Here is a 243,793-nt window from a genome sequence, read left to right as displayed (position 1 = left end):
AGGAATAATTATAGAATTATGACAACTTTAAGGAATCATTTGTATCCAACTGTACAAAATATAGGAGAAATAAAATAATCGTAGAATAAGTTTATATAACATACGCTACCTCTGCTCCATATGAAGTCTTGGTTGCTCGTAAAACCAAGAAAGAATCATTCGTGCGGATATATGAAATGACATACGTCTCTCGTAAACGATATAACACAAAGTCGATAGACGTTGAACTAGAATCGATTGTAAAACGCGGCTCGCCGTGTCCCGATTCCCGTCGAGCGTACGCCTCTAACCCTTTCCTTTCAGAACACCTCGTTGCGTGAGGGACAAAGATTACACCTCGTGGCATGGCACACACCGCGAAATACCCGGCCGTCTATATTCATACGACTCATAAATGCGAACGACTCACGGACGTCTTCTAAACGTTTTCGATGCGCACGATCTCGGGTTACGTTCGCAGGACCTGCCTCGGGACTTTTGTGTGTACTATAGTTTGCGAGAATAAGCACCTACCGATGATTCGGCTGTATAATGATCGGCCATATGCGAACAAAGAACAGGAGTCGCTGCACGGAACCACAAACCGGTGATTCTATTTACATGCACACAAGAGCAAGTATAAGAAGAGCTTCGGAATACCGAAGCTTAACTATCGCGAATTATGGGCACAAGAACAATTTTGATGTATAGTAAGGTAAAAAATATTTTGATTTATTTAATCCTTTATTAAAATCATCGAGAAGAATATTAACGTCGTGATAACTAAAGAGCGTGTGCAATGTAACGGATTTTTAAATTTCCCATAGATGTATAAACATTTGCATTCTAATTATCAATTTATTTTTGCATACACGATTATCTTACATTCACCTCTGCAACATTTCTAAGCATACGATGTAGTTTTGATAAAAAGACACTTCTTTTCTCCTTAATGTTGCAGCAGACGTAGAAATGCAAGTTTATCTGTTCCAGCTACATACATATATTCGTCACGCATACCAACAGTACACTACTAGAATCGCTAATTCAATTCACTCAAAGCGTTTTATATAGCGAATATATTTTTTCCTAACAGTATCCAACAGCTATGGTATTGCATCAAAATATTTTATACAAATCGATCTGCGCTGCACCATTACCTCGGCCGCGTTATTCTGGGTTCTTATGCGCGTCATTAAGGATTTTTACAACAAATGAAAAGTTATCAATCGACATCGTTTGTAATTCTTGTCGAGCATATCGCGTTACGATCACGAAGTTACATTTGCTATCCTATCTGTTACGCGGAGCGACCTCCCTTTCTGCAATTTATCACGCATAAGTTGCCATGTTGGTTTCTGTTTATAGAGCAGGAACTAGTTTGAAAATCCAGCGATGTCGTTAGCCGTCTCTTGACACGCAGTGACGCGCCAAGCAAAATCCAAAGACGGTGCTTTACCACGCGAGGGTTGATTCACTTAGGGATGATGTAGTGCAATCGTGGTCATAATTGCTCGTACGCCCGACAATCTCTTTTACGCGTATTGAATCGCACGGTAGATCTGCACTCAACACTAGTGTACTCGTCGCGTTCGTATTGTCGACATTGGTGTACGTACGATTTGTCAGAGGCTAAGGGCTGTCCGACACTAAATAGATTGAAATTACCTTACGGCAGCAGGATATGTAACGAGGGCAAACGAAAGTGCAAATATTCTGTATAATTTACTATATTACTCTATATATTATAGAAGGAATTATTTTAAGTTATTCCAAATTATTTTGATTATTCCTTTGCTGTAAATATATATGTATATTGTAAGAAAATTATTAATGTTATTCGATATTTGTTTGTTAACGTTTATGCATAACGTTTATGTTATAAACGTAATTAAAGAAATAGAAGCTAAGCACAGATTTGTTTCACATACTAAATGTTGCAATGAATATTCTGCTTTGGACATTCGATACATTTTTGTATGTATTTTGGTATACATACGTTTACGTATTTAGATTGTAACAACAGTACTGTAATATAGCAACGATAAATTTTTTAAGCCGTTAAAGTAATCATTTCGACATATGTTCGAAAGTGGTCTAAAACCGGATCAGGTTTATAATTAGTGATCCGTACCTTAGATATCTTATTTTGGAAAACAGAAACCAATTAGGAAGTAGGACGTTCGGACAAGAAAAGACGAGTTTGCAAAATAGTTTCATTATGTGCTAGAAATGTAGCCCAGTCACACGATAAACGCTACTTCTAATGGCGGGAAATAATTAGTATCGCAGTCGGTGTTGTCAATAAAAAAGAGCAACATAGTTGTCCATACCAATGAGGAAGGTTGTGTCGCAATCTGTAAGACTGAAGCCTAATAGAATCCACTGGGACGTAAATTCACCTGTTACCAAACGTAAAGTACGTGCTACACTGATATTCCGAGAATTTATTGCATGTTTTGTTTTTGCGCCCCACATTAGCGTAGCCGCATTACTAAAAGTAAAATGTAACCTTTCGTACTGTTCAATACTGCAATATTACATTTTATTATGAAAAAGTTCATTTATATTACTTTAATTATTATTATTATGGTATCGATGGAATATGGTTCAGAATGTTGATGAAATAAATTAAGAAATCTGTCTGTATTCTATTATCGTTGTTCTGAACTTAAAATGCTTATTATTTTACTGTTTTTCCTAAGAAGATCTGGAAGGCATTTTGTTTAAGAAGGTATCTTACTCTTTGAATAAATTAATGAATAAATCTGTTTGTAGGGGTGTAAAGGCGACTTTAGGAATTTTGCAATTTTCAAACAACTCCACTTTGAATGAAGTTTCTTTATTTTTTATTTAAGATTTTATACATATTTGTTTATATTTTGCATGCATTTATAAAATAAAAAAATATGAATAGTTTTCATTCAAATTCGAGCTGTTACAAAATTACATTTAACGTCTCAATTTTCATATCCAAAGCGACAAAATAATAAAAAAATTAACTTCTCTCAGCACAAAAAAATGTATTCCCGTCAAAAACCGAAGTTTAATCCTCTACGAAGATTCAGAAATATTTCACATATTCAAATATAACATTTGCATCGTATTAAAAAATGTACGCAATCCAATTCATCCACTCCATACTATTTCACTTCCAACAACAAAGTGGCGAACCTTTACACCAATATAACCGCATTACTCCACAAGAACAACACCTAGTAGACCTTTAGTAAACCTTAGTATGAGTTGAAAAAAAAGCAAGAAATAAATCAATCGTCGCTAACTGGTTGGCAGAGAAAACCGATAGCTGCGAGTATTCTGCTTGTGAGTAGGACTTTAAGGAGTCCTGCGGTAGCGTGGGCGTGCAGACGGACGCGAGATGCACCAGTGGGGCGAAGATGAGAACGGGTATCGTGAACCGACGGTTCACCGACAACGGGTTCGCCAAACCGTCGCGCAGATGAGTCCGGACCCGAGAAACGGAACACCTGAGCTTTCGTCCTACCTCTGCCCGGCCCTTCACTTCTTTGCCCCTTTACTGCCACCTCTTCTTCTTCTTCTTCTCAGTCTTCTTCGTCTTTCCCCTCTGTTTTTTTCTTTCTCTTCTTCTTCTTCTTCCTCCTCCTCCTCTTCTTCTTCTTCTTCGTCTTCTGCTGTTGCAGCTTCTTCTGAGCCACTACCCGACTCTCCTTCCCCTCGACTCTCTTGCTTCGTCTCTTGCTCGCTTTGGAGACCAAACCCGCGTGAGGACTGCACTCGCCGAGGAAGGATGGCTTTGCACTAACTCACCCACGTAGGACGCGCATTTCCGAACTCTCTCGTCATCGACCCTTTTAGCTCGAGCCGCCTTCCACTTTGCGGAGCTCCTACGAACAAGGTCGTACCCACCGCCGAGGATCGATCGAATCCTGGAGGGTGTCACCTGGTCCGCGGGCCAAGGTCCGATCAAGGTTCCGATCGTTCAAGAAAAATGCATGCGTCATAAGGTACCTTTAGAATGGAAAGCTTCCCGGTACTTGCACTCGGAATGGTTCTCTCAATGACGCAGCGATGGCTTACGGAGGACTTCTTTAAGGGCGATTTTTCTTCGTTCATAACATAATATACATGTGAATACATTGTATTGTGTTTTATGTACATTGTCTTAAATATTAATGTAATATTCGAAACGTATGGTGCTTTAAGTGACTCTGCAACAACCCTAAAATACTTCTATTTCAATTGTACTCGTTCTCATTTTGATAAACAAAAAAGGTTTTCGACGCTTTGAGAAAACTTTAATACGAACTTGAAACGAGAAGTAGTGAAGTATATTTGAACCTTAGAAAACTACAATTGGATCAAAATTGACCGAAGAAGAAGTGGCAAGATTAGACTACTAGGAGACGTATCAAATAAGTGAATCATAGAAACTTTTGGTACTAGATATTTTCTTCACTATTATAAATACGCTTCTTCGAAATATGTTAATTTACACGAATCAAGATAGTTTTGTTACAAACGGGTAACACACTTATTTTCTGACAATTAAGATGTTTATTCAAATCAATACGATTGCTTATCGTTTCGAAATAATTCGGACGACTTACTTTGCTCCGCTTCGAAATCCTCGCATGCTAGAACCGAGTTTTATAGCGACACGTGTTTCGAGATCATTTCCCCGGCCCCACTAAACGTATTAACGCGTTTTATGACGAGGACCCCTTTTTTCGGGTAAAGGCGAGAAGCGAAGGAAAGAGTTACGAAGGTCGGCAGATTTATTCCCACTTAAGACGTAGAGGCGGTGTTCGAGAAGCTCGTAACAGCTTGAGATAGGACTGGCTTCGTCTACCTGCCAACACGAAATTGCTTGTTGACCAAACTGGGCAATAAAAGGAGTCTATTAAAGCGATGTCGGGAATACGTAAGATTATCACGGCAGGACTAAACGATCGTAATCATTTGTCGCTTTGATCCTATCTTCTTTTTGCACAGTTCCATGAAGTATCCATTCAAAGTGTCGAACTTCATAAATCAGAAGAATAGTACGAGTTTAAGTATTGAAGAAGATTAATCACCTGTAGGTAGACCATTCTAATTTACCATATAGAAGCATAGATTGTTTTTAATCTAAACGATTAATTTATTCCGATAATATATTAATGATCTTCACGAATTCAAGTTACGAAATCTTGCACTAATACGTTTTAATATACATACAATATCTCGTAGAGAATATATTACAAACTCATTTTCAGCATAGTAGTTGTTTTATATTCTAACAAAAATTCCATCATTTCGATTTATACGTTTATTTCATTTTAAGCTGAAAGAAATTTGTTCGTTAAGGAATTAAAAGAAGTACGGAAGCACGTCATAATACCTTTAATACTCTGTGCAGTCGCTGTTGTCTGACCGACATCCGGTTCAGCAGAGACTAACAGGTGCGGACTTCAATTTATATGTAAACAGTCTTTTGTATTTCACGCGTTTATAATATGCGCTTGATTTTTGATTGAATGACGTTTATATTTCTTTATAGAAGATAAAGGATTTACTACATACGTTGCGAAAAGTCGATGTAAAGAGATAATACGAATAAATATTATGCGAATCAATATGTCGATTTATAATCTATCTGATCGCAATGCCTGACAGTAATCGCTATATTCAACAGCACTTAAGATAAGACGAGATTGCATCACATAATTTCAGAATAAATTGATCCACACTATGTTTTGTTTAACTTTCTCTATTCTCAATCATGATTAACGTACAATTTATTCAACATCATTAATTATTGAACGAGCAGCTGATCGATTGGTCAGAACCTGATATGTGATCCTATCGGTGAATATTAAAATCCTTTATAAAAGAATATTAAATAAACCCCTTAATTACGATACTGTCAATAATTTATAAAAAGAAATCATTTTTGAATACTCTTCTTATACGGATTTCGTAACGCGATACAATATATATAATATTACACTGTATTTACACTTATTTATGCTATCATTTTCTAATAAATAAATTTATCAGAACAAGATTTCTTTATTGAAATGCCGAATACCAATTACATACCTAGAGAATGTAGAACTTTATACGAAATGGCGTTGGATCTATTTCTCTTCCAATTACCAAAATGATATTTGAATATTAAAAGCACACGGAAAACAATTCAAGAACACGCTTCAACTTTCCTTACTTTTAAGTATAACAGCGAGACTACGCATTTATAAATAGCCGAAGATCGATAGCCCCATTCTAGATTAAAAATCGCATTCCAGTAGGACCTCTTGTTCTCAACGAGATAACCTCGTTGACCTGTTTCTGCATCGCGAGTCTCGTGCGTCGTTTATCGCGATACTTTAAAGCTCGATTCATCTGCGAACGTCAAAATTCGCCTACGCCACAGCACCGCCGCATGGCTATAGGTATTCTCAATTGCACTGTAGTTGGTTTCGCGAACGGTATCCCGGGCACCGGTTTCGCGTATAATTTAGAAGCGTGTCCTCCGTGTATCATCGATTTAATTCCTGCTACGCGATACCGTCGCGTGCTGTCTCTGAACTCTCTCGACTCCCATGAGCCGGCGACTATCTCGAGGCTTCGAGTCCCCTCGTCGAGACCGGAGCGCACGAGGAAAAGGAAGAACCTGGCAAGACGGATAGAGCTTGTCCTATCGCGTACAGCGCAAAACAAATGGTACCGGGGGCCGCCTACGTTCCCTTCGGCGTTCAACGAATTATTCCCTCTGTCTTTTCGTTCTACGCCACTGCGCGCACTAATGATATTTCGCGACCCGCACGCTCGTTACGGCATCGATAATCCTTTACGACGCGCCTGACGGATGAGTTATCCGTCCACGATCGTGTTTTTTGAATTTTCGAAAAGATAAATCTCTTTTTTTAGTACTTAACGGTCGAAAATCTCAGCTATGGAGGCATCATGCTTGCAGTAGCAACGAAAAGTACCTATTGGCATATCATTGTATTCAATATAGCGTTTAAATATTAATTAATCGGGTCCAATTTGATGAAGCATGAAGATAAGACGTAGAACATGGTAAAAAGCGAGCTTCTTAGGAAGATAAGGATGTGCGACAATTGTTCTTGTAGCAATTGAAAGAATGGGAAAATATCGTGTGCTTCAGGTGCAGCAAGAAATATTTTCTAAATGTAAGAGAGAGGGGCAAGAACACTTTACTTGCGAGATAAAATGAAAAGATAGTTTCGATGTGAAATGATTTTGGCAACAGATTGAATTGTTCTGCTATAAGAGAAACGTGAATTATCATGGTTTTCATCTGTGACAATTTAATATTAATTAACATCGTAATTAACATTTCACGTGAATGTAATTCTTTGAATATTATTTTTCATTAAATATCCATTTCAATTCAAGCAACTTGACTAATCTCAATGAAACTCAGCAGCTGTAACAACGGAGAGGGTAGAATGTATTAAGATGCACGATGAAGTATCAAGTTATGTGACAATCATGGCTATGTTAAGGTAAGTACGTATGGAAGCGTGGGACGCGAACAATTTCATGTTCAATCATAAATAATGCGACTCTCGCAAATGATTCTCGTACGTATGTATGTAGCATAATGGTGAAGGGCAAGAAATTAGAGAGATGATTCGTGTCAAGAAGAAATCCTCTAGGTGCAGTGGAGTATTAATAGACGTTGGACTAATGCAAACATTTTATATTTCTTTCGTATCGTAATAACGGTAAAGGACAGAATTTAAAAAACAGAACTCAACAAAATTTCTGTTCCTTATAATATAAATTGACTGCGGATTTTTTATCGAAATTCATATTTTGCGAATATACCTATAGATATGAAAATTGTTCATAAAGATGTGGATACAGATTTGGCTAAACATTCGCAGTCTAATTAAATTAGATGAGAAGGCGCGTTATGAAGAATCCAATAGATCGACGATATATTTTTGTGTCTCTAAAAATTAATAAATTTATTAGAGTAATAACGATCCCAAGACAATTGTAAAGGTGAAGAGGAGAGATAAATTAGAACTTTAGAGGGCCAGGCGCTCGTGTATTTATAAATCTTTGTAACTAATTGAGCTATCTCCAGGATGATGTCATGCGTTTTCACATTCAGCATAAATCGTAGGCAAGAGTTAAGTGTCTGTTGTAACGCGACAGTCGTACGTTTCTTGATATTATTATGCGTTGCACAGCAGTTGATACTAACTCGTAGAGAAGCTGCATACTCTCCTTCAGATCGAAAGACCAAGAAATAAAGCTCAATGAATTAAAGACAGTAGTAAACGTCTCAAATGATGTAATCGACGAATGATGATAGAAATGCTAAAAAATCGAAATATACCTACACTATTAAGACATTTGATAAGTAGATAAATATAATTCACATACGAATTACTCATTCTGTAAAAATATTGCTACGCAGATTAGAGTTTGTACTTTCTTTTATCAGTAATGCCAGATTATCTGAATTGATATTTATGAGATGAAATTTATTCTTATTTCATCATATTTATTCAAAATCTTACAATAATAAACAACGGCATTGTCAAGTGATAAAGTTCATGAACATAATGTATATTAACAGCTTTCATAGTATTTTTGAATACATTAAAATAGTGTACCTATATCTTCGATACTGCATTCGTGGAACTTTCCGGCCATAAATATTAGAACATTTATGTCTGCATAAACTGTGATATCCGGTACAAGTTAAATCTTTTTATTATCTTTATTATACATATACACTGTATGTACCTTAGCATGTAAAATATTAAATAAAGTAACATTCGTTAAAATTTTCTAATGTATCCTAATTAGACAGGATTGTATTTGCTGGTATTTGTTAAGTAGTTCACATGGTTTCTAAAACTAGAATACGATATAAAATTTGAATCTTCGGAAATACAACATCTTCTACCGAAATACTAATAAACAAGCTCTAAAATTTCTGCCAACAGCAAAAGTAAAAATTGCAGTAGCACTCGTACACTCTCCAAAGTTTTCCCTCGCAAAGTACTTGTTGCGAAGTACTCGAAGCGTCAGTCGGACTTAAAAAAGATATTGAACAATCGCTTTCGCAGACCCTTAGGCATTTGTCAGGCTGACTAGGGTGCTTTGTCAGTCGAATTCACTTGACCAGTGTATAAACGTGCACATAGAGTGTACGCGCGAAAAAAACGTAAACTCTTACAGGCAAGTACGTGTCCGAGAAGGTACGTGTCTATTCGAGCGTGTCACGACGCGTGTATTCATGTGCATGCTAGACACTTGGTAACGCCCGTGAGATCGCTTATTGGTTGCCAATCTCGTCGGTTTTTGCCCATAAGAGAAATTCGCTCGCGCGGAGGTGTGGTACCAGTTTGTCGGCTAGATTTACGAGGAGACCGCCTTGAAATTATTGTCGCACACTCAGCGCCGCGCGCGGGCCACGGCTCAGGAACCGCGAATAATGCGCACCGACTCGTTGCAAAAAGAAACACCAATAAGAACGGTCGATTTGGACTCTTTGCAAAGAGTCTTCGGTCAACCTGTTCTCATCGAGTGCAACCCTCCCTGCACCCACCCAACTCCTCTCTCAAACACCGGAATGAATTCCGGATTTTTTTTCTAGATGGGACAATACTATCGTGATCGAAGGTGGATGCTCGAGGTTCGTGCTATAAATTGCGATATGCAAATTTAATAAGCGCGCGCGTTGAGCTTCATCGTTCCTTGCTACGTTGGTCTTCATTGCACCGCCGCGGTACAGACCTTATCGGAACAGTGTCACGAGCAACTCCCGATGGATTATTTCTTGTAAGGAAATAACGTCACTTAACCTGATTAGAAACCTTTTGTAGAAACGTTTTCCTAGAGATTGCGTGCGGTTTTTTGAAGCTAGTGGTAGAGATATTCGAACTTCGATATATCGTGACTTATGGTTCTTTTTAGTCTCACAAGATGTATAATGTTGTTCTAATCTCATTGAATAATGCAGCCTAGATCAAACATAAAACTGATAAAATTGTTTTCGTAAAATATCTTATATTGATTATGTATGGAGACATTGAAATTACTTTATTTTTATTATTATTGTGGTAAGAGGGCATTTCTAACAAAGGAGTTTATAACAAAGCTAGCTTTGGCTTATTCTCTTTCAATCGTTGTCATTCCACTTAGAAATGGCTGGCAGTGTCAGCAGCAGATGGATACAGACAGCATCATAACGATTCTTAATCGTGCAAAACTTTGTAACTCTTATTGACATCGTTATTTGCTACTTCCAATAAAAATTATAATTTTATAATGATACTACTTCGACTATATTCTAAATCGTATTAATTAGAAATAAATATTTTTATGAAATATTCGTAAGAACATTATCAAGTTAGATGATTGTTTTCTGAGAAGATTTATCCACTGTCAAATTATATAAATTTGTCACGAAAAAAGAATTAATGCTTACATATTCAAAATTCGATAAATAATATTTCGTCATGCAAAAGTAATTGTCCTTCGCGACGGGCGAGTCAAGATCAATCATCAATTTAATTACAAATCTTCAGCGACTGATGAATTGTCTGGTCGGAAAGGCATTTTTCTCTTTAGACTTTCCGGAGAGGAAAGATTCGAAGGTTACATGGAATTTATCTCGGTTGTAAATGAAATAAGATACTCGGTGCGTTCCACAGGCACAAAGGTAGCAAGGCGATCTTACTTTCTTAATTGCGCTGCTCTACTCAAGAGTACCAGTATATAATTCTCCTGATTACCGTCCAGGACGATTAAAAAAATATGTTTTTATTTCGCCAAAGCGGATCGTAAATTACACATACATAAGCAATTATATATTGCAATGAAGTAGCAACGTATCTTTACGCGGTCCGGATTACGAAGACGCGATTTTTAATTATATAAGCAGCGCATGCAAGAACGAGCAAGGAACCTCCGCGGTTGTTGCCAAGCAAATTGACGCTAGCCAAGAGAAAATAGACACGGATATGCAATGGCTCACGAAAGTATAACACTTATCATAGAAAACTTTCATGTGCGTATTGTGCGTGTTGTATAAAACATTTTAAAATTTCGTTATCGCTGTAATAAGACACGGCCGTTATGAGTACGTTGGTAAAACTTGAAACCAATCTGCAAATGTATATAAAAATTACAAGATATTTACCAAAAACATATGTTTAATAAAAAAATTAATATACAAATTGCACGAATAATTGCCGTAAACGTATTATACATGTTAACTATGGTTTTGGTAAATATTGAGGTTTATTAATATAATTGACGACTTAAACTATTCTGTAATTTCTATACACATCTTCAGATTTTTAAGCTTCACTAATATGATCATGATAGTCAAACAGCCCTAACAGTGGTATGCAATGAAATTTCAAAATGTTTCGAATAACACACATAATATATTCATAAAAGGCGTCTACAAGTGTTGGGATACTTTCGTGACTCACTGTATGTATATCCACTTTCGTATAGAGGGGCGTGTGTAAGTACGTTGTCCCGTAACGAATCTGCAACTTCTCCTTCGATCGAGTTCACCGCCACCGCGATCTGCTCACAGAGCTCGTTGATAGACGTAATTATATCGTATCGACAGCAGGCGTGACTGACCCGCGCAACGCGCGACGCTTTGTGATTTACAGTTGCGCCGCTTGAATTAAATGCAATTAAGTCGCGGTAAATTACGCGCACGTCCCCGTGAACCGGCCAGATAAATCACCGTTGTGTTTGTCTTTGCGTGTAATCGCGAGGGAGAGTAGCCGCGGGAGGAAAAAAGCTCGCGTTGAAAGCGAGAAAGAGAAAGAAACATTCAAAAGGAAAGAAACGAAACGGACGCGCAGAAGGAACCAACGATACAGCAGGAATCGCTGGTCGGCCGTCTGCCCTTCGGCGGCGCGCACAATGCGCGTGCATCCGCGCCGTTCGCTTCGCTATATACCTAGAATCTCTAGAATGTGGACAGGGCCGTTCCACTCTTACGAGAGAGGGTGTGTACGCGCGTGCTCCAACCCCTCTCTCCGTTCCCACTCCACCAGATAACAGGTACTTCACGGCACTGGCTCGTTAATTATAAGGAGAGCGAACCTATATTTAGATATCGTTTACGGAATCTTAAGGGATTCATTTTTCTCCTTGGCCGCTGTCTGTTCGTACTTCTGCTCGAAAAGTAATCTGTAACAGATACTAATTACGTTTGTACGCTTCGTAAATTTTACTTTTTGTAGGGTTCAAAGTATTTGATCCTGATTAGCGGCGTGGGTTTACTTGCACGTCCGATATTGCAATTAGGTTGCAATTTTGAAGCCCCTTTCGTGGAAAAGAAAGATACATGTTAGAGTTTGATAAAGAAGTTTATTTCTAATTACCATTAAAAATAATTCGTGTGAAATGTTTGTGGTAATTTCAATAGGTATATATGTATATGTAGGGGATAGGTGTACATGTACCTAGAGGATACGGTATAGATACGTATCTTTTATCCTATATTGTTATATGAATAATAACATAATTGTCTTCTTCTTATTAAATAATAATCAAATGGAATAAGTAATTTGATATAGTATTTGCATGCTATGAAATGCAACAATGAATACGTACGTCCATGCGAAGTTTAATTTCTTTGGCAATAAATCAGTAACCCTTATTTATAGTTACTGAGCAGTAGACTACTACGGAATGTTCAATGAATAAAATTATCATTAGTGCTCATAAAATTATAATTAAATGTACAAATATCAACTTTCTATTAATTTGTGGCTTTTTTGTTTAATCCATATGAAAAAAATATTTTCCTTCTACATTTTTATTTATAATACGCATCATAGAAATACCATTTAATAGCATAATATTTCGTATAGCATTTAATGATTATATCGTGATTATAACGTTATTTTTATATCACTTAACTAATTATATATCATAATCAAAGATTTATCTTATATTAATATATTACATATTTAGTATAACCAATTTATAATCAAAATGAATGATATGTAAAATCATTTGGGAGAAGAAGAAACCTTTTTCAAGATCTAGGTAATATTTCATATATTTCATATATACCTAATCTACCTCGCGTGTAAATACGTAATAAATACTACATTTCGCAAGATTTGTTATTCCATTTACATATATCGAAGCTGGGACTCGGGAAAGACGAGGAAAGGTGAAGGCAAAGAACAGGAACGAAATCGTAGTAATATTGGAAACTTGTTAATGACGGTGACGTCATCGTTAGTAAGTTAATAAGGTCGCGTGGGCACGTCCTGGTAATAAAGTGCACGCTTATCCGGGCTCATCCTTCAGACCTTGCTCGCGTTAGCAGAGCACCTAGTCGCCATACCTTCTCGTGCCGCTGTCCTCTCTTACCATTCTGTTATATACTTCAGAACCTCGGCCTTAATTTACATATCTTTGTATCAATGCTACTACCTTGCTTCACTGGCGCATACTTTCAGCGACGTGCAGCGGTTCACATTTCAGGACTCGAAAGGCTGTACTGGTCAATTGAGTTAAGGAGAATCTAAAAAAAAAAAAGGAAAAAATTGCCCTACAAAATGTTCCTCTACAAAAAAGGAAAATCTTATTCATATTCCTTATGGAATATTATCAAAAATTGTTCAGCAGGAATGTTTTCTTAATAAATTCTTCGTTCGCGTCAATTAATAAACGCTATTAAGTTGTAGTAACATCTTGTGATATAGGAATATAGTTTTGATGAAGAATATTAATATTCGCATTTGGAGGAATCTAAAACTTACTGTTACATTTATTATATAAAAGAATTATCTATTATACTATATACTGTTACCTTTCTTCCTCTTAGTATACAAAAATTAATGCACCAAAATAGAGACACAAGAGGAACTGCACTAAATTTTCTCTACGTTAAGAAAATTTGCTTTCACGGCAGCAAGAATCCTCCCACTTTATCGCCCACCCGTTCCCCATTTCATCCGAATAGCAACGTTTATTAATTCTACGATCTACCTATATCTATCTATTTATTTTTCGAAAACTTTATCTTATTTAAGATTATTAAATTGCAAGTGCAACACCGAAGCTTGACCTTTATTGAATCTTTCTGATCATTGGTATCTCTGTACATACTTTGCCGTTATTGAATCTTTCCGATCACTTCTATCTCCGTACATACTTTGCCATTATTGAATCTTTCCGATCACTTGTATCACTGTACATACTTTGCGTGTAGGTGTTTAGAGTAAGCCGGCGAGCAAAAGCAGCAGTAACATCGTAAAGTATATTTCAATATCCGTTTAGCCGAGACGATATCTTTGTACTCTATTATATGCTTGATAATTGACCCGCTATCAGCTTTGCTATTGTCCATATTCAATTTTATATAGTGGTTTCTAACTTGTAAACTTCAATAAGCAATATTATCTCTTTATTTATAATAGTTTCATAGAAGTAAATTCAACTATCGTATCGAAATAATATTTAGTATATTATGTTACTATATTATACTGAATATATAATATTAATGTAATTTATTGACTAGAAGGGAATTTTATTTATATGACATAGTTGACAAATATGTCAAGTTCTCTAAAGTACCAAAAACATAACCAATATTGTAGTAATTAATATTTTTGAAACGTTTAAGCACATGGCAACACCACATGTTTAATTACAAAATTCAATAGAATTTTAAAATTACTTCCTTACAGAATAGTAACTTGCCCTACCTTAGCTTTGTGGTTTTCATATGAATGATATTCATCAACACAAATTTCAAGAATAAAATTATATAATCCTTTATTATAAGATTTTCCAGTGAACTTTAAACTTAAGAGAAATATTACAAAATTATTTTATGTAATACACACCTAATGGAAAATATAAAATATCTGTTTTATACGCATGTTTTACAAAAACTATGACTTTTTGCTCCGGCGCACAGTAACATTGTAGTTTTGTTATTATCTCTGCTCGAGTATAATCTATAAATATATTAATTGCATTACACCTACATCCCGTTAATTGTTAAAAACAAAAGAGTGTAAAAATTATAAATATGATAATAACTAATTTATTAAGGGTACTAACATTTTATTTATATTGATACAAATATATCAAACATTTTAAAAGTAGAATATTTCTGTCGCCAGAAATTGCACGGCTAAGATGGTAACTGCGTTCTTTAAAAGAAACAAGCTCTTATAAAATCTTTCGGTACTTACGTTATATAGCGGGACAATAAATTACAACTATCCGTATGTGGAGCACATTATACGGTTAATGCACTTGGTTAACAAATGTGTTGACATCGATAATCTGACAAACGAGGATCGTGGGAAGATAGACTATAAACATGTAGAAACTAAGAATTATTAGTCAAAGAACGATGTATAAAACTGTATCGTAAATGGCAACTACTTACCATTGCAAAAATTATAAGATCGCTGAAACAGCTCCAATTTTTGTCTAAGTTATTTAATATTTAATCCTAAAATATAGATATTTAAATAAACGTATATATTTTTTAAATAGATCTACAATATCTAATATTTAATTCAATAACTACACTTTTTTATAATACAGCTGTTTTCTTTTACTTTTTATTTGAATAAATGACTTTTTTGGAAAATTGATAATCACAAAATAATAACTTTTTAGAATAATCAATAATCATAAGATGTCGCACGTTGGAATAAACGTAAAGTACGCCCACAAAATGTTCGTATTTGCAAAAAATTAGTCCCACGTGTATGAAACGACAAATTATGAATTCAATGGCTTTTCCTTGCAGCTTTCACCACTCATGCTTTGCACTTCCGGTATTTTAATGGAATCTCTTGTTGCACTAGGATCGAAGTTCAAGAGAAATCGTACCTGATTTATCAAATGTTGCCCAATTCACCTGCGATCTAATCTTATATGGATCGATATATTTTATATTGATATATCTATATTAGTTACGGAATATTAAGTGACCTTAACGTACAGTTGAATTATACTGGAGTCAGTGGATTCAATTAATCGACTGTCATCAATAAAGTATTTTATGGCGAGGTTGTTTCTGCCATTTGCACGTGTGCTACCCACTTTCTCACGAGTTACCTACTCATAGGATGCTTATTTCCTCTGTAGTTCTTATAAATGATGACTGATTGCTTTTTTCAATTCTCTACATGTATATTTCGCCTCTAATGGTTTCAAATCAGACGCAAATAAGAAAATCAGATTTGCACGAAATATTTGGAATAAACGTACTTCAAACTTCAAACAATGTCAAAGGAACGAGATTATGGCAGCTGCTAAATAATTTTTTAACTTTAACGCGAGTTGAAATGTCAAAATAATGAAGTAGTCATCTTTTCCCAAAGTGCCGTTGGGAATATGAAAATAAAAAGTCTCTGCTTTAAGAAAATAATATTGACGAAACTAAAATACAAATTCTAATTCGTTAATTGTTACGTCTCTATAATTTAACATTTTTCCGCAGTTATCATCGTAAAAATAAACGAAAAATTGATGAAATTCTTAATATTTTTTATAATTTCACGAGACATATAAAATCTTCAAGTTTGTAACATGAAATTCTCACTTCTAGTATAGATACTAAAACTATATAAATAGGTAGAATAAAGTATACATAATTGCATGATAATGCGTTTAATAAATGGAAATTCCATCCATGGAATACCCTTAATTCATCTTCTTCATTATCTTAATTTCAATGTTAACAGATGCATATATCTCGGGGAAATACATTGATAAAATCTAACAATTATTGCATTATAATTGCTTCTTTCCTATTGTCTTCGTTTCTTGAAATTTAGCTGTTTTAACGATATAGTTCCACTTAAGAATGACCAATCGATTTAAAATAAATTGTAGGAAAATTTACGGTAACAATATAACACGAATGAACATCTGTTAAATACAGTATGTATATGCCTATCGTTAACGGCGTAAGACAATGTCAGAAAATTGCGTTAATTAACTAACGCAACAAGTGTGGATATTTTGTTAATTAGCACATCGATATTAACCTCTTGCTTTGTTTCGGAATAGCTGAAGGCAACGAAATTATCGAACTACAGCCTTTGTTCCACTGAAGGTTTATTTAAATATACATTAATATTTAGCATTCGGTATGTTTAAGTGGGTGTTGATTTTCGTCGTCCAGCGACCAGCTCTATGTAATTACCAAGCATCCACACCTACGAAAGAGCAAAGCAATACGAAAATCATAATCTCAACACCGTTCGTACAGGATCATTTTAACAGTAATAGTCCTTATAATACCAGATTTGAATATACGCGTTTATATTTACTATACAAATGTTTTACACGTTTAACAAAATACATTCTTTTGTTTCCGAGTGAAAGGTATGTCATTTTTAAGTGGCAGCGATATTTCACATAAATAAAATTTTAAAGCTACTAAATTTACCGATTTGCTATTTACTACAAAGATAATAGATAATTATAATTGATAATCATAATTTAAATGCTGCGATAACAATAGATTACTAAATATCATGATGCTCTTATCTTAATAAAAATGAACATTAATCTTTGCAAAAACTATATGTTTAATAATTGCAAAGATACAAAATCTGAAATTGGCCATTTCGACAGCTCAAGTAGTTTTGGTTATGAAAGCTAGAAAACAGAGCTTATCTCATGAATGATTACGAACTAATACAAACGATAGAGGAACGACGTGAAAGCGAGGTAATCGCTGAAAGCGAGGTAAAAAGATAGATGGGTGCCCGTTTCCATTAATTCAAATTCTTCGTACCCAGAGAACGCGATGAAGCGACTATTACTGATGCAATTCTAGTTCCTTTCTACGATAGTTATCGACGCGTACATTGAATAAACAATCGTGCATTTATTAAAACACGTCAGTAGACGTAACAGCAAGAAGTCACGACTAAAGTTAATCGTTTCACGGGTAAGTCACGATCATGCAATTAAGAGGAACAAGAAAAAGTGGTGATTTTAAAGATAATGCGGAGGAGCGGCTCGGATCAGTCGACGGAATCCTTATCTTCGTATCATCAACATTCTTGGCCGAAGTCATTACGGTGACTTTTATATCCGGTGCCCGTAATATTTGTACCAATAAACGATGAGTAACAGGACGAGCAGAAATCCCCGCGAAATGACGTATCATTACGCGCGTATTTGCGTTCGCACGGAGGCTTCGGGAACCGGGAGGATAAAAAGAAAAGGGAGCGGAGAGGCAGAAAGAAGTCCGGACGAATGGAAGAAGGGCAAATATCGCGTTTTTCGCGATTTTCTCACGCAGATAATTTCGACGATTAGCGCAAAAAACGGGGTCCACCGCGGGGAGCGTGAGCACGAGAAAACGAGAGACAGAAATTGTTTTGCCGTGCCATATAATTTGCAGGGCCGCAGCCATCATGTATCATTTGCGGGAATTATAAATTCATTATTTCACAATTATCATAATGTATTTACGAAAACGTCGATGATTTCGCCGGTTTGATGCCAAAGCAAAATATAATGCCGAAGGTTTTAGGAACGTACGTTACTTCTGCAACCTCTTTCACGATTGTATTAATATCGGGTTCTTTCGATTTATAGTATTTCTGATGGTTGATATATTTCGTTGCGTGTTTTGGTGAAATTGAAGAGAATTGCTTATTACGAAATTCTGCTAAATAAATGCTAACAAACAAAATGCTTACAATGTATTATAACACAATATCGTATACAGTGATATCATTAAACATCTATTTTCAAATATTGTATCGTAGATGGATTTATTAAATTCTTAGCTGATATATTTTGCATACTCCTGGTTCATAATTTTCCATAAGAAATAAGTATCATAAATAACCGTCATATGTTTATTGCGTATTTAACCCTCCAGCATCGAGTGACACCGAAATTATATCTGCTTATTCTATTAATTTTAATTGTCCGCGTTATGAGCATGTCGCGTCTTTTGTATTGTACTAAGATATTTTCTTTTTCCTTATTCTTTAAATTTATGCACGATACAAATTTCGCGATTTTTTTCAAAAGATATGAAAATCGCCCACGGCTGAAAGATTAATGAGTAAATATTACGTAAATGATTATTAACAATAATATAGCAAATAGTTAGACGAGTAGATATTCGCAGTTTAAATTACCAATCGGCGTATTACCATGTGGTATCAAAGCATAGTACTGAAGGGAAGATCTCGCGGAAAGGTCGATCAATGGAAAAGATCGTGAAGGATCGCAGGCAGCGTGCACGCGCGACGAGAGCGAGCACTACGCGTCCTAACCAGTTTGCCGTCGCGACGGGAATTAATTCGTTTCGCGGCGTGAATACGCGCACGCGTTCGCTGACGCATTATTAGACTCGTAAAAGCTGTTAAGCGTGCGTTTTACGAATACGTCGCGGTGGGACGCGTTACGTGGTCGGTTTTACGAGTGAGGCCAGCACGTCGAAACGCGGCCGTTAACAGCTTTTCATCGAAAAAGTTTTCGCTCCGAGCCGCGCATTCGTGTGTACGCCACTGAACATAATGCGCTCCTTCGCGTCTATCTTATCGCCGCGAAATCCGGTCGGGTGAAAATAACGCTCTTTGTGTAGCCACGTTTTATTGATCTCGCTTTTCGTCAGTCGTGTGTGAATTTTGTCCGCGATTCACATAGTAAATGTACTTGCCCATGGACATGGAATCGTACGGAATACACTTGGTCACTAGCTGCCACGAAATCGTACGGAATTTCTGCCCCGATCGATAACGGTTACCGATGACACGCTTTTGAAGAATAATCCTACCTGTACGCTGAGGGTTGATAAAATTTTGCATACATTTTGTTACGATCTTCTTGGGACGTATTTTGATTTCTAAAGTGAAGTTTAGATATTGGTAAGGAATTTTAGATAGTTTCCGATTAAATAAGTTCTGTACATGAACGTATTGTGTAGAACGATCTTGATGTTGTTACAGAACCGATATTTTATTGCTAACGACGACTATTGATTATTTTTATCTGTTTGTGTCAAATATTTTTGAATCACATATTGTTTGAATCACAATCATTATGGTTTGTTATTATATAGTAAAAAGTTCTTATTATGTTAAATAATTAATTTTAAAGATGTTTTTAAATTATATATATTTCTAACTCGTTTAACTCTTACAAATTTCGCAGTTGTTGATTGATCATAGTTAGAATTATCAATAGTACCACTTAAAAGATTTCAAAGACAAAATTATAACATTGTGTCTTCTTGCTAATCCTAAGTAATTGTTCTTAGATGATAAATAGAGAATGCGAGATATCTCATCAACCAGCTCAACTACAAAGACGAGATATCCAATCTCGATATTTATTCGCAATGTGCTACCATGTATCCGAATATGAACTCCTATTATTTGAATGAGAAATTATAGGAAAAATAGGAAAAATCGCTGAATTCCTCTACATGGATTGTTTATCCTCAAGCTGGTTTAAATAAACGCAGTTCAATTGTACATAGGAAATACAAACATTTTCCCTCTATAATAATCAAATAAAACTGTTCTCGATGCGAGAAATCCCAAGATCCTAAATAAGATCCTAAGATTCCTCTGCTTATTTAATCTACCCGACTCATCCGTGCTCGTGTCACTGCTATAATTCACAGAAGACAGGTTGACGCGGGCCAAACCTTACAAATTTGAATATGAAACTTACGACTGTCTACGAATGGAATCTGCATTCATATTGCCTGCAGCAAAGTCGCATCCTTTCTTCGTGAGAGCGAAAGTATCATTGTGACGATAAAATTGTCGTTTGAAGAATTATACGATGGTACCTATTATTCCTTAAATTATAAGCAACGTAGGGGACGTATATTTAAAACGTATTGTGCGACCGTGAAAATAGATTGACTAAGTCATAAAAGGTGCGATTCCACGCGACAAATCTGCGCTGATTTTGGAAGATAAATATGTGTGGGAATGAAAAGATTAACCTTTACAACGTGTGAGATTTCTCCAACATTGGTATAGTTTTAGTCATTGGAAAATTCGAATTACGTGTGTTTAACGGTAATAGGTCGGATACGAACTATCTTAGCTGGGTTAAAAAATGTCGGAAGAAAAAGCGTGCCATCATGTTTCCGGTTGATATACTTCCAATTACGACAGCGCACACTGTACGGGCTTTGAATCATTTCCTGGAAGATTCACTTCAGTGAAAAAAAAACAAATATTTAGAGACGGTATTGCAAAGTCGCGTCGCTACGACGTCACCGTAACGTTGTGGCGTCGTGTCAATCGTCGATGACGCAGGTTCCGTCGATCGAGACCATTCAATCATACAGACGATAGATGCCATGCTTATCTGCAAAATAAGTTCATGCGCTATTACATTAATTTTCTCGTAATCCTTGTTTTTTCTTTTATTTCTATCTTTCTTTTGTTTTCAATAATTTGTTGCTTGTATTGCAATTAGTAAGCGAAAGATAATAATAACAGGAGTTCTGGATATTGAAGAGCAAAGGATATAGATGGAATCTTTAGTTGGAAAGGCAGTCGATGATATTGATCTGTCATTATTACACTTTTCTTTAGGTACGTAAGTGTAAATGTGCACGTACAATCTTATCGATCAATCCACAAGCGATAAATTAGAAATTTAAAATTGAGAGAACAGATAAAATGACATTAAGTTAAGTCGTTAGAATACCTTTATAATATAAAAGTGTTGAAGTCTGTAACATTTCCTCTCAGATTATATATCTCAGATATAATCGTTCAAAATGAAATATCGAAGAACGAAATTTAGAAATAATAGTATGAAGCAATGGTTTGAAAATAAATTATACATATGTATAAGTTATGAATCATGTGTCAAGTTATGTAGGACATATTTTTATTGAGAAACTAGGAAGAAAGAAATTGTCATTATAATAGAAGGTTATTTTTTGCTCGCAAAAGTGCAGTCAATGTATGTTTCACAGCTACATTTCATAAACCAAAATGTTTTGAATTTTCTTCACTACTGATAAGAAATTTAAATAAAAAAGATATGAATATTAAACGTAAAGTTTGCATGACAAAAAATGAATTTTTCTTTTAAACATTCACACTTGTGATACAATACATTATACAAAACTGTAGAAATATACCAATAGAAAAACATAGAATTTATTTTGATTACTTCTCAATTCTATTTTTACGATTCTCTTAGTTATATTCATAAGTAACATGATTATTGGTGTGTAATGGAAACACATATTTTCGGATGGTTTTGTAAAAAGAATATAATGTAATTTAAGTGTAATTTTACCAAAGGCAAATACATTTGTCGTTTAGTTAGTTATTCATAAAAATACGCAAGTTTGAGCGTAAAACTAATTAATTCAGTTCGTAATAATACAAAGCAGAATATTCTCAGTTTCAGTTTCTGATAATATTTTGAACAGGCTATAAAAAAGAAACAATACAGTAGAAAATTTATTATCAATTAGATATTCTTTTATAGAATTGAAAATTAAATTACGATATTAATGCTTTAGTAACAAATATCAGTATTACTGTATGTTATACACCAAGTGCGTATGACACGAAAAAATATATTTACATATATACGTATATAGAAAATTCCTTATGTCATTATCGTAATTTGTAATAAAGACATATTACCATTTTGACGTAAATATGACTTCACGTCTGATACATCATACTTAATAAAATGTTACCACTAGTAATCGCTTTTTACATATATAATGATTAACGTCATATCTATACATACATTTAGAGCAACAAAGAGCACAAGATAATCGTGTTGTGTAAGTATTGTAGAACGCGCGATAAACACTTGCCTTGATCATGTTCGCGAAGTGTTCAATCTGTGTGTATAATCTTCAGTTATTATCCTTCATTGTATCATCAAGATTAGAGTTGAATTATGGAACCTATCAATTTGAGGAGACATTTTGTTGGTCGAGCGTATTTTTTACAGGCGATCTTCATCGTTAGACGAATCAATATTCAAAGATGTTATCGGGATACACGTACTACGCCAGAAGATCGATGCCGAAGGAGAGGCCAAGAAACCATACGAGGAGGACTCGTGCGGTTGCTGGCTAATGGATGTGTCGCCTCGTTATTAATTGCACCCGTTGCCGACCTAATTCAGCCACGTAATCGGTGTCCCGGTCAAGTTTTGACTGGTGACGTAGATAATTGCGGTGCAGCCCGCTTAATATGGACCATTAGGCATCGTGAACGTTGAATAACGTACGATACCAGTGGCATCCGATGTAATCGGAAAGAACGAAACTCCACTCGAGTCATTTAAAGAGACCACCGAGGTTATCCCGATAGCGGAACTTTTTACAATAAGAATCTAACTGATCGTTCTTCTCAATGAGTCGTACAATAGGAATTTATTTAACGGATTAATCTGGCTTCCGAAAAAGCTAATTCTCTCTATGATTCGTCAAGAACACTCGGTACTTATATGTACGTATAGTTACATATTTCGTGTTATGTGTTTCTATTATTTGTATTTTCTATTCCTTCAAGCTGCTTCGATGTACACGCATACGTCAGCCTAACCAGATTGGTTACGGCGGTTTGACAGATATGCGAACGTTAGCGTAACCGTATTGGTTGCGGCGGTCCAACATACAGGTGTACGTTTCTTAAATTACACTACCGCTCTTTTGTTTGCTTTTGTAGTATATTACATGAGTAGTATATGTTAATCTAGTAAGCGCAGTAAGTCGTATTTATCAAAGAAAGCAAACGTTACTCATAATTACGTTATAGAAAATCGTAGATAAATGATAATTTATTATTTTTATCGAAATGTTACAAAAACCATCAATATCTTTATCATGCATCGAATTCCTCCTCGATTGAGAAGATAATGATAACGATGTGTTATTTCAAACTTATATGGAGGAAAATGAAGGAGATATTAGTTACTCACGGAACGAAATTTCCGCATTTGTAGTAGATGAATTTGATCGTTTTCTCATAATCCAGGTGTAAAAAAGAATTTTGTACGATTACAAATACATTTTTATTCTTCTTTGATTTTAAAGTAATAACATATATAGTTGGGCAGACTAACAGATACGCACAACAGTATATAAAAAGTCATATATTGCAATCACGATTTCGTATTCGAAATATGGGGTCAGTAATCGTTGGGGAAATGTATTTATATCTGACATTACTTATGCTTATGGGAATCGTACAGCAATCTATGATAAAGAATTATTTTAGTAAAGATTTAATAAAGAACACTTATATTTTTCAAAATCATGTCGCAGGATCGATTCCAACTGATTTCATGTTTGTTTCATTTAGCCGACGATGGTGGCCTTCAAACTTATAATAGCTCTCGTAAACTACTTAAAATAAACAATTTTTGGAAAGAAATGAACAAGAGATTTCAGGTCGTATATATGCCAGATCGAAATATAGACATTAACGAGTCTTCGACACTGTGCAAAGGGCAGTTAGGATTTCTGTACTTATATTATACCTACAACAAACCTACCTTCAAATATCTAACAACCAAAACTGCAAATTTGGGGATAAAAACATATGAACTTGGGGATCCTCAACTGGTTATCTACGGAAATTTATTATTTATCGCGGGTCTGTGACCGATGGTCATTGGAATGTCGATTGTCTCGATAATCTCAAAAATTGAAAAATTGTTATCTAAACTATTGAACCGTTGTTTGGACGAAGTTACACTTTTTGGATAGGTAACTGTCACAATTCTCCTGCTCTAGAACGATATCTTGTAGAAAAACAAATAAATGTTGTTGGGCTCTAAGGAAGGGGAGCAAAAATAATCCAATAAATTCAGTAAATAAAAAATTGGAAAAGGGGAAAATACTCATAAAAAAAGAGGTAACTTCCACAATACAATTCAATATTTCTACATTTCATGATCATCGTATGGTAGAAAAAATGTTAGCTAGAAAGAGTATACAGAAACCAATATGCTTAGAATGACATATATATATAGGAGTAGAATTAAAATATCAAAAAGTTCAAACATTTTTTATTGAAAAAGAAACAGGTTGTAAATGTCACATAACACATTTTAACAGCACAGTGAATACGCTATTACATAATGCATATATTATAAATAAAATAGAAGTCCCACTACATATCATTTAAAATTTCGTTTAGATTTACTCAAAGTTTCACACGCTGTCCACAAATTCAAAGTCCAACAGTAGGCTGTCAATAAATTTCTCTTCAAAACGATTATTAGAACGGTGTCTCATAGAAAGAATCCTACCAACAGGTAACAAATCAAAACCTCAAGGTAGATGCGTCGTACGCGCTAGAAATACTAAGAGAAAAGAACCAGCATATTGGTATGCAGGCTGCACAGTGGAACTCCGTTTTTAATAAAAATTGTTTTAAACATTTCCATAATGTTGCAAGCTTCTGACGCCTATATCTTATCTTAAACAAATATATTATTGTTAAATTTATATATATATCATGTGTTTCATTAGTATACCTTCACAATCTGAAAATTACCGAAGATGTTTCGTTTTATATTATTTTAAACAATTCAAATCCAAAACAAAAGTAACTAAATTCGCGCAAATTAATTAGCACCTGAGCGATATGGCCAGCAATTTATCCGGATATATGGTTAGAAATTATGTTCACTAATTCCTAGAACTGTTCACTCGAGACAGACCTACCTATGAACCGCGCCGATGTAATTCAACTCGGTATCGAATTACCGGAATATGAAAAATATAATTTTTTAATTTTTTATTATATCGTTACGACCTGGCCTGAATCGAATTCTTTAGATTCGTACGATCAAAATGATACCAAACATGACTATATTTAACCAAAAATTTTTAATTGAACTAAAGAAATACATATGTAATATACGCAGTAAGAAATGACCTAACTCTACAGTATCTCACTACACTTTACCTATTCTGACTCACTCGTACTGCCTACTTCTCCCTCTTACCTTCCATGCATGCACGGTAGATTCAGTACGAACACTACTATGCATACGAAATTACCGACTTGGGGGGGTTGAGACATTTGCTAGCAAAAGTATCTATACATCATTTATTATATAACATTTAGGAATAGATCAAGCAGAATTCTTTTATGGTGGAAGCATGAACGTGGTTCTATGTCAAACTAAACTGTCAAACTAGAATGTATCTTATTCGACTTTTTTTCGAAAAGAGCTGACAAGTGGATAACTACATCGTTATGCAGTCGATAACAAGAAATCACTTTGATTCAATCTTGAAAATAATGAAAACACAATCCACGAAATGCTTAAACCGCAATGCATAAGCATTTAATAAAAACGTTTAACAAACTACCTCACAAGCCATGTATTTACGTTTACGTAGTAGCCACCGTTTACGTAGAATGACGACATAATCGAATATGCGTAGAAAGAAACTAAAAGTAAAACTGTTATAGAAATAGATTGTGCATGTACGCGATGCATATGTCGTATACTCTGAGAATTATTCATGTTGTTCTTGTAATATTCTTTCTAATTGGATTCAGGAAAAATTTATGACTTACACAGTCCCCTTTGTACACAATGGATTAGATCTAGTGAGAAACCTTTTATGTGAAACTATTTCAACTTCCAGTGACTTATTATTCGCGAACATAAGCTATTTATGAGCTGAGAGCGTTATTACACAAATCAATTTAATCGTCTAAGTGGCTCGACTGGTTTGTAAATACATTGTAACCAAGTTTCTGACTCACTAGCGAAGCGTCGATACGTTGATACACTGTTTGTTTCTACATTCTATAGCATTGTTCGTTTCGTTTGATTCATTAACATGGAAGAATGTTATGTATAATGAAATAATTAGACTGTTTGTGATATGTAAATAAAATTCTCTTCGTGCAGTTTTAAACACAATATCGCACGCCATAAATTGGTTTTATCACTTGAGACAAACATGTAGAAGAATAGTATTACATTGACGTAACTATTATTATCATCGTGCAATACTTTGATCCTATTTTACAAAGGCAAAGGAGCATTAAGCGAGGTGTTTATTTTTCTTATTTTAGTCTTACGTTATTTAACTTATGAAATTGATTACAACTTAAGAAATGTTGCTGCAAATTCCTATTTGTAGTCCTATTTGAAGTCTAATGACATTGCTTCATATTCGTTGCAATTATTATCAAACTCTAACAAATTTTACCTTATTTAGTACTTTACATTATAAAATACATATGATGCGGATGAATTAATAAGGTCTATAATAAAGCAATTGAGAAATAAAGGCAGTGTGGGAAACATTCGATTTAGCATTACAAAGTGTTCGACTACTTATGGCCAACGGTGTACATATAAATTAGTATTTTAAACCAGTGGCTCGAGCGAAAAATTGAAAGCAACCCTTCGTTTCTTTTGACACCCTATTAATAAATGCACGCTTTCACGATCATAATATTATTCGACGAAATGCAATTGGCCTGGTACGCAAGTATGGCACGCATACTTACTCGGAAAGCGGGTTTCCTTTATGCAGGCCGTACTGTACTCTCGCAATGCTTTTACCTCCCACTCAGGGCATCGAACAATTCCCACCTCAGAAGAAAGACTGAATTCATGAATGGAAACTCTGAGACCCGACGGTACACCTCCGTGTTTATGGTGCGAGACGCCGCCCGCGTACGAAAGTTCGCGGAAGAGAAAGTCTTCGATGACGATGACATCATCGCTACCATGGTCATGGTCTCTGCAATCTGGATCAGAAGTTCGTGGTAAAAATTGGATCGGAATTTTCCATGAATCAACTAACGATCTTGAAGATACGTAAGTACCGGACGAGTACGTACGTTGGAATACTAAGAACGCTTTTAAAAAACACTGACAGACATTTTTAACCAACGATTTTCAGGATTACTGCTAAATCGCGAACGAATGGCTGTCGTATTACGTCTTTGTGACGTTAGAGTATCGTCAGAGGTACGTGCATTTGGCGGCAACTGTTGATCTTACCGAGGAAAGAATTTAATAGAGCTCCAAATAACAAAACGAATACGTATGTTTGTATTATTGCAGCCAGCTATGATGATTGTAAGTACGAATGAAATGAAGATAAAAAATCTTTTATATTCAAAAATATCGACCTTTTAAAAAAAGCTAATGAGTTAACGAAATTTTATAGCGATCAGGTACATATTTAATCATTGAAATAAGAAACATTTTAATATTTAATGAGCGTTTGATGAATATATATTTAATAATATATTTCTAAAATTTTAAAAAGGCTGAAAAGACACGTATTTAGCTTTAAACCCAAATAAAAATGCGATTTTATTAACATTAACAGTGGACTGGATTTTCTTTGCAAAAAGATAACCAAAATAACTTATTATATTCTTCCCTTCCAGTCTTTCTGTGTAATTCTGACATACACGTACTGTATAGAATAAATGAATGAGTTATAGCACCGATTTGCCTACATCATCTGAAGCCCATTCGCCTGAAGCTTTAGTCACGTTTGTTCAATCCGTACTTCCTCTCATCGATTTTGTAAGTGGAACTATTGACTAAGCGCTTCCTAATTGTGGCTAATATCGCAATGAATGATCACCACAGCAATATACGTATGTAAGTAACATATGTTACACGTATGCGCTTCAACCTACCCTACTCCTCCGCATGAATCTACCGGTCTGCCATTCGAACTTCAATGATTACTTCTTGCTTCCCTTTTCGTCTAGCGATGCATGTCTGTCTCTTTGAACAATGAAACGCCAGAAAGGCGACTGACGTCACTGAATACGGAATCGTACCTTCTATGGATCTCAAGTTGGGAGTACGAATCTTACCCACGTCCACTGTATTGGTGGCAGTCACAAATCAGAAACTATGCGCAAAGAAAGCGGCGTATCGCGATCTAAATAGATTTACGAGATCGTAAATGTAACCGTTTCAATCGTTACATTTGATGTTTATGTAATAGTGGTACTTAGACTCGTCATGAAACATATGATCCGTAAAATTACTAGATCTTTCTTCGTAAAGTTCAACAGCTTCAACCACAAATCCTTGTTATGTGAAAGTCGATAACTTTGAATAATGGCATTAACGAATTGTAACGCGCGTTGATCGGATAAGATGCAGTTTCAATACAGGGAATACGTTCTCGCAATAGGCGAGGTTGTAATAGAGATTATTCAAGAATTAAATTACTTATAAGTGTTACATGACAAATTTAGATTTTGTATGTGGATATCTATAAATAATCTCAATTTTGAAAATCTCTTTCCGGACATATCGCAGTAATAGACATGCATTTATGATTTAATATGAAATATTCATTTATGACGATGCTACATACGTTACTATTAATAGATAGTAAATGTTAGTTCAAAAAGTTCTATACTTTTAGTTTTAATATTTATTAAAAGTTGAAATATTTTTTCTCCATTGAACGTGTCTATAGCGTCGAAATCTAATTTTTAAAATGTTGTATTGTTTAATAGTATATTTTATTTAATGACAATAATTAGAAAATGAAGTCGTAAATACGATAAAGTGCAGATTTAATTCCATATTTTATTTGTTCAGTAAAAACGCTATTTATGTTATTGAATTGATTTGTCCTATTCTTCCTGGCAATGCCATGACATACGATATAATATTAGACCTACAGGATGTACTGTGTTTCTTCCGTAAAGTAGTATCAGCACGCTCTTTGAATAAAAATAACAAAAAATGTCATATGAACATAAACTTATGCGCTTTGTTAAAAGGTTATAACAAAAATACGAAGCAACAGCAGACACTAACAATAGACGAAGCGTTTAAACGATAGACTTTTAAGTATAAGACTTTCAGAAATTATATGACTTTTTATAATCGAAAATACACGATACGAAAACCACGCCTTTTTGTCTACGTATAAATCTCATGCATAACTATAATTCTGAAATGTCTACTTATTTTATTACGTACACATGTTGCCGACATATATAACATGAAAGTACATACAGTTCGATTTCATTTAAAGGCGAATATAATACGTAATAACAATCTTGTGTAACAGGCTCGCCACGATTGGTTGAGAAGAAATATAGACTCTGTGAATGTAAACAGCTGATTGGCGAACGCTGTCCATGTTGATCTATGAAAAAATCGCAACGGATCTAGGAGTCACAGTTATGGCGACTCGGTAATCCATGGCTCTGTTCCCCTCATTAGGAAACTGGACGTAGAAGGTAATTGATACTTTCATAAGCTGGCAGCATTCCCACCTGCGAATAGCTGAGTTTTTGTTGCGGCCTCGTTAGAGGTGACAATAAGTAGTTACTCGTTTCCAGGTAGGTACCTGTCTACCGGCCGGCTTGCCTGCTGCGAAACATCCAGACGCCAAAGAGCTAGCTTCCACCCTGAAATTATTACAAGTAACTCTCCCTCAGAAAGCTTTTTCTTCTTTTCCTTTATAAAAGAAGAACGAAGAACGTAAAAAATCATTCATCAAAATAAGAATAACTATTTTGTCAAATAAAATTATGGTTTCCTATATTTCTGCATCGTTCTTGTCTATCATAATGGAAACCACAGAAATTTCTTGGTTACCTATTGTAATAATAGTGTCTACATAGAATGAAATGTAATGATTAAATAAATTTTAAAAATTAAACAAAATGGTGCCGCCCGAGTTGTCAATCTACATTACTTGAATTCTATAGAAATTCACTTTGATAACATCAATAACCGCAAGATCGAGTGAATATTAATAACAGCTGTGTATATGAGCGGTGAAGTGTTGGCTCGTTTAAAGGTAGAAAATTCTCGTTGGCGAGCAGCCGATCGCGGACAATTAATAACAAGCAAAGACGCGACATTTCAATATGGGCATCAATAGCTGCAGTTAACATACAAGTGACTCGATGATTGAATCTTCTTATCCAAGGTTTAAATCTATGAGTAAGAACGACGACCGACGTGCATATCAGGGATACAGTTACGCTTCGTACTGACTGCGCTCGACAGTCAAAACAGCTCGATCCTATCTAATTATGTAAGTTACTAGCTCCTACATATACGTGTATACATGTATACATAAATATATATATGTATATATTATATATTATACAATATGTATATGTATAGGTGCGTGCATATATTGTATAATATATGGCCAGAGTTTACAAATTAGCTGTGGTTACGAGATGCCTGTACACGAGCGTCGGCGAAACACTAATCACGGTGATTGCAGGGGAGTGCAAATCGTCGGTGGGATAATATTCCGCGTAATTGGTTCAGCCCCTGTCAACCTGTCTAGCTACCGGACGATGTCTTAACCTGACAGTCTATACGGCACGTAAACGTGCGGGATGTACGCATTTTCGCAAGGTATCACCTAGCATGTCTGTTCGTGGAATCTATTACGTACTCCGATCCAGTCTTGTGCTGTAAAACATACGATTCTATAAGCGGATATATTTCTGGATTTCCTATCGTTTGACGTGAAGGGAAAAATGAAAGATTATAATTACAAGCGAACCGGTACTTCTCTCTCGTGCGGGCAAGTTTGTTTTAAATAGAATCGTGTTTGCCCTACGATTTTATCGGAATAATGATTCGAAGGATGAGAAAATGAAGTTGCTGCCTTATTTTCGTGGAACATCAAAGAGTAACGGTTAAAAATAGCTGAATGGGTAAACTAATAGGGAAAACCACTTACTCGACCACCGCTTGTTACTAATTGATTATTGCTTTAAGTAGATCCTACTAGTCATTGTTTAAATTAAAAAGAGGAACCCTTGATCTCCAAGTTATAAATTAATAGTTTGTTACTGTTTAACTCAAGCTTCTCGCGAATGTCTTTCACATGGTTTTACTATTGTTCATAATATCCTATGTATCATCTACTAAATTAGGCACTCCTAAGTTTAGGTGCAAAGAGAACATTTCATTGTATTATGTCCTGTACACTTTCACCAAGTATCTTGTAATTTCTACATATGTACTCTTTTTTTTATGCGTTAAATTACAACAATTTACGCGCTGGTTTTTATGCATGATCTGAATTTACGCGGCCAGTCAGATCAGTGCTGTACGAGATAAAGATAAAAGTACATTACGTTGTGCTAGTCATCATATTGTACATATCTTTTCTTTTGTATTGACAGATTTTATTTACGCGATTTTCATTCCTGTAAAACGAATTCGCGTAAATTGAGGGACGGGTGTATATTTCCCAATTCATTTCAAACTTTATGAACATAATCATGATAGTCGGTTCTCCTAATAGTGCTAATGAAATTCCAAAATGTTTCCTATAACGCACATAATATATTCATAAAAGATATCTACAAGCGTCCAAACATTGTTACGAGTCAGCGATATAACGAGTCTGTTACGATATAACGACTAAATATTTCAAATCGATTCGTCGAAAGAGAAAAATATGGCAAAGAAAATGTTGAAACTTCGGTTTCCTTCATTATCGAAATGATAGCCAGAAGTTTGCAACTAATGAAGAGCAGCGTGTACATCATCGGTCGTTAGGCATTCTTTATAAAGACGTCGAGGTTTCTCGCGGAATTCTTTCTTGACAGAGCGGTGCAGGATGTTTCCTGGAAGGTGGACCTGCACCTGTCGAGAATACTGCGTCCACAATGCCACTGGCACGTTCGCATCTCGTAGTTGCGTTCCATCGACTTCTCTCGACTGCTGATCGCCTTCCGTGGCCATTTCTGTTCCCACGGGAGTCCGCAGAAACGAAAGACTCTAACGCCCCTCGCAGTCGGATTTGCCTATGACGCCGAAGGGTAGAACTTTCACCCACATATTAATAAGTTATAGCTGGTTGATCGGTGTTTCTTTTTAGAAGGTAGACCCGAACGGGGCAACAATGGTCGAATTCGCCACGGGAGACCCGGTCCCGGAGATACGTTCGGGATAGACTTAGACAACGCGATCGCTAGTATTCTGTAGTATATGTCTATGCCTTTGGATCGCAGATCAGATAAGGGATGCGTTTGAGAAACCGACCGACGTCCGACTGACCGATTTCGCCGTGGTTCTAGGTTCGCACATATTTTCTCGTTCTCTTTATCGGCGTCCAAGTTGCCGCCATGGACCACTGTGACACTATACTCGTCAAAATCGTCCTTGTAAAATGACCAAGAAAGGAAGAGAAAAGTTAGACAAATGGAGAGAAAGAATGGGAGAAGGATTTCGAAGTTCTAACATTCTAACAGAAATCCCAAACGAAAAGAAAAGGATCAGGGGTAAAGTGATTGTTACAGAATTCACGTGAGCGTATCGGACTCGAAATCGTACCATTGTTTTGTCACATTCGCTTTCTCATGGTTACGCTTCCGAGAAATGTGCTGTTCGCACTGTTTAACACCTTTCTCTGAAAGATGCACTCGAGAATTTATGTGCACCGCGTTGCCGTGGTAAATCAGCGACACTGAGAAAGTTATCGAAATGAGATGAATCCAAGCAAGATCGAAGGCTCTTGTGTATCTGAACGTTTGAATGATTGTTTAAGGAGACGCGTTTGAATCGTTGATATTTTAATAACATATAAACCGTAGCGGATAAGTACCAGTTTTTGCGTTCATCGAATCCTCGCACGCGTGAAACTCGTTTAGATAATTTGACGTATTTAATTGACCACGAGAAACGCGTGTACGAGAGAACCGATCGCGGGCCTCTTGGTAAATGATTTAATTAACTTTCCAACCGGTCTCGATTCGGCTGGATTACCAGCGGGAGACTTTGTGCCCGAAAGTCCTTGGGCAACGGGTGTCCAGAGAAGGTTGGCCCGCGACGACAGAAACCTCGATGTTACCAATAATTTGCGAGATGTCGGTCGTGCTGCATGCGACTCGCGAGCACAACGTTGCAACGAGAGTAACGACGATTTCACATTCTCAAGATTTATTCTTCTCGCGGGAAACACGCAAAGTTCAGTGACGCTTGCGTCATCGGCTCCGCTTCGAAGTGCCGCTGTTAATGTCTCCTTGCTCCGATTTTTGAGCGTAAATAACTACTTGCTCAGCTAGAACCATTTCAAATGGCAGTAGTAAAATATTCCGGCGTAGGAATGTGATTTATCGCGGTAGGAGTAATAATTATTGTGTGCGTACGTGGATGTAATAACGATCGGCGATAGCGACGTTATTCATCGGGCATTAATTTACTGTTAACCCGCTTTGGTCGCATATCTAATGCATAATGGACCGGTAGTTTCATCATTTTTATGTAATACTTGTCACAATAGAATTGCAATTGGAACCATTTGCTTCGAAAGAGTTTCAACAAGTTATCGTAAAAAGATTGCAACGTACGGTGTAACGCAAGTGTCGCGAATGAAATTGGTGATTCGCTTAAATAATGATGTAATTGATAATAGTTATCGTGCCACGGGATTCACCAAAACCTCCAATTGTATGATTCATTGAGGATTAGACGAAAGATTCTATCATCTCTGAGTACACCTTCGTTGACGTTACTCAATTTTAACCAACCGATCGCGTAGAATCGATGCAGATTTGATGACAAAATACATTAAGAATTTATAGATCTTAATTCTACATCTAAACACATATAGACATATATTCCTACATAGTACATATTTCCATTTTTTCTTTTTGTTCCTAAACTGGCAATAAATAAAGACTTGTCGAAATGAAATACTACTTTCAAACGAGTATGCAAAGCAGAAAAAATCAATTGCCATTTATAACAACTCGTTACTTTTATTATACCATTTATCACATCACATATTCGGAAATTATACAATTTTCCGCCTAATGTATTTTCAACAATTATCGTCTGATACACTATTGCAAAGTTGTCATTAATTTCTCCCATAAAATTAACATTCTCAGACTAAGTGTTTCACACGAGCTTAAAATAATTCGAACAGAAATATTAATGGAAATATTTCGGAGAAGTAGTTTCTTTTTAACCTTATTATTTCACGGATAGGCTATTCGAATAATTTATTCGATAAAATAATAATACTTTTTAAAATTTACTTTACAACATTATTACCTTAAACTGTTTTGACCTTTTCAGATCTAAACAGCATTCGCCATTTAATCCCAATCAACTCATTATCATTAAGCTTTTTTTAAAAGCTATGTAGAATTCGGCGATTCTTTTTACATTTTTATAAGCTGTTTTTAGATAATGTTTAATAATTGAATGTATTTTTATATTTTCATATCTACCTATTACCTATACTCCATTAAATTGCCACATGATACAATAAAATATGTTTGATATCTTAAAACCGAAGAGGCAAGAGTAAAATAGAATCTTAACTCCAATTTAACGTGAGTTCGTACACGGTTAATGGTAGCAGTAAAGGAAGAACATTAACGGAATTTTATTTGGTTTGTACGTTCTAAGTAATCATTTCCTATATACTTATGTTGCTTTCTACCCGATGACCCGATCACGTCATTATATATACTAGTTATAACTAGTTGGAAAATATTTTTAATTGGATGAATCACATCGGAAGTTAGTGCATCGGATAGAAGTTTTCAGCGCGTGAACTACCTATCGATAAACGCTAAAATGTCAGCGATATCTATTCGATGGCTCCAATCTACGTATTCCGTTTGCGATCAGCATCGTGCGGTAAATTTCCAAGAAAAAGCCGGCGTAATCGTATTAGACCGCGTGCAAGTCGCCGCAAGAGGATCTTATTGGCCGAGAGCAGAAGACGCCCACAACGTGCACGCTTATATAGTACTCTAGTGCTATGCGGTGTTCATTCATAGTTCCACTCCTGTCTAGTCATTCATTAATCCGATACGGCGAGAGTGTCCTTACAGAGCGTGCGCTGATCACGACTCTCAATCGTTCGAGTGACCCCCTTCGTGTTCGCGCTCGCGCTCATTCGCGCGCCCGTGTGTGTGTGTGGGTGTACAACGTCCTACGATACTCGTGAAATCGAGAAGTACCAGCTCGTCGACAAGGTGGATTAACATCGAACACGGAGAATGCGAATAGGTGAGAATGACTCACGATCAGACTCGGTTTCATACGAACCTTCTAGGAAGCGAACAGTTTACCGGCGAGCACGACGCGTGGCTCCGTTTAAAATAGCCGATGCCGCGAAAAAATCGATCCGCAAGTGCATCCCTTGACGATACACGCACCGAGAAACATCATCTTTCCTTTCCAAGTGCTTTCAACTGAATACCGCGTTTACAATAATTTCTAATGTGTCAATTATTGGTGTTTAACAGAGTCTTATTAATACAGCGCGATTACGAAGCGGTCGGTTAAAGAAGATATTCCAGTTCAAGGTATGCAAGTTTCATCGATTTTAACATAACGGCATAGTCGGCTATTTTTACTTTCTCGTAGACATCAATTTTCCGATCTCGTCATACACGCGTAACACGTATGCGTTAATAATTATCGAGATGAGTACGCGAATATGTCTTGTGAAGCGAGATCGACGAAGCTGCACGATCTTTTTTTCCTCATCGATCGATCATTGCTGTGGGTGGGTTGATTCTCTCGATCGTCTCTCTGAACGTTAACGGAACTAATGGATTTCAAGCTTCTGCTCGGCATCGAGAAGGCGCAAAGTTGCCTGCAGCAAATCGCTCGTGCCACGGCTGTTCGAAGGGAGTTCAAAACGCCATTCACATTGCCCGGCAAAAGCCGCTATATTTTATTGTTCTTTTATCTACCACTCGATTCTTGAAAGCGAATGAAAGAAGTGGCGCTTCCTCTACGGTTTTTCTACAACAAACGAGGAATGCGACGGTCAGGTAATCGCTCTGCCTTCAACTATTCGAGTGATTTTATAAGAGGAGACTCGCAGCTGGGTTTAATTCCCCTTGTGCGACCCAACTATCAGTTTTTGTACCTCTTCTCTCTCTCATCTGCACTACTTCCTCTTAGCTGTTTTTATCGGAATCTTAAGTTTTCCCTAATTACAATATACTACCTAACCCTTTCTCGTGTTACATATAAATTGCTAAATGATAAAAAGTATCTAAACATTAAATTCATGTTGCTAAGGATAAATGCTTTAGCGAACAAGCAAACTTACGTGCTAGATAGTTATCAAACGTGAATCATCCTCAGCGGCGCGGTGGCGTCTATACATCACTGATTGCTACCTGTCGTGTGGTAACTTTATCTCTAATGCGAACAATGACATGATACCAAAACTATTTGTGATTACAGAGAGATATATTTGGTTGAAAATTTTTGAAAGATAACTATACGAGATTACTTTGTTTTTTCATAAACACGTGTTTTCTAACAAATTAATACGTACGAATAATTTCAATATATAACATTTATTAGAAAGTTTGGAAACATTAGTATGATAATTCTGTTTAAAATTTAATTTTATTGTAACTTACACAGATTATGCTCTAGTCTTAATATTCAATTCTTAGTTTATTCAATGATCGGATCTTTTAATCTTTCGTGCCGAAAATTAATCAAAAAAACGAGAATGTTTTCTTTTAAATATTTTGCACGTAACAATGTTTTAACGAAACAAAAATGAGACAGTTCTACCAACCATAATAACACTTCCTCTGGTTGTTTTGCTTCCTCGCTGTGCTCGAAGTTGACGAAAGAATGGCCGAAGAAACGTGTCTGAGGCAAAACGAGAAATAAGTCGTGCAACGGTGCCACGTATTTCCGTTCTAATGACTAGCAAAAACTTGACACCTGCATCGACACTAGTGTCGGAAACAACGACCGTGCGCCGAGAAATCGACCGATTTCAGGAGTTAGCCTTGCGTAACGAGAATTTTCCATTTTTCCTGCCGAAGTACGCTAGCCAATTGTTCGAAAAGAGTATGCGCCTTCGCCGCGTTATATAACGAAGATGTGAAAAACAGAAACGATAAAACTTGGGGAAACCCCTAGTATACTCTCCTTGACGGTGCCGATTCTTATCGGTAAACTAATCTTGGACAATGTCAATGCAATTCGATGGAACGGAATATATATTCAAATAAAGCAATGTTTCATGAATATTCTTACGTATCACGGTTAATACGCAGAGACGCATATATTACACAAATTGGCACAATATTATTAATGGCGTGAGTAAGCATGACTTGCTGGAATAATGCAGAAAAATTGTACAAAGTACAAGCTATTAAAAAATTTCTTAACTTCTGACAGTTATTATCAATTAACACATCACAATTACCACTTCTTTCTTGTAAAAGGAAACTCTGCGTTCATTATGCGACAATTGCTATGTATGTTATCGTTCATAAGTATATGCATCATAAGCATACTTTTGATATTATAGGTTTACGATATCAGCAATTCAGAATCTAGCAACTATAAATCAAGTAATTAAAAATTTTATTGAAATTTTAATTTATTGGCGAATTAATTGCTGCGAGATATACTTGTTATCTTCTTGACGAAGCCAGCAGATTATAAATGCAGATTTTGTTAAAAAAGTAACGATAATACACTTTTTTTTTTATTAATTAAATCATAATTCAGAGTTTCATTTTGTCGATCGTGTGCATCACTGTTCGAGGTAATGTCGATACTCTCGATATCGATTGAAGAAGTATCTCGTTTATTCGTTTTTTAGTTCAGAAAATTAATCCGCAATTGACATGATTTCTCACATACATAGACAGAAATGTTCAGAGATTTACAAAATGTAGTATTATTGGTTAATAACCAATGATTATATACACATTGGTAGTCGTTAAGTTAACCATTGGTTATCGATACATCTCACGACGCGATGGGTACTTTCCAAATTATCAGAAAAATAACAATTCCTAGTGTTTCCCCTAGGAATAAGTGAGTTAGAGACCTTACCAATTATAGGGTAAATACCGTGGTGAAAAAAGAAACTCCTTTAAACAACAAACTAATTCTACGAGTTCCGACAATTGGGAATGTCAATTTTGTTGTCGTGTATTAAATTTTAAAAATCAATTTCATCACGCCATAATATTCTACTGCACATATAAATGTAACAGGGACTATAATTATTTTGAAATATGTTGAATTATGTTGAAATATGTTTTGAATTATTTTGAAATATTTTGTTGTGAAATATGAAAAAATGTCCTAAGTATTTAAATTACTGGTTATAATATTCAGTAGGTAAAACAATTATTTGCCTGAGTAATACTTTTCAAAATATGAATTTCCATAAATATCTACGATCTAGCATTAAAGAACAAAATAATTGTACACTGCTTTTTTCGCAAATTTCTGATAACATATTTCGTTTAAGAAAAGATATACTTTTGAACTGTAGCGTATCTCTAGAAGATAGGAACGATTTTGTCCTGTATTAACAAGACGATTCACATGGGCAAATGACTCGCTTTACGGAAGGATCTTCCTCGACACGCCGTTAGGCTCGACTACCGGTTAATTAACGATGTGACACCATAATTGGCGCGGTAATTCGATCCCCTTGTGGATGAATCCTCGCGAGTGGTTCGCATGTCCCGGGGCCTAAGGTTAAGACAGCGCGCGCACATCGTTAAATTAAAATCCCGAGGCGACCGGCACCATCGTCTGGAGTTGCAACGGGCCACCTTAGCGGTGCCTTCTAATTTGCAGCGCATAATATTCGAATAATTTGCACGCGCTAATAGGACCGAACGTCCTGTGGAACCTCGAGGAACGCGGTCCGATGCATATAGAAAACACCTTACGCGCCGTCTCCGAGCGATGCAAATGCCTCACCCTGAATTGTAGCAGATAATATTGCCCTCTTATCGAGTATATGTGATAAGTCATTTTCAACCACTTGATCAAAGCATGCGACGCGACACATCTAATCGCAGGCATAATGTTTTATCAGTGACGTATCCGACGGCGCGGCATTTCGTCCCGGTGGATATACTAAAAGTGTCGAATGCGTTCATCGTGTGGCGCTCGTTATCTCGCCAGTCATTATTGTTTGCAAACTTTTGCAGTACTACTTTGATAAATTTATTTTTCGATAGTAACTTGATGGAAGGTGTCAAAATTACTTGTCGCACGTTTATCGATATTTTTATTTTTAATGTTTAGACACGAATGTTACGATATCTGTTCTGTAAATGGCGTTTAAATGATTTGGAAATTTATTACAGGATTATCCGGGAAGATCGTAGTGAAATTTAGAAAAATTTTGAAGGCATTTTATCTTTATATAATTAGTTATTAATTATTATTAGATAATAATGTTGAAATAGAATTGTAAATAGAATAGATCGTTATATTGAAATAGAAAGAATTTAATCAGTGTTTGATATTAAACCAAAACGCGCAGAAAATTTTTGATACTTGAACTAGGATTTTATCGGAACGTCGCGTCGCGTCACAATCTTCGAGGGAGTCGACGTCATTCTACATCAAATCATATCACGATGTCTCTTACATATCAGAGCATGATGCCATCGAACATACAGATCATCAGAAAACATTTAATTCCTTTCACGTGACACAAATTCGCAATATTTTACACTGATTCATTCACTAATCTCAAGAGTGACCTTGTAGGAATTTTGAATTTCTCAAAACTCATTGGTTATTTAATCTAGCCAATAAACATCTTCAATATAATCAAACTCGATATATGCTGGAATTACTTTTATACGTTCTGGATCTCAAGTAGTATACTCAGTACCTTTATCGAGATCGATGAATCGAGTGACAAGTGCGCCAAAGGGGTTAAGAGTACGCGTAATGAAACGATCGAGGTTCGGGGAAACCTGGTATCTATCCCCCACGCAAAGAGAGGGTGGCGTGCAGCCGCAGGTGGGAGGGCAGGGAGGACTGAAAGGTAGCCGGAGGAGCAGAAGGAGTACGGGAGGGAGGAGGTGGGGTGTCGTAGGAGGTGGTGGCAGGAGGGAAGGAGGTGGGACCGAGTGGCGGTGAGCGAACGTGCAAGAGCGAGAGGACGAGGTGAGTAGCGAGCCCGTGAGCCCGAGTGAGTAACTGGGAGTCGCAACCGAGGACCCACTCAGTCACCACGAGATCGGCAAGCCGAATGGTCTACCGCGCCGGTTCTCCCGCTCGGAACTCTGTACAGAGCAAAAGGGATCGGAACAAGGACACGTTGTTCTTTCGAATGTCAACTAGCGTGCTCCTTTGTGGACGCATCACTCGAATCGTGCCACTGTCGGTGGAGCACGCCGGGCTCGATTTTTCGAGATCGAACGAGGAACAACACGAGAACACGTTCGCACAATGTGGAGATTTCTGGTGCGCTGTTATGTCACACTGACATCGATCTGACGCGATTGTTTTTATTTTTTCTTCCTTTCGTCGACAATCTCATCTCGTTGCGTTTCACGAAAATAACATACACATACTAGGCCTTTGCCATCATCGGCCATCGCGTCTCGCGTCTCGCGTTTTCGCTTCTATCGATCTCGATTTCGAAGGATACTGACTTTCCCGGGGGAAACATCGAGTCGCGGTGGGACCCGAAGTGCGTGAGTGGATGCAAGCAAGAGGTATCGACGGGAGAAGCCGAAGACTCTCCTACAGAAGGACGAGGAAGAGATGATCTACGAGCTGCTGGTGGCTGGAGCGTTCGCCCTCGCCACACTAAGGCGGTGTGTGTACATTGCTAAATTCTATCCACTTTCTCTCTAGCTTTTATCTTTTCTCCATCTCTTTGAGAAAAAAAATGCTCTCTGTTTTTCTGTACGTTGCGAAACGCGGAACGAGCGATGACACGAGCAAAAATCGGTCATGCTGAAAAATTCTCGATTAAATACGATCGACGAACGATTGGTTTTATCGGTTCTTTAGATTTTCAAGCACGACCGACTGCCCGTGTCCGCTTGTTTAGCCGTACTTGCTGGAAAACTGCAATTTATTTCTACCATGAGCATTTCGTGGAATCACTTGCAGGAAAGAACTAACGACAAGGTGCATCTAGCTTCAAGTTTTGCCGTAATGTACATAATGATGCAGTGACACGTGAGGATTCCTCGCGATGCTTCAGCCACTTTTTTCTTTATTTGCGCGTAGCACGATTAAAAAATCTTTTAAGAGAAAACATTTAAACGACTGTACAGCGTTGGAAGTATAATTGTTTCTGATGTTGAGATACAAAAAAATTCCATGTGTCATTTGCCTTTTAACGACGAAGATTATATTTCGCCACGCTTTTCTGATAATTTATGATAATTTCGATAATGTTTGCCAGTGAATGACTTTTCGATAGATAAAATATAATCTAAGACGTTAACACATATTTGACGTATTCCATTGCCACGAGAAAGTACAACGATCAAACATTTTAAAGCTATTCCATGAATCAAAGAAAATAATAGAATCTTTAATAATTGAAACAAATATTGATGCAACAAACTCTTACTATCTCGCCTTATTCTCTTTAACAAATTAAACAATACTATTCGATTCTTTATAAAATGATACGACTTGTTTTATTTGTCTGATATTACGAGCAAAACAGTCCTTGATTACAGTAAATCGAAAAGCAACTGGAGTTCCTTTACATAATTATACAATAATCAATATTGATCAAACGCGACTCTTGAATAAGCTAATTGAATTTATTATCGTGCGATAGTATCTTATATGCCGTAATCATAGTGTGTTCACTTTTTCAATAGAAGGGGAAGTAATTATCTTCCGATGAAATTGTCTGCCAACTTAAAATTAAATATCTGTATTTGTTGCTCACCTGTCTAACAGGTATACATCGGTAGGACGTTCATAAGATAGAGAAATTATTAAAACAATTTTCATTTCCCTGTTAAATTCCTACAAAGAAGTTTTTCCATTTTAAATATATCTACCGTAATAATCTAGATAGAATAATTGAACTATATTGTTTGTAGTATGATCCGACATTGAATTCATTATTATACGTTATCTATACAGACCGAGCATGATCGAATCATTTTCAGAAATATTGCCCTTAGAATCTATTCGTATTTGTGCTGAAATTAGTAATTCATCCGATAAAAGCAAGATTTTTTCGTAACTAGAGCAAAAAAGATGAAACTCGTCTCAACCGAAGAAAATTATAATCGATAGCAGCGTTATCGATGCGAAGGGAATGCGACAAAGAACTTAGAACATTACGTCACATATAAACATTAAATGAAAATTTATCTCGACAGGACAGACGGTATATATTATTTCTTTCTTCAATCGTAATCTCAAGTTTAGGACACAAATGAACATAAGTGTTATTTTTCACGATGATAACGATGCGCGTGCTTCTCATGCATTATACAATGCAGATAAGGGAAAGACGTATATATTGCTCCAACGTCGCTTCGTGTGACATAGCTTCTATTCGAGCGAATACGATTAGAACGTCATCAATCATTGATAGTATATAGTATTCTCTGTGGGAAAAATTAGTAAACGGATGGCGAAGCATTGAACCAAAGCAACATATATTCTAGACGGTGTTTATTTGACTTCAGAAGTGACTTCCAGAAAGAAAGATAACGTTCGGTCTACTTAGATCTTTTTTTATTTCGTTCGATCCTTCTCTTGCATGCGCTCGGCTTTCTCTAGAGAAGTTTACGTTATGATTATGAATCAAGGAAAACGATACGAAAGGCTGGACAAATATTTCGATTCCGGATGAAAAAATTATCTAATTACATGGTTGTAAATTAACCATCGTGGCTGGATAGAGAACCAATCGTATAATTATTACAGAGTCGGAATTCAATCCGACATATAAATCGCCTTGAAAAACATAAATTAACTAGCGAGAGAAACGAGCCTCGAGAAACTGGTCCTTCGCATTTAAAATAAATCCAAATCAAAATTTTCGTAAAACGATACGGGATCTTGAATTTCGTGTGCAACTTATCTTTCTACCCTCCTTATATTTGCCAGCATCTCTACAACAGTTAAAAAATGATTCGCAACTATAAATGACGACGATCTTTGAGAAATATCGGGGCTAATTTTATTTTAGAACAATACGAAAATTTCTTGAAATTCTTGACCCCATAATACAATATCGATTATCTTAACCGTTATATGTATACATCGTGTACCTTATTATACATAATTGGCTTATTATATAAATTCATACGATCTACTTTATGAACGCGTACAAAGAACACAATATATATTTATAAAATATTCCTAGATTTTTGTTTCATTAGATAATTTTCTCGTTAAAAAATATATAGCTCGTAATTTGAGAATCGATTTTTCTCGATATGGACATTATTAACGGCCCTTTAGACATAGGTATTTTCACGAATACTGTTTTTCGTTACTGTATCTCGCTCGAAAGTAAAGTACAAAATCCAAAAAATCTTATCTTTGCGATTATTTTGTAAATTACATGCAACGATATAATCTAATTAGTTACAATAACAAATGACAATGGTATAAATAGGTATTCTTTAATATAACATAGTTAAGAACATAGTATATATATGTGTAAATATAGATATATTAGCAATAGACGATAAATCCATGAAGTTTTATGAAAAACCTAACGATATACCTAGTATTCACAATGTAATAATCCATACTTTTGAAATTTTCCGAGAGAATTGAGAAATCAATATTTATGACGTAAATATCTTTCAAGAGAACCTCGCAATCAAATTTCACAAAAAGACAGTTTTTTGAGACTATATACTTCGCAAGGTATCGAATCTAAAAATTACTCTTATAGTCCACAAATTGTAAATACCTGGTAATACAGAAACTATCTCTCCGTTTAATTCTATCTACAAAAAACCATCTATGGAAATACTTTTGTCTGTCACACGTAGTTATTCCTTCAACGAACTGTTAATAATAACAAATACAATCCTAATCATTCGAAATTCCCATTAAGTACACATGAAAATGTCCGTAAAGTAGGCTCTCTTATCTTCCGCGTTTCGTAATAATTTGATACCTCACTTTGTCCTCTGCTATCCAAACAGCAAATCTCGGACTTTAGGCGTACCAGCTATTGAAGAGGGTAGGCCAGGCGGAGGGAGAGGGAGAGAGGCGCAAGTGAGACGCCTCGCTTTCCTCGATTACGGGCGAAGGTATCGTGAAAAGTATCGTCCGGTGTTGTCCGCCTCGTCCTCCGCATCCCAGTCGGTGAGCAGGCTACGGTCGCCGATAGAGGCGTGCGCCGTGTTGATCCGGGACACACACGGACTGTTTGCTCGGGGTACCATCGCGGACCCTTTTTTCATGTTAGCTCCAAGTCGAGTCACAACACTAGTAAAGTTACAAAAGCCAAAGGCAAACAGATCCGGGGACGGGCCTTAACCGGTTTATCAAACACTCGTGCGCCCCGGAGGTGGTCTCTCGTACGTTGCTGAAAGTGACGAAGACGAGGGAGATCTCGAGGACGAGGAACGACGTCGACGTCGACGGAGCTTCGTCATCTTCCTGGACGCACGCGTAATATATATATATACGTCTTGGCTGATTCGCGACGAGACGAGGAGAGAAGTTCACTGCTCTTAATGGCACACGAGACGAAACCGATCGTTCCACCGGAGGTGGAGTGAAACGAACGAAGGAGGAGTCAAACAAGTGCCAAGGCAAACCTTCTTTTCTTTTGTCAAGCACATTTCAGCCGCCGTGAAACCACCACTCTCGGCTCCACGATTTATGTTCATTTAGATTTCTTGCTACGTTGCTACTTTATCTTTTGTAATTGCGACGACACGCTTTATTCAGGCAAGCGATCGTACGATATCGAACGTGTTGATTCAATAAGCATATTCAACGAGTATATTCCAGATAAAACATTCGAATCTGTATTTGCGCAGTGATTTGTGACATTAAAGTTACAGCACAAATACAAATTCAAATGCCCTATCTCGAATATAGACGCTTCTTGAATTATTTGAGAACTTTCAGTCGCTGCATAAATTCTGTCCATCTCTTCGTTCCTATTACGTAAACTATCGGTCTTATAATAGATGTAACATTGGTACGTCGGCTGATATAAACTGCGATTCTAGAGTTTATAGAAAATAGGAGTAACATTTTTTCATTCGTTTCTTGATGATCATTCAGATGGTGGTATCACGAACACGAATCTGGTATCAACAATATTACACAACAGTTTAGATCGAAGAGATTAAATCATTAACTCTTGATAACAAATTTAGAGATGCGTAAAAAGAGGCAATATCCACGATAAATGGGCTTTGTGAATCGAATTTGTAAAAAATGCACTCACAATTATGTAGCAATGTAATATTTATTGTTTGAGGATAATAGTAACGATAATCTGTTGCAGTTTATTCCTCCGGTAAATAAGGCGTCTGTCTTTCACGAGTTTCGAGTGTTTTTAATAACGCGCCTTTGAAATGAATGACTTCCGGGCACGTATTCGCGTTTCGATCGCGTTACCCGTACTTTTTGCCGCTCGTGAAAAAGCTGTAGCGAAAATTCACAAGTCAGGGGTGAAAGTAATAAAGCAATTTCACCAACTGAAATTATACGCTGCATTCCAATCACCGAAATAGGGTCGCAAGAGAAAACCATTCGAAATTGCACCAATCGCAATTTGTCCTTGCATCGACCCCTTCACTTCCACAGAAAATTACATGAAATAACCAAAAACTGCATCGTACCATTTGCTACGTACGATCGATCGCGGAATTAAAAGTACGGTTCTCGTGTAACACGCAGACACATATGAATATCGTTTAGACATGGAAAATCACTTCGACAATAAGAATCTTTGACGAACCGCGAAATTTTTCTGTCTTCGCGTCTGATTTACCGCGAGAGAGATAAAAAGGAGAAAAAAGAAAAATGGCGGAGACCTAAGGATGACTCGAACAAGCACTGGGTTGCGGTTTCGAGTTCATCAGGGTTCACCGGACATATTATATAGGACAGGTGGGCATTCCAGCGTGAAATCAAAATATTATGCCAGTCCCTAGACTGTAGACTATAGAACGACACTGGGTGTATCGAAAGACTACGACCGGCAGATTTTTATTGTGAAACTACTTGTTACATATCAGTTTAAAATATTTTTATTCCACGTTGTAAAATGATGATTTTTAATTGAATTCTAATGTCAGAAGATTTTTTCTAAAAAGAAAATAATTTTTTAATTTATTTACTATCGATGTTGCATATACGTAAACTAATATTCTGATAAAGTATTAAATAGGGAAATGATAAATATATTTGTCTTTGGTAAAATTGTTTTTCTTTTTGTACTACGTCTTCTTTCTAAAGTACATGAAAAAATGTATTTCTATTATGTATAACTAGAATAACGAGAATAATAATAAAATAACAATGATATAGAGTAACAAATTTTAGTTAGTATTTTAGCTAAAATTACATTTTTTCAAGAAAGATATTGCAAGTAAGAAAAAAGATTCGCAAGTTATCTATATCATCATAGTATCTGTATGTTTTTCGTAAGCAGTAATCGTTTGTTGAAGATAAATTGATTTTTCTGAGTCTTCACTTTAGTAAAATGTTTCGTAAATCGTAGATATATACTAAACGTCGTATAACATTAGGACTAGGTATAACGTGTAACTGTATCAGAGATACGTATTCGCATAAACCTGTCGTATCGAATCCAGATTGTTCACAGCACAGCATACATTTACAAATATTTGAATGAAATTGGTTACGCTTGCTTAAGTTTCAGCAATTTAATTATTTAACATACCAGTTAGTTATTAAACACTAAATGCAACTGCACCTTGAAATATAACGAGATAAATATTTATATTACAATTTCTCTTACTTTTCATATTCATATTCGAAATTTTATGAAACGTATATTACTTCCAGTGATACTAATCATGCGTTATCATAATGTATAGAACTACGAAATATATCATTATACTAATCTGCTTATTTATATAATTTTTAAAGATTTATAATACAATAAACAGCTCTCCGAATCGAAATACCAAGTGATAACCTTAAATATTCGATCGCGATCAGAGTTCTTGTCGTGCAATACACGTAATTTCGTATGCAAGGAAAAACTCTGCTAGACGTACGTCATTCGGAAAGCCAGACGGACGTCGGGTTTACTCTGTCGCCTCTTTCTCTTTGTTCCTTTCTATCTCCGTCTGACTGCCTCTTCGTTGCTCGATAGCAACTTTTTCGTTGCTTCACATATAAAATTACTCAAGACGTGACAAACCGAACGTGGTAGGCGGTAGTAGACGTGCATTCAATTGACAAGATACGCAGGCGTAACGTACATATGTCGCCAGTATGTCATCGTGCGTCGATTTTGTCGAGTCTTCGGAGTTACTTTTTCTACCAATTTGTTAATCGTGCGCTCACTTACTAACAGCGCGACGACGTGAGCCTTGGTCGGTGAGAGAGAAAGAGAAAAAGATAAAAAGAATAAAAGAGCCTGCGAGCAAACCGGGTTCAAGATAAATTCAGTTTCATGCATTCTTGTCTGGTTTTCTGACGGGTTCGCCTGTCTGACTACCGACTATCGGCCACCGGTTCGATCTCCTTCTGCCTCGAGAGATACACGAACGATGTTGAAACAAGGGCGATCTCGAGTCATTGTTCCAAGATTTATGGGCAAATCGATAATATCAATCTGCCCGTCGGCTTATCACCAGCGGCTGCGTTACCACCATCTTGTATTTCGCAAAACACCGGAACTACGTTTTTCTGTACGATATCTGCCACATTCTGACTCCTTTTCGGTGTAAATCGTGCCAGGTTATGGCAAAACTACATAAAAGTCGGAAGACTTCTTGCTTTAACTAATGGCAGCTGGCCGATGAAACTGTGCGCGAATTTCACTTTATTTGTATTCTCAGTGATTCATATTTTACGAATCTTAAAAAGATTGTTTTTGTACACGTAAGTATTAAAAATATTTCATACGAGAGAGAAAATTCTGAATTTTTAATCTGATACATCCACAAAGATAGAAATGTTTGCTGACTAAGATTTAAGAAATTTCACGCAAATTAATGTATTTAAAATTTATTGAATTTATTTGAAATTACTCGTTTTATGTCATACGTAAAAATGATTATTTGTTATTGACATTTGTTTTCGAAAAAATCAAATGATTATATGATTCGAAATGTGGATAAAATAATCATTTTATTTCAAATAAATACCTTCAAGTATAGTATAATAATAAATCATATATACCGTTTATACGATTGTGCACTATGTACACTGATACACTTTCTAACAAATTTCATATTTTCATCGGTATAATTACAGTATCGCAAAAAGCTGGCATTTCTGTTCGCATGACAAGCAAATAAGAGATAAGCAGACAGTTAGCGATATAACTTATCAGACATAAAAGCCATCCCGAAATGTGAAATCCTCTTTAAAAGCATGTCCGTATCTCACTTGAAAGTACAAAAGTTAATAAGAACAGCTGAATCGTCGCTATCAAACGAAGATTTAACAAACATTTAAAGTTGTCGCATTTGTCCGATAATTTTGTCATTCATATCTCCATTTAACTCTTTTACGGTATTTACTTGCGATTATCGGTGAATTTGGTCACTGTGCTTCGGCTATTGCAATTGAAAATTTACCGCGGTTTCGTTATCCCTAATGAACCGCTAATTGCAAGGATTTACGAATACGTTAAGCATCGGTAATTATTTCATATTGGTTTAAGGCGCGTACCGGGCCCCACTTTACATGAGAAATAGCATTGTTATTTATATGAAAACATGATAAGCAACGTTTAATTTTTTATGGCTCATGCATTTTGTTTTATTGCCATGATTAACGTTTTTTGTCAGCCCTAATTAAATTTATAATTAAAGTACTTGTTCATCGAACGTTTTAAAATTGCTTGTATGGTATAAAGAAAGAGGTAGATTTAACATGAGATAAACAATATAACATGTATTAAATATTGTAATGTTTAAAGAACTTGAATTTTATGTCATTAGAATTTCTTTTTAGTATTGTGACTGTGGATTTTTATGGATATATGGGCAATTTTAAAGTGCAAGTATATATAAAATACCTGAAATATAGTAGTCGTTATAATGGTTGCAATTAGCGAATGAAACAAATTTTTTCTTAAGCTCAATTTGTTTTAATCGTATTCTTAAAAAATGTATATTCATGAAAAATATAAATTTGCATAAATATCCATGGTCTAATGATTTATGATTTTTAAAATGTATTCTGGTACGTGAAGCTAACCGATGTTTGTTTACATATTCGATACAGTATCAATAAGATATTTAACACCGAAATAATCAAGATATCAGAAAGATTTCTATTTTTATGAAATATATAATTCCAATTGAACAAAATTTCTCGATTCGTACGTAAAGATTTGAAAGTTCAGAGTACGGGTGGCATTGTACTGCGCAGAAGTGAGGCAATGTTTAAATTACACGCTACGTAGCAAATCGAGCTTTACGAGGCCTTGGTGAACACTCTTCCGTTCCACCACCTACGATGGCAATTACAGGGCTTCAAGCAAATCGTATGCCATGGAAATGCTTTTACTTCCGCAAACTGGCACGACGCTTGTAAAATAACGCATGTCCATATTTTAAATACCGACATTTTCCATACTCACAGCTGCAAAGAATCTGCATTTATCATGTCTCAGGAGGCGTGCATCACGTACCACGTCGAACCTTATAATTTTTCGCAGTAGTTACGAATCTATCATTCATCAAACGTAAACAAAAAGATATAGAATATTTGTTGGATATCTAATCACGAAGAAATCATATCTGTCACGTACGAAAGTTGCTCTGTTTAGTGAAACTTCTTGGACTCGAAAATTTAAATTACGCTTTCGAAAAATCGCTATAAATTGTTGGAAAAGATTTTCAGTATTTTTGTACGAAGTTTTAATATATCACGCAAGATATTGATATCTTGTTACGAATATTTTTATCAATGTTTTCAACGATTCTTTTATAGCAAAAATTAAAGATTCTTAAAATGTGTGTTATGAAATATACTCACTGGCTCGGTTTCAAATAACATTAAATGTATTTTTTATAAGAACACCGAGTATTTGTAAAAATATTTCAACAATATTTAATAAGAATATAAAAAATATATGCTTTTATGCGATAGGTGGTCCAGCGATAATATGAAAAACATACTTATACATACATACTAGTTTATTATGTTCAGAAAGGGACGAGTTAATCGTAGTTTTAGAATTAGGAAAATACGAGTTCTTTATGCTCGTAAAATTTGTTAACAAAATCCTAATAAATTAGTTTAATAATAAATTAGCTGATAAATAGATTAATAGATAAATAGATTTATATTAACAATAATTTATATAAAGATTAGCGTGCACATAACAAAGCATAACGTTCGAACGCAATGTTTGAACGAGAACTCCTAACGTTCCACGTTGGAGCTGGTGAAAAGGATCGACCGTGGCGAGCATATAATTGGTCGTAGCGGAGTTTGACGATACGAAGAGAGCACCGGCGATAGCCCGGGGTGTGTTGATTCTGAAGTCAGGCCAATTACGAAACGTGCAATAAGCAATGGTCGTACGACCGTCCGAAGACACGCGGCCATCTACGATCTTTCGCCACCTGACGCCATCCATCGTGCGGCTGATTGCTATTCTTTACCTTGGGGGCCCTGTGAGCGCAATGAGCGATGCGTTCATTCATGTCGAAGTACAGGGTTGCGATGTCTACGCCGCGAGTGCAGCATGCGCGGATCGCTTTCCGCTATAATATAGAGATGCTTGATACACAATGATACACGGCTATCGATCTGTACGAGAAAGATCTATCCAAGAGGTACACGCACGCGGCCTATGATCCGATCAGAACCGATAGCGATCCATGTGTGATTCGTATACGCGACCTGTTTACCATTTCTCACGAGAAGAAATATCCACGCTTCGGCGAGTCGGGCAATTAACCGAGCGTTACAAAAAAATCCGATATAATCGCGTTTTTTAAACGAGAATCGACATGAAAAGCAATTTCTTTTTTGCGATAATCGCACGTGTCGTTTGAATTATTACCAATCATAACGACACTTATAGGTGTGCCTATTTAGCATGTACTTATACAAGTACATGTCGTTATGTAATACTCAATGAAACATTCGAAATATCCAAGGATATGACGTGTGCGCTTTAATTATCTACTACACGTGCTGGAAATATTCAGATGAGGTCAGAAAAGTCTTCTCCCTCTGTTCCAGTTTGTCACCCGTTAAAACACGATTTTTCGCGGTCCGGTTGCAAAAGCGTCGCAGCGAACAGGATATTTGCAAATTAAAGTAAATCGATCGATTTTATCTCGAGCAATAAAGCCGGTTTATCTCGTCCCGGTGAAAATTCAATCTGGTAACTAGCCCCTCGGCTCTGACGGATTCCATTAATTAATTCCCTCGGATAAACATCTCTGTTGTGCAAAATGTTGCTTCGACGCTTGTCTAAAAGATCGCATGTGCGCGATGGCCAGATCGATCGATGGTCCTGATCGTTCTCGCGCGACCTTGACAAAAAAACACAGACATCGAACAATGGGTACGCATTGGAAGACTCTTTCAGACGCGCGGGTATCGTGGGTGGAGCGAGCGAGTTTGTGCCTGACCACCGACAACTCTTTGATTCAGTGCGATTGTTGCAAAGTCGGTTCAATGATCGCCGCGACACACCAACGGCCACCGCTGCTCGTTCCTTTTGCAACGAGCCGTGCACGCAAGAATCACACGAACGTTTTGCCGCGGACATGCCGCTCAGTCACGTTTACACACTCGCCACCACGTGCTCGTTACTCTATCGCGTTTCAATTTCTACGTACTTGCATATCGCTCATTTGTTACAGCAATAACAATGCGGGAATGACGATTTTAAAGGAAACAAGTTAAACGGTTTTGAATCGTTGTAATTTTGTAAGAACATTACAGGAAAATGCGAAATTCGTACGATGAGAAACGTCGAACTAATACGAAAACACTATGATATTCTCATTTAGTTCGATAAATTCACATTTATTCTTAACATTGATGACGATTCCTATTTTGAGTTCTACTATAATACTCCTAATGTGAAATTTATTCTGCAATCATGATTTATATAATATTATGTCGTTATTGTTAAAACAGATTTCAACATAAGTCATAATATACTATTTCATCAATAGTCGTAAGCTGATGTGACATATTATTAATGATAAGAAAAAGAAGAAGCTGTAATTACATTTACAGCGGTATCGTAATAGAACAAGATGACATTCTTTGAACTTTAATGAACTTCACATTGCTGTTGTAATGACATAACTAAAATATGTTATCGTTGATGCGAACATTCATAGGCCATAGTAATAGTTTTTTTCTGGTGTACATATGCGCTTATAGGTCAAGAGAATGGATTTTGCTTAATGCGTGTAGGTGTCGATAGGGTGTTGAAAGGGTTAATGTCAAACAAAGTTTCTTGCAAAGTAGCAAATGTTATGACGTGATTAGTTTAAGAGGTCAGCTTAAAATATTGACCTACATCTACTTCTATCCACAACTCTATCTACACGCAACGCTACGGGCGATATAATTTGTATAATGAGTGAATTGATTACATTTAATACGATATGATTGCGATATTTCAATATTCTAGCAAACCTAATTACATTTATGTAACAGAACTCCTGGCGATCATGGTGCAGTAAAAAAATTAAAAAATATGCAGCGGTTTAAAAGAAATAGATAATTATTAGTACCGTGTAATTGGTCTATATCGCATGTACCAAACAAATTTTCCAATTTGATTTTATCGAGAACCAAAGGGCGCATAGATTCTATTCTATTCTCTATTATCGATGTATTTCTTCCACATAGAATTATCCCTTTGCTGGTTGTATTATGATTTTTCAGACACCCTCTATTTTCATTAAATATACGTAGTCACCATCCGAGAACATAAACTCCAAAAAAAAATTAACCAAGCTTTCCATAGATGTCTCGTATTTTAATCATTGGACGAAAGACGTGCGATGAGCATTAAAAAGAATGACGCGATGACACATCGTGACAGAGTCGGCCGACTTTATGACCTCGAGGTCGAGGTCGTTATCGGCTCGGCGCGTTCGACAATGCGTGAAAATCGTAAAGATCCTAAAAGGACGTCGAGGCGTGGTACGCGTACCCAGTTCCATTTAAAAGTCCTGCTGACATCTCTGTATATGCTCTGCGCGCCAGATCCTCATAAAGGGTCGTATAAGCTGCGGCGCGAAAGTTTGATTTTATGTCCCTCCAAGACGAAGAAGACCGCCCGCCGTTAGTCACACAAAACTCTCTGCTTTCTTTAATGTGACGTGAGCTGCGCAATTTTACGGTTTCGCGTTCGAGAATTTTGCTTAATCGGATAACATTGTTGCCTTGCGGTAAGATATCGGTGCGTTTATTACCGGCCGTACGTCTTTATACTCGTAAAAAAGCTGCGAGAAACTCTGAAGGATAAGCACGATCATGTTTAAGAAAATTCTTAAAATGCATATAAATATCCTACTGTCCATAAGCAATTCGACACGTTCATATTATGGCAAACTCAGCGGCTCGCAAAAGTATTTGGACACATGTAGACATTTTCTTGGATATATATATATATATATATATATATATATATATATATATATATATATATATATATATATATATAGGGTGTGGTAGGAATTGTCGATACAATCGGGCAGGGAGTGGTTCCTTGTGGAAAAATAAGTGGAAAATATACAATAGGGTCTTTATGTATAAGATTTCGTTTTAAAAAAAAATGATTTTGAAAATCAAACCAGCACAAATGTATTAACTGTAAATTTCGACTCGACTTTTGTTTCTACTCGTGTTTTGTATTTTTACACATACGCAATGTATATTAAGTTGGATAACTAAAGTATATATTTAACTCCAAAATTAAAAACAGTTTTGACTTGAAATTGTTTGACGATATATCTCATTATCAGTGACTTGCTGTGTATCTCACCTGTGACTTTGGTATGCAATTTCTTATAGTTTAATTTTAAACTAAAGATTTTCTTTCAACTATTCTTATTTGTTCATATAAAGTACAAAAGTGAAGTCTAAACATATGTAGAGCGAAACATACGTAGCGTTCTTTGTATCGCGATTTATAAAGCTTTTTCCTTATACGGAACGGAAATTGTAATTTTACGAAAAGTCGTGTATCGAAATATCATAAAAATAATCTTGTCAACCTCGTGTACTTAGTTCGTTCGAGTTTCCTACCCAAAGGCTATAAATTACTTCCGGTGAAATATAACGCCGATGAAAACATGCTCGGTCTTACCAAATACCTTCGTTCTGATTAGATTAAGCGATGACCGTGCACGAATGTTCCATTCCGAAGATATAATCCTCCGAGTTTGGTGTGAATGAAACTTTACGACGTTGGTCGTAAAGACTCGTCGCGAAATCGAACATACGACAAACAGCGAATTACCCTTGGTCATGACCAAACAAAACGACCAATTCCTTTCCATTGTACACCATTTTATCGTAGATCTAACAGCCAAACGGAAATTAAAAAATAACAGCGAATTCGCTTTCAAACATAACGTGAAATTCCTTCCATTATATTCTACCATCGGCGCTACTTCTACTGGCTGTAGCTCATAAATGTGCAAGGACTAACGTGTCTAAGCGTGAATGAACACGGGCGTGGAAAATATTTTTCCCTGCATCTTTCTCTCGGAATGTTCCAAGAAAGATCAGTCGTCCGCTGAGAACTAGACTGACAAGAATTCGCGCAATGAATAATGCATATTATTGCCCATTAATCACAATGTTTCTTTTATTCCGTTTTATCGCGCCGAACCGCAGGCAATTTCACAATCGTTTGCATAATCTATTTTTTCACTGTGTAACGCCACGACAACACATCCGATCGTAAATATCCATAACAGATCCTTTGCGCGATAGCAGCGAATATCGGCAATAAAAGGCGTTGATTCCCAGTGTAATTTCCTCTGTGATATCTCCTTCGATCGTTTTCAATTTTCGATAACTTCATATATATTACTACATACGTTTGCCGAACCTATCGCGGGCAGCATTACATGCATTATCTATCGAGTTAGTTTCCCGTTTCTCTGCTGCATCGGCAGAAGCTATAGGTTCATGAATAGACGATTTGGACGTTGGTGTACGAACGAGGATCTGGCGAAACGCCGAGCCACGCGCAATCTTTCAATGGAAAAAAGGGGAGACGGTGGGTCGCGCAATTGCATCGTTCGAAAAAGAAAGGAGGCAGGAGGACGCGAGAGAGTCGCGATACCATCGACCGCAATTCACGCACATAGAATCGGCCTCCGCGAGCGCTTTCTTACGCACGTGTGCGCACGCGTGTGCGGCCTATCGCCGGCCGAGGATTCGAGATAATGTAATCGACGATGACATTGAACGCCGTAGTAGCCGATCGCGTGCATTCCAGCGCTCTGAGCTTCTCCCCCTCTCGCCGCGATGCGGTCGTGAAACGTCGTTCCCGATCAACTCTTGCACCGATGCCAACGGTAGGCTGTCACCTCTGGATATAAACGATGGGTGACGTCAGTATGACATCAGTGATCCATATCGTCGTAATACCGTAAAGCACCTTCGCCGTGTGTACGTGAACGGTTGCACAGTGTTGCTGTTTTCGCAGGGATACCTTGGACGATGCGCGTAAGACAGCGATGAACGCGCTATACATACAGACAGTCGGTCTGAGTCCGTCAAAAACGAACGAGAACATGACGACGACGACGACGACGACGAAGGAGAACACACGCGCAAAGAAAAGAAAAGAACGACAGCTAGCAAGTAGGGGAAGAGAAGAAAGGTGGAAGAAAAAGAGTGGACGGTGGCGGAATTGGTGAGAGGCGAAGGATGGAGTTTAACGCGCAACCCTGGCAACTTAAAATCCCTCAGCATCGCGCACAGTTTATGGGTGGGGTCGTCCTCCGACGGGGAATATCCAACGCGAGCTGGTTCCACCAGACAAAATGCAAATCTTCCTGCGGCCCGCTAATCTGTCTGGCGCATCCGTGACGTCAGGTTCCATTGGCGGAGACACCATTTGCGATACGGCTTGACCTGATTTTCCTTCCTCATTGTGAAAACACGCGTATCGCGTGCAATTTCAATAGCGAGGGAGGAACGTTAACTTTCATTTTCTTCGCAGAGGAATTGTTAAATAAGGCGCATCTTTCGTATTCACAATCCAGGAAGGATTATGAGCTGATGGTAGAACTTAATGGATATACATGATATCGTATGGTTTCGAGATTGAACGCGAGGAGAAAGCTCGACGCCTCTGCAGACTATTCTCGACGACCCTCCGCGTGCGTATCGTATTAAATGTTGCGTGCCGTGCATAACCTGCCTCTTCCTATGGTGCCCACCGTGTATTCGCGCATAGTACGCGATATTGTTGTCGTAGGTGCGGATGAGGATGGTACACCTTCGGTGTACAAACACGATATCTGCATACATGCGTGTACGCGCGTGCACGGAGTATGTATGAAGAGATTCAGAGAGGAGGAGATGTAGAAGGAGAGATGCAGAAACGCGTCCCACTTACCATTTTGAATGACACCGCACTAACGAAATGTATTGACATGCTTCGGCATATACGCGCTTGCCAATAATTCGATTGTCCATTCGATCTGACGTTACACGTATCGTATCTCTGAAACTGAAGATGAAGGAAATCAATACGTTAGATACATCGATCGGAATAATCTATCAAAGCGTAAAATATTTACGGATATGGTGTTAATAGTAGCAATATTTTATTAAATAATTTATCGACATGAAATAATATTCGACTTTGCGATGATTAGAAAGTTGGTTGAAACATTTACGCTTGTTTAGAAGAAAATTATCTGACAAAACATTATCCTTCTAAAAATGTTACAAACATGTTGCATCGAACCTGACCTTAACCTTGGATAATATCGAACACACTTATTATTTTCTAAACATATACTTTTCTACAATGATGTTGCTTCTTTTTACTCAGATACGATGAAAAAATAGTACAAATACGATACTTCCGCTGTTTTCCTTACAAATAATCTACAGATGTTTTACCAAGCGAAGTAGAAATCGTGTCCAACAACGAAACCACAGTTCACGCTACAATTCCGTCTCTTTCGTTTGCGAAGGTGCAACTCACATTTATTAATGTCTGCTGCGACGCGTTCGCCTCGCACACGCGATTCCCGGTGACGCGTACGTGTGACGGAGCACATACTTATCTTCCAGGTCCCGTCGCGTTACTTTACAGACTCGTACGCGAAATACTCTCGAACGCTTTGTATCGAGCAACTCGCTCCCACATTCGTGCCTGGCAATGATATTGCGTTCCTTCTTTCAACACGATCTGCCTGCCTCTCTTTCCGGCTGGACAGTACGTGGACTCTCTGTTTGCTTGTCTTTCTCTTTTACTCCTTTCTCCCTCGTTCGAGTCGGTCCAAAGAGAGGCGAAGGTGGAGGCTAATCACCACGCAATCACCGCTCCCGGTGCGGCCAACTCCGACCCGTTCTCAGAAAGCAGCAACCGCCTTTTGCCGCCGTGGGGCATTCACCACTGCGGTACCGGTATAGCAAAACCAACAATCTTCATCCTCAGCTCCGCGGGAAAAAAAGGCCTCTCCACCCTCCACCCTCTTCTCCGCCTCTTTTCTCCAAATCACCGGAGGGCCGACCGATCGGCCGACTACTGGCATCCAGGGAATCCATCGCGAGAATGGCGGCGATTCCACTTTGAGAACCGATCGACAGACCTCGAACGTACGTATTAAACAGCGGAGTAAGCAATCTTCCGAACACGACATTGCCCGGAATGCGGATCATTGGAACGGGATGATGTCCAGATAGCACCGTTATTATAACCTGTGAAGATTGCGATCTGAAATTCTGTTCCGATTTTCAAGTACACGATTGACCCGAGAAACAGGCGTATCGTCTCATCGACTCGATCATCCGCAGCCACTAAAACGATCGTTAGGCCTTCCATCTTTGCGACAATTATTATCTTTCCGATGTTGATTAATAATTGTTTTATTAACCGATTCGTTATTCCAAGATATATTTTCGTATGTTATAGAAGATGGCAGTTAAGTATCGGATCTTTGATATCCTCATTTGCATGTATGTAGGTACGTTGCGTGTAATATTGAATTCGCTTTGAATTGCTTGATTAGAGCTACAAGGTGATCTTGAAATTAGCTCTGTCACTATGCGCGTACGTTGTACAAGCACGATGCAGACTATAAATCGTTAAAACTTATAATTATATAAAACGACACAGATAACGATATGTTTCCTGTTTTAAAATCTACGATACGAGAAATAAATAAGTACGAAGTATCGAGAACAAAAGTGGACTAACCGTAATACTCCACAAATCGAATAATTTAGTATCTGAAATAAACGTGAGCACAAAATATTGACAACCGGTTTCGTTATCTACGCGTGATTTGGAAAACGTGAATTTCTCCACTTTCGTACAATTAATACAGCTTACTGGAATAAATCAAACCCGTAAACTCGCATTAGTTCATTTTTTGCTCTCGATATCTTATATTAACCAGGAACTAAATAGCTATACGCACACTGCGCATAAGACAGCCCGTTTTAAAGATCTGCAGCGGTTTCTCGTTTTAATCAACATCGAGAAGGTTAAAGGTATCGTAATACGCTTCCACCGTTCGCGTTATAACGTTCGATGATACTCGCGTAAAGTGAGTAGATTTTATGAAAAAAAAACTGGGGATGAAATTGAGACGGGGACACACGAGCGGGTAGCGATGCAAATTGATACAGTTGGGAGCAATGGTCGTTAGAAGTGTACACAATATGGGGTGCACCTTTAACGGCGGCTGCGTACACCCACGCAGTGTGTATATCCGACGATACGACTCGGCTGGAACCAGCGGCTGAGAGCAATTCCGGGAGAAGAAGAGGAGGCGTGAGTTTACGATAAGATACACACGTGCGACTGGCTCCCTCCGGTTTCGCCGCAACGGGCTAATCGAATCGTGACTTATTGTCAAGCTAAGTCTATATTCAAATACGCGCAGAGGTCACGTTCGTTAGAACTTTACGGTTAACGTTTGAATGTCGGTTCGATTTTACTCGGAAGATCGACCATAGAATAATGTTCAATGCTTTCGACGATTGATATATTATCAACAAAGATCTCGATGTGCATTGCAAGCGTAAGGTATATCGCTTGTTGTTACGATCAAATTGACGCTATTGAAAATTGAGTGGATCGTATAGTTGATTTCTGATTCGCGACGCGTGCGTCGACACTAGGCAGTTGTAAGTGAAATATCGGCTTTAACGCGATATCATCTGGCATTCGTTCCGGGATTGATTTTTCCCTCTAACAAGCAACGCCTTGCCACCCTTAACGACGTATATTTAACTGATAACGAGAAATACGTCGTGAATCTGTAGAACCAGTTACGCTAAAGCTCTTGATTTATGATGGAAAAGCAAAGCAAGAGGCGGTTTCAATTAATCACTTATTCTGATCGAGGAGTACGAAAGCGGGTCTCGGGGTGCGAGATGCGCATCATCGAACGGTACACGTGTGCTCTCGCTGACCAATGCGCTAAGACGTGTGTTCGTTCACGCGTGACTGACGTGCGAATTGCACGAACGATCGTATCGAATCGCCGTGACAGCTCGCGTCTGAACACACGCGTCGGAGCTGCGCTTCGATGTACACGCACGCACGGGCAATTAACGCGCGTTAATTATCCCCGTGGTGGTCCTCCGGCTCTTTGTCGGCGCGTTCAATAACGCGTCGATTCTAAATTCGTTTGTCGTATATAAGTTGTACGGCGAAAAATCCGAGACAGGGTCTCATTTCGAAAATGCGATCCATCACGTGGCTGAATTTGATACATCGGACTTGTTTAACCTTTCATCGAATAATACGGTGTGAAACAAATCGATTGAGATGGATACTATGGATAATCTTCGGGTTACACGTGTTCTGTGAACATTTTCATAGAACGTAAAAATCGCAAAATTGCGACAGCGTATAACGTGTTATCTATAAAAGGTAATTTAGACAAAATGCAATTTGACGATTGGAACTTTCGTGCAATATGAAATTTGAAGCGAAACTATCGGAAGAATCTCCGAGATATAATTTTGTTATATTTACGATCTATTGTGTAAGCATGATATTTATGTTTATTTAAAATCGATTATAACGTCACTTTGTACGAGCGCCGAACATATACCGAAGATAATAAGATATTTTATCGCGTTTCCGAATAAGTTACGATTGCTTTCTGTTCGTGCAACCACTTGATAAGTTTGATCACACGATAATCTTTTATAAAATGAATGAAATATTCAGGTTTATAAATTTTGCCTCTAAAACTTTGTTGGGTAAAATCTTGAAATCCGACCTTCGATATTTTTCTCAGCATTCACGTCCTTACATTTTTCAATTTTTACGCGCATGCAAAGTTCGTTAAAGCACATCTCATCGATTATCCAAATTTCGGGTCCAATGGTGTTTGCGTTCCGCGATATAACAGATAAATCAGTTTTAATCGACACTCCCCTTTACGTTTACACGAAATTCAACGATAATGAAGCTCGCGCGAAATTTATTAACCGGCGGGGGTCTGGCCTCGTAAAAAGTTCGAAAGATCCGCACGCCTTCGGGGTGAGTTCGCAAGGTATGGAATCGCGAAGGAAGTCGTAAGCTGGGACGTTTAATTGCGCAATAAATCCTGATTCTCCGATTTGCAACCCATTTCCTACTGCGGGGGCGACGATTGGTCGCTGTTAAATTGGCGCGTAGGTGCAATGGTAGGTACCTACGTATCCATGTAGGTACGCCGACTGTGAAAGTCGGAAGAGCCTCGATTCTCCCTTTTCCTCTCTTTCTCTCTTTGCAATCTCTCTATCACACCCTCGGGCGTGAAACGGCATACGACCTTTCTTCAATCGCGATCTCTACTCTCTTTGTTGATTCCACAGCCTCGCGGTGACAGACTTCTTCAAACATCGACGTCCTTTTTCATATTTACGATCGGCTGGAAGAAAATCCGCGTAATCATTTTCACCAGAGCTCCGGCTTCGATCTTTAAATCCGAGAAACTGGAATTCGGAATCTTACGAGGTCTTGAAATTCGGCACCGCCGAAATCTGGAATTACTTGCTTTCTTTATTTTTTTCCGAAGAGTATCCATCGTGTCAGGAACTAAGTTCTTGGGAAATTTCTTTCGGAAAATCGAGAAATTAAATTTTTATGTTTCGTTTCTTCACGGTATAAACGACCGTAAGGAATCGGTGAAAACTCGTATCATTTAAGCTGAACGTACAGTCTAAATGAAAACTCGGTTGGATTATTATCGATTGGGGAGAATAAATTCGTTTTATGGAAATTATTATTTCCCTAATAAGTTTCCGATTACAAAAGTAATCTGTCGTAGACTCGAGTTTCGAGTCATTTTTATTTAAAGACGAAATAAACGGCGAAACGTGTACGCACGACATTGATGCAATGCCACCTTCATTACACGTACCGACGTGACGTATTTCAAAATCGAAACAATACGCGATTTTATTAATGCATCGTGCTGTTGCTGGTGAATGACAGCGACGCGTTACTTGAATTCTGATTGAAATTAAGTCATCCAGTTTACATATCAATTATTTCATTGCATCCTCAACTCATTTTCTCATTCTTCGTTTGTTTCTTCATATCAGGTAAACAGAACGGCAAAATAATCAGCACAATTAGACCTAAGTACAATTTAACTTTAAACTGTAAATTGTTACGGTATATTCTGGTTATCTCGACATGAAGGAAACTATGCGTTCAATTAAGATACAGTTAACTCGTGTTATAACGATTAATATGTTCCATGTGTCCCATAGTGTTGAAACGTTTGATTAAACCTTTATAAATAAAGTTCTCTTTGCTTACGAAAGTAAACGCTTTCGATTGATTAGAATTTTTCTAACAACTGATAGCTGCTATAGAAAATGTTTGGGGCTGGTAAAATAGTAGACAGCAACGATAGTGACAGTATACAGTAAAAATGAAAAAAAACATAGGTACAAGAGTACATAGATATCTTTCTTCATATATAAATTTTTCTAACAAGTGTTAGCTGCTATAGAAAATGTTTGGGGCTGGTAAAATAGTAGACAGCAATGATAGATGTATACATTAAAAATGAAAAAAAAAGAAGGTACAAGAGTATATACATAACTTATTTCATACTTATTTCATACATTTTTCTAACAACTGATAGCTGCTATAGAAAATGTTTGGGGCTGGAAAAATAGTAAACAGCAACGCTAGTAACTGTATACAATAAAAATGAAAAAAAAACATAGGTACAAGAGTACATAGATATCTTTCTTCATATATAAATTTTTCTAACAAGTGTTAGCTGCTATAGAAAATGTTTGGGGCTGGTAAAATAGTAGACAGCAATGATAGATGTATACATTAAAAATGAAAAAAAAAAGAAGGTACAAGAGTATATACATAACTTATTTCATACTTATTTCATACATTTTTCTAACAACTGATAGCTGCTATAGAAAATGTTTGGGGCTGGAAAAATAGTAAACAGCAACGCTAGTAACTGTATACAATAAAAATGAAAAAAAAAACATAGGTACAAGAGTACATGCATAACTTTCAAAGCATCGCGGTTAATGTATAATGTAGAAAGGTAGAACAATAGGAATTATCAAGATATCGTTACAGAATTTGATATAGAACAATGTCAACGAAATCACTATGCAATATGATATAATTTCCTGACATTCGCAATTTTGCTTCTGTTACAGATCCGGTGTCACAGACGATTACCTTGACGACCCTTGCATTCTTCCTGAGTTCGGGCCTGAATACGGTTTCAGGTGCACCCATTTACGACCCCCGCACCGCCGTATCCAACGCGAATAATATGGACCGGTGGTTACAACCTTGCGGTAATCCAGTGGCGATGCAATTCAAAAAAATGCCACAAAGGCACAGCGTTCATAGAACGTTGAAGAGGGTGCGGACGCAGCTTCGAGTTGCCCATGATCATTACAAAACACGTCGGAAGGATGTGCATAAGGTGTACTCGAAGGTAAAGCATGACGTTCGACCTGACCGCGATTCGTAATTAATCGCTGAACCGCGTCGCGTCGGGGTAAAGGAGAGTGGGCGGCTCTTTCAGAGAGACTCGCACGTGCGCACGAGTTGTGCTAGTGCTAAAGTCCTACTTTCTGTTCTGCTTGTAATTTACATTTGTTACGATGTGCCACGCACGAGCGTAATTGCATTTTTCAAGGAACAATATCGCCCGAAGCGAGCCTTCTGTCGCGATTAATAGCGTTATAGTCTATTTGTCAAATCGTTCTATTTGGAATTAACACACAAATAGCGTTGAACTTATATCGACCGGAGAAAGTACTTGAACTATAGAAAATCTTTATATTCATATCTTGAGCACGTGATATTTAAAATACTTTAAAAACTTAGAGTCAGAGTCAGTAAAGACTAATTCCATGATTAAAGGTATACCAATTTCTCCAAATAAAGATGACTTCCGTTTAGACGAGAAGAGAGAGCATGAAATAACAAGCACAGAGTTTCTTTTCTACATCTTGATGGTACTTGTAATATATTTAATTATTACATTCATTTCTATTTCTATACGTTGTATTGGTTATCTACGGACGAAAAAATATGACGTACTTATAAAAAGTTCGAAACTAAACAAAAATTGTTTTCGCAACACGGTAAACTGGCAAAATTATTCGTACGGTACGATATAAAAGTTCAGCAAACTGCTTGGGAAGAATTCTGCACTCTCTTAGTTCCACGAAGAATGACGCGGTGTGCACTTGTGTAGTTTCAAAGAAATCGAGCGCACAAATTGTAGCGTCGAATATATGTACATGAAAAATATTTAGACAAAACAATATCTCAACTTTCATTCGCAGGTGTACAAAGAGCTGAAGGAGCAGTACAACATGCCATGGCTGCCGGAGAAGGAATACGAGTGGTATAGCAAGACGGTTTTGTGTCTCGAAAAGGGAAAGAAAGCTGAGCGTGCGCTTCCACACCTTTACGATTCGCTACAAAGGTTCGCCATCACGTTCGATCATCTCAGAGCTTTCCACCTGAAATCTAATATTAACGATGGATCCAAAATGATGGACACCAGAAACGAGATCATTAATCAAATGTACAATGAGATCCTCAGGGTACGGAAAATTTATATCATACTACGATGTAAATACTATAAAATACGATGAACGATTCATTTGTTTCTGTAGATAATATTTAAATTCTTAAAATTTAAAATTTAAATTCTGCAGATGTAATGTTTAAAAATAAGATATTTCGAAGATTGATGTTTAAAATAAAGCATTCATCTTGCTTCTTGCTATAAAATTCTTACTACAGACCGAATGGATCGTTCGATAAGTTCGTAACGTGTTCGGTTATTGCTTTATATTTGATGGAAGTGAACAAGATATAATTACAAAATGGAAATTTCAACTTACGGTTAGATATTAAATTAAAAAGAAACATCCGGTATCGATTAATTACAAAGGCCTCATTTTTTCAACAAGATAACGTCGGACCGGTATCGATAAAAAAAAAAAAAACAGATAAAATATATTGTATCTTAATAAAAATGTTCGATTCTATTTACCTGATGTAACGTATGGGTATTTTGTCTTTACGTTTCTAAAACTGTTTCGATTACTAGAAATTTCATATTCTAAGCACTCGAAGAAACTTATTAGGCAAAATAACGGAATGTTTCTCAAAAACGATGTCATGAAGCCATCGAACGAAATTAAAAAATTTTAATAACACAATGCACTCTCCTTAATTTTTGCTACGAACTTTCCAAACGATTCGATATTATTATGGCTAAATTTGTTGTATACTGCGGTCCTTCGTTTCATTATCTTTAATATATATCACATCAATAAACACGTCAATTTTTCATTCCAGGTATCATGCGAAGTGGAAACTGCGATCTTAAACTTAGGGTTGCAAGTTCCCGAAGCGCATACGGCGAAGATTGTGACGGAAAGTTCGTATTGGGCGGAGGAAGGCGACTCAACATCGATGTTAATACAAGATTGGGGCGTGATCAGATTATATCAGACGTTTCTAGACGCCTGGACGGCGGCCTTCCGTAACGCGACCGAACGTGGTCCAGGCACTTGTGATCCTAATAGGCAGAATCCAGGAGCTAAGAACATAAAAAAAGGATCTAGGCCAAAGGGTAAAGGGATATCGAAAATTAAGAAGCAAAAAAGGCCAGTTAGGAAGCATCCAAAGGGCGCTGGCCAAAATAGTTCCTTGCCTCAGGGACCAAAAAAGGGTATTCCGAGGAACAAACTGATGAGAAACAAACAAAAGAAGCTCGCGGGAATGTGATGAAATTCATCTCACAAGGTTTCTCTTCGTTTTTACGAGATCTACTCTATCGATTATTTTAAAGGGACGTTTAACAGGTAACTTCTTTCACCTTGTGGCAAAGAACTCTCTCTATTATTGTGACTGGAACACATATTCATCGCGTTACATTTTTTCTTTGTTTTTTTTTTATATTTTCACACAAGTATTAATTTAAATGGCATTTAAGATAATTGTGTATAGAAAACGCGTAAATATTCCTTAGTTCCTTTAGTTCTCTTTTTTAATATTTTTTTTATTTGACGCTAACCTCACCAGGTCCGATCAAATGACCGGTTTTAAAATTTAATTTAAAATTGTACGTTCATTGTTATTTCTTTTGTTCATCTAACTTTATGCAAATTCCTATATTATCCGATTAATCAAATTCTCAATTTTTGTTAATACAAGAATTTACGTAAGGTTAGATGAATAAAAGAAATAACGATGAGTGTATAATATTTAATTAAATTTTGAAATCGGTCATTTGATCGGACCTGGTAAGATTAGTGTTTTAAGCACTTAGTATTTATGATCGCGTAAAAATTGATTTCCCTGTCAATCTTCCACGAAGATGTATGGGGTGTATCGTAATTGGTGGTACGATTGACAACGAGACGATTCTACGTAAAGATATAAGTAGATATAAGATACGTGCATACGGGAACAATTTTCCATACGAGATTTTGATTTTCAGAATATTGATCTCTAATATTTGTCTGTGTTTGCATTTATTTTATCGGGTAGGATAAAAAACAATGGATAATTTTATTACTTTGGAAATTGTCGAACATAATCTTCAGTTTCTTGAGTATACAGTTTTACTTTCCCTACTAAATTTTCATTAAATAAAATATGAAGTAAATGCTACTTTATGAAAGAATAAAAAGAACTCGAAACCGTATGAACTCGTACGAAACAATTGTATTCTACGTTCTCGGCTTATCTTCCCATATAAAATTACTTTGATACTTGCGAATAGTACCCTCAGTTACGGGACGCCCAGTATTTTCACCTTCTTCGAATTTTCATTCATATATTCTATATCTTATTTATTTTATCGTTACGATCATTCAATAGATGCTTACTATTTTACGATCTTGCCAGTTTGTTCCGATGGTGTAGCGTTAAGAGTTTCGCGATAGAATTAGACGAGAATAACAATCATATTACAAAAAAAAAAGAAAATCGCCATTTTGTTTTCGATAACTGGTGCATTTGACAGTACTATGAAATTGTTATTGAAAATCAAGTTGTATACTAGAGACCAGTATTACGAAGTGTACTTCAGAACAGTATTATGATAAATAACATACTTAAATAACTAGAATAGCGAATAACATTGATAAAAGAAAAAGTTCGATTTCTAAGAGATGATCGAATTAAAAAAGGATCGTCGCTGCGAATGAACGCGCCTGAAATTACTGACCATATTGCGTGTACGGAAAGACAAAATAGTAGAAAATTAGCATGATCAAAATGTAATAGATGCGTGGAAAATGCGACGAGAGTTGATTATAAATTAGAAAAATCCAAATTATCGTTTCAATAGTTAGCTTGTTCGCTATGAAAATTATTTGCAGAATTTGTTGTAACTCTTCGCATTGCACGCAATGCGCGCATATTCTAACATAATAATTTGATATTTGACCAATCGTGGCTGATTACGAATATAGTAGAACTCCGTTTATTTGACTTTTACTTTTTATTCGAATTTACCAAGCTATATCTAAACCTTGTTATTTATTCGGACGAAATTTTAATTAGTACACTGTATTAACACGTTCATTGTGGATCTGATTGTCATTACGTATAATGATACGAAATTAACAAATAATTTTTACACAATATTCGTTTATATATCGTATTACTTTACGCATGAAAATTGCAAGAGAGAAAAACGTAATAAGTAATTTTCCATGTTCTGCGAACGAACAATACGAAAGTCAACGTGTGATCCGACAATTTTATATTACTTACCGATTTCTCTATTTTTAATTTGTTTCTAACGTTAAAGATGCGCGTGTATATCATTGCCATTGAATTATTTGTCCTTCAATGAGTCCAGATAAACGAAGTTCTACAGCACGTGTTTAACATCGAGACGTGACTCGATAGTATCGAGATTTCGAAACGCGTGTGTGAAATTAACAGGTCGTGACAGTAATCGATTTAATATCGAACAGAACAGTTCGTGTAAAACTTATTTATTGTAGCTTTAACGTAAGCAGACGAAAGCTTAATGTCGTTTAGCTGTGATATCTTGAGCGTACGCGGACGTACAGAGTTCCTACGTTTTATACATAGGCGCATTATACTATATTTTTAAGTAACGTGCGTTTACGCGTACAATACGTATTTAGATGTAATACCATTACTTCTTTTTATTTTTATTTTATTTTTTTCTTTCCAGTCCGTAGAATCTCGTCTTGTCGCGAACATGACAAACTTTATCTTACCCGATACTTTGCTTCTTATTTGCTTTCGAATGGAAGAATTTAGCGATACTTATAGAGCGGAATACTTTTAACGATGCAATTTTCGTTCCCTTAATTTCCATTCTGTTTTGGGCCAGACGAAATAATTCATTGTTTCCTTAAAGATGACACGAATAACGAGGGACCAATGTTATAATTTGGATTTATAAGAATTGTTCGTATAGCGAATGGCGCGAGAACAATGGGTTTATCTGCGTTAAAACGAAAATATATTTACATTATAGACAATCAATGTTTTGTATCGAACCGGTACTTAGGTATTATATATGTATTTTAACGTTAGATATTTTTGTACTTAATATTAAAATTTCTCATACGACGTGATACTTGAACATTTTATACACGCACATTTAAACATTAAGGATTTCACTTGCATTTTATCAAGTATACGTAGTAGGTGTATTTATTCTGACGTACACGTAGGCGTACATAACGTTACAATTTATTTATTATATCACGTTACCATCGCATATATTATTTATTGTCATTTCTATACTTATGTAATCGTCTCGAATAAATCCGATGTTTTTGTATTGAACAGTCATTCGATTTTTATTCTCCCGACTCCGTCCAATGGTATCCTTAAACAACATTTCAGCTTAATTGCAAATTTCCTATTTATATGCAACACCAGACTTTAATAAATTGTATCAGGGTTTTATGAACCGTTCGCGCATTCGCCTTTAATCAGCTGACGATCGTTATCGATACTGTCCAGGCAGCTTAGTATTGGTGTGTTGCGAGATAATAACGAATTGGTGAAGCTGTGCAGGTTACCCATACAGAAGTATGTAATTAAACGGAAATAAAATAAAAATTTCATGGGGAAACAATAAAGCAATAAATTTCTTAATGAGAACAAATTTCCTTGATCAGCACGACATTTAAAGAGATAAAATTTAACTTTGTATAGTAAGTTGCTATGGAAAAGTTAATTAATCCTTTATTCATAGATTTCAAAAGTATTTTCGTTTCTATTATTCGATTTATGAAACGGTTGAATAATGTATCGATTAAATATAAGCTGTTAAATAATTCCTCGATATTTTGTAATTCCCTGTGATTTACTATGTAACTGTTGTTACAAAGCATGTTTAATAAAATACAAAAAATTTATATAATATAGCTACACACATTACAATTTTTCCTATTTTCAATTTTCTATAATAAATATTTGATTAATTAATTTTATTTGGAGCAAGTTACAATCTCGTATTTATAATTATCGTAATTAATATTATATTATTAGTAATAGTACAAATGATTCATGAGAATTAATTAAATTAGTGTAATAAATTATTTTTAATATTATTTTTTATATTATTAATTTACCTATTTAATTTTTGGCGATGTAAAATATAGTAGATTCTTATATTTGGTACCTGTCAGGTTTTCCAATGAAATCTTTTGTTATCATTTTTCTTTAAGCCCTTCAGAGTCCTTTATCGACTAGAAAAGTACCCTGAATAACAGGTTCAGTATCAGGAGTGCACGAAGGATGGAAAAGTTGTTACCGATATTCATTACTATTTCCATACACACATAAACGTTCCCATGTAATGGTTTATTTTTAGAACAATTTTTCCAATGTAACAATTGTTAGTATCAAAGTATCGATATTTTCTATATGAAATTAAATAAACATATTCAGCCTAATCATATATCAAACGTTTATGTTATCGCTTTTTTTTAATAAATCAATTATTTTTTAATAAAAATTGGTCATATTGCATGGGATGAGACGTACAAGCACAATAAAATGTCAAAAAAAAAGAAATAACAGAATTCATAATTCCTATCTATAATAATGATAAAATTATTATAAAAAAGGAAAATCATCGCACAGATCAAAAGAATTTTCAAATTAACTTACAATCTTATTAATCATTGATGACATACAAAACAAACAATCTACATTCCGAGATTACATTTGATTCAATAAGTGCTTGATAAGCTGAAAGTACAAAGTCATTCGTATCGCTAGCTGTACAGTAATTATCGTATTAATTTGAATCGTAAAAAAACGAGCTTAGAAATATGTAATCTCTCCTAATTTATATAACTTGTTCGAAATCTCTGATAATGTACGACAACTTGAAATGTTCGTACGCAAATGTTCCTACTGTACGCAGTATTGTTTGTTTGCCCTGGATGCTGATGTACGCAATCATACCCGGAATACCGTATGGCGTTAGTCTAATCTGATGTGAGAAGATCCAATTTTAGTCAGACAAATCCGACCGACCTGCTAATAATAGTATCGCCATATATGGCATATGTTTGATGAATTACGTAGGATTAGCGTCGACGTATAGTATGCGTACGTTAAGTAGGGACTTCATTCACTAGTTTTTATGCATATCATCTCAGACTAGCGGTTCGGGTTCCGTTGCGAAATTATTGACCGCTTTGACGTCAATTTTCTGCACCGTCTGCTTTCGTACATACGTATTATTCTGCCGCGAATCTTGGTAATATATGGTGCAAGCTCCGCTTGAAAAAATCACTGCAGCCGATGCTTCGAATTTATATTTAATTTTCATTCACACGAGAGATCCTGTTTCTTTGCGTCTTTGTTCGATTGAAATTAGGAAGCTTCTTCGTAAAATTTAGCAGATCGTTCGTATCGTATGTATTTTGAGAAAAACATGAATCGACTATTCGACAGTTGTATTAAGATTTTATTTAAGACGTATCAACGAGAGAATCGTTTTTACAGGCACAGATAATAATAATGTGAAGAACAGAAAATATTTTGCCAATGATTTGCCAATAACACCGATAACGAGATTAATAACGAAGTTGCTGACAGTGCAAGAAAATTAGATATAATAATGGAATTAAATTTTACATATAAATTGCGCTTCAGATGATATCAAGAGAAACGAGAAACACTGTCCCAAGGGAATTTATATAACGATATAAATAGCATAGCAGATTTATCAATGATTTACGAATAAGATTAATAATGAAACGAACGTCATGATATTGGTGTGATACTGATATTAAGAGTTTGATTATTAAATGTACCAGCACAAGAGAATAATTATAATGGACAGTAATATAATGAAAATTTTATTAATCGATCAAAAATAGAATTACACCGACTCTAATATGAAAATTCTATTCAAGAAACGTATCGACGCAAGAATGTTAATAAATAAATTATTCATATACGTATATGTACGTAATATCAGTCTTATCAATAAAAATAGGTTAATTCATGGTAAGATTTATGATCTAACATCAGCACCCGGTGTTTGTCACTAGTGTCCTCATTTGAATCACAATATAAACACCGGCATTTACGGCTGCGTAACGTGCACTGAGATTTCCGGAAGATCGCTGACGGAACCGCATCTACCTTCTTCCTTCCGATGCACTCGCAAATACTTCTACACGATCGATGACAGGTGTCGTTGATTTTTCGCAGAAAATTGAAATGTCTACAGACGTAGAAATCCACAAATCCGCGATATGAACACGTCATGCAGATAAATTTGACGAAAGATTAGTCGAGATTAGGAAGCCCTCGATTTATGTGACACATTAACTTTTAAAACAAACTGTAGAATAATAAAAGAGATTCTATTCTCACGGTTATTAACTCTCATAATCGGACGATAGATTTCGATACTTGTGGTTTAATTTAACTTAGTTTCCTTTTACAACAACTTATCGTAACTCCTGAGCACGTAGGTGTCGTTAGCGGTCAGATTATTTACACTGACATTAGACTCTCTATGTACGTACGAGTTTTTCAAAGTAATTAAAACTGGACTTTTTGAAATTTTTGAAATTTTAAAATACCAAAGCATTCGATCGATGCTTATGGTGTACAATCTCATCAATTGTCCCCGCTTCTTGTTTCGCGGATTCGACGTAGCGGCTCGTATATTCGATTAAAATAAACCATTTTTCCATACTTCTGATTTTGCGAAAGAAAACCAAGACAACGATAAAAGAATAATTTTATTCATGAGGCGAGGTAACTCGTCATAGAGGAGGGTCGTAAAAAACGTAATTTGTAGGTCGGAATGCGATGACGAGGAAGCGATTACGTCGATTTTAACATTTGGTGATATGACACATCTAATCAGCTGCTACGTCGCGTCGCGCCGTATCTTATTACGGAATTATAAGTATCAGAGAGTTTATTGCAATTCACACCATTACTATCGAACGTTACCGTAACGATTAGTTCGAGACTACAGATAGTTTCGCGACGAGAGTTACGTGAATCAGCCAGGGCGTAGGTCGTATTTTCGAAAAAAAATCGCTTCGAAGAAGAGTTTCAGCAGAGCGGCGAAAAACTTGGACAAAACATAAGCCGCCACCCCGTCATCGAGCGAGCGTGCGTATGTGCGTCCGATTGTTTACACAATGTCGTATATAAGCTGGAAGCACGAGAGTTTGACAATCTCAGTTCACGATCTCACGCCAATCGCTAACATCGCTTTAGCGAAATCGTACGCTTCGATTGATAAAAGCTATAGCGAACGAACGATAGTTCTGCATACCACGCAATCAAAATCTTCGAAACATATTTAACTTATTTAATATTATTTATAATCGCGAAAATGTTCGTCTCACGTGGTTACCTGTTGATCTTGATGCTCGCTGCTGGGTCTGCGGCGCCAAGAAGACACACCAGATCGAACTTACCGATGTGGCATTTACCGTGCGGCGAAGAACTAGAAATCGACGATTACTTCGACACGAACATCGAACAAGAAACCAGCAACAGTATACAAAATCTCAGGCTACAACACGAATTGACTATCAATGATTATTTGAGCCGAGACTACGAGTATCTGTATGAGAATGTTCGAATCGGTGTTGAAGAGTATCAGTACATCCCGAACTGGGTTCCGGGCGAGAAGGACACGCATATGATTAAGAATCTGGCTAACACTAATTCGCAAACGGTGAGTTTGATTGTTGACATTTTTTGCTTTTGTTCTTCGTGTTTTCTTTTTGCGTGTCAAATCGATCGTATAACGTTCGAGGTTCCATATTATAGTAGTTCAGTTCTTTCTATCAAATCGAAGATCTTTGACAGTTTTATCTTTCAAATAAATCTTCTTGTTTAGGGATCGTTGAATTAGAATCGGTATAATGTTCGAAAAGTTTCGTCGAAATAATAGAATCGTACAGTCTATTTGTTTATATGAAAACGAGAATATTTGACTGAGAGTCGTTCGCTTCTTCATCTTCTCCAGTACGTTATCAATTATTCCTTATTCCTGTATTTTTTTCAAATAGGATCAATAATTTTCAAAACTAGAAGAGAACCATGTAACCAGCAAGTATAACGCGCGAAGAGTTTCTTCAAAATAGTTCGATCACGGTTTGTCGTCTTATCAAAGCAAAGATCTTCGACTGAGATTTTTATCCTCTACGTAAACTGCTTTCGTTCGTAAATTTCTTAAGTGAGATCAGCCACGCTTCGCTCGAAAGCAGCAGAATGTATAGAGCGTACGAAAATCAAACGACAAGCACGATATTTAAAAAGTTTCTTCGATATTCCTCCGGTAACACGTGAAAGAGATAACTCGTCTCCGAAGAACGACGATTTCGCGCCAGTAGAAGAATCATCGTGTCCAACATTCCGAAAGGTGTACCTAATTATCGTTCGTATCGCTGGTTAATTAAGATTCTCTTTTACGCGGTTAATTTAGCTCCCCCTTGCATAAATATTCATCGAGCGTGGAAAGCTTCGGGGCGCGCGGATAAACGGGGAGAAAGAAGGTGCGGCGCGGCGGACTCGCGAGAGGACAGGTGAGAGCTGCTGGTCGCGCGTATTTTCACCGGCCAGGCCAATTGACCAAGCATCCCGATGTTGCAATTAATTAACGTAACGTTAAATAACAAATTTTAATGAGACGGTAATTATTATAAAGTAGCAGGGAAACAGAAGCGTGCGCGACTGTTCGAGGTTTGCGCGCGCAATGCAACTTGGCGTATTCAGTGTACACGATTGCTCATGTTAGCCGGGTCGCGCGGCTGCGTAATCGCGCTTGTCCTCCAGAATGATGCGTGCACGTTGATAACGCATCCGTGATAACGTTCAGGGTACTCCCTGATGTATACCGCCGCTCTTTTTTCTTCACACCGGCACGTTTCAACGACAGACGATATCGTTTCTTTTTACACGTCGCGTGCTTCACTTTTTTCTATCTTCCGTTGGAAAAGATTTCTTAGACTAATTGAAGTGTGAAACAGGTGACACAATCGTGATCGATCTATTGATACCTAATCCATTGATGGATTGTTTGAGTGACTGAATTTTTAAAATGCTATCTTTTTGTTACTGACTCGGTGATAAAGCCATCATCGCAGAGTTGTAAAAGAGTTCGAAATTACGTTATAATATTGTAATTTTATGTATATTGCAATTTTATGAATTCGATAACAGATTAGGTAATGGTATCATTTAAATATAATATCGTTAGAAATGTTGTAATATCGTATAACATAGTATAGGGGAAATTAAATTGTATACGCATGTATATGTTGTTTGAACAAAGTAGATTAATGTAGCAGGTGTGTTACATAGAAGAATACATTGCGTTAAAATTTAGTTAATTCGTATTAGAACCTGAAGCGATAAAAAAATAGATATCCTTTATAGCGATCTATATTTGTTTAATTTAAAGTAATTTTACAAGATTTGAGAATTACAAACAGAAATTCTATTAACGCATACTATCTTTCAAGAATCAATTTCAACGTAGCTGTAACTATAGGTTCTCTTATATTCCTTACGTTTATGAGTCATCGACAGAGATATGACGATTTAACGATTTTAATTCCTCTTACAGATCGTCAATCACTTTCCAAAGTTGCACACGGATCTTCAAAAATTTGCTGTAGCGTTCGAGGAATTGTTAGAGGACGAGATGAGTTTGAAAAAATACAAAGCTCTAAAGACGACGCAGTCTTACCTGATGATGATGCTGTGCGAAGTAGAAAGCAACATCGTGGCCCTGCCGTCTCTTCGGATTCCATCGCGTGTAGAAAGGAGCATCATGAACAAGGTAGAACGAAACCCTGAGGACGATACTAGAAGACTTATTCGTGACTGGGGCGTGCTTCTCAAATACAGAGATTATCTTCACGCTTGGAGGCACGTTTTCAATTATTAAGTAGCGCCGGAAGAAACGTCTGATAATAACGTTCGAATTCGATAGTAAAAATGTTGAACGTTTTATTTGCGACAGTCGATAACAGGTTAGACGAAAATGATATGACGAACGTAATTGAAGGATTTGCGGTAATGAGGAGGATTAATTAAAAAATTATTTATTGCGATGGAGAAAGGAAGGTCTCGTGTTGAAAACGTTTGAAAAGTGGGCTTAATTTTGGTTGATTTCGATTGCTGTTTCATGGTTTACTCAGATTACTGTAAAATGTAGTTGCTTCGTTCTGTAACAGCAATTGAAGATCACATGAGAACAATGTGATAAGTCATGGTCTGTTGTCATAATTTTCATATTAATTATTAGCTAAAAGAAAGTATCTCGGTAAGAACAAGTCGAAAAAGGAAACCAATTGCTAAGTTCGAAACCATAATTCTTTTAAAAGTAAATTCTTATATTTTGTAAAAAATCAGAGACCTGATTAATGTTATAACAATCGATATTTTTGAATTATTTATGGAGAAGTTTTAATCCCAAAACGAAATGGAAGGAGAATTTTGTTCGAATGGAATTAATTGATAGCGTGTTTTAAATTTGAAAATTGCTCTCTAGTGAAGGACCAAAAACATGACTTATCGTGATTTTCCCTTAAGATATTTGATTAAGAACGAAATTGATCGAGAATTTACGACATAGAATTCCGATCGTCGAGGGAAGCAAAGTCGTGTCACAATATGCATGACTAATAAACGACAACAGCTAAAGTCAGCTGTGATAAAATCGTTCGAGATAACCTGATAATTACGAAACGCAGTTGAAATGGCATCATGTTACTTAATTTATTTATTCATGAACATTATTTATTACGATCATCGAGCATTAGAATTAGTATTTATTATCTATTCATTATTTATTTAGAACAATAGTTATTTATTAAAATGAACCTCTTTGAAGTGCCTTCTCGAAGAATTCTCGGGTGCAATTTGTGATAATCAGTTATCTAGGAAAATTATCTTCCTAATAATTGATCGTATTAGTGAATAGGTATCAATGAAAGACAATAATTATAATAGGTTATATATTGTTCAGTATTATTGATTAGGTATTTATACCATAGATCTATTTATAAGTGATGTATTTATTATTTATATTAACTATTTATAAAACCGAAATATTTATATTTATATTAAGTATTTATGAAAACAACATATTTATGTATGTACCATATTTAATATTTAATAATTTATTATCACGTTTTACATCATATTTCGTAATAAAAGATGAAATTTATTTAAAAACAATTATGTTTACTTTGTTGCCCACTCAAAATTAACGATGGTACTAAATTGAAACTATAAAAGATACTTTAGCTATTGAGTGCAAATATTCAACGAGATGTTGAATATCTTCCTAATAGATGGCACTTTAGTAAGTATATCGATTGAGTATGATTCAAAGGTAGATAAATATATTCCCTGCAAGAATGTTTAACCATTGATTAAAGACAGAACAGACATGACGTTAATGAGACTTCGTATCTCAGATGCTGAAATACCGACCTGCGGAAAAGTTAGTGTGTTTCTTACGCCCTCTGCGATTCGTTACGGCCAACATAAGAATTATCATAGAGACCTGTCTGTGATTCATACTCGTCTGTAGTGCTGGTATTAGAAATATTTCTTATGTAGGGATAAAAGGAAGCAAACTTATCGACTAATGATCACACTTTTAATAATGATCAAAATCTCAAATACTTTAAAACTTACAGAGCAATGAATAATCTTGCACCAAGAGAAAATTTATTAATATAGACATATTTGTACTATTAATTATTCAAATTAGTAACATGATCGATCATTATAAAGATATGTATTTATTAATTTATTAGATTTTATATTTAAATATAAAACGTGACCATTCTAAATATATCTTAAATCATACATGAAATTATTAATTTAATTTAAATTCTGTACTAATCTTTAAAAAATATATAATAAAAATAATAGCACAGAACTGCTTGCAGTCTTGTAGTAGAAATTTTAATTTCAAAATCTAATATACAATTTTGGAATACTTACGTAAAAATAGAATATTATTTTCTCTTAAATGCTACACATATTTAACATAACATATCATATAGATATGTTATACAATCAACGTAATCTACTTATAATTTGTTTCAGTTTCAAACTAATTATCATCGCAACTCACTTACTAGTATCATTAGTTATTATTTTTTTCATTAGAACTTCGGTACGATCCATTTATATTTTGTATAGCAAATCAGTTTACTTAAGTGTCTTAGGCAACACTATTCTAGGTATCCAAGTTTAATGGAAAGTATCGATCTTACTTCATTGGAATATTACATACAGTTTGTGGATGGAAACACGGAAGTATTCCCTTAATGAAGTTAAATTCTCCAACACTTTTTACCTATACCACTTTCATTTCTGGAGACTTATTTAGTAACTATGCACTTATTTCTATAATTTTAATGTCAGTTGATAGTACTGTATAATGAATGTTTGTTTCTTACAAGAAATAATCAGGAAATGTAACCGTTTCTATATTAAACATGTCACGTTAATTTCTCTAAAGCTTGTGAACTTTTAATTAAAGGAAATGAAAAATTGAACTACGTATATCATGATTATGTTTAAATGGAATGCATAGAAATGTATATTAGAGAGTAGGTGTTCAATGCAGTGATTTTGTGGAAAGAATATTAGGCTCTAAACTTCCATTACCCACTTACAGTTCAAGCATTCTCGTGTCAGAAATATTGTTACTTTCCTTAATTATAAATATTTTTCATACTTTAATAGAAAGTATCTTTAATCAAATAGTAAGGGAATTATGTATTTGAACAAGCTTGACGTTTATATTGAATGTTTACCACGAAAATAAAATGTCAGTTCTAGCAATCAGAATAATAATTTCATTATCGAAAAACTACCTGTAAGGAAAAGAAAACATTTTGTTACAATAAAACGATTATGTTATTACAACACAGATTTGTTCAATTACATTTACATAGTAATTTATCGCTCGATGATCGAGTGCAAACCGAATTTAACTACTTTTAACGATCAATATTTCATAATTAAACATCCAGTAAATTTATTACCTCCCTAACATCATTAAAAGTTAATTCGATTATTATTAAGTAAATATTAATACATATTCTTCTGTATCAAACGAGTTTTACTAAATGAAATAATGTTATAAATATCATTTTCGTTTAATGTAAATGTTTTCTCTATTATAATTTCTGTTCGTAACGTTCTATTGAAATTTATCTTGCAAACATTAATTACGTTTAATAATTCACTGACACGACCATTAATTGTTAACTTGAATCAATTATCTTCACGTTCAATCTACGCAGGAATCAAGCCTATTTTTACTATTATCCAATCATTCTATACACGATTATTCTTTTGCATGCTTGCACAAAAGGAGTATACTTAAACTTCATAGATATCTTTAATTCAAAATCTTCAGTTTGTTAAACGATGAGTATCTATTACTAGTAGGTACCACTTCGTAATATCCCTATTATTGTATGCATAATAGTCATTATCTATACGTCGTACATACATAGAAGCATAGTTCGACGAGTTTCCCTTGTGTAAAATACGAAAACGCAAAGTGTCGTAATACCGACTCGATAGATGCAAGAGTAGCGGTAATGCTACGTCGCGAGAAACGCGCGCACGGACATTAGACTAGAATAAAATACAATTATTCTGACTCATCGCTAAACTCGAACTACGAGAAAGTAAAGCCATCAAATAGAAAACGTCGCATAGATATTCTTTTATTATAAATGATTCGATGATATCTTAGATACAGCAACCTCCATATTCGTTTGTTCAACGATATCTGTTTACTTCTAATTTGATTGATAACGTAACAATACATAATATTAACTTTCCACGTACCATATATGTAGAAATTAAAGAATCGATTTACGGCATGAAGAGTTTAATTAGTTTGTCTACGTTCAATGAACACCTCAAATGCCTTTTAATACATACGACGCGCAGCTTATTCAACTTTCATAATAGAGAATACATGAAACAATTATACGATGTGGTAAACGAAACGGAATGTCTAGCGCTTCATTAACGAAATGCACGAACTCGAAGATCGAGATCCGGGCGTTACCAGTGAAGAAGCAATAAAGAGGCAGAGGCATGGACGTCGCAATTTCGCAGGATCACGAAGTCTGTTGCCCGATCATGCCAATCGCTGGCATTCAAATGCCAGCTTCTTTGTTTGCCCGTTTCTACGTCGAGGATTATACTTTGCAGATGGTCGTCTTGCAAGTACAGCAGTGATATCGTCGAATAGATTAGTCAACGATGTATACCATGCGCATGGCTACCTTTCATGTAGGTAGGAGTACGGTTTGTAATAATTAGGTAGCGCATGTGGTTTACCGCGAATCACTTTTTACTATCACCAGCTATTCTTAAAGGCGTATTTAAGAGTTAGTAAAAACGAAACGAATGAGAAGATAAAGCGGGAGCAAGAGCATTCTCTGGTTGCTCGTTTAGTTCGTGTATGAAATATTTCCATTATGTTTATGATTATAATTGATATTTTAAATAAGTATATCAAGTATGTACCTATGTATAACTGTTTTCTTTTTATTTTCCATTATCCTTGAAAATCACGTTACTCGAGCTCAACAGGCTTGAGTTCAGGTAACTTGACTAATACGTACGAGACTTTGCTCGAATTCCTTAGCAGTCAACAGTGATTATCTAACAAGGTGATTTATAGGAAGGCAGCGTGAGAAAAAGGAGTAACTGGAGGAAAAAAACGAACGACGCGACGTGCCGGAACCTCGTCCTTCTGATTCAGCGATCGATGAGAGCGCGATTCATTTTGAACTTGCTGTATGAACGAGGATGAACAATGCGCGAAGGTCGACTCCTCGATTATCTAGGAGTCTATAATTAAGAAATAGTAATCGACAATAGTAGTAGATAGCTTATGTAAATGAACTAACGCTACCGACGATTGTAATGGGCGATGATAACGTGAAACAGCCATGACCGCATTTGATAGATCTAAGGTTTCCGAATGGAACGTCTCATACTTGCTATAATGTGGATATTACTCGACGATTACAGGCGAAAATCGTAACGATTCAGCTTTTCTATTTTTCTACTCCAACTAATCCTACACTTGTCAATTAAAAATTCAACGAAAGCGACCCTATTACGTTTTCCTTGCGCGTTCTTAATTAAACGTGGAATTTCGTTTATAGATACAATTAGAACAAAGAGACAGAAAACATTCGTAAAAACTTATTTATTCGCCACGATAATTTCCCTCAGCTATATAAAACTCCTTCTAAATACGGAATATACTTTTTATTCCATTTCTTTTAAGCAACACCATACGTCACTTTCGAAACACCATCGGACGATCATAATCGTAATGCGTTTTCATTCCACGATCTAACTTTAAAAAACCGAATGGTTGCGTTCGATCCGGACGTCAGGTACAATTAACAGGAATTCAGGACGAATGAAAAACGTTCTTTACGCGCGCACGTAAACCCTTGTTAGAGAGGTCGCTTATACCTTGTTCAAAGATTCGTCTGGCTGTACATTCCCCGAGCATTGCGTCCGCGTGAAACTTCTTCTTTTTTCACGTGGTTAGCGCACTGTGTTGTTATACGCGTCTCAGAGAGACACGGAAATATTTCAAGATGTCGATGTAATCTCGGTGAGATCCCTTCCTGGTCGCAAACACGCAAGAAAGCCAGTTGCCTATAGTCCTTAAGAGCTCTCACTGCCTTCGAAAGAGGATGACAGTCAATCAAGTGTGGCGCGATTCGTCATACCCATGCGGCTGTCGTTTTGTCCAGTCCACTGGCACGAATCTGACGAACAGCTACGTAAACATACGAACTTGATCGTTGGTTAGAGAGCGCTCGCGCTTTCGTTTAATGTACAACTCATCAGCCAGATGATCGTAATTAAATTACGGAGGTAATCAATTACAGACACCGTGTAGCGGTTTCGCGTATTCACAGCCTGTTTGCTTGGAACGATACGAGTAGGTGTAAATAAGTATCATAATTTATCGAGAGAGACAGGATCATTCGCAGGATAATACAGTGACGAACAGTGTGAATGTTGAAATTTCAAGATGCACGATAAATCACCATTTTCTATGTTGTGTTCCTGATTAGTATACCGGCAATAACACACAGATTGCAATTACGACTACCTTTAATTGAAGTGTCTCATTAAAAGACTTAACGGGTAATTGCTTAAGCCGTGTAATAAGTCAAGCGTGATTGCTTTTGCGAACGCGAAATTTGCCTGCAGAGTGGATTGAAAGCACGGATTTGTAAATTGTTTAGTGAAATTAATGTAAAAAGTGGCATCACTGTATGTTTAAGCTTTTTGAGATTTTTGGAAAAGTAATTTCCCTTATATTTAAGAAGTCTATGTTTCAGAATGACATATTTTAATACATCATGAAACATCAAATCGCTAAGATATCGTATTAACTCCATAAATCAAGATACATAGAAACGCGACAATTATAAAACACTATTATTTGGGATTATTCATGCTACCTCTTTATGATAAATAAATTTACGAAAATGAGATATCTTTCTGATATGTTGAATATTAATTACGTATCCCGATAATATAACATTGATAACTGCATAAAAAATGGAGTTGATCAGCTTAGCTTCTAAGAGGTTCATCTCTTAATACCGAGAACAATTACATTTTTAAATCAACGTTCGACTTGAACACATTTTATAGCAGAAATTTGTAATTCGGATATTGGAGGTTCGAACGTACTACAAGTAGAATAGAAGTGAAAATATTCCTGTGGAAATTCCACTATTCCAAGTAAGCCGAACAAAAAGCCAATTAATCGTACGGTTTCAGCTTTCCATTGTATCTAAACGATATCACTGGCCGTAATCTCAGTTGTCAGAGACAAGCAAAGCTCGTTATAGCTCGTGGATAAAGAACATTCGAAGATAAATGTGAATCCTTGTCACCTGGAGATGAAAGGGCTGGTGAAATCGGAAGCCTAAACATCGGATAATACTTATGTCACTGTTCTATTTCGCAACGTATTGCTTTCGTGTCGCAAGTAAGAAAAATGTGCTCCGTGGCTGTTGCTCTGGCGACGGCTTTGGAATCCAGAAATCGTGAAAACGGAGCCAATACTTGCGGTGACTCGAGTTCCGACGCGGTAGATCGCCACTATAACCCGTGAGGTCAGGTATCTCGATAAAACTTCTAACGAGAGTTTCTCTTAATTATAGTTATCATCGATTAATTGCATCACTCGATGCGTCACGAGTACACTCGAACGAACGAAACACTTTGTGTTTAGTCACTATGGCTCTATCAGCCAAATCCTATGGCAGTGGTCAATTTACGTGCGTTAGAAAGTCTGTCGAAATTGGAGAATTTATTTGTCTGGAATTATCGAAAACACATGGAAGCGTTTGAATATTTGGAATTCAAGATACATTAGAGATATACATATTCAGGTGTTGTATTTATGGAAATATTTGTAGAATTTCAGGCAATGAACTTTGCTCGATGCTTTGTAAACATTTCGAGTAGTATGAAATTCAATTTCTTCTTTTTTCCATTTTTATTTAATTTCTACAGGTTTAGCTTGAATTTGTACAATTGTACTTAGATAGATTGTTATGTAAAAAGTGATAGTGAAAAGTTATGTAAATGAAGAGCATAATTTTATTTTTAAGCCTGATTCTTATATTGAGATTTATCACTTTTTATTATCTATCTTATCGTGAAGGATAAAACGTGTTAATAACACGTAGAGTGAGTGTCAAAAGTTTTCAATCAACTTGTAACTCGATTTCTATTTAAATTAGACGTTAACGAAATTCTTCTTACAAAATATTTAATAACGTTGTATCTTTTAAAACACAGTACATTCTCCATTGCAACAGCAAATTTTCGCTTTCAAGACACCTTATTTGAATACTCTAATAAAATTACACCTTGGCCGAAAACTTTTAGCAGTTGCTGTACTTTTTATTCGTAAGTGACGCCGTTTAGACCAGTCATTTTGAAACGTTTCTTGCTCTGACGATTAACGATTAATTATACTAAAAAGATAAATTATATATTTATTGAAGATTGAAGAATTGATGATTAAATGAGGATCTGTTCAAAGATCGAGACCTTCGATATTACTATATTAATTTCTCTTGTGTCGCGAGGGAACGAACGTTTCTTGAGTGATTAAACGATTAATCCTTCATGACGTGAACTTTGTTTTGCATTTTAATTAATTTCGTATCTATCAGAAGCTATAAAGAAATCTATAGAATATATAATGAATTTCATAATATAACCACATATTTATATTTTAACACTAGAACTACTGGAATTTAAGTCGTGGCTATCTCTGCCAAAGCCAGTCAAAATGACTGGTCTTTATAAAATACATAATAGTAGAATATTTTTATATTTATTGATCTATTATTATCTTACAAAGGAAACTCCATGTGCTGAGATCATAAAAACTATATAATAACAACTTTAATAATAACAATAAGTACGATAATGAAGAATATTCAGTATCGAAATCTTTGGTAACAAGAATATTAAAATAAATTTCCATTGGTAAATACAAGAAGTATAATATAATAATATAATAATAAGCGTAATAAACGTAATGGAATAAATTCACATTTCTTACTAACGTAAACTTTCTTCTGTCGAAGATCGAAATATAATTCGTTTCATTTGAAATTATTATGGATTAAGATCTAATTGAATTTATTCCTTGTTGTTAGACAGATCGATATTTCAATGGTAAGATTCACAAATTGTAAGAACAAGGCTTTCATAGATATTTGCTTGCACGGTTTGATCTGTTTTCTTAATAGTGCAATTTCTAAAGGTTTCGCGGTTAAACCACAAACCGAATAATCTGGCAGATCGTAATTTGCTTGCCGGATGATCGAAAGTCTAGCTCGACAACAAAAGTCAGCGCAAGATTTGGTTTTTCGCCGTTTCGCAACGGAACGTACTACAGAATGGTAGCCAGGGTACCAAAGCATGAAACGAGCGATTTCTGTTCTATCCGTTAGTCGAGGGAGCGCCGGGTGAAAAGGTTTTCTCCTAAATGCCGGCACAATCATGCGATCGATGTTCGATATTGTGCCAGATTTACACAACGGTGCTATCTTCTCTCCGTTCTTCACGTTGCCAGAATATTGTTACTTCCAATATTTATTCTTCATATAAAATATTTGTATCTTTTCTTAACGTGTATTTTTTGCACTTCTGTTAAATGTTAAATCATTTGTTACATTTCTCTATTTTAAAAATGTATTGCAATATGTTATAATAGATATAAGATTCTTATTACTGTATTGTTTATACTAATCATAAGACATATTATGATATTTCTCATTATACATTATACATACTCATTATACATACTACATGATACATTAGATAATATATTAATGACATATTATTAAATATGATAATATATTAATATAAGAGTAGGGATTCTATTTGCCTTTTTGTCTCATCGAATTGACAGCACCCTGTTCTAATTTTAATTAGTACACATGTAATTTAATGGATACTATTACGAACTGTAGGACTTGTTAAATCTTTGATTCTGATTTGTACACTAGTCATGTACTTTCTACTTGTCATTTTCAGGAATTGTAGAATTTTTTTGCACAGCTCACGGATTTATTATACCGTCGACATAAGAAGTGCTTCGATCTTATACGATTGTCTTGTCGTTGATATGTCATTCACGTACGATCATTACGCACGATTCCTCATTATGAGCCATTGGCTGACGAGTCGTTGGCTTATTATCTCGTTAATCGACTAGCCATCGACGAAGCTGGTTATATTGTGTTGTCTACTAATGTTTATTACACCAAATGTCATGAATAGATCTGTTGATAATGTCTGTTTTAGATACAGTCATAAATCATTTATCGTTGGGCCGAATAATACGTCGTTCTTGGAACAGAATAATCTTAATTGCCGCTCGTTATTGTTTGATTTTCAAATTGTGTTATTAATGAATAAACAAGGAATAAGTATCTTTTCTTACATTAGAATTCCACGAACCAAAGTATCTTGGCGTAATTTACTTTAGGACTCTATGTCAATTCGTTCCCTTTCACGTTAGTCATCGGTGACTCACGTTTTTAAATTTTTGCAGTGACTAAAATAAGATAAATTTCATGTACTAGATAATTTTTAACAATGTGAATAATCTAAACGACACTGTCAGAAGAAAAAAAAACGCGCAAATACAATATATTTCGCAAAAATCAAATGTTATGGTGTAGTGCTCCCATGCTCCAAAATATATAAAATTCGCAAAGCATTTAATGAAACGATAATTAAATGATATTGATAATATTGATAGTGAGAATAGTGTTGCAATTCAAATATATCGTAAAATATATTACTCTTTCGCATTATCCAATAGTCATACTCGAATACTAAACGATAAAATCATAATTTAAATTTTTCGAGGTTCAGTAAACAGGGATATTATTCTAGTTAAGTGGAACAATGGTTGATTTCTGCAGCGATGCACAAAGCAGCGCTAAGGTTAAAGGAACGGCATTCTGCACGTGACTATAATCACATAGTTTAACCTGGCACGAGGCAATATACAAAGGTCACTGGAAGCGTCTGTTAATCCGGTGGCGATCAGGATCCCATTCTGCCAAGCGCGAACTTCTCGCATTGAGGTTTAAGGTTCATCTCTATGAAGGTGAAAGAAAAGAAGAAGGAGCGTCCTGGCATTTGGGACGGCGATTGTCAAGAATGCAAGGACACTAGTAGGTTGGTATCAACCTTCTCATATTCTCCTCACCTCGGTTGCATTATAATAAAACCATTGTATAAACGACGAGCTCGTGTTCCACGATAAACTAGTAAACTGCACTGCTTCGTTCGATCGAAGGAGAAACTAGGAAGCAGTGCTATGTGTTTGCACAACACACAACGAGTCAACGCTATTGATGCTCTTCGTGATTTATTCGCAATAATTTTGTCAATTATGCGAGTGCGACCGGAGCAGGGAAACGAAACTACGTATCACTTTGCATACTGTACAGTGGCAATATATGTGATGCAACACCGCACCAGCTTCATCTGGAAATGAGAAAAGTTTTGTCCAATTTCCATTTGTTCGTTTAACATCGAGCTCAGATACTCGATCTTTATATTATTGAGAGTAAAATTAAAACGATAATTTCTATTCGGGTAATTAATACAAATGTCTAATTAAATACGCGGTTATACCAAATCGAATGTTAGGGCAAAGCGTATAATTTGAAGAGCGTATATAAGATGGCGAGACGGGTGAGATTCTAACGAATCTATTCGCGCAGACTATTTACCACTTTCGATAATTCGAAGGTACGTCGTCTGATGGTAAAATTTATTCTACCGGATAACAGTTACGAACGATTGATGATTTTATGCAATTAGGTCGTTGCAACAATAGTCTATGGTCTCTTCAGAAGAATCTCTTGGAAAGTGTGCATAGAACGAATATCTTTTAACCGTCACACGACTTATGTATGTAAGAAAGTGTATATATGTATAGGTGTCTTCGTAAAGTGACACTATGCGCTATTAATGCAGTTATAAGCACACTTATACATGAGAAAGCAAAAGATAAAGTGCAATGTGATGGAAGGTGTATATTGACCTATTCAGCATTAGATCCGCAGTCATGATTTACTGCGCCTTCGATGCCAGGCTCCTGAATCCTCATAGAAGCTCGTCCAGGATAGAACCAGCTAACAGTCACGTGAATATCAACGGATAAATTCTTCAGCTTATACCCTGGATTGCGGAAGATTGCAGGTTAGAATGTGGTCTATCGATATGCTACAATGTCAGTAGCCATGTATAATTTTCTCCGCATTTCTAACAACAGGGTCATAAACTGTCCTTCAGTATTTTTTTTAAAGACCGAGGTCATTTCAACTTATTAATATGATGCAGTCATTGAAGTATACGTCGTTCATTATGTTAAGTTACATGTTTGTTTTTAATACGAGCATTTGTATGTTTATAGATAAGAGCTTATTTCATCATGAATATTTCATATGTTATAACGTGGTAACATAACGATAAAAATGGATGTAATCGTTTTTAGTACAATTTTAGTGTGATCAATGCATATATTTTCTATTATCTCTGCAGTTAAATTTGAATTTGTTTTTTATTTATAATACAGATTTACAAGTATTGGAATGTAAAGTATTACAGACATACGAAGAAATGTGCAAATTGAACGGAGCATTAAATAAAATTTATGAAAAATTATATAACGAGAAAGTCGAACTTTCGTGTTATGTTAGCGTTATTTAACGATAGCTTCATGTCTTAACGAAACTGAAATCTCTAATAAAATTACATATAATATGACGCGTTTTTCCATATTATATTTATGTATGCGTTTGAAATATAATTATTAGACTATGCGTTGCACAGACATTCGATTCGTACTCCATTTTCTGTAATTTATTTTTAATTCGAAATTCTTATTTCAATTTATACATATACTTTCGTATTCGTGTTATCGTGATTCACTTTGTAATTTATAAATGCATCATCTCTGATTGTTGCGTTTTAATTTTACGTTTTTACATTCATATATCTTCATTATGTCGACAGTGTAATCTAAAGCCTATATTTTAGACCTGGTGTCAGAAATGAAAGCTTTTCATACATTCCGTATCGATGATGCGATGTGAGTGACGACGATTTGGGAGAAATTCAAACGTGTCAAACTTGTGGATCGTTGCGCAATCGGCATCCGAATTAAGGGGCATTATAAACATGAAACGAGTATGTATCACGTGTCCGCCAAACTTATAGATTTCATCTGTCATCGTCGACTAGTTACTTCTGATTTCACGGAAATAGCTTCGTAATGACTCTTTCATGATAAACATTTTTTTCTTACTTTCGTGTGCAGACATCTACAGAGGGTAAACACATACATCTTCTTGCCTAGTATCACTTCACTTTTTGTAATACATTACGTGTGCGGTAAAGCATCTTTTTATGGTTATTATAGTACCATAACATGAAAGTACACTTACTTGTGTTTTCTGTCCTTACAAACGAGCAACGTAATTGCGTAACTGTAACAACTATACGTTAAATTTTTGTTATATAATGTATATATATATGCAAAATAATGGCTCGAAAGTAAATGTTCGCACATCTATTGTATATGGAATATAATACGGTAAAGAAGTGTTATATCACGATAATGTTAGAATTATAATACAATCTTCTTTCGTTATTATTAGGCAAGTATAAATTATTTCCACATTAAGTGTAGCTCTTTTCTTTCTCATTTAATTGAGGCAATTTGAAACTCTATGAGGATTATTTCATAGTACTTTCTTATTCTGGTTGCAAGGTAAAGTACGAACTAGAAGTACACTGTTTTCTTAAATTGTTAGAAACAGTTTGGAAAAATTAATTTGACTAGTAGCGAATATATCCAATAACTAACAGTTATAATGTTACTTTACAACTCATTTTTTTGGGACGATTTCTAGATACATTTCTAGATTTCTATATTGAGAAAATGCATTCATTAGTAGGATGTAAATGCTGAATATCCGCTATAAGATGAAAGTTATGTTTCATCTCGTTGAGTGTACGACATGGATGACCTGCGCGTATTGGATGATTGCTTTCGACGACGACCAGTGAAAGCAATACGTCCGCGTATTTTACACCATATTACGGTCACATGAAAACTGGTCGAGAAAGTACACTATTCCACACTGAACTAATTTTGGTTTAAAACACTAATTTCATTTAAAACTGGAAAAGGATGACAAAAACATACGTTTATTTCTGTCGTTTTAGTAATTTCTCTAAACAATAAAATCTTAAATTTGCCCAGACTCCCTAATTGCACAGTTATAAAATAATAATTAGATCAATTTTCTTATGAATGGAAATATCCGTCTACTGATAACATTACTGTTTTTTTTTTTTTTGTTTTTTTTGTTTTAATATGATCTAAACGAAGAAAGGTATTTATGAAATGTATTCAGATCGTTTGGAATTATTGGCAATGAAAGAATTTACTCTCCATTAACGTTTGAATCTATTGCTTTGAACGCTTATCAGCAATGAAATATCGCCATCGTTGACTGTATGAAACAGATAACAAGAAATGCAAAAAGCATAACTATGTACGTATTATTTCACGCGTAACTTTAATACCACTGAATGGTTAATGGAGAGTGGAACGGTATTCATTTTTGTGTTTTGTACCTTCCAGTGAATTTTATTGAAAAAAACACGCGATAAAATAATATTTTTTCGTAAAATCGTTGAAAATTATTAATAAGTTAGTCATATATATACGCTACTGCCCGAGGACGTGTTATAATATTATAGAACCACTGAATAAAATAAATTCATTTTTCATATAAATCGTAAAGATAGTAATAAGTAAATTAAGAATCTATATCTCAATATATATATATATAGAATCATGTTTTATTATTATAAGCATATTATTATGCAACGATAGGTCAAGGTTGCGATCTGAGAAGTATGAACACGTTTCGCCAACTTTCTTCGAACCGCAAAGGGTTTACCTTGCTTGTTTCGGAATAGTTCCAAAACGATCACAAAGTTACACAATTTTGTTCCTCGAACAAAAATAAAATATCTGCCAGAAGACATACACAACTTTATTTCTTACGTGTATTCCGGAAATAATTATGTAAGGAGAAAGATTCATCGATTGTAATTTTTCCAGAAGTAAAAGTACAAGTATCACATGGTAATAATTATTAGATTGTTCTTAATTTATAAACAACTAATAATATCATCACACGTTCCTACAAAATTCACTTCATAGTTTGGAAAGTAACCACAAGTATTAAAGTTATTTTAATATTTATTTTAATAATTAATTGCTGCAATGCACTATTGTTCAAAGATATTTTGAAACAGATATATTTCTCCAATATCTTAATAATCATTTTCCATTTTTTAATAATAAATACTTAGGTACTTTACGTATTGCAGCTGCTATTAATATTCCGTAAACAATAAGCTTATGTATGTAAGCTTATTTGCATAAGAAACTGTCAATCTTGCTTGGGATTGGGGACATGGAAACTATTCATACAAGATATATATCGTTTTGACAGGTACTTAAATCACAATGTATATATGTATATATTGACAGCGTCTTATCTTGATGTATTGTATGTATCTTGATGTAGGGTATTGTAATTGCACAAAGGTTAGCAAATATTGTTCAAATTATCTATAGACATTAACTTTAGCTTATATATAGATACAGTTTGTTTCATATTTTGTATTGTTTTGTTGTCGTGACAACAAACATTGTTACCATCAATAATTCTTTTTCTTTTTTTCAACCTATTACATTTTTATCTTTATTCGAAGCGAATGCACAAATCTTGTTAGAAGTTGTTTAAGATTGTTGATGATTGATTGCAAGATTTAATCGCATAAATTTATTGAAATTCTGTAAAAGTCGTTTGCTCTTGAATATCTTTACCGAATTGAATATTAAGTATAAAATATATGAAAAGTGATATCATACCACTACAATGAATGTACATTACATCTAAATTTTAGATTGTGAAAGATTTTTAAACTAATTTATGAGATAGACAGGATGATAATCTCGATGTGCAAATATTTTATAGTTTTTCCTTACATTTATTTTTACAGAGAACAGGCAAGGTTACAATTGTAAGAAACCTATAATTTATTATAACTAGCATGTTACCGCAATTTCTACCTTCAACTTCTAGCTTCTAGCTTCATATCGTAAAAATGTAATTAAATTAGCAGTAATTAAGTCATTATAAAGCTATGATTCTATATCGGCACTTATAGCCAACATTTCAAATACTTCTAAAAGAAAAAGAAGCAAATTCTAAATGACTGATTCTGATTGACCTTGTGTTAGAAACTTTTGTATTCGCTTCAAAAACTGTCGATAATATATGAATTTGAAAGTGTAGCATGACGTAAAAGAAATGACTCATACCTTATATGAAATTCAATTTGGAAAAGAAAAATCATTATAATCGTATGATAGTCCAGTTTATACTAAACAAGTGTTATTACAACAAAATTTTCTTTTACTTTAACAATTCCGGAAGTGAAAGTTTTTGTCGATCTTTTTACTACTATAGGTTACCGCCTAAGTTCCACATTTGTGTTCAAGTTTAGTTTTTCGATCAACATCATATACGAAAGAACAACTGCTTCAATTAATGGTATCATATAATTTATCAATCTCTACTTATCATTTTTATGCTACACGCAGTACTTTTCCATTATCATATTCGATTATTCTAATGTTACATTCTTTCCTTAAATAGTTCTAACAGTAAAATCAACTCACTTTAAAGTGTGTTAATTACTTCGACCATGCCATAATAAAAAACAAAAATCTTTTCAAAGATTAATGGCGACGTATATGATGCAACACTCTTTGCAATAAGTTTGCAGGTAACGTTTATGAACTTAAGGTTACTTTCCTCTTACATATACATCGATATGATTATTATAAGTTTTGCGTTAGGAAACAGTCAACTGTACACCATTTGACGAGACTAACAATTAACTAAATACTTTCGAGCTACCTATTCAACTTTGTTAAACTAACGATGTTACGGAGGTATTATTATGAGAAAATATTAAGAAAGAGTGATGGTGAAACTGAATTTTATTACTGTTTCCAGTACTCTGAATCCTGCTGCAGTTTCTCCAACATGTTTTATAACTGACATTATGCACTGTATACTAGAGTATACGTAAAATACTGTAAGTGTAGCAGTCTATTGAATAGGTATACAATATGATATATAACATGGTGTACAAAATAATAGGAATTTTAATAGTTGTGTGTGGTAGCAAATATTACGATATTATCATTTTATTTGCATTTTATAATAGCCTGTGGAAATGGAAATACAAAGTTTAATTTTTTAAGGTAAATACTGTCATAATATTACACCTAATGCTTAAAATATTCACAAAGAGTATAAAATATTTTAAGAATTCTCCAGAATTATCCGTCAGAACTAAACACTTTTTAGCTTGTGGGAGAATTATTTTTTTTTTATTAATCATGAATAATAATACTAACACTTTTTAATTATAAAATCTAACAAATTAGTATATACAATGACTTCAATACAGGATATTTCTTGTGTTTTCTTTTACTGAAAGTGATCATAAACGAAAAATGATTATTATGTTAAACTGAGATGTTTATAGGTATAATCAAAAGATGTGAAGATAGTTACAGAATAAATAGAACTTGTATTAAATGGTTCATTATATGTTCACCACGGCAATTTACATTGTTAACGACATCGTTCTAGCAAATAATAATGATTACTGAGAATATTCGTATTAGAAAGCGGTCTGCTAGGAAGATCGAACGATTGCAGAGAGTTTATGCAAAATCACGCGACGATAGAACTGTCATTGCGATAGTTTGGCATTCTCTGTTTGGTACGAAGCAGCTTTTACTCTCGTTTTCGTGACTACAGGAACTAGACGCCTGTTATGAAAGATCTAGAACGAAGATACTGAACGTCGATTGCATTGTTTCAGCGAATCTTCTTCCTTGCACAACTTTATCTAATGGTAAATTGTCTTGCACAAAGTTTGATAAAAATAACTTTACAGAATAAGTTAGTAAATATGTCAAGAAGATGTAGAAATATTTTTATCGACAATGTAAGAACATGAGATATTTGTACAGGTATCATTTAATCGTAAGAGACACTATACGTTAAATACTATATTTGTATTTCTTCCCCTCGTAATCTTAAGTATACAGTGAAACTCCATATACTTGAATAGAAATTCAATGATCTATTTCATCATTTATGATTTTTCACTATTTAAAATAAATGAAAAATTTATTATTATACGTTTTGCTATGTACGTATTACGTAAATTATGGTTTTAGATATACATATTTAAGATTCATTGGATAATTAGAGTGACATAAGTTTCACGTTTTCATTATCATAAATGAAACGGACATTAAATGCTTTTGCAGAAATTCGTGAAGCATGAAACAATCCGCACACACGTAAAATAATTGCTACGCCACAGGCGACAAACGTTAAAGAATGAGCTTCCGTTACGATGTTACGGTTCTGATCACACAAAGCCGCTTTATTACAGTTTCAAGGTTTTCGTACACACATCAATTACTCAAACAGTCATTTAAAAGGATCAAATAGTATTTTATTCGTAACCTTATTTTATAAAGCAACGAGATATGGTTATATTCATTATTCAAATGAAACAAAATTGATGAAATGTATATATCTGTGCATTATAAATCCAAGTAGAAATCTTTTATTTATTATTTTATAACACGCTAGTAATTGTTATATGTATATAATAATTGAAACATACTTTTTACTTGAGATATGCGCCAAATAAAAATAGAGAAAATTTGAAATCGAGACAATTTATCTCGTTAACGAATGTAAATATCGTTCAACGAACTTAGAACGTAAAGTTTAGGTATGAAACTTAGCTGGTCTCTTTATATACGTCAAGAGAACGTTATGCGATTTATTGCCAATGTAATAACTCAGAAGGGGGGGGGGGAGTTCCTAACTCTCCTCTATTCAGAACAAGTTTAATATATATACATACTTCGTATGGGATAATAAAGAAAATAAACGTCTTTTCTAAAATTTACAATCTAGCTCAGCGTTTCAGTCATACAATACAAAATGTTTAAATAGTAACTTTATACCAAAATTATAGAGAATTTCACAGGAAGAATACCACAAAGTAGGTTCATCGTGAAAATCAAATTTTAATTCTATTCTATACAATATGTACCTATACGCTTGTAAATACTACATCAAGGCAAGAATATCCAATTATTTTGTTTTCATCAACCTAGAAAGTATTTTTAAGAGACTTAGATCTTTGAGCTAAACAATGTACGTATCACATTAAAGTATCATTCTTTAGTCATAAAATGAATCTAAGATCAAAAAAACAACAAAAATAATATATTTTTCTTTCATGACCATCAAGCGCTTTACAGAGAAACGTACAAAAGTGAGGGGTACCTGTTCTCCGCGCTATTAATTAAATTGACGACTATTCGGTCAACAGTAATAAATAGGACTGTAACAGTCCTACCAAGCAAGATCACTTTTTAAGCCTGGTATCTCGGTTAACATATACTGGAACAGCTTTAAAGTTGTAGCAACCAGCCGCAAATACAATTTTCAAAGGATAAAAATGCGGCCCAGAAACGAGCCAGTATCGGTAAACTGTCGTATTCATTGTACGAGCGGTGACTTGAGCGTGGAACGTATCAAAATTCATTAGTGCGTTACGGTCGCTGTTTCTCCCCTTCGGAAAAACGAAATCGGGACCTGCATCACACGGAGGATTAATAGGTGAAGTAATGATCGATCACGGTAGGTCGAACACGCGGAATGTCTGTCTTTGAGAACGGTAGGAATATGGCGGTCGTGTATCGATCACAGATCAATCCGCGAGAGACAACAGTGCACAAGAATTGCCGTTACAACAGCGTACCGCGCCAAGTCCCATAAGATTTGCCATTTTTATCGATACTCGACAAGGTGTCGAGAGTTGCGGATCGTTATCGTGATACTCGCACAGTATATGTTTTCAGGACCATAAAACGCTCCCCGGATTCGCCATTTGTGGTTAATGCGAAGGACGCGTGCACTAATTTCGAAACATCGCCATTATCGGATATTTGGAGATTCGCTTTATCTGGACCCTGTTGCACAATAATTTACCAACTAATTGTGTTAGTCAATTGACAAGTTACAGATTGTAGGTTACAGACTTCTCTTTTGGAAACGTACCGTCTTTTAATAATTAAAATATTAAGTTCTATTTTATATATTTGTCTGAAATAAGAAAGAATTATTTATTATGAATGTCTATTATGAATACTTATTATATAATAAAATGTAAAATTCAAACAAAATACTGTTCCTAATTGACCCCAATAATGTTAGTTTATCTGTGCAACAGGATTCTGCTAATGAGTGAACCACTATCATTGGTGCCGCTACGAATTTTCACAAGTAATGGGTATTAATTAGAGATCGCGATTAGATTCGGATGAAAAAATACACAACAGAACACGGATGTCCAATTATCAAAACTTAAATTATTCCACTAGCTGATTAATATCATTATTGTCTATTGGCAATCGTTTGCTAAACGATGCATGTAGATATTTATCAGTCGGACGTTTCATAGGTACAAATTGGAACGTATGTTGTAATAAATTAATCGCTACAGGAAGATTATATATATTTTTAAAAATTTGTTTCTTTCTCAATGTATTTTTTAGCATTCTTAAAATTGATTTTCATTTGTACTTTTATCGAGATGATTTTACAATTTAAATATTCATTGATGGGTGACTTAGCTTCTATGAATTTAACTACGTATATCTTTTGATTTAACAAATTCTTACTGCAGATTAAAATTTTTCTTTTTAATCACAATATGACATTAAAATGAAAAATCAACGAAAACATACTTTCCCCTCGTTTTCCTGTGAACTTTAATTACATTTATAAAGCTTTCTTATAACAACGACTTCTACTTACAAAATCGATTAGATTTAAATAGAACAATTAATGTCTGTAGAACGTTAAAGAAACAGTCGATCTATTGTTGATAAAATCAGCTTAGTACTAAGTAGTAATGTAATATCTTTTTTTTCGTTAATCAAGTAGAACGGCGACGAATGCTTCATGCTGAAGTTTGTATCTAAATGGAAGAATACGATGACGAGGAATGCTGTTTAATGGTTTATTGGCAATTGGTCGACACTCGCCGCTTGTTATCCGCCTACACCCGAGGCATCTAACTATTGTCACGTAGCACTTTATTGTTGCCACTACAAAAGGGATAATTGCATTTGATCGTGACTCTGTACAGTAAATACTGCATTAATAGACATTCTGAAATGCGAGATTCTCGTCTCGGTGCAATGCTGTCGATTACAGGATATTTAAAGATAAAGTTGAACAACGGACTTGTTTTTCAAGAAGAAAATAAAAAGGATTTCTTTTTTCATTATACGCTCCTATTTTATTATGCTCTTTTATGTGTAATACTTGTTACTTACTTACTGTAATACTTATGTGTAATCTTTTATGTGCAACGTTCATTGTATACGCAAAAACAAATTAGTATTTAGTATTTAATATTTAATAAGTATTTACATTTATATTGCCTAGCGTAAATTTCGCAACAGCTAAAAATGTAAATGTGAACTAATGTTTACATATCGATCTTATATTTTATTCCGATCACCCGAATATAAATTCAACCAATTAACGTGCGAGTTCTATAAAGTTTCAATGATCGTGTAAATGAGCACAGAATGAGCACGGATCGCATCACTATTTGAACAGCCACGTACTCCCATCAGTTAGCACAACATGTATAACAATATAGTAAATATTTTACCCTATATCCTTTCGTAGTTTACACAGCTATTAGTATACAGGTGATTAATGATCGTGTCATAGTTTTAGACCTGACTTTCCAACTAGGAGATCAGAAATCCTTCGTTAGATGCTTTTCATGGATGTTCGAATAAAACTGTAGCTTCATAATCAATCGAAGTAACCGTTAAATGATTCGTGATTGAAAATCATTTACCATTCACGTGGTGTGCGTTACTTAACACACGATTTGCTGCGTATTCTGCTTTTTCCAAAGCAAATGCGAGCGAACAATTCGTGCTAACCACGAAATCATTCGGCTTTCAAGACGGTTAATTAATAACAATCGTCTCGTCCGGTTGCACTAGAATACATCGCGGTTAAAGCATCTGCATTACGATTGTGACGTATGGGGAAAAAAGCGGCAGGAATCGATTGCCTAATTAAGCAGGCAATGATTTATGCCACGAGCAGAGGATATCAGAATGAAAAGAGAAGAGAATGTCCGAACGACAGTTCAATCTCCGTTTTATCTCCTCGCTGTGCTGCGATTAATAGCACGTAGAATGCGATCCCTTTTACACACTTGCGATATCTGACTGTATTATCGGCAGATTATTTATTTCTTGATTTTATCTGAGGAAAAGGCGAAAAAAGACATGTCCCTCTCTCGGTGTTACCTTTAACAACGTACATAATCAATTTGCACCGTGCTTCGACCGTAGATCTCATAATTTTTTCACCTCATATGTTACCGTATTACTACATGATTCCATTGGTCTACCGGGCAAAAATCTATTTTATGATCTGTAAAACCAGCTGTTAATGTTACACGCGTGTAGTATCGCCATGAACGATCTATATTTTATATTAGAATGTGCTCAGATTAAAGACTACAATTTATCGTGTTTTTAAAGAGTTTTGAATTTACTGTTCCAGATTTTATCATATCGAATTCATTATTCAGAGAACAACATTATAGAATTTAATATCTATACAAATTGAGAAAGCAAATTACTCTCTACGAATACGTAATAATCTATTGTCCTACGAAGATTATACAAGCTACCATATAACATTTTCGTTTCGAACGACATAAATTTAAGAACAGCAAGGGCAAGGATAATGAATTAAATAATTTTGTATGTAACAGATATATATATATTGCCAGCTATTTAATCACTGTGTTCGAAGATTCAATAATTGATTAGTATATAAATAGATGTCTTAATAAGTTAAATAAGATCACGCGTTAGCTTCCCTTATCTTGATCTTATCGGTTGAATGGTACTTGAAACTGATCGACTGCGACCAGACAAACACGAGACTGCGCACGTGCTTCATTCTCCCGTGATATCCATTATCGCACACCACACCCACGCTTACCACTATTTCACGTCCACCCACGAGATGTAGATTCCGACTCAAGGAGCATCCGGAAGCAACAGATTGAAAAAATTGCGTGCATAAATAGAGAGTACTGACACGCTATTGTCGAACGATACAAGGTCTCGTGAATAATTAATGACTTCGTTGAGATTACATTGTTATGGGTACCTTCCGCGTCGATGATCAACGCATAAAATAAGACGATACGTATAGTGAAGCGATGTAAAACAACCTTTTAAACCTTTTACACTCAATGTCAAGAGTGAAATCTTTATTGACAACCGTGACATGATAGGATGTACGTTCATTGTGTAATTGATATATTCCATGAAAAGCGACGGAAGATAATTAATTGAAGCCTAAATGATTACGTGATCTATCTTGTAAGAATAAACATAATAAAGTTGCATATCTCTTAGTTCATAAGTACCCTTTTAGGAAGGTCGAGACATAAAGGCACACGTTCATTTCCAATTATAAAAATTAGAAATCTATGATAAGGTTAACATTGTAATTTATGCACTTATACAGTGGCTCACGAAAATATTTAAATAATTATAGAAATGTCTTATGAACGTATTATGTATGTTATATGAAACATGTTGAAATTGCATTAGCACTGTAATGAGACATTACTATCGCGACATTACTATTGCTATCGCGATTATCTGATAAAATTTGAAACGAATCTTTATAAAGTTCATAAAATTATATATAAATATATTGGGACATAAAAAGGTTTACAACATAAAAAACTAGATTTATGTGATAAAATATGGTTCAATTAAAAAAAAATGTAACCAATATTTGTACCTCAATATAAATATTTATATTCTCTTTTATGTCGTTAATTCTGCATAATAATACACTAAAGAAGATACTTAAATACAATCATATTTTGTAATCATAAGTTACATACGATACTATGTTACGCCGTAATTACAGCTTTCGTGGAATATTAAATACAATTAAGAATAATTCACAAATCAATATTTATAATAGGTACATATTAACGGAACTGCGTTATGCATGTAGAAAATTCATTTCAAATAATATATATGTTTATTATAAAAGAATGCTTACACCTTTTGTATGTACTAGATCGTTCCTAAATTAGTGTTCTATTTTATGCAAATATCTTTACTACTGACTCCGACGTAATACTCATATATATATACATATAGTTATACGAATTTTATTAATTCATACGGTACGAAGGAAATGAGAAATTAGTGGTATGATGGACTATAAGCTATTAATCGCTTATACTATAAAAGGAGTCGCATAAATCATGCGAAACGGTGCAAATTTGATTGACCATCAAGAAACATTTATTCCTTCTTGTGGATAACATTAGGAGAGTAAAAAATCGGAATTTAATTTCCGTGAACTTTTCACGTGAATAGCAGCGTAATACGTTCACGACTATAAATAGTCGTAGTAACACCGTAAACAGTGTGACAGTAAGTGCCTTGATCGAAGAAAGTCGCATAATGATTCAGGTAAACGGTGGTCGTTGTTCTCAAACATTGAAGAAAACCCAAGGTTTTTGCGAGAGATAAAATCGAGAAAAATAAAAACTGCTTTCCTTGAAACGTTAATTATTACTATTTTTATAGTCTTTTACTTTTTTTTCAAAAAGAAGGAAAAGGAAACATTACGACATGGTCCAACTTTCGAAACAACTTAACCGGATGATAGTCGCAACGGTTTAGATCTTTATCACAAACGGATGGAGTACTTTCAAGCGTGTACAAATTTTATTTATTGTACCGTAAAGAAGCGCACAGCGAGACGTTCCGCGTTATTGTCTATGATACATTTTACTATTTTTTGCTACGTGCGAAATTATTCGTATGAAAATCGAAACTCAGATAGGATATCCTTTGCGTAAAAACACTTTTTTATATGTACTAAACAAATAGGTATTAGAATCTCATCTGTGGAATTGAATTCAATAGACTTTTCAACTTATAAGTCCTTTCTCTTACAAGAGATTTTCTACAGATAAGATTCTGAATTGATAGGAAAGCTTCTCGTTGAATATCAGAGTAAAAGTCACAGGAAATAAATGTAATAAGCCCATTTGTGTAGATTTTTATGATTTTTTACTGCTATTCGATAGTTGAGATGAAGAATAACAAGTTGTAAATTCAAGTATGTATATGACGGATTTAAATACTGTTATGTATATACATAACTCTTGTTTGTTATTTTAGGATTATTATCCCATCAATCAAAAGTGTGACTCATACTTATATGATGTCGAAGATTTTGAAGTGGGAATTGCGTGAAAGCAACTTGAAAAGGAGCAAAGGTTTTAGATAACTAGGGGTTATGTTGTAAAATATTTAAAGAATTGGTCAGGATACGTTTGCTGTAGATTAAGTATGTGGCGACTAGCTGATATCTGATAGATTATGTCGCGACAAGCTGGCATCCAAGGCGATCCAATATCGTGTAGACAAGAATTTAAGAATATTTTTATCATTATACATATTGAATAAGGTTTGTAATATCTATATCGTTAAATTAAAATTAGGGATACTTATATTTGTTAATCAAAGGTCAACTATTTTTGCGTCTATTAAACTACATTTCAAATAGATACATTTTTATTCCTTCCGGTTATAAAGAATATTAATATATACTTACACACCTTTGTATGTCATTATTTGCATACAAATAGTGTTATTAAATGTGACAAATTGATCTAGCGCTATTAATCTAAGATGCTATTATATCGCTGCAGAAGCAGATTGTTTTCTATGGTACAATGGTTTTCCAAAATGATTTGATTAATGCAAATCAGGTTGAAGAACACAAGAGGGGCTGACATAGTAGTATTTCGAGAAGATTCACATCTTAATTATATCAAGCTTTCTGTCGTACATTTTATTGTGCAACGTTGACTATTCTACGATTTATAATTCGAGACTTCGAAAGTGTCAGCGAAGATATAGAGCAAACTAAACGTAACGCGAGAACAAATGTCACGTATTCTCAAGCAACGTTGAAACCAGCTTAAATTGCGCCAGGATCTTCGCTGTCGAGTCATTAAGCGTCAATGAACACTTTTATAGCGTTCACTATGATTAATAAGTGGAACAGTTACCTGCTTCGTTCGACGTTCATTCTGGCTATGCATCTCATTGTGATACACGATGCAAAAGACAATGGATTTTGATAAAATGGTGTTAAATATTAAAAATAAAATTAAATTATTAGAAGTCACTTATTTTATGACAAAATATTCTCCATCGTGCGAATTAACTTCGTATATGTATCTTGATAAGAGTTTTAATGGACAAATCGTAAGCCAAATGTGAATTTGTAGCATGAATTTGTTCCAATAAACTGTATCAATCATGCATAAGTAGGGAAATTCATTTTTGTCAAATGAAATCAAAGTAACGTACAAAATTCAGTTGTTGTATTAAATAAATATGCCCGCACTATTTTGGTCAGCGAATTATTCAGTTTGTTGGATGATTAGTTCGCTTTTTAATGAAGTGAAACATTTAATGTACGGAAGTCGTTTTTCACTCCACTGTCAGAATTTTTCACATTAATTAAGATCATGGTCAAGATTAATACATTGACACCTCGATAATTGTGAAGGAACATGTTTGGGTGAAAGTGTAATTCGAAAGATCGTAGGCGATAGTAGGAATGAGGATCAACGATTTCTTAACTTCCTTTTGTGTTGCTAATTATATTGGAGATGTTTACTCCATTCAAGATTAGTGTTACGATATCAAGACAAATTCATATAAGTATGCGAATTCGTTTAGATTTATAAATGCAAATGAAAATAGACTAGCGTTAAAACAAGTTTTTCAATCGAGATACTTTTATCTTGCACGACATACAAAAATATAAATACACATAGGTATATGTAATTTATATATGTGTATATGTAGATCATATATGTATTTAAACGAGATCTCATCACATATGTAACGCTCAGTGTTATTTACACATTGATGAAAGATATTAGAACAAGCTCTAGGCCGAGCACGTAGGAATCGTAAAGTAGCTTCATTTACTTCTCATTTGCATGAAAAAAAATATCTCTCCGTTGCCTCAGAACAACACAGATTGTAACGGCAATGTGTTGCTTATGAGCTCGTAAAAATGAACGACTATAAAATTACACGTGTATAAATTCCCATTATTTTGACTTATTTCTTCCTATTCAGTTTCGAGCAGACTAAATCAATATAAATTGCGTTTATGTAACAAAAACAAACTTTTCTTTGAAAAATATTTTTACAAAGACAACATGGCTATATGGTCTTGCAAGGATTACATACATATGTAGTTGCGTTTTCACGTGAAAGAGTATGCATCAATGGAAGATCAATCGATTTCCATTGAGACGATGAGCACGAACGCGTGGTATTGCATCAGCGATTATCACACGAGCCCAGCTGTCGTGATGCAGTACCCACCAGTGCTGTTCCAGGTTTTTCTTTCTCACATCAATTTCACGCTATTTTTACAATTAGAATTATACGGCAGAACGTGCTGAGAATGTTCAGTCACAATAGAATAGGTATATGGCAACGATCAGAAATAATTTAAATGACATTTCATTATAGCGAAGATGTTTATATTGAAAATTATCAGTCACAATTTGTTAGAAATATGTGAATTTCAACAATGCATTCTTCTGTGTGTATGTATATATTTAAAAATATTTTTATAAAATATAAAATAACACAATGCATTTCCTTATGTATCTTAATATATCCGAATTTCTATAAGAAATGTAAAATAGATAATTAAATTCGTATGCTGTATTAAAATAGATGAATTAATGAATATTAATTATATGCCTATTTTCTAGCATTCTAATAACCTTTAAATCATATTCCATCAGATAACAGACAATTGCGTAACATGGATATTAATTAGAGCTATGTTATAGTTCGATGCTACTGTAAGTTCAGGCCGGGTCTATTTGTCAAAGTAGCCAAAAAAGGAACGGATTTATCTCTTTTTCGGCTGCTGGCACGCTCGACCTGATCTCGAAACAACGGAATATACATGACGTTGATGCACGATCACGAAAGTGACCCGGGAATGCTGAGCGTTATGAGTTAGACTGGAGCACTCGTATCCGTGCGTTAGGCAATATAAAACGTATAGCACTCGGGAGGATCGTCGAGCCTTTCGAAACACACGAACGAATTATGTTCAACAAGCAAGGATAATAATCTCAGGCGCAATAATGTTCCATCTTGTGAACGACCGACAAGGTGCAACGGACAATGATTCAAACAACTTCAAGACTGTTCTTCTGCCGTAATTGTCGAATGTACTCCAGCGCGCGAGAAAAGTAAGAATCCAGGGGAATCTTGTATCATAAAAAGTGACACGCTGATTTTCAATGGCTTCTCGCATAAGTAGGCTAATAATAAGTTCCTGCTTGTTAAGAAAAACGCTGACAAATTAAGGTCGTGCGTGTTTGTTTCACATATAACATGGATTAAACGTTTTAAGACCTTAAAGACTATATAACGAGACGGCGTTTCTCTGAGGGAATAAAAAGATTCGAGAAGCACTAGGTCTGTGGTTTTCTTAACATCGCATCATTCATCTATTTCGTTACTACCAAATTACTGAAATAGATCTGTTTCTTTAATTATCCTTCTTGCAAAATATGAAGATGGGTATATATTTATATATATAAAGTAATATATATAATATATATTAATAGTTCATTAATTATATAATATGCAAATGAGTAATTATATCATTAGTTATTAAAAATAATCTTCAAATTTAATTACTTTATACTTCAAGAAACATATAAAAGAATCTTTGACATCAACGAAGCAGTTACATGTACATTTGATGTTTTCTCGATTTAAGGAAGAATTTATTTCATCAAAAATTCCATAAATCTTACTACCGTTACTATCAACTATATTAGTTCCTGTGCATGTATATACAAAGTGGCGCGAACTATCTCTCAATAGAAACCGACTGTTACCGATTGGTACTCGGAAACGACAATATCGAAGATCGATTTCTCGTTTAAATAGATAATTTTGCCTCCTAACTAGCGTCGACGATCTAGCTAACGATATCACGAAAGCAAACGTGGAATGTTCGATCAAATCCTGAATCTTGTAACTTTAACCATAATTCATGTCCAGGCGAACTTAACGATCGATCAATGTGGTGGAGGTAGCACGATTGTTAGTATCTACGTATCCAGTAAAGCGATGATAAGTCGCATGAGCAGAGCGGGTATGTCAAACTGGTATAAACTGTTAAGAGAATGAAACAACGAAACTGCCTCTATTGAACTGTCAGACGCTTCGTTTGCATACTTTCTGTTATTTTTCCTGCACCATGTTTGCTAGTGTCTTATCAGTGAATCATGGTGGTTTGTAACAGAGTTAGATATATCTGATTAGGAACATATACATACACATGCGTGGTTTTTAAGAATTACTAGAAAAGTTTTTACAATATGACCCAATATTCGAATATGTGTTCATTTACTGCCAGAGGAAGTGATACGATGAAATATACCAGTTATATTTAATTTTACTGAAATAATACTCAATTGACTAATATTTTTTTTTTAATGTGTATTTTTCTATCCAATATAGATGAAAGTAAATCAAGATAATTCAATACCAATATAAATGTACTGTCACTAATATAGATAAGACTACTATAGATATGTGAAACTTTAGAAAAATAATTAATCATTACTAAAATTTTATTCATAAAAGATTATTTTGCCTGCTATGAAATAAATTCTGTGTAATCTATTAGTGAATGTTAGTTTCTTATCGATCTTGTGTTTATTCACTTATCACGTTGCCCGAAAATTTCGTGCATAGCCAAACTAATACATTTTACGATAATAATTCTTCTACTATATACCACACTCCTGACGTATCAAAGAGTCGTGTAGAATCCCCCCTTCCAGAAGAAGTGCTTTCCTGCGCACCTATAAAACCAGTGAAAGCGCCTGCCGACCCTCCAGACTATCGCACAGTACGACAGCGGCAGGAGCTCTGCCGGCTACCGTCACGGCAGACTTAGATTGTCAATTAACGATCTTTCACATTAAATCGGAAGTTTCATCAACGAAACTGAGAACATTCGGTTACGTGTCACTCACCGTTTCTCGTGTTTCGGTACCTTTAACACGCTCCCCAACTATTTGTGATTCGAGCGGCTTAGGTCAGGAGTGACAATGAAGATGATAGTTGCCAAAATTCTGATCGTCGTATCTTTGACTGGGACACAGGTGCTAGGATACCCTCCGCAAGGAAGACTCAGACCAGGTACGTGAACGAATTTCTTCTGCGATATTATATGCAAATTGTTTAGTTTATTAACTTTTTGTACGTATAAATTAATGTCTGGTAGTTTTAATTTCATATGAATTAAATATATTAGGAGTGTTGTATTTGAAGGCAATGAAGTTGAGTTAAAAGTTTCCTAACAACAAGTATGTGTTTTTGTGAAGACATGAAGTAAAGTGGTTTTTTATAAGACACTTTCACGTGTAGATTTTCGTAAGAAATTATTTATAAACGATACGATGTTGTAAAAGTATGTGCAGTAACTTTTAATACGTGCATATAGTGAATGCTGTGTAGCTACTTTGAATTGCCGCCTAAAATTGCTACTTATTGGTCACGAGACTGTGTGCAAGCGCTAACTTCAATAATTTATTTCACATTTATGAATAAGAATAAAAAGAACTGTGCTCATAAAGCACAGCAAGATCTTTATCGCAATTTGACAAGTTAATTTCACCTATGTAACAAACTTCATTCATAGATCCTTATGGAAAAATTTCATAAGAACACATACTTATCTCTTAATTAGTTCTCTTAATCACTTAAATTATTTTAATTCTACAAATAAAAATGCATTTTTTCCTTTATTTTATAATATTGTATCTACGCATACACATATCTATTGATTATACTATTGCAAATAAAAATAAATTCATCTCATATATTATCTTTCACCATAAATTTTATCTCAACGTGTAAACTTAACTGTAATAATATATTTACCTTGGCTTGCCTCAACACTAATAGATACCAGCTAAATGAAGAACAATGAAAGTAAGAATATCTTGTAACTAAAATAACATAAATAGTATATATACCTATACATACAAGAAATAATTTATTGTACGTCGCTTCGTGTCGGAAAATCTGATCTAGTGCACACAGGCTGGTAGGCAAATCCTGTAAAGTTTACTACCTCTAATCGTTGCAATTAACTATCCAAGAGCGTTAATCTTCGCTGCTTTTCTTCTTTCTCTTTCCCTCTCATTTCTTTCCTCTCGTGTTCGCCTTTATTCCAGACAATTACAGCCCTACCCTTTTCCCATTCTTCGTTTCTCTTTCGCTCTCATGAAAGTAGAACACTTCCTTCTACAGATGCTAATCACGATAATCTCGTACAGTGAGCAGTCTCCACGATACGTGACAGCATTCAAAATTGTTACAGTAAAATTTCCGTACAGGCATCACCTTTCCCTTCTTTGCCCTCTACCATTTTATTTTTTTATACCGAACCTTGAACTCGCATGCGCAATTTCTTGGAACGAAGCTAGAAATGTCCGTTGTTTTCTGATTACAGCATTTTATACGTAGAAATACCTTACTTGTATCATTTCTGTTTATAGAAAAATATTATTCATTCAATTTTATCAAATTTATATTCAAATATTTTTTTCCATATATTTTATTCACATATTATGTAAATCAGTAATTAGTATAATGTAATCCTACTAGTAATAGAGTAATCAATTTTATTCGTTGTAACTAGACATTATTCTATTTTATTATCAATAAAATTATGGAAACTTAGAATTTTTTAGATATTAAATAGTCGTTTTATTCTTAACATGTAAATAAGATATTTAAATATCAACGGGTGACCGTGTCACGGTTTAATACAGCAATGTCGTATCCTTTAATGAAGCGTTAAAACTTTCTGTGCTCAGAAAATGTCAAAAGCATATATAAATTATATTTACGCGTATTTACGTTGCTATAAACGGATGAACATATTTCATTGAGAATCCTCGTTGCCAATAGTGTCAGATTTCCATGATATTTTAGGAAGGTTTAAATCTCGGCAACGTGCTTTTAATTGGCCTCGTAACCATGAGACGAAGGTTAAATATCCTTATGAGAATGTTTAGTTTATTATTCCTTAATAGGAGTCGTATATCGATTTGCTCATCAGTACTCTTCGATTTTTCCTTGTATACGAACGTCAATTAATTGGTAGTAATTGCAATTTTGCTCCTTAATATTCTTCTATCTTCCCCGTATAGGAAGATAAATTAATTAGTAGTAATTGCAATTTTGCAAATTCTCTTCTATATGCATAATAAAATGTTTATTCTTGTTGTTTCTGTTTCTTGCAATATCAGTCTATTGATAATGTTCTTGAAGATCTTTTCGCAGAATTGCTTTCTATTTATTATTTCTTTGGAATATTTTTATATAATTATATAGACTGTTAAATGTAGATACATACATTGAAAGAAAAAAAACAAATATCGTTAATATACCTATAAGGAGGTTCAAAATTACATTTTTCACAAAAAATATTGATTTTGAAATCTATTTTATTATCTAATATTAATTTGAGAATCTATCAAACACTTTTTATTTCTCTTAATAACCAAAACAAGCCTTTAAAAACTTAGGCCCTTTCTTGATACACCCTATGTATCGCAATTTCATTGTTTTCAACGGTGTTATTTTCACCAGACAGTGTGACATTACGTAACATCTTTATATGAAACACAGGAACTTTCTTAAGACTTATGAAACTTATTTTAAGTTAACATGCAATTATGCATGACTTTCCACATGGAAACAAAACCTCCTCGTTAATCGTACTTCAGAAAGAGTTGGTATTTTTTATACGGTATCTCTTAACACCATAAAACAGACTAATGCATTTAACATGTAGGACGTTCTATAAACTAAGACAAACGTTCGTATGTTGGATTTCCGGCTTCCTGCTTATCCTACACGTTTAATCTATCGAGAGCCACCTTTAAGCTGACTGATAAGTCTCGCGTGTTCGGTTTAATACTGAGTAGGAAATCATTGTGCGAGCCGAGGAAGTTGTGCATTATCCGTGAACAAGTTCCGTTGCCAGCTTCGAATAACTAGGTACCACGATAACGATATAATCTATAGATACGAATAGGCAAAGACTAGCGAATACATTTTTTTCGAGAAAAGTTCGATTTAATGACAAGGATGTTGAGATTTATAAATTAACGTATAATAGATGGAAACCATACGGAGAAATTAGAGGAAAGAGACATAAGTCACATTTTTCGTCTTTCATATGAGAGCAATTTTAAAATTCGATACCTTAGCCAATCACATATTACCAAAACTGTGTTTTTATCAAATTTTTTTGTGAGGTTCTCTTCTCTTAATTTCAAAAGTATTGGTTATTATATCTTAAATATTAGATATGCTATTAATTTTCATAAAATTTTATGAATTTTTTATCTATTGCTAAAAGGCTTGGTTCCCTTTGTGCATTGAATAGGTTGTTCCTCTTTTAACCTGTGTTATATTAAGGTATACCCTTTTGACTATTAAATGACATGAAAGTCAGGAAATCAACAAAATTGTACTTGTCATGTGTTTCACCTATTTAAAACTTTATTTTACGAACATTCTACATCTATTTGCATCTATTATAAGCTCAGTAACGGGCGTCGATGGAGAAACTGCATTACGATGATGTGAACGTGGAGCAACGAAGGATAATAAGAATAAGAATGACCCCATAAGCACGTTGATGTTGCGATCACGTGCGGCACATGATACCACGTGCTGGTGCACGTGCTGACTCTATAGCCAATGAACGGGAAAGAGAACCACGAAGAAAGAAAGAGAACCGTGTTTGTACACCTTTCCTCGTACGGGTTAATACCATCGAAGGAAAAGTGTGACCGAGTCTCGTGCACACGTCAGCCAGTCGACTCGATTCACGCGACTGGCTGTTCTGTCAATTAACCGCAGCGTCGTCTTCGCGACTCTTGTACAACACAGTCTGGTACGAGACTATCATCAAACTCGTTTCGGATCGAGGGTCAAAGACGTGTATTTCTAGAAAAATACTTTCGAACAGTAATGTTGAGAATCATTTGAGAGACATTGATGGAATACGTTGTCACATAGTAAATTTTTTAATTTTATGACATTCTCTCTCTAGTTAAAATTTCATATAATCCATGTATTTAACTTCTATATATGCAGAGAATTTATTTATACTATCGTTGGATAGCATAGTGATGGATTCTATTTATAGGAATATATTTAATATCTTTCATTAAATCTTGCAAGATTTTTTACTAAGTATCGAACATGTTTTTATAAATAAACTTCTTTGTTGCCAGAAGATAATAGAAACCCTTATAAAACGCAATTAAGTTTTCCGGGAACATTGTAATGAATTTCATGTAGAAACAAAATATAAAGAATGTATAAAGATATATAATACGCGTTATATAATATATAATACTTAAATACCGAAATATAAAATATAAATTCAAGTTTTTCAGTATTTTAAATAATAATTCTAAATGAAGTTTCAACAGTAGCTATATTGTATAACATGAGCCAATTAACTTCTGTCTGAATTTACCGCTTGTTTATCGATACGTATAATACTTCAAAGCTGCTTTCGCGTAAAACTAATTACATTCACGAAATATCAGTGAAACTTCTTTTCAAGTTTCGAGTACCTGTGTTTAGTAAACGTGTGATTGATTTGCAATCAATTACATACAAGGAACTGAATTAATGTGTCAAAGTGCATGTAACAACGCGTCGATCCAGTAAATTATTAGTGAAATCAAGCCACATAATTAATGCACGGAAGTGAATTCACCATATACGAGCCTTCAGCACGCTGGGTATGCAAATTTGCCATTATATACTATCTCTCACATACGACAGCTACAGTTCGCCAAGGTTATTAACGTAGTAAGATACAGCGAGATTATCTCTAATTACTAATTCGTATATTATAATTCGTAATTTCATGTAATTTAAAAGAACTATCATTCATTTGTCATTTAATCGGCAAAAGAAACCTCGAATATCTTTTTTATGGATTATATTAATTTTAGACGATAAGACAAAATAGGAATATTGTTTTCTTACGATGCGTTGACCTTAAAGCATTGCGTATCCAAATGAGTCAGATTCTGATTTTTACTAAACAGCGTTTCCATATGAATCAAATGAATCAACTTCTGTTTTTTATTTAAATAGTATTTGCACTATAACAAAGCTATGAAATTGCAACTTTCCTTTATATAGCACAAAGAATCAATTTATCTCTAGCATCTGTTTATGTAGAATTTCATCAAATACCATTGACGGATTAATTGGAAGTACGAGTTTTTAAATATGAGACCATTAAAACAGCAGCAGAACGAGGTTGTAGAAGGTGCATATCGTTAATTTCGCTACTGACACTCGCACTCGCTTATTAGATTTTACTTGCTCATACCGAGAGGATATATCCGCCCAGAAGTTTTGCAATTTACTTTTAATCTTTATTGAGCTGATACAGAAAGTTGAATGAGAAAGCAGCGGTATTCATGGCTAACGTTTACTTTCCAAAGCTGATTAAACAGTCATTTGCTGAAGTCATTTTATACTTGGATCTTGGACTAGAACGTAAGTCACCCACGTATTTAGGTCGAGCGAGATACGTCCGATGTATAAGATTGCAAATTTGCAAAGATCGTGGATTTATGCTGTCTGCTAGTGATGGGCTCAAGTATGTACATTGCAAGTTTAATAGATTCGAACGTCGACCGACTATATTCGAATCTTCTCTAATGATTTTGAAAAAGAAAAACAGTAGGTACATTCAAATAAACTAGAATCTAAACACGACAAATTTGTACCCATTATGAGTATTCTGGGAAATAAGAATATTCCGAAGCAGAATCTAACAGTGGACGAAGAAGTTCTAAATTTTATAGAGAAATCTTATTTTCATTAAAAATAATCTTTCTCGGTTATCAAATAGTCAACTTTGATTCGACTCGAATTCATAAGCACGTACATTGAAGTTAATCCCGTCGTTAGTGTCTACGGTTAATTACGCGTGTACTTTTTTCGAGGCAGCAATACCTGCAGCAATCTGAGAGACTGTCGTAACAACGCTATTCTTCCTGCTCGTGTTTTCGTGGTTCGAACATGATCTCGTACTCGAGGGATTTTTCGAATGCACGGCAATGCTAGAGAAATCTTAGCGACTTCTAGAAATGTAACGATTTAAACATCAACTTTCTATATTATAGCAAATGTACGACATATGTATCTCGTAGATTCGCAGAAAAAAGGACAAGTATGGTTTATTGTATCGAATGCCAGAACGAGACCCCAAAGGACTATGCGAATCGAATTCATTCGAGCAATCAACATCGTTAAGCAGTCGATATATTTTTACCGTGATTTATCGAGACTATAGTGGGGGTTAAACGTTAGGTTTGTCCCACCAGTTTACTAATATACTTTTTACTTTTCGCAAGTATGACACATTCTTTCTTGCCAATTATTAGGTCGGAATTGGCCCACTATCGTTTATATTGCCGCGAGGTAACTCTGTTTCTTCTTTCTTCCCATTTTCGCTTGAGAAACTACCCTAAAGAACTTATTCTTAATTCCACGGTGGAAAGAAATCGCGGACATTGCGGAAGTTTGACTTTCTTGATTGGATTGCATCATTCGAGGTGACATTATGTATCGTTTTAAGGAAAATGATGAGAATTGGCAAAGTCCACACGAGTAGTTTCCTTTCATGAACGATGCAGAATATTGCTTTCGATTCTTATTATATAAACAAATTCTATGGTTCATTTACTAGAACTAGGAAACGTATTTTTCATAGTTTAGGAATTTAATATCGATGAGTTTACGAATTTGTATGGAATCCAAGCAGTGGTTACGTAAATTTAAGTTGCAGTATAAAGGATGCGTGAATCATGGTGGATTTAGTATAATTTATGTTACATCGATGACCGCGAACTTTCTTTTTATTCGTAATTTTAACTTCAATTTACTTTCAAACTTTTCTAAAACGGACTTACAAACAAGTAACAGGAAAATTGATATTAAATTGTACGAACTCTATTATGTTCGTGTTAATTAGAAGGTATATTATAGACGTTTCGTGATATGAATTTTAGCTAGTGTACTTTTAATTGAACAACATTTTCTAAAATAACGATATTTCTGGAACGGTGTTCTCTAATCTAATACATTTTTATAAAATTTGCTATATTTGCTATAGATAATACGATGCGAGCCTAAAGTTGCTTTATGTTATTGCTTAAATTGAATGTCATTCGATGATAGAACGCCATTTACCGATCATTGTGTTATGACAATATCACAAATTCTCATTAACGATTTTCGCCGTTGCTATATCGGCTCGTTCCTTCCATCGTAAACAACACGTATATTACGTATATTACGTCAAAATCAAAACACGTTATCAAAGTATACGCAATATGTTTTCCGCAGTATCATTCGTTTCCCGCCATATTCTATTCTATTCAGATCATGACGATAATTGAAGCAGGGACTTACATACCACAATTTCGATTGTTCCACTGCATTCTCCTTAATTCCATCGTACGTTGGTATTGGCAATTAAAGGACACTTTATCACCGAAACGTTACACTTTACACTTTGTAATCCGAAACCATTCACCGAATAAGTAATGCCGAATAAATACAATGTTTTTGTCGCGAACAAAATCGAGCCGCACAAAACGTAAACATATCGAAATCGAGATGCCATTTCATACTGACGATAGTTATACCTGAGCGACGTAGATGGCGTGTCGCGACGAACATCCTCATACATACACTACAGTTTCACTCGACTACTTCAAGGTGATCGCGTAGTTTACACAGTCGAGCGAAACGTTCGAAGTGAAATGATTAGAAAATTCGTTGAGGAAAAACGCAACATATTACAAGAGGTTATTTCGGCCATCGAGTAAGTAGATTTGCATTTAAAGTATATCACTTCGCCTATTGAACGACGATATTTCACTCGAACGTAGCCTAACCCTTTCTTTACACGCGGCGCGCAGTATCCATTTCGTATTATCGCATATCTAAATGTATGCTTATACTACGATAAGTAAACTATTTTTTTACGATGTTTTCACGCACTTTATCACAGAAAGAGACTCGAAAGAATACATTCATGAGTCGGTATCGCTCGTATCCAGCTCGAATATGTTCGATTCGAGTCATCGATCTGTATCGACCAGAATGATCAGTTGTTGCGTTTGTCAACGTACAAATTCGTCTTGATGAGCAGACAAAGTTTGTGAGCAAGTTTGTTTGGTAATTTTTCTGCAAAGATTCCGAACGCCGTAAGATATAATTTCTCCAGTATTACGTTATAATGAATTTATCTTTGCACGATAATAATCTATCTGGTGTGTTTGCAGAAAATGCAATCGTGCACATACGCGTTTCATTGGCAATGAATTTGTTTCTTTCCATTGTGCGATATTCGTTCCATCGATAGAGTGAAACACAAATACAGGCTTTCGCGAACAATTGAAATTTCAAGACCAACATGCAACAATCTAGCAACCAGGTAAATAATTAAATTAGTCAAGTAAATGTTAAACGATTGAAGGAAGGAAAGGAAAGGGTAGTAGTGAAACAAGTAATTGTCTGGCATACAATATTACTTATACCTTAAGCAGATCAAAATACTATAACTAATGCGTAAAAAGGAAAATATGTATATCTATTATTAAAAGACTGCATTATGTTACATTTATAAAAAAAAAAAAAACGAAATTATGGAAAAATAGATCTTCTTGCCATTCATCTTTCTCCTTTAACATATGTATATATATACAAGTAAGAAATTATTTGAATGGAATTACTTAAAGGATATTACTTGTTGCAACTGCATGAATAACCCTATATGTTAAAACTGAGTTATTAATGCTTTATAATTCTCTCATGACCGCACCTCGCAGGTTAAACACTGGATGCCCGTTTTTGTGAAAAATTCTCACTTCTCACGCATTTCCTTCATCGTTTACGTCTTCATTGGTTACCCTCTTTCTATATTTCTCTATCTAACCTTTCTAAAGTAATACATACTATTAAGCAACCCTTTCTAAACCAATACTAATGTACTTTCTTATTTTTCTTAATCTTAAACCAACAGTATATTGCATTTAACTAAAATTAAACTAGACATACTGCGTTAGTAACATTCTTTCTCATTACTCTTATTGCATAACATAATCGCAAACATCAATTTATCACTATCATTTGACTGTTTATCTAATAAAAATTCATAACACTTGCATAACATTATTAATTTCACCAAAGAAACAACAATGCTAATCTCGATTTCAAACCAATTCTCTAAAAATTTGTCTGATTTTAAATATTATATTTTTTGTTATATATTTAATGTTATATTTAGTGTTAATGCAATAAAATTTAATATTACTTGTATTAACATTAAAACCACAGACTCATACTATATACCTAGATATATTTATACATAAAACATTCAGATTAAAATGGTATAATGAAAATAATTAGCTATATATAATCATATTTCTATCTCAATAAAAATCAATATTTTAACTTTGTCTAAAACACCTGCGTTCATCAGCCTGCATTCATGTCAGCTATCGTTCATAACTAACAAAAAAAGGAAAGATCAATGTTTCAGTAGCTATAGTGTTAAAGAAATATACCTTAATTACACGAAAGGTTAAGGCATTGCAACGGATGTTATTAATCCGATTGACAAGTGGCGCGAGCTTGGACAGACCTGATTTCTGTTCTCCAGCTATAAAAGTGTCGATACCGTTGCTCCTTTATGCAGAATTCACGTGCACGAGAGCGTGGCAGTCGGTGCACTGTCCGAGGCACGTGACGCGAAACACATTGCGCCGGGCATAGTCACGTGCACCGGCCAAGCACATTCTGTCTCTCTAAGGCAAGGGAACGTATAGATTTGCTGTCGCGTTCGTCGTGAACACGATGAAATATACATGAATCATATGAGACGTTCGTACTCGCGTCGTTTTTGGTCAAAAGACTTCGATACCTTTGTCTGGAATGGTCCGAACCTGACCATAGAAAAAGTTCAAAGAATACCGGCTAAAAAAATATTCTTGGAACTTGCATATGTGTACGTAAGGAATATGAGTAAGGAATTGAACATAATAAGAAAGTTAAAAATAGTGTCTTAGAATTTTTAATGCCACTGGTAGTAATTTGTTAAATTATACGATGTAAATTTAAAAATTATGATTTTCCAATATTTTAAGGAAAGACATTTTTTCAACTACAGAAATGAAACTTATGTAGAGATTTATTTTGCTTATAAAGTATCATAGACATAGTTTATAGAACATCTTTAAAACATCTACCAAATTTGATTAATTAGATTGCCTCTGTTTAATTTTTTATTAGGAGAAAACCTGTATAATAGCGCAAGATGCAAAATTCATCGGCGTCAGTATCTACAAGTTAAGCAAGCACGTGCTGCTTAACCATTTTTCAAGTGCACAGAGAGCTATGCACTTACGTAGTGTATACGTATAATCGAATAGGTAAAGTTGAAAGCTAGCTTATTTCGCATAAGTCAATGTCATATCTTGTAGCAAACAATAATGACGCTATTAAAGTGTCTTTTTTTCTCATCTATATATCTATATAGCTTAAAGAAATAAATACGTTAATCATGCATATGCAATTATACGAAAATTCTTGCACGTCTCGCTTGCAAACACGTATATTTTCATATATACCTAGTATTCGCATGATCAGGATTCTGAAATGATTAATATTGTCCGGTTTTCTAGGTCGACCTTAGTCTAAGCCTACATAAGTAATTACACTTATTGGCCACTTATAAGTTGCACGACACTTGACTCCTTGTTGGTCGGAATGCGGTCCTACTTTGCCGCCTTGAATTTAACGTTCTGTTAAAGACCGTCTATTGGTTCATAAGTAACAGGTGCTGACACCCGCGTTTAAGACGGACCGAGTTAATATCCTAGTTTCTTACACCCAGCTAAATGGTGTCACATTGCAATCTTAGTGATTATTGGAATCCATTTAAGAGGAAATAATTAAAAATGATTTCACTTGAATAAAACGAACGATATCATAAACGTGACTAGCATTAAATTGGCCATACCACTATGAAATCTTTTTACGGAGATCCAAATTGCTCTAATAAAAGAAAAAATTCTCTGCTACGTCACGCAATTAAAATTGAATTATTAAGAGATATATAGGTAGAACGTAGATAGAGTAAATAAGTACAAATATCGATACAAAAACTTTGAGAAACTGCTTGGAGGTCCATTATAAGGAAAAAGAGTGACACGAGCATAAATCAGATTCTTCATACTTATATAGGTAGTTAAAGGATTTTAAAGTTTTACTACTATCATAAAACTATAAACTTAATAAATGGTAAGAAATTAAGAGAAGACAAGAGAATATGAGATATCATTTACTTCCAACTTATTGTCAGTTTTGTAATAAGTACTCATGATGTGCCCTTTCGGTTGAAAGACACAGCGAAATAAATTCGCGGCAGGAAGATATTAAATTTTCTATTTCAACTACCTCAATATTAACAGTAGGCTGCATATTTGCGTGGTTTTTACTCAAAATTTCTTAAATAACCTTTCAAAGTTTTTTATAGCGGTTTCTCAATTATACTTTCGGAATAAAATACAGGCCATATTAGGTATTCAACACTTTTAAAATAGAATTAAATATTATTATTAGATATAATTACGTATTAATTAGATCTCTAATGACGTTATCGCTTCAGATAATATTTATTTTTCTTCAGAAACTATACATCCAATTATTATGAAGCAACTCTAACTTTTGTACATTGCGACAAAATGTGATTGAAACAGTTCGAACTATACAAGCGTTGTTCATTTCCAATGAGCGCATGAATTTTACTGCACGCAAATAGATATGCGGGTGAAACCGTAAAGTTTCGTAACATTGGCAAATATCAAATGCTAAGTAAAATAGAAACACGCGATCGAAAGGACGCAGAGGGACGTCGATTGACGAGTTTCGTTACAACGTTGTCCATTCTTGGCGACGAGAATGTGCCACTTGGTAGTGTAAAAAAAAGGACTGTCGTAAGATAGATCTTATAACGCTTCTCTTTGAGAGAAATTGAGAGATTACGTGCATCTCCTTGTTCGTCTTCGTACACGTTTAAGTGCTCTCTAGTTTCCTGTAGCCGTACCGATTTTCCTAAGGTTCATTAAAACGACGAAGTTAAAACTCGTACACTTTTAAAGTTTCCATAAAACACCTCAACAAGTTTGACTTTCATTTTCCTTTCACTGTTACTTTATATAGAAAGATACGTCAATTAAAAAAAGAAGATATGTGAATTTATTTTTAAGATTCGGTCATTTTTATCGAAGAATATTTATATACAGTGGTTAGAAAAAATATTTGTGCACCATTCCTATTCATTAGAACATTTATATAATTAACGAAGTATATTAAGTATCCGAGTATATTAAGTTTGATATCATTCGGTAATACTTTTACATGATTACATAAAAATTGTATGTTGCTTTTATATCGTTTTAAGATATGGAACATGAATTTTGAATCAGAATAGTTCTTTTACATTGTCGCATTTTAACCATGAATCATAAATTTGGTATTTTTATCAATCTCTTATTTCCAAATGTATCTTGTACTACTATTTTCCAGCAGTTGAGCTTTTAACGTCATTCGATATATGTATGTACGTATTGTACTATGTATCTTTCAACCGGCTTCGAATGCAGTCAACAAGTCGAGACTTCGGGTCGAACGATCACCACTCGTGCATGTCGTGCTTATATATTCCAGTCATCCTTGAATGTAAAGATGCAATCATGCCTAGCTTAGCAGGCGAACAAAGAGGGAAAGACAATGAGTAATCTCTGGGGCATTTGAAAAATTCACACCCACGCTCTCCGTTATTATTTGTCACCGATTGTCTTGTTTTAACATTTGCCCGAGTAAATGGTTACATGTTGGAAGAATTGCGATACTGTTCATTAACAATAAATTTTTCTCTTTTAATTTGTATTTCTATCTGTTTTAACAATATTTGTTGAAATATAAATTTAATTTAGAGTCGTGTAAGCCTGAAGAGAATATCAGGATTAATTAAATGTAAGACAATAATTTATAATATTTTTGTAAAACTTTCGTTTAATTAAGTTTACATGTAAGTTTAAATTAAGACGATAACTTTCGAATATCATTATTTTTTTTTTTTCTTGAAATTAGGAAAACGAGGGCAGAGAAAGTGAATATGCAAAAACAGTTCATTCTCAGTTTAGGATATGTATTTCAAATTCCAAGGTTTACTATTTCCTTAATTTTCCTATTTCCTGATTTACGTTTACGATTCACGAAAACATTTCGATAAATGTGACATAGAAAGCGATTCGGTTAGTAAGTTATGATAGGTTCGATGTTCTAAATCCAAATAAATATATGTTGTCAAATATTAATTGCAAATCTTTAAGTAATCCTGGGCAAATGACACTCAACCTAAATAGACAAGTGTTCTGTTACTATGCTTTCCCATGTATTACACATTTACATATGCAATGAAAATTGAAGGTGTACGACATGCGAGAACATGTTTGCAAATCTTGTCGCAACGATGTCACGTAATCACTAGATTATTAACCTGTATTGCCTGTATTCTGTTTAATTCATTTCTTTTTATGTTGTATAAATAATTATTGAAATTCAAATATTTTATAAATAGATTAACTTACAATAATAAATGACATATATTTAATATGTGTATATATCAAATATATGAATATATATATCGAATATATTAAATATATTATAATAATGATAAAGAAAAACGCGTCGATCGCTCATTTCAGGATTCTGCCAAGAACTCATTATCTAATCAATAAAAACATGAAACCAAATTCGGCCGATGCTAGGTCTATGATCAATTAAATGATCAGAAACCGGCTTATAATCTTTTTTTTTACGAACGCATTTTTCCTAGTGGACGAAGGTTTGCGATACCTTAACAGGTGGAAAATTGTCTCTTATTTCTCAATTAAGTAGGGGACAGTTTAAAGTGTATGGTGCCGGTCAGTTTTTACTTGCAGAACCAGTGGATATTAGAACAGTGAGAGGGTGAAAGAAACGGGCGAGAGGTGATGAATGTGCATAAAATAGTAGAAGCAAGTATAGAAAGAAGATTGTGTGCGTGGTTAACCGAAACGATATCATAAACTTGTTGATGTAGCATAAATTCGTGTGTCAAGTACGCTCGTGCTTTAATAACCTTTCCCTCACCAAGGTGAATATTTGTTAAACGTATATATCATACGGATCAAATGATTTTAAAATATCGGTGCAACGCCGCGAAAGCAGGTTAAACTATGATTAATGAATTTCATACATGCAGAGCACGCGGTTATAGAGTAAAACATGCTATGGTAAAACACATTGGTAGAAAATTTATTAGACGATCTTTGTCATTACAAAGTAACTGTAATGTCGGCTGCATCCAATGAACGATGTACATAATTCGTTTTATAGATAATTTATTATTTCAACATACATATCATACATACATATATTGTATGTATGTACGTTATTAAATGCATCTTATAATTCAAATATTCTATTAAGTTCCCCTCATTACAATAAACAGCTTTCTTATGGAAATCTTTTTGCGTCTTTGATAAATCATTATAGAACTAATAATCATATGTGCCATTTGATTAATAAATGCACAATGCAACTCATTAACCACTAAGAAAGTACAACTGCGCGGTATATAACCTACGGAACGAGTAAGAAGTCAAGGTTCCGCTATTTAACTTTGTTTCTTTCTGAGAAACGTATACCTTCATTGCAGTGTAGAATTTCTTTGAGAGAAAGTTAAACTTTCGTAGAGGTGACATTGACCAAATTATCCAGCAGTCCACTTTCAATTTTCTTTACTGTTGAACTGAGAGATACACAAGTATCATACTAAAATGAAATACCGATGAATATCCACTATATGTATAAAAAATTTGTTATATGAGATCTTAACGTGAAATTGTTAATTACACATATCAAAGGCTGTAGAAACCAGACAGCTTTCTATTCGACGTTTCACCGCAATTCTCGGTCCCGTGAAAAAATCATTCCCGTGCATTGACGCCTCTACGTGTAAACGCAATTGTTCAGGATGCATAATAGCCGGCTAGCGAAAGAACGCGACGATTGGAATCTAAGAATCCATTTATGCGGGTCGGTCGTGATTAAAGGATAAGATCTGTGGCGGTGTTCTAAAGCGAGCACAATGACTGGAGCCGTTTTCCTATCGTACTCTTCGTCACGAGACGAAGCGGCGGCTAACATACGCCACGGTTTCATGCAAATACGGCAATGCGTTCAGATAAGCACGAATACACTTGAAACTGCACCTACTGCTTAAGAAAACCAGATTCCCTTGATCTTGCTTGCTGGCGAGAATTATTCCATTCCGCGACAAGCCGTGACGCGAAACTACAAAAATAAGAACGCTCCCATATATTGCCGTTATATTACTACCGGATACCATTACACCCACGATTTGCTCGAACCACTTCTCCGCGCTTACAGACCATTCCTTTCATTCTGACCCTGTTTGTCACTGTCGATTATCAATAGTCTCATATTGTGTAATATTCGTACTACTCCTTGTGAATGTTAGACGTAATGAGTAATGTCTTCGTAAGTGAATCTATTTAACTATGTACATATTCATAGGATATCTTAAGACTATTTTATAAAGTCGTGTCGGTGTATTCTTTGAGTAAAAATAAGAAAAGAAATCTTATATAGATATAGATTCGTATCAGGGAAACGTTTTTACATTAGACTCAAAAATGGTTATATTTTTGTATAGTAAATAGATCGTGATAGATGTTTCTATATTCTCAGGAAGTTCTTCCCTAACATCTTATCTATATATTTTATCTTGTCTACATACAACAATAGTGACAGGATACTCACTTCATACTCTTAATTAACATGAAGGGATTAGTATTATCTCCTCATGTCATTTCTTGTCCGATACATGCATTTTTTTTTACTGGTAATGGTCTATGATACATTAAAACGTTATGTATATATTCGTTACATATAAGTTATACATAAATGTTTTTGACGTTTAGTTTGTTTAAATGAGAGGCAATCATGACAAGCTTACATTTGCAGCGTGCATATTTATTTTACTACTCTTCTGAATCACTGTTGGCTACGTTCGTTTGCAATTTTTCGAATCAGTGTGATTGCAAGACATTGTTCCACTACTGGTAATACGTACAAAGATACAAATGAGCCGTCGACGCGATGATTTAGAATGTATTACGGTATAGCAGTAATCAACGGTTTAGCAATTAAGACAGTCGACTCCAATGCGGATCGTGGCTTATTACAAAGTTCTCGTTGCATGCAGCGTCGAATGAGATTACATAAATTATTACTGTCTTGGTCAGCGTTTAATTTCTACCGTGAAAAATTGTACGGCTCGCGTACGAGCTTGCCTTTCGATTCTTAAGAACAATGTTCATGAGATCCATATACATATGTATAATTACGATTTGATAGCAATTTTAGTAACGTCATAATTAAGTTCCTACTGCGAAGTAGTATACTTGGATTAACAAATTTCGAAATTATAGGAAAACGAATATTAAAAAGACGAATTTGTAATAAGTTCACTCATTAATTAAATCAGTAAATTTGATTTCAATATATCGTATGTCTGAAAATAGCATACTTAAAAAAATTCCATATATCTTAAAAAAATCTAAATTGTAATTACGGAAACAGATGGGTTCAGAAGCTATTAGAGATCTAAGAAGTATTTAAAGTAAAATTTATGGATATGTGTCTCTTTATTAAGTTTACGACCAATTATAAATCACGGAGTCGCTATAAGAACGTTAACTTCAGATGTCATATTGAGTTTGATAGGTCGTAAATTTCAGAACAATTATGAAAACGAATAGGACATCGGCGAATAGGCAAGTTTCATCCTGAAAACCGGAACATTATCAGAGGGCGAATAAAAAGGCGAGAGAGAGGCAGAGATTGCATATGCATATCTGAAGAGTTAAGGGTTGCAGAATCATGGTTTTACAACGTCAACATTACTGCCTGCTTGCTTCATATATTTTACCATTTTGTCTCGTAAATATGGTAGATACGCATAGATTGTTATCAAGAAGGTGGTATTAAAAACTAAAAAAGAAAATATTGGTAAACATGGATTAGGAAGTCTCGTTATCAAGGTTTAAACATCTACATCTTCAAGTAGTTCTTAAAAATATTTATCCAAAGGCAGGATTATAAGATCGATAAAATTTTTCGTTTAATCTTTGAAACGAAAAAGCATTTGTATTTTAAAATGTAAGTTGACAAACAACTTTCAGAACAGCTCGAGAAGTCTGTAGTTTAGTAATTAGGAGTTTGTACGTATGTAAAGAAAACATATCTGGATCTAATATAACAGTCCTCCGGTTTGTACGGAAATGTATTTTATATATATGCCTCAATTTATTTTACTAAATTTTACCGAATAAAATAAATTGCGACACGTATATAAAATATATATCCGTGCAAACCGAAGAACTGTTAGATTCAGATAAACCTCCTTTACGTTAAAATATAAATTCCAGAAATAATTTTAGAGCAATTCGGGTAACTTGAAACGAAAAATCCTTTGATCTAATTTTAAGCTACTTTCAGATTTATCAAATTAATAAATCTTCTTGTAACTCGACGAAAGAGAACTTTGTCTGACCGTGAATTATCAGTTATAGAATTAGCCGCGAGCGAGCCAATTACAATCAGCAACGTTCATGAGCCATTTTGAATTCGCTACAGATGACCTTTCGTGAGAAAAGCCTCTCAGCTCTCTACGTTTTCCAATTCGCAAACAGACCTTCTGGACGTTCCCGTAACAAACATCAGATAAAGGAGAAGAATTCCAACGATCGTGAAGTACGATGCACTGACAGTGGTAGTAGCTCCGGCTTACGATGAATCAGAATGCAGTTATCCCTATTTCTCAGGTGCTTCTAATTGGCTTTAAGATAATAACGACGCGAGTACTAAGGAGTATCGGTCACGTGAGAAGATGGCAAACGTTTTACTCGTCGATCGTGGTGCAACGTGCGATGCATTTCTTGCACCCAGGATAGTATAGCTCTTGCGAGACTCCGAGAGCGTGGTGAACTTTAACACGCTGCAAGTCCTTGAATCGAATCCCGAGATACAACGTCGAGATGCCACGTAGCACGTAGCGCATCGTGCAACTCTCGTGACTCGATCGGCTGACCGGCACGGAAAGTCGCCAAGCAATGCACCACGTCACCTTCTTCTTTTTCTCGGTCACAGCCGTTGTCTGGAAAACTTGTTTCAACTCAACTTCTTCGGTCTCCCACGTAATTCCTTCCATCATATAATATAGAGAAAAGTTATTGGCTTGGAATGTTGTTTTTGCTCGAGTCCTCAATTTACCTCTAATTGGTTCGAGATAGTATTAGATTTATATAATTTTGCATTATCTATATACTTCTACTGCATTTATTTATCCTTAAATTTCCCATAAATGCATGATAATAGGCGAAACAAATCTCTGTTCAGGTTAATTTTTCAATCGTGACCAGGAAGATATGAATTTGCATAACTGTGTCAGTTTTGTTAACACTATGAACGATCACTAAGATAAATGTGGTCAACCTTCTTTCACATGAATTTGAATATTTATTTATGCTTCACGTGTATTTTAAATTTTTATATTATTCTTTCATTAATCTTCATAACTTCTCATAATTCCTAATTAATTGACTCTTAATATGATACACTTTGAAACAAAGAATTCTTAAGCTTGTATCACTATATAGATAAGTATATATTGTCTCTTAATTTGGTTTACAACTATTGTACATCATCACGCATACATCTAGTACAGCAAGTGAATATTGTGCTGTATGCGCTTTTTTTCTTTGATACTATAAGATCTAATAAAATTAATAATGAAAGATAGGACTGTCGTAGCTGCTAACTGTTGATATTCTTAATTTACGGACATAATATATTATTAACCATGATATTTGCAAGCTTTTATGCTCATAACAGTTAGACAATGTGGTTAGAGGATAAATCTGTTTAGTTCGTGCTATTTTCTCATTTGTCTCTAACTCGTACTTAGTCAGACACAATTCAGTTAAAGAAAAAGCTAATAGACTAGTTTATGTTGTAATAAATAAATTAGTCAGTTGAAGTTAATGTGATGGAGTGAGAGAACGTTTTTGTTCTAGGAGCATTATTCTTGTAATTTTTTCTGTTAATTGCAGGCGATTGCTTATTCGTATATTACATGCGTTTTAGAAGATAAATAGCTTATTAAAAATGAATGTAAGTGATGATGAAATAATAACAGTTTAACTGAAGTTACTCTTAAGTCATTCTCTCTCTCTCTCTTTCTAGTAATATTTATTTTATATAAAATTTAACATTCCACTCGACAAAATTATTCTTTTTAGATATGTTAATAATTATCTAAAGTTAATTACATATTATATATGTCATAGTTGTATACAGTAATTAGTATGTAAATGTTTTGAAAAACGTTTTATAATTTGCAACTAATAATTTAGTTGCTTTCAATCTAATCCAGCTTTTAATTGAAACATGATAACATCAAACTCATATTCTTTATCGGCTATGAGCTATACTCACGCACGTAAGAATATACTTGGGGTCACGAGACTTACGTAGGCTTCTTAAAAATGCCTTGCAATTTTGCACGGCAGGCCTTGAGTTGTGCCTGTGGAATGCACTTTAATGGGTATTGTTCTTGTCTCGTGCTGCACGCCGATAAATATTCTTTGAATGCATAGATTAGTCTTTTTCACTTTTTTCCGACAGTAGCTATTTTCATAATTGTCAATTAACGGTCTACTGTAGGCAAGAAATGTAGCTAATTCCTCGTATCGCGATAACGAGAGAACTGTGCATATGTCAGAAACCTTATTCTTAGTATGCAATTTAAATAATTTCACGTTTGAGAGTACATTATTATTAAGATTATTATCAAGATTTAATGAACAAATTATATTTTGTCATTAGTGTCTGTTGTATTTTCCATGATTTTAACGTGATTTACAATAATATATTTTACACATTTATAGCTCTAAATAAATTTGTAAAAATAAAAATATATATAGATTCTCTTAACATTTTGTTTGTTTTGAATTATGCAGTGAAATATTTTTTATATCCTATATATAAATACATAACATACGCATACACATGCTACTTACTGAAATCGTAAAATAAAAATTATATTGTTCTTCTTTATACAATCAATTTTATTTCTTTATAAAATTTAAATATCTAATATGCACAGTAGTAATTACACCTTACACAGTAAAACGATTAGTTTCACTGCAGTTTCGCAAGATTTATTCAAGTTTCTTTGTTTTCGCGGAAACATTTATGTTTTGATTCGTTACTCCGATCTGAAAGTGAGCGCAAAAACTTTTATGTTTAAGGAATGTTCGGTTCTAGTACAGTTAGACTGAAATTCGACGCGCTTCCAACGTCGTTTTCCTTATTTTAAACTTGCTTTGACAGATTTATTTACATTGTTTACTTCTACACCTATTTTATTCGATGTTTTACCAAGGCAGTTAAGTGGAATCTAGTTATCCCTGTCCGTTAATTCAACAAACATTTACGGATTAGAAAGCCGTCGCGAATTACCGCAATATGAGCTTATTATGCGTACAATCAAAATTAACGACATTGTAACGCCGTAGGGTGCGATTTGCGCGACGCTATACTTGCAGTTAACTATTCTTATTTCGTAGCTCGTGCTTGTGTTATGTTTTGTACCAGTTTCACTTGTTTCGTATATTTCTCTGAAGAACAAAACAAACGCTAAAACCGCGAGTGCAGAATACGTTTGGCCAGCTGAAAACATGCTACGATTCCACAGAATTCGCTAGTCACGTTTGATGTCACTGCTCCCTGTTTTTCGATTTAGCAATGGTTCGAGTTGCTGCTTTTTATTCCTGAAACGCGTGCTCGTTGTTTCGAAATCGGACACAGTTTCTATATAGAACGCAGCCCAACTATTTCTTTCTAACGTAAGAGCACTTCGCACAGTCGCTATTCGTAAGCGTAGGATCAAAAAAAGTTCACTGAATACTCGAATCGTCATGGCGTGTATCGTGGAAAATGTGATAAATTTTTATATTACTTTGCCTAATCCATGCAATGTGTTGTTAGTTCTTACATTTGTTATTTTTTAATTTATCTTTGAATAACATATGTAAAAAGTGGTATGCTATTAAATTTATAATTCGAAATCGTTCAATCTGACAAATGAATTTCGAGGTCTGAATTATAACAATTTTCAAAAATATAAAATTAAAATTACGATTAAAAGAATCAGAATTATCAAAGCAAAATAAAAGTATCAAATATCCTATAAAATATCCTACAAAGTTATAAAAAAGCAAATATTGTGAAATTATAAAAAATATTTTATCCTAATAAGCAAATTACAAGCAAATATCTAGACAGCCTCTGTTATTTACTATCACATATATTCCTTTGATTTATCAAAATTTGATTGAAATATTGAAGATAGAAACAAAGTTAAAAAGTTTTGATTGCCATCATCTGTTTAATTCCACTGTGTGTTATTCGAAAGGTGCGTAACTTCGAAATCATGATAATCTCTGCGAGAGGAAGAAATATTTGACCCCGAAATGAAATTACTATATATTATTCTGGACAGAGTCGTTTGTGACACTAACCGCTATCTCACGATAAAGTGGACCACTCCGAATAGTTTACAAATCTCGTAACACCATCTATGTATATCCCTGAGTTTCGCTACAGCGCTAAGTCTATGTCATAAATTCTATCATAAATTCAGTTTGGCAAACGATTGAATTTTTTTACCATAATTTTTTGCCGTTAGTTTTCTAAACCACATTTTGCACGGGTCATTCGTACTGTGTGGAATTTTCATAAATTTGTAAATATCATGGAATTCTCTTGCAATACCGATATTTTACGGAGTCACGTATTTTTTTAGGACAGTACTATAAACTAATTTGGTATATTATAGATAGATAATGTTAGATTGCATTATATAAAGATCACTGAATCGATTTTTAATATATTATTTCAATTTCCTGGCAATATGATGCTACTGTTATTAGAGTTACTACTTCATCTAGATTTAGAGAGAACTAGTACATTATATATTCCATAGATCTGCATATTAACGTCTGAAGAATCAAGATCATTTCGATCATCGCCATTCATTTTAAAATCAAAATCAAAATCATTTTTAAATCAAAGAAACTTGACTAAAATAATCTTTTCGTAGTTCTGAAACCATAATCGTTTCGCTAACATATTTCGACATGTTTCAGTTTCACTATGACCCAGTTTAAATCCATACATATAAGACAAATATTTCTATGTCTTTAGAGATAGCGTATTCTGTATTGATAGAACGGATAAAGAAAGGAAACATAAAAGTGGAATACTAAAATAACTTACACGCATTAAAATACTTGTCATTCGCCTTATTTCAAGCTGAAGTAATTCTTCAACTAATAGTTTTAAGACATAGGTATTTTCATAGTTCTTTGCAGAGAGCGGCAATCGAAATCTGGAGATATCCAAATCAATAAAGTTTCAACGAGCTTCCATTAAGAAGAAGTACTTTTAAATAGTAAATAATCGTATTTTTTAAATGAACCGGTATATAAAATCATTCATTTTTCGTCATTACATAGTTCTACCTTATAACGTCTGTGTTTGATAATTTCAAAGATATAATTTGTCCGAATTACACGAAATACCCTGTGAATTGCATACATATATGAGTGAAACTTAACACTCACATTTAATTGTCAAATACACATTTCGATATTAGCAATTTCAGCTAGCACACAGTAATACAGTGGTGTATCGTGAATAAATAGCATTCAGTAGAGACATGATCGAAAGATACTTTACATTTTTTAATGGCTTAATCTACTACTGAACTGAAATACTTTCTGATATGGATAAGTAGATCGACACGTGGTTTGCCGGCACGTGCAGCCTAGTGCTCTACCTTCAGTGAAGGGTTCGAGCGACAGGAGAGCTACGATATCCTCGTGCTGCAGGTATAATCACGCACCGCCTAATGCGAGTTTCACCGTTAGGTACAATGATTAGGTCGCATGGTCAGCGTGTTGCCGATCGAGCGGTTTCAATCGTCGTCGGTGTAATTAGGTAGCTGTGACGCACGGGTCGAGATAATTACACACGAAAACCGTAACCACGCACCTGATTTTAAGACGATCGTATCAGGTAGCCTATTTACATAAACAGCCGCACACTTCGTATCACTTTGCTAGTTGTTGGCGAATAACGTGCCACGACCACCGTTTAACGCGCAATTTTAAGAAGGCCGCCGATACGATCGATGATCGACACGCGATAAATCACCGCACACAGCGGGTCATGTCTTCCATTCAATGAGTCGCGTTTGAATGTACTGAGTCATACGACTTCCTACTTTGTTGAGGCGCGAAAGAACTCGACGTTTTTATGCAGTCAAGAAATGTTTCCAGCACGATAGCTTCTAATTAATTGTTTTACTATACCACTAATCGAAAGAGAAACCTAATATTTACTCGCCTAATTCTTCATAATGCTCCAACACAAAAGATTGCAATGAAAAAAAAGGACTGCGTTAATAGAAAAACGACGTAAAATCTCACTCATTTCACCACCTGAAGTTATTAACTAGATTAATTCCTTTTTTTACATCTATTACATCCAAGTTATTATACTTCAATACTTTGTTAGCCAGATATCTAATAACATCTGGCTGCTAATGTGTACTTATTCGTCACACGCGGAAGACGTTTTATGTATCTTTCACGAAGGAAAATCGATTAAGAAATAATTTTCTCACGCAACCTGTCTTATAATTCCCTCACGTGCGTGATCATAAGATCTCCTACATGTCTTTTATGATATTCTGCACTCTGTATATACGTTTCTATCTTGGGTATTGCGAGCTTTGCTACATTACCCGTGTCGTTTATCTACCTTGATTAACAATTTTATTTTTATTTGCCAACGTGTAACCTCTTATGAAACTAAGAAAGAAAAGGAATCAACGCTGAGATTAACGTTTGTTCCGTTTCTATGAAACAGCCACGAGGTCTCGGATTTGTCTCGCGTGTATAGCGCTTTTTACTTTACACGATCGCCTGACGCGATTACTCCTCCGGCTATGTTTAATTCGACTCTTTCTATATCGTTCGCGGTAATATTTTATCGTTCGGCGACGTATCAACCAACCGTCCACGCTCGAATCTGGATCACCGATAGTTTTCTGTATTTACTTGCTGAACGGCCACCGTTTCGGCCATATTTGCATTCCTCCGGTCGAATTACCGTCGAAACAAGCTTAAGAAGAATATGGCGAGATTTACGATTGATTTCCGGGTACGTTGTAACCCTCGTTTAATCGACGTACCGCGATGAAATACATGCATCTGTACGTGAACGCGTTCTCCCATTATCCAGCTTCTTTCTGCTCGATAAACTACGGTAATGAACAAAAGTGTTGGCATAAATCAAATTTTCCCTGTAAAACCCTGTGTAATTCTGTATAAGGTATAATTCTTTATCTAAGTAATTGGTAAAATACAACTTCCGAGTCTAAAAATTGGTTGTTATATAGCTTGTAAACTACCTTTTGGTTTCATGCTGGTTACGAAATAGTTCTGGATTCAATTTTTATTTCAATTTTATAGTAACTGAAATCTTGTATTTCGCTGGAAGGAATTTAGCGTATATTTCTAAATATGTTATTTTTATTGTATAGCTGTTTAATGATCTGATATCTAATGAAGTATTATACAGATAACCACACTGCGAATTTTTGAATTTTTATATTTCAATCTTAGGATTGAAAGATGAAATTGTAATAGTCTTTTTTCTATAGTACTATTTTTCTCAAATTCGAAATACTTTTTTAACGTTAAAAAATACTATTGAATGAATTTGGGCTGAGAAGAACTGAAAGTATGTAGCAAGATACAGCTTCACATTCGAAAGTTATAGTTTCTAAACAGCGTGTATACCTACTTTCAGTAGCGTTTCACGATGCGTTTAAAAATTTTTTGTCAGTTGGTGTCATGAACTCGCCGTAAACGCTTTCTCGATTTGCGGGAAGAAAAGTGCTTGACCCCTATAAACACACGCGTAATTCTTCCAGATACGTTTAAATTCACCTTTGTTGTGTAATGAGCGCGCAACGGGAGGATTTTTCTTTTAACGAGCCAGTCGAAATCAGTGCGTTACAATTGGCCAGTGTATAATGCTGTTCTTATGCTAACAGGTAGATCGTTCTCACAATACCCTGTCATGTTGTGCATTACCACACATTCCTTACAAATGCTTCGCATAACGGAGTAAATGTTACATTGCTACAGACTGTGAAGAAACTTTTCATTACAGCTACGTAGATATTTGTTTAACTTTGTTTAGGCGACCAAGGGAACGGTTTGTGTTTTCAACATGTCCTACTCGGCATAAGAGTACCATTTTACGTGAAAGAACTAATATTCTAAAAGAATAGAAAGTTTCCTCAGTAATCTGTTCAATATACCTAAAGATTATTTGTTATCTAGACTTTGGATAATTAAAATTTGCGATCATTTTGGTCTTGGAATACAAATAATTATCATTTTTCTTAATGACAGTAAAGAATTTTGTTCCGTTACCTGGAATAAAATTGCGTGTTACGAAATTGTAGAGTTCTGATGTTCGTAACGGATATTATATGAGATAAAACAAAAAAAAGATAAAGCTGAGAAAGAAATTTATGTTAGCGGTAGTAAAGGAGACAAGTCAGATGGAAAGTACGCGATGCGAATTGCGTGAAAAATTCTGCTCCCCTTGCTAAGATCACGGAAACCAGATGATTCGAGGATAAGATTCGATCGACTCGTTCATTAGAAGCAATCAGTTACGAAGCGTCGAAGAAAGCGGAATTTTCACGTTCGTTAGCAATGTGCGAAGAATCCTTATTTCTTTGCAAATGGGAAAAAGCGAAATTGATAATCTCACGTGCTTGTCATTTATCCCATCGATAGATGAGATTATACGATTGTAAATCAGGAATTTGAGCCATTAGCCTAAGTCCTCGAAATATTTACCATTCTAAAGAGGTTGCAGTTGGGCAAGATCCAGTCCGCACTTTCCATTTCATATCGTCTCCGCGGTTTAATTTCACGAACGGGACGGTTCTCAGTATTAAAGTATGGTAATACGCATATAAAGAAGTAATGACGTGAATGAGAAGTAAAGAAGTAAGTAAGGAGCAATGACAAATATTTTTCATGTTTATTCAAGAAACATAATCGTATCATTGTCATTTCAAACTTTTTATTTCTATTTTTTGAATTCATCATGGTTGATCTTCGGGTTATCAAGCGTGTTGTACATAGCTTTATGAGCAACGTTCACGAAACGGTTTACGAAACAACATATAACATGTTTGATAAGCCGAAGACCAACTCTGATGAATTCCACTAGAAGAACAACATGAAAGTCTTAAGTCAGTTTTTATTCTTTGTTTGTAATAAATGCATATTTAATAAGAATAAATGCATAACAATAAATGCATGCAACTTAAATGTATATTATTGCAGGAATTATTACATTGTCGTAATATAAGAAAAGTTACAAATTATTATTATTGACTATTAATTTATTCGTACGTTTAATTAATTGCCTTTAAACGTAATAGCAATGTCAGAGTTGCTATGCTATTAAGGGAATTAGGAATATGATAATGAACATTTTGAAGAATTGATATTGCGCTTTAAATCTTACAACAGAAAATTTGTCGAACGAATAGAATTGGAAATTTAGAAAGGAGAACCACTGAACGTATCCTCGATTGCACAGGATCTCCTTCGGTGGATGTACCACGCGTGAACAATTACTGAAATGCGAAAGACAACGTCCTGTGTAGACATGAATGCATTCGAGGACGCGCATTCGCGTTTCCTTCGAGCAGACAAGAAAAGAAGTTTCTTAGATGGCAGAATGAGTATGTGCCAATGACTTGTAAGATAATTACATCAATTATGTGGATGGAGATAGAGAAGAACCGAACGAAACGGAGTTTCACTTTGATTTCGTACGGTTGATTAAACAAATTCGACCTATTTCCGCGCCATTATTCGCACGCTTACTTAATTGCTCAATGTACAATTTGCAGTCTTCCTAGTTTTGCAATGAGGGCAAATACAAGAAAATGGTCGATTGTCTTAAACTTACTCCTAAAATAATTCTCCTTTTTAATGTAATTCCATTTTGTTGCTTTAGATACAATTAAAGGAGATGGCTAATTTAATTAAAAAAAATATACATATATAACTTTGTGAAGATTCTCCTTCATTTTATACAAAATCAAGTTAATTAAATACATGTACCGATTAATAGTAACAATATCTCAAGATAATAATTTCAAAGGAATATACATACAACTCTTTGAAACAATCTCTGGAATTTTATAAAAATATGGATAATTAGTCCATGATTAATAGTAGCGACAACTAACTAAAGTTCAACGATAATCTCCCTAATTTTATAAACATTTGGATTAGTTAATCACACTGATTATCGATTACAAATTAGTTTACTAAAGATTCTACCGTAAATGAAGCAGTTTGAGAAATAACCTAATTCGTTTGAAGAATTTGTATGAATTTAACAAGAACAATTTAATTTATGAAACAACGTTATCTTTTTGTGCAGAACTATTTCTAATTGGACGAAAAATTTCGAGTTGTAAAAGACAATTAGACATAAATTGTTTCTCCGATCCAATTATGAGCTCGCGCGATTACATCGCGCTTCACTAAATAACATCGGCGTTTAATAACAGACTCCAAGCACCTGAAACCCTTCCGTAATGTCAGCGTTATTACAACATCCCTGGCACAAAATTATTATCGATAGCCAACAATGGTTGGTGCAATTAGAAGCGAACACGGGTTTAGCTGGCGAACAGAATGCTACCATTTACGATCAGAATGTTAATCTATGGCTGTGTAGCCTGACGGAAATTTTCATTGAATACAAAGTGGCCTGTTCGCAGAAAAATATAGTCGTAACCGAGAGATAATCAAGGAAATAGAAGAATTCGTAGCTTTAATGCGATAATCGATGTGGTCCAGTGAGCGTAAACGAATGTTTGTGAATGTTGATCTTAGTTTCGTGGTTGACCAATTGCTATGGTTGAGATATATTTTCGAAGTTCTTACAATTCTAATTTGATTTCGATCTTTTTTTTCTCGTATTGTTATTAAAGGGACTAGAAATGCGTAGATGCGAAGTATCCGAGTTATGCATAGATAAAGAATGTTAGATAGCAACGTATATAGTTTGATATTGGTTAGACCTTATTGATTGCAATTAGGTGTCAAATTGTTGTTCTATAAAATTAATTGAAATCTAATTTTAACGCAATCGGTAGCTGTATAGTGCGACATAACTTATAGTTATTAGATCGGTGACAATCAAACAGTGCCTTTGGCGTTTCGTGTTTTCTTATACGAACAGGTTTCGTATGAAATCGTTATATAGCGTACAATGACGCAAAAATTTCTTTGGGTCTCGTTTTATTTTTTAATTTGGAATATTTTCCTAGAGCAGGGAACTTCTGTTTATTGTAATAAATCTAAAATGGAAACATAAAATTTCTTAAGAGAAGGATTAAATGTATTGAAAGATTTTGATTAGATAATTTCTGAAAGATAAAGCAGAGAACTTTTTTTAATTAGTTAATTAGTTAATTAGTGTATGTAATATCTTCTCCCATAAATTTTATGCCTTTATATAAGTAAGTTAAATATCACAACAAATATGTTACAGCAATAAATTTAATATCATTGAACTGCTTATCACTGTTATCATAAAACAAATAGATATAATTAGAAAAGTTAATATATCGACGTTCTATGAATATGTTCATAATTTGAGTCAGTAGAATATCGTACATTCAATGGGGTAATAAAAGGAGAAAGCACAATCAGCGCTACTTTAATTAATCATGCAATCGAATAAATTCGTTTAATTTATATATTTGGATACTTGGAATTTCAACATTACGGAATAACAGTTGCACTCGCGGTTCTAACATATTCCTGTTTCTGAAATGTATCGTAGTGTCATTATTGATCGCCCATTCGCTGTGACTGATTTGCGACTGTACCACTTTACAGCTCGATCATGATTCCAGTGAAAGCTGATTTTTCGAATAAATAGTTACAGTGCAGTTCGAGTGTTCAATTTTAAGAAACGAGCCAGGCTTTTGTATAACTGCGGTTAAAATTGTGATTAATAGTGCTATTGGCGTGTTCCTTTTATGGTAAGTTGTTACTTACAAAATATAGACCAGTTAATTTGCAGACCAGGTAACTTTTATTTAAATGGTTTTCAAAAGTAAAGCTGCGTGCAGAGAATATCGTATACATGACTTTATCTTATTTCTATTCTTTATCTATTATATTATATACATCTTAAAATACAATTCGAAAAATCAATAAAGTGAGTCCTATTTTCTTCGAATACTAAACCAAACTACTAAATACATAGAAAGCTACTCTTAGGTTATCGTAAATGTAAAACGACTGATCTAGACAGAATTACACTTATGACTTATTTTGCAATAAAGAAGTTTATTATTAATTAGGTTACTGTAAGATTAAGGTAACTAATTTAGACAGAATTTCAACTAATACATACATAAGCACACAACACTATTATTTTATAATTTTATAATCATCCGTCAAATTACGCAACGTGATTACGTTATGCTTTCATACATCATTTCTGCAAACCATTGACATTGAAGAAAACTCGTATGCACGTTAAACGCATCTTTTCACGTGCTGCTAGAAATGGAAATCCAGAAAGTAATAATTGCTCTTCTTCGATCTCGTGGAGCGAGTTAACGACGTGAACGTCGAAGAAGATATCCGCACGTCGCTTGATCTCTCAATCGTGATCGCATTTTCTCACCAATTGACTGACAACTGTATAATTACCGGCTTGGAAGCTCACGATATACATTATACTCGTTCGCGCGATATCACGGGTTGCGGACGTGTAATGAAGCCGCTCGTCCATCTTCGCCGATTTAACGATCTGACCGTGCTCGAATCCAAAGTCACGTTTCACGCGTAAACTTACGACTTGTCACGCTCATAAACGTCAGAATGCCGCTTCTAAAAAGTATTATTCTGCCGCTAAGAGAGCAGTAACTCTTTGGTGATATACTTTACTGCATGCAATTAATACACTCTTCACGGTGTTCAAATTACTCGGCTGTTATTGCAATTATCGAGCTTCCGAACAAAATAATGAACCTAAAGAACTAAATACGATCTGTAATTCTGACTTTCTACGTATTTTTTTCTTTCGTGTATAAGATGATTTATTTGTTCCGCTATAAATGGCGAGCAGTTCAATAGAAAGGAGAATTGCGAAAGAAAGACTAGAAATCAATTTTTTTACATAGAAAAGAGAATTCGAAGTAGAAGTTTAATGAACGTAGGTTTAGAATAAGCAATTATCTTGGTTTAAAAAATAATTTATGCACGAACTTTCAGTGTTTGGAAATAACTTCCAGATTAGCAACACCGATCAATTAAAATGCATTACTATACGGAAATATGAATGATAATTCTTACTATATGTATTAATCGATAACTTAATACCATACCTGAAGTTGTGTTATACATTTTATGAAATACTAATTTTATATAATTGTAGGAATATTAAACTAGTAACTACAATTAAGTAGTTTGTGCTGAATCATTAAATCCCTGTAAGTATTATTTATAAGATTATTAAGAGAAATATCCAGTGCGTTTTGCTGCAGTATCTATACTTACGAGAAATAATCCTTAATTTATAAAATACCATAGGTTATCTAATGAGAACATATACGATTGGTTAAGACACTTATACATATATATGTAACGAAGCTTAGTAGATTCTAAATTAACCTTTTTGAACGAACAAAAAGAGAAATGTTTGTCCTACTATCCTTCATTACTTTCTCTGCGATATAAATCAGAAAAATGCTTAGAAACTCGGTCACTAATCAGTTATTTTCAAGCTTATTACGTTTAATCGATACAATTTTCTCTGTTTCAAATCTTTATTACAATTTCAAGTTAATAAACTGCAGAGAATGTTACAGATAACATCGGAATAACGCAGTTCCGATCTCTTACGAAAGTTAATATAATTACCAAGCATCATTACCAAGCGATTCTTCCTCGCTAATAATAAACTGTTGAAATCGAAAAAGCGTTGTACAATTCTCCGTGTTTTTCTGCCAATTCGCGAACGGATGAATGTCGTCATGTAAGGAAGCAATCGGAAAATCTCAGTGTTTAATCGTATTGCGATTCTGCGTCAGCCGTATACAAAACTTAGTAATTCGCAACGATTGCAAAATGAAGCAGATACGACCGCAAAATTATTACGAAAACTATATTTTGGGATTTACAAAACGTTTCAAACGGTTCATCCCGTGTTGCAACTAGTAATTAATTTTTGATAAGAATAGATTTTTATTTTACATGATACCTAATTATACATTACTTTTATATATTGGCTTGTTTAAAAAATTTGTTATGTCTTTACTATAGATTTCTATAAAATTATGAAATATTCGAACAAATCCTTGGTCTCAGTTGAATACTAAAGAGGATTAAGAGGATACATGGCAGAAATATTTAGAATGAAATATTCTTAAGATACTAAATGTAGGCGATTCTAGTTGTCTAGCCACTAGCATGAAGAATTGCACACATCAAAATTTACAAGATTTCGTCATTAGAAAGCGATTCTTTTAGGAAACAGGAAGAGTTTTTTATGTCTCACGGATGAACGACGATGGTTCTTTCCCAGATTATCGAATAATCGATCGAAACACAGTGCTCGTAGTGAAATTTATTTTACGAGCATGCATACCCATCGATTAATGCTTTTTGGTAGTCACAGGATTGTCGATAACGTTAATTAATGTATAGAGACTGTTTCTACGTATCACACGTTCCTTGAATACACCTTTGAGTAGAATCATAAAATTATGCAAATGTTAACGCGCATCCTTTTTGATCTTACGACCGACATAATTTTTCACGATAAGATTACGTCATGTCTGATGCCGTTCGTTGAAGCTTGTGATGCCATAATTACGATACTTTGAGCATGCGAGCTCGGCGCTCGCGTCTAATTAATATCAATCTTGAACAAGTTTAGTTCGTATCGAAATCGAAATATAATTAAGCTGCATCTGTCTCAAACGAGCCTCCATCGCCTATTGGCAACGATCCATGCTCAAGCCACTATACGTGCATCGATGATCAATAAATTACGAAAGGCACGACGTCGCATCGTTTCGTACGCGCTGAAAACTAGTTTTGCATGCGATAAGCTACTCGCGTTGCGGCTCGATTACCGAGAAACCAGCGGAACATCCAACCTGAGCTTACGTGTAGCATGATAGTGCGCGCGTTACAGCTTTTATGCTCACGTGTTAAATTTATTCATTTTACGAAAAGGACAACAAATAGAATAGATTCTGACCCACGTTTAAAGGAACTAAATTATTCATGATACAATATGTGACTTTTATCAACCAGTGTCTACGCTTACATACACAATAAGAACTCTTTATTTTAAACGTTTTAATTTCTGAATATTGTAACATATAAAAGAAGTAAACGTACGCGTTGTCGGAATTTTGAATTTTCTTGCGGATGACGCTTGGATAAATGGATACACGTTATAGAAAAATCGATTTCCGCCACCAGGGACCCGACTTCAATTCTGTGTGCCACACTGAATGTTTTAATACATAAAACTTTACAAGTCACTGCACTTAGGCATTTTCGCTTTTTAACGTATTTAATGAAGTATACTGCAAAATGGTAAAAAGAAAGTTAGTGAAAGGCGTATTCTATGAGATTGAAAGTGATGGTGCATTTCATCTAATTCTGTGAACATTTTCTATAATTATGTTATTAATATTTATTCAATGAAAATAAATTCCAACCAGCCCATCCATATCTGAGTCCATACGATAATGGTAAAATAATGGTAAAATTCAAATTAGAAAGGACAGTAGAGAACAAAGTATTAAGCAGTGGTAAACCTACGATAGGAAAGGAAATCACGGAGAATAGCGGAGAAACAACCGAGTAACGAAGATACGCAACGATGCGTCGATAAAGAAATTTTCCCGTACGAATAACGCAGAACGTTTCCGCAATTAAATCGTTGGAGAATCCGGTTCTTCGAATACTTTCTACTAATAAAGATTCTGTTCCCATCTACTATGTAACTAGTAGGTATACACCTAGTGATGTCTATTTGCCGAATAATGAAGTATAGTCGAACGCAAGCTGAATTATTATTGTCTCAAGTGGCAACCATGACCTGCCGTACTGGTAACGCGACGTGCAATAAACAGGAGATAAAGTCCCTGTTCACGGATCGCTATCGATGGCTGTTTATACGGAGGTCGTGTGCATACACAACGTTTCGTAATTAAAGATGCATGCGACGATGTATTTTATTTCATTATTTCCGTTGAATCAGATTTTGCGATACGATCTCTCAGTGTTCAAGACAGTGAGCTGTTGAACGAAGGAAAAGAGGAGAATGACACGATGCTTCTTTACGACTTCGTTTAGTTTTATACTTAGTGCACTGCTGATTGCAGCTTTGCCGATCGTAAAGATTTATAGAAGTATAATTTTGGGTTTATGCTCGGTATTGCAGCGAACTATAAATGGTATTAAAGATATTTCTTTGCGTAAATAATCGTCTTTTTATTTGATTCGTCTTTGTTAGTTGTTATACTACGGAAAGTAAATGTGCATTCAGATAATGAGTTTTCTCAATTATTAATAGAAATAATAGCAATTAGAATTAACGATTGTCGATACCTAACTATAAACTTAAGAATTCTGGGATTCGTTTCCTTTGTTAAAAGATCATAAATATTTTATAGCTTATTCTTTGTTGAATTTATAAACGCAAATAAAAACATGGAAGCTAAACAGGGACTTGTTTCATCCTGTAAACAATAATTAAAATACTTTACTTTGAATATTTCTGCATCTTTTCCGTATTCCCTATATGTTTAATACCAGATTTAATACTAGTTAAGATTATAAACTTCGTGAAAGTTATTTCTCCTGAAAACTATAATTATTACAAACATACAGTTGATTTTTATTAAAATAGAAGCATAATTATCTATCATAATATATATTTACTTACATTATACAATTACCTTTAGAATTATAATTATGATTATGCACATATGTGTAGCATATTACAAATTGGCAATTCTAGTGGTAATTAAAAATCCTATAAACTGCTCAGTATTGAAATCAATAATCTTCTCTTAAGACTTATTGCTATCCAAATAACTATTAAAATTTAATTGTAGAACGCAAATACAATGATGCAATTAACGAACTTGTTAGATTTATTCAGATCGTTACAGGCGGATGGATGATCACTACTCTTCGATGCGCTCGTAACTACGTTCTCTACACGATTATTGCATTAACGTTGCATAGGATACATGCTGAGTTGAACTCGTGGGTGGCCCCGTTATTCTAAATAATTGTTTAGCAACTAAATAAACCTTCGCAGTGTTCTTAGTTACAGAAGCGTTACGCAAACCAGTAAGTGCCACATTGTTTCCTAACAGATAACCTTTAACAGAACAGTGAACGCTATCATCCTAAATTTATTTATAATTCAAGTGTCACTATTGTGTTATATTAATGCATAAATCCAGACAGTTGATTAGATTAGATTAGAAACAGACAAATTATTCAAATATACAAATAATTCAAGAGCCAGACTGAGCAATTAATTAATCCTTTGGTCTTTGCAGAAATAAGGATTTTTATGGGAGTCTTAAACAAAAAATTAAGAAAATTATTTTCGTCGAAAAATCCCAACTTGCTAATTTCTTTTCATTTTCCTAAATAAATTTCACCCATTCTTAATCCTATACCAATAATTTTCTTTATATACATATTTATCGCACGCGTTTTTAACATCAAAGAACGTCCCAAATCTTAAATTCAATCCAAGTCGAGGAATTGAGATCTCTTCTAACTAAAAGAACGAATAAACTACCGATGCTCAAAGTAGAAGTAAACGAACTCATTGATTACATACAACGCGTAGACTACAATTCGATGCTGAGCGTGGTAAAATTATGTTTGCATCGAAGGCGATCAGTGCACGCCACCCAGCAACATTGCGACACGAACACCGTCACGAACACCGTCACGATCTGTTCCGATAAGTTGGTTTCGTGGCGCGGAAGAGTGTTGCTGCCCACTGCAGCCGAGTTGCATACAATTTCTGGCTATAACATTTCTTTAACAACGTCTGTTTGACTAAAAAAAAAATCGTCGTTTTTATCATACTTTTGTAAACTTCGCAAAATATATGCTTATACTAAATATTTTACGATCCCTGCATATATTTTCAAATTTGTTTCGAACTTTACCATTATAATCGAGTCTGATAATAATGCTGATCAAATTATAAGATCTTTCATATATAACATATTCATAAAAGTTTTCTACAAGTTTTCGAATATTTTTTCGAACCAGCGTATTTGGCTCATGGCTGTACCACATGAATAAATATAGTAACACTAATAGTTAAGCGTCAGATGATATTAACCTGCACGATACTCGATGACTTTCTTATAGTCAGGCAGCCGTTTTAAAAAACTACAGCGCCCTGAGCCACGCTATCGATCGCAGGTTCGCCGTGTTTCGTGGTAACGACCGTGGAAACGTTCCACTCCGACATTGCTACTTGTATATGCAAATCGTGGTTGGCCGGTTCGACAAATCTGCACGGTGAAACGAACCGGTGGAACGCGTGGGGTATAATAGAACCACCTGTCCGTCTCCGTGGGCCCTGCCAGTCGGAAAAGGGGCCCGAGTTTCGCGCCGACAGCCAAGTCGATGGTTTATGAGAACAGTTTAAAAGGAATCGGGTCAAAATATCCTTTCGGCTCCGAGTTAACTACGTAAGGAAACATTCCTCCTCGATTAGTGTCTTCGATTAACCAACACAGCCTTTTTCGTTGAATTAAGTTTTTTCTTATCGCGGCTGAAAGTTCAAAAAGGAAGTCGTTACCTGACTGTTTTTATAAATTTCAAGACCATAGTCTTCCGAATGTTAAACAAATTTTACTTTCTTATATTTTTTTTCTTCCTTAAATTTGCAGCTATTCATTGTTTGTATATTATATTATATTGATTTTGTACCGTTGTATTAATTTTCAGATTTATAAAGGAATGTTTTACTGTTTGTTACAGGTAAGAGTGCACAATACATTCTCAGCTAAAGATGGATGTACATATTTCGAAGTTCAGATGTGTATGGCTGGCTAAAGGAAGGTAAATTTTATTAATAAACATCATATAAGTTATAGGTATTTTTAGTTGGATATATTTAGTTTCATAGGTAGATATTTAAAGGTAGGTAATTATCCCGGATCTTAAAGGCTGTTGTTTTACAGAAAAATAATTTAGATTTCTGTGTTTGCTAAGTACAATTAATCATCTGTTAACGACGATCATATTTGACATTTTTATAACTAAAGGCTGAGAAAGCCTGTCTTTTGTAATACAGTTGTTAATTACAACTCAGAAATTAGTTAACAACGCATCCAAGATAGGAAAGTTTATTAACATCATTAGTGTGCAATCTGTCTCCTTTTCTCTTAAGAAATTTATATTACTCAATCCTCTCGCCGAATTAAGAGCCATCGATAAACATTTGACACACAATATATACGATGTCAGCGAAGAAAAAGATCTTTGCAACAAATGAGCGATGGTCCCTGATTTCTAAATAGCTACTGTAAAGACTTTTATGACCTTATTCTTGTGTCTACGCAGACTATGAATTACACGGCACTTCGTAGCTGTCGCGTTTGTTCTTTAAAGCTTCGACAAGCGTGCAGAAACGAGAATAGTCGTAGCTACTTTCGAGACATACTTCTGAGTTTAAATGTTCGTTCGTAATCATTACGTATGGTTGGAACTTTGATAGACAGTGATAATGCGCTTTAACGCGTGTCGTGAAATCCTTTTGACGTTAAAAGTGGACGGTAGGATTCGAAAATGCGTCGATATCGCGCGCGGACGAAGGTAATTGATGGTAATGGATTTAAATACGTTGTAACTAGATTCGAAATCTCCATAAGCATTTTGTAAAAAAGATTTTTATATCTTATCTTTATATCGTATATTAAAATCTTGATTTAAATGATTTTGGTCAGGAATACCCGCTATAAATGATTAAGATTTTTTTATTTACTGGTAATCATTATCGAAGACGAAAATTAATTGACAATAATTATTGACTATGAAAATATTCTTTTTTTCTTTACGAATAACCATTATCGACGATGGAATTCTTTTTCAATTACTGATAACCATTATTAGTGGAGAAAATATGTTTTTATTACCTGTAAGCATGATCAGTAATGGAATCTTTTTTGGTTAGCAATGATCATTATTAATAACAGATATGGTTTCGATTAATTATAATCGTTACTACCAGCAAAAAAAAAATTTGATTATCGGTAACCATTACCGACAACGAAAATATTATTTGGTTATTAATTAACATTAATGAACGAATCGTTACATTTTACGAATAATATTCCAATTCCATGAAACAAATCTGATTCTGAGATATATTTGATTCGAACTTATAAATACATATTGAACTTGATCCTATCGCTACTAATTGGACAGTCGGTGAATGCGTAATACGGATTTCGAGCGTGATCCTCGTCGGATCGCGCGCTCGAGGCGAGCGGTCGAGTGAATCGTTTGAAAAATGTTTACGCAATTTCTGACCGATTACCAACAGCAACGAAGCGCGTTACATGCGACTATCTACTCCAGAATTCCATTTCAATTTGGTTTAATGCAATTAAGCGCGTACACACGCACATCGCGTTCTTTTTACATGTTATACGTCGATCTTATAATATTGCTTGTGATCCGAGCAACTGGTGGCTGTTTACGGACTCATCCGCGGGATAATACACGTGCAGCCGTGCTTACACGTGAATTTGTGCTTTACGAGTGCTCGGCTCGTTGGATAACGTAAAGAGAAGTCGACGAGCTAATCAGAGTATGACGCTCGCGCGAAGCTATCAGTCCGTGTTCTGTAAAAACTGTAAAGCTCGGACGTTGATCTCGATTTATGCCGTTATTCGTCAACTCGTATCGCGTTGCGATACTTGAGCGCAACGATCACGGTTTAATTAATGGATTAGTGGAAACTGGCTTTCGATTAAATTGTTTCCAACATGTACTTCCTTTGTGTTTTGTTATATTGGTATTGTAATAGATGTCTTGATTAATCTGATATTTATTGCGCTACGATATTTCTTTATAACAAGTTCATTGACATGAATATTAATGGAAACTGCCTTTCAGTGAATTTTCTATTACTGTTTCTTGAATTTCTCGGTTCAGTGAAATTGTGATAAATATCTTGATTAATTTAATTATTAGTGATTCAATTAATTGTCGTTGTAATTAGTAACAAATTAATTAATATAGATATTAATAAAAAACATGCACGAAAATACGAAAACGATCAAATTAAAAGCATGCAACTTTTTTCTGCATCTAAACGTGTGGATATTACACGACCTATATTTCTTTCTCTACTTTAAATTATGGCAAGTGTCTTGTTCATTGCGTTCTCGGCGCATGTTTGCAGAAAACATATCACAATAATGATATTTGTGTAAGGAGAAATCGAGAGATTTAAATAAAACGATAAACGTTCATCAAGCTACATACGTGAATCCTTAACGCGCTGTTGAAGCATGATAAACAGTACGTTGTATTGCAAAATGTAGTCAATGTTTAAGTTAGAAAGTGCTCCTTCAGATGCATTCGAATGAACGTTAACGAAATTGCAAAGCAAGTCGCGATACTAACATTGTTGAAAAACGTGTTGCGAATGTGGTGCATATTTCTGCGCGTTAAAAACCAAAAATTCGCAAATATTTTGCAAAGTATCGACTGCGTGGAATACGATTTTTAATTTGTGAATAATTTTATTCAATTTAGGGATTTCTATAATTTTATTCGAAGTACGAATTATACAAAGCTTTACTTCTCTTCTTTCTTTAAATTTCTCCTGTATTAATATTTAATTTATTTTTATAGCGTCTTCCGCAACGTTAGATAATAAATCGCTAAAGAAGTAGTTACGTTTGTTTTATATGTCGCACGTTTCACAGTAAAAGGAGTTGATACGATCGTTAGACGATCGAGTAATTTAGATTTTTCCAATGACTGATTTAAGCGGAAGGTAAATTACTGATCGTGTAATTAGATGTCGCCTAGTGGACGCGCGAACATGTAAAATAGGAAGGACAGAAAGTAAACGAGAAGACATATGGAGCAAGGCTACTATATTGGAATCTAGTTCATGTTCCGTAACTAATCGATGATGTTTACAATTGCATGGATAATTGAAAATCTTGAGCTGCATGATATATGCATGAACATGAATTGATAGTATACAATTTAGATGATGTATTAGAGAGACGAGGTCGGAAAATTATTATCATTTCTATAAAAATTTCATATGTTTGACAAATAATAATAACATTATTCAGAACGTAATAGTTCATATATTCAGTTGATATAAAATTTTCAAGTACTGTTATTTTAAATAACTTAGCTTCTATGTAACAATTTCATGATATGAGAATACTATGGTTGTCGTTATGCAATTGAATTTATTAAATATAATAATTGTTATAATTAATAAATATAATTAATCATAATTAATAATTAACACATTTGAGAATATCACAATACCAGTTCAGATATTGTATTTTTTATTCATATAGAAGCAATTGTTACAAGCGTGTTATTATGAAAATAGTTCAATTTCATATTCTTCGAATTTGCATAATGACTGCACTTTCCCACAAAGGAATATTTCGATTTTACTATCGCGTGTAATGAGCTGTATGAACCTAAAGCAGGCGTAATAAAAATTAATGAAATTTCCGGTTTATCCAATGTCAACCGTAATACGCACGTGTTTCATAATGTGTATTATTATTGAGCAAGATTAATCATCCATAGTAAAATAAATCGAAAAAGAGGAACAAATTCTTTCAAAGTAACATTTCGTTTTCGTAAAAATCGATTTTTAAATATATCAAGTACGCGTGTACTTGACTTCGACATGGATAAATTAAAATCAATAAATCCATATGTATTGATATCTATTAGAAACTAGCTGAACGACAGGTAGGAAATTGCATTGTTAATGAACTACACTCATAAACACAAGGAAGATCAAAAGAAAATAAACAGCAAAGCTCATTAATTTATTACTTAAAAATTAAATACAGACGTAATTGATAGACTTATTAAATCAACTATCTTGAAAACAAAGCCTTATTTAAAAAAATTGCATTCTTCATTTTTATTCATTTTTTTTATAGAGAGTCACACTTTATTTTGTAGTACTACATTTTACAGGATGCGCTACGTATACTTACGTATATATTACTGTATACTTACGTTCGTCAAATTTTCTTTACTTCACCTACCACAATCCAGCAATTTAATATAATTATGCGTAACAAGTGCGTACGGTAATAGAGGCGATCAAGTCATTTCGTTCACTGTATAACCATCTAACGTTTCTATCTTGCAATACTTACCTTGATTCATATGTAGATATTAATCTTTGGTGTGCAATAAATAACGTGTTATTGAAATTACACATGTAGTATAACTGTAATATAATATAACGAGCGTGGTGTAGAATAGTACCCGCCATACAAGTAAATCGTTTGAAAACTAGATTGTAGGTGTAACGAGAGAGTATTTCCATGTATGGAACAGGAAAACATGAATAACTATCAGTTTGTACCACTTGAAGAGATCAGTAGTAGCCTGTGCTCGCATGTTACTTTGATAGCTTTTTGTATTGTTCTGTATTCTGATAAAAATTTTGTATTAAAATATACGAAGGTTAGAAGGCTGTGGCACGCTAAAATATTGTTTTTCCTTTTACAAAGCAGCTTTAAAATTCAGCGTCTTGTCAATTAATCTTATATTATCAAAATTGTTCTGTGATTTAGTTATTAACTATATTTAAAAAATTTCCAATTATGTTATATTAAAGTTCCCCTACTTAATAAAGTGATATCCGTATTAAAAGATCCACAAGAAATGTACTTATTATGCTCTTCTTGTCTGGTCTTCATTCCTTTTTAGTCAGAAATTTATATTGAACCAAAGAGTCAACAGAAATGTACTCATTAGGTTTTCCCTTGTGATCTTTGTACGTTGAACGTTATTGGAATTTTTCTTGATCATAAAAAGTAACTCAACGTAAACGGCGAAGAACGTCCCAATAATACGTCTTCCTTAACAAGCTATTTGCAAAATGATTCTTAATTAAATGCCAGAAATACTTTCAGGCCGTTGCAATGGTTCCTTTCGCTTTTCCGGTTTTCTCTGTAGAGGTTCGTTTTGATCATAAAAGGAGAACGAACGCAGCCAGCGAAGAATTTTCTAATAACAAGCCTTTCTCGATGATCTTTATTGTCGTAATAATCGTAGTTTTTCACGCGAAACATGTCTATGTTTAGGCTGAGTAATTTTACTGGAAATGTTTTCATTACTGAACGCCAAGTTTGTCATAATCGCTTCTAATACAGTTACCAATACACTGTTCGGAATAAATAATTAAGTATCATTCTATTGCCTTTTACATAGATGTACTTCAATCAATACTTAAAATTGACAATTCATTAATCAAACGTTTAATTAGACTAACGACCTCCTTTCATTAGGTTGATCAATGATACACAGAAGCGGCGGAAATAGGTTAAGAAAGATTCCAATAGTGAACTTGTTACAGCGTTCAGGAATTAATTGAGCGAAAGTGAGCACTTATTTAAATAATAGAAATTTTCGAGATCTCGATGCCTCTTTGCTTTTGTCCCATCGATTCCCTAATTGTGCATACTTTCGAAAGACACAACACCTCGTAATTGCCACTAGGAGCAATTCCGAGAGGCAACCGAATGCCAGACTAACGAGCTTAACATGTGCCAATCGTGGGTGCGCTCGTGCGACATTCATTCGACGCACGTTTCAGCGTCTGCACTTTTGCAAAATCACTCACAACGTCCACGAAATCCCTCTCAGGCTAATTCTCAGTAGGTGCGCGCTTCTGTCCTTTCTCCGCCTCGCGCGGGCATGACTAACTTCGGCGTTAATCGCGTGAAATTTTGATTTCGACAACGTTACAGATAATTTTCGGATTATTTAACCAATTATCCAAGGTTTCACTTCTCGTTATTAGACTTTTTCTTCTTACTTTCTCATTTCCTAGGATATGTTATCAGCAACATTCTACGTAAATTTTGCGTTAAATCTGTTTCGAGTGTAGTTTCTCAGTTTGAAGCTATAGTGGTATCTATATAAAACGAAAATTACATGTTCCAGCTTACTTTTTTTCATTTTTCTGATCATAGCTTTCAACAATTCATAGTTCTACATTTGCATTCTCTCTTACTAAATTATTTTTGGATGACAATGAACAATATCAAATCTCTCGCTCGAGATTTCTAGATTTCCAATGTTTGCTGAAGAAACTTATGCAAATTTATGATCTACCTATTCTAAATGATAAGAATAAAAATCACAAAATAAATAAGCAATCATTGGGCTCAACTAATATTACAAACATGTTTGATAAAAGTTAATAATAAATAATATTAAAAAATTGGAACATATATTGGATATAGCTATGTACATGTATGTATATATGTATATAAGAGAGGTTCTGTTTCGCTGTTTACTTCTGTTTTAAATCTTTGCTGCTTGTCTCGCATGCAAATAGATAAGGCGATAGGAAACATGGCTAAAGCAGGTTGTGTGGACGCTTCTGTCGCGAGCTATAGGAAGAAAAAGGAGAAAAAGGAACTAGTAAAGGGGGTAGGAAAGACTGGCGGACGCCGAGGTTTCTACGGATGCCGGGTAAAGCGAGTTCCTCATATCTCGCACCTTTTAAGCGATCTGATCTGGTGAAGTAACGTCGCCGCTAGTGTCTCTTTCGCCGACCTCCTTGCACGGCTTATGTCAGGATCAGATGCACGTTCGCGAGCTCGACCAGACCGTTCGATCGGCCGACGAAAATGGCAGGTGAGACATTCTCCCGCTGGTCAAACCAAGTAAATAAGGACGCGTTATTTGTAACGGCTACTTTGTCTAGTATTGCTCACCTTTCCGAACGACACGTTCGGACAACACCGAAATGGAGAAGTCGCCTAACTGTTTCGGATGCTGTATTCTGCAATAGTAATTTATCATCTGTTTTCCACTTGTCGCTTATCAGCTTACTGCATTTCTCTTCTCCAGGAAAGGATTATTTTTTATACGTATGAACTATCTATATGATGAAGTGAAGTGATTTGTACATCTTAGTGGCGTTTTTAAATGTGTTTAAAAAATTACAATATACTATCGATCCTTAATATATATGCCTTTAATATTTGCCTATTGCCTGCTAACAATGCCTGCAAAAATAATATTTATATATATCGTCTAAATATGTTAGAAATAGTTAATCAGAATTAGAGCAATATGATGAAAGAAACAAGTATGCGTAATCATATTTCGACCTGAATAAAAGTACCTATATAAGACAACGTGGTATGGATGGGAAGTATCATTATCATTTATAAAAGTCATATATTATCTTATTATCGAAGAGTAGTAGAGTGAACGTTGTAGGACTAAAGATTTCGATAGCTTTTGATCGATGGCAATGTTCACGATCCGTTGAAATCCAATTAGGGTCGAACTTACAATGGTGGATTCAATTTCATGATCATCGTTGCATTGAAACGTGATAATGAGTAATCGCAATTGAGCTGTAGCATAATTTAAATTAATTTTCTGTTGGACAATACTTTGTGTTCGTTTTCCTTCATACAACTACAGTATAGTTTTGTGCAATCGATCTCTTCTAATGTGGACAGCAATCATTACTAAAAAGTATTAAATCGATATTCTCTTAGTTTCATTCTTAAGGGGAAAATACCTTTTGCAAGGAAAGAGGATATTCAGTCTTGTTATTAGTATTTCTTCTTTCCCCTATAATTTTTTAGTGTAAAACAAAAATAACGGATCTATACATTTTTTGTCGTCAGCAGAACAGATCTACCATATTTTTGATACCATATTTTGTAGCATGTAACTTGTTTAGTTTGTAATAGTACCTTATTCAGTTTTCTGTCAAGGTTAGTGAACGTTTGTCAAAGCACAGATCTATCTTCTATGAAATAACTTTGACAGAATTATGCATTATAGATTCAGTTTGCTAAATAATTTTCATGTCAGATAGATCAATGACGTTTCCGTAAGTGATTAATCTCTTTATAGCTCATTGAGTTTTCCTGTAGAAACAAGTAAGGTAAGTGACAGAAGCTAACGCGTCCTTTCTCTGCTAGTAATATCCGCGTACTCGTCTATGCAATCGTAACGTCCAGCTGAAATGGGAAACATTCTTTAGCTGGTTGCTGCGTTAGGACACGTGATTTGTAGCGGTCAGTATGCGAGATATCACTTTTGTGGCACGAGAGACACGTTAATAGGGAAAGGAAGAAACCTTCGTTGGAAAAGTTCCGTGCCGAGAATAACGTGATTTGTGGATACTATAAAGGAATTAATAAAAGTGTCGTTCCGGAAATCGATAGAGAAGAAAAAGTCTTACGTAGAAACGATCATTGTGAAATACATAACTACGATTGATAGCTGTAGCAAATACCAATCTGTCTCGGAAATTAGGAAGGTATAAAGAACCTAAAGGTTCTATTGTAATAAGAGAAAGTGGAGCGGGAAGTTAAGCGTGTCTATGAAAGCGCAATAGCAAATTTCAATTCCTGTGTTACGTTCGATATTTCTCATGAGTAATGCAATTTGCATGCTTGGAAACATTTTCCAATGATTTTAGAAAAAGATATATAACCGTTGTATAACGAGTAATGATACGCCTATGGATTGTAAACAGAAAAACACGTGGAACTTGCAAATTATATCATAAAATTCTACTATAGTTCTAATAAAGAATAAAATCGTTCTGAGCTTTTTTATCTCTCAATTATAATTTTCTGTCATTTTCTTACCAAATTACATTCCATCAGAAAAGAGCAAGTGTTCGTATATTTTGAATTGTAATGTATTTGTTATTTGATAGGAAGTATTGCGACAAAATGTTTCGTTTGATAAACGTATATCCTATCAAGGAGCAAAACATTTTAATACGGTGGTTGGTACACTTGATTGCAGATCTAGATCTAGATTATCTAAATCCGGTGGAATAAGAAAGACCAACATCTCACTCTTTGGTTCAAAGCAACATCAGCATGTCGATCGGTAGCGATTTCAATTACGCTGTCATTAACTCTTTTGAGATTTAGTTAGATCGACTTACGTCAAAGTATTTAGACTAAAACTCAAATTAATCTGCTGATTGATCAGTTGATTTGTATGTATCTTAAACATTCAGTACGTATATTTTAAAGTAAATTGAATTATCTTGTGAACGAGTCTTTAATGAATTATAACAGCATTATTTTGTCACATATTGTAATTATGTATACATTTCATCATACAGTTTTACTATACAATACAATTCCACATTGAAATGTATAATTTTTTGCCTTTGAAGAAAATCTATTTGAACAACTCATTGCAAAGATTAAGAAAAGCAATAAATATTGTATTATTCTCCCTTTTTGTGTAGAAGGAGTCAATGTGATATAAAAGGATACTTATTGACAAACGTTAAACATTCGTCATTAAAAATATTCAAATATTTGTTTAGTAACTACTAACTATTGGTTAACCGCAATAAATATTTATATTAGTACAAATATTTAAAAATATTTCAACGTACACAGACCGCTGTACGTCATAGCAATAATAACTTCATATTTACTTTGACAATTGTAACGATCGCCAAAGCCGAGTACGATTTTCGGAAACACAACAGCAGCAAACATATCTACATTCCAATCATAGGTGAAATAATTCCAGCACGACGCGGCGATGCGTATCAATATTCAAAGTCATTGGTCCGCAATTAACAGGTTTGCGACCCTCGGCGATCAGCGCATCGCAATTTATCCAGCGGAATGAGCGATGAATATTCATATACGAGCGTGTATCCATCCTGGTTGCGATTCGCGAACGCTCGATCATAGATCATCGCGGACAGAAGTCGAGGGACGAAACGAGGGCCGATGATGAATCCGTGCCACGTATGTGTACAGTCGCGGTTCTTCGATTACCAGTTACGAACGACTTGGATGAGCTCCGAGAGAACCACGAACTCGAACCGACTACTTTCTCCAAGCCTCGAGCGAAGTTGCACATTTTTCGTTCTTCTGGTCGGAGAATTATTCATCCGCGAGCATCCTTCTTATTCAGGACAGTTGAAGTTGAAGATCGTTGATGGAAAACTGCTTGCAATTGTGAGTCGTTTGATGCCGGTAGATGATGTCAGTGCCAAGATCGATTGAATCGTGAAACGGCTGTGGTCAAGAACAGGGTTGGGCACTTTTTCTTTGGAACGAAAATGGTAGGTAAAAAGGTCAAACAATTATACGAAATAAAATAACAGGTAAATTTATTTGAAAATAAAGTTGTTTGCGAATATTCGTATGAAATATTCACTTTAAAAACAATTGTGTACTAATAATATAATTCCGTGTATCATAGATATACATTTATAACATATATAATATAATATAGATAATTTATAATATATATAATGGACATAATATATTCGTATATAATTAAAACAATTACCTAATATTAAAGGAATTTACTTTTCAAATACATTATTATTTAAACAATGTTACTTAAGATTCATTAACAAAGAAAGTTACAAATAAAATAAACATTTTGGTTGAATAACTATCCGAATAAAAATTTATTTCGATAATGGTCAATCCTGATTAAGAGCTACTATTTTAAACGATTGTTTCTTCCATTCTTTCCTTCCAACATGTCCTATTAACTTTACCTTCGAGTCGACTCGTATTTCTTACAGACTCATTAATTTTGTTACATCTTTTCCTCGGAACGCTAATTTCTAATTTATTACAGTTATTATCGTGTTAGCGAAACACGTTGGACGCACTTAGTTTTCGCCGTATCGAGCTGCAGTTAAGCGGCCACATATTTCGATCGCGGCGATTTCAAGGAAGTTGTTAAACGATTGGCAAGAATCTGGGCGAAAATGGTGTAGGAAAGTTTATACGAAACGGGAAGTACTTTGCCGGTTTCTATGGCATCTTTCCTCGCGACTTTGAACAAGGCTGTATTTCAGCGCATCGACACTCTCGAGGACTCACATTTACCGAATCGATGCGTGAAAGTGACTCGGATATTTTATTGCTGTCATAAACGAGCACGCAGCTTGCTCTGTAACGAAGAGAATCGATCAGCCAACTAACCACGACACTGGTCACCTTGGCCATGAAAGATGCACGGGCAACTCGTCCAGGTCGTGGACCCTGGAGAATTTCTTACGTCCCATCCAATGTTAGCTCGGTGACCGGCGCTCATTCATCGTGAAAGTCACTGATCTCGATTTTTTGCTGCATTATACAAGAGAAAAACGAAATTTTATGCGGTTCTCGTTAAACACGTGATCTCGATCGATGTACATATACAGTGTTCTCAAGAAGGTATTTGCACATTTTTGCACACTTAGAGAAATCTTTAATCTGTCTAATCTATTAGGTATGTGTGTTATACAAAACATTTAAAAATTGCATTAATACTGCGATGAGATATGATAATCATAATTGTATTGGTAAAGTCTGAAACAAAATGAAAAAGTTAGAAAATATCTATTGCAAATATATTACAGTTAGTTATCCATTATATTAGAAAGCCCCGATATATAAAGAGTAAAAATTTAATTTTTACGCTATATACATTTATTATGTACATTTAAGACGACTATTCACATAAGTATACGTTTGCGGTAAATATCTCGTGACTTTTCGAAACATTTTCGTGTTGCTTTCAAATTTTACCAATATAACCGCGATAATTTAATTTAATTCACAGTAGTGGTGAAAATCTTAAAACAAATTTTTTAAACACGCAATATATACATATATATCTTATATACGAAAGGGATACTTTCGTGAGTTACTGTAGATTTATCATCGATGCCTGTTGCAATGTATATTGGGCGGTAGATAATCATAGTTCGAGAAAACAGGAAACCCGTGGGTATTAAAAATGGACACACAATAAGGCGGAACGAGGAAAATTCACGGTTCATAGGTGACGGATATATCTTCTAAAACGATCAAACTGAAGACAGAAGTTAGGAGACCCGGAAAGATGTGCTAATAAGAACCGATTAAAATCGGGTTCGTTATTTGCTGTCCCCTAAGAAGAAAGGCTCTTTCACGCTGCTAACGTATAATTGAGAACGAGACGCATATGCATATACTTATACAACGATGCAAAGGAAAGTGTTCGCCACGATCGGTCTCTTTCACAGGGTAATCAGATCATTTTTCGTTCGCTTTCACCAAGACTTTTTAAGATCCTTTTTTGAGACGCATATGCATCGAAATATATAAGTTTTGTACTTCAGTGAAACTTTCTTAGGCTTAAAACAGAACTGTGGAATCTCTGAAATTATATTGGATACAACATTTTTTCCCATTTCAGCAATTTCAAATTATTTAATCTATGATTATTTGTCTAGAAATAATATACCATTTTATTCGTAATCTGGTCTTAAATAGTTCCCACTTAGTAAAATTTATTATAGCTTAATTTTATACGTATTATACAAACAATACGTTCATACATTTCTATTTAATAAAAGTTAAAATATTTTGCTAGCATTCGATACTCCAAGTATGGAGGAATTAAAACGTAATCATTAGCATTAATGACAATTTTAACTCGTACCTTTCTTTTCTATTTTCCAGATAGCAGATAAGATAACTCTAATACACCACCTTGCATAACTATTGGAACTGATTTATGATCAAACAGCTGTAGAAAAATATTACGGTACTTTTAAGATATCCGATAGCCGATACTTAACGCATTCTCTAAAATCCAATCTATACGGGCAACTACTTTAACACGAATTGCGCGATCTTATCGTTATTTGAGGAATGTAATAGACGTTTATATCTAGTAGAGGTCTTTTTGGAGACTTTCAACAACTCTGATCAGATTCGAAATTGATTACCAGCATCGATCGATGCTTGTTTTGCCGTTAATTTTGGCAGCTCGTTTGTCAAATATCGCCGTATCTGATGGCACACAATCTCGCGATTGTTTCGAGTGATTACGGACTTTCTACTTCACGCAGAAAGCTCACACCGTGAACGCTGTGAAAGTGCATTAATTTGCGCCGTGCGCGTTGTTCGAAACAAGGTATACGTGGCGCGATGAAAAGATAAAACGGAAACAAGACCGTTGGTAGACTATCATCTAATTAAGTTACGCAAGACAAATTAGCTTATTTTCACCCAACTTTAATACAAATCGATTTAATCGACAAATGAAGTCTACAAGCGAAGATGCATTTAATAAATTAGATTTTAATGCATTAATTAATCGACAAAAGAAAAATAAATTATATAAGCCCCCATCGATAAATATTAAGTAACGGTAGTGTAAATCATACACTTTTTAACATTTCTCCAATGCTCTTCCTTATTCTACATAGTTTACGTACTCATGACTACCACGTGTTATGATAGTCTCATACATGTACTATTTATGTCTTCCAATTACCAGTACGATCATTCACTATATTGGAATGCTAGCGAGAAACAGGTCCATATATCATAGTTATGAAATTATTGCGAGCAAAGATATTATAAATTCTAAAAAAAGGTCAAAGATGTCATAATAGAATATGAAATTTCAATTTCCTTGAGTTTTGATATAGTAGATACGATACTTTAATTAAGGACAATATTGGAAACAAAATGGAGATACTTGGAACAAAGTTAATAGGAGACTGTATATGAAAAAATTATTTATATAAAAGTACTTGTACGATTAAATATATTTGCTGATCAATTGGTTTGTGCAGTTACGTAGAAAAATCTATTTTTCATTGATAATAATTAATTTTAAGGAGTATTGAAAGGAATTGAAAATAGTAAAGCGAAGTAAGGATAAATACATAGATATTATAACATCAGTCTCTTAAGTCATTCGATACAGTGATTATTTCTCGAAAGCATAATGTTAAAAGCAATGTAAGTGCAAATACACTTTGAAATATGAGTTACACGACATTACGTTCATGTCAATAAATGGTATTTTCAAGCAAATGAGAAATGAGTGTTATTCATTCACTTATCACTTGTACATTGCTTACTTTATTAAAATATGTTGAATAACTATATTATATACAAGAGAAAGCTTTTTATATTCTTTATAAAATACAGAGAAGGAACTTTAATATCTTATGATAATATATTGTCAACGATGACAATTTTCATTCTATTTACTCCCCTTAATTGTACACTACTTGGCTTTGCAATTTGTTTACTTCAAAGAATAATGAAATCCATCATTAATTATTACTATAAAAAGGACAGGTTAATATAAATTAAATTCTTAATCAAAAGCCTGCTACAATATTATTCGTTAATGAAATATTATAGACATAAAATGAATAAATGTGAAATACACGTGTATAGTTATTTAACACGATATGTTTTAAAATAGTACACGAGAGAAATTCTGTACCTACATATTCTTTTACAATAAAAAATGCAAAACATTAATGCGTCCAAGCCATGTATGTAGATCATACGACAGGATTGTAGAAACAATTTTTCAATCCTTTGATATTTTAAAATCAAATGATACACTTTGTACGAATAACTCAGTCGTGCAAGCGACATGAGTACGACAAAGGACTGAAAGAACGATGGAAATTAACAAGTTCCTTTATCACCAACGACGCGTGTAATTTATCGAACATGTAAAAACTTAAAGAACTGAAAAATCACTTCGCCGCGGAGAAAGAACGAAACAGCAATGCTGACAGATACCTTTGTTATTGCAATATTATTCCTTAAATAATGACAAGACTGACGTGTTGCAAATCGCGACCGGTTTTCTGCAAATTTGCATATATACCGTGCAGCGAGGCCCACAATGGCGAACGTACGAATGTTTAACACTCTCGATATTGTTCAAAGCAATATAGCGAAAGCATTGCGGAAACCGCTTTGTCCCCATGCCAGAGTGATTGATGCCGAACGAACAAATTGCTCGCTTTCGATCGACGTGTAAGAAAGTAGACTAATATTAATAAGCTCGCGAACCGGAGATTCATGCTTTGCAATTTGTACCGGAATAATGTCCTTGGTATTGCTTGAATTTTATTGAATGAGAAATAAACCAATAGGTAAAAGATTATATCCGGGAAAGACCTCTGGCAATGTTAATGTTCTCGTGTAATAAAAGATCGTATATCTCGTACTAAATTATTAACTTGACTAAAAACAACGAAGTGTACAAACCTTCGGACCAACGCGTTCAGTACAGTGTCATGAACGGTAAAAATCGTGAAAATTATTTTCATCTGTTTCACCGAAGAATTAACAAGGACGATGGGAACTCCGTCGAAAATATATGGTTTAATATCATGGCAATTGATGACGCGGATAGTAACGTCGTTGTATAAGTGATAGTTATTAATTCATGATGTACATAGTTACGTTACCAGTCAGAAGTATTTGGGCACTCGTTTATTTTTGGCATGTATCATTTTGTTATTAATTATATGACTTGGCGAAATTGATTTTAAACAACTAATATACATATATGAAACGAAATACTGACATCTGCCAGAGTGAAATGATACAGTGGTATTCAATTTTCAACAAAATTTACAACAATTCACATTGGGAGAGTTATTTATTCTCAGACTATTTACAATCTACATATGTTGCTGATTTTTCACATGAAAGTTATGTTCATGCAAAACTAGCCATAGCGTTAAAGACAGATATTTAACAAATCATGATGTGCGAGGTTCAGCATGAATGGTTTGGAACGATGATCTGCCGTTGGAATCATCACGTGATCGTAAGAATCACGCGTGACTCGTGAGCCTTGGCACGCATACTGCATACATTATCCTGCAGTAAGAAACGATAGAAACGCTCACGCACTCTTATGCACTCGCACATTCTTTGGCGCCCACCTATCAAGTAGCTACAATACGCCACCTACGCCGATCATTCAACTTCAACGAATAAGATTGTCTGTCAGCTGCACCCATTTGTTGACACGAGGCTAGGTGTCGTATTTCTTTTTGGTGGTCACGTGTAACCACGTGTTAATGAGAAATCCTGTTAACGCCTGAAGTTTCGTACATGAAAATATAAATGTTAGGTATAAATTATTAGGATTTATGAGGAAAGATGACAATGCAATACTCACATATAATTACGAAAGCTTCGTTGCTATCGTTTACAATGTACAATTTTCATTTTGAAACCTCGAGGACTTTATATTCGACTATAAATTAAACTATTTTTTTGACAGTATTGTAGTTTCTTTTTGTTGTATTTCATTTTGAGCGAATAAGATATGAATTTGAAATGGTACTTAAAACATACAAACGCCCATGAAAGTATTTGAACATTTACCATTGAAAACTTTCATGAAAATATTATTTAAATATTATATAAGATTGGAATAATTATTGGAAATATTATAAAATAAGATTGGAAATTCTTATGTCTTCGATAAAATCTCCGTGGGTTCATTTGAGTTATATATGCGATGCGATTTTCTACAAAATCTACGGTGTAGAGTCATTCATCTCGTTACTTATTCTAAATAGATAAATAAATATGATAAATAAAAATATAATTCTAAATAGATAAATAAAAATAATAATGAAAAATGATTAAGATTTGCAATTTCATTAATATTTACTATTACATGTTTGCTTTTCTATTGAATTACGTTTACTGATGCAATTACCTAGATTTCTTCTGCTTCGATACACAATGCTACATTCACTTTTTATCCCTTTGTCCATGTCAATTTTTCATTTTGCTTAAGTTTCTAAATGGATGACTGATTGCTCGTCTCATATTGTTTGCTGTTGCTTCACACCGTCGAGATACTTATTTGCATTTTTCTTGACTATTCCATCGTACCACATGGCCATGCACAATGCCAATCAAGATCGGTCGTCTGACATTTACAAGTGCGCACGGTGTAATAAAGAAAATGACTGATTATCGGTCAGTTCACTTTCTATCGCGTGGGATGGTCGTTCGTGTTGGTAGTTGCCCAAAGAATTAGAGCACACGAACCCTAATGTCATCTAGGTATAGTGGCCGCTGACCATTGAACTTCTAATCTGGAAACCAGTATCGCCCTCCGGTTGTCAGCTTCTATGGTCGAGCCAGCAAGCTAGGTACAGGTTGTTACAATAAAGCCGGCAGGCATGACAAATAACTAAATCGTTTCGCTACCGTTAAACACGTGCATTGCATTAATGGCAAATGGTACTTCGACAAAGATTGGACACCCGGAGCGAGCACCTGAAAGAAGTCTTGCGATCATTGTATCTAGGAACGAGATACCTGTGACTTCTTTTATTCGCTGCCGCCTTGTAAAACAGGATAGCCACGCGTTATAAATCAGTCAAAGAATTACGTGTTGACAAGTCATAAATAAGGCGATGTAGCACTGTTGGCGACTTATTTCACGTCGATATGAAAATATCTGTCATAAGTAAGAAACGCAATATGTCAATTCTGAGTGATCGAGGAAAGGAATTATTGCAGTTCTTTCTTTGGCACTTGAAAGTTACGCGTTGACATCCTTATAAAATGATAAGATGTTAGAAACACTACCGATTAAAAATATCTGTTTATTGATAGGGATGTATGTGTATATGTATATCTTGATTTCAGATTACGTTCTATATAATGATTAAGCTTCGTCGTTTCATTAGGAACAAAATACTCTGTAATGGTTTGTTCTACTAACTTGGATGTCTCTGTTTGCAATCTCACTGTGAAGGATGAAATCATCGTGGGAAAAATAAATATGCTAGACTAATTGGTTGTCACAGAATCTTAATGATCGAAACGTCCTTGCACTAACGATTGAAGTGTTCTAGATGTTGTGGCTCTGCAGGAAGAAAATGGTAACAAGGATGTTGTGCTCTTCTTTCAACTGATTCGTACTTTCTCTTATTTTAATTTTAACTATAACATTCGTTAAATGAACATTCGTTATAATTATATAAAATAATAAAGCAACGAAGCCAGATGAATAACACGTACTAAATGTTGCGCGTGAGTTACCATTTTATTGACTCATCAAATGCGTGACAGATTCCGAATTAGAACTAAACTACGGATGCTTATGCAAATTTCCATTCTGATACAAAAAATGAAACACACAGACAAATATCGTCATAATACGATATTTTTGTACGTCATACGTTCAATCTGTGTTCATCATTCTATGCATTTTTGTATTTTTAAATTTCCCATAAATACATAAATATTTGCAGTCTAATTATAACTGTTATCTACCGAAAGAATCATATCTCACGTAACAGACAGCTAAGCAAACAAGCAATTTCCTAGTGCACTGAGAAGGTTCAACAATATCAACTTCTCAAGATAATACACGATCGAAACTATCTCTAGATCGATGACTGAACAATCGTTTGAAATCACCTGTAATGATCGTGCCCGATATGTATCGCGATAATTTGAAGTTTAAATTTCGAGTCATCGTATCTCCAATGATCTTGAGAGAAAAACTATTTAGAAGATTGAGAATCCCCGTGATCGTATTCAATCCGTCTGTCATAACTCGGTCGTCCGTTACCAGGAAGTTAGACACCTTACGGCATGGAGAGAAAGTCATACGAACATCATGACTCTTGTAAGATTCTACTGTTCTCCGAGAAAATTATACCGATCGTATATACTTGCGGCGATGCTTTGTATCGAGCCAATCTCTACGGGCGTCAATCTCCATTCGGTGATAAATTGCGGTAGTGTGCCAGGCAGCTGCTTTGAAATCTATCCCTCAAGAATAACGTTAATATAGTCTAACCATATGTGTCTATGGTAAAGCAGCGAAAGCGTTTTCACTTTAGTAATTATAACTATGTGGTTTTTGTGCTGAACGCTCCCCAAGCGGTGCTAACATTGGGTTAATTTCCTGAGATATAAATGTAATGTAAAAAGGATTTTTTTATGTGCGTCGCATATTTAATAGGTATATTATTATTAAAACGTATAGAACATGGATATCATGGATCGTTCAGTTTAATTTAGTTTATATTTCAAAGTAGAAGGATAGAATTTTTAAATCTTATATTATATATATAAAAAAAAAGGAAATATGTAAAATTTCTCGTATAGTTGAATTGGTCACTGTGTAACAGGTATAACACTTGTAAATAAATAAATGATGTATAAAGTACTAATTAACACATAAATTGAAACATGAAATTATGTAGAAAGTTAACCTTTTTACGTATCGGTTAATAATCTATAAATCTAACTTAATTTATGCTCAATAAATGTATTAATTAAAGGAATCAAATCTATGATCATATCTATATCTGATTTTTAACATCCTCGTTTATAAGGGAGCATACCCAACACTTTCGTTACTTATATAATGATCGGTAGGATTAAATACACTTAGTTCTGCTCTAGTTATCTAATATCTAATTAAAGCTATAATGATCAAACGTGGGCCTTTAATGTCGTGAAAGATTGTTATTAGAATCAATAATGAATGCAATGAAATATTTCGTTTGATAAGGTATTACTTGATGTCCATGTTCCTCAATAAATTAACAGTAAAAAGCCAAATCGCAATCAATAGCTCGCGTGACAAGTTAGCCTGCTCTTTAATTAGAGAGAAAGTGTCGCAAGATTCTTATATTTCACAGTTTCCTTGCAAAGGTACGCGGGAACTTCGCTTTTCCGTATTCGACTGCTCAATTTAAACTAATATTCATAACTCGCCGCTAAATAACCTGGGACGTGTGAATACATTATCTATTTATTTATTGACGATTGAAATTGAATTGCTTAAATTGAAAGAAACCAGAATTATAATTAATTAGATACATAACGTTACTAAAAATATAATTATCAAGTTACACTTCATAATTCACGATTAGATAAATATTCATTTAAAATATTAAGACATTCGTGAGATTTTCCAAACGATGAAATAAACTTGTTTATAATTCTGATGGTGAAAGTGACATGGAATAAGAGCAATTGATACTGAAAGTACTAGGAATTAACTCTGGTAATGCCAAGGCCAATCTCCCTCAACGACAAAGAGAGCAGGTGAAACATCACCAATCATCGAACACGATACTCTACAATCGATTTCGTGTTACTTTCATCTCGCAATTGATCCACTTCTGTGCAAGCTCTGTATATGATTCTGAATTATTAAATAAAATATACGAGCAACACGACTTCACACGAATCTTAAACAACCGTGTGTGCGAGAAACGAGTTTTTCAACTTCATCAGTATTCAAAGACATTATAGTCTAATATGCATCGATGATAGAAGTTTTAAATATGCGATTTAAGTCGAATTAACACTTATACGAACGCCTATATGTAACGCCTATCTTTTTAATGCGACTAATTAGTCTATGTTATACATATTTAAAATTGATAATTCCTTCATAACATAGCTATTTAATGTCATATTCAGTGTTCATCGTCATCAATGTTTCTTGTTGTTTACAAGTACCTATACATATAAGGATACATTTATTGTACATTTTATATCTATTACCTTAACAAAAAAAGTTATCCAACTATTATAATAAAATACTATAATCCTTTGTTTTTTTAAGTTTGAAATAAAATAAAAAATGTAGAATACGTGAAAATCATTAATATTATTTTGAGACAAGTATTTGAAGATGTAGTAGAATAGTTGCATCGTGTTAGATATCTTTTTATTAAATTTAAGATGAAATAAAAACTGTAGAATATTTGAAAATCGCAAAAATTATATTATGATAGCAGTTAGAATAATTAAATATCTATAATGAAATGTCCGTGATAGAAATACTATTAACTCCGCACTTCCATATATCTTTTATTATATTATATTATCTATATCATTATATTATTATATTATTTGCAAGAGTCGAAAGTACCAATTGAAAAGTTTGTTATATTAACTCTAAAACTGAAATTAAAGTGTTTCTAATGTGACAAGCCGCTTCCGCAATTTGGAGTTCTATTATATTAATCTATTTGTAAATCAATTTGCGAAACTGGCAAATCTTGATCGCGAGCCCTTGCAAGTCGTTTATCCAACCTATCGATCGTGATCTGTTTTCCATATAAGGATACGGAAGCCGGGTGCATCTGATCGTAGGTAACCGACGATGTTTAAAGAATTATGAGGGCATGAACGTAGATGTAATCTGCTCAATTTATCAGATTTCAAATTTGAGTGCACCGAGAAAGTTGCTAGGTAATCAAAAACTGATGCATGCACTTCTTGTTTATTACGGGTGCATGATTCTAGTATTGTGGATCTGTCTATTAATTTGCAATAGATACAGTAACATTTATTAACATTTTGATATAACGATGTTTGAGAGATTCTGATTGTGATTCTGATTTTAATCTATTAAAGCAATTATTGTAGCTAGTGCAGAAACATAAATTCTATTTATTTAATACACATAGCATTCTGCATAATAGCCAGTAAACTACGTATGTAAGAGAGAAAATTAAATTTATTATCGTATCGAAAGGACCTGGCTATTACTAAATCGAAAACAAACGATTAGTTTTATCTACATGTTTCCTGTTTCCGACCAAATTGTCGTTGCTTGTTTATGTGGGCGTATACGAAATCCATGCTGGTCATCATAAATCATTGAACAAGGAACAGAACTGTATCTGCAGGGCTACATTTTACTGTACTAAAGAATAACTGATGATTTCACGGCAAATGGTATTATATAAATTACTTTGCTTGCAGCTGTTATTAACATACAACAGTTGTAAGCTACGCGTATATGGTTTACGCATAAACATCAGACTTTTTATAAACTTAGCATATTTATGGTTTATTTAACTTTTTACCGTCATGAGTTAAGGAAAATACCCGGAATGAATACAGATGTTTTCATTTACCTTATAATTTTTAATAATATTATATCCGGAAGTGTTTATGTAAATCAGAGTTCTGAAGTAAATTGATTGATACAAAATCATTTTTTCCAACTATTCAATCATAAGGATGTCCAATTGTATGGAATAATTCGTTAAATAATAATCTACTAAAGTGATACATATCAACATAAAGCTTATAGTATTACAAATCGTCTTTGGCATTTACTTCGTAAGACTTTACGTCACTAGGTATCATGTTTACTTGTCGAAAAAGTACATATTAGGTTTTCCGCTTCCACGAGTATCGTTAATAACGTCGTAGAAACGTTCCGCGGCTGTTTCCGGATGAAAGCAATGAAAGATACAGAGAGAAGACGCCGAGTAGTGAAAGAGGCGAAGTACGATCGGCTGGATTTTTCCCTCCAAGAGAAAGTTCTTGATTGGACCCCCGCGCATGCCATGATAAATTAAACGAAAGTTTAAGTCGTCACGATCCCTAGGAGACGATCGCTACCTCGTGTTGCACGCTGACGATACGTGGCCGGAGGTGCTGTGTCGAGATGCTGTGTGTCGAGCCGTGGCCGAGCCGGATGCTTTCACTCTCGAGAAATATTTTCGAGGGACGAGATTCTTTCTCCGTCCCTCCTGTTCCGCCTGTCTCTTTCCCCTCTCTCCTCCCCTAGCCTTTTCACGAAACGTCCTTTTCAATACGATTCTTCGACGAACAAGGTGTGGCTCCTGCAAACTCCCACGTTCCGTGGCAAGTGATTCCCATGATACCGTGCGCGGCCTGTTAATGTTGCGCATCGATGCGCCTTCCTTTCTGCGGTTCTTCTTGCCATTGTTCTAACCGAACTCTAGGAAATATCGTTTCTACGAAGTTCGAATTTGCCAATTTGCCGTGTTAATAGTATTCGTTTGATTTTCTTCTAACGTTACTTGTCGACCGCGTGAAAGAGGCAGGAATTTGTTACGAAGCATGTATTCGATGACGTATTTGTGATTCTTTGGGTTTTAATCGTGTTATTGTATATCAATAGTATTGTATATCAATAGTACGTTATGCTTTGTTCGTTGCAAAACCCGAAGAATCGCAAATATGAAAGAACTTCTTATATTAAAACGAAATTTCAGTTAATGCCCGATTAATTGCATTTTTGCTGGTTGAATTCATTTCTCTGGACGTGATTTTCTATTCTGTGAACTCCAATTATATAAACCGTTTCCTCTCCGACAAGTTCAGATAGACGAAGTTGCACTGTATATCGTCTAATCACCGTGAAAATGAAAAATTTTAGATCCATCTATTCAATGTTAAGGAGGTTTATAATAAAAACATTGTAACCTGATTGCGGACTATATGCGAATTTATTACGATCGTTTATTAATTTCACGCAATATATCGATCAAGAGCGTTACACGTTCCGCGAGACGTGAAATATTAAATCTCAAATAGTTCTCCTATTCAAACATCATAAAAGATATACATACAGGTATCGGTAACCTCGATACATAATCGTAACATACCAAATAGCGCAATGCTTTGAACACATTTAAACATACGAACTTTCGATATAGTAGCTACGAATAAACAAGAAGTACCAAAGGTAGATAGTAACAGTAACAAGATCTCTGTTACTTAGGCGAAGATTAATGGAATCTCGTTCAATTAAACTCGATGCGGCGCCCACGATTCGGTGAATAAATGCAGATTATCACAACGGTTACGCGCCTCTTTTATCGTCGATGTACTTTCAATTACCCACATCTCGTGTTGGTGACGTCTACTCGGGACGGCGCAGCAACTGCGCGAAGCTCGAAGATCACGATAGTTTGAATTAACGAGGTAGCCTCGCGCCTGGCGGTGTTCATGGAATACGTTAGATTCGTCACTCGAGACGGGACTCTGTTCACAACTAAATTACATTTCGAAATCGCTGATTCGGAATACAGGGTCGATAAAGCGCTTGTCTCATTAATGATTATTGATGGGACCAACGTTTCCAGCGAATACGTAGCAACTCCTTTATGGAAGTACTTTATTGCATATTCGATCGTTCTTTGTGGCACCATTCAATGCAACGTCGGAGATACAACTTTATAGTGCAACCTGTATTCCACTGTACAAAACATTTACGCGCATATCGTTAGAGCATACCTTCGAGCGCAGGAAATCATAATTGTTGCGGCAAAATCGTATTTCCTAAGTCGGTCATAAGAACATGATTATAACGATTGGATTTGAAGACCACAGGGAAAGAATATAATAAATCATGTTTTCCATTTCTTATGCGAGGGATTTTGATTGAGAGCAACGTGTCAATTTTTGCGATAAGTAAGAAAGCAGTATACCATATATGTAGGTACGTTGCTTTATTATTCGTTGGTGGCACGAATAATCTTGTGCCTGATGTACAATTTTATTTTCTTGTCTTCGATAAAAGAAATTGCAAATTCGATTATTTATCATCTTATTAATCATCGTGTCAATTTAACGTCAAAAGACAAATTGTTAACTCAGATAATGATGCTAATCTTATATCTTTGAAGACAGGAGGTTACTCCTTTCTCAATGATATATCCCTTTCTCAAAGTACCATTTTAATATATTTACTTTTAGCCTCTAACAATAGCCATTCATTATTGGGACATTTTGACATTAAACAAGAATTATATCTATTTTGTATTTTTTCGTTTTACTTCGTGTAAAACGTGTTTCTCTGTACTATATATAACTACAAGTGCATTTTATTTAACTGTAGAAATTCAAACGATGCAATAAAACGTATACGAGAAAATGTATAAGTTATAGCATACATTTACATATCAGCTACCTTCGTTCAATAATCTTGCCTCATCACCATGGATAAGCCGGTTTTCGACCACGTTTGCAATAAAGATCGAAAGATGTATTTTCATTACCAATTATTAACTATATATAGGTAGAAGAAAACCTTGGTACAAAGAAAATTTTGAACAAACTTTACGATCGAATTACATCCAATTACGAATCCATACGGAGAAACGTTCATTCGAAAAATAGCCTTCTACTTAATGTGCTAACTGCAAGTAGATATATTAATTAATCCCGTGACATGAATATCGCTCGTTGGCAACTTTAAAGGGGGCGGGTATGGTCGTTTCGCCGCTCACCAGCCAGATAAAATATTGCTGAGATATCACTCAGGAAGGTCTCTCAAAGATCTCGTTAGGCAGGCAGCAGGCGGCAAATACGGGAACGCCGTTGGCTTTTAACGATCTTTTTTTATTTTTTTTCTTTTTTCAAAATGAACTGAAAGTAGGAAGCACCCAATCCACAATTCCAATCGTTCAAGTACAAATTTTCCTTGGGTTTCGTAGCTGGGTACGTAATATCCTGAGTCCTTTCTCATTGCAACCCAGGGCGAAAAAAGAAACGAGAGAGGTTCGTATTTCGAACGATGGTAATCACTTCCTCGTCGGTGGTGTGCGGCGCGGTCATAAGAATCCGGTCTGATTTGCGATTTGATTATGTCGTTCGCGTGCGTATTACAATTTCAAAGCAGCCCCGGTTATCTAGAAACGGAAAACGGTATGTTGTCGCTTCGATGTACACCGCGAGTAAGCGTGCAATTTTTTCTGTCGACTTTGATTGCTCGTCCATCAAATCAATTCGTACCGTGTACGTGCGTTTACGCGCGCAGTTTCGTTGCAGCTGCTACAGAGACTGCACAATATACGATCAAGTACTACGACCAAAAATACAGAAACTTCGTTTTTAATTGTAAAATAAGGAAATAAATTGAATTCGATTGAGAAACTGTTCGTTGGAATTGACAAAATTTATTCCCCTATTAATTTCTTATGATCTTATATATAAACTTATTATGTATATACTATGTACATACTGTTAATATTTATGTATAATATTTGTAATTTCAGAAACTGTTTTGCAAGATAATTATTCTAATGTGTCAAGTGAAAAATATTTCTTGGCTGTTACATAATTGTAAATGTGCGTAAACATTTTAATAGCTGTATTAAGTAATTTACGGAATTTGCAGAAGGTAATATAGTTCATATTATTTGAATTTCTATTTTACATATAAATAACATGCACTTTCCTTTCAAAAAGTATGTACACATTGAAAACATAAAATATGTAAAAATAATAAATATAAATTTTCATATTTTTATCCCAAGCAAGGATGTTCCTTCAATCGGTGTCCTCTTTGATCAATGATCGTGAGAATATAAAATAAAGAGGAGACTTTTCAGGTCAGCCAATTTGTCTTATTAAGTTATTATAAGCACACGACATAGCCTTTTATTCATTGCGATAGCTACAGACAATAATAACACGTCATCTCCGGTTCTTAGTTGAAACAATGGCGTGAACGCTGTTGAAAGCGCAGCACGAGCGGACGGATTCTCGTCTGGATCATCCTCATTATTGTTGATTTCAAGAAGTATCATTGAAGAACGAGGTCGCGTAAGAGGCAGATCAGCGTTCGATAACCGCTACTGTCGCGCGATGAAAGCGAAATATTCTATGTATAGCAAAGCGGTGTCGCATCAGGCATACGTTATTACCCAAGAATACAGTGCGGGCATTACGTATCTTTCGACATCTTCTTGTTGATTGTTCCCTCGTGAAGATGTTGCTGGCAACAGTTCTTTAGAAAGTGGAGGTGTACATCAATGCGTTAAAAGATCGGTATCTATGTCATCGTGTAACATAAAGTACGATTAATATGGAATACGCGTCATTCGGCGTTTCAGTAGAATGAGTCTTGCGTTTCTTTTAACGTTTCAAGTGGAATGAGCGTTGCGTCTATGTTGATGCGTTAGGAAACTAAGAGTTATTTTTATTCCTGATAAAATAATGTTTCTGTTAGTAGAATATATCGAAGTTATAATATTTTGTTGTAGTAGGAAGGTTAAAGTTATAAAAAGATTTATTCGAATATCCCGATGGTTCTTCTACTTCCACGTAACTTATAAGGAACTTCAATGTACGATATTCAGAATTGCCAATTTCAAATTTTTAAGAGTCGGTGTTTCATACCTATCAGCCTAATACGAATGTTAAATCGATGGTACGTTCTACATTCCTTGCTTGAAAGCGAATGAATGTAATTAATTTCTAACAATGATTAATACAGTGATTATAACTTTCCTTCCTTATGCATTTCCCATACATTGCAAAAGAACAATTCCTTGTCTTTATGTAATTTCTTTCGTAGGTAAAGATATACTTAGGAGGTTCTTATGGACGTTCTATATACGTATACATATTCTGGTAGAAGTTTTCACAATTTTCAATCATACATGAATATCGATGGCTAGTCTATTTTGCATTGACATGTTCTAGATAAATAATTCATATCTAGGATAATCATTCACGAAGCAATTTCATCAGCTGTAAAATTGCATACCTATTATTGACTAACTATGAAACACTGCAATTTTATTGTATGTATCGCTGAAACAACGTTAAATGTTTAAAGTTCACAGCTGTACCATGGTATGGGCATGGGAAGATGTACGAAGGAATAATGTCAGCACAACGGAAAACTGAATGTCACATCTAAATGTACATACATATACATTTTACACGTATAAATATAATTTTAGAATATTTCTCTTTATTTAATTCATTATTATTTAGGAAAGTACTTTATAAATTATTAATTTCTGTACATTTAAACGTAAACAATCCTAAGTTGATATTTTGAATAACTCTTTAAAACTGTCAGTGTACTTAATGATATATGAACATTCTTTGCGGTGCGTATGCCTTTCTAAACGCAGGATTCGCGATACATCTTTCGTTGCGATCAATGATACGCACTGCAATAAATTACGAGAATTTCACAGAATCGGTCCAACAAATTACTGGCCGATGCCGCATTACGTTGCGGTGGCTATAATTGGTGTGGTGAAATACTACCAACACACTGTGATTTAACAACTTTATTTGAGAAATCCTTTTCTGAATAATGTTATGATATCTATCCGGTTAATATGACGATAACTTATCTGAATAAAGAGGATAAAAGCCAATTAAGTGTAATTAATTAATAACTAGCGTCATGCTGAGTCGTACAGTGAATAATGTTTCGTTTTAAAATGCAATAAATTTATTATATTCTTCAATCTGCTATGTATTATATTTATTTTAACAGGAGTGTTCGCATTAACACGAAGAGAACTTTTTATTTAAATCGTAACGATGTTTTTCGCTACAGTATTGCATCGATACATCTATCGTAATTAATGCACTATATTTCAAATGAGAGAACGTTTAACTTTTGTACTTGCATATATGGGTATTCGTAACTCTTGTTTTGGACATTTTGCCATCTATTATATTTATATTATTGATTAATTATAATTCTGTTTCATAAAATTATGATGCCTTTTCATCTTATTTGTCTTTCACGTCTTCTTTTGTTCGCCAAAATTCGTTGTAATATATTGTTCTTCCGCATATAAAAAAACGATATTGTAATAAGTAAATTTTCTTTTACTCCGCTTTGATTAAACATCTGAATTTCCATTCTAACGTAACCCCGGTAACAAGCAAACACGACGATTAATGTCCGTTTATCGTCGCAAGAGGCACTTTCTTCTTTTATGCAACGGATTTGATCAATTAGGAGTTTATTAGGAGTTTATTATGCCTGACTATGTAGGCATAGTTTGTTTTAAAGTTGATTTGAATAGTGAACGTCGTCGGAGACATTCGCGTTCGAAAATGTAAAGCAGAGCGACAAGTAAGTAGGAAATGTACGAGGTGATCCAAGCGCCTTGTCTTTCAAACTATACTTGACAGGTTGAGCCAAGGGAGCAACTGCTCGGGCGTTTTAACTTTGAACACGTACCACGAAGATCTCCCGAGACGTACTACGTCATCGCTAAACGTTTGTGGCTTGTCATCGCAGTAATTGACTTTCTCTCCTGACAACGATGAAAGAAAACTGTCGTAGCTGCACGCTCGGACAGTCTGCGTTAATTAATCCTTTCTAACCCGACCCATTCGAAGCTTTACCTATAGCAATTTATTATTTGTCTAATGAAGAAAGTGGTAGAATGTGCTTTTCGAATTTTATTTGTAACATAGGCATGGAAACGACTATTTTTGAAATGTTTCTTAGAAACACTAATTAACCACTGTGGTAATGGCGCAGTTAATGTATCGCGATATACTACTGGGCTAATAGATGTCTCAATAAATAGGAATGTTGCTGTTACGCGTTTAATAACTCCTTGCTTTTATTCATTTTTATGCCATAATTTATTCTTGTAGTACCACATTGCGCGTACACTGCAACCAGAATGCAATTTGCATGTTACGCGCAAACGCGTTATGATCATGACAGGTTTAAACATTTTATAAGGTGTGAAAAAACTGTTGTTACAAGCATAATTTTAGGCATGAAAATTGTATAAAATGCGTCGCAATGTGTTGGTAATAATCGTCTTCGGCCTTTATGTAGATCGTTGGACCGGTCGCATTTATCATTCTCAGGCAGCTTCGTTGTTACTCGATTGAAAATTTCAAGGAGCGCCTCAGTATGCCTTGAACAGCGAGGGGACGATCATTTATCAACGGCCATTCCGGTATTCAATTTAACCCTTATTAGATGAGTAATTTCCTGATCGTGCCTATTAGCGGATTAATCAACAGATTTGCGTATGATCGAACGATAATGGTAAGCCTTCCTGTCGGATAATTGCATCCCGTTTTGTGTTTAACTGATTCAAATAAAATTTAAATAGATGATTGAATGTCTGAAAAATTCTAAAAGGAATATTCGATATAATTCTATTCCCTAAATTATTTTTCTATAACGTTTTTTCTAAAATTAACAAGCGAGCAGGAAGAGAGAATATCGACTAGAAATAAATTAGGCAATGTGGGAAATGCAACAAAACTTGAATATCCAGTTAATACAATTTATGATTGTACTTCTTAGCTTGTACTGTTTTTTCGTTTTTATCGCCGATGTTTAGTATCTACTGAATAAAACAAGAGCAATTGATCGCCATTTTAAAGAAAAATACACTATGGAATATATCCAACCATGTTTGTATAACTTCTCAAATATACATGGGACAAGTGGAATATATAGCAAAAACCGCGGAAACTTCAAGATACCTGAGAACTTATACATCGTACATTTTCTCCAATTTATTATATATTCATAATATGTGTATTATACATGTATCTGTATAATAAATACTATCTTAATAACGATATTTCTTAATTAAGTACTCTATCATAAATGCCTTTTGTATCTTTTGTATACAAGAACTTATTCTTTGTTTCAGATGGAGCGCCAGTTCCTGCAGACGCTATTGAACACGAGGTAAGAAAAGGCTAGAAAGAAAACACAGGTTTTTTTATCTTTTTAACAGAACGTGTAGAAAGTCAGTGACTTGATTTATTTCATGGATTGCGATGCTCGTTTATTATTTATTGCATGTCAATTTATAAAATACGATTGCCCCTTGCCGTTTGAACAATTTCGCGTAAAATGACTCGCGTTAACGTGTTTCATTATGATTTCACGCTTTTATATTCCATTAAAATAATATCAATGAACCAACGATCAATGAAGCAGCAAAGGAAACTATTTTGTTTCTTAATAAATTACACTTAATGAAATAGATTAGGCGCTTTACGTATCGCTAATGATTTGTACATTGTCTCGCTTTCGTTTGTCTTGCAATAAAATAATATGATTCATGCTTCGTATCAAACGCTATATTCGCTATATTCCAGCATTGCATTAAAAATTTCATATTACGTTATTGACGTATTGCGTGATATAAATACCAAGATTTATGAGTCTGCTATATTACGTGAGACGTATTTTTCAGTTGGAATTACAAGTAAGAAACTATGTAGATCGACCACGAATGAATCAAGTCAGAAGATATCGTGAACACTCTATCTCTTCTTTGGCACATTGCGTATTTAAAGTCACTCTCGTTACGAAAGGAGATAATGACATCGATTAAAAACGCACTCATTAGCTCTTTATATAACTGTGCCAATATGCGTTTAGATTATCGTCTTGCAACTCTTTCCTGTCAAACAAACTAAAATAAAAGTGAAACTGATGCCTGGCACTCATAAATTTGACGCGTTGATGCACACTTATAGGAAATGTTCACACCGAATGAAATATTTTACAAGCTGAAAAATTGTTATCATTAGAAAACCATTAGAACCAAATAGTTTAATAAACATTTTTCACAGGTTCACAGATATATGTGAAACGTAATGGCGTAGATCTTTGTAAGTAGTTAAGAAATATGTTCATAGAAGATAAAATTTGGAGAAGATTCGCAGATGATAAATAGGGAATATACCTTTTGTTTTCTCAACTTCATATTTCATTCTTTAAAAAGCAAATGATTTATCTTCTTGGGAAAAATTTATTATCTTGGGAAAAATTTTTTCCCAACATATTAAGTATTCTGTCGATTTTTTTACAACAAGAAACTACACTCTGCAATAAAGATTTTGTGAAATACTATATTTGCTCTAGTATTTAGATCAAAGTGCAAAGGATGGAATTTTAATGAATCGTTGAGTGAGCAATATAAGAAATAAGTATAATACGAAACGTCAGCTTGATTTCTAGAAACGAAAAGACCAGCTTTACCAGAACTCAATCAATCATTATTGCAACGTGCCGATCATTTTGATCCGGAATGGGACCGAAACGTCATAGGTCGATATCCCACGATCAGCTGAGGCGTCGAAACGGATTTCGCTAGAGGATTTGTGCGATACTTTCCCGTCTGTTGCACCTGTGCAATAAAGCTTCCATGTTTCTTTACGCTACGATTGTATCTCTAGCGCACGTTGTATCATCTATCCTATAGCCTACAGCTCGGTAGACTGATTGCCCTTAATACACATATAATTTATACCGAGGAGAGGGAGGATAGGACGTTGCAGCTAATTGGATTCCCCGCATACAAACGTTGACTTAATATAATAATCATCGGTGCGTTGTGTTGCTGTTACGAACGAGCCACAAGATTAATTCGCGTTCTGTAATCGCGTGTTAATAACAGCTCCTTTTCTTTCTTTTGCGGTCAGCCGATGCAACAATCTATCTTCTTGTGTCCTGTGTCTAAGATCGTTGGCTGAGGATACAGGGGAGATTTGTCATGATTTTGATCTCTTTCAGCCAAACAACCCTTTCACTTGCGTTACTTCGTTGCCTTTCTACGGCGCTTAATTGTAAATAAAAACAAGAAAGATCTATAGCAAATACTTCATGTGAATTCTCTTTAAAAAACGATATATAAAACGCTTTGCTGATTATACTTCTCATACGTTAGATCTTATTACACGCTTTTTCTTGATAAAACGTCAGAAAAATATTCGTTACGATATCCTTTTCCTCGATTCGTGTAAAGTAATGGCTATAGTGACGTAAAGTTTTACTCGCGCTGAGCGTTTATCGCATTTAATGTAATCATCAGACCGTGGATATTTATGCAACATAAACGTGTCAAAATATATAACAAATATGAAGATATCTGTGCCAAGTTGTGCAGGATGTACACTCGCGGTCAGAAATCTTAGGATATTTTTTACTGTTAATAATACTTGTATAGAATACTATGTATAGAAATAGTAACTTATTTTATAAATATCTATAAAAAGTTTCCATTTTGCCATGTGACTTTTGCTTCCAAATAAATAGGTTCCACGATAATAGCGTAGAAAGAACTCGTTTCCTTAACACAAATTTTATATATTTTACCAATGCAAACGCAATAAAATGAAATATAGCGCACAATAACATTTAATTTTTGCCAAATACCATACTCTATTTGTGCACCTTTTTCTCTGGCAATATCACCGAAGTCACGTACATCGTTAAAAATCTCTTACTACATAAAATTTGCAAAATGTAGGTCACCGGTATCCACCGCAGTATTCAACGTGTTAATGAAAAATACGATTGTGTTAATTAGAATCGCCGGTTGATCGTATCTAAATAATTTACCGCGACATTTTCTTCCATCGTGATCACGGTCAGAGGTATTTATTCAGAATCGTGATCATCTCTTCTTACACGACATAACAGCTCATCTATCACTTTCATTTACGAGGGCAAAAGGTGTTCGTTGTCTACAAATCTTGATGCAATATTCGCCTCGGAGGTCATTCGTAAAAAAGCAGCGCGCATATGTTAACGTCCGTTTGCCGGAAAATGTTCTGTGCTTCATTGATTTATAACTTGGTTCGTTCGCTACCCATCTGAAATCTTGTAACTTTATTTATGTTCTTACACGTAACAGTATGTACTTCCTTATCGTATCTGAGGAAATATGTTCTATTGTAGCAAGCAATAAATTTTTCGTTTTTAATATTACCGTTTATAACGAATGATTGTCTATCTAGTGCATTACATGTTGAAATAAAATGATGTCATAATATACATATGTTAAAATAGAAATATTGGATGCCTCAAATAGAGGCATCAAATGGAGAGATTTTATTGAACAAACAATTTATTGCGCTTTATTATTATGTTGAACCAACTGATCTTTATAATAAGAATGTAGCAAGGATTTGTGTTAGAAGGTTTATCGACAATTTTATCTTATTTTTTGTTTCTCTGATTAATATTTAGTTATTTAATACAGATCTAAAAAATACTGCCTTGAATATGAGCAAATTATTATCTTACAATAAAACGAACGTATTATATTTTACTAAAATATCTTATCTTAAATTTGTATAATTTCAATTGGATCGTCAATACGTACTCACAGATCATACTGTTCATATTTAATAAGTTCGATTTAAAAAATTGTAACATTTGACTTTCAATAACTCGTTTAAATTATGAAAGGGTAAAAAAGTTGGAAATTCAATTATCCCCTGCGCAAATCGTGTCAGAAAAAAGTTAATTCATCATCCGATGAACGTATTATGAAATACCTATATTTCAGCTCTAAGAAAATTAAATTAAGTCTATTTAAACAAAATTATAATTTAAGACGTGAAGTCGGATACACTTGCAAGCATTTGTTAATCCAAATAATTGTCGTACCATGAATAGAATTTTTTTTCATTTGATATCAGATTAATTGTAAGGGAAAGAAAAGGTTTGTTTGTAATAGAATTAAAATATTATTTCAACACTTTTACTCGGCTGTAGCAACTCTTCGTACTCTCTAATCATTGTATTTACGCTTTTCAATCACTGTTTCTACATAACTGCATCAACACGCCAACTTGCAACCGCTTGACTACCTTCAATCATCACATTTGTTCAAGCCAAATTTAATTATCTTTAATGATAAATAATTAAATGACACGCAAATAAATTAATAACTAATAATACGGCCAAATATCATAATTGCTGCTAATTGTTATTATCTTATCTGTATATATGTTATTTTACAATACGTATAGATGGAGCTATAAATGTATTATATATATATATAAACTACTAAGTAACGATGCTTCTTGTGAGTATTTTCTAAATTGGCTACTCTCTATCTAACAATTAAAGTTCTGTAAGATGTTATTGATATGCATATATATTGTCTAAACTTCCATATTAAAAGTATCAATAACGAATTTCAATACAATTTTCGATTACTTCTGATTAGAAATAAAAAGAGATAAAAAACTGGAGTATTTATATTCTGTGGCAACAAACAACTTCTTTTTGGCGTAACAGTATTTTCACCAATTGAAAAACATCGAGAGCAATCGATGTTGCAGCTGCCATTAAATATTTCAGCGGAGGTTCCGCAACTGCTGTGTTGAAACTTATTATTAGTATCCAACACTAACCCGAGAACTTGTTAGAATTTGGAAATTCGTTACGTTGATAGCCACAGCCTGAAAATTCGTATTTCCAATGCACGTGATATAATACACAAATATCCACGTACATAGTCAGAACTATACGTATTGTCATACGAACAGGCGTGTGTACATGCATGTGAAACAGAGATTTCTACGCGTGACACATTCATCGATGCATGAAATTTCCATACAAATATGAGACAATCAAAACTGCAAAAAGATTGCATTTTAATTATACGACACATCCAGCACATGCACCTACTGTTTTCCATTTATTATCGTTTAAATTACCGCGTAGACTCACTCACCATGTTATACACGTGTATACAACGTCGAATTACCATACAATCGTAAGACGCATAGCTTACCTCCCAGTAAATAAACGATAATCGAACGTCCAGTAGGAATTGATCGTTACCCTTAGGATTAGATAGATTTAAAAAAGCGCAGCCATAGGAACGACTCTAGGATCGAAACATTCGACGAATACAAAGTAGGCGAATACAGTTATAACGTGAGTAAGTTGACCTGACATATTGGTAACAATACTAGGCGTGTCACTGGTGTGTTGCAACTGATTTCAACGACTATCGTCCGTATTAGCATCGACGCGTGAGTATTGCTCGCGTCCGCACGTGCACGTTCCTCCACCAGATAACAGTGTATAGTACGCGTAATATTGAACAGCACAAATATATAGGCGCAGCTGGTATCCACGTCATATGCGCGATAGCAGCTAACTAGTTTTGCAGCCGGTCGTCGGCACGAAGATGTCTTAAATGTCAAGGCGAGGACACGGTGGTGTTGTCCTAGCCGAGGATAGACCATCGCCTTTATACGATCGGTCAATGAGCTCCGCGAAAGGAACTTCGGTATACGTCATCCTGGCATACCTTTTAACAAGAGTTCATCTCCAGAACAATGAATGCGATAAATCTTTCGTCACGCGACTACTCGCTTCTTTTTCCAGGAAAACATATCCTGTTGAAAATTGATTTGATTGATCTTATTTCTCATTTTTAGAAGCTTCTTTTTTTAACTTTTATTCTTAAGATTTATTGTTAATTCTATCATAGGCGAAATTTTGCCCTATGCGAATATAGTTTCAGTATCTTCGTCCCGTAGTAATATCACCGACAAATGGTAATTTTTCTTTTTCTCTAGTATCGAATAATACTAAAACTTTTAACTTCGTTTGTTCAATCTCGTCGACCTTTAAAATAAAAACATTTTATGTTCCAGTAATAGATATAGCTATTTGGGGAATAATATCGTACATGTACAAGTTTATGGGAAATTTAGAATTATATGAAAATGTAAAAACATGCATATAATATATAAAAATATACTAGATAAGGGTCATTCTAGTATTTACTGAGTAGGACCAATTTAGGTTTCATTCCTCTAGCTGCGCTCGTCAAAATAAGACATTCCACAAATATTCAGCGATTATAACATTCGAAAATTTCGTTTGTATGTTCCAGGACTCCATAGCGTCCGCCTCTGAAACAGGCGAGGAATACGAAGACGGTGACGACTCGGATATGTACATGGAGCCAGACGGTACCGAGCCGGACGAAGGCGACAAGGTAGAGGGAAACCAAGAGGACGAAACTTACAAAAACACGACTGACGAAGTTCCATCAGACGTGACCGAGAAAAAAGACGAACAACCAAGCTCTACCACCGACAAGCCTACCTCGAAGGACCAGAAAGCGGAAAATACCAAAGAAACGAGTCAAACGGATGCGCCTGACTCAGAAGACAAAAGCTTGGAAACCGATAGTCAAAACTTCTTCCCTTCGTTTGCGGAGTTGTTTGCGAATCACAGAGCTTCTTTCGCGGAGCAACAAAGGTACAGACCCAATAGATTCCTCGGATACTTCCAACGCGATCGCAGTGGCTATCAAGCAGCGACTGCAACGGCGAAAGACGTTCATCATCCGCTTCTAGGGTCAGGAAACTTTGGCGTGATTCGAGGCGGCACTTACTACCCTGAAGAGAAAGAAAACGACGAGTACACGATGGACGATAGTCTGTACAGTCCTTACTACCACGGTGGCAATCGTGGCCGTGCAAACTATTTCAGCAATCCGAAACCTCAGCCGATTCGCGGCGGCGATTTCTTCGCGAATTTCCGAGACTTCGCCGATATCACGGCTCCGCCTAAGTCCAGTTTCTCTCACTTATCCGTGGTTTATGCAAATAAGAACGGCAGCACAGCTGGGCGTATTACAGAGCCTAGGAATATTATCGAGACCCTGAGGATGTTGGAAGAGGAAGGGCAAACTAGTTCCGAGGTAACGACCACGACAGAAGCGCCGAGAAAGAAGCAGAGTAAAGGGAAAAGGAAGTTGATGAAGATGAAGCAATACGAAGAGGACAAGGCAAGAAGATCCCGTATGACCGTCGAGCCTTTGTTAGCGCTCAGTTGAACGTACGCCGGGATCCAAATTGTATGGTAGTGCGGACGCGAACCCCGGGATCTTTTCCCAAACGTGAAATCTGGCCACGAGATCAGAACCAAAGTCTGAAAAGTGTTGTCACATCCTACTACGTATCGGAGAAGTTTGTGCTGAAAATGAAAGGAACAATGATCAAAGGGACGCTTGCCTCGCGTTTATCTGAACGTTTACGAAGCAACTATATGATCGTTTTGAAATTTTTTCCAGGTAAATTCCGATACGTCCTGAGACTGGATTTTATATTAATAAGAACGTTCGTACAGAGATCTTATTCCTACGTAAGCGTGTTCCGTTTTCGTATTTCTTGATTATCAGCATTAACATAAATGCGTTCCACCTTGGCGTATTGAAAAATCTCCTTTGCAATTGTAACGATTGCGTGGAAACCGCGTGTTTCGAGCAATTATTTAAATTGTTTATGGGAGATAAGCTGTTATTTGTGTACCGTTCTCGATTTGTAATTCAACGTTTCAGACATTCTGAGAAAACTAAAAGCGCCAAAATACAGGTTACCGTCGAATCGAACCACTAATGATACTGTAGAAACTTAGAGCTTACTGAAATTATATGAAAATTTCTTAAGTTAGCATCGATATGCTGTCAAGTGAACATCGAAGTGTTTTCTATTCGTGTTCTGCAATGACGGATTAATCGTTGGACGAAGAAAACAATTTAAAAGGAATAAAATATTTCATCTTTATTTGTAAATCCAAATTCAAGAAACTAGCCTATTCGTGTGTGGAGATCACATCGAATCATAAATAACGTTCTCTCAGTATATCTTCAGGGATATTTTCAACAAAGCAACACTTTTTATACACTTGCATCAGGCATAACATTTTTCCATTAATTTAAAAATTAGTGTATCCTCATTTAAGAAATATCAACGAATTCAAATTGTCAATGTCTCCTAATTTTTATCATCTCGCTGTTAATATTCAACGTATAGTCAGGCATTATAAGATAATTCTCTTCTCAATAGATAGGGTTCCTTCATCAACCGTTTTCGAAGCTTTTCCTGGCAACGTACTATAGCACGTACCTTGTCATTTCAATGAAATAATTCTGTATAATATATCTCGTTTATATCCCACTATGAGAATGTATTTGTTCAAAAAGGTATATTGACATTTATCGCGCGAAAGTTTATCAATTTTTACAAAAGATATATGAAGAAGTTTGAAGATCGAACTGAAGAAATATCTCGTTTAAGATTCGCATAGAAACGTATTGAAACGTGCGATGATTCAAAATTGCTTTCATCGTCGATCGATTAATCCCCGAACATTTGTATACGCGTATAAGTAGTCATCTCAAGTTGGCGAGTTGCGATTGTGTCAAACTCGTTTATCGGCAATTCACGGACACATTTTAAATTGATTGAATGCACTTGCGCGTGCAGTTTCGTTATGCTCGAGTAAACCTCGATCCGGTACGAGTAACTCGTACACACTAACGATAATTTCCGTTCATACGCTGCGCACAGTTGACGCACGCGATCACGTGCGAGTACACCGAGTGTGAAAACAGAAAATTCTGCGCCACGCGCGTTATCATCGAGCGCAAGAACGGAATCACGCGGAGAAAAAAGAAAAATTGTAGCAAAGAGCGTTGATTTGCGTGCATCGCGGCCTTTTGTAAATAAATTCCATCGCTCTCTGCTTCGTGTTTTCTTTAGTGTTTTAGCTAAAGCAGAACCGGACTAACACTCGCGCCTTCATTCCATGAATATGTATTTGTTCGTTCGGATCTCGTTTCTGCGTCTAGCTATGTAGTTTCTAAACGAGTAAGATCGATCGTGGATAAGTATCTCTCCTCTTCCTTTTTTTTTTTTTTTTTTTTTTATATGCAGACTGTGTCTCGCTGCATTTATTAAATTCACAAAGACTGTTCACCTATTAATTATTATCGGCTTAACGTAGAATTGTTCATTCCTTTTTCATAAATTAAACTAATATTTCTCTCATGAAAGCATCTAGTTTTGTTTAGATCTACATGTAAGCGACTTTTCTTCACAGCACCCTTTGATATGTCTTTTCTAATTCGATTGAAGATCATGCATTTCAATCGTTAGATCGGTGGTTTGTTTAAACTAAAATTGCTCTGATTCTCGGGAAAAATCACGGCGAAGATTCATCCTGTGCTTCATAATAGGAAAGAATTATGAAGAGGACAGCCTACAAGTGAATTATTCGCCGTAGATTTCGGCGCATTGTTATAACAATTGTTGTTGATTATTTTAAGTATATGAAGTAGGTATAATAATTAAATCGAATACTCTGTCTCATGCTGTTTTTAATATGGTGCAAAGGGACACGATGAGATATCGAAATAAAGTATATTTTTCATAACTTACGTGAATGTGAAATCCTACTACGATCATTTCCTACGATTTATACACGGGCACTCTGTTCTCAAGGTAAGTAAATTGTACTGGATATACCATAAGCAAAGTTAATCTCATCCGTAGAACAGACGTACAAAAAAGTAGGGTTTTCAAAAAATTGGACAAAGTTCAAGAATGCTTATACTTTCTACCATTGTACAATCAATTCTTGAGACAAATGTTTAAAAAATTTCTTAGGACGTGTAAGGAAATCGCTTTAAAAAAATGAAATTAACGATTATGGTATCCGATTGAAATTTTGCTCGTAAAGTAAATGAGTCTGATTTTGCATGAAAATTTAATAAATTGAAAATTTATTAATGTACTTTACAATCACTATATTTCGAGTAATTGATAAATATTTACACACGAACGATGCACTTAAAAAGAAATAGAAAAATGAAACTTCACGATAATCGGGATATTTGTAATTCACTTAAGCGATTAAAAACTTAATATGATATCGAATAGAACATCGAGACATCGTTGTCAATTGATGCATTTCTTCAACGTAGTAATTAATTTCCCTATACCATTATGGACATCTAAATAAGACGCAGGTTTATACATCCAGGCTGGTGTACTAACGACATTGTATTTTTTACATCTCGTTACTCCCTTCACATTTTTCATTTCTATCCTAGCTCCCATGTCTTTTGCTTTCTTAATAGCATCGGCATACGGCCAATCTTTTGCTGGTGCTAAATTTAAAATCATGTAACGATGTACATTTTTGGTAATAATAAATTTTTGGTTTGACTAATATGCATCCTTGTACAAAATTATACTTGTAAAAGTATCTTCTAAAAGTTGTATTATTATATATTATAATATGATGGATACTTTAATATAACTGTCCTAATCTAATAACTAATTCAATAAGGTAACTCTATAAATAAAAATATTGGACAAAAGTAATTTCTTTAATAACTTACAATCTTTTCCCAGTGTAATTTTAACACCTTTTAATACTCTTGCCACAAGAATGCTTGCAATGCACATCGATGCAATTGGTTTCTTCTCACAGTAAAAGTCTTCGATAAGCTTTTCCAAATCAGGAAGTATCGTACAGTCGGCGCCTTTTGCTGCGAAATTGCTCCTGTAACAAATGCATTCGGTAAAGTGAGTAAGAAGCAGGTAGACGGAGTAATAAAGAAAAATTCATTTTATTAATACATTTTTCATCTCATCGTCTCTTTTCACTATATGTAGATTAACATAGCACTATAAATCCTTTCATACGGAATTTATCGCTGATAATAAGAAAAAAGCTGGTTATGATTACATTGAAAGCAAGGTCAAAAGCGATAAATTTTCATTTTATAGCATTCATATTTGGAAAGGAATGGTTATCTTACGAGTGGCATGATTACCCCCATAATTACAAAAGCTATTCCAGAACACAGTAATTTTACGTATCTTATTTATAAATGTTACGAGATTCGTTTTAATTATAGAAAGTATTTAGCAAGGGGTAAAATACAATTCTATTAAATCTCGTAATATATAATTTTCTCATATTTATTTATGAAAAACATGAATAATACATGAACTTTAATGGATGATATATAAGAAATGAAAGTGGAATAATTTTATTTAATCTTAATATTAATTGCATTCGTGTACTTCCACTATAACTATGAAGAAATAAAAAATGATATAAATGAAAGATCAAAATGATTATATACACCAAATCATGATTAGTTTTAACAAAACGGACCAATGTACAAATTTCACGGAAATTAATTCTCTAACGATGTTTAAATAAAATACAAATACCAACAATGTCTTTGCCGCACCAAATCCTCCAGGGAGAACGAGTGCCCCGTGCATGCAAGCTTCACATTCGCATAGCGGTTTAATGTTCGATCTAGCCAATCTGGCAGCTTCGACTAGTCCGTTTCTGGATGGACTGTTTGTATCTGGTTGTTTAGTGAAATGATCGACAGTTTCGCAAATGTCTACATCCGGCGCGTAAAAGTGTGGCACCATATCTTTCTGGCAGATATGTATCGTCGACGATATGGCTTCCGAAATTTCGGTACCATCTAGATAACCGCACCCGCACAAAATCTGCAGCGAAAATATTTCAGACCAAACATGGATTATATTGTAGTAGTGAAACAGAGAAACTTTTAATTTTTGAGAACTATTACGTATAAAAATAACACATCTAATTTAATATAATATATATATTTTATAATATTTTACACATGTATGTACTTACAACAGCTACAGATACAGGTTCACAACTTCTCTCTTGCTCCCTTTTACAACACTTTCTGTTAACAATTTGTGACGTGTGAAAAGTGGATGATAAAACAGGTCTAAAGATGGAATATTCATTTTGTAAAAGTGGTAGTATCCGTGCACGTATCATAATATGAAAGTGTGAAGTACAAGATAAAATGACGTTAAAATTTGATTTATGTAGAATTACATTTGACAAAGAATTTTATACAGCGAATTCCTCCATTTTACCAATTTACGATATTCGTCTGTTTTATTCAAGCGACGATGCAAAAGGAAATATTTAGGCGTGATTTGAAGGGAAATTAGAGAACAATTTTTTTATAAATTTATTCCTTTAAACTTAGAATCGACACCGATCCATCTGTTTATTAAGCAAAAATAATTAACATACAGTTACGATCGGTAACAAGAACAAAATGTTTTTTTATTAAACATATGTCAAACCGATACTATACATAGGCCTCTGTACATGTTCTACAACAAGCTATTGCCTATAAAGTATTTTTTTATTTTCTCATAGTGTAGGCATCGGTTTTTGATAGATTTGAATTTTAAGTTCTAAGTACTTTCTGTAGAGGGCAGAATTTCCCAGAATTACAAGAAGAGCCCTCGATGTAGTTCGTGCAAACTATCACTTGCGCTCGATCGATAAGTTCGTTTCGTGGTGGTGCAATTTGGTTGGAAGCTGCGCTAGCCAAAGTGAAAATCGGAGAAAAGCGAAAGAATGGGATGGAATAATGGAGTGGAAGCAAAGGGAAAAGGGAAGAGATAGGGGAAAATTCAAAGCCTCTCCCGTGCTTAAATAAACATCGGCAAGGTAGGCTGAACTTACTTTATGGCCCGTATAACCTTTATTGTGCTCTAGGAGCAATTTTCGCTCAGACTATGAATACGAAACACATTATGGGGAGCGGTAGAGATTTAACAACGGTATGAAAAACAGTGCACGTAATAATAAATTCTCTCTGACTCATTAAAATATATAAAAGAATCGACATTTTTCGGAAAAAGATATCGTCGGTTCAATTTTACGATATGAGTCCTCTATTACCGTGATTTTTTGGCTAATAATATTGGCGAATACATCTAAGGAAATGATAAACTTCTGTTGCACAAAATTTATGGAAATTTATAATTAATCGCGTGAAATAAGACGATGAAAATCGTCGGTTCGTGACTTGTAATTTTCGACAATAATATTAATTATACTCAATAAGATCGAACTTAAATTTATTATTTACTTCCACGATTAACAGATTCAACTTGAAGTACTACGTTTAAACTAACACTTATTATATCTGTATTTAGATAGAAAGGCGAACAACGAGATACCGAGCGACAACGAAACAGTACTCGGGGTTGTGTTGCTTTTCGGTCGACGATTAAAATCTATATACATTTTATTACATAACATGTACATTATACACACCTGTGTTACGTATAGATCTTATTATTTATACCTATCTGAACCAGGGCTTCAAACTCGTCCTAGAATCACGAATCGCGCAACCTCAGCCGATTCTAATTATCAACCGAAGAGAAGCACACCCCCGAGTACCGTTTCGTTGGCGCTCGGCATCTCGTTCTCCCTTTTGTATGAGACGTACGGAGAGCTAACGCATAATCTTATGTAAATCCCGCGTTTCCCTTATGCTCGTACGCCCTTTCTGTATAGGAAAAGCAACTTACGTGGGTCGGTTCTCTGGTTACACGTGGAAAGGGATGCTTAGGCGACGGTTCGCTGGTGTGTTGGACCAGGCTAGGGCGCGGGGCTTATATGAATGTTAAAATAAGTTTGAAATTGTCGCGGACAAGTTTAGCCCCGTGGGAGGCAGCCGTCGAGTAATTCCACTGTGCCGGTGGTTTCGGCCCTTCGGCGAGTTTGCGATCACTCGCGAATTCGTAGCAACTTCTACGCTTCGTAGCCTTCACTTACGTTTTCTCTCACTGTCCTGTTACTAATCACTCGTCTTTATTTTATGCGTATTTAATCGAACGTAATACGATAGTCGGGAGATGAACGACAAAGATATACTCAGCTGTAATTACGGCGAAGGATGATTGTCGAGACACGACATACGATCGTTAGTGTTGATGGTATTTGAATTAAAAAGAGGATATTAAAAATATCAGTGAGCGTTAATGGAAAAAACAGAAGCGAAACAGGTAATACATATACTTCGCATAACATGTACGTAGGTGTTATCGTATACGCATGATGTACTCTATCTTCCATTTATACCACGCTTCTTTGCTTCCACAAATGTTTGCTGACGCATAGCTAAAATTATAAAAGCAATTTATGCTTTATTCCAGCCTGCGTAAAACGTACTTCGCAAAGATAAATGAATGATGAACACATGTTATGCAATTTCTCTACGTTCTTTGTCATTATCAATATAGGTATTACTCGAATTAAAAGAATCAATTAACGTAGTAATATTCTAGTATCGATGTTTATCAATATCATTGCAGATAGTACATTTAAACTTCAATGTAAAATTCACAAAATTTCTATTCCTCGCGTGCATCCAACTATGAAGAACAATTTCAGCCGACACGAATAAACAAACGACACAAAGGACAAGAACGAAGATCCGATATCATATTAAAAGCTATACACAGAGAATATAAATTTCTGAAAGGATTGATTGATCTATACAACATGTCCATCTACACGTTACATTTCCTCGTCATATTCGTAATATTTCAAGGACCCAGGACAGTCTTTCATCCCAGTGATAATAATCGTCAGCGTCGTTTCTTCAGCGGCGTCTAGAATTTCGCCCGGCGTTGGCACCAGCCGCGGAAAACAAACTTACAGGAAGTTACGGAAACCAGGCTTGCTGGTAATATTCCCGACGACACGAGCAGCGAACTAAAACCGTTTTGCCGAATGACAGGCTGGTGACATTCAGTGAAGATGCTGGCGCGTATCGGAGGAAGGGATCATCGTCGACATTCTCGAAAGGTTTAAATCACGAGTTCACGGTGAAGGCGAACTGTACGCGCAGCCCGGACGATTTTCGAGGGTCGTCAGGGAGTTGAGGAAGGGAGTAAAAGGGAGAGAGGGAGAGAGAGAGAGAAAGAGAGAGAACACTAGGTGGGAGGTTGATGGGTAAATGCGATGTGATGCGAGTAACTGAGTGGTTAATTGAATGAGGTGCCTCCCAGGAGCGTCGAACCGTCGCGTGTCACACGTCAGAATTTCCGGACTGGGAACCGGAAATTACGACGATTGTCGGTTCTCTGCCAATTATCAGGTCGCGATATGATTGCGGGTGAAATCGCGCGATTCAGCTGTGAATTGAGTGCACACCTCCGCGAATCGTTTCTCCATCGGATAGCCGGCAGAGTGACAGAGTGAGTTCGTTGGTGGTACAGAGAACAGAGCCAGAGAAACCGGACTGTTCGCGTCAATCATTAATAATCCATCAAGCGTATCGATAGTTCGATTTCTCTACCGATACTCGAATCCGAGGGAGACCACGAAGGGGAAAATGATCGTTTGTCAATTTCTAAAAGTCCCGTCGATTGGCTGTTGAGCCGTGTCATGATGCGTTCATCTATTACCTAGGCTTGCCGAGCTTCGCAGACGTAAATCGGGTTATCGTTTACAAGGAAACTGATCGGCACGCCGGTGACTTTCCTATGATTTTAAACGTTCGCATATACAATTCGGTACATTTGTTATTGAATTTAGAAAAGAATTAGTGTAGTGCAGAATATATGAAATTAAAATTAAACGATATGTAGTGTGTGAAGTGGCATCATTATTTATCAGGAAATAATGAGAACGTTAATAGAACTAATATTAAATCGTTGTAGTTTTATACGTTTTTATACATTACAGATTTGATACGTTGAACAATACGATAAGTGAGTTTATACGTTTTACTTACAATACGCATCAAACGCTTAATTATAACTCACAATCAGTTTTTCTCTATATTCAGAGTATGACGAAAAAGAAACTCGTATATCTTAAACCCTTATATCTTATATATTATTCTTAGAAACGTAAATTTTATATGTTATGTGACCACCATATATACCCATCTCTAAAAGTGATGAAGATTTCATGATTCAGAGGACTCTCCCTTGCCTCTGAGCTTTTGAAAAAGGCCTACGAGCAAGGAGCTGTTATTTCTCGCACTGATGAGCGTTCCGGCGCGTTTCCAGAACGAAAACATGATCGGAAGATGGGAGAATAAGCGCAGAAGAGTTTGCAGCATTGCGGGCTGGTAAAGCTGGCTGCTTATGCATTCTTGGCGCGATAGCAATCGCGGGGATGGCGGATGTTGGCAGGGGTTGGATGCCGTGCGAGAACCAGACAAGAGAACAATTACGCGCCGTCAGCCCCGTGACCGGTAGGATGCCATGAGGCGAATCAAAACTAGGTGTGCTATCACCCCTGGGCCAGCTTCATCTTCGCGTTCCGAGGCCACGTTCTTCGTCCCGAAGGGGAAAGATCGAATCTCGATCGGTAAGCGAAGTTGGCAGTTTCGACGGATGCTCCGCAGGACCAATTTACGTAGACTTGTCAGAGGCTAAGTTTACGCATTTCTCTTTAGCTACTTCGACTCTTCTTTTCTACGTACACGGATCGTTTATCAAATGTTAGATTATTTTAATGGTAGTGACTATTTTTTTTTTTTTTTGTAGATTATTTACAATAAATTCTCATTCAGAATTATAAGTAAATTATTTTGGCGTGGTACTGTAACTTGGATTATAAGAGTTTATAGTATGTTTGATTCCAGTTGAATCTAATGCTTCAATCTAAAGGGTATTGTCTTTTTGTCGTGTCAAGTAATTGGGTAACTAATGGATTTTGGTGGTTGTTAATTCTTATATTATATCTGTTTCTGAACTTGGATATTTCTTCTTTAACTGTGGATATCTTAAGGTCGTGATGTATTGTTTCGTTGGTAATATACCAAGGTGCATCTATTAAGGATCTTAGAGTTTTTGATTGGAATCGTTGGAGAATTTAGTGATTAGTAACGCAGAAACCAGACCATTGACGTTTATGGGATTTATAGAATATATTAAGTTCAATCTCTTTGATAGTAGAAGTATCAGAGTTTCTTTATTTTGACATTGTTATTGAACATACTCTCGTTATTGTCTAATAACAATTAAGTATATAAAATAATGGTTAAAAAATAATTTAACGTTATGTTAAACGAAAGATACATTTAAAAGAGAAAATAAAAGACATATGTTGAAACAAACTTAAAAAGTCACGATTCCGAAACCCTTATCTTTCCTCGATATTGTGTCCCTTTTACCCTCGATACTTTTTTTGCTTCTTCGATCTTCCCTGCCTGTCCATGAGATCGCTTCCCTAATTTTCAGCACGATCAAACGTTATTTCCAACCTATTCCACCACTACATTGAAACTTTCGTTTAACCGATATTGAGAAGTTTTTCGTTTCGTGTTAAAGATAACTTTCTCCCGTCGACTTTTCCTTTTCTGCTTCAACTTCGCACCCTATTCTAAGGCCCGTAAAATTGTTGTCAAAAGCAGGGAGTCTAATTTCGTTCTTATCAAAGTAATCTATGATCAATATTGTAAATTGTCACGTGCATTAGGATAAAATTTCGGTACAAAATTGTCTAATTTCACTCGTAAATGATAGAAAGCAGCAAGTTTAAAAAATAGAATGGAAGAAATTGAAATCTCGTTCATTCGGTTTTGCCAGCTTTGTTTTATTAATTTCATGTTATATTCGTCGACAGATGCTCCTGATTAATTTTGCCATTTTTTAACCAACTTTAATATACCTGTCATAGATTCTTTTCATTTTTCAAATTATCTTCAAATGAAGATTTTAGCTTTTAGGGATAGCAAGGTGTGTTGTACTTTAACCATTTCAAATTAAATGATCTGCTTGCATTTAATGTTGCGTGTTGCCGTAATAAAATCGTTCGTATTCAGAAAGCGCGACGGTCGTTAAATAGTCGAATACGTTGCTATGATGTCTGCCGTTACACGTTCGCGGCACAATCACGAGCCACGCTTTCCTCTCAAGGTCTGAGTAATTAATTTTGCGAAACGAGTTCACACAATATTCCTCCCTGGCGAATGCTCGCAGGCACGGAGCATCTCGACGCGCCTCTCTACCCGTCTAAAGCCATTTTCCATGGGATTTGTTTCGAACCACGTACATCACACGTCCCTAAATCTAAAACGTCTACTTGACGCTTGAGTTCCAAGGAAGTCGAGGCGCTATTAAAATCTTCGTAAAGTTCATCTCGGCCGGAATAAATGAATAAATAACAGATCTCGTTCGCGAAGGAAAGAAAGGGTCGGTGGGTATAAAGCGGAAACATAAAGCGGTTTGCACCGCCACTTTGATATTAAACCTGCAGCCCTACCGAAAGAAAACGGAGTTTAAATTTACTTTCGACGATCGTGACAAGAAACGACGTTAACGAAAGGCAAGCATGCCATATTTTCCGTATTACTTTTCATTTAATCGTGTACCTTGCAATCGTGTAAATATATTTCAAAAATATAAACACTTATTCCGCAACTATCTGTTTTAACATGTTAGAATACCGTGTCGTAATATATATTATATTGTTGGATAAATATTATTTTATATGTATAAAGCAGATACAGAACTGTGCGAAGATTTTATCAAAAATATTGTAAATACAAAATAACGTTGTATCCATACAATTAAATTTTATGAAAATAATTAAACGTTAAGAATTACCATTTTCATATACTTTTTGTAATATATCTATAACACTTACTGTTTTTCTAATTCATCTCTCTTTTGAACATGTTACGAGAAAAACGTACACACACACTCGTCTAAAACTCTTGAAATATTTTCTATCTGTAGCGAAGCTTTAATGTTTGATGTAGACCACGAATTTAAAGATTGATACATTTTTCAATATAATTATTGATACACCAACAGCGTATACTTTCTTTAATCTACAAAATATTCAGCTGAATAAAATATTCCTTCTTATGTCGTAATAATTACTTAATTGTTTCCAAATTTGAAGCAAATATAACTATAATTCTAAGATTTTCAATTGAGACTATACACATACTTCGTCTATTTCTCCTCATAGAATATTTCCGGATAAATTTCCAATTTAAATAGGAAGTTACTCTTCTTCTCTACATCGATTGTTTCATAGAACAAATATGTATCGTTAAAAGCGTTAAGTAAGCGTACGATAATTAGAAATCCTGATCCGTTCCCAGTAATAATTCTGCCTAGAAGATTCGTAGCGAAAAGAAAGAGTCTGTCGTTGCAAAGCGCGAACAACCGGCAAGTCTCGACAATTCGAGACGAGTTTCGTCGTGAGAGAGTTTTATTGTATTTTTTTCATTAACAAGTCCCGAGCCGGTCCCACGAGGACGGGAAAGTTGGCGGCGAGTTTTAGCGAGACTTTTGTTAATGTTCAGAATTAACGGAGTAAGGAGACTTTAAGTCATAAGGCCCCACGGGAGCGCGGGGTTCGACGCGAACTTTCACGATTCTTTATTTCTTTATCAACTCCGACCCTTGGTTCCACCTCCGCCTCACGGAATGCTCGCCAACCCGACGAACCGTTTCTTCTCGCTACGCCGCCACTCTATAATTACTTTGTTCGGCACAATTCTCTTATTTTCTTTCCCTTTACCTCTGCGACATCGCAACCGAGCGAAATCGTGCCAGGCTTCGGCCGAAGCTTTTATTCCAACAGTTGACATTCGAAAATTGCATCGTACTTCGTTACGCCGTTGGATATATGATATCGTTGAAATTTTCATTTTCAATTGGTTTCACAATCGATTGCAACTTTGACCACATTATTGAATTGTTTGGGGATAAATAAACGGACTCGAATTTGTTATTTGTAGACTGATTATTACGTATCTGTGCTTAAAGGTGCAAAATGAATGTATGCGAAAAACACGATTGATCGCACTTTCCATGTTTTACAAAAGAGCAATGTTAACTCTGGAATGACACACTGAGATCTTTCATGATCGCGTGATTATCTGATTTTATTTATCTGTTTTTTCTATTCTAAATTGTAATCTGATAGTATAAGAAGATAATGCAATGCAATTTGCTCGATAATGTACAGTATACGTATTGTAAGATAATTTCTTCATAGAAGTTTAAGTTGTTTAATAAAAAGGAGAGATGAACATTTTTATTTGTTCGATAATGCGCAATATATTGTAAAATTATTTCTTTGTAGAAATTTCGATTGTACTAATGAAAGAGAAAGCAGAAATAATCAATTTTATGACTTCTATACTAATTTCATGGTATATTACGGAGCTGTTATTCAATAATTTTTACATAATCCATCAAATCTGCGACAATAATTTCAATGTACCTACCAGTTTCATGCGAAAGTGAAACTTCCTTCATAAATGCTATATCTGTCTGTGTTTCATCCAATGTGTCTTTCTATGAACTTAACTGTATAGGACGAAATGTGAGAAGCGTCATGCATAATATAACATGATTGCATCGTGTACATTTTGATGTTCCATTAGTACGACGATTGACGTATGGATCGTGCGGACTGTATCCGAGTCGTGGTAAACGTGTCTTCGTATCATCGTATACGTCAAGCACCGACCAGAATGGTCTCTTGTAACTAATCAACCGACTGTCTGGGCCAAATCAACTCTTGTCGTAACGCTCGATGCTTCTGTACTGAAGGGACAACCTAATTACGAAAAACGTAAGATCATCGCAAAAATGAGTTTCATTTCTTTGCTTTATGCGTCGAAATATAATTGAGTATATGTTATTAATATTATATTAAATACAGACTATTATTTATTGACAAGATATATTAAGTCGATCGTTAATATAAATAATAGGGAGATTTATACGGATTAGGTAAGCCGAGAAAAGTATCCTGTGAGATGACAAATGAATAGAATCAAATGATCAAGGAAAGTGAGTAAGCGTTAAACAGTAAGTACAGGCTAGGATTAACATTTTAATAATAAGTTGAAAGTAACTAGAATTTTTGTCTTGGCCGTTACCTAATTGCATGATGAATATCGAATTATTATAAATTGATAGTCATTCGTATAACCTGTAGTTAGAGACAATGTCTTATCTTCTATTTCAAGTGATTGCCAAAAAATGAGATTTCGTAACTAACTGAGCATGCGGAAATCGAATAAAAAAATCTTGGTAGATATTTCGGTAATGAGGCGAAAATTGAGACAGCTTTATTAAGTCGGGGGAAGTTGCCCTGATTAAGTTACAACTCGACCCCTCGGGCGGCTACCAAAGTCACCCCCGTTGCTAATTTTATTTATTACACAATTTAAAAATCAATGCCTCGATAGAAACTAATAAAGGAGCGCTGCCAAGACCGAAACGATTCTTTTTATCGCGTAGAATTCACACTTCGTTAGAAATAAACTTATTCAACAGATAAAATTTACCAAATACTAGTATAATTTGTTATATTACAGTACATTAAATTACTTGGTCTGATTTGATTTAATTGTTATTATGAATCCGAATAAATTTATACTAAAATTATGTCCATGATAAAAAAAACATTTTTATAAAATAGATAAATTACTAAATTGTTTCTGTATGAAACCGTGTGACAAAACATATATATCGTTTATAGATAATTATTTTCAGTAGCCTATTTTGTTATTTTAAACTTTCATCATATTATTCATGTATAAAATTCATAACTTTATATTATCTAATTTCGAAACATTTTTTTCCTTTGACTATGATAACTAATGACTTTAGCTTAAAATTAAGTTAAATTATAATATATATATATTTTTTATAATTATTTTAATATTACAATTGGCAAAAACCAAATTTTGATATAAAAGAAAATTTGGCCATTTTATATCAAAACTAGCACTAGAATCATGATAAACGTATGAAATTTTTAATCACAATTCCGATTTCATATAACAAGTCACCAACTATGAGGGTATTGCAGCAGCCCGTCGTACGCTAACTAAGTTAATTTAACCCGATTAACGGAAGACTAAGAGCTGACTTAGCTGGAGGGGTGAACAGAGGACATGGGAGGTAAATACCTCTGCTGTCAGTCTCTACATTTTTAATTAATTAACGATCAATTTGCACGCGAAATGCACTTTAAGAAGTTTAACGCATGCTCACGAAACTTGATAACACGGAACATGGAAAAATAAGGTTGATGTTAAGATAAAAGCGCTCCACTAATGAAGACTGATACATTTCCGGTTCGTTGCAAAAACATCATGCGAATTGTGCGATAATGAATTAGATTTACTACGAAGATTTACAAACTGATTAAACGATTGAATTATTAATAAAATAATAGAGAACAATAAATGTCTAGAAGCAAGAAACTAAAGAAAAATTTCATATCTTTATTTATTTTTCATACATCGGATAACATTTAACGAACGACTGAAGACTTCGTTCTTAGTGACACATCATCGTACTGAAAAGTTAGGACGGTAGGGAAGATTGGATCCTCGATTTAGTGAGCAATTAACAGATAGTGTGTGCCTTGATTGCAAAATTAGGCGAAAGACCAAGCGTCATCTGCTGCACGTTTTGGGAGTACAAGATCCTCTCGAGTGCTACGGACCTCGTATATCCCTCCAAAACCATAGTCCAACGTAGAGGACTTTATCGGGTGCTTTGCCTCGTAATTAGCCATTTTGAATCTCAAAGGTTCCACTGAAATCTGGAGAGATTTCTATTATAACACCGTGTGTTACTTCATCTGAATCTATAATACTCTGAAGAACAATATAGAAATTATCATTCATTACTACTTTTCACATGTTACCAATTTTATTAATGCTACTACGCATTGCTGAACATTACGTCTAAAAGTCTCTTGCAGAGATTTTAAGAAATAGAATACAGATTATTTCTCACTTTACATTATCTATAAATAACTGCTTAATTTAATACAAACTAAAAGGTACTTAAGGATGGATAGAAGCTAAAATATTAGAAAATTGGAAATTAAAAATGAGAAAGTTAAAACATATTTGCAGAAAAATATACTTATGTACTTCTCTAACTTACTTTCAAAAACAACTAGTATTCTCTTCTTATATTTAATTGTTACATCATATAACCAGTTAAAGAACGTCTTTGTACGTCTTTGTACTTTCTGAAGCATCTATCACCTTGATGTCACGTTAAAAAATGTACCAAGCAATATCAACAATTTTACCATCGTCGAAGAAACTCCATCCAAATCCGTTTCTGTATGATTCAGTTGGAAAAGTGTCAGCTTTTGTAGGCCAGCAAGCGGCAGTTGCCGGATGCATCGAAACCTGCAACTTGACTGCGCTGCTCTCGTATATTGGTTCACGTGTGCGCACACGCTCTCAGCGTACGCAAGCATTCTACGTCAGGGTAATAAAACATTTCGCGTGCGAGGGTATAATTGTCGGGGTCGGCCCGTGCGCGGTTTATACGGTGCTGGTACGATGAGGGGTGGCAAGGGATGGCGAGGGGTATGTAGTCTAGGTTTAGGGGCCCCGGGAGGGTACCGCGCCCCCTTTTTCATCCTGTAGTTATTTATCGCCCTGTTCCCTACTCTCTCTCGCTCTCTCGCGGTTCTATACACCCTTGACTTGACCAGTGGCGAAGGTGGTATAGCTAGCCGCTGGCATCGGTGATAGAACGTGATACGTTTGTTTCTACCAGCGGTAGTTTTATTCCGACCTTCGTCAAGTCGTTCATGACCCTCGGAATCAAGAATTGCCCGACACATTTCGTTCTATGCTGGCTCACTCCACCCCAATCGTACTTTTCTCTCCCTTATCCTTTCATCCGTGGCCCTTTAAATGCTAGATTTAATACAGTTTCGCGACTCTGCGAATCTTTCCAGCATCAGCACACAAACTGGCAAATGGAGCGAACAAAGGCGGGACTTGTTGCTACTGCCTGTGGCAAATCTGTTTAACGTCGCTATTTTTCCAATGAAACGACCGATTTATGTAGTCAAATAAATTAGAAAGTAAATTTGGACAATTGTAAGTGGTCAAGTATTACCTCTATTCGAGTTGTTGAGATACATTAGTAAAATTTTTATAGCAATGTGTTTAATTTGATTATGTTAGATAATAGTTTTTGAAATATTCTTTGCTTAGATTGTTACCAGAGCCAATTACGATCCGAATTCTTCGAAAAATTAATAGAATTTGAAGAGTTCAATTTTGTTGAGATTTTCAAAATTCAGCTTCAGGAAATATCGTAGATATTCTACATTTCTATTTGTACAATTCAAATGCATGCGCATCCTAGACGTTCCTACAAACTGTATTAAGTTAAACGTTCAGTAATGGACTGAACAACTTCGAAGAGACGATAAATATTAAAAGATCTTCTCGGAACTTTATTACACACTAATAAAAGTCGCGAAGAATTTTGATGTTCGCAGACAGAACGTTCCAGACACGAAACTGACGGGACTTGCAATCGAGGGGAAATGCGTTCAGCAGTAACATTCTGTCGGGAGGGTTCGGTATTCTAGCTACGTAAGTGACACATTGACGGGAGCTGACCACTGGTTGGCAGCCCTGACCGTCTCCCTAGGGTGGCTAGTTACCGCATGATTGGCCCTCCATTACCATATAACGTGCACACTAACGTGCATGCGGTCTTCCACGATATTCCTGTGCCACCTTTAGATCTGCTTCGATTTCCTGGATTTCCAGGCAAAAAGAAACTCGAGAGATTTCGGAGATTTCTATCTTGAGACACTATTGTCTTTTCTTTCATATTTATTTTCTATATGTTTATTGTAATCATCTTGAGCATTATTTATCAGAATCATATCAAAAAATTTCTAATTTGTTAAGCAGAAATCTCAATAATAAAGGAGTGAGAAGTTAAGCTTCGATTATGGACTTCCACTTATGTATCTATTGTTCTAATACATTTGTTGTAACTTCACAAAGAGCAATAATTTTATTTCCGTTTTGTAATAATTAAACTGTGAATTTTCATATTTTATACGAAATGTGAAAGTGTAAAATTACACCGAATGCATATAATGAAAAGATATATAAAATAATCAAAGAACAGTGCTTCTAATATTTTTTTATATTACCTGATAGGTAAAACAATTTTCTATCTTTACTCTTTTAATTATATTCTCAAGGATATAAATTTGCATAAAAATCCGCGATCCAGTAAATACGTTGCACATGCAGAATTTTGCATGTTATTTCACTTTGATTGTTCCTTAATGGGTTAAAGACTATAATATTTCCATTCGACGTGAACATAATGAGAACAAAGATATACGCGAAGAAGAAGAAAAGAAAAAACCAGAAACCTATCGTTTCGTTGATGGAAGTGGGCATCGGTTCCCCCCGGACATAATCGTTTCTTCTAACACGCGCATTTTTCGAGATTCTGGTATGAGTCGACAAGATGTACAAACGAGTTTGCACCGAGGTTTCAAAGGTTTTTGCGGCCTTATCTTCCGACCCTTGGTTTAAGGCACGGACTCAACGAAGAGAACAACCCTGCCACGGTTAGATGGATAGACACGATGCGAACGTACGTAGACATGTGAGGGTGCACTCGCTTAATTACACCGGAGGCCTCGTGGGATGCTGAGAGGTTGAAGCGACCTTACCCTTCCTCTTCCGTCCTTTCGGCTCTCCACCTTCGACTCTCTTCCCCCTTTCTCGTAGCCCGATATCGTTCCATCTCCATCCAACATTCGTACTTCTCACGTGATGTCTGCAACCTACCCTCCAGATGTATCGCATCTCCGCGCTGAGATTTCCAAACTGGCGCGTAGGTAAGCTGGTGTTGCATCTCTCTTGGGGATCCGTGGCCGGTTGCAGTCGAATGCACTGTCTGCATCGTTGAGGCGTTCTGCAAACGAACCGCAGCTCGTAATGGCGCAGGAGTAATTCCCCGTATCCGACGTCGTTGCGCGCGAAACACACTACTCGTTTCGCCCACCTACCCCAACATACACACGTCTTATAGGAACGCATTACGTCGAAATTCGCTTTTTTATTTTCACGTAATCTTCTGATTTTTCTTCGTATCTCTTGCAATACATTTTTCCCATGTACGTTATATTACATCAAATGTTTGATGATTCTATTGTATATGTTTCTTGCGTGGATTATGGATAATTGAAATTCCCTTTCTTATTTCCACATCTGTATGCGCCTACTTTTACCTTGTATCTCTTGCAATGTATTTTTTAGTCACGTGTCCGGTATGACGTATCACGTGCTGTGAAAAGTATGTCATTTGACAAAGTGGTATGAAAACACAGTATATAGAAAGATAATTGCTGATATAAATTTCACGCATATACTCGAAACATCAAAATTCGATTGATTAAACTTTCTCCAAGGAAGATAAACGGAGATTAAAGTAGTGTCAATTTTGCGAAAAGAAAACATCGATCGTGGCTAATACTGTCGCATAATGAATCGGTGGCTTGTTCGCATAGAACGATATACAGATAGGTGGCACGCCAACGACGTGACAATTACCTCGTAATCAGTGTCCCGTATCAACCCCATAGCAATTCCATACGTTCTAATCTGCCCTTGCGTCTTTGCGATGTGACGCCACTCGACTGTCCGATATTTAGCTGCATTCGCTTAATTAGTTAATTAATGAAGAGCCGGTAAATGGACTTAATAACGACTCGCTGACCGAGTTTGCTGAGGCATGCCCGATCCCAAGGACATTCATCATTCCGACGCCTGTTAGTGACACGAAACGTTCTACGTGGTCTAATCTCGTGCCCATAAATAAGATAACAATTTTTCATCCCCTCTTACGGAGTTTCGACTCGAGGGGTCGCGCCCATGAGGAACGAGCTGAGGGGACGCGAACGAGGATGTCAGAGGCAAGAGGGCTGAGGCAGATAGAAAACGGAAAAGTTTGTAACCCTCGTTACCGGGTATCGAGTTCCAATTAGATGACGATCGCATTTCCAGTGGCGGGCCGGAAGACGTTTTTGCGTGTACCTGAGACGAACGGCCGATCGCCAACTTACCTTATCCTCCCATGGGTAAATCAAACGGATACTAATTTGCAGCGTTCAGGGAATTTCCTTGATTCGAAGATCGTTATACGCTCGAAGGTCGCAATCATTGCGATCGTTGCTTTCTCCGTATCGTTATTAAAAATGTATTTTGAATGGTGCCGATGTGAATTGAAAATTACACAACATGAAAAAAATGCATATTGTATGTTAAATAGCAGTTCAGACACATAGAAAGCGTTGTAGATTAAGAAATCATTATTTAGATATAACAGGTTTACAAGCTTCGTTCATTACTCTAATTACCGTTACACTAGTTTCTAGTCACACGAACGTTTTCTACATTGTTGCGAAATTTCGTATTTTCCGTCACGCATAGTTGCAAATGTTGTCGTTCCGTGCAAATAAGATCGATGAATTTTTTCGCTTCAGTCCTCTTGTATCCCATTTGTTAATCAGTATTTCAATATCATTTACAAGTGAAAGTCACACAGGAAAAACACGATAAATTCACTTTTGTTCGTTCAGCATAATGGAAAATTGATTAGAACCATTGTGACCCACATAAATAAGAGGAGGCTTCGACTGGTTTTATTATTAGGAAATAGATGGATGAGGATTATAATAATCAAACCAATGTGTGCTTTTCGTAAAATAATGTTATTCGTTTATTATCATACAAAATTGATTACATCTTTTCACGTCACGAAATCATATCGTAGCAGAGAAGAAAGTTACAGCTTCGTTAATTAATAAAGTAGAAAAATGGTACACTGAAGAATTCAAATACGTATAATAATATATTGAAATTTTCAAAATCTTCGTTTACACCACTATGATTTTCAATTCTCCATGTTGAATTCCAAAATTGTTCCTCTTTGAAAGATGAAAACTTTAACTCACACGCGCACTTTTCCTCTGTAACACGATAATATTCAAACTAATTTTTAACTATTTAATTAACGTGAAAAATCTTTGATATACATAATTGTAGAGCCTATTCTATATATGTTTTGGTAACAACGCGACGAATATTAATTTAATAATTTAGCAAGTTTCTCGTGTAACAGTACCTGTGTATTAGTTCACGCCCCCTTACCTATGGACTGTTTGGTACACGAAACGAGCGTAACTCGATACGGAATATCGAAGTCAGCGTACCCTCTCAAGAGGTTTCGAAAGCCACGATATGTAGCTCGCGACTCCGGAAGGAAGGAAGGTACGTTCCAGAGAGGTTGCCGGGAAGATCGTAGCGTAGTAGAGGGAGCGCTGCTAGATGCTATGGGGGTGGAGGATGCACTCCAATGGGCCCCGCGACAAAGAGCAAGATCAGTGTGACTCTCAGCTCTCCCCTGGGCTCTGAACGACGCTCCCACATGGTTCTTACCTTACTACGTTGGATGGCATAGTTGCAACTTTGAAACAAGGTTATTCCAAAGAAAAAACCACACTTACCCTTTCGATGCATTTAGATACACTTAAGTGTATTCGTGCGATTTATTAGACGATCGATGAATATTCTATGCTTTAGTGCTTTTACTTTGTAAGAAAAAAGATATATTGTAATATGGATAAAGTTGATATATATCAGAGTAAAAATATAATTTACTAATTATGTATATACTTTGGTGGATCTATACTAACAATATAGGAATCTGTTACTAAAATATACAAATTAATTGCGAGCTAATAATCGAAATATGTAAAATAAATTTCTTTAATTATTATTATTCGTAGTGTGATAATGAAATTTGATAGGTATAACGAAAATTAATTAACTATTAAATTTCTCATTATAGTGGACGCTTTTCAGTATGGTATAATGATTATCTTTATGTATTTTCTACATCCATTGAAATATTTTAACGAATTATGTCCAACTCAAGTGTAATAATTATCTCTATGTGTCTCATACATGTATTGGAATATGTTAATAAATTATGTCGAATTCCTAACAAATGGTGTTAAGGCACTGTATAAAAGAGCTCCGGTGCCGTCTTGATCGTCGATTTAACACGTTACGGCTTATTCGAATCCTATCGGATCAAGTATGTAACAAGATTTATTCATCCGTCTGATATGCTTCTGGAGACACTATAGGAACCTGTATTGACAGTCACTGGGGGTTCGAATAAGTGGTACTCTCCGTGGCTGACTTCGGCCGACGGGGGTGCGACTGAGGAGAGTTTACGTCGACAGTGCACGGTAAACCCCCGGAATTGTGGCTCCCCTTGCGCCTCCAGAGACTCCGGTCCCGTGTATTGAAAATTACATCTTACTCTGCCGTGAACCACCCACCGACTACCCTTCTACGAATCAACTCAACCCCCGCCACTTGCAACCGTTGCCTCGATGCGTTTGTAATCGGCCACAATCGCTTCTCGATATTGTCACTCACAGGCACGTTCGTTCCTTGATGTTGAAACTTTTTCTCTTGCGTTCGTGCGAAACAAGTTTGAATACTGTTACAACTGTTTTATGATCGGTGTGAATGTTACGTGGAATTATTTCAAGAATTTAATCAATCAACGAGCATTAAAGCGAAGAGTGCTATAAAAAAAATTGAAACTATGGTGTAAGTAAATAATATAAATCTGTAGAAAATTACGGATAAAATAAAGAAGCATAAATTATACTATTTAAGGAAATAGATATTATTTCATGAAAATGAATAAACTAATGGGATCTTGGAGAAGTTAAGTATTGTTTTGGAGCAGATACAGGAGGAACTTGTTTGATTCAAATAATTAAACTTGAAAATCTTTTCAAGATATTATGGTTTAATAAAACCAAATATTTTTGATACGGTATTTTCAATTTATTTACCTATCTTGTCAGATTATTGGAATAAGTTCAGATGATCTCAGAATTCAAGTATATATGAGTTCTTCCCAAGACACGTAATTATGATGGGCTAACAAATGGGCAAAAATGGGCAACCCTGTATTCAACAAAGTGGGAGTTTGAAGAAACGTACAACAAGTTGGGCAAGAGGATAGTAAAAGGGTAAAGACGACACATAAGTTGTTCATGAAGCTGCGTCAGTGGCGTGTAAAGGAAAATATTGAAAGGCGACTGGGCGAAAATGTCGTTTTGAGAACACGTCAAGTCGACGGCGGCGTTAGACCGTATCAGAGTGAGGGGTTAGGTCAGGTCTCGTGAAAATATCGAAGCGAGGGAAAAGTATAAACATTTAGACAAGTTTAAACTCAGAACTTTCTTTTCGTACCGGTACGAAGAGAGGTTCGGTGTGAGTTGACGTTTCCAAGACTTCAATATTTGTTAAACTCAACTCCTCGTCCTTTTACCTCTCTGACATCCCTCTGGCTTCTCCTCTATCCGTGTGCCATCGGTCGTCCCCTCTTTTATAACGCATAAACTTCACAATATAGGACCATATACGAGTGACATATAGATTTTATATACGATTACCTCTGCAAATGCATCGTCATTTTTCTTCCAGTCCAATAAACCTAAGTGATTTTGTGACCGTATTTTCGTGGTTCCATTTCTATTGTGCTGCACTTGGATGCGACCGGCTGGTTCCGACTCTCTGTATATTTTCCGGGACGTTTATAGATTTACACTGTTTGCTTCTATTACCTTCTTTTACTTGCAGTCTTTGTCTTGATCATAAAGCTTTAATGTTATTTATGTATCGTTGAATCCTATGAAATAAATAGGTCAATATATCAGAGTCATAAGAAATGAAATAATGAGATATGGTTAATACAGGTATTTTAGATATACAGTCTTTGATCATCGAGCTAGAACAACATGTACAAAGTTCACTCTTCCAATTACGATGTATCCATAAATGGCATGTGATATATGATTCTTGCTCAAATTATTATTGAATGTATGAATGATCATGTATACATAGTAATTAATTTGTTATTATATCATGTCACAGAGCGAGAACTGTCATAGAATTCTTTTCATTATAGAACCTCCCAGTATTTCCATAACTAAATAATTCATTCAAGATTTAATTAAGGCAAGGGAGATAAAGTAGAGCTATGACATGACGTGTACATATACATGAATAACAACCTTGTAATTAACAAACTTCGTCACTATATAAAGATGGCTCACACCATTCAATTTTACTAAAACAGAGGGAAAGGCGTTGAAACTGCTGAGTAATCCTAATTCAATGATCAAAGATTTATGAAACAGTAGAGTCATTTAAATTTCCAAAATTAATTGAAATACTGATACAGATTTTTCATAAGAACTCAGTAATTTGTCAAGTTTATCTCACTTTCCGTGTCCTACTTCTTATGAACACCGATGATAAATAAATCGGTGTCATCTTGATATCTCTCGATTCACAGGCATAAAAACCAGTGCATTCTAAAATAGCTAGATTTTACGGTGCTCGGCGAAGATTTCGCTTACGACAGCCACGTACACGAACGCGTTTGCACGGAAGGAGTTGTATATACACATTGACAACGTTTCTTGGTGGCATGACGAAGAGAATGTTGGCGACGTAACTGGAGCAGGCTGAAAGTGGCTGGAATCATCCGAAGTCCGAAGCGAGCGAAGAGCGAGAGGGTCGTAGAGTTGGTAATTGGCAATATGAGTGGCTGGATCCTGCAGGATGTCGGGTCAGTCGCACGCCCCTGGGAGCACCCCCTTTTCTGGGGTGGCGATGGCCCGCCGCTCCTCCTCTCCCTGGCCACCCACCTCCTGCTTCCGACGACCGGGCTCGGCTGGAAGCAGGAATCAAATTGAGTTTCATACTCGCAGGGACTCTCACCCTGTGTACTGACCGTAAGCTCGTGCATTCGAGTATCGCTTCGCTTCTCTGATTTTAGCATCAGACTCTTCGCCTGTGATCCCGGTCAGCCGACCGAAGCTACGCCGGAGGTTCATCGTTTTAACCTTGCTAATTGTACCGATCCTGCGAGATTCGTTTATTGCTAAACAGTAGCAAACGTAGTCCCACACTTTCCTGATATTCTCCGGTCCATTGTATCGATTAACAATTATTTGCAGAAGTCGATTGTAACTTATAATTTCAACCTATGCTTCCTTTTACGCGTTAAAGCGTAGGTTTAAGAAAATAGATTCAATCCTTTATTAATACTTTTAATTCTTTGGTTGCTACTGCCGCATAAATTATATCGTGCCAGTTATCTAATTAATTTATATATTATATATGCAAATAATTATGTTGGCGTTATTTATTTTCGTGTGTTTGGACGAAAAGATTTATAGAAGTTAAAAGGGAAGCAACGATGATAAAGATATTTGTAATGAAAAATACGTTCCTTGTAATTGTAATTAATAATACGTAATTGTTCCTTGTACTTCTTATCAGCGAACGTGTTAAACAAGTTTTTAAGAGATCAAGATATATAATATTAATATACAGATAATAAAAATATAGATATACAAGAATAACAACGGGATCTAATCACAATTCTAATGGATCTGGTTTATACTTCCACAGTTATACCACTTATGAAAGTCTTAGGATTTCGAATACGTCAAACCTGAAAAAGATGAAGTTGGAAATATGAAAAAATTCAGGCAATTTCAATTTCATTATTTGAAGTAATATTAATAATAAAAATACTTGTGAGCAGGAGTGTACATACGATAAATCACACGTCACCACTTCTTAATACATACAGAAAATGAGTTACAAATGTTATATTAAACCACACGGAAGGAAAGAGCATCGTTTACCGAAGACATTGATAGTCAGCGTTATCCATTTGCATGGTTGAACCGAGATGAAGTGGTTGACGGGGGTCAGAAAGGGGAAGGAGTAGGGATGAGGATGTGGGGGTGGTATGGGAGGTGGGGTTAGTTGTGTGGCGGCGTCTGGACCGCGGATAATAGGAAGCTACCGGGGTATCTCTGCTAATCACGTTAAGTCCGGCAGACCGCTTTGTGCCCCGCGAACGAGCCACCGGTCGAAATTCCCAAGTCCGAAACTCATGACCAACACGAACGCAATCCTGTCAGCTTCTCCTCCTTCCTATTCCCATTCTCTTCTCTCTCCCATTACCCTCAGTGCTCACGGACCATCCGGCAGAGCGAAACTGAAATTCTACCTCTTCCACTTCGTTTTCATCACGCGGTACCTATGTAGCCGAGGGTGGAGAGCTTGAAAACCAATCGTCCCTGTAAACTCTTCTGTGATCTTGATATATGTGGCTGCTTTCTTCTTTTCAATACGCGTCAATGGATTATTTTCATATTTTACAAACTAATTATTTAAGTAGATATATAGTAAGATAGGGTTGTTTGAGTCAGCTTTACCACTTTAAAATTTAATCTTCAGCTTTATACAAAATAAGCACAGACATATATATTGTAAATATATTATATAATGTTGAAGTAATTATTTCAAGAAAGACTCTGCACCTTTTTCTTTTGTATATCCGTGATCTGGGGACCGCTGTTAGGAAGAGAATAGAATTTAGTGAAAGAAGTTCAAAATAAGGAGAGGTCCATATCATTGTGTCCTTGAATACAAATTTTGTTTTGGATTACAAGGTCTAGAAACAAAAGAGCTATAAGTAGATTTCTATTGTTGTTTATTGTAGCCTTCAGCTAGAGCTACGCACCAAGATTAACTTTTTGGCAATGTCCTTTGCTATAAATATATGAACGTGCTCCCTATCATACCTTCTTCTATTGTATTATAACACTGAAAGAGTGAGGATCTGGATCAGCATACACAGCCTGTACTTATACTTATACCTATACTTATTTTAATATATTTTTCTATTACAAATTCATCCATTCGTTCCTCTATCATGAGATACCGTTGGTATTCAACGTAATAACGAAAGAATTAGAAGATATTGTATATTTTCAGGGAAAAAAATGTAAAAAATGAGATAATGACAAAAATAAACCTGTGTGCAGGTATTTGAGTCAACGAAAAGATATTATGTAAGAACTAAGAGAATGAACAACAAAATAACTTCCAGAAACAAAGTGATGTTTACGCGTTATTAAATTATGACAATTAAAATTGAGAATATTAATGTTGATTGAGTTTCTTATCTTTGATATGTAAATAGGAGTTATATGCTTGTAGAAAACTGAAGCAGTAGATGGTTTAAAAATTGTTCATCGTTCAAATTTGGCAAATTACTTAGCTTGCCTTAAATAACACTATTTTAAATATGACAGTAGACGCTAAGAAACTGTTTACGCTACGTTAGCACTAACAAACACTTTTCCCATATTTTTATGCTATTTTTAGAGAGAGGATTAACTTATGTATTAACTGACTTACACAGATATCAAATGTTAGTACACATTTAACATAAGCATAGCTTTTCGCGGTGTATTGGAAGGGAATTCTAGTTTACAAGGTCCAACAGTGAGAGCGTGTCATCACTTCAGACGGGATTTGCGATTTGTGAATCTCATTAAAGCCATTGGTGCGTGCTTTTCGGTTTCCAGGCTTCGCACCGACGACCGACGACTCCATTAAGATGACCACGTCCCCGTGATATTGCTCAGACTCAAGCTATCACCATATCTTCATCGTAGTGCTCACTGGTTCCTCTCACAGTCGGCAAATTTCTGCTACTAAAGAGCCGGATTATGTGACTCGCGGTTTCTACCGTAAGCTGTATGACGGAACATCAATGATAGTTTCATTTACGTAGAAACGTACAAGATAGATTCAAGCTGTACATTCAAAGACTTAAAACTACGTACTTTATATATATTTCTAGATCTATACGTATAATATGTTTCGTAACTCTCTCGTAACTTCAATTATTTAAATAACCTTCCCAACATAACTATTGCATTTCTGTTTGTGTATATTTCAACAAAGTACTTAAGGCGACAAAAATAATATTATTATTTGAAATAAAGACATGTCTGATGAAAAAAATTTATAATTTCAGAGATGGATTTGCTGTATTTTTAAGATAATCCCATCAGCGTAACATACGTGCCAGTAGTAGAGAGTAGCGTTTATTCCGACATTGAGTGTTCAGTGTACTCGGACAAATTAAATATTCTTTCTAAAATATAGCAGATGCTGGATGATCTTGTCATTCGGCACATTCTCCTCAGTCTTCACTTTATCCTACTCGATTATACGGAAAGCAAATTTGAATAATGTCTTTTATCGGCCTACGCCCTCTTGTTATCCGCCTGGTAGACAGGAAGGTACGTGTGCGTATTTATCGTAAATATTCCAAGTGGTTTCGCTCCCACGGGATACCGTATCGTTGTAGAAGTCTCGACATTAAGAGGAGTGTGTTTTGCTCAAGATTTCGCTATGTATCAAAACGAGGCGATTAAAAAGTTTTAGGAACAATCGCGATAGGAGTATCATAAACATACCCCTAACATGTAAGAAGTTTCTAGATCGATTCAATTTCGAACTTCGGTAGATTTTACTTTATCTTTTTCAAATTACAGTTATTGATGATTAAAATATTATTACTTTCTTTGAAAATAATTTATCAAAAAATGTATCAAATGAGAAATGGATTTCTATAAATATCGTTGTTTCTCACTAAGTGCCAAAGAAATTTATCGTGATATTTATTCTATTCCAAACACGTACGATTGGACGAAATATTAAATCAAAAGGTCAAGAACTAGTACAAGGAAGGTTCTTTTTCGATTAGTTAAGAAATGCTTAGGTGCCCATCTTTTTCCGTGGGGTCGATTAAACTCTTTCACGGTCGAAGCAGTAGGATGTAAAACGTAATTTGTAGAAGAAAGCCCGACAAAAAGGGTTGTTACCCCCTGGGCGTGGGGATAATGCGACCCTTGAGATGCCAGACCACAGAGTGATCTACGGTTCTCTATCGTATCCTCCGTGTACTTATATGTACAGCATAGAAGTCTCTCTGGTCAGTCGGATGACATTCACGAGATACCATAGAAAGAAGAGGATATTGCACGATTTTGTGGAACCCCAAGAATTAACCTACCGCGAAAAATATGCAAATACGAACAAAAACCAAACCGGTACAGTTCGCTTACTCGCCTGTCCATCCGCTTGTTCTAGCGTTCCTCACCCTTTTCTGCTTGTCCCAACCTCGTTACGTCCCTAGCTCGGACTGGCAGACCGAAAACTCATTAACGAATGCAAACGAGCTAACGTTGTGGACAAATTTAATAAAATTGTGCACGCGCAATTAGTTTCACCGGGAGTAAACACGTTCCAGCGAATCTCTCCCCTCTCTGGTGTCCAGAAATCCGCAATTTCTCACCCTCTACCCTAAACTGACTGCCAAACGTCTCGGTAAGCACGGCTTAGATTCCGAGTGAAATAACGCGTGAGATAAAACATATTCACTTATTCTGTTGCAGAGATTCTTTCTTTTTGTTTTCTGTTAGTGAATTTTAATCAAATGGAATTTTTATAATAATAGTAGTCACCAGTTTGAGATTACACATGGAATAAAAATGAAATGGTGCAAATTAAGAGTTAATTAAGTATTTCAAATAGGTATTATTTAATTCATTAGTTTTATGCAATCAAACTATGGAATTTTTATAAAATAACCATAATGTTTTATTGATTAGCAATACATATTTTCTATGCTTTGTAAATCTTTCGAGTTTGTAAAATCAATTCTTTCAACCAACTACACAACCATTCAAAAACGAACGTTGATTTTATATATATACGACGAAATCAAGTTTGTGGGTTACGGTCAGGATTTGAATATTGCGTTTGAATATCTTATCTGAGCCGTTCGCTTTTTAGGATGCGATGTAAAGCACTAACAAGTTTCAAAGTTTTAGGAACGAGGAAGTACGAGTGATCAGCCTAATTTCCATATTCTATCACCAAATTTTAGTACACGCACGTAGTTAAAGAAACGACTGAAAGAATTGAGCGATGATATATTGTATACAAAGATAGAATATTTCGAAAGGATGAAAATGATTTGAACATTAATTATTTAAATACAAATGGCTCTTAACTATATAATGATAATATGTATTTTGTAATATGTATGTTGTTATTCGAATTGTTATTTAAATTACTGTATTATTATATTTTATTGCTATATCGTGAATATCAATCAATCTGCTTATTGTGTATCGTTTTTTACTTTTCAAACTAAACTAATAATCTCTTAAAAATTGTATATAATTTTTTCTTCCCATATTCGAACAAAATTTCGGAAATAGTTATGGAGTGTTAAATGTAAACGAAATATTCTCAGAGTATTCGTCGATTAAAGGAAAGAAATTGTGAGACATAACGCTCGAACAAAGCAACATGAATTCTTGAAGCGAGAAACATCGAAAAATGCACGCGATGTACTTTTTCTTCCTTACAATTCCTCGACGAAATGGAGGAGGAAGGAGGATAGCCAGATATTTTACCAGAGTTCAAGTAACTTTGCCACGCGTCTTTCTCTCTACTAGAATATACCTTGGTTCATCCCATGCGTTGGTGCCGCAAATTGAATCTTCTCGGACGACAGGGTTCTTCATTATTTAGCAGCGGCTTCCGTCGGCTATTTGCAAAATTATTGTTACGGAATTGGGACGAGGGTGGTGTTCGAGCCTAGCAAAGAAACGAGTTCACGTTTCTTTCCCAACCACCATTTAGCCTCCCTCATAAAGAACAGAAATATATACTGGCACTAACATGCGATTCTTCCTGAGAATTTTACTTTCTCGTATTGTTACGCAAAGAAGGAAATTGGTATGATTTAAATGATACTCTTTTTGACTTATGCGATTATATGCATTTTTAATATTTGAATTTTCGTAGCATTATATTATTACACGAATTCTTATTGATTCTGGCTGATCTTCATATAAATTAAACTTCGCATACTCGATATTTAAAATACTATTTATTACTAGTATTATGAATTTACATGTTAACCAGATTGTTTCTCCTTTGAAAACTTCCATATTTATAGAATTTGAAAATGGTAAATATTTCAGTTACATCTGCTTCAATTTTTTCAAATTTAATGTGATATAATTTACATTCAACTGAAATAAACATGCAGATTAATATTCCTTAAATAAACCGATTATTATGTCCAAGTATTTAACAATTTATGTGTTAACTCTGCTGCTTAAGAAATTAAAACTCGTATCTTATATTACGTTCGTAGACATAAAAATAAATTACCAACAATAGCAAAAATAAATATTTTTCCCCGAAAATAAATTAAATTACATTAAACAAGTATCAAGGAACCGTAACATTTCGCAAAAGACTACATCATTCGTTATTTTTCATATAACATCTCGTGATGTACGGTTGTTTCCAAAAAATTTCGTATAGCAATCACAGCGATCACAGAGGGCCGGGAATCCTTTTACAAAGTGGCATCGATAAGTCTTCGAATTGGTCAACGTTATCCCAAAACGAGAACGAGACGATACAAGAGTCGCAGGAGATGAAAAAAGCCCGAGTAAAGGCGTTCGAATGTCGACCCTGTCGACCGGAGGAGAATAAAACATTGCGGCGCGCCCCCCGCGAGACATCGGCGGATGATTTGTGAGTGGAAACAATAAGCGCCCCCTGCAATATTCATCACGGTAAACCCCTCTCACGACTGCTGGTGAAGCTGGCTTCTGGCACGTTCCAACGAAAAGAAGAACAACGCGAAGGAGTATTGGGTGGGGAATGTCCGGCTAAAAGTTTGATGGGTTACCGCGTGCCCTAGGGAAAATGGTCGCAAGGCGCATTGCTAGGCACCTCGCGTGGCCCCAGTCCCACGACCTGAAGGATTTTGGGATTCTATCAAACTGGACAATGCAATAATGCGCAACCCTCTGCTCCTCTCCAGTGGCTACGTGAAAAATAGGTGCGTTTTGCTACTCTTCTTCTCTGTCCTCCTGTACTACACGTAATCTACCATTTCCTATTTCGATGTAAATTATTTTTACAAGATTTGTTTCATAGTCCCTGATTGTTAAATTGAGAGAGAACTTTGACAATTTTGTATAATTTTGGTAAAACTGGGACCCAATTACAATATGAACAACTATAATAACAAAATTTATTAGTTACCAAGGTGTAGTGTATACAGTAAAACTTCGTTTATATGAATTTGTCGGAGAATAAATAGTTTACTAATAGCAGTTTACCTGTACTTTCAGTTACCTGTAACTTATTTGTGTAAGAGTTTACGTTTAGATTAATAGATTCAACCAAAGTGAGTTCATTTAGTCGGACATTAACTAAGGTTTTAATACATTAAACATCGGGTTATTCACCGGCGGCCGACGATAAACTTTCCGTTTAGGTCGCGTCTATCATCGATAGCGAAACTGTTGCAAAATCTTCTGTATAAATCGCGATCATTGATAAACCGACGATATAAAATGTAAATAATATCTCGATATTAAAAGTTGGCAAAATTGGCTTCACGTTTAACATGTTAAATATAATTTATATAAACAAAGTTGTACTGTACACGTTAATAATTTATGTTTTCCTGTTTGCTTTGGTCATTCGCTTTCCTTTTTGGTACGCATAATGCATCATATAATATACTTCGTCCTCATTATTTTCTCACATATTTTGAATTTTTGTTTTTAAATTGGATAATATCGTCATTAATGATATTTGAAAATGTACTAGCGATTCACACAGATCAAAGACATTTTTAATGTCATTCGAATCAAATAAATTCTATGGCGAATGTGGCTGTGTGATATAACGTAATAATAAATTAATTCTTACGTGTATATAGTCATGTATTATTTACACGATCGACATATAATAATTTGTGTTGAAGTTAGAATAATGAGATTTTTACACGCGATTCTAATTCGTCATGAGAAACTGTACGTTTGCTTGGAGCTTTTAGCTGGAATGGAAAGGACTAATTCTAAAAATTATTAGACGTTAATGCAATAAAATTCATCGTACGTACAAAGATAAGTATTTTTAATATAGTCTTTCCAAGTATGCATATTGATCATTGCATCGCTTATTTGACATCTGAATATCTTATAGTATAGTCTTATTAAAGTTTCTTTCATTGAAATGCATACTGTAAGGTATTAATCATTGCGAAGGTAAAAGATAGTCGCCCGCGAATTTTACTTTTAAATCGTCATCTGAATATACATGCTAAGAATCCATGGTTTCAGGGTTCAAGATACTCTCCGATCGAGAGCCCATGGGGTTTGTCATCGTCGTAACCACCTCCTTTCTCTATTCTCAGTGCCGAGGAACGAGATGCCGTTCAAACACATCTTGGCCACGGGCAAACACAGATCTTAGATACTCCGGGACATTTTAAATTGGCCATTATACTATTTAACTTGAGGGACCGTTGGTGCGCATCGAGGTGGAGAAGGTCGTAAGAGTAGGAGGTCCTCGGTCGCGGTTACTCGAGGTACCACACATGTGATTTCTATTCAAACCAAAGTAAACAGCGTTAACCGTATTTGCTTACGTCCTCGCCGATCTAATGTCTCCGTTCGTTCGCCTAGTAACGTTAAATTTTCAACCTAACTTTCAACAAGGGAAACCTTACATTGCTGTTCGCGTTTCGTTACACGAAGTTAGACCGCTATCGATCAAGAGTGAATTAAGATCAAGTAATCGCAGCATTTTAGCGAAGCAGCTTGCCTTTTGCATCGGACAAAACTTTCTGTTCACGGTAAGATTACCGAACGTAGCTTGGAGTTAAGTTCAAGTCGCTTTTCATTGACTCTGGCATACCGTAGGGATTTCGACGTAATCAGGAAAGAGAATTTATAATTATCTTTGCGTATCGACTGTGGCGATCCGACTTTCGGTTCTGCATACAGTTCCGATCGAAAAGATATCCTCGATACCGTTTCAACGATGCTACATCGGAAAATCCCTAGGAGATGAGTCAAATAGAAACAAAAGACGTCAAATGGACGGATTATTCGATAGCGAGTGTAACGAAGCGATTTAGTAGCGGCTGCTAACTAGATACATATTTTTATGAATTTTAATGAATTCCTTTCCACCATCGTTCGAGAAAATTGGCCCGAGCCTGGTATGCACCCAGAGCAAACATAAGACAATGAGTCAAGATTTTTAATCAAGTCTCTTGTTCCCTGCAGCGGAATTAACTCAAATTACGCCGCGCTGGGCCATGCTCCCAGCATGGATTTAGAATTCATGCAGTCTTTTCAAAATCTCCATTGTCCCTGACATAAGAGAAGTACCTGATAACGAGCATGACATGATCACGCGTCATACAAAGGATACTTCTTCCTTCTCTTTAATTGTACCCATCATGAAACGTTGAATACCTGGTGTTCAATTAGACGTGGATATGTATGTACTTTTATTACATATGAATCTCTATTTAAATACGTAATTGTATTGTTAATTATCTTGAATATTGTATGAGTGAAATAGCATAAAATACTATATTGATAAATACTGGTATAGTTTTTGATTAGAATGTTTGACCCTGATACACAGATACGTATGGGGAATTATTGACTTGAACTACTTAATGAATGCTTTTTTTCTGCAAAAAGGCAGTTTAAAAAAATTTCTCGTTTTATTTTTCATTTATAAAATATTAAGAAGTACCAGATACAGTAATTGTTAGTAAAATATTTACGAGAAACATCGATTAAACATATAAAATGAAATACTTTATTTACGATTAGTCTCGAATCATTCGTAAAAATAAGTAAGTTTTAATATCAAATTTCCATTTTAATATTAAGTTTTCTAAGATAAATTTCCAATCTTTCTGTGTTTCTTCCTATATAGACGACCTTTAAAACAGCAATCGAAAGGAAGTAGCGTTAATAAATCTTACGTGGCGACGTACATTTCCAATTTAGCGAGAAAAATAAATTCTTGGAATGCAAATATACAGGAATCATAAAATCGCGCCTGAAAGAGAGCGCAAGAGGAGCTACCATGTCGCTTTCCATGGGACTGAGAAATAAAAATGAGTCTGTCGCTTCCCATATTAAGTGTAGGCAACTGCCGCCCAGGACACCCATGGGGCATGAGTGAGATCGCAGCGACGTATTTAAATAAAACATTGTATCGCACTGCAATTCGCTCTCCCGTTCGGATCCCTATCTCCTACCAACGTTTTCTACAAATAAACAAATTAAGCTGCAACGAATGTGCCGCACTGCAGGGGCAACTTCAACGCTTAACAAACTGCCGTACGTCTATTCTTCCTAACGTTCCCGTTTATCCTTCGAGTCGCTCTCCCTTCAACTATACAGACGATTTACAGGATAAAACGCAACTACAAAAACAAATTAAACACATAAAATAATAATGTATTATCGGAGAAATTTAGGTATAAATTTTTCCTGATACTATTTATAATTTATAATTCATTTACAATGAATAAATTATACAGATATTACTTAGACAGAAAACGATGGTTGTTTAATTTGAATTAAATGTAACAATCTTACTTTAATTCGACCACTCTCGCAACTCGACAATGCTAACAACTCAATCTCTCATCTGCGCTAGTAACTCACGCAACTCCACAACGCTAACCACTCAATCTCTCAACAACGCTAACAATTCTACTCTTCGACTCCTCGATTAACTCTGACCTTTCGACCAACGTTCACATTTCTCGATTAACCGCACAACGCTTCTTGATCAACGCTCTTTGAATTCAAATCGTTCTCCTCTATTAGCGTTATTTTTTTCTCTCTTTAATCTCATCCTGTTAACGCTCCGTAAAAATTAGGTGACATTAGTCACATAGGCTTTTTCCCTATGTAAACTAACAACTGAAGGACAAACGACACTGTTTTGATCGATCTCTAATCAGGCTTTTTCTTACGATACTACAATAATATAATATTTTAACGATTTACAGTGTTGCTCTGATGTTAACCTGTTGACTGTGGAAAACCAATTAATTCGTTATAGACATAATAATCGCCTTATTTGGGAATTTCCTACGTCGCTTCATTCTTCTCAAAAATAAATTACGTTTATATTTGCGAGGATTAAAAAGAATCTGATGAAAATTAATTTGGCATGTGTTAGGTTTAAACGTTATGATTATAGAAGTTTTTGTGTAAGAGATAACACGGCCAACAGGTTAAAGGTCAAGGATAAAAAAAACCGTAACAAATATATCAGCAACGCTACTTAAATAATTAATCCGATACAACGTATATGCAATAGTAGCTAAAACCTTAAATGGATTGAGTTATTTACATACGAGTATCCATTGCTTTAAGATACTTTGCAAAATTATTAGAAAACATGACCAATAGGTAATCTTATAAATCAATCAGCAAATTGAGAAATATTGTACGCGAGTATTTAATCAAACGTTCTAGGTTAAACGCCAATAATTCATCATCAGCAATATTCCACAGAACTTTCTTTAAATATTCTATCATAGTATGACCAAAAAAATTGTCAATAATTTTCATACATCTAAGGTACGTTTTTGATTTATCATTCTGGCTGCTGATCAAGAACGCTTGGCAACAGAAGGATATGATCGCTTAAAAATGCTCGAGGAAGAAGAAGAAGGAGACTGGGAAGTGTGTTATGAGAAACTCTATATTCAACGAGTTGTATCGGTTCATTCCTTCTAACGGTAAACGAAAAATAGGTAGTCGGCACGGAACGACGTTCGCAACGACAAAGAAGCCGCTCGATGCGTCTCCGTAGTCTCCGGGGAAGATCCAGGACGATTAATCAGCTGTTGGCGAGGCGGAGAAGAGCACGTCCCAGAGGGTACGACGTAGCTCGCACAATGTTTCTTTTCTTCTGTTACTGCAGAGTACAACGAATCTTGTGAAAACTGCCGATTCTTCTATGGAAAACCATGTGCGTGTGGCCTACGATAATTCGATGATCCGTCCAAATATTTGACTTTCGAACGAACCTCGGAACAAAAGGCGTTAGATTTCGATTCGTGACTACAGTACGTACCATTGGTCATTGAAATTCTCAAGAGAATAAACGATCATTGCATTCTTTCTGGTACTTTTGTTACAATGATCGTTGTGGGTAAACCGTACCTGAGAATATCATTGTATAAACGAAGAATTTTTTTCTTGTAGAAATTCTTCCTTCTGTTTGTCGTAATTATTAACGATTTGAATTTTTAGTTTCTTTTCACTTTTCTATTTTTTCTGTTTGCGACAACGATCTCGTCGATTATAATATCAAAGGTAACGAATGTAACATTTCACACTTAAAGAGGTTTAAACCTAACCGTAACTCTAAGCTAGAGAAGTTTAAAGTTATGCAAATGCGCAGAGTGCACGTAATATAAAAAATTCAAGATAAGATTCTCGTTATAAGAATATAATATTTGCTAGCTGGAAACTATCTAACATTGAATGTATTCATAAAAATGGGAACTTGCATAGAGAATATTATAAACATCTTCAGTCTATTAATCACATATATGCGTATATCAGTTCCTTTTATACACATATTTTTTTTAAAGAATAAATATTCCTTAATTATGGTGGAGATAAAGTAAGAAATCCTGAAAGCCAATAGCAAGCAAAGTGCAAAGTACGTTAGGCACTCTTCGCGTCAAAATACCAGGCAAGGTGGAGATTTACGCGAGTTTTACATTCCACATCGCGACAAGGACGATCCATCATTTACTTGTGTCCGACTCCCGAAAGTATCATCCCCTACCGTCGGTAATCCAACAGTTTCTCGTATCACCGGACCAGCGGAGAAACTTTTCCTGAAAAAACTCAACTTTTTCCCTCCGTTCTACTTCCAACCAGCTCGATGTTGCTTCTTTCGTGATCTTTTTGTTTCTGTCCGGCAAGAACTCGCAGGAATGTTTCTGCATGTATCACGTGGCCCTGGTACGCGCAGTGCCGCCTCGTTTCTGAAACACAGACGCCGATGGAGGAGGAGGTGTACAGCCCCTAGTGGATTTCTAAGAAGGGCGTAAGCCGCGAGAACCACCTGGAATTTCGTGAGAGTCACTGAACCGCCGCGATGAATATTTCTCCAGGTCAGCGGATTATCATAAGAAATGAGATTGCGTTTGAATCATTGACGAACCATTGCTCGACCAATATCGCTCGCGGCTTTTAAAGTACACGTGAAACAGGTTTAAGACGGTTGTGATTTCTTTCAAGAATTTATCTATTGCTAAATACGAGTTGCGGGTAAGTTCTCTTTTATTTGCACTTATGGATGTGTATATTCATATATTCATACATATATATATTCATACAATTTCATACTTTTGCATAGATGTTGTGTGCGTGATTATTAATTCGAGTAATCGAAGTTTTAGTGTACTAAGTAAAATAGTTAAGCTTCTGTCAACGTTACGAAAAAGTAATCACGAAATACAGCATAGAACTCCATTTGTTAGAACGAAATTTTAGCTAGTGTCCGATTAAACTGAACTTTTATCGATTGAATCCAATTAGCTGAACGTGAACTTCTATCGCATGAAGGAAAAATTACCATTGCTGAGAACAATCAGTATATAGAATTCTATTATATGAACTCTAGTTACTTGAACTTGTTCGTCGATGAGATCGCAGAAAATGAAATTCCATTGTGAAAGCACGTTACGAGAGAAATAGGCGAATTTTTCAAAAAGAAAGGAAGAACGTTCATTTATCGTTTTGATAGAGCTCCATCGTAGGTCGTTAAGATAATTGTCGCAGTAACGGAGCTCCGTATTTGTCTAAAGTACGATACGCAATTTTGCATGCTGCTTCGACTAGAAGCAGGGATACGCGTTCGACAAAACGGGACGAATGCACAAACAGACGCACGTCATTTGTTCAACGTCCCTCGTCGTTGTTTGCATCGTGCATCCTGCACCCCAAATAATCGGAACCAGTCCTTTTCTCCTGCTCGTGCCTACCGACAAATTGCGCCTACGTCCTCCGGGGAATCGACGAAGTTATGACCGAGGCTGACGACTTTCCGACTCGCGTAATTACCGTTCTGGGCTCGTGCCCTCGTGAACTCGTCCCAAAAGTATCGGAAGCCGTACGCACCCCGCGTGGACACGTGCGATCAGTTTCGATGCCAAGTTATGTCAAAACGCGACACTCAACTATCAACCATAAAGGTACGCATCGTTCCATGTTTTCCCATGTAATTCACTTCAGAAAATCAGATTTATACAAATTTATAAATTTTACGAAAAATGATATAATTCGAGAAAAATTGATATAATATATTAATACTTGATTAATACTTATATAAATATATACAAACAATTCCATACCGATGTCTATGTTACTTGGTAACGTTGGATATAAATGAATCATTGAATAGATGTAATATGAGATCACTGTTCATGTAATTTCAGCAGAAGTGTCTATTTTCTTATTTCTAACCAGATGTTAATCATGATAAGAATAATTGTATGATATATCGTAAATTGAAATTACAATTCTATAAAAAATACCAAAGTAATTCCATATAGCATTATAATCGTACATAGGATACTTGTATCTGTAAAACGTTCATCACTTAACATGTGTATGAAATAAATGACATCTATTACGAGCTGCATCTGCACCAAAACTTCAATTTATAAAATTCTCCAAGTTATATTACGTATCTACTTATGTCAGTGACAATTTGATAATTTGCTACTCGCCAGGGAATAATATAAATAATAGCAACAAATAATAAGGATATAAAATTACAAACAGGGAACAATGTGTATCTTTCAACACTTAGAAGACTATAACGTTTCATTTAACTATCTAAACAATAATCAAATACAACCTGTTATATATTTCACACAATACACCCGAGACGGACTAAATAAATTTTTCAACTGCTAAAGTGAGAAGCCATTCTTCTTCCTCTGATCATATAATTGATAGTAAATTTTGCAGCGAGAGATGGGCAGTCGAGAATTCCACTGTTCATTTAAATTTGAGAAAATCGAACATACCAGAATTAATGGCGACAAGGTATCCGCAGAATAGTAACAAAACCGCGAAGAGTGGAGTGTGCGAACAGTGCAACGGGGTTAGCGCTGTTTGCGCCGATCCGTACATAGCCAGCTCGTCCCAGCGAGTGCAAAAGGGGTGGAGTGAGCCAGGAATAGAGAGATAGCCGGGCTGTACTAGGTTTTCAGACGTATATAGGTGGAATATCGCAAGGAAAGGCGCACAGTGGTTGCGCGCACGGCCACCAGGGGCGTGTCCGGTGCCGCCTTCGCAGCCAAGCAACCCCTGTGAAATCCACCAACCCCTAGGACCCCACTCCGACGGGGCCACCTATGCACCTTAACTCTTAATTTGCAGAGGCCTTGCTCTTAATTGCGGAGCACTGCTCCGGCCCATCTGCACCTGCGCGATCACGACACGTAGCTGCAGCCATCTGGAACCAACCCGACTCTTCTCTCGCTCACCAGGAAAATGGTGATCGCCTTTCGATTACTTTTCCCAGTTCGTAGAACTCGCGTTCTCTTGTAAATAAAATTATTCGAATCGAAATACGTTCGATAAACTCATGGAAATATATTTTCTTGGTGTGCTCTGTCGTGAACCGTAGGAGTGAGCGAATGTTTTTGAAATGTTAACAATGTTCGACGGTCGCGTTATATGGGTAAGAAAATGTGTAATACTTTATGTGATATTTTATAATTGCCAAAGTAAAACTAAAATTGTTCTTTTAAACTATCCTGAATATGCTGAGCCACGTTCTAAATTCCAAATTCACTTTTGGTCATGGGTGACTGTTCGTTACAGCACATATTTCTTATATTAAACGATTGACGGTGTCGTACACGTGGAATTGAGTTCAATTAAATGTTTTATTATAATTCGATATTAGATGAGAAATAGGAGGATTAATGTTTGGGGTCGCTACAAATGAAATTATTGCGATGGTATCGTTACGGGACAATAGCGTTAGAAGAAAATTCGCATGGGGTCAAATGTCACTGATGACGATCTTCGAGGATTAGGGTAACTCTTAATGAAAATCTCAGTGACTGGAAACAAATTTCAGGAGTTTTCTCCTTTTTGGTAAACACAGTGTCCCATTCTAATATGTAATCGGTTTCTTCATTCTCCAAAACTGTCGCCAATAACTATATGCCTGCAATTGATGCAACGATAAAATCTATTAGAAAATAATAATAACAAAAATGGTAATATAACTATGAATGACGAAAATTATGGAATTTATGAGTAAAATACGCTTAAATTGAGGTGGCTAACATCGCTTCCATGTTTTATCAAGTTATCGTGTAGGTTCTCAATTCCTCTAACCAGGTAGACGATATTTATCTTCATACTGTTTTAATATCGTCAGCGCAACGAAAGGCTACGCGCTGTTTATAGCGTTTTCTTATAAACGCAAGATTCTTCTCGTCTCTACTTCTACCTTGGCACAACATGCTAGATAGAACATCAAGATAAAGTTTCTCCTCGAAATTACGGCGTTACCCTGAACTTTTTCCGGTATCGTGTATACCAATAGTGCGCGAAAAAAGTTGCTTCTAAAAGAATTATCAAACTTGCTTAAGTGCTACTAAAATATGAAACGTGAGTTTGGTATCTCAGACGTCTGAGATGCATTGGAAACTCTTAGGTATTCGTATTCCATTTCTCACACTTATTAATACTTAATTCGTCTGCGTCCTTTGGGTCATTTTCGACCGAATCGTATTCTCCCACCGTTAAAAGAATTCTTAAATTCTGAGAAAATATGAAAAGATAATTATCGATATGCTTGACTTGTCGATTTCGTGCAAAATTTTAAAGGAAGAAATCTAAAATTGGAAGATCTTACAATACGCGGCAGAATAAACTGATTGTTATAAATGATTGTTATAATCTTACCTAGTGTAAAAAGTGAGACTGCATACTTTTAAGAGAACGAACATGGACTATATCCTTCATACATGTGAAACGCTTATTATTTTTCTTCTTAAAGGTTCACTTATTATTTCTATATTTTAAATTTTTGACGAAATGATGAATTGTATCAAAATATATAACACGACTGAATGTACGAAAACTGTGGTCGAATGAAAAATATTTTTCAAACGAACTTTTTGTCGCGATTTTTTAAAAATATTGTGAAATATCTTCGAGCGACTTGGTACGTTGGAGAATAAATTGGGACGGTGACAATCGCGTGTTTCCAGTGGTGCCAACGACACCGCGTGTACGCGATAGAAAAATATGCTTGTGCATTATTTAGGGTTGCGACGTACGGTGTCTCCGGAGATTCGAAGGCGAGGCGGTACCGACGTCACAGCTTTCCATCTATCCATCTGCATATGCTTTGAAACGCGGAATGCACGAAGAAGGTGCTTCTCTATGTGGATCTGATCTATACTCCGTCTAGCTTGAAAAACGACCAAACAGAAAGATCAAGGCGCAAAGGGAAACGCGTAGGCCATCGTTCTTTTTTCAGTTCTTAAAAAATACACACAAACACTCTTTGGACCATGTGATACACCTTTCTTTCGAATAAAATGTTATTTTCATGCTTGGTCTAGACTACAAGACTTCTTATATCAAGAAATTCTATTTCTGTATCAAACACCAACTATTCCTATTTTGTCGGAATCATATTATGTGTTAAAACAGTAAAAGATTGTACCGTAGATATAATATTTCCTTATATTTGTATGACATTAACAGTGGCGCGTGTTAATCGTTTAGAGTCTTCATGGTTTGTAATGTTATCATTATAGAATACAGAGTTACATGTTGTAATTCAATGATACAATATGTGTCGGAATTTCAAAGTAGTATCTCGAGAGATTTATTCTATGGCTATTTCTGCTTAATCTGCATTAATACGAACCATACGCCTCATTTATTTTCTTATTCTTACCTCACGTTACATTTGAACGCAACGGAGTAATCATTTCTTGACGACTGTTTTATATTGTGTGACAACACATATCGTCATAGATAAAAAATATCAAAATCTCTGATTTGAAGTAAGATCAAACCTATACTACTTAAAGTGCTACTACTATATATTAAGATTATCGTTATAGATTGTCACGTATCTATTTGATAAAGTCCAAAGTGTTTTAGAATATTACCCATTTCATACGATAATGACTTCCAAAGTTGAAATTGATATATTAGATTGCATTGCTTCTTCGCGAAATAACGGAACACCGCAAGGAATGATATCTAGGACTAATAGGATTGCGCGGCCAATCAAAGTCTGCCGGAAGTGAGAAGGCTGAGCGGTTAACCCCGCGTAATGGAGGTCAGCCCCTTCGGGGCTAGAACTCGGACTTTGGAAATTGGTCTACCCTCTTCGGCGGTACCAAACCAACTTACGATCATCTTGGTCTGGATTGTCATTTCAGTTTCGGTCAACAACAATTAAAACACCTAACAAGCTAAGATATATCGTGGTTGTGTATACCCAACATCAACTTCTTAAGAACTACTTGTATAACCTACACCGTTGTTTATAAGTATTTGCGCGATCCAGTATTTTTCATTTCATACAAAGATTTAAAACAGAGAAACGATGATGATGCACGCGCAAGAAATGTTTAACGTCTTTTAATAAAGTGTTTGTTTTATATTCATGTTGGAATTACAGGGATCAACGTGAATTAATATAATTGTTAATTCATTATTTAATTTATTGTCGTGCTGCATATAGCTTTTACAAATTTTCTCCGAGTTTCTTTGAATTTTATTCTTGCGCGAATACAAAGTCCCAATTGATTAATGGTTCCGCTGATAACCTGAATTAATCATTGTATTTTATAAGTAAATGTCCTGACACTTATGAACAAGATATAAGTACATGTATATTCAATATATCAATAAGTAACTTCACAGAATAAAGCGGGAAAGTATAATATTAAAACACACATGTATACGAACGATCTTGCGACCAATGGATGTCTGGACATCATGATAAACTTTATTTGGCCGGTATTCGATAAGCGGTAAATTTACAAAGTAATAAAGAAACACAACTAACGGCAACCTGGGATATCGCTATAATTCTATCAACCATCGTTTCTTTCTTTAGAATTATACGAAATATAGCAGACTTTGCATATATAGCATATGAAATAAGGTACGTCAAACTCTTTTCCGGTGTTATAGGTTTATGCATTTATATTCGTTTCAAGAAAGGAACTTAATGTAAAACGGAATATCATAAAATTGCTAGGGAAGGTGAAGAGGTCGCGCGATTTCGTTTGCGGGGCGTGCTAAAAGGTTTTAATGATTTACGGAAAGTGTGATCAAACGAATACGATCTCGAGCGTAGAGAAGCATCGAGAGCAGGCGATCCCGCGGGACAGTGAATTTCGGAGGAAAACCGAAAGGTACGGTAGGTCGAGTTACCACTATACCAGTCGACTACGGCAATGTTACTGTAGTATGGTCTAACCGACCTTTTCACTTCCTTTCCCTCCACGGACGCAGTCACTGCCGCCAACTCTATTTATCAAATGTACGTTTAATTTTTTCGCGGGCACAATCATACATCATCCTCGAGGCGTGATCCGGTTAGGGCTGCGGAGGGTCGAGCTCGCTTCCGTAGACGTGGCAGGATTACCAACCGAGAAATTCACCGGAAAATGGAACCCCACCTTCTTTCGCTTCTTTCGCGAATAACTATGATCCGGGCTGTAAAGCGAAATTGCAACTGATAGATTGACCGAACCAACGAAAACGTATATTTACTATTTCTCTACAACGTCTTGTTTATGTCTTGTGGTATATCTACACTTTTAAAGGAAACGAGAGCAGTCGCTCGAAATACCAGTGAAATATATGGGGAGCTTGACGACAGGATCTACACGTCACGCCCCTTGAAAGAAACTTTCAGGAAAGTCTTTTCTATCTGAGCTGACGTCTCACGTCATGATATCGATGTGCCTCGGCTAGGGTCGATTTCCTAACATACGAAGAATACGTATCGAAGAACAGCGTGGTTATCGTTTACGTGGACTGACGTGCACTGACTCTAAAAAGAATTACTCGTACAAAATTGAAATAGAAATTATAATTTGCAATTGAACCGTCGAAATGGCATACGATTTAGATGTCAAAGGAATAAAAATAATTTATTTTAACTTTTAGAGCTGCCGTAAGACACAGCTGTGGTCGTAAGTGAAAAGACAAAAGTACATATAAATAAATAAATTTAGTTCATTCGATACATTTTTACCTTCCTCCTTTTCTCTGCAAAGCTGGTAAACATTGAAAGTCTATAGTGTTCAAGGGATAAATAATGTATTATTTTTATCGTTTTCAGTTTATAATATCAAAGAACCCTAATCAAGTAACTTGTCTAATTTGAACGAAACTTAAAAAATCATTTCTCAATATGTTTCTGCGATCGTATTACTTTCGTAGTAATGATCAATTTGTAATTGCTATTTCTCCGATGTACATTCAATAAAATTTCCGTTATCTTGTCCATCGTTATGAAGAGTTGTCCGGTGTAGCAGAAAATTCATCGGCAGTTTTACCTATATAAGAACAGGGACGAAAGAAGATCCTCAAAGATCTGAATTCTTCGACACAGTTGTGGCATCTTCTATACACGAGATCGTATGAAAAGCGAAAAGGAAGGTTGCGGCTGGCAGAAGCCACGGTGGCTGCGGCTCAGCCCCGAGAAATTATGGCTCTTGTCACGGCTGTTCATTTGTAGATGGAGTTTTTGCTCCCTGAGGAGGCTGCCCCAATCACGAGCCGCGGAAATTGCACCCCCCATCCCCTTCCCTTACTACTTCGCCTTCCCATCCTCCCGCTAAGCCCGGAGAACTACCCCTTCTCTTCTCTCCTTCTTCTACCTTCCAGCTTCGAAACCACCCCGTCCTCCTCTACCTTTTACCCTTCGACTCACCCTACCTTTTTCGCCGACGCCTTACGTCCCTGATACCGCTGCGGTCCTATTGACGCCCCGCGCACTCGTCTCGAGATGATTTATCGAAAATTGGAAACCTGACGATTGTCGATCGTCACCCATCCTCTCACGGTGTAGACAATCGCACGAATTTCGTTCTAAACCTAAAAACGAACGCTTTTGTCTGTCAACGTTGTAAGAAACACCTTTCACATCTACTTGGAACATTCTTTAAGCTATAACGGAATTACATGTGTTTTTTGCAATTATATTGTTTCTTCGCTAGTGTCTGTCGAGTGATGTTTATTTTTGCGAAATGTATTGTATTTGTAATAGAAATTTTTATTTCATAATCCTACTATGTTCATTAAGCCACTTTCCATTGTATCGTGTGTTCTATTGTTAGAAAATCTTTTAATCTAATTTAATCTTTGAATGTTATTCATGCTATTAATATTCTTTCGCGATTGAAAGTAAATCAAGATTGAAATATAAAATATTAATGGAATAGCAATTAAAACATTCACGTACTACAAATATACGTCTACGGATATAGTATACTGTAAATTTCAAATTTTAAATGTTACTATACCTAACATGAATATTAATATTTATTCGCTATAGAATGTTGAAAGCGTATTTCCTTTTTTTCTTCTGCAAGGTAGAGACAATTATCTTCTAAACCGTTTATTTTTAGTTCTTTCACGTTATTACATTGTTAAAGGGTTAATATTTTTGTTAGTGTATTATGTACGTTATGAAAATATACGATTTGCTTAATGTTCTCAATCGGTGTAAAAATTTGGTTCAAAATAAACGGCGTCAAAACTTTCCCGGTATGTAACGCTTGGAGGGGAACGAAACAGCGTTGAATTGTTGTGAAAGCGGCAAACAGCAATCACAGCATTTGAGGCTTTTAACGCGGTATGAGATAAACGCAGAATGATTTAACTAGCGTCGTGCGAATTTTGATCGTACGTGCTTGAAAATTTACAGAGATTATGTACAAAATACTTTCCATAATCGATATTTTACACACACGCACAACTTGCATAAATATTCGCGATCTATCGATGAACTTTTTAAATAATAGAATAACTCTATAATGTGTGACGCTTACAGATGCCAATTTCGCAATTACACACATATTAATTGTTACTCTATCAACTCTAATAAAGAATAGAAATAATCCAATGTCTTTCTGTTTGTAATTTTATAACAAAATTTTATTCCATCAAAAAACAAACAAGTATCCACGTACTGTTGACCGTTAGTATATCTAGGAGACACCATTCTTCTTCAATTAAAATTCTCACCTTAATTCCATATTAAAATTCTCCCTTCTCAGTTCCAACTAATTTTGACGAAGTTACTCGTCAAACTAAAGAAGAAGATTCATTTTAATCGACTGGAATCGATTTCCCATGCGATAACGTCGTATGGTAATTCGTGCAATTTTCTTCAGTCTCCTCGTCGCCACAAGAAAAGTAACATTCTCGTAATTAAAGTTGCGGTTATACCAAGAGAGATATAGAGGGAGGAGTACGGGCAAACGCGAGAAGAACTCTGTCGGAAGGAAGAACCGGAGTAGGATCCATCACGATGCAGTAACGAAGGCATCAGCTGATGACACATTTTAATATCTTAAAACAAGCAGCTGGGAAGCCGGTGAATTTCTGTTCTCGTCGGCCTCTTGCTCGTTTCTCTCTCTCTCTCTCTGTCAACGACGAAGCAACAAAAGAGCGCGTCATGCATTATCCTTCTGGTTTTCCAGCTTTTTGTCGATGTCGATGTAGGTGGTGGTAGGGAAAGAAAAGACAGCAAGGCCCTGGATGTAGCCTGTAGCTGAAGAAGAGCTGTACAGACTGCGGAGGAGGCGACAAGCGAAGTCCCCAGGTGCCGGCAGAGAGCGATGATTAAGCTCGCATTTTAATCAAAGACCCGGAGTGAAAAGTCTTGTAGTATGGAGATGATAGGATTTCCCGCTTGATAAATCAAATCGGTATTTCGCGCGGTTCGCTACTAATCAATTTTTTTATCCTCTGCTGATCCTCCATCGCGAGGCCCTTTTCATTGATTTCATATCCGATCCCATCACTCCTGGTGTATTATTATTATTATTTACCTCGCGTGTCTGCCTAATGTCTGCTGCTTCTTGTTTCTCATCCTACCTTTGGGAACATCTGCTCATCTCCTTTACCAAATCATTGTATTGGTTGACTTACGAGAAAAATATTAACGAATTGGCTACTAATTCTGAATGTAAATATATCCTTCACGTTACATGTGAAGACAATATGAAAAATATATGGTAAGTTCAGTTTTGTTGATTTCCTGACTTTTTAATTATGAGCGGCAGTGTATGTGACCGTGTGCGAGTCTAGTGCGATCAGCGCTTAATCGGATTGAAATCGGTTGAAAGTGGTTCTGAAAAGAAGCTCCCAGTTACATAGTATATTGGTTCATTTTACTATACTCCAGATTTAGCGAGGTACGATTGGTATACTTGCATATGTTTTTCGTTTTACTAATATCATAATCGGCAAATTTTGGTAGCAGAACGTTTTCAATTTTGATCCCATAAATGATACTGCTTCGAAGCGGTTGGTTAATGCGATTTTGTTATCGACCTATTCCATAAAGCAAAGTTGGCCGGAGGCAAATGAACTTCTGTATTCCCGATGTCCGCGAAATCCCATAGAAGGCCATACCCGGTCAGGTTTGGGCACAAATTTTATGAACTAAATTATTATAACGGGCGAAATGCGAGCAAGCGCATGCTTTACGAGTCCCAGCATTCTCGTACAGCTCCCTTAGCTCGTCCGCTGTTCCGTGTATCCTATATCCTTCTCCTGTATACGATAGGAGCACAAGACACGTCGCCATCATCCATACATTATGTACGGACTAATGCTGTTTTTATTCAACGGCCTCCACACCATATACACCGGCCGGCTCCATCCGCGAGACGCTAAACCCCCGGGCATCGTTCTTTACGGCGATATAATTTAATTTTTCAGATTTAAGGACCGCCTATTCTCCCTCGTCTACGTCTTCGCTGCACGATCCCTCGGGCGACGAATTTTGCTCCGAAGGAAGCACCGAGTACCAAACTTTATGGATTTTGGATTGTCCGTTGATGCAAGCTGAAGAAGAATCTCCCGCGCCATTCGAACTTTCCTTTCATCGTGATTCTTTCCTGCGTGTAATAGTAACTTGGGAAAGAAATGAGAACGTATGTCAGAAGTAGTCGATGATATTTCGTTAGTTGATATGACTTCTGGTATATGGAATATATAACTTTCTGTTTCGACGTAAGCCTCGTTTATTTCACAAGACAATGGCGAATGAATATTCTCGGTACATGAAGCGTCATATTCATCGAATCATATTCATAGAATACAATAATTCATTATATACGATATAAATACAAATTAATATCGATAACGATAGAAAATATTTACGTTAGCCAGATAATTTTTGATCCTAAACGTTCAAAAAATATAAAATCTTATGTCTGCCATGATTAGTAATGTGATGCAGTGCATGGCAGTAGGAGCCGTTGACTTAAATCATTTAGAGGTGTGACGTAATGGTATACCAAATTTATTAAATTGTTTTAAGATATAAAATAATGATATTTTTGTTTCTCGGTCTTCTCGTTTCTCTCTTTCAAATTTAACATTGATTTCGTAAAGCAGACTCGTGTATGCTAAAATCTTAAAAATACCACCGTGATGCACCGCTGAGAGTTTAGCGGTGTTACTTTTATCATCGGGCGACGCGATTGCCGCGTCAAAGAGATCGAAATTGAAAATTTGAATGACAACCATGCACTCTCGCCCGGACGTGCGCCGGGGACGTACGCGGAGGTGAGTAGGTGAGACCCAGTGAGAGTACCTTGAAATGCGAATGAAAGAAAAGGATGGAAAGGATGGAGAGGGATGCTACATTCTCAAAGGGGACATACCGTGGATGATATTTTATTCTTGGCCCTCTATCCCCTCCTTCCTCCATGACATCTTCCAGGTCTTCTCAGTCCCGTTGATGCCGTTCTCGCCGCACCACCGTAAGTAGCGCTGGCAAACGGGGCTCGAGGCCTGGTCTGATGGATTTCACGACTCCATAGGGTCCCCTCAATCCACACTCACCCCTCACCCCTGACCTCCGCGTCGTTCCGACCTCGGTGCGTTTCTCCACACACGTTTTCACACGTACCCGCTCACGTGTGCCCGCGTAAGTATCACGCATTTTTGCTTCTACATCGAGTTCGACACACCGACCGCCACCAAATTCTCGCCTTTCTCACTTCATAAAATGAATTCGAACTGGCATCCATGCTCGCTCTATCGTAAAATCAAGAAATCAATTACTGTGGTATGAAAATGTAAATTCGTTTTAATTGTGATTTTTTATGTTACGCGCAGATCGCAATCTATGTGGGATAGAAATTAATTTTATTTTCCTATTTTTCGAATAATTGTAGTAATTTCATAGTAATTATGATAATCTGTATTAATTCTGGAAATGAGATAAAGTGACCACGAAAGTTGCCACAATTTTAGATTTAGGATAATGTACGCTGCGCAGAATTAAATACTGAAAGTGGATTAATTTATTCTATGGATATAAGTAAAGTTATCGTTGTTGCTTTGATACCTGAATTAAGTACCTTTTTTGGTGACAAGAAGTATCGTAATGTACGAGTAACATATAAGGTGTTCAGAAAACACACTGGTCAACCCCATAAAATATAAAGCAAAAAGGATTTATGATATTACACACATTATTAGCAAACAATTTTTCGTAGAATTCAAAATTATCTATACGTCTCCTTCTAAAAAATTCATAGAAATAAATCTTTTGTTCTTGGGAAGTCGAATGCTAATCGTCCACTTAAATAATAAGATCGAGAAATGTACGCAGAGTGAAGTTGATCAATTTTTCTTATCTCAATTGCCAAACGGACAAAACAATTACTAAAACATCGACGTAACATGGTCAATAAGGCCGTGATACTATTACGTACATGCACGATGTTTATTTCTGGATGTTACGACTGCGATCGAGGAAACGAGGACACCGTCACGCGTTGTCAAACGTACCCTTACGGGAGAGTCGTGGAGAAACGCAATAGGAAATTCAGGGGAGGCGTAAAAGCTTCCATGGTGTCAAATCCATTGGTCGTATCCCGTGGAATTTTCAATTATTACGTAAATAAAACATCTCTCAACGAATACGATAGGAACGAAAAACGGGACGACAGGATATGACGTAAACCCGCCCACACTAGTCTTACTTCCCCTAACTAAATTGTGCATGTCTCAACGATGTCACACGATGCCATTTCAAGGAGAAGAAGTGACTATGCAGCTCGTAAAATTATCTAGTCGAAGAATCAATTGAATCCTAAAACGTTACAATATCGATACCAATCAATGTTAATAAAATACAACTATATCACTTGGATAATTTTTGATTCTAATTATTCGACAAACTTAAAGTCTTAAACCTTGGACAAATTAAAGTAATAATACGAATTATCGATAAATAATTACCGGTACTTTCCTCCAATTCTTATACGAGGTTGAATTAATAATTAGGGCTACACTTGTGGGACTGGAACAAGGCCATAGTGAAATGCACATTTCCGTGGTCTACAGATATATCAAAAATTGTAGCGGAGCATTCAAAACGTATTCTGATCAACTTGCAAATTGAAGAAGAATAGAACAGTTATAAATAAGTTATGAGTATATTATGAATTTTTACGTTTCTATGGGCTATCGCGGCATTGGGACGTGTCATAGAAGTTACAGCCTTATTTCTAGGTATTCTTCCATTCTCGATGTAACCGGTCAAGCGAAAACGGACGACGTTGAAGTTTTTAATATTCCCCGTAAACAGGCAGCATCTACCTCTGGGACGAACTTTGAATTAGCAGAGACATATTCATACGAGGAGTTTGCATCGAGGGTCGTTCCTCGGAGGGCACTCCGTCATCTCACTGCTTCTCGCTCACCTCGAGCCTTCCCCGTACTGTCCCATGGACGTCCTTAGGGAGAAGCTGCTCATTAATTAAGTCTTTTTACAGACTGACCCGCACAAGTGGCAACGAAAGCTTAAAAAGCCACCGAACCTCTATCATCTAGGCCAGACTTTCTCATCTTCGCTTGTTCACCGATACTCGACCATATTATGTCATTCGTATCTTCATTTTATTCTTCGTGGATCTTTTTCTTCTTCATCAACCTCCAGACGTCCTTCATTTACAAGTAAGCCTTGGAAGTTTAGAAGAAGTTGCTCGAGGAAAACTTTTTCCAAACATTTATTATTAATGTTGGAGGCGTTGGTCTAAATTATATTTTTCACACGATCAAAAAATAGAAATCTGTAGACATAGATTCTGTAGAAATTAAAATTTTTAATAAACCAAAAATATGCTTTGCAATAATTGAAACACAATTAAATTGATTGGATATTAAAAACACAATATAGAGTCTTGTCGTATGTAAAAAAATATATAGTTAATTACTTAAAGAAGCGTTAATGAAAGCTCGAAAAAATATTCTCAAGGATAAAAATTATGAATCACAATGTTCGTCGTTCGGAACCAATGAATTCTGTTCTAATACAATTTTCTGCGTCAGTAAAAGTAATTCAAATATTGAGGAATTCAAGATAAATGTCCAAATTTAAGATAGTGTACATTTAATCTTAATATAAATATAGTATCAAGTAGTAGACCAGATAGCGAAGAATCCTTGACGGATCTCTTAACAAAGAACTTATATCCAAAAATAAATTAACATATATGTTAAATAACTGATTAATAAAATGGTGTTCCAAACATTAAAAAAAAAAGAAAAAAATAATTATCGAATGAAAGGAAAATGTAAAGACAGTGATTTCCACGATTTGATTACGCAAGGTATATTTGTCGTGGCATGGTTTGTGGAACGTTTGAAACTTTGAAGAGGCCTGTACGACCGGGCCGGGTCGCAGAATGGTCGCAAGCGAGTTTCCTCGGCATGTTAGCGGCAAATTGTTAAGGGATAGGGAATACTACGTACGTGAACATGACATCTGAGCCATGCCGGAACTGTGGGAACCTACATATTGCTCTCGCTCACGTATGCAAGTAAGTTTCAGACCACCAGTCCAAGGTAGCTCAAAGGTGTGAAATGAAACAACAGCAAGTGATTGTGGATACAATACAGTACGGAACGTGGACTATCTTCATCGTCTTATCTAGAATTGTAGGAAAGTTCATTAAAATAATATTAAATTAATAAAATTAGATAAAATCGATAATAGTCGACTACGAGTATTTGATATAAACTACAATAGTTTGGAAATTACTCTCTTCCTGTCATTGTAAGAAGAATAATTATGAAATATGTACATCTTTTTGAAAATAATACCAATCTCTGGTATATTTACTAGAATAAAGTATTTTATGATCTATTAGTAATTAATGGGAGCAAATAGTAATAAAACATTTTTGTTTGAATTAATTTTAATTTTATTACATGAGAGAGGGAGGTAGGAAATGTTTTTAAATAATTTATATCCATTATACGTTCACCAAAGAGGAACGTTTTACAACACGTTACCAATCAATGAAACGAAATGAAAATATTTTCGTTTCAATTTTCTTCATTTTTAATATACGGAGATCGTGTAGGAGTTATTTAATCGCGTGTATTCGGACAATCTTCTAGTTGTTATTGTTATAAAATATAACATAGCGAGCGTCTATTTTTAATTAAAATCGGAATGCGTTATTGCAGAGCTTGTTTTCCAACGAGTCCAGACTTGTGGCAATTGGCAAAGAGGAATCGAGGAGGGGAACGTTTTCGACCGCGAGATAGCCTTCACCCTCTCTCACTATCGCCACGGCCCAAACGAAACAAACAATATGTTAGCAACCCCCGACGATATTTCGAATTTGAATTTAAATAACTTGGCAGGATCGGCTCTGGGACTCTGGGACCACGCACGAGTATTCCTTCTCTCGTTTCTCGTTTTCCCTCTCTCACGGTCTCTCTCGTTCTTCAACGTTTCGCCTCTTTTTCTCGTTTCCTCGATCTCGCTTCCGTACGTGCCACGATATTTGACTCCGACACACGACGCCGTACGGGTAAATCCTGACTTATAAAGTCGTTAGTCCTTGCAATCTCGACCGCCGCGGATGAGAGACTCCAGACGAGGGTAGCGTATACTTGTGACAGTGACCGTCTGTTAATTCTTAATTGATCTAATATTTATAATATCGTCCAGTTTTCGAAGACCTAGCCAGATTTCCCTTGGTGACCGGAGTCACGGGTACAGCCGGCTATATTGAAAAATATCGAGTCGTTGAAATGTTTGCACGTCCTTTGCCATTTTTTTGTCTTTTTCCTTTTTGCCTTTTTCTCTTTCCTACGCTCTTTCTCTATGGAATTTTTCTGCCCTCGGATCCAGCCAGAGTTTGATTAAAGTTTACCCTTCGCGGGTCGGCAAACATGTCGTCTAATGCAGTTTCGCTTCACGCCGATGCAATAGCTTCTTCACGGTTCCACGAGTTTAAGAAATGAGTTTAATAGCGATTCTTTCTGTACCGCTTTAAAAGTTTTTGTCATATTTTGCGAGTCTCTGATATTACTAACCTCTTCAATCGTTTCACATTAAAACGAAATTTAAACCTAACTCTTGTTAGCGGTCAAATGGCATGAAAATCAGAGAGTCAACAAAAATGAATTTATCACGCCTTTCCCTGTGATCTTCGATCGATGAAAATGAGAATTTGATTGCATTCCAAAATATATGTGATTCTACAAGACAGTACTATTGTTTCCAACGAGATTTCTGCAAACTTCCAAAACTTTAAAATGTAATTGTCATAGCGCTAATGAAACTTCAAAATGTTGCGTATAATACGCATAATATAATTATAGAAAATTTCTATTAATACGAACGATCTACTTAGAGAATTAATTAACAAAATCTTTCAATAGCCACTGTACGTTAACCACGGAATTTTAGTTTCTAGCCGTCCACAGTTTCATCAGAGGAATCTTAGGAAAACGCTACGGTTCAGTGCAATCTGCCACGGGACGCCAAGATTTTCCGGTTGATGCATAACGGTAGAAGGTTCGTGTATTATTCCCGCAACGAGATGGATCCGTCTTTGGGCAAATGGCGCGTGGTAAGGACCAGTCGAGCAGGCTGTCGCCTCGTTGAGCACCGAGTGACAACGTTAATATTTGAGAATCCGCTTATCGCGTGCTTAATATGCAGGGGTTAATATGAAGGCGCCCCCCAGGAGTCGTAAGGTGGTAGCACACGTATGTTGGCTACGTCCACCCTTTACCCGCGAGTAACCCAGGGCTAACACTCACTGCATATTTCATATTTATATTAACCTGATTAAGACGTGTCGTCCCGTGGCTTAATGCAGATATGTGGAGTTTGTTTCTGAACTGGCATTCATTTTAATGGAATTTGTAATTAAATGAACTATGCCGCGCCTCTTTCTGTCTTACTTGCGTGTCGGAATGTGCCCCCACCCCCTTCATTGTTACGCCACTTTCAATATCAGACATGATTTTCTCCTTTCGTCTTAAAACATCTCGAATGACATGTTTATGGTAAAGTAGGTCAATCTTTTTGGTCACGTGGGTCAATCGAGTTTACAATATATATTGTTATGGAACTGTTTTTTTTTTCCTCTTGCATTATTCCTCTATCCAAGAGTTCAGTTTTTATGCGATATTCTGTTCAATCTTATGCAGTACTCGATACAAGATGTTGATGGGATATTTGTTTTGGAACACACATTTGTATACAATTCGGAGTTCTGGATACCATCGACTATCTTCCTTTTTATCGATAATCCGGTTATCAGTAAAAACCGGCTAGACTGTCTTCTTAACGATTGTGTAAACGATACTTTTACGGTACCCTGAAAGTGTAAAGATGGATCTTTCGTGTTCGATGTGTTTTTCAGCGGATAATGATCCTCAACAGAGTCTGACAAAATTCATGTAACGTCTTCAAACATTTTATAGTGAACAGTATATACTAAAACACGTGAAGCGTAGTTTTATGTTCGAACTAATTCCTGCCACATTATAGCTATCAAACACTGTGATGTTAGCAGTATTATTAGTACACCGATTATTATTTTATACGTATATTATTGTTATACGTAATATTACTTACTATTATTATTATTATTATTATTATTATACGTATGTATACGTAATATTATTATTTTATACGTAATCTATAAAAGACTTCAGGTAATTTTTCTATATTATCCTTCACGAGGAAGATTCAAGAAGAAATTCGCACAATTTTATGTATGGAAGATGTTCTGGTAATTTTTCAAGGATATTTAACAAGTATCAAAGTAATTTCTCTATGGCATTCTTCATGATGAAGGTTCAAGAATAAATCGGTGTTAACCGACACCGTCAATGAAAGATATTCTGACAGTTTCTTGAGTGACGATATTTAACGAGTGTTACTGATAATGAATTCCGTTTGGTACGTGTATACTGAGCGGTTCATGAATATTGCAAGCTAGAGTGCGCAGTATTATTCGGTTACGAGGCGTGATTAGCGTCTCCGTCAACTCACATCAAACTTTCCCGATTAATCAACCTGGCCTGGCCCTACAGTGCCGTGCGCGCCTTCCATCCTTCTCTGCCTTCCTTCTCGGTTTCCGATCCTCGCTTCGTCTTTCTCCTTCTAGTTTGTGACCTTCCCTTCCACGGCGGTGACGATGCGACCGTAATGTAAACTAATTAAACTGGAGGCCAAGCACTAATGTGTCCATTATGTCGTCCTGCCCTCGGCCAAGCTTCGTACCGGACCCTCAGTCCCTCCCCTCGTCTTTATTCCTTCGCTATCTCTCGCGGTTCGTTCACTCTCTGACCCTGATCCGACCACAACCTGCTGGGAACGTTAAATATCACGCCCAACTCCGTCTTAATCTCTGATCCTCTGTTCGATCAACGTTAAAAGCTGCCTTGCGGTACAAGATTTTCACCAAGAAGTTGCTTCCTACACCTTAAAAATTGTACCACACAGATGTGTAGTTATTATCAGAAAGACAGTCTTTTAAAATGCATATTATGTTATTAGATAAACGTAAGTAACGTCATATATTATCTGGTAGTATAATATGACGAATTGTTATAAATGGATTAAGAATGTTTATGCACGTATAATATAAATATCTTTTTTAGAAATTATTTTAATCGAATATTTTTTGTTACTTACTAAGAATGTATACTCAACAGAATACTATACAGCATATAGTATAGATTACGTACATACACTAAGTATTCTAATATGTAGGGCAAAGCCTATTTGAGCCAGAGGAGTAGTTTAGGTCAAGCTATAAACAACGTCTCTTGTAATTCGTCAAATTCGGTTATGAATAATTTTTTACTTATATAAACATTCATAGTCAACGTTTAAAAGATAAAAAATTTTGAAAATGTTGATAATAAAATGTTTTGTGTTATGTGAAATATAAGTGTATAATAGTACGTTTGAGAATATAGGGATAGAATTTTTGGTTAATATTGTTTGAACACTGACCAATTACAGCACCGAGAACTTATCAACCTAGTTATACTGTTTGAAGAATGAAATTACTTAACTCGCTTACTCTGTGAAGGACGGAAGTTTCCTCCATCTTTCCAAGATCAAGTAGCCTGAAGTTTGTACATGTATATTTTCAGCTAATGCGATAAGTAAAAGTTAGGGACTTTTCCCTCGAAATTGATAAATGAATAGTTAACATTGTCACACTTTTGGGAAAATAGGTGGTATTTGATAAATATACACATGTATTATCGCGTAAGTACTGATCTTCAGCATCAAATCTTGTATTCCAAAAACGATCAAATCGTTTTGGGGTAAGCAGCGCAAATATTGTTTTCATGGATTGTAATTCTTTTATGAAACTCATAAAACTCATATAATATTTTAATAAAACTCTACAGAAAAACAAAGAATAATAATTATACATGTACTTTGCTCCGTCTTCCTTGAAACACATTTTACTTGTTATATAAGTCAACAAATTTCTGAACATTTGCGATGTATTGAGTTCCGTCGACCCCTAGTATCGACGGAGGGAACAAAGGGCTTCGTCAAAATAATTAAGTACATCGTGCGTAATTCTTTCTTCTCCCTGAAAAAATATCCATCAACCCTTAGCAACGTACCCTCAAGTATCAGCAAGGGGGCGCGACTATCAATTATTAACACCTCCATCTGTTAGTACATCTTGCCAGAGACCTCTACTTCTGCAGTGCTACGTAGTCAGCCACCACATCATATTACATGCTAGCAATGGACTTCATAGGAAATGCATCCCTCTATTTCATATCGTAAAATAAGATTACAAATAACAATTCGGATAAAATCATAATCGATAACCAAATATATACAAATAATTAAAGAGCTCGTAAGAAAAACGACTCTCGTCTATATTTATCTTTCTACAGTAAAATAAAATGATACTCAAGCCTCTCTAATTTCTGTTCAATATATTTCAATTTTCTTAAACAAAATATCCATCATATTTTGTACCGATTAGGGTTGATACATAAGTTTATGAACTCGAAACGTAAATCTTTTGACGTCTTGCTGCTTTTGAAGAAATGCAGGAGGTGAGACTGATATAAAAGATATTCGCGAATACATTGGCGTGTTCATTATCGCCGATGTTCTTGATTCGTCAAGTAAATTAGCCTCGGTGGAGCAATCCCTTTGTATCACCGTTTAGGAGTGTTTTATGCGATGGAGAATGCAGCACAGTGTTTTAATCAAGTGGCATAGCATATTGCGCCCTGAGCTAAATGCGACTCTACACCATCCACTCCGCAGGGGTTCCTCTTACAAATTGCTACCTATCGCGCCCCCTGCAGTTATGTCAACGATACGTCATGACTCCCTGAATGCGTTATTGGTGAATTCGACATTAGACTGTATTGTGTCCCTTTACCTACGCATGTAAGTGTATACTACTACATATTTGTATAATAATATTTTTAATATTGCAAAAAAGAAGAAAGAAAATTAAACACCTCCAACTGCTTTTGCGTGCACTAGTTGTTCTTAAGTAAAAAACTTGATTAAGGTGAAGCGATTACTACATTCATTAAACGTCGACACAGGTAGGTAATTTAGATATACATCTACACTTAAAAATTTTACGACCGTGTAGTACATTAGTAATATAGTATAGTATAGTAGTATGTATATCCAGTAGTGTAGTAGTATATTAGTAGTATAGTATAGTATGTATGTATATCCAGCATTTATAATTTAAGCCTTTACATACCTAGTCCATTCACCGTTCCAACACGAATGAATGTCAAGCAGTAACAAGCAATGAATTTTGCTACAAATTTTGTAAGAATTTTGTGAGATAGTAACTGCAGTGTGACATTAATTTACAAAGTTAATACATTATCCAGTTTTATCAATACTACGGAAAGAAAAGCGCTAAATCGATATATAGAACCGTAAAAATGACGGTCATTACATTTTTATGCGCCAACTGTCACTGCACAGCAGGTTGTGTTTATAGGCGTAAAACAATTTTCAGCATAGAAAATCACGCGTTATAGTTTTGTATTATAGCATAACGGAGTGCTATTCACCACGGTTCATGGGGCTAGCGTGACATTCGTTACGAGGGTATTCATAAACCATCATAACTTTACTCGCGTGTGTTACGAGATGTCTCTTCCACCTCCATTTGAAACGCACTTAGCTTTCGTCGCAAATGAGTCATTACAACTTGTTCAACTTCACCAATGTTTAATTCTTATAACCATGAAGTTTCAGGATAAAATCTATATTTATTACAGTATCTTATCGTCCACAATTAGGCGTGATAAGTTTTAGATATTTCAATTTAAAAAATTTTTAATTTTATAGAATAACTCGCACACACACACACACACACACACACAGATATTAATATAAAAATTCTATTTTTGAAGTAGCTTCAATACCATGTTCAAGACTGGAGAAAACTAGAAAGATCACATACCCATACGGATTTGAAACCAATCGTCTAGCAACACATTCCCACTTATAAACAACACGTTTCGAACAAGAATCCACTGCGTTTTCGAATTTCTTTACACAAATTTAATTCGATCGGCCGATATGACGGGATCCCCACGACCCGAAACCTGCGTCGACCGCTATCCCGACTCTTGTACACGTCCTGAACGATAGTTTACCAGAGATACGGACTAGTCCTTCAGGGCTCGCAAACCCAATGGCTAGCCACGGCGCCCACGGGAGAAACCCCGGCAACTATCCTCGAACAGAGCAACCAAGGAACTTCCGAATCCCGCGAACTGCAACTACGGCAGTTAGCCACGTCGCTGTTTTTGATAAGGATATTAATAAAGTTTAATGCCTATATCACTGCGCCAGTAGCAGGAGTAAAATAGCTGTTGTCACTAACGATCTATCCGTTCAATCTACCCTTCGTTCCTTTTAGCGTATTATCAGCTTATTACCTTTCTCGTTTCGTACCATTTTTATATCACCCTTTGAAAAACTCTGTTATTTCTGTTGTCTTGAGATGTCTTTCATCGGATATATTTTTTAGTTATCACACTACGTTTCAAGCATTATTTTCAATCGATCGAGTAAACCAAGACGACTGTTTTAACGATTTCAATAAAGGACGTGTACATTAGAAAAAATTTCTGAATTATTAATCTAGAATAGTAGCTATTAAATAAAATCATCGCTCGATAAAAAAAGAAATATTCCTTATCGGGAATTTCGTATAATAGCAGTTACCACGAATGGCATGTGTATACATATATAGAAGAATTAAAAGATTGCCAGAAGGCTTCAAGCGTATCACCGATATTAAGCGAAGCACAAGGAAAGAGGAAAAGCGAAGGGTGGAGAAGCCGTCTTCAGAAGTCTGGTCCAAGCCACTAGCGATCTGCTCGTTGGAGGACGAGGAGAAGCTTCTAGAGTGTGGTTTAGGGTAGATAGGGGCGAAAGTCAGTGCATAGCCCCTGTGGGGGCCACTAGCTGGCTTCGTGCCTTCGTCGTGACTTCAGGAACTCCTGTTGCCGACTCTGCTGAAAGCTGTACAACGTGAGCATCAGGGGTAAAGGGGAGAAGGGCCGGGGAACTGGTCACCTCGTCGCGACGACAGAACAATTCGTTGTCACCGCAGAACTGAGATTTGTTTTGTGGAACTTCGTAAGGATTGGGAAGTTTAATGGAACGACGTGTCCCTTCTGTGTTCCGCTGAAAACAATTTCAATTAAATCAGCAGTTTCGCAATTTTATATCTTTCTTGTTATTATATCGAAAGAAAAACAAAGGAAAGTAAGCTGGAAAATAACAGAGAGAAAATTAATAGATTCGTACGCGTATTTCGAATATGACTCAGAATAATTCAGTTATAGAACTGATTATTATTATTAGTAGAGTAGAGAAACCGTCAAGAAATAAAATTGAAATGAGACAAATATTTTTTTATTATATTCCATGCTGATGGATTAATCGTTTGAAAATAAAACGGAATGTATAATGGATAGTTAGCTTTTTAAGAAATGAATACGAAATGTTTTGTGATTAACTGCATTTACTAATACATTTATAGATCTTTATGAACATTGTAAAAGGAACACAAAAGGATATATAAAACATTTCGAAACGCAAGTTTACTTACCAATGCAAGATTTGCATTTTGAACGAGGTAAATTCGCCTGGAGTGGAACGAAACAAAGACACCGCTGGGAACGCCAGACGAAGTGTGGGAATAACTGACTGAAGCTCGTAAAACGTCGCCGGGTACTTTAATTGGCAAAATATGCTAAAAGTCAAGATCATGATGAGATTTATTTGTTCACTCTTTCCCCAATCATGCCAACGTGCTTGGAAATTTATCAAAACCCAAGAGAGCATTACTAGAGGCACCAGCGTTATTTTATCGCTACAGGATACACGTACCTATGTATATGCGAGATTCATCGATCTACATGAATTTGAAAGGTTATTTAAACCAAAGGATACAAGTACACTACTTTGGTAATCAGAAGATTGATAACATCTATAATCAAATAAGTTAAATATATAAATACGTATGTTCATAAATAAAAAGAAGGAGATGAAATCTAAACGAGGATTTGTTACAACCCTTAATCCTATTCTGCTCCTATAACTGTGTTAATTGCTGCTTTGTTTTATTAATTTGTTTTTGATAGTTGCTATGTTTTTTTTTTTTTTTTTTGTCAAAATTATCTTCGTCTACATTCAATATCTAACCATTTATCACCACGAAAAAGAAAATCGGACAACATGCAACCAAAGACAGTCACAAATCCTTTGTACGATAATTTCAACTCTTTTGTAAAAACTACGAAGTTAAAGCTTGTCATTTCGTGAATCTTTTCGAAGACGCGAGAAAGGGCCATTTCAAGGAAGCAAGAGTGGAACAAAAAGCAGCGTGCAGCCGCTGATTCGTTCCGGTCGTAAACGTTTTGGCTGCTGATGCGGCGTGGAAACCGCTTTCGAAGCCACGTACATACGTTTTCTAAACTTACTTGCGTAGTCGTAAGGGTATTAGAAAGCATGATGTTCCATCATTGTCTGGACAACGCGACATTATTTGGCTGTTTAGACGGTCAGGACCAGTATACCTTTACTAGATTTATGATCTCCGTTCTGATTCTCGCGAGACTCCTTTCGAAAGATCTTGCCTTTAGTCTTCACGTGCTGGCAGCCTAGTCGCAGACCGACGAAATTTGTTGGCTCGTAGAAAAAGCAGAAATGGGCGGATGCCGAGAGTGCGGGCGGGTTCCCAGGACGTTCAACGAAGGATAATCCTCCGAATAGAGGATCATCCAATTACGGTGCAGGTGACCCGAGCATCATTTGTATTCATTTCGTCCTCGTCCTACCTTTTTGTTGGTATCGGTTGACTTCTGCTTCCCAAATGTAGCTGTCCTTCTTCTTTTTATTCTTCTTTTTGCGAAAATCTCTTATGCTATTTGCTTCTTGCCAGAACCGAGGCGAGAGAGATTACTCGAACGAGTGTTAAACAAAGACTTAGCTGGACTCCTGAGAGAGGCTTTCCCAAGGATTATTCGGTTCATGTCGTTTTAAGGCAATTAATGTAAACCTAGTTACCGTGTCCACGCCGCCTTTAATCTTATTCATGAATGAAAGGCTGCGGATGAATGGTCATAACTTAGCTCTTATCGCTACATATGGATTTCTGTTTGCATTTGTTTATTTATCAGGATGAAGTATTCTAGAGGTATCGCAAGGAAAAGTCAACGAACGTTAACTTTTCCTGTGAATGTTGGTCCAGTTGATGAGAAGAGCTTAATGATAGATTTGAATTTGCGTATATGCGTTAAAGCCTCAGGCAATTATGTATTCGAAATTGTTTGAAAATATAACTAAGGCGTGATTAAACTTGTAATACGATGAATAGAAAGTTAAATGTAAAATAATATTTTTGAATACGAAGCTTAATTACTAAATAAATCGATGATGATGTTCGCTTGATTATGCTGTAGATTTTTGTATTTCTAAACACTGTCAGTTTCATGGCGTGATTTCATTCTTGATCACAACATACTTTTATTTCATTTCTCATCCCTTACTATTTAGAATAATAAATCTTAACAGCAATATTCATATACTCCGAAATAGTGTTGAATATGTGATTATATAAAATACGGTAATATTCATATCCTGGATTAAACTTGAAATTTTGCCTTTCATTCGATGTAAAGAAAAGTAAATATATAATATTTGAAAATTGGAATGTTTTGAAGAAATCTTTGCAAGTGCACTTTCAACTAAACAGTATCAGCAGACTTACTGAATTATTCGATGAGATAACAATGCCGTACGCCATCGATCACAGACGTAATAGGAAATGCACATATGACGAGGTCTTCATGGCTCGTTGCTCGTCGAAGTAAAGCCTAGAGGCACGTTTATAATGGAGAGAGCATGCACTTGTCCGATCTGCTGCGGTCTAAAATCTGACGCTCCCTCCGGATACCGACGGCACCCTCGTTGATGGCCTCGTTTCCCCTCGAAGTGGATACTGTATCTCTACATTTAGCAAGTTTGAACGATAGCTACGTTCTAAAAAGACTGAGAGGGCTGAGTTACAAAAGAGGGGGTGAGCACGGCGATACAATGACCACATCTGTTTGCAATTGAAACAAGTGGCTCGATCTTTTTGGTTTTATCCGTTTATTGGTTAATGTTCGTTCGACGCGTAACGAAACCTACTTCGGCTCCTCTTCAAACGTAATTGATTGGTTTAAAACATCAGTTTCGAACACTTACGTATTTAGCCAGGAGTATTACTTTTGATCGATACCGAAACAAGTTACCTCGATACTTTGTAAATCAACTTGATAAATAACATGAATAGTGGATATGAATTTTATGACAATGCGTAAATATTTTATATAGTTAAAGAAAGCATAAATCGATGTATGTGT

At 35.4% G+C, this 243,793-nt stretch overlaps 4 protein-coding genes and 2 long non-coding RNA genes across 15 annotated transcripts; 3 read left to right on the top strand and 3 right to left on the bottom strand.

The window, feature by feature from the left end:
- Positions 1-2,805: 2,805 nt before the first annotated feature.
- Positions 2,806-7,774, bottom strand: LOC126919088 (uncharacterized). Its single transcript, XR_007711507.1, has 2 exons — positions 6,043-7,774; positions 2,806-4,810 (listed from the first exon to the last, which is right to left on the bottom strand). It is a non-coding gene; the product is annotated as an uncharacterized LOC126919088 (long non-coding RNA).
- Positions 7,775-8,586: 812 nt separating this feature from the next.
- Positions 8,587-113,827, bottom strand: LOC126919703 (uncharacterized). Of its 2 annotated transcripts, none has more exons than XR_007711750.1 (3): positions 113,620-113,827; positions 57,476-57,589; positions 8,587-13,507 (listed from the first exon to the last, which is right to left on the bottom strand). It is a non-coding gene; the product is annotated as an uncharacterized LOC126919703 (long non-coding RNA). The 2 variants fall into 2 exon arrangements; XR_007711749.1 differs by lacking the exon at positions 8,587-13,507 and adding an exon at positions 24,987-30,380.
- LOC126919701 (uncharacterized) lies at positions 35,759-69,406 on the top strand. 3 transcript variants are annotated; one of them, XM_050729204.1, is made up of 4 exons: positions 35,759-35,979; positions 63,742-64,028; positions 64,888-65,151; positions 65,915-69,406. In XM_050729204.1, the coding sequence occupies exons 1-4, from the start codon at positions 35,970-35,972 to the stop codon at positions 66,344-66,346; spliced, it is 993 nt and encodes a 330-aa protein (XP_050585161.1). In that variant the 5' UTR covers positions 35,759-35,969; the 3' UTR covers positions 66,347-69,406. The 3 variants fall into 3 exon arrangements, with proteins under 3 accessions (XP_050585161.1, XP_050585160.1, XP_050585162.1); XM_050729203.1 differs by lacking the exon at positions 35,759-35,979 and adding an exon at positions 40,550-41,548; XM_050729205.1 differs by lacking the exon at positions 35,759-35,979 and adding an exon at positions 58,275-58,689.
- On the top strand, positions 73,429-76,111 carry LOC126919702 (uncharacterized). The gene is made up of 2 exons (XM_050729206.1): positions 73,429-73,790; positions 75,687-76,111. The coding sequence occupies exons 1-2, from the start codon at positions 73,443-73,445 to the stop codon at positions 76,008-76,010; spliced, it is 672 nt and encodes a 223-aa protein (XP_050585163.1). The 5' UTR covers positions 73,429-73,442; the 3' UTR covers positions 76,011-76,111.
- Positions 105,983-182,207, top strand: LOC126919700 (uncharacterized). Of its 7 annotated transcripts, none has more exons than XM_050729200.1 (5): positions 113,821-114,030; positions 114,269-114,645; positions 142,598-142,678; positions 172,863-172,900; positions 178,872-182,207. In XM_050729200.1, exons 3-5 carry the CDS (start codon positions 142,633-142,635, stop codon positions 179,820-179,822), a joined length of 1,035 nt encoding a protein of 344 aa, XP_050585157.1. In that variant the 5' UTR covers positions 113,821-114,030; positions 114,269-114,645; positions 142,598-142,632; the 3' UTR covers positions 179,823-182,207. The 7 variants fall into 7 exon arrangements, with proteins under 7 accessions (XP_050585152.1, XP_050585158.1, XP_050585157.1 ...); XM_050729199.1 differs by having other exon boundaries at positions 114,220-114,645; XM_050729198.1 differs by having other exon boundaries at positions 113,821-114,415; positions 114,494-114,645.
- A 520-nt stretch (positions 182,208-182,727) lies between these two features.
- Positions 182,728-184,584, bottom strand: LOC126919665 (ES1 protein homolog, mitochondrial-like). The gene is made up of 4 exons (XM_050729150.1): positions 184,481-184,584; positions 184,022-184,411; positions 183,174-183,337; positions 182,728-182,939 (listed from the first exon to the last, which is right to left on the bottom strand). The coding sequence occupies exons 1-4, from the start codon at positions 184,582-184,584 to the stop codon at positions 182,728-182,730; spliced, it is 870 nt and encodes a 289-aa protein (XP_050585107.1).
- Positions 184,585-243,793: the final 59,209 nt, after the last annotated feature.

Source organism: Bombus affinis, chromosome 8 (assembly GCF_024516045.1).
Source record: "Bombus affinis isolate iyBomAffi1 chromosome 8, iyBomAffi1.2, whole genome shotgun sequence".
Lineage (NCBI taxonomy): Eukaryota > Metazoa > Arthropoda > Insecta > Hymenoptera > Apidae > Bombus > Bombus affinis.
This window is presented reverse-complemented; position numbering and strand designations above follow the sequence as displayed.

What these genes read in the sequence shown, in the direction of transcription:
- LOC126919701 (XM_050729203.1), top strand. Translation starts at nt 41,494, where the DNA reads ATGATCTACGAGCTGCTGGTGGCTGGAGCGTTCGCCCTCGCCACACTA. An exon ending in CCTCGCCACACTAAGGCGGT is followed by an intron (nt 41,549 to 63,741) that starts GTGTGTACATTG and finishes CTTCTGTTACAG; the next exon opens with ATCCGGTGTCACAGACGATT. An exon ending in TGTACAATGAGATCCTCAGG is followed by an intron (nt 65,152 to 65,914) that starts GTACGGAAAATT and finishes TTTTCATTCCAG; the next exon opens with GTATCATGCGAAGTGGAAAC.
- LOC126919702 (XM_050729206.1), top strand. Translation starts at nt 73,443, where the DNA reads ATGTTCGTCTCACGTGGTTACCTGTTGATCTTGATGCTCGCTGCTGGG. An exon ending in CTAACACTAATTCGCAAACG is followed by an intron (nt 73,791 to 75,686) that starts GTGAGTTTGATT and finishes TTCCTCTTACAG; the next exon opens with ATCGTCAATCACTTTCCAAA.
- LOC126919700 (XM_050729195.1), top strand. Translation starts at nt 106,190, where the DNA reads ATGAAGATGATAGTTGCCAAAATTCTGATCGTCGTATCTTTGACTGGG. An exon ending in GCAAGGAAGACTCAGACCAG is followed by an intron (nt 106,281 to 172,862) that starts GTACGTGAACGA and finishes TCTTTGTTTCAG; the next exon opens with ATGGAGCGCCAGTTCCTGCA. An exon ending in CAGACGCTATTGAACACGAG is followed by an intron (nt 172,901 to 178,871) that starts GTAAGAAAAGGC and finishes TGTATGTTCCAG; the next exon opens with GACTCCATAGCGTCCGCCTC.
- LOC126919665 (XM_050729150.1), bottom strand. Translation starts at nt 184,584, where the DNA reads ATGAATATTCCATCTTTAGACCTGTTTTATCATCCACTTTTCACACGT. An exon ending in AAGAGAGAAGTTGTGAACCT is followed by an intron (nt 184,412 to 184,480) that starts GTATCTGTAGCT and finishes ATATTAAATTAG; the next exon opens with ATGTGTTATTTTTATACGTA. An exon ending in AATTACACTGGGAAAAGATT is followed by an intron (nt 182,940 to 183,173) that starts GTAAGTTATTAA and finishes TTTTAAATTTAG; the next exon opens with CACCAGCAAAAGATTGGCCG.